General features: G+C 39.8%; 10 protein-coding genes across 13 annotated transcripts; 6 read left to right on the top strand and 4 right to left on the bottom strand.

Moving 5' to 3' along the window:
• The first annotated feature begins 3,054 nt into the window (after window positions 1–3,054).
• fam219ab (family with sequence similarity 219 member Ab) lies at window positions 3,055–9,402 on the top strand. The gene is made up of 6 exons (XM_026342722.1): window positions 3,055–3,371; window positions 4,331–4,430; window positions 5,465–5,570; window positions 6,180–6,260; window positions 6,380–6,434; window positions 7,421–9,402. Exons 1-6 carry the CDS (start codon window positions 3,294–3,296, stop codon window positions 7,577–7,579), a joined length of 579 nt encoding a protein of 192 aa, XP_026198507.1. The 5' UTR covers window positions 3,055–3,293; the 3' UTR covers window positions 7,580–9,402.
• Window positions 9,403–9,555: 153 nt separating this feature from the next.
• Window positions 9,556–13,690, bottom strand: klf9 (Kruppel-like factor 9). Its single transcript, XM_026342721.1, has 2 exons — window positions 12,925–13,690; window positions 9,556–11,564 (listed from the first exon to the last, which is right to left on the bottom strand). The coding sequence occupies exons 1-2, from the start codon at window positions 13,316–13,318 to the stop codon at window positions 11,284–11,286; spliced, it is 675 nt and encodes a 224-aa protein (XP_026198506.1). The 5' UTR covers window positions 13,319–13,690; the 3' UTR covers window positions 9,556–11,283.
• A 6,030-nt stretch (window positions 13,691–19,720) lies between these two features.
• On the bottom strand, window positions 19,721–134,919 carry trpm3 (transient receptor potential cation channel, subfamily M, member 3). 2 transcript variants are annotated; one of them, XM_026342719.1, is made up of 27 exons: window positions 134,716–134,919; window positions 74,423–74,502; window positions 72,772–72,973; window positions 71,298–71,511; window positions 70,119–70,243; window positions 69,296–69,467; window positions 58,082–58,256; window positions 57,362–57,485; window positions 47,770–47,842; window positions 43,962–44,062; window positions 43,186–43,320; window positions 42,939–42,989; window positions 40,126–40,161; window positions 39,826–39,966; window positions 37,368–37,397; window positions 35,862–36,154; window positions 33,998–34,226; window positions 31,839–32,042; window positions 29,596–29,736; window positions 28,028–28,156; window positions 27,187–27,438; window positions 26,031–26,205; window positions 25,375–25,503; window positions 23,624–23,774; window positions 22,805–22,998; window positions 22,509–22,641; window positions 19,721–22,322 (listed from the first exon to the last, which is right to left on the bottom strand). In XM_026342719.1, the coding sequence occupies exons 1-27, from the start codon at window positions 134,917–134,919 to the stop codon at window positions 20,702–20,704; spliced, it is 5,514 nt and encodes a 1,837-aa protein (XP_026198504.1). In that variant the 3' UTR covers window positions 19,721–20,701. The 2 variants fall into 2 exon arrangements, with proteins under 2 accessions (XP_026198504.1, XP_026198505.1); XM_026342720.1 differs by lacking the exons at window positions 25,375–25,503; window positions 40,126–40,161; window positions 134,716–134,919 and adding an exon at window positions 110,645–110,870 and having other exon boundaries at window positions 20,702–22,322.
• A 14,758-nt stretch (window positions 134,920–149,677) lies between these two features.
• On the bottom strand, window positions 149,678–172,823 carry cemip2 (cell migration inducing hyaluronidase 2). 2 transcript variants are annotated; one of them, XM_026343218.1, is made up of 24 exons: window positions 172,489–172,823; window positions 169,871–170,216; window positions 169,624–169,764; window positions 168,914–169,481; window positions 165,828–165,997; window positions 165,092–165,283; window positions 163,847–164,016; window positions 162,341–162,553; window positions 160,491–160,696; window positions 159,555–159,624; window positions 158,907–159,035; window positions 157,995–158,083; window positions 156,673–156,804; window positions 156,365–156,400; window positions 155,994–156,149; window positions 154,536–154,713; window positions 153,871–154,086; window positions 153,551–153,762; window positions 153,074–153,256; window positions 152,656–152,875; window positions 152,469–152,570; window positions 152,234–152,379; window positions 152,005–152,114; window positions 149,678–151,913 (listed from the first exon to the last, which is right to left on the bottom strand). In XM_026343218.1, the coding sequence occupies exons 2-24, from the start codon at window positions 170,196–170,198 to the stop codon at window positions 151,705–151,707; spliced, it is 4,176 nt and encodes a 1,391-aa protein (XP_026199003.1). In that variant the 5' UTR covers window positions 170,199–170,216; window positions 172,489–172,823; the 3' UTR covers window positions 149,678–151,704. The 2 variants fall into 2 exon arrangements, with proteins under 2 accessions (XP_026199003.1, XP_026199004.1); XM_026343219.1 differs by lacking the exon at window positions 172,489–172,823 and adding an exon at window positions 170,770–170,884.
• A 2,022-nt stretch (window positions 172,824–174,845) lies between these two features.
• abhd17b (abhydrolase domain containing 17B, depalmitoylase) lies at window positions 174,846–187,751 on the bottom strand. The gene is made up of 4 exons (XM_026343203.1): window positions 187,279–187,751; window positions 184,930–185,406; window positions 177,149–177,328; window positions 174,846–176,808 (listed from the first exon to the last, which is right to left on the bottom strand). Exons 2-4 carry the CDS (start codon window positions 185,394–185,396, stop codon window positions 176,589–176,591), a joined length of 867 nt encoding a protein of 288 aa, XP_026198988.1. The 5' UTR covers window positions 185,397–185,406; window positions 187,279–187,751; the 3' UTR covers window positions 174,846–176,588.
• Window positions 187,752–187,886: 135 nt separating this feature from the next.
• On the top strand, window positions 187,887–192,089 carry c9h9orf85 (chromosome 9 C9orf85 homolog). Its single transcript, XM_026343204.1, has 4 exons — window positions 187,887–188,387; window positions 188,665–188,771; window positions 189,166–189,279; window positions 189,739–192,089. Exons 1-4 carry the CDS (start codon window positions 188,286–188,288, stop codon window positions 189,974–189,976), a joined length of 561 nt encoding a protein of 186 aa, XP_026198989.1. The 5' UTR covers window positions 187,887–188,285; the 3' UTR covers window positions 189,977–192,089.
• A 1,096-nt stretch (window positions 192,090–193,185) lies between these two features.
• On the top strand, window positions 193,186–202,878 carry gda (guanine deaminase). Its single transcript, XM_026343205.1, has 14 exons — window positions 193,186–193,457; window positions 194,846–194,934; window positions 195,222–195,393; window positions 195,581–195,668; window positions 198,124–198,229; window positions 199,458–199,485; window positions 199,600–199,707; window positions 199,936–200,043; window positions 200,148–200,245; window positions 200,396–200,463; window positions 200,954–201,100; window positions 201,367–201,485; window positions 201,599–201,626; window positions 201,723–202,878. The coding sequence occupies exons 1-14, from the start codon at window positions 193,329–193,331 to the stop codon at window positions 201,797–201,799; spliced, it is 1,365 nt and encodes a 454-aa protein (XP_026198990.1). The 5' UTR covers window positions 193,186–193,328; the 3' UTR covers window positions 201,800–202,878.
• A 1,178-nt stretch (window positions 202,879–204,056) lies between these two features.
• On the top strand, window positions 204,057–209,103 carry si:ch211-214j8.12 (uncharacterized protein LOC100000539 homolog). Its single transcript, XM_026344352.2, has 5 exons — window positions 204,057–204,385; window positions 204,767–205,080; window positions 205,490–205,656; window positions 206,047–207,260; window positions 207,589–209,103. Exons 2-5 carry the CDS (start codon window positions 204,840–204,842, stop codon window positions 207,980–207,982), a joined length of 2,016 nt encoding a protein of 671 aa, XP_026200137.1. The 5' UTR covers window positions 204,057–204,385; window positions 204,767–204,839; the 3' UTR covers window positions 207,983–209,103.
• Window positions 209,104–210,639: 1,536 nt separating this feature from the next.
• entpd4 (ectonucleoside triphosphate diphosphohydrolase 4) lies at window positions 210,640–216,355 on the top strand. 2 transcript variants are annotated; one of them, XM_026343992.1, is made up of 13 exons: window positions 210,640–210,799; window positions 211,147–211,266; window positions 211,369–211,566; window positions 211,658–211,863; window positions 212,056–212,206; window positions 212,336–212,439; window positions 212,561–212,620; window positions 212,811–212,941; window positions 213,540–213,706; window positions 213,812–214,136; window positions 214,355–214,440; window positions 214,520–214,681; window positions 215,048–216,355. In XM_026343992.1, the coding sequence occupies exons 2-13, from the start codon at window positions 211,259–211,261 to the stop codon at window positions 215,280–215,282; spliced, it is 1,833 nt and encodes a 610-aa protein (XP_026199777.1). In that variant the 5' UTR covers window positions 210,640–210,799; window positions 211,147–211,258; the 3' UTR covers window positions 215,283–216,355. The 2 variants fall into 2 exon arrangements, with proteins under 2 accessions (XP_026199777.1, XP_026199776.1); XM_026343991.1 differs by having other exon boundaries at window positions 212,811–212,965.
• Window positions 216,356–218,909: 2,554 nt separating this feature from the next.
• slc25a37 (solute carrier family 25 member 37) lies at window positions 218,910–227,115 on the top strand. Its single transcript, XM_026343537.1, has 4 exons — window positions 218,910–219,226; window positions 222,864–223,092; window positions 223,370–223,426; window positions 223,982–227,115. The coding sequence occupies exons 1-4, from the start codon at window positions 219,029–219,031 to the stop codon at window positions 224,509–224,511; spliced, it is 1,014 nt and encodes a 337-aa protein (XP_026199322.1). The 5' UTR covers window positions 218,910–219,028; the 3' UTR covers window positions 224,512–227,115.
• The last annotated feature ends 3,589 nt before the right edge of the window (window positions 227,116–230,704 follow it).

Raw genomic sequence — 230,704 nt, 5'->3', positions numbered from 1 at the left:
CTAAAGGTGGAAGAGAGGGAGCGTCGCTAACTGTTGCAAATATTTCACTGAGTGACAAGTAGCATCTTCAGTATAGAGATTTTATTTATTTTTCCTTGTGTCTGTCTTCAACTTACATAAAAGCAATAGTAGAACATATTGTAACTCTGCAGCTTTCCTCAAATAATGTACTAAAGTGCATACATAACATTTTAAAGGGTACTTGTACCTTATTATTTCCATTTTATACTATACTTCGTACTGTTACTCCACTGCATTTCGGAGGAGCTATATTTCCTACTGGTGTTGCAGAGTTCAGCTTTTTTTCAAATAGATTTTTTATGAATACAGTAAATTTGTTGTTGATTAAATTGCTCAACAGTACATAAAATAAACACAGTAGTTCTAAACTAAATGCAGCCTGAACACTAGTGATAAATTAATACTTTTACTTTAAATAGTCTAAGTATAGAATGTACTGATAATGCTTATTATATATGATCTAGAGCTTTAGGTGAGTATAGAGTTGTGGATCCTGTATTAGTTTACCACTATTACCAATGGATTTATCACAGATCGTATGAGAGGAGATAAAGAACTGTGTAATGTTATTTGTTTACAATTAAGATGAACCAGCTACATATCCACTGAGTGTGTGAATCAGAAACAAAGAACGTGAATACACATATACACATATGTAAAACAGTGGGTTATAGCACGTACGGGACAGATGGTTAGAGCCTTTGGTGAGCTGGGGATTTGAAACTGCTCTTCAGAAAGGCAGCTCCACAGCTGTCTTGTGTTTATCTATTTCGCTTCTATTCATCTGCCTGCCAGTTTCTCTCTCTCTAGCTATTATTTTGGCTATCTTCTTCCAGTTAGTTTTTTCTCCCCTATAGTGCCAGACTCATGGAAACTGGCCAGCACGCATCCAGTGATCTACTCCACAGCGAGCTGTTTGGACGTGAAGGTCAATACTTTCTGTCTCACACAGTTTAAGAACCACTGCACTGATCGTCCATGTTTTCCAAATCAGATCTTCTACCCAAAACAGCTGAAGGAGTTTTTTAATTGTTTCTGTTTAAACCCAATGAAAGAAAACATGGGATAAGGACTATCCATCCACTGATCTCTCCATCTCAGTAGAAAGTATTATAGTTTAGATGGTGTTTACTGTCACTTCATCCAGTTAGGATTAAACATGGCTACTAAACTCAGTCACTCTATCCCTCCATTTCAGGCAAATGCATTACACAGCAGCAAACCAATTTCCTGGGTCCTCTAATGGTAGTTGAGATGAAAAAGGGTCATTGAACTCAACATGATGTTATATAATGATTAGGACAAATATTACAGACAGGGAGATTACTAATAAACATGTGAAGGGTCAGTAATCTGCAGTTCCATCTGCACCGCTGGAGGGGTTGCATAACCCACATCAGCACATACTGAGTCTTGGGAAACGTTCACATCTGTGTGTGCATGTGTGGCGTACTAAAGGATCAAATGCCAATTTATGTTTTGGGCACCACATGCTTGAAAATGCGTTGGATATTATAAAATAAATAATGAAATGTTATTAAACGTATAATAAAATGTAATAATGTGTGAATAATACACATAGAGATTGAAAGTGCATGGTTATAGTCAAAATTCCAGCAGTACTATAAGTACTTTGCATACATCTTTGCTTAAAAGCATGTGTGTGTGTGTGTGTGTGTGTGTGTGTCTGTGTCTGTGTGTGTGCGCACGTGCGCATATATTTTTGCTTCACTTGCCTATGAATAATTCATGACAAAATTGTAATCACGCTTAATCAGGTCTTTATACCAGGACCCCCACAGATTCTCTAACACACATCACTATATTACACACCCACACAATCACTAAATCGACTACAGTCGATCAAAATCATTACATTTTTAGTTTTTACAAAAGAGAAGCGTCTGACAGCGTTGAACTCAAGATGTGCTGTTTCAGTTCTGTCTAATACATGTGCATGACCAGAAGTATGGACATCAAATGGTTTCATCACAACTGGTTGCCATTGGTGGAGCTCTGTTTCATCCCTCTTCTCGTGCAGTATTAGACTGCCTCCTGCTGGATCAGCCTGTACTCTCCTCATGTTGTAACTTTCAGTGTTGGCTGCAGATCAGCTCTGCCAGGACCCTTCTCTATAACTGTGCAGCAGAGCATGCTATTGCTGCTCTCTGCTGGTATTTCCAGGCAGTGACAATATGCAGGCAGACATGTCAGGGAATTTCAGTGAGATGGATACATCACAGATATTCTTCTGGGCTTCCGTCATTAGCCTGAAGTCATTTTATTTTCTGATGTCCATTTGACTGTCAGATTCTGTGTTTGGGGTGAGGTTTAACTGTTAGCTGGTGTAGAGAGCCTACAGGGACAGGCAATGGACAGAATCAGTGGCAGACGCAAGCTTTAGGAGTGATGCATGTTTTGTAAAAATAAATAAATAAATAAATGCTACTTTGTCTAGCAAGACAATGTTTTAGAATCCAAAACAAAACTAAATCTAAAATTTAGATTACTCAGAGATGAAGGTAAACAACCTGTCTATATGATGTAGCCAACGTGTTTTCATGTCCAACATGTTTCCATCTCTCCCTGCGTCAGCACAGCTGGCTCAGACTCCTGATCTGCTCAATAGAGATTTACTGATTGATGATGAACATGAAGGTCATCTGCAGATGACATCTGAGTGAGTATATCTGTCCAATAAGTGTGGTGGGGAAACGTATTTTATTTCCCAATGGAAATGGAGTAAAATTATGAAGTGGCATAAAATGTAAAATCTATTTTAGATTGTATTCCCACATGTTGTAAGGTATATCTTCATAAAGCCTCCTATAGTTGATGCTGCTCGTTTCATTTATTAATATATCAGATTTAATTTGCTGATCCTCAGTGTCACAGAAATACATGAACTGATCTGTTTTTGTTTTTTTTTATCGTGTACAAGAGAAAGAGAAAAGCTGACATGAGAAACACGAACATGATGTCTTCACGTCCTCCTGGACCGTAGTAACTCCGTGGGGTGGGGACCGCATTTAGCGTCTTTAAAAGCCCCCTCTCAGTCCCCGGACCCTAGTTTGGGTTACCCCCACCCGGAAGTGGGTGGTGGAGGTACCGTCACCCAACTGGTCACACCACCGTCGTTGTACTGCCTGCTGGGATGAAGCTCGTCACCGGAGAACTACAGAGGTTGTTACAAATCTGAGATCTCGTCGAAACAACCAGTTGCCAGTATTTAGTTTCCAGGAGCAGAGAGGAGAGAGGCGCGTTTTGCCAAAATGATGGAAGAAATAGACAGATTTCAGGTGCCGAGCGCCGTGCAGGAGGCGGAGATGCAGGCAGAGATGCAGCCGCTGGTAAGTCTGGGAGACTGGAAAACATCAGCCAGTATTTTGATGTTTGCTTTCCCTCTTTTTCACGACTAATACTCGGTTTGTGTAGGAGGCCTGCCATTCATAATGTTAGGACCCCGACACATCCACCGGCCGCTCTGCGTAAAATGAGCCGATGCGCCGATAGATCGTTTTCCTTCAAGTTTATTTTCCCACTATCAACCCGTAACTTGTTATTATGACAGTGTAACGAAGCAGATGATGCCTGATGTGCTGCTGTGCTGGCGTTTTGTCCCTCTGTGTAACGCAAACAGCGTCCGGTCTGCTGCGTAGTGAGCAGCATCCGTCATGTCTGGCGAAAACAAGCATCCCATCCCATCCCATGCTACATCCTCAGCATCCGTGCAGCAAGTGTCACCTTAACACGGTTACAGAGTAGCTCTGAATCTCGAATATACGCCTGAATCTGGCGCTGAACAACCATATTTTGTAAGAAGAAGTCGGTGGAAAGCTTTTGGTGGTTCGCTCCGTGGCCTGTAGCGGGGCCCTGGGCTACTGCAGCCTGCAGGGCGGCCTCTGCTGCCCACGGCCGGGGCCGCTGGAGAGGCCACACTGGAGCCACAGTACTATGACCTGTTATCCAGCGACGTGCTCACACCTCCATTCATTCCCTCGCCTCACATAGCAGCTGATTGATAAAGTGTTTTCTTACATGTGCCCAGAACATTTTAGGAAGTGTTTTGACTCTAAACATTTCATTTATGTAAACATGTTATACATGTATAACTGTATAACGTTTCCTGCTCTGGCCTTCATCAGATCGAGATAAATCCTCAAGTTTGATCTATTTATGAACTGTTTGTTCATGTCCAGGCTTAGCAGGGGCTACTCTGCATTACCAAAGTGCATTAATTATTCATCCATGCCTCAGTAATGCTCATCTTTCTGTTCGTTTGTGTTTCTGTTTTTTCATTTGTCTTCAGGACCCGGCTTCCTCCACAGCCTCAGAGGCAGACTCAGACACCAGAGAGGGGGAACCAGTCACCATTAATTACAAGCCCTCCCCCCTGCAGATGAAAATAGGTGAGTAAGAGCTTCAGCGTTGTCTTTGATAAAGTATAAACTACCTACCCGTTGTTATGTGCAGACGTGGCATAATCTGAACAAACCACAGTGCTACTGGGAATCTGTGTGCAAACTATGCAGCTGTGTTGTGTATTTCATTTATATATTGAAGGCATCAGATCATCAGCGTCTCATCAGAGAAACAAGACACGATTTCAAGTTGCTATATGTCGAGCAAAGATTGTCTTTATCTGTTGATTTGTTTTTAAATGAATCCAATTATTATTTACAGTATGTCCCAAAATGGTAAAGAAATCATATAATAATACGTTCTCAGAGCAAACATTTACCTCCTTGACAGAAATAAATTAAAAGTTCCTTTTGTCACTGAAGTGTCCAAATGTGCAGCACACTGTCAGTTCATCCTGCATGTTAAATATCAGTTGTTCTTCACAGTCTTCTTCTTTGTATTGTTATTACTAATCATGGATGTTATTCATGGTCCTTTAATGACTTTTAAACACTATTTTGAGACATACTCTCTCCTTTTCTATTATGTTTGATTGTTAAGTGTCATTTTGCCTTTTCCACCTTGACCCTCACATGGTCAGTGAAGTGCATTCAATGACCTTCTAGATCTCTTATATGGATTAAAAGTGTCATTGGCCAGAGCAATAAACCTGATACAACATTCACTAGCATCTTTAATGTACTGTTGTAGTTTTAGTTCATCCTCAGCGCAGCACGTTTTGTGGATTTATTTGTCATCTCATCCTTGATGAGAATCCTATTGTTGTTCCTGAATTTATTATATCCCTTGAATAATCCCGCTGTATGATGTAAACAGAAACTGATCAACCCTGATGCTCAGAAAGAGACGATGTCATGCTCCTTTGTGTAATTAAAAACAAAAAGAAATGTAAATAAAACCCAGCACTTCACTGATCACCACACGTCATCATACTGACAGTGTCCACACTGCAACAGGCCGACAGACAAACTGCAGGAAGTCAACAGATATGTGTGTTACTTTGTCTTTGTCTCCTGTGCAGAGAAACAGAGAGAGCTGGCTAGAAAGGGCTCATTGAAGAACGGCAACACTGTAGGAAGTCCGGTCAACCAGCAGCCCAAGAAAAACAACGTCATGGCCAGAACACGGTAAGAAGTGACCGACGTGTTTCCATCTTCTGTTGCTTGTTGGTTCCTGAGAGATTTCAGTAACTACAGAGGATTCCTCGTTTCTTTATTTACAAGTGTTCCCTCTGTAACTGAACAGATGTAGTAGAATGTAGAGGTCAGGACAGTAGTGTTACAAGGTAGCAAACGAGGGGAACCCAGATGTGCAAAAATCACTGCTGAACAGGAAGTTAACAATCGACCCGGCAAACAAAAAAGTGAAGCGATCACTAACAGACAACAGAACTTCTAGCAGGAGACGAAACAAGGAGAACACACTAACAACCTAACAGGGAACACAATAGGGAATAAATACAAGCTAGGTGATCAGCATTAGGGGATGTTAGGAACCCAGAAGAGAAACAAACACAATGAAAGATGCTGCCCCAGCTGGTGCAGGGAGGAACTGTAACCAGTGGAGAAAACAGTCTTATTGATTCGGGCCTTGTACAATATCCAAGCTGGAAATTCGAACTCTCTCATGCTTCTGTTGTCGCTGTAGTTCAACTGTGACGTTGCCTCCGCGTCCGCCTTCCTTTTTCTTACTCACCTCTTCCTGTTTGTGATTTCTCATCTTTTCACTGCCCACAGGTTGGTAGTGCCCAATAAAGGTTATTCCTCTTTAGACCAGAGCCCAGATGAGAAGCCCCTGGTGGCCTTAGACACAGACAGGTAAACACACACACACACACACACAGACACACACACACACACACACACACACACACAGTAATACATTTCTTGCTTCTCTTTTCTTACTGGAGAAGCCAACTTGTGTTTTTCTGTTTCAGTGACGATGATTTTGACATGTCCAGATACTCATCGTCGGGATACTCCTCTGCTGAGGTGAGCACGATGGAGCAGATATCTGTGCGCTCAGCGTCGTTATCTCACATTCATTCTCTGATCGACTCCCTCCCCTCTTTTTTTATTCCTTTATATATAAATCCTGCTCATCCATGTTAACTCGGTACGTGCGTGCACCACTTGCAAGTGCATGATTACACTGCAGATGCACCTGCACACAATTGTGCACGACGCACACAGTGGGAAATAAATGAAATGTCATCTCTGCGTACCTGCTGCTGCAACGCTGCTGCCAATATAAGAGCAAATCACGGACACATCATCATATTTATTTCCCAGAAGAATCCTCATTTCCAGCTTCTATATCAGTTTTCTGTCTGTATGACAAGTCAAGGCTTGTGAATATATTTATATATATATATTATACTGGCAAATCCACAAGAGTGAACATCTTAAAGGCCAAATGTTGGGATTTGAAATGAAGACGTTGCTTCTCTTTACTAACAAAGGTGCGTGTTATGTTACAGTAGGACAGTAGTCATCACTTTCATGACAAAGCTCCAGGCAGTGATCCGTCCAGCCATCTGTGAAAGTGCTGTTCACTCACTTTACCATGGTTACAACACTAACTTTTAGCCAGTTTAAGTCACGACCACAGACAGTACTCATATCTGCATATTGTACATTGTGGTAATTTGTATTGAAAGATACATTTGTTGGTGTGAAACAGTTACACGAGTCATTCAGTTCAGATGGTGAATGTCTTTTATCATGGAAGTTTTGGTAAATGAGGCCTTTAAATTCCACACACGAGGACAAATCATGTACCTAAATCCTACCTATGATTGTGTATTCACTGCTATTTTGTCCTCTAACCCACCCCAACATCAGAGCGTTACAGATCTTCTCATCCTGTTCTCTGCACCTACGTTAATAAGATTGTTTCTCAAAATCTCCAGCGATATTTTACTGTATCGTAGAAAAGGTTTTTGGAACCTGAACCACTGTGTCTGTCTCCCTTCAAGCAAATCAATCAGGATTTGAACATCCAGCTGCTGAAAGATGGCTACCGTCTAGACGAGATCCCGGATGATGAGGACCTGGATCTGATCCCACCCAAATCAGTCAACCCCACCTGCATGTGCTGCCAGGCAACCTCCTCCACCACCTGTCAAATACAGTAACCTCGCTCCTTTGGCCTCCTGCCTCCTGTCCCTTTCCACACAACATTATTCCCTAATCTTCATCTGCTGTGAGTTCACTTCGCCGCCAGAGTGGTGAAAGCGAAGCATTGGTAGAATATCGTGACGACAGTAAAGTGCTATGATGACAAATAATTCAATTAACATATAGAAACTTTGGTTTAAAATCTAGGGGAAGGAACACGTGTGGAAGTGGAAGTGGAAGTATTCTATATGTATTTAAAATATCAGTAAAATCAGTGGTGGTTTCCTCCTATGGCAGGACATGCACTTGTGTTTGAGAGCCCTTCTCTTAGTGAATATGATGTAATATAACACAATGATATTAGTATGACAAACGTCAAAATGGATGCTGTAAAGTGAAGAATAAGAAACATTATCATACCTGCTGATTTTGTTCTGCTTACTTGAATTCTGGCTTGCATTTTTGCATTTTTCTCTAATTCTTTTATTTTGTTTTGTATTTAAATGCTTACTTTTTTATTTTTTAAACTGAGGGATCAGAATGATTGTATGTGTTCAAGTGAAGATATGGGAAAAGTGTGGGCTTGGTTTCTCAAGTAGTTGATATAAGGTACTGTAGTCATTGTACTGTACAGGGTTGTTATGTAGCACAGGCCAGGTCATTGCACTCTTTCACGCCACCTTCAGCACTGTTGCTTTCTTTACTGGCTTGGGATGTTTCACTATAGAATTTAGGGATGAATGTGTGAACGTGATTGGCTGAGGAACAAATTGCATGAAGGGCACCGGACTGAACACCAGAATGGAGAATAATAAGTGAGTAACTTGTTGCACATTAGATTTCAGCCCCATTTCTATTGTGCAATCGTTCGCTTGCTGTTGTGGCACTAGCTTGACTTGTTGTTTTTGAATTTGCACATTTAGTTTTATTAATTTTCGGGCTCATGTCTGTGCACTCTTTCCTGCAAAGCAGTGACAGTGTCTTATCTGAAATGAACTGTGTTAAAAGGGAAGATTACATATCATTGCACCGGCTCTCTAACACATGATGCTCACATGATTCTCACGCTATCAAGGCCAAAAGGACTGGGTGGGGGGGTTATATAGATTATTTAGCACAGTCTGATGTGTTAACCCCACACTCGATCATTCCTCAGTGTCTTAGAACCTGAATAGGCACTCCCTTCGTTCCCATTTCTATTCTTACTCGACACATCATTAAGGAGCACACAGGTTCACACACTAGAATGATTTACCCTATCTCCTCTCTCTCTCTCCTACAGACACACACACACACACACACACACATGCATATGCATGCATACCAACATAAAATGCCAAACTAAAGAGTGAGACGGCATCTATTTGTCACTTTTGACTAATAGGTTGGAAATCGTTTTTTAATTGCAACAAGGGTCATTGACTAGCACTAATATCCTTCATTTACAAGCCTCTCTTCCCCTTAAATCAGCTGATTATTTGCAATTAGAGTATGCCTTAAGTACGGAGAAGTTTAAAAGATGTGTGCATTTTTTGCCATCTTGATCATTTAGTTTACATAATGAGCATTTGCTGTCTGTGAAGTTATGCTCTTTTTTCTTTCTTTTTTTTTTTTACATTTAGACACGGGTGATAATTGTTGCGATACTTTGGTTTTCCTTTTTTAAATGATTTTTCTTATATTGTAAACACTTCCATTACAGTATTTAACAATGTTATTGTTATGTGCGGTGTATGAAAACAACAAATAAACACAAAGCTAATGTAGCACTCCCCGTTCTATGTGACTGTTTTTGTTGCTGCACCTGCTTTTCTCTACACTGTGAAGTATGGTATCAAAGAGGGATATATGTATATATATATTCTGTGATATGGTTGTGGGAAGTAATGAGCAAATGTTTAGAAAGAAAACATCATTTTAATGTTAAAACCTTTTATCAGTAATTGTTACACAGCTATGAATATAACATGGAGCTTGCTTTTCCAGTCCCTGATTACAGTACAGTAGCATCTGAAAGTAAGAGCTTCAGTCTGAAAGGCACCAACATCTAATCACAGTTGTCATAATGCCAAAATGGAAAAATAGCATTTCAGTCTACAAATGTATGTAAGTTATGTCCTACGAGGTTAACTACACCTTACTGTACACACTGTATGGACGTGCTAATGCATTATGTGACAGGTATAAAAAGAAAACAATGTTTCTGGCTCCTTTAGTAGATGAATAAAACTCTCATGTTATTAATTAGATTATAAAAAATTACCTGAAAAACAAACAATGCAGTGCACAAAACAAAACAAATACATACAAACATGCTACATGATGGAATTCACTTTTTTTTTTCCTTTTTACAAACAAATTAACCAAGACATCATGCCTGAAAATGCGAGAACACAAAAGGGATTTGATGACTCTGTGTTGGGGAAACGTTGTGCTTCACGACCACCAGAGGGAGTAAAAGTGATTGAAAGAGCCTCGCATCACACCAATCCCTGATCAAATTCAGTCCAGATACAGAGTGAACAAAAGTTAGTCTCAATGTAAAGCAACTGGCTGTACTGTTGGTGTAAGAGACAGTCGTTCATATTGAAAGGATTTATTATCAACATAAATAATTTGACAAAAGTTCATTCAGGTAGTTTTTCCATAGCTTGAAAACGTATAAATTTCTCTCTGCTACAAAACCCTTTAAAAGGCACAGACGTCTTTGTTTTGCACACTTTTATGAAAGACTAATTCTGCTCTTAACACTGAAAAGTGTCTCAACTGCACGTGAAAAAGCAAAGATCCCACCTTAGCCTTTAAGTAGCGTTACCCTGTTGTCTTCCTGCTCTATTTACCATTCAAGCCCAAATAAGCAACACAGAGACAGATTCAGATTAGATTTGCCTGTTTGCTCGTGTATTATGGTCTTGGCAAAGTACTGATGGTACTGAATGTTGCAGTTACGTTAGCATCATGTGCTGACACTTATGCTTTAACACAGTGTATACCTACAAGCCCACACCTGCTTTATTAAATCACTGTATTTCTCTTTATTATAGCTTTGTCTCTTTACGCTCTAATAACACTTAACTACAGTATATTGAGTATAACATCTATCTGTAAGGTAGTCTGTTTAAACTATTTACATGATAATACTAATGCTGTACATTCGCCTTGTCCTATAGAGAAACTGTACAAATGTAAGTATACATGTATGTGTGCAACAGTAATATTCACTAAAGGGCTATTCCCAAAACCTTTTCACACTCCAGGAATATCTCAGTCATAAGGTTTTGTTGATTTGTTTGCTTGTTGTCATCTTCACTTGCAAATGACCCCTGTGATGCAAAGTGAACACATTTAGTGTTTGTGAAACCTGAACATGTACATGAATCTGACTTGGATGTCAGACCCTTCCAGATAAAAACAGTCACACAACACAAGGCAAAACAATTACAGATGGCAAAACAACTAGAGCTGCCCGACAGACCCTGAATAACTGCTAATAAATACCAATCACCTCAGGGAATCGGAGGGGAAAGCGCTAGTCTGATTACGGTTTTTCCATTTGCTGTTGCACAATTTTAACGTGCATAGTAGAAAAACTCTGAATAGTGGTCTAGCTGGTTGAGTCGTCTAGCTTGAAGGGCTTTATGTGCACACACCACGTGTGGGTGTGTCTGTGTATGCCTCTGCATATACCTTTATGCATATATGTACAGTGTGCGAGCGTGTCTCACACTCCTGTGGGGCTTTGGTCTCCAGAATCAGAAGAGGAGACAGACATGGAACAGCGGCGCCGCTTGGCCACACTGGAGCCCAGGAGCATGCTGGGATGGAAGCCTGTGTGTCGCCGGGCATGTTTAGTCAGATGGTCGCTCCTCATAAAGCACTTGTCACACAGTGGACAGTTGAAGCGCTTCTCGCCGGTGTGTGTGCGGTAGTGGCGCGTCAGCTCATCTGACCGGGAGAACTTCTTGCCACAGTCTGGCCAGGTACACTCGAAGGGGCGCTCACCTGAGGAAAACACACACACAGTGTTTTGTATTATTCATTTCTACAAACTTTGCTTTAATTGCAGCTGTATGTTAATGTGTTGTACATCCTCACTGTTTGACAACCAGGGATGAGGTTTAGTGTAAATGAGGCCACATCATCATCATCGTCATCATCAAGTTAGGAGTCCAGAGAAAAGAAAATGTAACTACTCAAAAACCTTTTTCACTACACCTCCTAGCCCTTATCTAAGTTTTTATGTTTAGAGAGCAGGTAATAAATGAGTAGAGAACACACACATACAAAACCAATCAAGTGAGAGGAGGAAGCAAAAGCCAAAGTACAAGACTGTGTGTGTGTGTGTGTGTGTGTGTGTGTGTTGGGGGGTGGGCTTGTCTGTGGTAAAGCTAATTTTGGCAAGGCCTGCATAAACAGGGTTTTCTAGGAACAATAACAGAACATATTGATTTTGTAATGTTGAGTCATGATAAAAACCTTCAGTAAAAAACAAACTACACCTCCTCCTCCTCCTCCTCCTCCTCCTCCTCCTCCACGTGTCCCACTGAACCACATGTCTGCTCTTGTTTACAATCTGACGGGAGGGGAGGAGGATGACGTATGAGGAAGTAGTGGTGCAGGGAGGGTTACCTCCGGACAAGAACATGTGGGTACATCCAGTGTCGCAGTGACCTGCGAGTGAATCATCATCCAGAATGTCAAACCGTGCTGCACCGATACTACGACATGATGCAGGTTAACTCGGAACAGATGGATCCGTTCACACGAGTCCGACTAGAAATCACTGGACACGGTGTTTGGATAACATCACGCCTCAGTGTGGCCCAGCATGACTTATTACAAGACTGTGGAGGATCACAAACATGGGCGGCGGTACGCCGTGTTCCCAGAGCTCGGTCTGGATGTGTGTCAGCGCTACACCCCCTCCATCTGACGCACGCCTCCCCGCCTCTCTCAGCCAGTCTCCGGTCCTCAGTGAGACCCCCCCCCCCCCAGCAGGAGGACAACCTGAAGGGACCGCCTCTGCTGTAGTCTGTTGTTCTGGATGTGGCCTCTCACTTCCACTCTTCATGTGACTTTCAAAGACCCGACACGGAATGTGGGTCACGTCCAGACCAGAAGCACGTTTGAAGGCCTCAGATCGAGACTTTAATATTATCATTATAATTAGAATGACATCATCATAGCTGGGGGGGGTTGTAAAAATTAACCTCATGGCATGAGTGACCCAGCAGCAGAACCGGGTCACACACACACACACACACACACACACACACACACACACACACACACACACACACACACACACACACACACAGCTGAAGGCGTGTCCCCTCAGCACCCAGCCGGAGCCTCCACTTACCGGTGTGCACCCTCAGGTGGGCTTTGAGGTGGGACGACTTGCCGTACATCTTCCCGCAGCCGGTGAAGGGGCAGCGGTGCCTCTTCTCGGGAGCCTCCTGTGCCGCCGCCGCCTTCTTGCTCCGGGACTGTTTGGGGGCCACAGAGCTCCGACCGTCCCCGGCGTTCAGCCGGCAGCTCAGCCGCTCCACCTTCTCCTGGGGATTCGCGTCGCTGCCCCCGAGGCATCTGTTGCCTCCCGCGGCGATAGTGTTGGGACTGCATTTGTTCAAGTCCAGTAAAATCATCGCCACCATCAGTAATGTCCTGTGCTCCTGGGTCTCTTTCAACATGTCCTCTGTCCGCCCCGGTGCTCGGCTGGGGACACACTCTGCAGAGAGCTCAATCTCCGACATCACCAGCCCGCTGCAGAAAAATCGGATCTGGAGCAGATGTGTGACTAACAACAAGCGGACAGAGCGGAAACAATAAAGTAATGAGCCCGCAGTTCACGCAGGAAACATGCGGTTAACCCTCCACACGTGTCGTCTTCAATGTGACTATCCCGCACAGGCTGCGCCTTCTTGTTGAGGTTGCAGAGCGGTTAAATAAACACTCCTCCAGGAAGGAGGACACTTTGAATCGTCTCCCCGGCTCTTGCTCTCTGCTTCTCCTTCTTGAGCCGTTTCCCTAAACGCCGGCTCCAACAAACCCAGCGTTTCACTGGCAGAGCTGTCGTGTCTGCGTTTATTCCGCCTTCCCGTGGCCGCACACTTGCGTCAACTTGTCCTTTTTTACTGAGAGAAGCACTTCTCTCAACTCCAAGAAACAATTTCGCGGAATCCCACGGTGTCATAATAAAACAGGGCTGTGATTGGCCGAGAAGAAACGTGACTCGGTTTGTGGAATTGCCTGGTCACAGGAGTGAGTGATGGGACACTGGACCAATCACAGGCGACCAAAGGGGCGGGTCTGGACGGATGCTGCCTTCATGCGCTCATGGACAAAATCAATACCGTAAACAAATAGTAGATATTTAAGTTGCAGCTGGAATAGATACAGACTTTTAAACTTTTAAAAAAGGAATACATCTATCAAAACATAAAAACAGTGAACATTTTCAGAGAAATGATGAAATGTTTAATGAGCAAATCAAGGCAGAACATTTTATTTCATTCATTTTACACTTTATTGTGCACAACTGTCCTTTTAGATTTTCTGCCACAGCAATTCAAATCACACGTGTTTCTCGACTGCTTAGAAACAGTCATTTAATCAGTTCATCACAGATAAGTTATTTTTCCGTGACCATTTGAAGAGGCTCTGCAGCATCACAGGGGGCTGGCCACAGTTCACCCTCAAACGCTGTTTACTGCACAAACCCAGTCATTTTCCACTTCTGCTTTATGTTTTATTGTCACATTTGTAAAGTGACCTGCAGTGACCCTGGCATTCATCTAATCACAGATTCATATTTAGTTAAATGAGACAGAGGGGGGACAGGAGATAGGAGAAAAGTCACGACAGCTCACTTTGAGATTGCTCAACAACAGGCAGGGTACACGACGCACTCAGTGACCCCTGAAAGCAGAGCAGCTGCCGTGGTTTACATTTGTCAGGTTAACAAGTCGACGCATGGCGACATTATATGAATGATAAAGTGATCGCAGGTAGAGGCTGTACAGGCCTTTTCTGGACAATGAGGTGTTTTTATTTTATTCTGAGAGGAGCAGCCTTCTAGTTTAAGGATCATGTAGACTTTATAGTTTTACCACAGTGACATAAATCTGTGTCATGTAAAGTGGAGATGTGTTGTTGTTGTTGTTGTTGTTGTTGTGTGTGTGTAAAACACACTCTGTGGTTTGTGTTCCACTTTCACAACCATCTGTAACCTGGTGCTGACTGATTGTCCTCCTCCACCGTCCTCTAAGTTGAACGGTGCTGATAATGTTCTTGCAGAGGTCTGCAGCAGCAGCAGCAGCAGCAGCAGGAGGACACAGCTCCACACACATGCTGCTGCGCCCGGATCGTCCCACACTGGGACTCCGCCTCCTCTCCTGTCGATCCGGGGCTCGAACTCCCACATTTCCAGGAAACAAACTTGGTTCCAAGTCGGACCTTATCCCGACACATATCCTGCAGCGGTCCTCCTCGGCGCGGCAGTAAACACTTCTCTGGAAGAGGAGGCGTCTCTTCCAGTCCCACTCCGGTGCCAGAGTTCAAGATGCTCTGAGTCATCGCGCGCGCGCGCTGATTGTGTCACACATCAAGTCGGTTCGGAGCGCGCGCGGGGGGGGGGGCGCGTGCACGCGACAGGGCAGGGGCACGTGCGTATCCTCGGTACAGAACGTTCCCTTCCACGTGCGGAGTCAGAGCGGACTCTCTCTCCCTTATATGAGTGTCCTCGCGCACCCGCAGGCGGACAGGTCGGGAGTCCAATCCCGGACCCGGACCCGGACCCAGACCCGGACCCGGACCCAGACCCGGACCCGGACCGTCAGGACGATCCTCCACGGTGATCGGAGCAGGAGGCGACGCGGCGCAGTGACGGCACCGCACACGCACATGCAGCAGGCGGCTGGTGCACAGGCTCTACACAGAAAGAAGAAGGGTGCAGCAAAGTCCAGAACAAAACATGGTCAGCTGGTTATGTTGTAAATCACAGCAAGAGAAAAACACTGCGGTAACTTATTATGTACCTACTACAGTTTACTGAAGTCATAACTTCTGTCTGTAAGTAGAACTAAAATAATAAAAACAAAACATATTATTACCACTTTAACAACTACATACATCCAGTAAAAACACACTGAACACTTGAAGTATCAGAGATGCTGCCTGTGTTGCATTATATTGTGAAATATCCAGTGCACATGATTCTGTTTCCTCAACAGTATATTACTGTTACTGTAAAATGCAATCAAGTTAAAGCTCCAACATCAGCCTACGTCAAGAATACATGAACTGCAAAACAAAGGAGACATTTACTGTCAAACAGGTGGTTGGTGTAAGCACGTCCATAAACACGCTGTTTGCAAAGAAACACATACAATCGAGAAGTGTTTTCAGTTTGTGTAGCTTCTTGTGTTTACTATGTGTTTTAAAGACACTAATCCAGCAGGACAACACACTGAAAGAAAGATGTGTTATGAAATGAAACATGTATTAACAGTTACTCATGAGCTTTTCTTCTTAGGGGGTCGATTCAAGACTGCGTTTCTGCCTCATGGAACAAAATGAGCATCCATCAAGCTGCACCTGTTCTGTCTCCGTCATGTCAGAGTTACACATTCGGCCATAACTGCAGAACAGCTTGCGTGATGTGTCTCATGAATTGATGCTCGTCCACGAGTTGATGCTCGTCCACGAGTTCTACCAAAATGAGCTCAGTAAAAACACGCGAGACTCGGATTACCAATCTATTTAATTGTTTATTTAACAATGCATGCCAGACATGATCCTATTCACATTGAAGAATACAGATTTGTATTAGCATCCAAATACTTACTACTTCGATTTCATATTATAACCTCTCTCTATCTCTGTCGTTGTCTGCTTTACAGGCCATCTCTGTACACTCTGAATGGAAGAACTGCATGCATTTAAAGGACATTAAAGAAAGTGTGACCAGTAGGGGGACATGTCCCTTTCAGTTGTAGGAGCACAACATAAAGCAGTTATTGCAGAAAAACATGTGCGTTAACCTCTGTTCGTGAGATCAGTAGGGAAGCAGACTATTATCATATGCTCGTGATTCCACAGAACTGTAAGATACAGAATAGGAAAATATTTAAAAAATACTGTACATTGAGATCCTGTTGAGTTGTGTTATGTTGCCATGCCTCTACGTTAGTGTAATCGACATGTCTGGATTACCACGCGGTCAACACGCATACACACATATGCACACATGCACACTTCCTAACAATCCCTCCCCACATCAGCCATGTCAACATATCACAAAGCCACTTTTGAGAATCGTGTACACAGGAGTTTAGTAGTGCCGCGGACATGTATTCCAGCTCATATTCTATTACTGGAAGGATAAAGGAATGAAGACGTAAACGTCTGATTTCCCATCAACAGGGCGAGGAGGAGGGTCGACATTTTCAGCCTGACACAGTCATCTGTTTTTACACTCAAGGATGCAAAACTGAGTTGAACTGTACGACCTTTGCTTGATTAAGCCAGTCTACCACAGCTGTGTACACAACAGGTCAGCAGAGCACAACTTAGCTTGTTTCCATTTGGTTTGGCAAAGTTTGGTTTGAATCAGTCTCTAAAGATCTACTGTGCATGACCAAAGCCCTCTCAATGAAAACACAATTCCACATGAACCTATATATATCTATCTCAGCCCTAATTATAGTTGAGAATTTAAAGTTCATTTATATACTGTGGCCATTTGTGAAGACATAAGACACAAAATATACAGTTTCCCTACGATCCCCAGAGATTCTAGGTTAGACTCATAAAGCACAGTGATATATTGAGGCCACACACTTATATCTTTCTTTTTCAATCTTTCATTATTTCTGTGCACCATGACTGCATGATGTACCTACTACCTTGCATCACTGGGGTAATGTTGTCCCTGAGTTGACTTGGGGCCAACCTTTCCTCTCTGAAACACGCACGCATTTGATGATCAAATTGAAAATCTGATCCAGATCTATTAAGCAGCTACAAATTGCCATTTGTCATCTTACTGGTATTTAACTGTTACTTCCCAATCTGTCCAACATACATGATCCAAACTAGCCATGTGTCCACAGGGTTTGCTGGGTTAAAGGGATATTCCACATTGAGAGACCTGCTCAGCCTATGAACACAGTTGATAATGTATTTTGTGGACATAGTTTTGGTGAAGCCTGGAAGAATATACCCAATGTTTAGTTTGGCTTGAGAGTGCTAGGAGTTGGAAAGAAAAGCACATTTAACCAGGCAACAATGAGGAAAGGTACTGTGCATCAAAAGATGTAATTGATTTGCATTATGGGAATTGCAGGCTCATTTGAAGCTTGACCCATATTGAACCCTAAACCACAGATAGCTTGATGTCTTCTGCTTTGATTTGGACCATTGTTTGTAGTCCCCCAGCTCAAGGAGCCAAATTGCTAAAGTACACAAAGTCACAGGGCTGAGTTAGAGTGAGTGGGCGTATGAAGAGTTTGGATCATCAAACAGACTGGGTCGTGACTCCGATAAGTCAAATCATTCAATTCAAAGAAGAAATGAAACTAACTGCAACAGCACCAACTTTATGGTGACACTGTGTCCTTTTGCTTACATTTCAACAAATAGGGTTCTTTTTCAGCAGTGAAGCTGTTCTTCTAAATGAGAACGATCTGTTTTAGTGAATTTAAATTAATGTCCATACAAATAATGATACAGTTGACCAATAACAATAACAATAACCCCCCACTCTGTGTGAGAAGTCTTTAAAGAGAACAACAGGGCTCTATGGGAGTATGAAAAAGCCACATGTTGAAAATAAGTACTCACATTTGGGCTCTTGTTAGGGAAAGAAGAAGATGAGAAAATTTCCCAGATTTTTGAATCACTTCATCCTGCACATGCTCCATCCATGCCCAAAAGGCACCCTAAGTTTGGTATACTGGCAACTGTGTATTGCCGTGTCAACATTACATTAGAAAATTCTCATAAGTGGCATAACAATAAAAACTACTTTAAATACTTTAAATATGATTGAAATGTACAGTATATCAGACAATCCTATATTTAGTAAATAATATTATACATCAGCATTTAGTGCATGTAGATGGTCATTTATTAAATTTAAAAGCTTAATTAGAAAATACTTAAAATCCGACAAAAATATCACTGAGAAGATATAAATATTAATTTTGTAATTCAAACAGGCATTTACTGTAATTAGCAATAATGAGCACGAAAATGTCAATAAATAGAATCAATCTCAAAATAAATGCAACATGATTCAACTCAATTGTAATAGTGAGGGAAATATAAAACAAACATAAAAAAATCAGTAAGAATTCTATTATTTTCACCTAAATTATCTTTACAAAGCTTTCAGAGTAGGACATCTTCTCCCCTTTCAGACTTCTTCTGTTAGAATAAAAAAAAAAAAGAGAAGATTTCAAAACACTGGCTTTCATCTTTTAATAGTAATAACCGCGTGGCTCATGATCCACGTCACATCCTCCTCATATCTCAGCTAAAATGCATATACTTGACAGCTTATTCTCAAGCTTTGTTTTTTTTTTTACAAAGTAAATTTAGAAATTAGTTCTTCACATACTGACTTGTAATGGACTCATGGGGCAGCTGCTTTCTTTTCAAGTCTCCTGTTGCAGTGGCTGGCTTTGAATGCATGTAAACAAATATAGGAGAAAAGCAAGTGAATGACATTTATGGAACAGGTGAAGGACGGATCATTATGTGTACTGTAGGTGGATGTTAGACGATTGCAACATAATGCCACTGTCAAAACCTGAAAGACGAGGGCTGAGCTACAAGAGAGCTACAACTGGTTGAGTGGAAGGATTTTTGGTGTCAGGTGCAGGCAAAGGCGGTTAACATCAGGTTCACCCAGCAAGCATTGCTGCTCAAATAGGCTCACAGCGCCCTCTAGTCCCCATTTTATGCAATCGCACTTGTTAAAGCTCTCCGATCAGTCTGAAGTTTAGGATTTCCTAGTGATATAAAGGATTTCACTGACCATGTATGTGAATAGACAAGTAAATATTCATGTGAATGTCAACATGCACTTAATAAAACTTTTATGTGTTGGCCTTCAAACATACTGTCCTCATTCACTTTTTCGATTCCACTCAAACATAGACTGTAAAACACTGGTTGTCACCCACTAGTCTCACGCTCCACATCTGCTTTCTTACTTAAGACACGATGGAGTAATGATTTTTCCACCTGAAGCATGTTTGAACACTGCTTTAATTTTATATCTGAACTAACTAAAGAATGAAAAACAATTTCGTAAATACATGTGCTACAATATGTGAACAAAAGACAGTTAGATTTTTCTAAATATTGACCGAATAATTGAAAAGTGTATTTGTGTATCCAGAGGTAAGTTGTTGCCATGTAACAGCCATCAATTTCGTTTCATCCAAAAGGAAAAATAGTTGGATAGTTGGAGAATGGATGGCTCCCAACATGGATTCACTGATTCTTTTATGATACACTTGCTTGATTCTGTTCGCTATTGCTATTGCTGGGGTCTTACAGGGTGGAGCTGGGATCGTATAATGAGAGGAAAATGTATTTAAAGTGGAGATTTTCTGACAAAATGTTTGTTATCTCTCTGCCTCTCAGACTTGACAGTTTCCACCTTTCAATGCAGCTAGGACTAACAGTTTGCTTCCTCTTCCATGTTTCGACGTGTGATGTAACACAGTGACAGATGTCTACTTGATGTAAATGTGGGTGGAAGACATACAGTACAAATACACCTTCCATTGTCATAACATCCCATTGAGAGTTACTTAGCTACAAGAGGAGGTAAAAACTAGTCTAGATTCATAGCTCTTTCTCTTTGACTGGTGTGCAGTAGGACCCCAACCTATGCCATCCTTTTCCCTGTAATTCAAGATCCAGAGTAAAGTTGCCCACCAGCAATGACTATGAATAATCGCTTAACTCCTTTTCTAACCTAAAACATAAGTAAAAAAGCTGTAGATCTGGTCCAGATCAACATCTAAGGGCAACTTCACCCTGCTTCCACCTGCTTTGACCTTGGCTCTTTCAGTTTTCCTCCCTGGTCCTATCAGTATGTGAGGGACTGACCAGTGCCCTTGTCATGTATAGTTCTGTCTATCAAAGCTACGAAAAGCTGATGGTGTGGCCAGCTTCCTCATGGAGAGGCTGTCAGTTTTGGCTGCTTCAGGCCGTGCTCCAGACTTGCTCCTGAGGAAGGGGTTTCTGGTTCCTGCCATACCCCGGCCCCCTGGCCCAGGCCCCCTGTCTGCCCCGAAACCCTGTCCCCTCTCCATCCTCTCACTCACTGACAGGCTCTTCCGGTGTGGAGGGGCCAGCGTGAGAGAAGGATGGGAGTCATCTGAGGAGCAGCTGTTTGCTCGCTCCAACTTGGAGAAGGTGGAGCAGAGAGGGGCTGCACCAGGCCCACCAAGGACTCCTAGACGGGGGGTGTCTGGGGCTGGAATCAGATCCTCAGGATCCTCTGGGTCAGACTCTGTGTGACTAAGCTCTGCCTCTCTCTCTGGGTGAGAGGAACCAATGTCCGATGGTTTATCAAAAGGGAATGAGGTGGAGCCTCCAGGGGACTGTGAACGTTCTGCTGGAGTGTATGGAGCTGAGACACAGCGTGTATCAATGCAGTCAGTGATGCTGGTGTACTCTGCAGCTTTCACCTGGACTCCTGCCCCCAGTCCACTATAGCATCCTCTTGGTGTGAACATGAGGCTGTGGGATTTTACTAGAGGAGGCTCATCCAGAAAACCTGTGCCTGCTGTAGAGAGGTAGCGGCTGCTCTTAGAGCGTTCGAGCAATCCTGCTGAGGGAGGTGGGGATGGTTCTGTGTCCCAAGGAGCTAAGGTGGTGTCTGGTAAGAGGTGAGCTGAACACAATGACAAATCAGCAGCTGCGCTGTCATCAAACATGGCTCCGGCTGTGCCACTGCTGCCTGCGCCGCCCTCCGAGTGCCTGTCGCCCAAACCACTGGTGGCAGCGCTGCTGAAGTCCCGGCCTCCTGGCAGCACCGTCTCCATGGTGTCAGACTGCAATGAGGAGTCTCTTTGGAGTGGTGGGACCACACGGAGAGGATCCAGAAAGACCTCCGCAGGCCCAACCTCCTCAGAGGTCGAGACATAGATATCAATGCATGATGATGGACGGTGCTGCTGGGAGACCGACAGCGTCGCCAGGGGTAGGGGCTTAGACTCCTTGGTGGCTGCTGCTGAGGAGACAGACTGTGAGCTGTTGGCTCGGTGGAGACTGAGAGAGCGCTCTTTGAAGAAGCTCTCAGCTCGTTCAGCTCCACTTGCACGTTCACCACCATGACCACGGCCAACATAGAATGAGTGGCTCCTTGTCCTTGTAGCTACGCCAGTAGGAGAGGGAGGGGACATGGAGCCCTCGGCTGTTCCCTCAAGTGCCTCCTGTAGACGGTAGGCATTCCCCTCTGTGCTGTTAAAGCTGCTTTGACGAAGGATGTATGCTGCGTCTGGGCATTCACCCTGGCGGAGTATGTATGCAGAATCTGTGCAGTCAGACGAAGTCCGGGAACGTGCTTTGTTGACCTCACCACGTTCGACGCCCGTCACACGCTCAAGTGCTACGGCGATTCGCCCAATCAGCTCCTCCATCTGTGCCAGGCGAATGTCAACAGTCTGCAGCGATGCCTTCATAAAATGTTCCCTCTCGTTCACTTCCTCCAGGCGCATTGCCATGTTCTCCACCCTGAAAGAGTAGAGAAGAAAACAATGAATGACATTAAAGGCACTGGAAAGCAGAGCAGCACAAAAGGGGACATGTAACAACACTTTCTAGAGGCAGGAATTACTAAACATACATTCTTTGTAATATTATGTGTGGCAAATGTTGTCTATTATTTGACAGACAGAAGACAGTGTAGCCATTTTGGACCTTTCAGAAGTGACTCTGATCCGCTCATCATTAGAAGAGTGGAATCTGTCATCTTTTTCTCTGAAGTACTCCTCTATACACTGCTCCTCAAAGTCATGGACTTTCTTTAGCTCATCCTCTGTAATGAAAAGCTCTGTGGATGAAAGAGAGTGATTAAGCCGTGTCATATATAGCACAATAAACTGATGGCATAACAACAAAGTTTCTAACTACAAAACATGTGTATTCAGGACTAAGTTGTGACTTTTACAAACAACACTGTTGTAGCACTGGTTAATGGTTTATCTGTCACTCACTTAGCCCATAATCCCTCTCGTCGTCGTCATGCTTGCGCCAGCGACAGCAGAGGTGTTTGAGGACCATAGTTATGTGACTGAAGATGATTAGAGGTGGGGGGAGGACTGGGCGCTCATGGAAGGTCATAATGAGCTGGTAGCGCTGGAACTTCCACACTTGGTTGGAGATGGACTTCACCTCGAAGAATGTATTACTGTGATGACGGACATTCACAGACAGAAGGGTAAAGTAAACTGAATAAAGCCACTGACAATACAAAAAAGATCATAAACAAAGACTCATTTATAACATGGTGACTGTCTCTGTGTCACGCTCAGGCACAGACAGTGTGTGTGGAGAAGTTAATGCAACTGCTAACACAATAAATGCTTGTTGTAATGTGATTAAACTTTCAATTTAACTAGATTTTTCTTTTGCGCACTTCTTTGTGATTACTCTGACGAATGGGAAAGAAGAAGATGATCGCCGTAGCTAGAAGGATTATACACAGGCACAATAACAGATCATTAGCATGATAATGTCTCTGTGGAAGCACCAGCCGACCCAATAAGCTACCATCTTCTAATACCTGTGTCCTAACAGAGCCAAAAACAAGCTGCTGTCATTTCTCTTTTCTCTCACAAACACACATACATGATTCTCAAAAGTCTAAAACACAGTTAACCTCTGCTTTAGATGCCTCTACAAGTAACATCTGTGTCTTATTAATAGGGTTTTGGAGAAAGTGTTGACGAACAGAGAGAAACCATTTCTGCTGTTATGCTGCCAACATGAGGTACCTGTCATTTACAAAACTGAAACTATTAGAGTTCACGTACTTGAACACAGCTATGAGGAGGTTGACCAGCAGTATGTTGGCCACCAGCAGGTAGCAGGCCATGATGGCTGGGACAATCCAGGCACCCGTCTTACAGGGAGGCAGGGCCACAACCACCCCATCCTCTGTAGTAATGTTCTGCCCACAGGGGGCTGCACAACGCCAAAAAATAAATACACACACATATAAATTAATACAAGGCAAGAAAAAAACCCTTAGATACAATCTTGAATCCATCAAAAATATTTTAGTAGACATTTTTAAATGCACAAAATATAATATGCAAAAACAAAGTACATGCAGACACATAACACAAACAGAAGACAGTATATAGTCAAGAAAAATAAAAGCTATAAGACATTAAAACTAACAAATTAAAATAAAGTCAAACCATTCAAAGGTGTACTGTACATTGAAAAACAGGAACACAACAAACAAAGACAAGACAGACCTGAAAATACCAAACAAAACACATAACTAAATATTCTGCAAACAAACAAGAAGCATAGTTTATTAGTTTATGCTTCTTTACTTAAAGAGGAGACTGGAGAGTGTGGACACTATAATGGTAGGAGCTCAGGGAAAATGTGCATCTGAAAACCAAATACATTAAGAAAAACACATTCATCATGTATAAACACAATTTGTTTCCCAATATATTTAAACATGTAGACAATGTTTAAAATATATTGTCACATATGTGTGCCGAAGCTTCATTCAGCGATGGTTGATTGCTCTGAATCATTTGAAATGTATTTAGGATACATAGTATGTTTTTTCCATCTGTGATGGTTCAGTTGCTGTGGCTTATCTGGGGAACATTCAGCATTTGTTTGTTTGCTTTTGAGATTCATTATAGTAATGCTCATCAGTGTTTGATGTTCAATTGTTTCACACAATGCAGCCCAAAGACAGAGAACTGAAGTAATTTTTCTATTTGTTTTTATTTTGACCTTCAAAATTTGGATTTAAAAACTCTGACAACTGAACCACGTGAAAAAACAGATTACAGACAATGAAAGGTGATGTTATTTATTTCTGTCCATAACTCCTGCATGATGCCATATTCATGTTTAAATATCAGTGCTTGCTTATGTTAAATGTTAGCTTTATTAATGGAATTATTTTGGCAGTGTTGCAATTGCTCCAGTGAGAAGCTGAACCAGCGTTAAGGGAGGGCAGGTGATATGGTTTATGTGACAGACAGTGTTAACATGGCAGGGTCACTACTTCAAATAAAGCTAATTGAAGTCCAAGGGGAAAAACATCAAGGGGATATCAAGTTTTAAAACTCTGATAGTTCCTCTTGCTGTTTGAATGTGGAAACGAGAAAGAAAAACTCTAAGTATGCTATAACAAATTTGAAAAGTGCTACTGCCATGTAACAGAGCCATTTGCCAACCAGTGCCACAATTAGTCAGAGTAAAGTTGCATACAGGACTTAGCCTTAGGTCAAGCTCCTAGCTGACTTCATTAAATATTTAGACAAACTAGGTAGTCTTATAAATATCTCTTCTTTTGAAAAGGTCTCTGTTATCTACAGAAAATCCTGCTGATATATAGTAGCTGACCAAAGATGCTAACACATGTAGGCAACTTTAACCTTAGAGCGAGTGGAGCTGCATGCACACTTTTGTCTCAAGTGGCCTTTAGTGGAAGGACTTGGCATGACATGGTGGTAATGTGAGGATGATGAAGGAGAGGTGGGACAGGTAGATGTGGTTAAATTGAGGTCTATATCTATAGATTTACTGGGATTTTGACTGCACTGGGCAATGTGGGATGGACCATTACTACGCCAGGTTCCGTGAGTTCGTAAGTAATTTTCGACCAGCCAGAGTTTTTCATTCAGCCTTTGCTGTAACTTCCTACTATGCATATCTGAAACAAAGAATGAAAACATTATTTCAGATCTCTTCTCTTTGGGCCACGCCTCACACTCTGTACACACCATCATATATATTACCATACATATAGACAACAGGACAGCACACAGGTACACTCTTACTCTCTGGACAGTCTCTTTTTGATTTATTGAGTGAAAATGTCTACATGGTATAAAATAATGTAGAGACCAAAAAGATCAAGACAAACTGACAGTAAATGGTAAAATATTGTTATGCAACAAGGTAAGTAACTTCACAAAAATTATTTAGACAGTGGTGTAGAAAAAAGATGTCAAGAACCTTACTTTCTTAATCATCATAATTAAAATTATTGCTGCTGTAAGTATGTGTCTGTTACATAAAGACATCTTGCTTGGATTTTTTTTTAATCATGTAGAGTTTGAGACTTTCTATTAAAGGTAATTCTCCAGTAAGGTGCTGGAGGAAGGTGTGTCTCCTATCCTGGTATCATGCTCTGAAAGAACTAAAATGAAGTCTCCTACACTCTGGCCTTGAACTTACGGTCAATCTGGTCAGCAAACACCTCTCCGTAGATCATCCAGTAAGGCATGAAGAAGATGTTTCTGGCTAGCATCCAGGATGGGTCTTCGTTAGGGTTCAGGATAGCTTGCCGTGCCACCCCAAAACTCATTAGCACCACCAACATGATGATCACAAAATACATCATGTCGATCATCTGACAGAGGGAGGGGGGTAGAGGAGGATTGCATGTGAAAATAAGAAGAGAAAAAATAAGGAACAGTTGGTAAGAATAGAAAGGAAGGATGAGGATCAAACAGGAAGGGATGGATAACACGAAGACCATATAATGTGCAAAATCAGGGGAACAAAAACAGTTACAGATGCAGATGCAGGTTAAAGTTTAATGAACGTTGGTCCGCATTTGCATTTTTTGCTATCGTTAGCACATTCATGGTTAATCAAAGTTCAATATAGCCAATATTTAAAACGCAATTAATTTAAGTTTATCGCACATTGATTCTGGAAGTTACTGCACTGAGGTGGGAAACAAGCTCTTCCTCTGGGCTACTTTATATTCCACTAGCCTGTGTGCTTATTTTGATTAAGGGTGTAATTCAATGTCTTCCTGGAAAGCTGAAACACACCTTAGATGTGGTCAGCACAGAAATTTACTTCCACTTTTTTACTGAATTACTGTTACACTGAACTTTGGTGACTTCAAATCAGTTAATGGTGCTGCAACATTACATGTGCCAATTACTTGACTAGGTCACTGAATGCAACCCAAATTGCTTTCCCTATAACTAATTGCTAATTTTCATATCAAAGAGAGTTTATGTCAGTGGTACACAGCACATGTCAAAGACAATCAGACATCAGACACATACAGATTTGGGGCTTTGATCACTTCTCTAGTTTTGTTTTTATGTATGTATCAGAGGCTCTTTTTTTGAGGTCTTTGAGATCAAACAAAGGTTTAGAGGCAAAGGAGCTTGTTAGAACAGGGAGTGCACACCACACACAAATGAAACCTCTGTAATGATGAAATTAATTTAACTCATAATTAGTATAGATCATGTTGAGTGAAGTCAGAGGGTACAAACAGTCAGATTTGAGTAGTACATAATTAAACAAAAATTGTAGGATAGATAGTATAGAAACACAAACAGAACACAAATCATGTCCCTTTCCTCACCATCTTGCCAATCATCATCACATAGGGACCCAGGTATTTGTTGACTCCAAATATTTCAAGCAACCGGATGTACCAATAGATGATATTGACGCAATAGATGACCCGCCCGTAGCTCATGAGAGGCGGCTCCTGGAGACGCAGAACCATGCCGACAGAAAATATGAGGATGGCCATGAGGTCTGTGATATTCCAGTACTCCTGCAGCCACACCTTCACCTTCTGCAACAACTTCCCTGGCTCAGACATCAGGATCTGGAAGAGGGTCGGAGGGAAATTAATAGAGAATGATGGAAAAGTGTGTTCAGAAACACAGAGACTGAATGAGATCAGTCCAAATAGAGACTGAAATGTAACATCAGTAAAGGAGAAATGCATTATATCACGACCACCATGAGAGGGCAATGTGAGTTCATCAATGAGGGAATCAAGCAGGCATTGTGCAGCTATGAGTGATGTGACACAATGATTAATGCATTTCATACACTTAAAGTATAAAGACAAACCACACAGAGTGGTCTCATAAGGCCACATATCAGTATTTTCTATTTACCTTTTCTTTCTTTCTTTTCCTATCTCTAGATCCTGCCATATCTACCACCATCTCCGCTCCCCCTTGACTTTCTTCCTTGTTCCACTTTAATGATCCCCTCTGTATTCTCCCTATGTATTGAGCTGTTTTATGATATGGACATAATGCATAGCCTCTTCCCACACTATAGTGACAAGCTTTGTGCCAATTCACTGAGCACTGAGAGCTAACTGATTATTTAAATGATTGTTTCATACACCTCGGTTTTCATGGCGCACATTTGCATGCAGTTACTGCTACACTCTACTGTACCTCTCTCATCTTTTCAATGCCATTGGTGAAGATGTAAGCGATGACAATCCATTCTTGAGGTGAAGGCCACAGGTCCATCTTGACCAAGACAATGTAGTTGAACAACATCAGGTAGCCCACGTAAGCCATCTACATAAAAACACAGCCGTAGGGAAAAATCTGTATTTATGGTTAGGTGAACGTGTGTGTGAAGCAAACCGTACATTAGTACAGTTGAGTTGTGTCCCTACAAACAAATCGGCTCAAAGGGTTAAAAAGGTTTTTTATGTGTAACAACTCAAATTAAACTCTTATTTAGGGAATGACTGACCCTCATTAAGCCTCGTTTTAAAGTCGTCTTTTAAGATCTGATAATAGAGATTTGATGTCAAGACACCTGATTGGTGTAAGTCCACACTTGGCCTGAAAATGTCCATTATGTGTCTCCTGCGGCTAAATCTATTTTAATCCATGTCAGCTGTCCATTTAAAAATTTTCCTGTACTTAATTGTGCTCAAGCTTGTAATGATTAGTGAATTAAATCAATTTAAAAAAAAGTTAACCATCATTTGGACAATGAGACAATGCCATTGTTTCTAACTTTAAAAGAGTAACAATAACTACAGCAATAGCTTTAACATATTTAATTTATAGATTTTCTTACTTTTCCACTGTTTCCACTTCCACTAAAACTGAAATTAATTTGTGACTTGCATAGTTTTTTCTGGGTCCCACATGCATAATTAGTTTGTATGATAGATATAAATAGAAGGCCACATTTTGACCCTGACAGAATTCAGCATCTCATCTATGAGTGCAATAATATTCACAGTAGAATACTTTTTGCTTAACCTTAAGAGCAGAAAGGAGAGGTGGGGGAGAAGATGAGGTAAATAACCAGAAAGGAGGAAATTGGATTAAACAAAAGAACACTAAAAATATTTCCCCAGCACAAATAGTGAAACAGTAAAATCCCTGCAAGTGATAAGCAGATGTTTTCACTGGGCAAGCAAATTGAAGGAGGGTATGGAAAACACTGCACACATGCTCACAAATCGTAGCTGTGCAAAACACAAGCTACACATCAGCTTCAAATCTGTTTAGAATGACAGGATCTGGACAGATAGTGAAGTATGGACAGATGTAAAAACATGCATCCTAAACACATACTTCTTCACATTTAACACTCTAAAACCGAACTTCAAAAATAAAATAATAGTTACATATTGTAACATTCAAGCAGCAATAAGTCATGTCTCAGATGTTTCAGTGTGTTTGCACTGTCAGTACAAAACCTATTGTGTGATCTGTGACTTCTTTCTCCTCCTCACTTGTGTATAGTTTTCTCTCTATGCTGCTTCCATCCATCTCACCTCTCATCTCTTTTACACCAAACTTTTCCACCCCTGCAGAACTAGGTAATGATCAGGTGAAATGCGTGGTTAATGACTATAGAGGTACTACTGAAGTACAGGTATATGCAAACAGCAGGGAGACAGCAATTGCTGCTGTTGCAGAGACACACTGAGCAATGACAGTACCAACAAGAAACTGAATATGAAGGCGGTGTTTCTGAAGCTGACACTGACCGTATGAAACCAGAACTTCACAATAGGTGCATTGTAGAACTCGTATATCTTGCGTCCCATGGGGATGAGGCGGTGGCGGTTCTGAACCTCCTCAACATCCTTCTTTCTGGATGTCTCTGTGGTTACCTTACCCAGCATTGCCTGGGTGAATGCAAATCCCGCATGGAGAGAGGAAGGGAGGACCAAAAGTATGGGGAATAAGGAGATGGATAGTGTGGCAAGAGGAAAATATGACAGAAAGACAGTAGAGAGAGATTGAGGAAGAAAGAATGGAGATGAAGGCAAATATGTGGAAAGCAGGAGGTGGGGTGGGAAGATTTGAATAGCAAAGAAAAAAAGAGGGAAAAGGAGAAGGGCGAGAGGGTTACGTTATGGTCTAGAGCACAGTTTTATCATAATCAAAGAAGCAAGCACAGGCAATGTCATCATTCCAAAATGTGAAATGTATGTTTCAGGTGAAGTGTTGAGTGAAGGCTGGTAACACAACATGACGCAGACACAGACACTCATGGATTTGTGTCTCAGACAACAATTAAGAGGCAGAGGAGAGACAAAGATAATGACAGAAAGAGGACAGAAGAAAAGGAAAAAGAAAAAGATAAGACATATATATCTTATTTCAATCTGTGACACATTTCCTGATCCATGAGAGAGGGTTCGGAGCCCGTTGTTTGTATGAGTCATGGTCTTAATGTCAAAGCAACACCAGACCTCTGAGGGAGTTCATTTAGGGAATTGTATTGTATCTTATAAAGAATACCAGACCTGGGCAAAGATAAAACTCTTCAATCTCTGTTCATATATCTAAAATATGCACTGAGCTGTTTCCAGGTCCTTGAACAGAAATTCTAAACCATCACTAAGAAATTATCAAAATACGTAAAACAAATAGTATAGAGCAACAGTTTAGTTCTAGGCACACACAGACAGGGCCTTCAAGGTGAACAGATTCAGATGCCAGTGTGTAAATCACACCATGCCTTTACTGAACATCACATGCACATTATCCTATCAGCAAGTGAACACAAGCTATCACTCATTCATCACAGTGTGGTTTCCCTAAAGCATCTGAGGATAGAACAATACAATCTCCCTCTGTGGTGTAGCAGTCTGTGTGTATCTGTATGAATCCTTTTGTGATTCATAAGTATCTGAGCATGCATTTGTACAGTCAGAGGTCAGGGCAACTGATGGGCTCATTGCAGATGCATCCTTAGGCAGCAGGGCTCTTCATTTACCAAAAAGGGGCCCCAAGGACTGCATGTGTAAAATGGCACATTTTGTGAATCTTTGCTCTGATTTGCTGGCTGTGCAAAATGCAAATGGAGTGTATGTACAGTGGTGCTGAAAGGCGTTCAACTTCAGTTCAATCACTTATTGAAGCTGCCTAAGATCCAGTTTCTGTATTAAAATTACTTTGTAAAATTAAGTCTTGATTTATACACACAAGCTGGATCTTGGGACTTCAGAATTGATTGGGTTGAAATGGAACAAGCGGTAATCCTGCTGTACACCCATGTCTATGCAGATGGACCAACTCTTGTGCTGTGAGCCGGGAGAAGGTGCTCAGACTCTGCATGATTTAAGCTCTGCAGCAGCAGGCGGACATGGTTATATAATGCAAAAGCCTGGGCCTCCCATGCTCAGCAGCCGACATGCTGAGTGGTATGCTGCAGCAAGACATCAGTGATGGGAGAGTGTGAGGGGCAGCAATCAGCTAGCATACAGTACTGTACCTCAATCAGAACTGAGATTGGAGAGAAAGGGAGGAAGAGAGAAAGAGCTAGAGAGGAAAGAAGTGCTACAGAATAAGGCACAAAAAAGAAAAAAAATAAACAGAGAAAGCAAAGAGAAAGTTGGGCAGAGAACAAGCAAGACCAAAGGGAAGGCAGAGAAATAGAGGAGATAGATGGAAGAAGAAACATACAAGAGGGGAATCACAAGCGGCGACAGACTGAGACGCTACAACTCCACGACCATGTCTTTGCTGAGACGACGAGAAACAGGAAAGGCTGATTGGGCTGGAAGGGTCCAGTTGGCCAGAATAGAGGAACAAGTATGTGTGTGTTTGCGTGTGTTTGTGCACATGTTGTCAACTGTGGACAGGGACACCACTATATGAAACCGGTCCACAAGAGTATTTACAATGGACACAGAATCGGTGTTATGTGGGTAATTATCAGATTTAAAGTTTGAATATGTGCATAGATTCTGAGATGCAGGGCTGAGGTGGGATCTCTCACCACGGAGTTGTACTGCGTCTCACAGTAAGATCTTACTGTGAACTCCATGTCTTCATCCTCCTTCTCCTTGACTGGTTTCTCAGGCTCCTCCTCCTCTTTCTCCTGCAGATAGGCCTCCTGATCCTGGGGCATGTAGGACATCTCATCCTTGTTCTTAAACTCCAGACTCAAGATGGATGGCGGCAGAAGCAGCCCTAAGATTACCTGGTTAAGAAAAGTTATGGAGAAGAGCTGGGAGCGACATACCACAGATGTGATAAAGACGTGCAGTTCCATGAGCAGCTTAGCAGAAATTAGGACACAGAGAGTCTGCAACAACCCAACCTTCATAATTGGCCTGCAACACGCACATGTGAAACTCACATGATATAAATTTACCCTGGTAAACACCTCCCAATCATGTACTGTTCGCACACGCCTGAATGACAAAGCTTTGGTATTTACGACAGCTCAGGCGAGGATTTTCATCACTGAACACATTAACAAAAGCATTAGTCCAGACAGGCAGCAAGGGTACTGTGCTGTCACAATGGATAAGAGGGACACACACCTGCAGCACATAAAGGAGGCAGTCGTGCCGTAAATGATGCAGTTACATAATAGTCAAACAAGCAATGCAAGAGTGAAGCTATAACCACAATGGAAAGGTAAAAAACAAGGGGAAGAGAAGTGTAATCGAGGGTCTGTGTTGTAAAATGGAGCTGTTTTCTGTTCACTGACAACTTAGGTTAAGTCAGTTCACTTGTGATAAGCTGAGATATTCAGAATTGTAAAACTAAAGGTTAGAATTTAATAATAATTAGATGAATGAATATATATATATATATATATATATATATATATATATATATATATATATATATATATATATATATATATATATATATAAAACTTTCTTTAAGAGTGAAAGGACACTGTAAAAGAGGGGTAGTGACGTATATGGAAGAGTTCTAACTACTGCAAATAAAGTAATATCTTAGATATCTTAGCTCTGTCGGTCATGTTAAGGAATCAAAAGCAAAGATGTCAATAATCTGTCAGAATTATTATTGATGTGTGAAGAAATCAATACATGATTGCTCTGATATGAGTTAAAGTGTTGCTGTGTTGAAGCTATCTGTCCTCAGAACTATCGCAACTCAAAAATGTGGACACATATTATTTTGACAACGTTTTGACAATGTTATTTGTTGTATATCATGAACTCCCAGGGGCACTAAATCTTGTTTGTTCCACTTGTGGTTTGCTTTCTGTCTTTCTGCTCCGATGAGCTTGCCTTAGCAAAGCGCTCTCTTCATCCTCCCTGCAAAGGCCAGACCAGACTTGAAGCACTTGTAGTCTGCCCGTGCTCCAAGCTAGTCAGCCAGACCCATCATGATATCTCACTCTGTGTATGAATGAATGTGAACCCAGCCATCCCCTCAGCAACTCCCAGGGCAACTCTTCATTATAAATAACTCTAACCTCTCTGATCTGAGCAGCTGCCTCCTTCACCCTACCACCAGACATCTAGAAAACCCACATGAGCAGAAATTGCTCAAAACTCAACAACCAGTCTTAACTGAAACCTCTCCCCTTAACTCAAAAGGATGCTCACCACATGAGGCTCAACATAAAATATGAGGGACGCTATCGAGGTTTTTTTTAGTAATGAAGGTCAGTTCTTCTGCACTCTCTGGCTTAGCAGAGGCTTTATAAGCTTATAATAATGGAGCTGTGGTGGAAGTTCAACCAGGAGGGCCACTTCACTCAGACATTGTCACACTGCAAATGTTTCCTCAAAGTATTACTGTCCAATAAAGCTCTTTCCTCTGGATGATGCACTTCGTGACAAGTGACTTGGAACAACTGAACTTTAGCTATCACAGTGTCCCCTTGAGTAAAATAATGTGATGTGCACAAAACTGTTCTGCAGAAAGGGAATCAGAATCACTTCTCACACGTCTTTTTCTACAATCTACTTAACAGAGTTTGGCCACATCTATGATTATATCTATGATTATTTTTCCTGCCCAACTTTTCTCAGGCTGTCTGCATTCCAGCACAACGCTGGCAACACCAAAGCCGAAAATCACTGTAAAGTACAGATATTTTATTCAATGGAAGTATAATTTTCCTTACTCACAGGTTATCCCAAACATCTGGCCCACTTCTATTACCTTCAGGCCTGAGTTCTTGCGCATGCGCAAGCGTCCCATCCACATATCGGTCAGCAACATCTGACTGCAGGTGTGAGCGATGAAATCTCTGTGCTTGGCGGCTACAGCCAGCTGCAGGCAGGTGGCGTTGCTCCAGTTCTTCAGCTCATAAGTCAGCAGCTTCATGGCCATCTGCTCGTCCTGTTTATAGGACTGGTCTAGGAGTTCCACTGCCAGCTGGCCAAACTCTCTGGAAAATTACATGCAGGACATATACAGGCACATGGAGGCATTAATAGAGACATTAATACACTGTGTCCAAACGTATACATGTAATTAAACTGGTCAAAGAATCCCTGGCCATCTGTCCAAATCCCGAATGACCGATATGACTTGCACACAAACACATCTTGTACAGTTTTAATATTGACTTACATCGCTTTCTTGGAGATTTACCCTAACCATAACCACTACTTGTCAAACTCAAATCCTTTCCCAAACCCCCAGACCAAATTGTCACTCTAAAATTCTATGATTTCCTCCCAGGGACCAGTAATGTGAGTGTGTAATCAGGTTTCTGTCTCCAAGGTGTGACAAAAACCTGGTGTGGACACACACACATACACAAATGGTTCCCATATTACGACAGCACAAAGGCATGGTCAAGGCCTTACATGGCAAGCACATTTAATATGTTTAGTAGATCCACACACACGGTCAAACTTTTCACTGGTAAGGTGTGGGGAGATTCTAAATGCATGCGATACAAGAGAGGTTTTAAGACTTTAAGGCTAAGATTACAGAATTACGCAGCTAATAAGAAGCATTATTTTGAGAAAGAGGCTGAAATATGAGAAAAAGTTGAAATATATATATATATATATATATATATATACATACATATATATATATATATATATATATATATATATATATATATATATATATATATATATATATAGTCACACCCACACACACACACACCACCTCCACTTACACAACCTCACACTATGAAATATTCACACTTGTAAACAAATGTAAAACCTTGTTCTTCTTAATATCTCCTCATACAGACAATAAAAAAATAAATCTGTGATTCACCCTAATGTTAGTCTCTGAAAGGATATTATTCTGCACAGACGTACATGCACACACACTGGGAAATACACAGCCCAATATTTCCCACTGGAAAGCAACCCTGTATGGCTAAATGTGTATATTAAATAACTAACACAATAAAAGGTTTGGAGGATATAAAGAAACAATGACTCACTATGGTATAGATACACAGCACATGACACAGTTCAGTAGTGCCACATGGTAGGATGAGTAAGGTCTTGAAAAGAAAGAACACCTTACAGAATTTGAGCATTATTGTGTCCACACACACACACACACACACACACACACACACAAATTATTTATGAAATAAAAATGTATGTGGTTAAATGAGCTCTCTAAAGCTGTCATTTGAATCTGTGTGTGTGTAGCTAGGCTTGTAGTTTCACAGGATTTTTACTCCTAATTAACAGTTATTTCTGTATTCAGCATTTTCATCTCTAGGTGATTGCCTTCATCTGGTATGCATATCCTTAAGTAATGGTCTAACGTGCATGCATGTTATTAGATCTTTGTATGTATGTCACTCACACCCCATGGGAGCCTGAGGTAGCCTAAATTAAGTCAGTCTACAGGGAAGTAGCGATGTTAGTGTTTGTGTGTGTGCACTTCTGGCATGTGTGGGAGTGTGAGGGTAAAAAAAAACATTCCCATTTAGAATCCCTACTCAACTTTTCATAAATCATTTATTGCAGAAATGTTTCCATTTCCAAGACCTACCAAAAACTGCAAAATCACACTATATTGACACATTCATGTCACCCACCTGGAGTTGTGATTTAGCTCCTGGGAGATGTCATCCACCATGTCATTCTCGGAGGCTTCATGCGCCATGGCTTTGCAAAGCTTACAGGCTACCAAGGCCTTGGCCATGGCCTCTTCGCCATGCTGCCAAAAGAACAATGCCATCTTCTGACGTTTCATTAGCACAGCCCACACCATCAACTCATGGAAGGGGAAAGGGAAGTGGTTGATTTCTGGGTCGTCCAAATCGATATCCACCTCCTCTTCTCGTTTACGTGTTGTCTTCTGGCGGCCTCTGCGGATTGGCATGTCATCCTGATGGGATAGATAACAAGTGAGTGTATAGTATATTTATATTTTCACATGATTTTTGGTAAATGTTCACTGCCACAAATTCAAAACAACAGGATGACAGTATTTAGCTAGTTATAGATGCACTGTATGATGTCAGTGCATGGGTTATATTTAATAATTATAAGTGGCACACAAGACATTGCACTATACTAAATACTTAAAGCCAAGAAGTACTCTTGCTCAGATCGGTCACATTAGATAAATGCCTATGGTGCTTGTACTGTAGACGTGTGTGCTTTCCCAACATATTTATAGGTGTAATCTTCTCATAAAATGACACCACTTTATAACATACTTTCCCTTCACTTATGAGTAATAACACACCACTAGATTTAATGTCTCCAGACCCACTGCCTGTTCAGAGAGATTGCCACTGCCTGTTGCTACCAAATGGCATGTGAGTAGGCTACACTGAGTTATTTAATGGGAGTTTAGAAATGACTTGAGCATCATACACATAAATATTCACAGATGTACAAGTAAACCGAAAGCAGTGTATTGAAAATGTTTCATGGCTAAGTTGCCATGAAAGGAGAATACGGGATAATAAGGGGGATATGTAGGCAGTAGCGTGAGAACACAAGAGAGAACACAAGAGAGGACACATATTGACAGGGAAATGGATTTCAAACAGGCACACATGCAAATGAATGGACAGCCATCCATTTAAGATTTATATACGTCTGAGAAAACTAAAGACACATGCTGTGAAAAGCTTTACAAAGGAGATATTTTATGGTGTGTACAACATGAATACATGTAAGTATATAAACCATGTATTATGTAATACAATTACATCAGTCATTACCTATCCAGTTAAATGTATCATATATGTTATACACATTTAAAGTGTCTGAGCCCATTGGACTTTATGTGGTATCAAGATATTTCTATTTTTATAAACCTGAAGAAAATGTAAAGTGAAAGTAACTTTGTGTCAGTTGTGTGAAATATCTGACAACAGTCTATAACTTCCCAACAAAATACATAGAATATGCCTCAATGTCTTCTTTTTAAAGACTGTGAGGAACACAACACATGCTTAGCAAATATTTTCCTCAGAAAATCCTTAAGACTATAAATTGAACACAAATGTTAGTAGTGACAGGACCATGTTTTAGATAAAGGACAGAAACAGTGAGGGAATAATGACCTTGATGAGATCAATACTCACCTCCATCCCCAGCAGTTTCAGGGCTTTGGGCTAGAAAATCAACAAAAACAAAAACAAACAGAACAAGACCTTGTCGGATGTATTTTATAGAGCAATATCCTTTACAAGCACAACATGGCACTGATTAACAGACAGACAGCCTCACTCAAAAAAAAACAAAAAAAAAAACAGTTAGCATTTGGCGCTTGTGTGACTGACAGTAAACTATACAAATGGCAACAATATCTGGCAGGTATTCAAGCAGAAACTATTTGTGCATTTGGTACAGTACTGTGTATTTGTATTAAAGCAGGGCATGTATGAATTATGCATTCATGAACCATCGTCTGTGTTGGTAAAAATAGCCCTGGTCTCCTGTGGGGGTTTTTATATCTGCATCTATTTCAAGGCTTTGTTCTTGGCGAACATGTGTTTGTGTGTGTGTGCATGCGTGCACACGTTCATTTCATCTAGAAAATCACAGTTAAATCGGAATTGACTCTCTATCATTCGCTCTCTCTCCCTGCCTCTGTCCCGTTTCATTGCTTTCGCTTTATCTGCGTCTTTCCAGCTGCTCTGCTGCTGCCATGGCAGACATACAATAAGATAACTAGGCACATGAAGACTCACATACACAAAATCACACACACATACAAACACAAAGGTGCACCAGTAAGCAGAAATATAATTTATACATCAGAACAACAGAACTTGAGCAAATACACTGCCCGTCCAAAATAATAGTCACCCACTCTGATATTTTGTTGTATCGCCTTTAGCTTTGATTGGGGAACTCATACGCCATGGCATTGTTTCAATATGCTTCCTGCAATGTCACAACATTTATTCCCGTCCAGAGTTGCATTAATTTTTCACTAGTTTCCAGTACAACCCAAAGATTCTTAATGGGGTTAAGGTCTGGACTCTGTGGTGGCCAATCCATGTGTGAAAATGATGCGTCATGCTCCCTGAACCACTCTTTCACAATTTGAGCCTGACGAATTCTGGCATTGTCATCTTGGAATATGCCCGTGCCATCAGGATAAAAAAAAATTGAATCCTTCATTGTTTGGACACATTACGTTACTGGACCTAGACCTGACCAACTGCAGCAACCCCAGATCATAGCACTGCCCCCACAGGTTTGTACAGTAGGCACTAGGTATGATGGGTGCATGACTTTACTTTACTCTTTTCTTGCCCTGATGCACCCATCACTCTGGAACAGGGGAAATCTGGATTCATCAGACCACATGACCTTCTTCCATTAGCAAATTCTAACAAATTGCAGCCTTTTTTCCGATTTGTTTCACTGACAAGTGGTTTTCTCAAGACTACAAAGCTGTTTAGTCCCAATTCCTTGAGTTACTTTTGCATTGTGTGTGTGGAAATACTCATGGTTTCACTATTAAACAGAGTTATGATTTCTGCTGTTGTTTTTCTACAATTTGATTTCACTAAATGTTTAAGTGATCATGATCACTAAAAAATTGTTTTGCAACCACATTTCTTCTTCGAAGATGATGGTTCCCTGCTATCCTTCCAGTTTTTAATAATGCATTGGACAGTTCTTTTTGTAGTTTCAGCAATGTTCTTAGATGTTTTTTTTACTTGGTTAATGTCAATAATTGGACTCTTCTGAAACACATTAACATCTTTTCCACGAGCACAGGATGTGTCTTCAGTCGTGGTTGTTTAAGAAATGAGAAGCTACTCACTGCATCAGTTGAGGTTAATTAACTTGTTGCCATAATTATCCATGCACTAATTATCCAATGGAAGGCTCTTATCTATTTGCTTAGCTAAATCCAGGTGGTGACTTATTTTTTCATGGGCAGTGTATCATATAATGTTTAGTGTGTTCATTGCAAAACACACCAGGATCACACCATGATATAACACAGATTCAGTGAATCCATGTCCACTTCACTGACAGCGCGCTAATCAGATGAATTTCTGTAGTGGTTGGAATGAAGTGTTTATGTTCTTGATGTTAGGATGACACATGATAAAGAGCCACTGCTATAGATGGATGGTTTGTTGTGTCAAGCTAATAATAGCCTTTGCTGTCACTCTACTTGATATGGAAATGAAAAATAATGAGAGGACAACTCTTTTGTTTGACCTCTGCTGATGAACAACACTACGACTACATGAGATCAGAATGCACTGGTTGAGAGTATGCATAGCTGTGCTAGTAAGATTCATTTACCTAGCTGGATTCCTAGGGTACTGTCTGGCCATTTTAGTGACACATTCTCTAAAACTGTTTTCAAACTTCATTGGAGCTCAATCATTCAAGCAAAGGAAATGTGAAAAAATAAACATATACAATATTTGTCCTTACAGGGCAAAAGGAATAACAAGCTTAATTGCACTAATTGTGGTCCTTTTATTAATAATATTTTAAAAAATCCTCAACATCAGTGTTAAAATACATGATGATACATAATGAGATGCTAATTCATCATTTACTCACCCTCTTGGGTCCAAAGAGGTTGTGGTATAGAGTTCTGAATCTCTTCCTTGTGTAGTTACATCGATACGCCCCACCCATGAGGTATTCAATGACCAGTCCAATGTCAATGAGGCTGATGCGGTAGTCAGGGGGCAGGTTTCCCTAGAAAACCAGATGATGTTAACAACCCATGCCAACTGACTAATAAAGGAAGGAAAACAAGAGGGACAAAGAGTACGAAACCTATGACAAAGTCATTCACTCTCACTTCATAAAATCCATATCAATGGCTATGAAAGAAAACATGATTATCACATTCACCTTGAAGTAGATCCAACTGAACCCTGGATATTCTCGCTTGGAAAAAACACACAATGTCAGTAAGTAAACCACACGATAAGCAGGGGAAATGAGACACACAGAGACTCTCTGATCTCTCTTCCACTCTCTTTTATCAAGTTTTATCTCAACCAGACTGTGGTTGACTTTATGTTTTGATATTTTGAATTCTGTGCATCTTTGTTTGAATGTAGAAGCTATTTCCTTCTACTATAATATTGAAACCAAAAACTTGGTTGCAGGTAGAACAGGTTGCAGTGTTAACTGTTGTAATATACCTGAATGGTATAAAGCTCCATGCTGTATCCTCTGCAAGTAGGAAACAAGGAGCAAATACAAACTCAGGTGCAGTATGAAAATACAAAGGATATGAGAAATTAAATGATTTGTTGTAAAAGATTAACAACAAATCATTTAATTTCTCATATCCATTATAAATAATGGATATGAGAAATAACAAGACCTTGAAATAACAAGATCTCCGCAGTGAGGTTCAATGTGGTGTTGATGAGAGGAAGAGAGAGAGAAAGTGGTAATGACTCACTAACTCAGAAGAGAGGGGCAATATTATGGAGTAAGAGACAGACAGCTATTAGTGCTGGAGGTGAGAATCATTATTGAAATGCAAGTTCTTTCACATGAGAACTAAAACCAAACATCTACTCCAGATTCTACAGTCATTATCCTTCCACCCTTCCTTGAAGCTACACCAACTGTCTTACATAACTTTACACCTACCCTGCTAACCGTTAGTTCTCTGCAGTCAGATGTGAGCTCCTCCTCTCCTCTGTCCTACTCTTGGCTAGTCTAACTTCACATGCAGAGATTCGGATTCACTGGCGCTAAATCCTGGCAACACTGCTGCCAAACCTCTGAAGACCAACTGATACACTTTGAAGTCAACAGACCCAGAGATACTGGTTGTCTTTTCATACATCCATAGTTCAAAGTGAACACACACATATATTCACCTCCTCAGTGGTCAGCCGAGACCTCTTTTAATTCCCTGTGGTCAAAAAGCTCAAGCTAATCACTGTTTGTTTATAGTTGGGGTATACACACTCTAAGTGTGTAGACTGCTGCAGTTTTTAATTCTCCAGTGTACATGGTAAAGTCTGAGGTCTGGCTGATTTACTAATAGGGAAACTGCTCTACTGGAAAACCTCCGCTCTTTTCTGTTTCCATATTGTACAACCCAAACAGTTCAGGACTTACCTAATTGAGTTGGCAAATAAGGTGCTTTTATTTAGGTCATCATTTCCTAAATGTATGGGTTATACCAGGATTTACACTAAAGAATATATCAAAGTGTCTAATTCTGCGTTACGTTGCCTGATTATTTATACAAATCCAAATCCAATACCCAAATATTTTGGCTCTTTCTTTCAATTATTCACTCACTCATTCACTCTCACGCAGAAGATTTAGAAGTAGAAATGCTTGGTTCCATTTTGATGTCCTCCCAGACCACCCTTCCTTATATGTGATGCTCAAGGCCCACGGTGTATTGCTACCAAGCTTTAGCCACAGAACTGCATTGTTCATTTACCCTTCAGGAAAACCAATTTCTGCTTTGGCCGCTGTAGTCCACAAGCCAATCTCTGTGTTTCTCTGTTTTCTCACTCAACTTTCACTTGTCTAATGAAGAGACTAGATTAAACCTGAGAGCAACCTTCACCAGTTCCTTACAGATGTTATTAGTACAACACCTGCACCTGACTCAAAATAAAAGCGGCTAACAAGAAGGCGCAACAATCTACAGAGAAAAATAAGAACAAAAGGAAGCAGCAACAACATGGTGACTTAAACCAGAGATACAGGATAAATCTAATAAGCATCATACTATGATACAAACATTCAGCTACACTATGACAATGACACATAGCTCTGCAAAAAGAAGATGGTAATGTTATGCCATGCACTACGATGTGATTGCATGTAAGATGTCGTTGTAAACTGTATATTTTCTCTGTACCAACTTTAGATCAGAGCTGCATCTAAAGTCAGGGAGGAGGTAAAGGAGGGATGATTACAACATAGAGGCTGTCCAGTGATTCCCAGAGGAGCGTGCAGCATTACTGCAATCAGTAACACTTTAATTAGCGAACACCTCTCCGCCATCTCTCCACAGAGGGATCACTTCTAATTGGTGTGTGGATGTGCAGAATGCAAAACTCTAATTTACAATTTGAATTCCTTTTTTTCACCAGCAATCATCAAGGTGCTGTAGCAGATAATAGCTGTAGCTGATAATTTTGAAGATTGTATAGTACTGGGATTTTCAAAAACCAGCTCCAAATTAAAAGAACCACACTAAATAATGATGTTGATATTACAAATAAAAAGACAACGAATAGTGGGTGTACAGAGTTCTTCCCTATCAGGCTCACAGCGGTTCCACTGTGGCCTCAGTTTGCTCAAATTCAAGTGCTGTGGATAAAACAGTGTTTAATACCTGTAGTGTTTGTTTAACATGGCAGTGTGTGCCTTAGAGAAAAAACAGAGTAAATTGAGTCATGAGAGAAATGAGAGTCGTGCACAGCGCTACACAGTCACTGCAGCCCGCAAGTCCAGCTGAAAGAGAAAAGCTGGCATCTATTTGCAGTTAGCGCCAACTAGGACAACGAAAATGTAGAAACAAATTGATGGAAACAGAGTAACAGCACACACCGCAAAAAAATAAAAAAGCAACTGAAACTCTATGTAGTCGAACATGTGTTCTTTAATATACACATTCAAGCCAACATTCCCATACTGTTTACCAGAATAGCCACAGAGCTGAGAGGACGGCATACCTTTTTTACATCTCTGACAAGGTGGTACAGTGTGTTGGAGGGTCCATGTCTCTGTTGGAAAAAAAAAAAAATCATATATTATTACCGTCACTGGCTGCACCAGTAGTTCTTAAACTGACCTGCTTGCTGAACTTTTAATGACAAGCAAGACAGATTTCAATCAACGTTTTCCCTATGAAAAAGGTTTTCCAACGGAAACTGCTCCCTATAGATAGTTATATTACATTTTATGTGTGTTTGTTTTTACCGTGTTGTACAGCTCCTCCAGTCTTGAAAGCGTGAGGAAACGGTGCATACTGACTCCGTTTTCAATTAGCAGCTTGACAAAGTCAACTCTGTCCAGAACTAAGGCATCCAGCATCGCCTGCTCCAATGAACCGACCTAATGCACATGAGATGGCGAAAAGCATAAAATGGCGATTGAGTACACACTTCTATACTATCTGATTCTGTATCTCATTTATAGTTTCTTCTTATGTGCTTTTTGTTCAACATATCTCTTCAAAAGAGCATATATCAAAAATATACAGAGTGGAAATAAAAATAGTAACACATTTTAAATACAACTTCAAAGTATACCAAATTGCAAGAAATGCATATTTTCCAATTATGCTCCCACGTACCCACAGCAGTCTATGATTATTATATAGACCCATTTTCTGAACTGTTCACCCATGACTTATCCTGAGTTTCTTTTGCATCCAAATTGCCTTTTAACACCAAAAGTATCACCTTTCTCTGTTACGTTATTTTTTGTTAGTATCATTTAATCATGCTGCATTTCTTGAATGCTTTAGCATTTGGTATCAGTAATATAAGCTGTTGAAGACAGCCAACTCCAGATACTGTACAATGTCAGACTGAGGCACAGGGCCAAAACAATTTGGCTTGTTTTATTAGCCCTTTGTAACCAGTGAAGGACACCAGAATGTTAATATCAGTGAAAATGCAGAAAGAATAGAATCCCTGTGAATATAATCAATATTTCTGCTGCATGTATGTTTATATGGTTATGGTTCTTACAGGCCACTGCTGTCCGTAGATGAAGATCTGACTGCGGGCAATATCCACTCTGTTCCAAGCCAGAGCCAAACTCAACTGGTCAGGAGCAGAAGCGTTGGCACCTGAGAGATGATACAAGGAGGGTAATGGATAATCCTACATATAATGTAATTTAATCTGAACTGTGAGACAGCTATGAAAAATATATGCTATGTTACACAGTACTTCCGCAGGGTGTGAGAAATACAGTGTGATGGTGATCTTGTTGCAGCTGCTCCAATTGTGCAGTGTTGTTTATTTCAAAATCTGTTTATTCATTGATTTGCAGCTTTTGCTAGCTTTAATTTGATTTGTATTGCACTGCAGTGGGACTGCACAGATTTAATGTTGTAAACCCGAGGAGCTATTTATGCTGACTAAGCAAACCTAGATCCGTTATTAAAGTGCTGGGGTTGAGAGCTTCTTTTGTGGGCTGCAGGGGATTCATGTAACATCAGGCTTGGTAGATCTTTGTTCTACTGGCTACCTGTTTATTTCCTTGTCTGATCACAGAGTGTCTGCCCTGTTCCTCTGTGCATTTGGACGTACCTGTTAGTGCCTGTAGAGGACAAAATGTCTTTGCATTGCAGAATGACATCTTCAGTCTTTGATGTATTACTTAATGGTTCTAATGTACCATCTCATCCCTGCATAAAATGTGGACTACAAATTTGTGCCTTTGATTTTCTGTCTAGTTCTCTAGTAACATCAACATTCCTGTATCATAGTCAATAGAAGAAGAAAAAGAATCACGCTGCATTAACCATTAAGGAAAAACTGAAAAAAAAAAACCCCAAAACAAAACATCAAACAGCAGCATTGTGGACACATCCTATTAGCTCACTGTAACGCTGGGGAATGTACAGGCTAGAAAGACATGCTGTTTGCTGTTTACAAGATTTAATGGCACACTGACAATACAGATAAAATAGGTACTGGATGGCATCGGTACAAAGAGCTACTTTTCTCATCACTTTAACAGCTTTGCTGCATCTCATTTCTCTTTGGTAAAGAGAAATGACAGCTATTAATACAATGTAGAGCTGATTTTGAGAAACTTCAACCAAAAAGTGAGCTGCAACATGAGCCCTTTAGCCTATCTTACCTTACATTTTAGAAAATTACATTTGGTGAATTAGCCATCAATCGATCCGTGTTTGATATACACTGGATCTACTGCCAATTATCAGTGAATTACTTTGATACTGAATAAGACTTGTTTGCGTTACATGATTTCTGAGCACATTTATTTGAAACATCTGAGGAAATGATGTCTTCAGAAAGTAAGACCCTTCAGCTTCAGTGTAAGTGCAGCTTCACTGAATTTATATTTTCATTTTCAGCCTGTGAGAGCCTATATGTAGCTGTTCTTTCATGGCATGGTTTAAACACTGTTTACCAAACCATAGTCTGTTGTTCACATTCATAATTTACCTGTGCACTGGGATGAGCTAACCAAAATGAGAAAGATGAAGACACAATCATCTCAGCCTTTAGAAAAATCAATAATAATCCCTTGTGTGTAGACAAACCTGTGTAAAATTTAATAAGCACACCAGTATCATCTCTTTACACAGTAATTTCTTTGACTTAAAGGCCTGTACAGCATTACTGGAGCTTAATGGTCTGAGTTCAGACAGCTAATGAGATGAAGAGCCCATTAATATGTGCTTTGGAGGAGATATATGTATATTAAAAGGCAGGGAGGCCTTACTTTATCCAAGACCTGTGGCTTCACTCTGTCTGCCTACAGGCGAGTTGAACTGCAGCCAGCAAACTTACGGAAACAATCCTCAGGATATTGACTACCTCCAACAGCAGATCATCAATTACTCCAAACTCCCCTCAGTTACACCATGTAGCTGCAGTTTCCTTTCTTCTCTGTCTGTTCCCACCTCTTTAAATCTCTCCCTCATTCTCCCACGAACGCTCAAACTCTACTTCGTTGTATTCATTTTCCCATTCTTGCTCAGTTCTCCCGTCCTTGTGTATTTCTGACTGTACTCTGCTTTGTTGGGCTGCAAGCAGAAGCTTAATTCTTTGGTGAAGGAGTCTAATCCAGTATTTTCAGAAGCTCTCAGGCATGAGTGATTTCATTTTACACTAAAAGCCTTAACGGGTCTCATTCACTCAGCTGCAAAATGAGACTTGCATGTAAAATGACCATCACGCTGTTTACCATAAAGCATATGTGCGCGCCATTTTTATTAACTCTTTCACTTCTTTCATCACTTCCATTTTATTTCCTTTCTTTAATTTTCACTCATCCCATTCATCTAAATGCAATTTTAAACTCAGTGTGAAATGAAATTATTCTAAAAGGGTTAAAAAGTCAATCGAATTGACGACCTGGTCAGAAGCAAAAAGCAACATCACAAGTAGGGATGTGATGTATGAGTGATGAGTGATGCAGTGGTCAAACAAATCATGCATCTTGACTGCAACACATAAATTATATTTCTTTTTCACTCGCAATCTCTCCAGACTTTGTACTTTAGTCTCATTATTACTCCCTGTGGAATGAATGTTTCTCTGAGGAACAACTCCTGAGACAGATGATCATATTGTATGAATTGTGAAGCCGTTCCGCAGGGCTTACGTTTCCTTTGTACAGAGGCATGACTGTGCACTCCCATATACAGTGTGTGTGTAAATCTTAGTGGAAATGATTAACATCATAGTCGTTGCAGAGAAAAAAGCAACTATGATCAATGCAAGCTATGGAACAACCACTCCAAAGTATGGATCCATGAATCCTCTGCGCCTATGTGTGTGCCTGTGGGATGGCATGGGAAACAGTGATGTGGGAAATAAGCTAGAGGATGGTGAACAATAGCGGTTTAGTTTAGGCCAATATGGTCCAATTTAATTTGCTTTCCTGCAGCGTTAAGATCACAGCTTCTATTAACTGTATATTTGAGAGTCTGTTCATTGAGAGTATGTGTTACTGCTCCTGTACTGATTGATTATCCTCCATGTGTAGCTATGTGACATGTTGACAACGATACAGTTAAATGTATGCAACTATTACACATGAATACCTTCAAACATGTCAGGATAAGACACTTGGACTTGACAGCTGGCCTCAAAGTACTTAAGGATTTCTGAGATTCAAAAGCCTCATGTGGCCTAACAGCTCATGGTTAGGACACCTGTCCCTTTTTCAAAGTAATTACTGACCTCATGAGGCATTCAGTTTCTAAATACAAATTGAACTGAAATATATACTTCAAAAGCTATAACCCAAAAGAGATGATGCTTTCCATAATTCATTGGTGACTGTAAGTGTCTTTCTGTAATTATTTGTTCCTGGACAGAGAGCTAATGAACAGCTGCATTCTTGCTAATTGATTATTCTGCAGGTGCTGCTTTCATATCAGGATTTTATTAGCATACAAAGTTGGAAATTTAACTCACTGCAAGCTTTTCTGAAACAAATGTATTACTGTAGCTAGGAAAAGGGTAGATCCACAAACTCTGTTCCAGCTAAATATATAAATGATAATTATTTAAGCTAATATAGTATGAAGAATGACAGGTTTGCTTTGGGGTCTTAATGGAGTTTTAGGAGAGAGGAAAATAAGCACAAAAGGCTTAATTTCTCAGCTATGAAATAAAAATAAATGAACACATACTTTAATATATTATGCATGAAATGCTGTCTGAAATTTTATCATTGTCCTTTTATGTATAGCAGCTCCCAAAATAACAACATGCCGGAAGGGTGGCAGAGACGTCCAAGCCACAGTACAGTCATGTTCTGCACACACACATAAATGCACACACCTACCTTTGAGTAATGCAGTGAGGATGGCAAGGTCAATGTCCTGATGACCCTCTGACCCCATACGAAAAACTGTTATCTGAAAGACAATATGAGAGCAAGACAGAAACAGAGAGAAAGGGAGACAGCATGAAAGCAAAGGTGAGAAAAGGGTGCGTTAATCCTACACGAGCCAAAGGATTTGAAAGTGACATTCTGTTGTTGTTTGATTTAATATATCAAGGCTTGTACAGTAACATAAAAAAACGTGGTCATTTGAGTGTGCTCATTTGCTGGATTGAATTGCTTCACTTAAAACACTACTGCTGATGTGCAAAGAGGGGTGAAGGAGAGGAGAAGAGAGGAAAGGAGAGGAGCAGTAATAGTCTGCTTTGACATACTGTATGTTCCCTCCTCCAGACTCTAATCTTTTCTCTCTGCTGCAGGAGCCCCCACAAATATCTCACATACAGTTTGTTCACTGTAGGGAGGAAATTAAGGGATTTGCTGAGAAAGCAACTCAAGAGAACAGTAATGTAAAGTAAGAGTAAAATCATGCCAAAGATTGTGATCAAACAAATATAAAACCAATGGTGCTTATTTACCAAAGATAGTTTTGTTCTTTTTCTTTTTCTGTCTTTTTAAGACCTAAGGCTTTAATAAAAGAAATTTCAGTTTAGGTCACATCCCTTATTCTCTGTATTTTCATATCCTGAATTAGATGATGGATGGAAACCAAAGTCCACTGATAGGGAAAACTGGGAAGCTTTGCTGGATTTTTTGTCAGACATTAAACACGGTGATAACATGTATGTAGCAGAACATGCTCATATGTCTCAATGTATGAAGGGCACCTTGTGGGAGGCATGTATGGGAGAATACATGTTCTGAATGCATGATGAGCCATTTCTCTAATCCTTCCCTTCACCCATCTTCCTCCTCCCACCTCCCTCTTTTCCCTGCAGCCCATCTCCCCTCCCATTTTCCTTGTCTAAATGGCTTTATTTTGTGGAGCACTGGGAATCTGCAGGCTTTGCTGCTGCTATTGCTGCTGCTGCCTTCCCTTGGGCAATGCTGCAATGGTGCAAGCTAACCCCCCTCGTTCTCCCTGAGTCTCTCTTTTCACACAATCTACTAAAAAATGCACAAAAGCTATTCATTTGACGTTGATAACTTCCAGTATCTATTATACTGGCTCATTTATCATTTATACGGCATATGCTGATTGCATGTGGGCTCCTTCCTGAGAGAGGAGAAGAGTGGGTCATTATCTTAACACCTGTAACCTGTGTCACACAAATGCAAGTGCCTGCAAATGCAATCGTTAATAAGGAAAGCATCGAAGCATGTCGGCTTATGTGTGCATGCATGTGGTGGTCAAATGCCTCTTAATCAAAATGTTGCTTTTCTCAGTGAAACAGGAGTATAGTGGATGGAGAGGTATCAGTGGATGTCTTCTTATTAATATTATTATTATTATTATTTGCAATATATTAACCATACAGTTAGAAAGCCATCTGTTGTATTTTTTAGAACTGAAGATAAATGACAATAAAATAGAGGAAAGATGTTGATCATAGAAGATGTTCACTATTGTTTCTAGTCTTCCCTCTCCCTCCAGGCTTCTCCATCTTCCTCCTCCAATAATCTTTATGCACCACACCTCCAACCTCTAATCTTATAGCAACCTCCCACTTGCATGCTAACCCCCACCCCCTATTGTTTTAGCTGGCTTCTGAGTCGTTTACCTTCATCTTCCCTTCTTCCAATCACACCGGCAAGGTGACCCTGGGAATATACCCTGCCTGTCATAGAGGTGCAACAACATGGAGTCTAAGCAACAGAATCTCTATGAGAATACAAGGTTGCTAAATTAATCTCAACGATCCCGCAGAGACTCATCAATAAGTGTGCACAAAGGTAAACAGACAGCTTCTTCTCCATCTATTTTCATCATCGTGGCAAGCAAAGGTGCTCTTGAGTACTTACAGTGAGCAAACAAATTTCACCAAACAGCTTTATTGTTTTTTATTTGTTTTTTTTTAATTTGCATCATACAATCGCCAATGTAGAGGAGAATAGGTGGAAACAGGAAGACAGAGGGGGGGCAGACATAAAACAGCAGGGAAAAAGAAGTATGTGTAAATCAAAGGAAGACTGAAAGAGGGAGATTTAGTCCTGATAAATTAAAGACAGATATAAGAAATGAAAACAAGGTGCAGTGTCGTCTTTCTCAGTGTAACGTGTTTATGTTTATGTGAGTATTCTTGTATTTTCAGACACTATGCTTCATGCTAAGAGAATCCGAAAAATGCTCTTCACGCAGCAGTGAGCCAAACTGATTGGAAAACATTTATCTTCATTTAACAGGCAAATACCCTGCTGATGCTGCTACATCTGCATAACTACATACATGACACCACGTGCACAAACACACACACACACACCCACACACACACACACACACACATTAACAACAGTAGTTATTCAGTTCTGACAGAAACTAGTGATTTCATTTTTTTAGCATAAAACTGGTTTGTAAATAGCTTTAATAAGAAATTGGCTTCGGCCCTAGATGCTTCTCCAGCAAGACCATATTAAAGAGGAAGTGTTGAATGTGGAGCACTGATGGCGAACAAAACAAGCTACATGTGCACAAAGAAATTTTATTAGATAACCTAAAACATCTAAATAAATCAATCCGAGCAGCTAGGCAACACTACTTGTCAAATATGATTTACACCAACACAGACAGCCCCAGAGTGCTTTTCAGCACAACTGAGCAGCTTGTGAATTCTGTCACAAACAATAGCAACTAGCTATATGCTTTTGAATGTGAGGATTTTGTGGATTACTTCAAAGAGAAGACAGTCACCACCACATCTGGTATTTCCCAAGCACACAATTCCATCACAGGCACACACACTGCACGGTGTGAAGCCACACCACATGTTTGTCCTGTTTGATTATGAAATGCTCAGGTGAGAAGTCTTCTACCAGTGTTCTTGATCCTGTTCCTTTTTTAAGTTTAAGTTAAATGTATGGTCTAATGAAGTTTTAGCTAATATTACCAAATATCTGCTACTGTTTTTCACACAGCTTTTAAGTTTGCGAAAGCTGTCTTCAAAAAAACTGCCTAGATCCTTCGACGTCTAGTAGCTATAGATCAATATCTAATCTTCCATTAGAGACATTAGTTTGGACACAATTAACATTTTTTTAAATATAACTAATATGTTTGAAATGTGGCACCCACCATCATCTGAGTTAAAGGAGCTAATGATATGGAGGAAGAATCTAAAAAACAATAAACTCTCAGTTTTGTCCCTGCTGTTTTTAACTGGTTTTATTCATATTCACAGTTCTTTGTTTTTCTTTTAAACCAATAAAAATGTTTCTAAAACCTCTAACATATCTTATGGTGTTCCCCTGGGATCAATTTGGGATCAATAATTTTCTTTAAATTAATTTATTCAATTTTATTTCATATATATCTAATTTATTTTTTTTTAACTTAATCATCTTTACTACTTTCTGTTGATTATAATTTTCTGTAATTTTTTCTAGTATTTTATTCTTATTTGTACATTAGACTCATTGTTTAAAGTTGTTTTCTTGTTTTTGTCTTTCATGTTTTATTGCCCTCATTTGGTTTGTCTCGTTCTTAACTTCTCATTCGCCTGTACACTTGATGAATTGCATTCATCTGTATGAAAGGAAGTTTTGATTTGATAAAATGTGTAGACGTGTATTCATTAGTCTACGATAAACAACAATATCAAAAAACAGTCTTCATCATAACAACCAAGATGGAGTGACGCTGTTCATAAAATTTTCAACTGATAAACTGCTTTGGAAATAATCAGCTGAGGACTATTTGCTCTCCACCAAATCCACATTGTTTCCCTTTTCTTATTTCTTGTCTCATTTCCTCCCATCCTCCCTCTTTCCCTCCATCTGCCCTTCCCAGCCTCCCACCTTCTTCTCTCTCTCTCTCATGGTCCATTAAATCAGTCTTTTGCGTTGCTCGTTTTCCTCCTACTCATTCTTAGTATCCCCTGTTAGGGAGGTGGAGGAACATTGTGGGCTGGTGGTTCCTCCTCAATATTTAATCTGAATTAAACATATAAGGGCTATTCTGCACTCAATTATTCATACAAACTGGAAGATACCAGGACAGTCATCTCGCCCCCCCCCTCACAGAGGAAGAGTGAGGGATCGAGATAGAGGGGGGAGGAAGAAAGAGGCACTTAATTAGACTTAGTATTTGGTACATAAATTCTCAAGGGCTTGGTAATAATACAGCTTGTAATCTTTTCACTGCTTGTTTGACGTTCATATGAAATAATTCTACATTTGTGTAGCAGGAATAAAAGAAACAAGATAAGTGATAGGAATATCGGAGCAAGATAATTACTCTTATCAACCAGACAAGTTGATAAAAATGTGGCCTACACTTTATTTTAGTATTCCCTTTCATTGCACTTATATAACACAAATATCTATATCCTGTTAACCCTCTGTAAACTCAAGAACGTGCACATTATTAATTAATTAGCTCTGCATTTACAGTACGTCCCCTCCCTCCCCCTCGCATCTTGGAATCTAATAATCTACCCTAAATCAAAACAGATTTTTTACTGGGAAATTAACTCTGTCATATGAGACACCAAAGTATGGCAAAAATGGCTATGTAAAATATATTTCAGTGTGCATGCATTAGGAATGGTGAATTTATTGCCTCTTGATATAAAGTACAAACAGCCCTTAGTATAATAAACAAAGCAGAGGGTAAAAGGAAGTAGCTGAAGCACAAAATGTCTACATGAATAAACCAACATGCTGGAAATAAGGAAAAAGGAGACACAGCATTCCTCTAGTCTTCCTCCTTCTCTTCACTTGCCCTCTTAAGCACACACGCACACACACACTCACACACTCGCCTACAAACACTCTCTCTCTCTGTCTCTCTCCCTCTCTCATGCATTATCCCAGCCAGCCACCTTTAGTCTTTTTCTTTCCGTCCTACTCTTTGGACTTCCTGCAGTAGAGCCAGAAAAATGAAAGCACACCCGTAACGACACAGAAACAAACACAGCCTTTTATTGTCTCTCTCTGTCACACTTACACTCTTCTGATGTACTGACCCAGGAAAAAAGTGTGAATGACTCAATGTACGCTATCAAACATGGCTTTCTAATCGAGCTCCTGACCTGGGTATTAACATGGGTTTGACACTACTTGGCTTTGGTATTCAAGGGCAAACACACTCTGGTGCACACAGCGATACTACAGAACTAATACATGTTGTTTCGCTGCATCTATATCGGATAAATGAATCAACCAATATTACTACAATATTAAACATCTACTGTTTGAAGCTCATGCCTATGTATGTAAGCCAGTGTAAATATTGCTGTAACTAGCTTTAAAAACAACTGAAACTGACTTAATGTATTTAACCATTGTTAAGGTTGACAACCCAACAACCATTGTCCCATCAGTGAACAGAAATCAGTAAGGGGCTCGATCATTTAATTGACTTATGTGCTGTAGATTTACATTTCCTTTTCCCTTGCACCCTTACTGTTATTTCTAATATTACACACATGCCCTGTGTGACTCTGTGAGTGTGAGTACCACTGTGATGCTTATCAGCCTGATAAATAGGAGGCTGGTGAAATCACAGTGAGATAAGCTGAAAGATGCCTCTTTAAAGGGGTACTACACCATAGGACGCCAGTTTTTTATGTCCGAAGTATTTAAAAATACTCCATGAAGAGAAGAGCAACATCTGTGTGCACACCGCACACCCCTGGGGGGGAGGGGTTGCGTGACAGCCAGGCACAGGCAAATCGACAGGATGGGGGATGCCAGGTAATGGTAGAAGGCTGCTGTGGGGAATTTAACATGGTGAAGTAGAGAAATTAGTCTCTAATGGTCATTTGAGAATCAAGCTATCGCCAAAAATATGTTATTAGCTGCCTTGATGATCTATGATCTATTACACCACAAAATAGGAGAAGCCCAAAAACAGCTAAATTTGAACAGGGGTAGTGCCTTTAAGATTCTCATGTGGAGCATGGGCTCTGTAAAGTCTGTATACAATATTGCACAAATACTGCACACATATAGATCTTCTTAGAATTTAGATAACATTTAGAGATTAAGAAGACAAAGAAGAAAATGCCATTTCAAACAAACAAGCAAAATAATTTATGTTGCATTGAATTGTGGCAGGATACTAAATATCATGTTTTAAAAGTAAATGAATTATCCAAAACCCTTGAGTGTCGCTGTAAAATGCCCATTCAAGGGTAAAGTAGGGTTTGAGTATGGCAGTATGTAAGTTTAGAGGGAGACAGTAAAAGATTATCTGGCCTTTACAGCTACACCCTTGCTGAATGGTTTACACGCCATTGTTCTGATCTGTTGTTTTGAGTTGAGAAGATCCATCAGTATGAGTATTAGTCACTGAAACCCCACTGAGAAAACAATCAATCCAGTTACATGCTGCACAACCATGACCAATGCCTGGACCTTCCGTGAAATACTAACTGTATAGTATGTGTGAGCATGCATTTGTGTGCACATGCTTTTGAGTTATCTTGTGTTATTCAGACTAATATACAAAATGAAACCCAAATGATTAACCTTCAGTATTTAAACAAAGCAAATTACATTATAAATACCCGATTGAGTAATCTCAAATACCCGGCCTTCCTGTTTTAACTAAACTATATGGTCTAAATCAGCACTTTAACTTCAGGAGTGAAATATTAAGCCCTATGTGTGTGTACAGTACTAATTACATATTTATTAACACTTGGCAAATATTCCTTCCATACAAAACATGTTTGAAGTGAACTGAGGCAAGAGCACACTAGTAGTAAATCAGCTAGTACTGCTGCAGCACTGAAATATAGCGAAAGCTCTTTGCTGTTTGTTTTCATGGTACGGGGTGTGTTAAACCATTAATTTGTGAGTCAGTTTAAAGTTGTGTGTAGTCGGCACATTATATAAGTATGTTTGTAAGTAAGTATGCGCACACGTCCACAAAAATCTGCACTCTTCATACACTACATGTAACAGAGTTTCAGCATTTCTGAGTAGTTATATGACTGACAGTCCTCTGAGGAGACTGAGATTTCTCTCCAGGTGAGAGGGGTATGTGTGGCAGCTGCGCTTGACAGGGTGTGTGTCTTGACTTAAACACCGTCACAGGGGTACAGACTCTCAAGGTGGAGGCCATTTGGTCCCAGATGCCTTCTGAATACATTTACATCCACTTAACATTACATGTCACACATAAAAGATAGACTAATAATTGCTTCATTAAAAGTTTCAAAATGAGCAAAGCTTCACAAATCCATTCTGTTCTTCCTTCATATTGTTTTCATTTTTGAACCTCTGAAACAGCAGCTGCTAATTTGCGGTTCAGTAGTGTGTGTGTGTGTGTGTGTGTGTACATGTCTTGTTATAGTTGTGTGTACGTAATAATTGGAAACCATCATTGTGAGGAGACTTTGGCATTGTGAGGACGTTTCAGGATTGGTGTTAGTTGTAACAGTTATGCTAAGGGATTAAGGAATGCATTATCTCAATTATGTCATTTCTGGCACATCAACCATGGCAGACTTGAAAATGCGTGATGAAATGTATGGATACACAGCAGACACGTGGACGCAGAAAGTATGAATTGGTCTTCAGGGTAAGGGGCCAAGGAATGCATTATGCCAATGAATGTCCTTACAAAGACAGTGTACCCTTCAGTTAAGGAATTAAAAACCCAGATTGGTCACTGAAAATGAATGAATGAATTCTTTAACTCTTAATGAGACCTCTGCACCTGTTAACAGATATTTTGGCCCACTTTTTGTGAGCAAACTGCTCCAGCTGTCTGAGATTTTGGTGTCTGCTCCAGACTGTTTCAGCTCTTTCCACAGATGTTAATTATTATTTAGATCAGGCCATTTCAGAATAATCCAATGTTTTGTACTTGTGTGTGTTTTGGGTTATTATCTTGATGGAAGACCAGGACCTGCGACTGAGACTAAGCTTTCTGACACTGTGCAGCACGTCTTGATCCAGAATTTCTTGGTGGTCTTGAGATTTTATTGTACCCTGCACAGATTCAAGACACCCTGTGCCAGATACAGCAAAGCAGACCCCGAACATAACTAAGCCTCCTCCATGTGTCACACTAGCTACAGTGTTCTATTCTATGTATGATTAATTTTTGAGTCTGTGAACATAGAGCTAAAGTGACCTTTCCAGAAAGGTTCCAGTTTTGTCTCATCTGTCCAAAGGGCATTCTCCCAGAAGCTTTGTGGCTTGTCAATATGCATTTTGGCAAATTCCAGTCTCACTTTTTTATGAGTCCTCCTGAGTCCATTAAGTCCACTTTGGCTCAAACAGCGATGGATGGTACGATGTAGCGAGGATGAACCTTGACCTTGGATTTCACCTCTAATCTCTTAGGTTGCTTTCACACCTTAATTTGTTTGCTTTGGTCAGAATCAGTTAATGAGTTTGTAACTTTGTATCAGTTTCTCCTCGGTTCGGTTTCGTTTCACACCGAGTAAAAATCCAAACGAACCAAAACACGTCACTTCAAACTACATGAGAACGTCCTCTCCGCTTATTGGTCAGATTGTTTCTGCCGCTGGAAATAAAAAGTAAATACAGGAAGAAGGTGAAGTGTTGTTCTACTGTACGTTTGTGTGACAGGAGAGAGAAGATTTTTAACTTCTAACTAATTCATGTCTTTATTGAGAATAACCATAAAATCCTCACAGTGCATGTGGAAAAACTACTTTGAATAATGACCTTGAAGAAGATAATTTGAGTCAGGTGTTAGCATTAGTTAGAGAAACTAAGCTAAGGAACTCAGAAAAGGCACAACTAATTCTGCACAAGATAAATACGCTTATTTCAACCATGCCTTGCCAAAATGAGTTTTCAGAGGATCTACAATCAAGAATTGTTGATTTACATAAAGCTGGAAAGGGTTATAATGAGATGTCAAAGACTTTAGAAATTCACCAGTCTACAGGTAGGCAAACGATCTACAAATGGAGATACTTTGGGACTGAGAATGCTAATGCTAATCATAAAATATGGTGGAGGAAACATCATTATTTGGGCCTGCTTTGCTGCATCAGGGCCTGGTCAGCTTGACGTAATTGATGATTGTAATTGAATTGAATTGCAGTAATTGAAAGATGAATTCTCAAGTGTATCAAAAAATTCTTCAGCATAACGTGAGAATGTCTGTACGTCAGCTAAAACGCTGTAGAAGTTAGGAGATGCAACAGGACGATGACCCAAAACACACAACAGAATGGCTTCATCCACAGGTCTGATCCACAGCTAGGTTCACATACTTTTTCCACTACCACCATTAGGTTTTTCTGGTTGTTCTCAATAAAGACATGAAAGATCAGAATTGTTTTGTGTTATTATTCTAGGCACATTATATTTAATAATCCTTTTGACTAAGATGAAGATAAGATTCACATCAAGGTTCAAATACTTTTTCTTGCCACTGTATATGTATGTGCACATTTGTTTGGTGTTATTCTTAAAGTGTACACACATGTACGCAAGTGACACTCACCAACTCCTTCTTCTTCATGCACTCCATGAGAATGATGAACAGATGTTGGGCCTGCGTGCGGCTATAAGTGAATGTCTTCTGAATGGTCACCAGCAACTGGTCTCTTAGAGACTCGTTAATTATGCTGCAGAGGCAGAGAGGTGTGGAAGAAAGACAATAGAGTGTCAGGAAGGGGGTCAGATAAAGGTAAAGAGAAAAAAGAGGCAAATTAGATTTGTCTGTAAGTTAAATCAAGGTTGACAGGGACTCTCAGTACTACTATGTCTGAGTCCTTGGTCAAATGTGATTCAGTTTACCTTCATTTGTAACTAAATATATTGTGTGAAAATGTAAAAAGAAATCTAAATTCAATTCAGAAATATATTCATAAGGCATATAACTGAAAATGTTTATTTGTGTTTTATTAAAATAACACATAAGCTCATTTCAGAAACCTGAAACATTTTACAAGATGTTGCATCACTTTATGTTTTTCATTGTTTTCCAAAGAAATTTGTTGCTTTAGAATTACATTATTGCCACAATATTAAATATATAAGTATGTGTGGAACTACGCGCTTGTTATGTTTGGTCCAAGGGGAACCATTTAATACTAATTAAACAAAAACATTAACACAAATTCTCATTACAAACAATAAGCAACAGATTTGCCACAATGGATTCAATTTGTTTTTAGGAAGTGTTTGTCTGTCAGTATAATGTGCACATGTAAGTGCATACCCTCCTTCCTCAGAGTATTTGTGTCCGAATGCCAAGATGTCTGATGCTCTGCCACTGCCATCACACACCACCACAGGGACTGGAGGAGTGTCCCTGAGGTACTCCAGCACTATGGAGATCACATTAGGCCCTCCCTCTACAATCAGAGCCACTACCGGTACACCCTGACCAATACCTGCTCAAAAAGAGAGTAAGGGTAAGAGAAAAAGGGTGAAGGAGAAAACCCAGATGAACAATACAAAAAAGGAACAAGTAAGAAAGGTGAAGAAGGAAAAGGAGATAGGGAAGGAGAGAAAAAGATGGAGGGAGGAAAGATCAGTAAACAGGCGTCATTACATGCAACAATACATGATCCATACATAAAAAAATAGATCTAAATTTGTTACGAACAAGGTAACAATTTGTTGTCAAGGTACTGTGCACTTTCTAAGTACTATTACCAGAAATAACACTTTGTGCTTTGTGCTCTGTTCCTGTGGTGTGTCTGTGTGAGAGAGAGAGAGAGCTGATAAACCCCCACTATTTGCAATTTCACACAAAAGTTGCTCCTTGCCTGCTAATCATAGGCTATTTATGAAGTTATTATAATTTGAGAGAACAATTAATTGCCTACACCTACCTACATTATATGTTTTATTTTCTCTTGGCGGACTCAGTTTAAAATGTGTTTGTTTGTGCTCAAACGCAGCTGTAGCTTAACAGCTATTCGTACTTACCAGTTAGGGTTGAATAATTAATAGGATTTAAATAATATTGTACTTTAACAACATGCAATTTTCAAATGGATGTTCATGATTCCCCACTCCATAAAAACATGTAGACTTTGAGTTGCTGAGATCAGACTGTATGTGGTTGTATTTTTTGTGGCATTTGACTCCTTTAATTCAAAACCTGTGTAACCAGATCTTCCCCACCCTGCACCCTCATCCTGGTCTGCATAATTCACAAAGGAGAAAGCTTAGTCTGTCTCTCAAACACGTAGGCAGACAAACACTGAGTACCAATGCATGGTTACATACTGTATACACACACAAACACAAACATAAGCACACACACACACACACATTCAGCAGCATACCCACCACCATTACGCTTTGCCTCAGACAGTCTCAAGTGGCCTTGCAACAGGGACAGTTACATAAGGAGAATATTTTAGAGGCCTCGCCTACTTCAAAGAGCTAAAACGTCACTGTGCCACAACACATCACATGACCATACATCAACAGGGCAGAGTGTGAGAGAGCAGCAGACTAATGACATGCAATTTGTACCTGATTTCATTTTATTTCTATTTGGTGTCTTTTTTTTTTTTGTTACCTGAAAATGTGCGTGTGCAAACTTGTGGTTGTGTTAGATCAGGCACTGATATTGATGACTAATGAGCTTTCGAGGCCAAAGCAGCTTATTGTTCAACTTAAACTGACTGAGAAACAGATGAGGAGTGAAAAGCACAGCTGTGCCATGGCTAAATTGGAGGAGAAATTCTGCACGTGTCTCAAAGACAGAAATGCAGCTGACACAGAAGAAAAAAAAAAATTCAAACAAACTACAAACAAGATCATTATTGTCTTTTGGTTGTGTAAAGGTGGCCTTAGAGCATCCCTGTCACTATTAGTTTTCCTTATCCATTACAGCCAGAGGAAACAAAGCAAGGTACACTATAACATGTATACATAAAACTGTTTATACAGTGAAAAAAGGTTTTCTCAGTATCTATGGACGTAATGTGACTTACATTTCAGTGGCCACCTCTAAAAAAAGTGCCTCACAATACAGTGCTGTTCCTGAAGGCTTGTGTGGGAACTGAAGCCTTAAATTTAACAGTATTAATGCTCTGCCAGCTGCTGCTACTAGTGAACTTGTAATTTCATACTTCACTTTAAATCCTGTGATTGTTAGAAAGCAGAGAGTCCTTTGAATTATTCCATCTGTGGAGGCGTATTTTGTGATCTGAACTCTTCCTTTATATCAAATAAAACACAAAGTATTTGAACACATGCAGCCTTGCTACATGAGATGGCACTTTCTGAAGAGCACCTATTGTTCTCTAAGCTAATTTGTTTTAGTGAAGATGCAAACCTTCTTAGTAGTGCTGCTGCCAAAGTACAACTGTTACACTGTAAGCTTAGTTTTGACCAGTGTTTTTGTATTATTCCTAAAATGGGATACATGTGATCAAAATTGTATAATGGATAGTCAAAATAGTTAAGTAATAAAATAGTTTATAGTATAGTAAATTAATACCTGACATACCTACCTACCTATCTGTACAGTACACATTCTACACAATATATACTGCTGTATATCCTGTGTCTGTTTTCTGCCTTTCCACCCCCTTTTCCTGACTGTATATCCAAGCACCATTCACACACTCCAACGCATCAGACAACACAATCATCAAACACCTACTCTCCCTTTCTCTCTACTTCATCCATAGTTTTAACCCAGTGCCCACACCTTACTGTATCTCTCAGGAGGGAAACTACCCTCAAAAAGTGTGAAAAAGCAGAGGGAGAAGAAAAAGAGAGAGGTGGTTTATGGGAACCCATGGCCACCATTCTATATTTATCCAGCCTGGGAGATGAGGAAGTAATGAGGAACAGAAGGAATAGGGAGGAAAGGAGAAGCATGTAAGCGAGACACACATAACATGCTTAAATGGTCTTAATTAAGGATGCTGCAGTGACTCATCCTCTGCGTGTGTATCTGTCTTTGTGCGTGTGGGTGTGTGCAAGTGTCTACGAGTTTGTCCTTGTATGTGTCAAATTAGTATCAGCATGACTGGAGGAGGTGCTCTACAGTATGTGGGTGTTGTCTTCGCACCCCACCACCAACAAAATAATAAAAAAAAAAAAAACACTTACACACACATTAACATAACCTATTCAACCAGCTAAAGCAGGAAGGAAACATCAGCTCTGTGAAGGCAACATGACTTGACAGGCTACAGAACAAAAGGTCACGGGGTCCAGTACATTAAAAGGGCAAAGCCTCACCCAAAATCTACTTTTTCACTCATGTTGTGACATCAAGATATCCTGTCACTTTTAACCTACTCATAGGAAATCAGACTAAATCAAATGGTCTGTGCATTTTTACCAGTATCATCAGTTGACTTTTACTGTTACCAAGGTTTTGTGAGCCAGACAGAATCTAGGACTTTTTCTTGACTGGCTTATGACTTATTATTTCATTACTTCAGGACTTATACCTGTTACCAATCTCTTGCCGGCAGATTGGTTTTAATGAATCTATTAAACCTGGTACAGACTAGGTAATTGGTGTCCTGCTGAGAGTTATAAATAATGGTTGAACCCCCTTGAGGCAAATTTCTGATATTGGCTATCAAATCTATGCAGTTATGGACTGAGTGCGCCACCTGCAAGCTGCAGGACTATTTTAATAGCAAGAACTGGAAATGTTTCCACACGGTGTGCCTCTGGATCATTATACTACAGCAGCTCTAACATGCATAAATGTCAGCACTAATAATCTCATCTCTATCTAATATTATTAGTATTATAATAGTTATATTACAATATAGATTAACATAGATTATTGGGTTAACATGGGAATATGGTGTGTGGCTTTCAGGTCAGAATTTGCACAAGCTAAAAAGAAAATTTATACAAACATCAAAGAGAAGCACAAACACAATTGGCACATTGAGGGGAAATTTGTGGACAACTGCTCCTGTAGCATGTGGGACAGAATTCTGGCACTGACAGAAAGACGGGGAGACAGGCTGAGCGATGCCAACAACATCTGGTGAATCAGAATCAGCACCATGGACAGCGACATTTCCCTCAGTGTAACTGTGAGGTGCACCAGTTGCAGACGTCATAAACCTCAATGATATGTAAGCTACAGGACGAGCTGATGCAAGTAAATTTACCCAATAGAGTTGTGTCTTGGTTTGTACATGTAAATCTGTATGACCTGTTAAGAGAGATCTCTCCATAAAATAATCGTACATGGAAGCTTCATTTTAGTGTGTTATGTAGCACTATATGCTTGTGTGTCCAAGCATTGTTACTTTATTCTACTGAAGATGAAGCGTAATTTGGATGTTCCTAAGGCCAGACTTAAAATGAAAAGAGACGTAAAATTGCTGACCACATACTGTGAACTTTGAAACACTTCATCTTTCACTGTGATAATCAAACTCAAATGTTTGTTTGTATTTTTTATGTCTTATTTATGAAGCACCTCGTAACATTTGCCTTAGGAGGTGCTAAATGAAAAAAGGTTCTCAAATGCAGCTGCTCAAACCACCTGAGGTGCTCAAAAGCCATAAATTGATGCATGCCTTTCAGATCTGTGTAAGCTTTGGTTCTCCCAAGTGGATCTACTTTAGAGTCCACTCACAGGTCTTGTACTGTGTCAGCTGAATTAGCCATCATTCTTCCTATCTCAATAAAGTGATCGTAAAAATGAATTTATTGACTTTGTACAGAAGATTGAACAAGCTGTTGCAGTTGTATGATTAACCAAATTATTGAATGGTTTGCTGAGTGAGCAATAGTAAAGATTAAACTTCTGTCATGCACACTGTTCATTAATACAGTTCAAGTATGTGTTTGTGTTGGTGTATGGATGCTGGAATGATTAGCTCAGTATCAGTACTCATTTACCAAACATATGCATTACCACCTTCTTCTGAACTAGAGTAGGGCAGAGCCTTACTTGCCTGTATTCCCCGAAAGCCAAGATTAACTGCAATCAGTTTTGTGATTTGGCTGAGAGAGACTCACCGCTGTGGCTAGGTGCACTGTAAATGAAAGTGTAATAAATCAGATCTAGTTTTTATTCAGTCTTTTGAAATGACAAGTGAAATGGAGCCTAGCTTTAGGGGTTTGTAACATTAAAGGCAAACTGGATTCAGCACAGCTCAGCTGACACTGCATCTACACTATAACTAATGTAAAACAATATACTGTTTCTCTAAATGAGGTAGTTGTTAGCACCACTCTCACACTACTACACAGTTCACATTACTGATCATGTACTAAAATTCTTTCCACACCACATTATATGGAGTCATCCATGCACATCCTCAACCTGGAAGCACACCTGGAGCAAGTCTTGTATCTCACCTAACACTGACTCCATTGTGTATCCACCACAGGGTTGAACACTCTCATGGTTCATGTTTATCATTTTGACATGTTTTTTGTTTCCATTCGTGCATGAACACACGCTTGTTCTCATGTCCCCTCAAATAGTTTATCTAATTATCTACACACACAGTGTCTGTTCAGCCCCACTAATTTAACCAGTTATCAGTACAGCAACACTAGAAAGACCAAAACCAGAGACAGCAGACTCATGAAAAACTCATAATCATAGTTTTCCATATCATAGTATTGTTTGTTTGGGGGCCTGAACTAATTTGAAAGGTGGTTTGAATGTTTTTGCACAGAATAAATTCCAAGCTTTGCCTCAGAATGTTTTCCTGCTATTTGTGTGTCACAATCGGCAGAGAGTGAGAGTCAAATTCGAACTGTGACACAAAAATGTAGGTATTTAGAGTGCTTTAAGAGAATTACAACCCTCTTGACTTTCCATGTAATATAGATTTTTTATAATCTCTTCAGTATGGGCTGCTCCAAGGTGTAGGTCACAATGTCACATATAATCTGCAAAGCAAAGCCTTGTGGCTTTTCGATTCAATTATCTCAGCTATTTCAGCTTTTATGTATGATGTATGATGTGATTAATAAACCACTGTTTAGGAGGGACAATGAAGGTTACACAGTTGACACACAGTTAAAACACACACATGCCTTCACGTATGTACACATTCAATATACAATGTACGTGTGTGCCCACCTGAATATTTCACGTAATACAGGTGAAATGGAAGAGGGCAAACTCAAGGTGCACCATTCATTTTCAGACTTTATCTTAACTTGCGCAAATTAATAACTTCTATTCCTCTTTAGGTCTCGAATGTGCATCCAATTTTAAACTGTCATACAGTATGCATAAAAACAAAAACCCGGGTGAATAGGATTCAAGGTAATTTAGTATTTCTTACTCAATTTTACAACAGAAAATAAGAAAACATTCATGGATGAAACCTATTATGTCTTTTCTGTGACTGCATTTTCACTTTGTAATCCTGCTTTTTCACCTCAAGGTAATATCTCGTCTCACTGCCTGCATTCTCCTCAGCCTCACACTTCGTTCAGACATTATATTCTATCCCCTCTCCTCTCACTTGCAGTCCCTTTTCTCTGTCTTTATTTTCCCAGTCTTCTCTCTTTTATTTTTCTTCCCTCTAAGGCAGGTGTGTGATTAAAAAGCACTGTAGTCCCTGCTACAGAGATGTCAATAGGGCTGTCCAGTGTTTGAGTGAGATGTGCTAAAGAGTTCCAACTACTGTATTTCCTTTATCTCGGTTTGACAGTATCTACTGTCTGCAGATGATGAAGATGAGCACAAGAGAAAGAAATTTCTCTGTGTGTGTGTTTATGATGATTACATTTTGTTCCCTACATGCGAAGTGTCCTTAGTTAATTCTTTGTCGCAGTCATTCAGTCTCATTTGCATCTGCAGCTCTGTCTATGTTCTATCAAGCAAAACCAAAAAATATTTGGCAGAACAAGTGAAGGCCACACATGTATGGCAGGGCACATCACTGAATGTTAACTCTAGCATGTGAATATGCTGGCTCTCTCCACCATGTTTACAGCTTTCCAACCCCAGTTTCTTGTCTTAAGACATTTATTTTGTTTATACGGAGACAGAACCCTCTAAGATACTCTTGTCTACTTTCTATTGAAGAGGTTACAAAACCACAGGAGGGGATACCTTGCACAAAATCCAATATACAGTAGAGACTACAGCAGAAATTATGCAGAGGCTATGCAAAATTCCAATCACCAAAAGTGGACATAAAAGGCAACCCACTGGTCACTACTGTGCACCCATGACATTTTTGACAGGTGCCAATGGTGCTGCCATCACATGTAATGTCCAAAGGTTTCATCATGAGAAGAATAACACTTTGGATAAAAGCATCTGCCAAATGACTAAATGTACAATGTAGATCTAAGAAGTATAAGTAGAGCATTTGTAAAAGATTGTTCTCAATATTTGTCTAGAACAAGGACATACACAGACACCTACACCTCCCTACCAACCAGACGAATTTTGTGAAATTAGCAGTTGATCTAAAATTGAATTTCTAGAATCAGAATGAGGAATTATCCCCGTCACGCTCTATTTACAATCATCATACAGCTTTTCATCACCCACACGGTGCTGCAGAAAACATTGCGGTTCAGCTCTGCGTTTTTAAGTTCAGACAAAGGTGTCTTCAAAGACTGGGCCACCTTGTCACTAACCTCTGCTGGTGGGGTTTCTGTATATGTATAAGGCTAGCAATGCCTGGGGAAGCTCACAAATAACATGTGACATCAAGGCTCCTTAGAAGACTATAGGACATGAGCAAAGCTTAATTTATTGACAGAATATGTCAAATGGAGGGAAGGCTGTACTCTGACTTTTCTACACACCATAAATTAGAAAAACGTTGAGGCAAAGATCATTATCCAATTTACTACTACAGCCTGACATTGAACTTACAGTTACTGTATTGTACTTACAGTATAGTATACATAGCTTAAATGTATGTTTACACAAGCATTACCACCCTACCGACACTAGCACTAACCTTATTTTCAATTAGCTTCCTGATTTAAATACTGAAGGACTTGATTGAGAACTATAACTTGTTGTTGTTGTTTAAATATTTAACTGGAAAAAATTATGTAAAATCTTACCTAATTGTTATACTTAAGATATCTCATTGTGTAATAATAATAACTTGAACTACAGAATCACTCTGGTTGTTCAAAGGCATAGCAGAGTGATGCCCCTTACCTGTAAAACTGTCTTTTTTTTACACACAGCAGTTAAGTCATGACTTTGACATCTGCTGCTGATCTGACCTGATGTTTGACATTTTAAATGGCAACAGCGATGATTAGTGCCTCCCAAAATTGGTAAGTTACTGCCTCAGTGATTTCACTAAGCTTTGCTAAAAACAGTGTCAGAACTCATGAGCTACTTGTATTAAATAATTTCTCTAATGTCATGTTTGCTCACACATTAAGGTGATTATTAACACAGGTGAAGTTATGTCACCACTGGGAAGGTGTAAAAAACTTGGTTCTTGGTTAAGATACATTTGCATTTATGTTATTATCGTAAACACCAAAAAGTTTTGATTATATATTTTTCATTTTTATTTAAGCAGCTACAGTAAGTTCTCTAGGGATCTTTAGCACAACTTCCTTCTTCTAGAGTATAGTCAGACCAAAATGCCCATATATCTGTGTTACAGAATTGTAAATCCCATATTTAAAAACTGTGGTATAATATTGTGCAGCCAATTTGATTGCTAGAGCATGTCCAGCAGGGACATGATGACAGCTGTTTCACGGGAAAGCCGAAACAGGAACAGCAGGATTACCTAAAGGATTGCCAGACATCACAAAAATAGCACAGGTGGAAATTACGGATGTCTCTCCACCCCACTACTTTTAATCATGCGTTTGTTCGGAGACTATATCACAGTGTTAGGAAAACAAAGAGACTGTTATGTGTGGTCTATAATCCACGTGTTTGGACATTCAAACTAACCAGCTATTTTCCCCTCTTTACTTTCTTTATCCTTCTTTCTTGACAGGACCTCAGGCTACACTTGGATCCCACAGGAGCCCTGCTGTGAGGAAAATTGATGTACTCCTTCAATGGCTGCAGAGAGGTAATCAAATCAAGAAATGGTCCTTGTCTGCCAACTCTATGTGGTAAACGAGGCAGTAAAAGCTCCAAAATGAGAACAAGGTACAGTACATTATACACAAAAACATATTGTAATTGCACAAACTTGAAAAGCTGTTCAGTCTGTGTTTTGATGGAGAAGCTCTCCTCCTCTGTTCAGAATGTGCTTTGTTCAGGAATGCGGCTGTATTATTTTATTATTTTATTTGCATTAAGACTGAATAAGTCGAAAATCTGTCCATCCATCCATTATCTTAACCACCTGTCCTTTTAAGGGTTGTGAGAGTGCTGGAGCTTTTCCCATTGGGTGCTGGCATTGGGCGAGAGAAGTGGTCTATCACAGGGCTGAGATATAGAGACAGACAACCATTCACACCTATTAACCTACGGAAGAGTGACCAATTAACCTAACATGCATGTCTTTGGATGATGGGAGGAAGCCAGAGTACCCGATGGGAACCCACGCAGACAAAGGGAGAACATGCAGACGCCACTTCCAAAGCACCCATCCTTCTTGCTGTGAGGTGGCAGTGCTAACCACTTCACCACTGTGCCCCCCTCCACCATCTACAATCTACAGATCCTAAATTCTTAACCAAGGCTATTAGAATCAGAATATCATGAGTGTTATTTCGATTTTTCACATTTAATTAACATCAATGCCAACACAAAAGTAGTTATCTAGACAACAATTACATAAATAAAGAGATAACATGCCTTAGTGTAAAGGCAACCTCAAGAGGAAACTGTTGCCATTCTGAATGGCAGGTTATGGTCAGACACTGCTGAGGTTAAAGTTAGTGTGAAATAGTCTCTGAGTCATGACCCTGTGTTCTGGAAGGTTGGCAGCAAATACACAGTAAAAAATAGTCACTAACAACTTGTTTCATTTGCGGGTCCTTTGAAATATTTGTGCTCATGTTGGACCCTGATATATGCTAAAGCTAATCAGATGATAGATGCACTAGGATATGGTTAGATGCTTGTATGACAACTGGGCGTCCCTTTGCCTTCCCAGCCCCTCTTGTATTAGTCCAGGCATAGGATGACAAAGGGAAGTCCATAAGTCAAAGAGCTGGATGATGAAAGGACATTTGTGAATCCTGTCAGTCCCATGGATGTTTCTCAATTCCCTCAAGTTAAAGGGTTAAGAGGTGGTGTGACAGCGAACAAAAATGGTGTAATGCTTGTCCCATGATATTGTTCCTATTGTTTCTAATGATGTACCCACCTACTTCCTGACACTCTAGTTTTAATAAGCACTGTTGTTGAGATGTGTGCATGCATGTCAACTAAACCCTGAGGAAATTATTAGAAAATTCTTTTATGCTGACAACAAAAGAAGGTAATAAATAAATGATGGGTGCAAAAATTTTCTTGGTTTTGTTTCCAGCGCTGACACATTCTAAACAATGCTGCAAGAGGCTACTGAGAAATGCATTTAAATGGTATCAGAGAGGTTTGTGTGTGCTTGCGTCTTTGTTTGTGTCTGTGTGAAAGACAGAGAAAAAGCCATTGAGAAATGCATTTTGTATTCACGTAAATCTATTTGGTTTCTAGACAAGCTCTAATGTGGAAATTGAAAATGGAGAAATCCTATGTGACGAGGGCTCAACGGTGAATGAACACTCCATACAAATAGATATGCACAAATACATGTTAATTTACACACAGGGTACAAATGCCTACATGTTTAGATACACAAACAAGTATTCAAATACACTCTTTCCACCCTTTCATGAACATCATGTACTTTTGATGCAACAAAATTTAAGACATGTACGGAGCTGCACAAGAATTGACATTCTGCTGCGTTTTAACAGCAATGTGTTATAATAACCAGTTATTTATGTGTCTGTCAAACTATACACAAATAATAATTTGGCTATTGTATTTCCAACACCGTATTGGTTTGCACTATTATTTGATATATATCAAATAAACAATAAGAAAAATCATCACGTCTGTGTTTGTGAGCTGATTTGATTTTCGGTCCTGGGGTATTGCTGTATACCCAGAATAAGAAGACAAGGATTATTAGGCAGGTTCATTTATGGAAAGAGTTCATCTGAGCTGTCAGAAAGCTTTGAAAGAAAAAATAAACCTCTCCTGAAGGGGTGGACAATTTCAAAGCCTCATAGAGTTATATCACACCAGCTAAAAATACACTGACAGCATGTATTCTCTACAAAGCAGGTAATGATAATTTTAGTCTGGATGCAGCTACAAAACAGACTTTGAACTCAATTAACCCACAATGGTGTTGTTGATAAAACAAGGATTGCAGTTTCTTTATACTGTTACTGCTCACTGTGTCCCTTGAAAAAGTATTTTCAAATTTAGGTTAAGTGAGTCAGTTTGGCCATAACCATTACACCATGACACCATTACACCATGACACATACAGTAAATTGCACTCACGTGTGTTAATCTTCTGGAGGGAGATGTGTTTCTCTAGTTGGCGCCGTAGTTTGACCTCAGCACCATACTTTCCCATCGTACCATTGTCTGCCAGGATGAAGTGGGAGTGGAGACTGTTTAGAACCGTCAGCTTGCTCATGGGGTTGGACATGGTCTGGTATGGACGCACCACCTAGCGAAGAGAAGGTTTAATTTAGAGTTTTAATTAAAGAAAAACTCTGGCTCGGAAATAAGCTATCCACAATATGAAAAAATAAGCCTGATGGTGTCATTAAAATAAAATTATGCTAATACTAAAACTGGGTGAGTATTAATGCAATATTATTGATCTTTCCCAGAAGCAAGGATTTGCGCTACTGGGCCACTGTCTGACAACCCGAGGTAAACTCATCTGGTCATTACGAGTCTAGCTGAGATTATTCAAGCATGAGAGAAGAGCTTCAGCACAGCAATCATCTCATTTCAGCCACCAACATTAATCAGCTCTGCTTGACATGTACAGTAGGATAGACTGCAGTGGATGCTGATGAAATTTTAACTATAACATTGATTTCCAGGACTATAATGAGTCAGCATGTACTCCACAGTCCCATGAGGTTCCACACAGCTGCCCAACTCACTTTGAAGGTGGGTTTATCACAGATCGGCTTACTCAGCATCTCAGTTAATAAGCTGTCAATTGGAATTTCCATGCTTTGGCAACTCTTGACTGCATAGTTTTCACATGAACACGCAAACAAGTGCTACGGCATGCCAGCGCCTAATCTGTGACTATTTTCATTGCTATTGTTATTATTCAGTTTGTTCTCTCTCAGAAACTTACATCTTTTCCAACAAGATCTTCTTGATTTTCTACAATGCCCCAAGGAGCAATGCCAATGGTGCAGATCTTTCCCCTTGACTTGGAGGCGTGGTCTTTCAGTGCATCACCCACATGGCGAATCACCCCTGTGTGTGTATGCATGTGTGCATACGTGTTGAGAGGAGGACAGAAAATCAGATAACAAATGGGTTTTATCATGATCAATACAAAGGTTCAGCTTAGATAATGATACATTCTGGTGTGAAAGATAAACAGGATCTATTAGGCGGCATGGCAAACACAGTGACACACACGTACACACACACGCACAGCTTCAGACAGGTCATAGCTCCAGGCCTCTAGTTGTCCTCAGGGGAGCAGCAGTCAGACATGGAGGCCATCTTATCTCATCTCTCCTGCTGACATTCATTCTTTCTCCACCTCCACCCTCAACTGCCCCTCTAATCATCCTTCCATCCATTATTCAGGACTCGCTCTTCCTCTTTCTTGCCTCTGCACCCATTCTGTCACTAAATCTTACTTTCTATTTGTTTCTGTATTCATGTTAGTGCACTGTATCATTTTTTTGTGTTCTTTTATGTTTCTGTTTTTAGATATTATTGTATTTTTTGTTTGATCAAAAGAAAAACTAAGAAAACAATATGCAGCCCATACCATTGCAATATATCAAAACATGAATTCTGCAACATAAGCATTCATTTAAATATCATTGCATAGCAATGACTGACATTAGGAATAAAGTAATATCACTCACAGAGACTACTTTCCACCTCCTATTACAGATCCTAAAAAAATCCTGCTCCAGCTATGAAATATCTCCAGCAAGAGATCTCCTTAGTCACCAAAGCTTGTAAGTAGAAGATCTCCTCCCAAACCCCAATTTATTTAGAGATAATTGAGATTTATTACTTCACTCTTTACAGTCATACAGTGGTTCAACATCTTTATAGCTTAGATAGTTATAGATTAATAGTAGTTTAATAGCTCATACTGCATAGAGCACACTTATCATACTCCACAAGCACAAGCACATGACCACTAGGTTTGTACAAAACAAAGTGAGGTTGTGCAAATAAAATCTTACACTACTATCTACATTCAACGTTCTCAGTGTTGGATTCATAAAACATAGTATATAACTGACACACATACACTGTTACATGATGCACTGTCATTTACCTGTGTTGACCCCTCCAGTGAAGATCCAGGCTCCTGTTGTCATGGCAGCCTTGATGAGCCCTTTGCCAAAGACCTGTTTGAGTTTAGGTTGTAATTCAAAGTTCTGCAGGCCCCCGTGGACTGAAATTAGTAGCTTGGGCAGATCTAACTGCCATTCCTTGGTCATCAGATGGAGCAGAAGGTCTGGTTTAGTGTCATAAGACACTCGCACATACTACAAACAGAAATAAGCAAATATGCATGAGAAATCATGTGCACGAGAAATAAACAACAACATACAGCAACACACATGAAGTACGGACAAATACTGTAAACTATGTGACACAAGAATTACATGTGGAGAAAAATGTGGCATGAAGGCAAAATTATGAAATGAAAAAAACATCACAGTAGATCAATGTTGCACACGAGTCTGGGTTTCATTTTCAGGTTAGAGAAAGTAGTGAACAGATGTTTGCTATGATTGAAGAACCACGTGCCTTGGAGCATCTGTTTATCTATCTAATGCACTCACAGACACCCAATCTGACATGTGTCTGGATGAATAATTTAACATTGTGAATAAATCAGACATAATTCTGCCTCAATCATCTGAATTCCCCGACTGCTATGTGTGTGTGTGGTTCTTTCACCATAGTTATTAAAATGTGAACGTATGAATAATGTTCAACATTAAGGTTCTTCTGGGCTGGATCAATTTATCATGTAGTATTTTAACTGCAGACAATTAAGTCTTTTAAATCAATAATTACACGTCATTACTTAATAATAATAATTGAAGATGTTTTCAGTGTTATCTTCAGGCACTGTGAAATGATGAATTTTGTCATTCACTGTTTGCTGACGTCCTTTAATTTCTTCTTGGCTACAACAGTTTGAAAAGAAATTGGAATGAGGACGGTACACAAGGACTCCTGATGAGTTCTTATTTCAGTTTAGCATTTGACTACAGTATATAAGAAATGTATTACTTGACAGAAACTTGACAGACATTAGGAAATCCAACCATTTCTACAGCACTAGCATAATAATGTTAGCACGATCACAAGGTGAATTAGTTTCTAAAACCATATTCAATTCTAATACATTTAAAATTTCTTTTCAATCAATCTTAAATCAATCCAAGTCAAATCTTTTAACAATGCCCGTTCTGCTTTACCTTTAATAACTTATCAATACAAAGTGATAAAAATCATATTTGTCTTGTTGTTGTCAGCATGTGAGGATGTTTCTCTTTATGCTAATAAGATTCTCACACATTTATTACCTTTAGGGACTTCTTCCATCAGAGGTCAAGACTCGACATTACAAGTTCACTGCTTGCTATTTCGAGTTGCTTTAATGTGTATTTTTGGACCGCTACACTATGAGAGTGATCTGTCCTAGTTTGCTTTGCATGCTGACTATCTCAAGAGGCAAGGTTTCTGGAGGACACTGACAAAATGCAACACATTAGATTTGTCATGGGAGTCACCATGGCTTTGTTGGAGTGTCCTCCTCCCTGGAACTCAATGGTGCCAAAGGCATCAGTGGGGCTGAGCTGTGTGTGTTTGCTGATCGACCACTTCTCAGACAAGCTGTCATTCTTGGCCAATCGCTCTGCCTTGTCATTCTGGCTGGATGAGATGCCAGGGGGTAGACCCACATGCTGACCTATCAGACGGCCACAACAGCACCTGGGTGGCAGAAGAAAATAAGAGTGAATGTAAGATTGGTATATTACACTGTCCTTCACAGACAATAACTGGAATCTGAGCCTCAACCAGAGTTATTATAGCATCAAGAAGGAAAAAAAGAGGGTGAGAGCGAGCTTGCGTGAGACTGAGAGAGAGAGGGAAAGAGCATGAGAGCTGCCATCATCATGTGCCTAGCAGTAAGAGGTGGGCAAGGCTGAAGTGACAGCTTGTCATCTGACTTTCATCTCCTGATTCGGAGAAAAGGAGGAGAAGGATCTGTAACCCTTTGCAATGTTTTATTGGAGCTGTCTGTTTTTTTTTTATTTTCAACTCCTCCCCTCTTTGTTGTTGTTCTCTACTTCGCCCTCTCAGCAACTACAGGGGGTACCAGAATGACAGTTATAAAGAGTACTATTTCTACATGGGTACATGCTTTTTTATGTTTTAACCTTACTGGAATGGTGAGTGCTTCCTCCATGGTGGGGGCCCATGGAGGAAAGGCAGTCAGGAGGATTTGATTACGGCTTTTGTCGTACCTTACCACAAAGTTCTTTGCCAATCTCTGACCTAGACCCCAGACAGAGTTTCAAAATGTGAAAAACTACTCTTTCCGTTAATTTGAATGGTTCCATCAATATGGCTCATGCATATGCAGAGAAATCCTTATGATATCATCCAGAAAGGCGTTCTATTTGTTGGCTCATCAAAGACAACATACATGCCAGCATGCATTTGTGGTAGATTACTTTGTAAAGCGAATGCCATGATTGTGCTGTTTTTGGCATTTAGGAGTTTTTTTTTTATGTGACTGATATTACTGTGAAGTGCACTTATCATTACAAATAGATTTTTAGTTTAATTATTTTTACAGAATAAAAAAGGATAATTAGATTCAAATGTCAGATGAATTAGACTCTATCTTGAGAGGTGGTTAAATTAATAACCTTTTAAAATGAATATTCTAATGTCTTCATCAAGTGGTTTGGCTTTGAATTTCACAAATGTCACTCAAGATAAACTTGCTCTTTGTGGTTTAAAAATGTATCTAGCTATCCATTATCTTAATCGCTTCCCCTGTTATGGGTCACGGGGGTGCTGGAGCTAATACCAGCTATCACTGGGAGTGAGGCAGGGTACACCCAGGACAGGTCACCCAGGACAGTGTAATGTTACTCTGAGGGATGTTTGAAAAAGGTCAATAGTGAAACAGCACTCGTAATTTGTTATATGCGAGGTGGGCTGTTGCATTAGCTGACTCAGCCATTCACTCAGGATGTTGTTGTGAAGGAAATAGTCAAGAAGCTGAATCCTAAATATCTTAACCTTGCCATAATTTGTTTATCTGTTTATTTGTTTTTTTCTTATATTTAAAATAAAACAACATTTTTAACTGGAAAAAAAAAATATAATGCCCTTTTTTCCATTTCCTTCACAGACCTTTGTACTCACCTATGGGGGTCTTTGGCACTCACTATGATATGAACACATTCTCTCTTGCTGAATGCTCTCTCTATCCACGATTTCTGTGCCTGCAGATATGAAGACAGAAGAACACAGTCACTTTTGTCAGATAATGAAGCTGTGACCTGAGCATGCAGGAATGACAGCAGAAAGACAACAGAGAGGGGCTCATATCATGAGTGGACTTGTGCTTGACTTTGCAGTTCACCTGTGAAAGAAAATGTTTTCATGTCCTTCAAGTCAAGCGGAGTCTACAGTATAAAATGACAGTCTGAACCTTGTTACAGAGATTTATCTGCCACGGTTGCTATTTCCAGGCAGCAGTGGCATTATGGGGTCTTGCAAACAGAGAATACACTATTAGATGTTTGAGAAATACAGCAATTACAGTCCAGTTTGGAAATGGCATCACACACACGCATACACACACACACACACACACACACACACACACACACACACACACACACACACACACACACAGCTGCACAGTACCTCACACAAAATGCACCCTAATAGAAATGTTTTGTCATTCAGTGATTCCAGCCCAAACCAGATGAGAAGAAGAGTTCAGAAAGTGAAAGCAGATGTAAAGTGCACTGAAGCATTAAAAACCTGTAGGTGCTGCCAGCTGAGTACATCTGTGCATAAAGATGTGTACACATCTATATAAGAACATCTGCATCTACTGTCTGTATTTCTATATGTGCTTTGTGTTCTTATGTTGTGTACTGTATAAAAATAACTCCTCAACATAATGCTGTCAGTGGAATGGCGCATATGTGACACCATGATGCTCTGCAGTCACGTAGCAAATTACCCTTACCCACAAAATACTGTAGTCACAGATCCATCCTGGGATAAGCATGTAGTGCAGATCCACATCTGTGTACATATATACATTCATACAAAAGGTGATCTATTCTATATACCAAACCCCTGTCAGAGATAATAGGAAAGGTCTGCTCTGTTTTAGATAAAGGAGTGTCATATATCACTGATGACTCTGTAAGCTTATCAGTGACTGTCTCGGGTGGATTAGTGACCTGTAAGTAATAATGCTGCATTTTTACAATAGAGTAAGCTAACTATTAGCGATTAGATAGTACAAAATGCCACAAGGTGAAATAATACAGTTCAAATACAGTTTCCACATGATCACTAACAGAAAAAAGAGCTGTTTGGCTGATATCTGCTTGTATATCTACTGTCTACAAGAGGCTGCTTGTACAAGAGAAGATTTCTACATTACACAATTTAATAACGTTTTATGAATCTCGAAATACACACACCTGCCTGCAGGTGATATGACAAATTCAAAAATCAGCTGTCAAGCCTAAAGCATTTTTAGATATATCTAACCTGAAAGGTAAAACAAACGTTGTGTCCCTCCCTTAAGAGATCAGTGTCTTTACCTTTCTTTTCATGTCTTTAGTGCTTTTGTGTGTTACTGTTTGTTGATTAACTGTGGTAATAAATTAGTCAACACAAAACATTTATGTTTTGCATACATTTTCTGAGTCTGTGATTATCAAAAAAATACCCTCTGTCATTTACAATAAATCTCACACTTCCCACCCAGACCTTTGTGGTTCTAACTTGGTTGCACTTCCTGGGTTGACAACACCTTTCCAGGAAGTAGGCTGTGTTAGCGTGAGGTTTTGTGGCGATGGAGCATAACACCAGAGGTCCAGAGGAGAACCCGAATGTCACAACGGGACATTCACAGATAACTAATGGGACACACAGACCAGACTCCCAAACCCACAGGAGCGGGAACATAACAGCCATGAAAACAAAAGGACAGAGCTTTTTATTCTGGGAGAGCTGCCCCGGCTCTTCTCCCAGCCAGCAGAGCTGAGAGCTGCTTGTACAGGGCTTTCCCCACTGCCACAGCTACAACAACACACGCCCCATCCGCCTGACTGGCCCTGTCACACCACGGCACGCCAAAACCCACCGCACCCAGCCACAAACAGCATGGGCCTGCACACAGGCACACTTACCCTAACACCAGACTTCCCACGATTAACCATTACTCTGGGAGGCTGGGGGGCTGCTTTTAGAGATCACCCTGGTCACGATGACTCAGCAAGCCACAACAATGGCCCCAGACCCATTCTTTCTCTGACATGCTAAAACTGTGTATTCATCCGCTGGTTCATCCTGGTATAAACTAGATCTATTCAGCGGTAGCAGAAGCAAACACTAAGAGAACTCATGAAGTTGTTTACGCTCTCCATAAGCATGGAGGACAAACATTGTGCACTTGTGGTCCCCCCCTTTTATTTCTTATCTTTTCTATAGAAACTGTGTCGTATACACGTTTTCTCACTCGGTCCTGTTCTCACTCAAATGCTTTGAACTGCTTCTTACTCAACTATTCACACACACAATTACATCGATGGCAGAGGCTGCAGGTTTCCCGACCCGCCGCTGGTAACCTGGGGTTCAGTGTCTTGCCCAAGGACACTTCGACATATCAAACCACCAACCCCACAACGACCGCTCTGCCTCCTGAGCCTCAGCCACCCCCACTGTTGCATCTCTTTCTCTCGCTGTTCCTCTCACATTTGCTAGTGCTGCTTATGAGATTTGACATGGTATGATCAGATGGCACATGGCCTGCACTCCATTGTGTAATTAAGATTTATCACCAGGTCGCACTCACATGCTGTCTCACACACCAACACAAACACACTGGCTTTCTAGCAAAACATTGGATTATGTCTTGTGTGAGTGTGTGGTTGTGTGCATGTAAAGGGTAACAACAGAGCAGAAACTGACAGGCTGTTAGGGGTCTTGACTCCATTACACTCAACCTCCCACCACATCCACCCTCTTCTCCCCCTCCTTTACTATTGTATCTCCTCTTTGTTATTGGCAGTGGCAGGGAGCTGAATTGAGGACCACATCCAATCAACAGCCTAATCTCTCTGCTATCCCATTTCCTCTCCACCTTTTCTCTTTTCCTTTTAACAAACATGAATGACTCAGCTTTTATATGGCCATATATATGGGCATATAGGAGGCCTGTCGCACTTTAACACTGAGGCTATATCTTACCTTTATATGTGAGTTTCCTTTATAGTATTTTACAAACAGCAGCCAATCACTCAGCTTTCCTTTTTGTGCTGCATGAATGATTTATTTTTCTCTAATATATCTATCTATATCTCATTTTTGGTTCACTTTGATTTGACATTAATTAAGAATCATATCATAAAAATTAGTAGATTAGTAGATGGTGATAAATCAGAAAAATTCAAGATTTTTTTTAGATGAGTGTCTAGATACTGTTTTCTTTTGGCACATTTGATTCACGTTTTGAATTAATCACAGTGAATTATCTAAAGGCGAAGTGCATGTGAAAATGAAAGAAATAGATTAAATAAGACAAGCCTAAAGTCACCAAAAGATAAACCTTGCAAAAAACTGTTTCCTTAAAAATATGGATACAAACTGTATAAGAAAGTATTTTTGGTCAGTGAGACAAAAAAAAAAAACTTGTTTCATTGTCTTAAACAATTATCTTAAGATGTTTCAATCAACTAATTCCTGCAGTAAATGCAAAGCAATACAAAGGATACTAAGAGATGGAAATGGATCTGATCCTGATTAACATTCAGAATGGTAGTAAAATTTCTTTCCCTAAACCACCAAGTATATCTGAAACGAACTGTGGTGAAAAGTCTTGATGTCATTTAGAAGGTTTGTCAAAGGAAAAGCTATGAAACACATACGCCAGGTTCTCATGACTCACCTGTATTTTGTGATGCGATGCATTGTTGTGGTCTTTTCATTATAATTAAGGTTGATGGTAGCGTTAGAGGCAAGAGTTGAACCTAAAAACTCAAAGGCACTCATTGAATCTGATTGCAGCAACCCTGATCAGGCCACCTCTCAGTCCACAGGCAACTGGTTCAACTCTGCGACTATTAGTGCTGCTGGAATGTGTTAGTCGGTGTGTGTGTGTGTGTGTGTGTGTGTGTGTGTGTGTGTGTGTGTGTGTGTGTGTGTGTGTGTGTGTGTTCATGGTGCTGAAGGTACACACCTCGAATGCTGAAACACCTTCTAAACTAGTCTCTAAACACCCAGACTGATAGTGTGTATGAGCCAAGAAATAAAAACTGGCATCTTCGTACAACCAGTTATTTAGTTAGTTATTTAGCCAGTCCACTAGCTGTCTATAAGTAAGGGCACCATCTGTCTGACCCTCCAAAATACTCAAATATGTAGTCTTTTCCAGAAACAGTGTGATTAGAGATTTACATGTATCCACTGTCCTACATTTCTCACCAGCACCTCACCTGTTTTAGATTTAGATTCAAATTAAAGCTGGACTGTCAAGCTGGGTGTGAATGTGCATGTGCAAATGTGTGTGTGTGTGTGTGTGACAGTGAGACAGAGTGTCATCTCCCTGAGCCACATTTCTGTCAGAGACAAAGAACGAAGAGGGAGTCTGAATGGCAAGAGAGCCTATTAGGTAGTGCAACCTGACATTTCTTCTAGCCGACTGACCATCCTTACTCTTTACACACGCACACAAACATACAGTATGTGTATGTAAATTTGTTCTGTTGTACTTGCTCTTTTTCTGCTGTTATTTCACTCCACAAGGGCATTTTCCTAACTGTTTTTATCACGGGGATTAATGTAGCTGTAGATAATACCAACAAAGTTTAATTAGTAAGAGCAGTGGGGGAAACTGGGCACAGTAGACCGTAATCTGAACTAAATGAAAACTAACAATACTCAAGAATGTACTTTCCATAAACCGTAATCCTGCTTGATGTAAAACGCACAAGCACACACCACCAACAAAATGTGAATTCAACTGAAATTATCAGAAACACAACTGCTACCCCAGATCATGTGTGAATGAAATCCTCATGTACTCAGTGTCATGAGAGAGTCCAAATGCTTAGAGGAGCACATCTGGGTCCAGACAGGCCAGATGCTGGCAGGATTGGTGTGCGTGTGTTTGCTTGTGTGTGTGTATTTCTGCCTTAACAACAGGATTTTGTAGACACCACAGGGTTAATTTCAATGAACAGATGCAATTTGCGAAATTACAATTACGAAGCATATTAAGTTTTGTAAAAATTGTCTTCCTTGACCAAAACATAGTGACAATAACACATACATATAAATTCAGTTTCCTCACACAGCCTAAAAGACATATCTCTGTCAGCTTTGCGGAAGACTGGCTACATTATTACTCCCCCTTCAGCCCAAGGTCAACTTGGATTAGCTCCTGTTAACCTTGATAAAACATTATCAAAAACCTTATCCTGCATTAAGACCACTGTACCATTTTTTCTTCAAGTTCAGTGTTGAGACCACTGGCTCGAGACTGAAAATGCATTTTCCCTACTTTTATATATCTAACAAAACATGTGTTCTGTATGGTAATTTGTAGTAAAGGCTGATATGGGATTTTAATGGCCGATGCTGATCTTCAAAGAGCAGGGAGGCCAGTAGCTGCAGGACAAAATAGTTTGTTTGTCTCTATATGTCCGATGTACTTTATCACATTTATCACAAAATAAACTGAACTGACAGAAGCTGCAGGTAATTACAATGATAATCTGTTTCAAAGTTCATGTTTATGTGTAAACAATAAACAACTATTGGTTGTATTGTTCTGTACAGTGGTTTACAGGCAAATGAACTTGCTCCTTAATGAGCCTCTAATGGGCTTTCTGGGGGGTCTCCACTGAAATTTAGCATCTGATGGATGAGATGGTCATTTAGTCTGCCCCCTCCTTTCCACTGATTTTACTGGATGTGATATAGAGGCTTTTATGCAGTAATGAAAACCAGATGGAAGTTTAGGCTGTGTGGGCTGGTTAAAATATGGAAATGGCAAAGGAAGAGACAGCACTGTACTGTAATACAGAGGAGACAGGGCCGTCATCAGCTCAGAGTAAAGCAAATCAGAAAACCTACAGATGGATTTAGTGACTGGCAAGTCTACAACGCAGCTGAGCTAGGTTGTAGACTAGCTTTTTTTGTTTGTTTGCTTTGGGTTTTTTTTTTTTACATATCATACAGTATAACCTGTTTTTTAAGAATGTAAGAAGAAAACCATCTGTAGTGAAATCATGAAGTATTCACACTGCACACTTTATTATCTTGTATATAGTTGTGTTATATTTGATCAAATCTGCACTTACATCTTAAACAAGCGCAGATTTCGTAAGGTTATAAATAAAGGGTTATAGTGACCAGGGTTTCTGCACTCTCACAATTGGCTGAACACATTCTCAAGGCACTGTTTGGGTTCGGCCTTGCTCTGGATCCAGCCTGGTCAAGACAGACTTGAACTGAACAGTACTGTTCAGGTAAATTAAATTTCTTTCACCTTCAATCTAGATCGCACTCATCTACTCAATGTCACTGTTGCCCCAATGATTGCCCCTTCACCATCTCTCTCTCTCTCTCTCTCTCTCTCTCCCCCTCTCCTTTTATTCTGCCTCTCTGTTTATAAACTATAGCTAGGAGCAAACATGCACACCATACAGTGAGTAACCCTAGATATGGGCAGTATTATACACGATGACCTTCATAAGACAGCCTTGGGCAGATCAGTGCATTGATAGATTGTGACTCAAATCTTGAGCCAGACCCATAAAAGCCCGTGCTAGGTCCATGAAGTTACTGCTTGCATTAAAGATGAGGTCATTGCCTCTAAATGCAATCTTGTCAAGGGGAGGAACCATTTATGCAAGTGAAAAAGCATTCACTGACCTGAACACACGCAAACACCAGAGGGTAGTCAACATGCATGAGTATGGGCCAGCGCACGCGCACACACACACACACACACACACACACACACACACACACACACACACGTGCACACACACACACACACACACACACATTCTGTCTATTTCATGCTCACACACACAAATTACGTTTTCCATTTGTTTCAGCATCTTGCAGCTTAGCAGAGATTTAAAGTTGAAACCAGGAAATGGCAACAGAGTAACTGAGCTGATTCACAGGGTGTTTATATGTGTGTGTTTTCATGGCTATTATTGTGAGGACCAGCATACATTTTTAATCATTGGACTGAGGACATTTTTACAAAATGCGGACATTTTAGCCGGTCCTCACAATGAGGAAAAGTTTAGGGTAAGGCAGTAAACGTAATAAATTAGAAATTGAAACAGAGTAGATTAGCATGGCTTACGCTACAGTAGTGGGGGATGCATTATGGCAATGAGTGTCCTCACACTCTTACAAAATAGTGAAAACACACAACAACTAAGAATCTGGGATCTTTGCCAGTTGCAAGGCTGAGTCCAGTCAAATGCAGACTGGTGGCTCTCTTGTGTGTTGTATTAGAGAAAACCCTTAATCCCAACCAACCTTTTCCACCTCTATTCAGCAACTCTTCACTATGATAGATTGGAGGAAAAATTGTTTATCCAGTTCACTTGTGTGCACCCTAAAAAACTAACTCAGAGCAGCCAAGGCCAAGCGTTCTCCTCTGTCTATTCCCAGTGTATGGACAATCAACTCTTTCAATGCTAATAGTATAACAATAGTAAATTCAGTTCTACCAGTGACATGGTAAAAACTATGAGATTATAAACACAGGAATTTAAAAAGAAGACTCGTGCCTCCTCAGGCAGTTGCTCACAGTTTCATCATGCTCATTATTTTGCCCAATTAGAGCCATGTAACAACCAAAATAAATAAATATCTTAAATGCAAGCATTAACAAAGTGCATAGACACACATGGAATATTTATTTCAATCCTGTAATTTGTTCAGTGCCACTGGGATTCTTTGTTTTAATCGAAACACAAAGAACAAATTCACACATGCACAAACCTAAGCTGCCGAATAACAAGCCTGTCAATGCTTTTCTTAAACGTTTAATTGCACTTATAGTATCATCCACTTGCTTTAAAATGGCAAGCAAAGCACTTTACACTTAGCTTTCTCCTTAGTGATTACTTTCAATGAAATTCATGCAGCAGATTTAAGAAGGAACAGCGTACATGAATATTTAAACAGATTTACATTAACCAGATGAAAGACTGGGTGACATAAGATGCTATAAATCTGTTGCTGAATCTTGAACATACATAAGTGTCTTACTCATTGTCATACACATCCTGCACTTCATACACGACATCAATGATGGCATCTGTGACTGGTTATCAATACCTGACCAATCAACTCAGTAACCTTAAAAAGACCTTCACTGAAAATTTCTAGAATAGGGTTTCTTATTATTCCTTTTATAGCAGGTTGCCCTCGGGTTTATGGGGTTGTACCTAATTTATGTGTTTCACACCAGCAACTGTATATAATCCCTGAAAATGAAGAGTGGAATTTAACACTTTTATTTCTTATTTCATATTTCTTTCATATTTATTGAATTTGATTTAATTATATAATTTAAACAAAAAACCTAAACAACTGCTAAAAACAATCTCCCTCTATTCATATTTCAATAGGTTAATACTTCATTGCTGTAAAGCATGTTTCATGTGAGTAATTGTAAATCACAGTTCAACATGAGAAGCATAAACGGACAGAAATCCTGTGGAAAATATAAGAGAGAAGCAAATCCAAAGAATTTATTAAAAGATACAAAGATGTACATAAGTTAGTGTTGCATTAGGGGCTGTACCGTGCAATGCACTGATTTAATCCATCATCTCATGCCTGGGATTGTCACTGATATTATTACTGTATCTACTATCAGTATCTAGTTAATTAAAAGTCACTCTTATTCAGTCATTGTAAGCTACCAAACACAGCTTTAATGCTACTGAAATTCCTGATGAAGTCCAAGCAGCAGCAGTATTGGTTCTGTGAGTGAGTCTACACAGTTGACTTTCAGGAAAAGTACAGATGCAGTTCACATACTGTTTTAAAAGTTCAGTGCATCATCACTATGGTTACACGTGTAAATATACAATAAACTTCAAATGCAAAAATATGCTTTAGGTGAATCTATGAATGAATGAATAAATGTATTTTAATCTATTTTAATAGTTTAGTCTGCTGGAGGTTTCTTCCTCTAAAGGGAGTTTTTCCCTGCCACTTTTGCCTGTCGCCTCAAGTAGGGTTGTTGGGTTTTCTATATAATATATATATAATATAAATGTGTCTGTTGTGATTTGGTGCTATAGAAATAAACATGACTTGAAAAATTGAATTAAATTGAATGTGGCATACTTTTAAAAGGTGATTAATCAAATCGAAGAAAACCCAATGTACTGCTTTTTAAGTCAAACACATGTTGACAGATATTTTAAAAATGACACTTTGATATGTTTATGATAAGTATTTACCAAAACTGAGCTATTTCAAATATATGGTACTGCCATACCACCATACTTTCCATTTCCAGGAAAACTAAATATACTGAATATACTGTCCTCGTGAACTGAATGAATGTGTCCAGTTTCCGAAGCCAAAGCCAAAAAACAAAACCTGAGAACATGTGGGGTCTTATCCAGGTAAGAGAGATGTAAGATCTCTGATAATACGATGTGTTCTCTGTTTTGGTTTTGTCTTCTGACCACCATGTTGTTTGAACAACAAAGACTTAACGTACCCTACAGGGCAAATTGAAATCTTGTGGGAGAGACACAGGCTCACCTACTGCAGGCAAAGTCTGAGGTTGTACTACTCTCAGGGAATATGTACAGTACAGTGTAGCACAGAGATAACCCTGTAGTCTTAATACACTAGAGCACAGAGCTAGAACACCCAGTTCTGAAGTCATTAACTTGCACACAAACAACTGAGGCTTGATAAAGAACTTTTAAAGTTTCATAAAATTCCCCACTAAAACCAAATTGCAATAATTTAAAGCTAAGAAGATCATGATTTACCTTCTGGAAATTCATAAAGCAGCAAAGGTTAGACCAGTCGTCCCATTCTTGCACAAATACAGAGACTAGGGACAGAGAATACAAGCTGTGATCCTATCCCGATAGGCCAGATGATTTCAGATAATATCCAAGAATTAAGAATGCTAGAAAATACTAGAAACAAAGCTCATCAACACAACTTAGAAGACTTAAACCTGTATAATTCACAGGAACTCGACTGAAGATTTAGAAACAGTGTTTATAATTGATTTATACCAAACTGAGAGAGCTGCACTATTGTAAAACCTCAAAACTAGATGAAACAGAACAGAGAATAAACTCAGGAGCTTCAAAAATTCATCAGAAAAATTATTACCACCTGTTGTCTTTTTCTTTTTAGCATTTTCCATTGCTTTCTTAACATTGTATTGCCCTGTTGGGTGTTCTCAATTACTTTGGCAAGGAAAATATAATTCCAATCATAAGCTCACAACTGTTTTCTAATAGCAGTTCCACTGGAATTAATGTAACGTCTTTTGGTCCAAATCTATTTGTCATACTCCAAAATTGCATTCATTCAAAATTGCAACGGAAATTACCTCAACATGAGCATTAAGGCAATTGTGTAGGTCGATAATGTAATTTAGCACTGCTTTACTATATCCATATATTAGCGGGAAATAATTTCTACCTGCTATTCTACCGTTTAATACACAATATTTTTCAACTTGTTTATTCACTGTACAACACCAACTAAACACCAACACTGACAGGAACATGTGGTTCTGTGTGTATAGTGACACGATACACGAGCCGACACGTGGGCTGTTCAGAGTGGTGTGTGCAACATAAATGGCTGTAAAGGGCATCTGAAACACCTCCTATGTAGACACAGCATTACTTCACCTTACATAAAAATCATTCAAATGAATCCCATGATCCCATTCTACTACTACCTCTACCTCTGTAGTTTTAGTGGAGTTGATTTGTGTGCCAGTGTACTGTGGAGTAACCTTTAGACCAGAAACATTTCAGCTTCTAGGACATTTTTTCCTCCATTGAAGTCAACTTAAAAAAAGTGATGATGATAAAAAATGATTTCGACTCAAGTACAACATGAGCAAAGTAATTATAGTCACAGATTTGTTTTTTTGCAGCAACGTGTGGGTGATGAGGAGTTGGAGGATAAACAGACTGTGTGACATGCAACTCTGAGTTAAGAAAATGTTGCTGGATAAAGTGGAATAGGACTTGGGCCTGATTAGGCATAATAATACACGACTAACTGGCTGTGTCACCAAAAATTGAGCAGCTTCTTCTGCTGCTTTCCTCTAAGCACTTGTACATAGTAGTGGTCCTTTGCACGTCTCGTCAATTCTCTAGTGTTATTTCTGATCATTTAAATACGTTGCTCAGACAGAGCAAAGGGTAACTGTAATCATGAACACACTGAGCACAACTGTACTTGAATGTAAATAACGTCCTGAATGTTGTTGCTCCTCCAGTGTATGTGAGAGAGTCTCCCAGGAGAAACAACGGCAGCAGCTGAGCCCACAATAAAACATCACGAAAATTTCACACCCCTTCCTACAAACACCCAACGCTGTCTTTTTGCAGATGGAACTCAACCCATCTCTGATACTACCTCCTGGGGTGGTTTACATGAGGGCCAGCGCTGACCCTCCCACGTTGGTTGAGTATCGTGTATGCAGCACATTGACGTAGCATATTGGCATGGTAGGCCAGGCATGAATATGCAGTGTAAAAGTGACTTGAAAAAAATCCCAGTCTGACACAGTTACCTTTTAAAAATGAATGGAAAACTTAAAAATTTATCTATGATAATATTTGTAGGACACTGTCTTGTATCTAGCAAAAATATTTCATGAATTGTTTGACACTAAGGCAAGGACTATAAAAACAACTGAGAAGAAAACGCAAACCTCACCAAATATATGTTTAAAATAATAAAATAAATAAATAAAAAACTCTATTACTTTGTTCCTGAAGGGGTAAACAACATGCAAGGTCATCACATAACACTGGAAATATTTCTGCATATATACTGCACACTGTTCTTCCAACAACATCAGTTTTAAGAATCTACATGTGATTACTGCTGACACTACTGAATCACTTCATAGTTCAGACACAACATCATGTGCAAAATGCATAAGGTGAAGAAAAGTGTATTTGTGCAATATGCTTGCATCAGTTTGCTTTTTTTTTCTTTAGTAGACTGTTGTGGATTATATGTGCTTATTTGTGTACTTCGGCGCATGTGCGAGTGTGTTAAACGCGTGAGTGTAAAGAGAGAATGCTTGCTTGTTTTAGCTCCTGTCGTTTTCAATCCATATCCTGACGTTAGAATAAGCAGCTCTCTTTCCCACAGGCCTCTGCTAAGCCTAGCTGAGCATCTGGCCATGCGGGCTCTAATCAACACTGGCATGGCCATTCTGTCAGTGACAGAGGGGCAAATGTGGGGAGAGAGGCTCACAGTTTGGGAGGACTGGAGATGGGGGCCTGATGTCGGTATGAGGGGAGTTGAGTAGGACGGAAGGGGCTAGGTAGCGAGTGGAGGAGATGGACGAAGAGGTAGGGCGTGGGAGACTTAAGAGGTGAGGGAATGGGAGGGAAGGTGAGGTGGTTAATGAGAAGAAAGAAACAATGGGCCAGAGAGGAAGAATGTCACTTAAATTGTGTTGTATCAGTGAGTTTGTTTGGGAGGCATCAGGCTTAAAATGCCACGTGAGAAAGAGAAAACGTGGAGGTGAGCAAAGGGAAAAAGTGTCAGGAGAGAATACAGTGAAGAGACAGTAATACTCAGAGTCAGAGGAAGTGTGCATGACTGAAGAGTAAAGAAAAAGAAGAAAAGGAAGAAGTGCATATTTGCTGCAGAATGGATTAGGATTTTTTTTTTCAAGCAACAGAAATAGAAAAGTATTATGAGAGGTGGACTTACAGAGACAGAGGGGAACAAAGAGGGAAATAGACTGACAGCAAGGAGAGATAACCTGTATCCATTTTGTCTGTGTCAAGATGAGGGCAGAGAAGAGAGGAACCCTTACATCAGAGGAACTGAGAAGCAAGTAGAGAAGCAGAGTGATGAAAGGGAGTGAGAGGCCATGAGCCCCAATGAATGACAAGGGGGGCAATCAGCCAATGAACTCCAGTCACGCTAATGGTCACACAGTGTTTTGACACCTGTCCAGTAGCCTGTAATAGTCAATGGGGAGAGGAAGAGAAGGAATACAGAGAAGAAATAGATTATTTCCAGTTATGTAGTGAAACTATTGTTACTGTATGTGTGATAGCAATAAGCTTGGATGTGTAGTATAATCCAGTTGTTACGTTGATCATGTTGTATCATGATGTGTTGAAGTTGATTTAGGAGATAACAGTGATGATGTGTTTGCTGATGCTGACTGAAACTCCACAACAAATATATCTGCTGAAATCAATTAGCCTCCATTGACTGTTCCATATTACTGAAGGTAAGTTATAATTATAATGTAATAAATGTAATTCATCCCAACAGCCAGCAATCACGTGACCAGACCTATTTGAGTTGCAGCACAACCCGGAGGTGTGGACAATGATTCAGCTGTCTGGAGTCAGGCTGTGTAATTCATTGTACTATTGCACCATGTGCTGGTTTGTTTTACTTATTTTTGTCTCAGTATGCTTTCAAAGGGTATCTCTACCTCTGCAGCACTGCTGTACTACTCATTATTCTGGCGCTTTGCTGTTTCACAAAATAATTATCTGTTTACCAGACCACTGGCACCGAGATCTGGGCACTCTGCATGTTACTAACATTAGCATGAAGTGCCACACTGGCCAAAACAAGAGCTCTGGCTCTCTACCCACAGTGCTATGTGTGTTTCTGTATGTGCAGCAGACCAGTGCCAGAGTACTGTAATGAAGTTGCGGGTTCTGTAGTGGTTTGGGTTAAGGGCTGTGAAATTGCTTCTTGTGTGACCACTACATCCAACAGAGTTTAAATGTGTGTGTTTAAAAGACACACAGAGAACAAGAGAAAGAACTGGGAAATACTGCAGAATCTAGACAAGGTCGCAATACAATTATCTGCACCATGACAACTCATATCAACTGTTCAACTTTGACCCTGTTCTCTCTCGTTCATCGATTTATGATGGAAGTATTTCTCAGGTGAAGTGTACACGGCCAATGATTCATTTTTCATGTAACAACCAGCACAGCAGTGACACGGTGATTCAAATGTGGCTCCATTAGAGCGACTCATACTCTCGCTGTGAGAAAGTCCAGTGTTTGTCAGGCAGTAGTCGGATGGTTTTCTGAAATCAGAAATCTGTCAGAGTTGCTTCGAAGCACAAAAGCTTTGTCCTACTTTATGATCAATAGGCATGATAAATAGCTCTGATGGGAAATGTTAATGTAATTGGAATAAAAAGACACTAAAGAGAAATCAAGCATGTTCTGAAATAAATGGATGAGTTTTTAATCATCACTTTGTTTGTTTGTATCTAAAAACATGCATCATTTTCACCATCCTACATCTCATTTGGGAATCAGACGTAGAATATGGATCTCAATGTTTTTTAATGTAACAGAACTTGTCATTATGGTTACTGAGGTGCAACGGAAACAAGCAGCTAAATACATCTATCACAATCACAGACAGGGATAACAGTGTGCTTACACAAAAATGCAAGACTCTCTCTCTCACAAACACACACGCACACACACACACACACACACACACACACACACACACACACACACACACAATATCAGTGTCTTTTTCCTCTCTCTTCTGTCTGTCTCCCCATTGCTTCCAGCACAGCGGGAACAGCTGACAAGTTTCCTCTTCTGGCATGCCAGCAGTATTATTTCACACAAACACACACACACACACACACACTTAAAAGAAAAACCTTTACCAAACCTATAATATAGACCTTCTTAATACATTGACATAAATTCATCCCTCTACCATATAAGAATCCAACCAATAAAATCCTCCTTTGTCTTCGTCTTTCTGAATGATTGATAAACTGTTTGACTGCTTGTTAAACTCAATCTCACTCAGAACTGAGGGACACAGAGAGACTGGATCCACTATTGGACAGGAAGGGAGGTAGGGGGAGGAAGGAAGTCTCAACTCGTCCCCTCAGCCAAAACACGTAGTGCCAGTGTTGGACCTGCTGAGAGTGGTGTGGAGGTGGCGCATGTGGTTGGTCGATTTGAGCTTATTATTTTCCATTCAACTAGTTAACTCTAGTCATTGAACCTTCAGTTTTATCTTGTCCTCACTCCCACCTGTTTTTATTTACTTGTTTATTTCTTCCCCATGGTCTCCATGATCCGCTGCTTTCCCCTTCTATTTCCTGTTTCTTTTGTCTTTTCAGTAGCTCTCCACTCTTCCCATTGTCCCATACTTCTTTTTTGTTTCCTTTTATCTCCCTCCCTCTATTCCCTTTTTCGTAGTCCATCTCAGAATCACTGACACAAATCCTGGCAGGGCAGGATGGTGTTACCATGGATACTGAAAACTAGGAGGAACACCCCTCCATAGCCCCTGAAGCATCGCTCGGAACTGGAGTGGAGATCTCTGGAGCATGCACATGTGCATCAGCGAATTGATATGACAGCGAGTACACACAAAGGCACACATATTTTTACAGCCATTGCTTTTTTTTTTAAATTCACTGCAAAATGCATTCTCTAGCCCCTTACCCCGACCTTAACCATCAAACTAAATACTTAACTCCAACCAAAACCTTAATCCACTCAAAACCTTAGCCTTAAATCAAGTCTTAGTACTCAAACAGCCCATTGAAGGTATGTAGGGAAACTGAGGAATGTTTTCTAAAACTCAAACCAGTCCTTACAATGTACTGCACATCTATACATGTATGCGTATATGCAGAGAAAGAAAAATGAAGAACAATGTTTTCCTGAGGTGCACATATATGAATTATCTAAATTAGTGTGACTATTAATTAAAGGACATAATGAGATGGGGCAATGGACCAGGCCATTTCGTTTTATCTGTTCTTCTGTCCATCAAACATCATTCTGTTTGTCAGGTGATATTTGACAAGCCTGGGAGAGACAGCAGACCATTACTCTGTGTCCCAGCATTTATAATACAACACTACTGATTGGCATCAAGTGAGTGGGCATTAAAATTAAAGGTTAAAACATTTAACTTGCATGTTGTATGTCAGAAAGCATCATGTTTGGTGGCAGATACAGTACCACATCTTGTTACTGACTGGCTCATGGGGCAGGTAAAGCAACTTTGAAAAACAGAAACAGTGTCTTTTTAAGTGTAAGATTATTTATAGTTATTTGGTTTATTTCAATTAATCATGGAAGCAAAAAAAAGGAGTTCACATTTATTACATTTATATAAAACTGTAATTTATTGCGTGTGATACGTCTTTCACTATTGAAGGGAATTTAGCACTTTCCGTTAGATTCAGACCTACATCGAGTGAACAAGTCATCCGGTCTTTAAGAGCATTTGTTGAAGCACGGCCCCATGTATGGAGGCAGGTGTCTCTTGAAACTGCCCACCTTCTAGAGTCAGTCAACAAAATGGCAGCTGGTGTAACACTTTTTTCAACCTAAACGGTCAAGATTCCTGGAGGTTAGGTTAGGCACTAAATAAACAGGGTTAAATAAATACTCAAATACCGTATAAATAGCACTGTCTGCATCCTAATCTCTGATAGTGATTTCTGATTGTACCATATTCTGCTGGTGTCCCAACAGTTTAGAAATTCAGAGAAACTCCACTAACAAAAAAAGGCAAGACATACTATTGTAAACACTCATGACCACTTTCTTTAAGTTTGTGTTTATCTGCCTCACCGTGTGCAAATCTCCTTCTTTTAGAAAACTGGCAGAGTACAACAGAGAGTGTAGAGAGGTGTCCTCTGTGATTTAGCACCCTAACAGCTTTGAATGTTCAGAAAGTTTACTTCAAACCTTAATGAAGTCTAACGTTTTTTAATAAGCAAAGGGGAATCTGGCAAAAGAAAGCTGAGAAAAAAAAATCTAAAATCCTGCTTTCTCTCTGTGTCTGTCTGCAATTTCATCAGTAGGAACATTATTCTAAGACTGACATCAGCAGAAGATATTTTTATGTTTTGCCAGCAGGCATGTTGTGAAAACTGTAGCAATGTCCTTAGGTCAACTAAAAGCTGTGGTGATGTCTAAAGCATTGATCCCAAGGTGCAACACTAGTGATAGTTGTAGGTGAAGGGTTTCTGGTCTCACTTTGGCTGCTCTTGACCCCTGAGTGTCATATAAATCTTAGGGCTCTATTTTCATGGCAGAGCATTTACCAGCACAGGTAGTACTTGTTCCTACACTTTGTCTTCTTGACCTTGAAAGTTGCTTTGCCCATTTTTTGTGCCCTTAATCTAGAACATTGGAGGTTTTATCTATGCTGTGTTACTCCTATTTCTCACTATCGGTTGACTGCAAAGATTCAGAGTACAACTCAGCGCGTTATTCTGTAGACAGGTATTTCCGTACATATCAAGAGCTAGTCACACCTGGTTAAAATAAATTTGGCTACAGCTCTGATGTCGCTCATGTCAGAACAGACAACTTTCAGAGGGGGAATCCAGAACATGAGAAGTTTTGTAGCGTTTATCGCCTGCTATGAGAAGAGACACCCTGAGGGGTAGTCACTGAAAAGCAGATGGACCAGACCTACAGGCAGAGAGAAAGATAAGATGCTGGTGAGGCAAATGGCTGACTAGTCTGTACAGTGGCAGCGGCTGAGGGTGCAGGAGACATTTCTGACAGAAGTGCAGGAGCAGCAGAAGAAGAGTTATACAGAGACCATGAAGGGTGGACTTGGCTGGTTTGAGAAGAGGGGAAATTAAGCTGGAAGATTGAAGTCAAACAAAAGACAAGAGATTTTTGTTTCTTTTTAAACGTGTTTAGGATAAAAAGTAAGACCTGAAACAGTTTGAAGTTTTATATCACACAACTATGTCATCACTGCTCTGTCTAATGAGGAGGAAGTTGGAAGAACTAGGTTCTGTGGTTGTGACTGATAAGGATATAGAGTTCAAAGACTGGGATCTCTAGGATGAGGAAAGTGCATGTTAAGCTAGATTGTTTAAGTAGAAATGTCTGTCTTCTCAGTTGCTGAACAGAAGAGTGCTGCTAATTAATGACTCGGTAGCTTTGTCCTGTTGCATTTTCAGGTGACACTAAACCCTCTGGCAGCTGTTTAGCACTAATCCAGAAGCTAGTGGGCTTCTTTGGTCAGGACATCAATGTCTCTGTAAAAATACTGTCTGTAGTATTTGCTAAGACAGGAGAGTAGTTAAGCTCCACTGACCTGTGGAAAAGGGTGGCAGGTGTTGCTCTCTAGGCAATGCAGAAACGTTTGGATCCAATATCAGACAAATATTAGGTTGGACCATGAGCTTTTATCTTTGAGGCTAGAGGAGCTGAACACCATAAATAACTGAAGAATAACTGAGAATGAACAGTGCACCTACAACGCACATGCAATACCAAACCGGTGTTTATTTAACAACATTTTCTTGCTTACACTCTTGGTAACCTCAGCACCTTAATGCCCCATATACTCACACACAAAAACAGATCATCTCTGTGGGTCATACTGACTTCTCTTTTATTTGCATATTTGCTATCTTTTCAATGGGCCTGAGGACATCCATGATAAAAAAAAAGTTTCCATTAGCCTTGTTCTTATTGCAATTTCATTGATTGAGATGGATTTATTTATTAATCAGCAGTGGGATCACCTCATTAATGAAGTTTTGGTTTCATTCAATATGCACTGTGGGACCCAGTTAGACGCTGTTCTCCTGTTTTAGAACGACCAGATCATGATTCAGTTCAGTAATATGGCTGAACACAAACCGAATGGTTATTTTAGATTATTCTTTACCTTAAGAATTTGGCTCCTTGCTAACAGGAAAGTGAGTTTCAGCAAGACCTTCAGACCTTGGTCTTAAAGACAAGTTTAGAAGTGTCAAGAGAAACAGCAAAGTCATTTACAGTAAGGATGCTGAGATGTAATGTTTGCAAATAAGACAAATGTAGAAGTAAGCTGGGATGACAAAACCATAGAAGTGAACAGACTTCTATTTCTTTCATTTTGTGACAAAGATTTGACTCTTGGTTGCATGTATTTTACAAAATATCTCTTCGCCAGTTAAGGTCAAAGCTCAAGTCTGCATGAAAACCAAGTTATACTCCCTTCAGCCATGTCAAGTGAAGTTGTGACATTAAAACTGAGTCCAAGTCACATGAATTAAGTCCCAATTTAGTCCCTAAAGGAAAGCATGACCTTCCCATTTTAAACAAAATCACATTCACTTAGAAGTTCTCTTCAGACACTCAGTCAGTCCAAGCTCATGTAAACAGAATAGCAATGCAATTATTCTGTTTGTTTTCCAACTTTTTCTATTTTAATTTTCAAGTAACAATTTCTTGTGCAAAAATAGAACAATAAAATGCAGTAGTAAAGCAAAGGATTTTAACGTGCTCATCCCACAATAAACACACACACACACACACACACAAACAAACAAACAAAAAACAGAACAACCTCAAATACAGTTCATCACATACTGATCCAATCACCAAATAAACAATCTTCTGTACATGTATTACAAAGCATTTTCATGACGGTATCCATAAATGTCAGTGCACATGAGGAGTATAGCATCATGTTAATTTGACTAATTTTAATAGGTGGAAAGTTCAAAGAACACCAAATTGACAGCAACATTAGGAGTTAGTCTTCTGAACCTTTCCATGTCAGTCACATCTACTGTAAGTAAATTACACTGCACATAGAATTAATTAGCTGTCCTATTAATTATCATTGTCTGTGTGTAAGACAGAGTCAGCGAATGTGAGTAAATTTGCTAATATTTTTTGCTTTGCAGCTCCACTAAGCTATTTATCAAACAAACATGAACGTGTCATTAGTTATGACACATCGTGTAAAGTGCTGGACTGGCCTTGGTCAAATTCTAATGGCAATGTCCAGATCTCTGCACTCAGTGCATCCTTGACTTCATCGACTTTGTGTCTGATAATGATGGCTTGAAAGGCAGCTTTCGGGACAAAGCTAGAGGCAAGACAAATGACATATCTTTGCTTAGTCTGCATTTATCTCTATCATGGTTAATTGAGTGTCTGTTCAAGTGTCATTGATAGTGTGCTTTGGGAATATGAGTCTAATTGGATGGGTAGGGGCAATGGTTTGTTTAACCACAGATATCATAAGATAATGAGGATAAAAACCCTGGTACACATCATACACATGTTTACACATGTGGGTGCAAACAAGCATGGGTGTGGACAAATTTTATGTATATTATCTGTTATGTTTTCTTCTCTTTAGTTTCTTCTCATCCCCAGTATCTGAATCACAAACAGTCGGCACCGCACTCTAGGAAATTTACCCCACGGACAGATGTCCCACATGCATACATTTACATAGTGCAGACATGCCACAATTTGAGTTCAGTTTGCGAATAAAGCTCAAAGCTTTGATGAGCCATATTTTGATTTAGCTCTTAGATGTCAGATGTTGAATTGAACATTTCACCCGCACAAAAAATTTTCTGTCTCATCCTTCTTATATCTCTTCTTTCCCTTTACCAGTCTTACTTGAACTCATGCATGACATCACTCAATCAAAGAACATAAATTGTGAATGAATGTTTATAGAGATAAAAACCAATATGCTGTTTGCAACACCTGTCTCCAACCCTGGTGGGATGGAGGGAGAGTGGGGGAGGGTGTCCAAGATTTTGACATCTGTTGTCAAGGCTTATCTCCGTCTTCCTCAAATAATAATAATTTCTCAGCCAGCAGCTTTTACAGATAATTACTCCTTTGTGTGCAATTTGTCCTTGCTCAGTGGGGATTTGTGTCGTGCCCTCTAATTGGACAAAGAGGAAGTGGATGGTAAAGTAAATGGCCTGTATTTACACATCATTACTTCAGCAAGGAAAATCTCCTGCAGTGAAAACATACAAACGCCTATTAATTAATGAGGCTGGAAGAAAGAAACCAAGCAAGAGAGAGAAACAACACAGAGACTTAGGCTGAGACAGGGACAATTCCACAATTAAAATAGTGAAGAACCATGTACCATTTTATAAACCAGCTCAATAAATAACAAAAGTTTGACAATTGTAATATGTCCAATTCTTTTTGAAGTCTAAGTATATATGAAGATCTATTAGGTTAGTGTTGCTTCCTTTGGGTTACAGTCCATCACAATTTAACAGCTAATTGTCTCTATGATTTAACCTTTGCTATTGTAGCTAGATGATTTGCCATGTAGTGCTATATCAAACAGTAGTGCTTCGGTGTCTGAGAACAGTAACATGTGGTTGGCAACAATGACACAGGCAGGTTAATCTACAACAGATGGACAGTAACAACAGGACATAGAGAACCAATTTGCCATGAATACACACAATGTCACCCTGAACACTTGGGTCGGATTTTCATAAACGTGCAGCAATGTATGTCCTGAAAATAAAATATTTCAATTATGGAGTAAGTAAAACAAAGCAATATATACTGATGGATAATGACAAAACCAAAGCAAAGATTCATATTCCTCCCTGTCATGCGTATGTTATCCATACGCATGAGATTTTTCAGTTTTATTTGGTGTTGCAGATGGGGAATCTCGGTTCATCTCAATGTAATTTCCACAGGGAGATTAACACACTGCATTCACACCTTTACACACACAATGCATTAGTTCCTTTCTAGCTCCCCCCTTTCTGTCTGTGTGTTCCTTGTTCCCATGCCTTGCACAATATCTAATTTCAAATGGAAGAATAATAATTTGAAAGGCTTTTATGTTGATTTTTCACGCCTGGGTCAAGTTGAAATGACATCACATAGTCCAATGGCTTTTACCCTTCAGCTGAGAAAATGGCTTTGCAAACTCATCAACCACCTCATCAGTGAGAGTCACACTTACTAAGACCTACCTTAAGCCCTCACAAAGGGTCACAAACACACAGAGGTAAACACACATGTCCACAAATGCACACACAGAGTGGTTGTCAGAAGTGTCCTAAAATGAAAACAACATGTGACCAGTTTCTAAATGCAAAGAAGCTAAGTATGGACATTTCACTGCAAAATACATGACCATAAACGAGACCTGTGGTAAATGTACTGGCACTAAGTAACGTGTGCATTTAGACAGCACACTCATTTGCTTCCCTCAATATTACCAGGGGTTGTAGCATTTTGCAGCTGTGTTCTGTTTCAGACTGACTGGTGCACATACATTTTCATTTCCATTCAGGGATGTGAAAGTGCAAAATTTTCAAAACTCATTTTGGTTGTACCTCCAGTACCTCCACTTTGTGACAAAGTGCTTACATTTAATTTGAAACTGATTTAGACACTAATTATTACCATGAAAAGTAGAATAAGCTTGATAATCACTGTCTGAGAAGTCTCAGTCCAAAGTTTTGCCAATGAAAGTCAAAGAAGTCCTGAGACTGAGAAACAAGAATAAAATTGCTAGAGACATTACCAGACCTGCCAACCTTGAAGAAAGGCTTGGTGTTGAAGAAACACTAAATTCTACATCATATTATATAAATTTACATGTTTTTAAAAGGCATAAAACATCAAGAATAAATGTCTAATGACTGCAGCTACAGCACTGTTGTTGTTGAGAGCTGAGGTTTTTCAAAGGGACTGACTTGCTAAGGAAGACCTAGAATTTTCTCAGACTATTCCTAAAAACGTGACTTCCTAATCAGAAATACTCTTCATGAAAGTGTGATTTTGTCAATGAACACATTTTGTTCTGCTCAGGTTCAAGCACATGTCTCAAAACTCATTGACAGACATGTCATGTACCCATTAAAGGAATCTGAGAACGTGCACTCTAGCCACATGTGATCTAGGTACAAATTGATAACTGATGGGTCCTTGTCCCAAACATTATGGAGGGCCCTTCATAATGCTCGTTTAAGTCTTGTGTCTGAGCTGCCAACTTACACAAAGACGCAGACTTTGATTTGACCTAACTCAGATTTTGATTGCCAGTGGCTCAGTCTGGACATGCATGCTTGTGTACGTTTGTGTGTCGGTTTTCATGTCTGCTGGGCTCTGCACACAAATCTTTGCCTGAATCCAGAGATGAGAGCCACTGGCACTGGCAACCAAGCTCTCAGCTGATAGGACAGGGTTAGGGGTTCTTTCCAGGCGAATGGGCAGGAGCCACAGTGCATTGTGGGTACATGTTTTCCTACCATGTCTGGACTAGCCTGATAAGACAAAAAGAACTGGCTAAGGATCAGGGTGAGTGAAACCTCTGTCTCTCCATTTCACACAGTCTGTCTCTCAACATTCATTATCAGTTTTCATTCTCCATTTCTGACATGTCTCACTCTCTTCACGCCCTCTGCTGCTCTCAGGCTCTCTTACTAATTACACTATTTGCGTGTTCTGTTCGTGCTGCTTTACATGGGACCTCTTCACTCCTTTCCCTTCCCTGACTTATCATCTCATGCTCTCAGCAACTCATTACTGCCTTCAGTCCTCCAACTCTCTCTCCATTTTTCTGTCTCTCTAAAAATGGAATTTTTTTCCCACTATTGAAACACCTCATCATCTTCCAACTCTCAACACTTCCCTCTCTTTCTCTTTGGCTTTCTTTTTCCACTGCTCTCTAGCTGTCAGACTGTCAGCCCACAGACATGTTCCTCTAAGGCAAACAATGGAAAGTAGGGACATGTGAGGGACTTGGAGGACTTGGGGGTGGTGGCAGTTCAACAGAATGAGGATGGAGCGTATGAACTTCAGCTGGATATCTCACAATGAGATTTAATTTATTTTCAAGCTGCTACAGTTTCACAGTTTCTCAGTTGCAACCACATACATTTTCTTACTATATAATTTATAATAGAATCGTAGAAGCTGTTTGAAGTTTCAAAGTTCAGATTTCTTTAACTTAAAACAGCTGCTGCAAAAAGTTTTTTTTGTTATTTTTTTTACCTTTAAGTCAGTTGTTTCTCACAATGTGTATCCGTCTGCATCAGTTTTCAGTCTCCTCTATTTAAACCACTTAGCAACCACACCAAACGTTTCTAATCCTGACAGTTTTTCTCGGTCCTTACAAAATCAAATGTGTGATAGCAGAGTCAGATCGCACGTTTAAATGAAACCTGAGCACATGTTCCTGGCTCTTCTGGTGTGTCATCATGACACATCTTGTGGCAAAGGCTAAGCGTAATTAAGCCAGGGACAGGCTCCATTTGATGCTCTGCTGCACTGCTACAATTTGACTGCCACTTAAATTGCTTTTCTTCCCCCTATTCCCACCTCACCCGCCTGCCCTGTTCTATCAATCTATTCAATTCCATGGGGCAAATACCTTCATACAAACATCCAAATATGTGATAGCAATACAGAGAATGTAAGTGCATGCTTGCAGGCGCCCGTGTGTGCTTGTTTGATCGATGTGGGTAAATGCACATAATTCTGATTGCACATGCACCATCACGCTCATACTGTATATGCATTGATTTATGCACATGTTCCAGTGGAATACTTTGCATACTCATGTGTACTCATGAGCTGGTGTCTGCCCATGAAATGAGTCATGTGTGTTTCTCTCTGCACCTGTGGTCCTGGGCTGTGGAGTGTAAGGTTTCCCCAAATAGCTACTCTCATTTACTGCCTCTCTGTGGTCTAGGCCTTCTTTGTCTGCCTCCCTTGGCAGCAGCTACTGTGAAGCACCTGACCCTCTTTACCAGACGCACACTCAACACATACATATGGCTATGTAATACACATGCGCTGGAGGACAATAAAGCTGGGTCTGCGGCGCTTGTAAGCTTGTTTATGTCTTGAGAACAGTCAAGGTCAGGGCATGTTCTAAAACAATACAATACAGATACGCTACCATAGTGCAGTGAGTAGTGCAAAAATGTCATTAGAAATGGCAAGTAACTGACCAATAGAAGACATTACTGACTTGCCACATGCTTTTGTGACTGACAAATAAACACAAGGGTTGTTTCTTCCATTTCAACTCATGTCTCTGCATTGATTTCCTGTCCGAACGGGGACATTGTTGATACATGGCTTTCACTTTAATACACCAACTATAGAATATTAGAAAAGACAGTAAAACAATAAAAAGAGTAAAATATTAGGAAAGTATTTCACATTTGCAATTTTATCATTTAGGGGCCTCCTGGTGGATATACTGTAGGTCCCTAAGCTACATTTTAAATAAAATCAAGGAAACCAACTGACTTCATAGTGTAGATGAAACATCTCCTTCCAAAGCCAATCTAATATGACTCACATACATACTGTATGCTAACTCACAGTGGTCAGTAACTTTTGCTAATTAGCATAATAATTAAACAATATAATGAACTGAACTGAAATGACCTTTAAAATCATCTGAAGAAGATGACTGTCACATTTGAACAAGCTTTCTCGAAAGTGAACCCATTTTAACACGACTGATTGAGTCCCAGCATGAGATGTAATCTGCTAAGAGCAAAAAATTAGAAGCTGAGAAAGCAAGTTCCAATGATGTTCTCAATTAAAGATCTTCAGCTGGATATTTCCTTATGACTCTATTACATTGGGAGGACAATGTGCTGCTGTAACTCTTACCCTCGTGGAGTGACTGGGACAAAGCTCCCTTACATAAGGTTGCTGGCAGGACTGGAGTTAGTGCTCAGCAGAGCAGCACCTGCCAAAACTCTCACAGAGCACCGGGCACACATTCATCATTACACAGACTTCCTGTATCCTATTTTATGTACCCCTTTCTGTCTGCTCATTCATTCATGCCTCCTCACTTAGCTATTTCTTTCTTTCCCCTTTACGTGTGTGTCATTTCTTTTTTCTTTCCTTTTCTGTGTTTCTGCCTGCTACTTCATTTCCCCTCTCTCTTTCTGAAGCATCCTACTTTCCTCTTGTCTTTTGGGATCAAGCTGAAATGCAGGCTATAGTGCTAGAGTCTAAGTCTCTGGCTGCCCTCATAGAGTGTATAATCCTCTTGATGTTCTGCCACTGTTGTTGTACACTCTGGAGGGAGTGTTAGAACACTTATACTGTATGTACGCATGTGCAGTGCAAAGTATAAAAGAATGTGCATGGATTTATTTAGAAAAAAAGTACTGTGTAGAGCAATACGAAGATAAAAAGATGTTTAGGCTGCACAGAACTGTTGCTTTTTATTACATTTCCTATGCCTCATGTGCACCCATGGGAACAACCATTCACAATAATTCATGCTGAAATGCCAACAAGCTGCTGCCAACAGTTATTGGTTCTTTACAGAACACATTTCATAACATTTTCAGAATATTTTCTCTTACTGTAACCGCGGCAGAAATTGAATTTTTATAGACACACATACTGTAAATGTACCATAGCTGATTTATCCACTGTAGAAGTGCAAAGGAAAATGTGAAAATTACTGGAGGGAAATCCTGCCTAACTATTGCAGAATTTTCCAAAGGAGGATTGTCAGGGGCATAACAACTGTGCTACTTCAGGGCAGTGTGACTATATATATTTATATAGTGTGGAACTACATAACTAAATATTATATACACCCACAAATGCAAACATAAAGCACACCGTTACTGTACTGCACTGTATACATACTGTTACCTTCATGATAAAATTTGTCTATTCTCTTTTACACCTCCACACTCACTCTTTTTTCAGTCCTGTTTCCACCTCCATCCATTTCTAACAGATGCTAAGCTGTACCTAGACATGCAATAGAAGCAAACTTATACTCAAGCACTGTCACACACACACACACACAAAGATGCACATGCACATGCTGATTGCAGCTGGTAGAACCCCCTGCGGTGCTGTCCTATAGCGGTGCCATATATGAACTGACTACATAACTAAATATTATGCAATCCATTTGGAAAATACTGAAAGACATTTGGATGCAGAATTTTGCAGGACATTTAAAAGGCTGTGTGTGGAAATGATTTATGAGACGATTGCAGAGATAATTTTAGACTCTTGCACTAAAACTTGCACTCTAGAAGCCAAAGTAGAACAGTGCTATAATAACCTCTCAGATGTAAAATGACAGTCATCACTTCAGGGCACAGACTGCTACCACAGCTTAAGATGAAAGTGTGACTGGTCTCTAAGAAATGGGATATTGAGAGGGTAAACTGGTATGACTGGCTGATATGTCCACAGACATATCAGATATATTGTCCTGTAGGAGTGAGAAAAAGATGACAGGGAGAGAAAAGGGGGGAGGAAAGTTGGGAAAAAGGAGTGAGGAGAGAGGAATCCAGAACTGAGTGTGACAAGAACTGAGAGACGGATGGAAGGACAAAAATAGCCTTGTGTGGCCATGCTGTTCCCTTTCATTTTCCATGTCCCAATATCCAATTTACAGCCACACACAGGCAGACACATATGCACTCATACTCATACATATTACATTACAATAAATTATGCTCAAACATATACACACAGACCCACAGGCACACACTTACTGTACTGCAATGTATACATACTGTTACCTTCATGATAAAATTTGTCTATTCTCTTTTACACCTCCACACTCAGTCTTTTTTTCAGTCTTGTTCCCACCTCCATCCATTTCTAACAGATGCTAAGCTGCACCTAGACGTGCAATGGAAACAAACTTAAGCACCTTGCTCATACACACAAAGATGCATACATGCTGAGAGCCGCTGGTGGAACTCCCAGCGGTGCTGTCCTATAGCTGTACCATGAGATTTAGAGCTATTCATCGACTTTAAAAGGGACAAATGTTAGAGTGATAGATGGTAAGGGCTTGGGGGGAGATGTAGTGAGTAAAAGAGACAGACGCATAGAGATAAATGCTGAGCTGAAGAGAAAGAAAGATGGCAAGGGAAACAGAAATGAAGGGGACAATTTGCACCCATATGGGCTTAACTCCTTTGCGGCCCACAGTAACACATACGAATCCAGCCAATTTTTCACCAGATTAAAAAATTGGAGCTTAATGTTACAGCTGATCTTCAAAAACCCTTCATGCTCTTCAGAATACCGTGCATATGTGTGTGTGTGTCTGGTTAAATCATTTCTACTGAGGGAAAACCCATGGTGCCTCCACTGGGTGCAAACTCCTTAGCCATTTACTCCATTTGCTGGAGAGTTAATTCACTTCAGTTAAAAGTATCATTACAACTCTAAGCCAGAGAGGAAACAGGCTAATAACACACATGCAATAAAACCACACCATCTCCCTGGTTTAGTGTTTAGTGTAGTGCTTTGTGTATTTTTGTTTTAGGGTTGAGGTGTGTATTTAGATCCGTGCAGGCATTCAGGGGCACTGAAGCTGCCCCAGCATGATTTAAGATGCCACCACTCAAAACTAATGATCCAAGTGAGATCACTAACGCCGAACAATGCTCTGTGTGAGGTTCAGGAAAAAGTGTTGGTGGAAAGATACACAGTGAGAGTCAGATGCTGATAAAAAGATAATACAGCAACAGAGGAGAAAAGAGAGATGAATTATTTTACAATAGAAAGTGATGTATATATCGGAAATATCAGGCACGTATGAATTCTTTCTGAGCAGACAACAATCAAAGGAATAGGGCGATGAGAAACAATTCTCATGAGTGCACTTTTGAATGGCTGAAACACGACCAAACTCTTATTAAAGGCCACATATTGATTGGCCAAAAGAGTTAAAGGCCTTGAGAAAGTGTAGGAGACTGAGGAAATCGTGTGTGTGTGTGTGTGAGTGTGTGTGTGTTAAAGTGTCACCATTCAAAACAACACACAGCAAAACACAAACAAAGTTCCACTTCCAGTCACTGTGAAGTGAAGCTAAATGCTGGGCAGCTGCTCAGCAGAACATTGGAGAGTAATTAATGCCAAGTGCTAGAATCAAAATTAGATAAAGCTTTTTCACAATCTGTTACTGTAAGCCCTTTCTGTCTTTCCGATCTAATCACAGCAATGTGAATAATAATGTGATTATGTAAGTAAGTAGTTACTGATGTATTTCTTGACCAACAGAGTCAGACAGATAAAGCTGAAGAGGGTACTTATCAGAGTAACAGTGATGACAGTGGATGGTAACGCAAGGAGGATACATTTAAAGGGGACAGACAAGGTACAGAAAGGTACACAGAGAGTGATGAAATGAGACATTACATAAGGGAGACAGGCAGAGAGCAAGTTCTCCATTCCAATGGCCTCTAAGATCAAAGCATTTTGTTAAAAGGCTCTTCCTGTCATAAAGAATCGTAGGCTCCTCTAGTTCTTATTCTTATTTAATACAAATCTACTCATCGCTTGTCGTTCAGCTTGCACACTGCCGAACCAGAATAGGCAAGGTGCCACGTTCATTTTTTCCTGGTAAACAGGTTTTTAGCAACCAACTATAATGTTCACTCTCTATGTTTCTGTGCAAAAACAACTTGGCAAAAGTTATTTGTTTTCCAAAAGTAAAATTAAAAAACACTTTAAAAAAGATTTACTGTATGTGCAAAGATCTGTGGGGAAGAAAAAAACATAGATGCAACTTACAACTTTAAAATGAAAGCATAAAAAATATAAACAAATTTGTTTTTTTTTTGATGCCTTGAAGTGATAAATACCAAACTACTGTAACTGTTCATGCAACAGATAGTACTGTGTGCAGCTCCAAATGTTTGATCTCTCTTCCTCAGTGCTGGAGAAAGATATTAAATCAGCAATGTGCAAGGAGTGAAAACAATAATATTTCCCTCTTCTCAATCTGCCACCATAAGATAAATCGTACCTCAATGAGAGCATAGAGACTGGTTGGATGGAAAAAGGTAATAACCTTTTACAAAGTTTGTGAACACAGCACTGGGTTACACAAACAGCTTAGGTGAGGTTACTGCATTGAACCAAAACCTTGCTTAGCAGGAAAAATACAGTAAAAAGTAAAAAAGTTAAATTATGGCTTTCACGTCCCAAGACCATATCAGTTATTCACAGACTACCACATGCTCAGACATCCACTGACAATCATGCCGACGCATATATTTCAACAAGTTTGTCTGAGGTCTTATACAAAATTAATCTTTGGCAGTACAGTTTCTAGTAAGTTCATATATGTACAGTAATCTTATGTCTACACACTGAACCATGCACATTACAGACAGACAAAATCCCTTCTCCCACCAGACGTACAACGGTGAAAATTTACAGCACTGATTCAGTCTTGACAGTAGATGAAACATTTTAAAGTGTGAATTGAAGATAACCTGAATTCACATTTGTCACAACGCTGGGGAACTGGCTACACCACGCAACAAGGTTTGTTACTGTGATTTTTTTTTTCTGCACATTTTCGTGTAAAATGTGAGAATTAGCTTTTATCTTTCTTCTGTGATGCTAAACTGAATAACTTTGCATACTGGATTGTTAGACATCACAAGATACAGTACGTGAATACATCACGTCAGACGGAGGGAAATCATTTGTTTATAAATAGTTTGTTTGTATCTACATTTCTAAGACATTTTACGGACACAACATTAATCAGTTAATGATAGATTGAAAGGCCAAGTGACCAGACCTTTAGTGACAGGTCTAATGAATAACATTAAAACAAAACAAAACAAGATATGATGAGTTATGGGACTGTCTTCTGTGTCTGTGGAGTCGCTGTCCATGGTGCTGATTCAAAATGACCTAATGTGGCTGCATTTCACCACTCAGTCAAAGTAGCACTGACCGGCTGGCTTCAGTTCAACATGAACAGCTTGATTGATTGCACACGCTTCAGTAACAATATGGATGCAGCTCTACTGAAGCTGGGATGCAATTTCAATACATTCCCCATCCTCCCTTCGCACCTCAGCATGCCATGTCTTAAAAGCCCTGACAATTATATGTGAAAGTGATTAAATGTAATGGTTGGGTTGGTTCATTTATTGTTAGCCTATTGACTAGCTGTAAATTATTCCCCATAGATCCATGTGTATAGAGTATGGATACCCCAGTATGCACTAAAGGCAAACACACAAGACCATCACAAGACACAAAGCTTATTCAAAAGGAACTGCACCATCCCTGGAACACAGATGAGAGCAGGCGGCAGCATCGGGCAAAAAGCTGCAGTCAAGATTGACAACTTCAAAACCTTTTTAAAGCTGTAGAGCTGCTGTCACAACAACCACCAAATGACCTCAAAGTGATAACAAGGCTTTACAAAGTAAAGTTCTTCAGATAGTCTTCTTTTGTTGATCATGTACTATAGGTTATACATGTCACCATATCTCCATGGCTATCAATGACAATGGCGAAATAAATATTGGGTTCTGCAACACTGCACACAAATTAAATGTAACGTGGGTTCCAAAAAACACAAAATAGCTTAACGCTGCACATAAAAGTCCTCAAATGCTACATGAACAGATCTTAGCGTTCATATAATAAATCCTTCCAATGCCAATGTCACACTCTCTATGCCAGTATTATATTTCTAAAGTGCATCAGGAGGATTTAAGACTTACTGTCATAATACATAATTAAATAGCCCTCCATCCCACCCATCGTGGGCTTATAATTCCACCTGACAGTTTAAAGGTCAAAGGTCATTGCTGAGAGTTTATAACTCTTCTGCTAGTGTCATGGATGCTGCTGACTCCAAGGTGGAGCTGTGGGTGGGTTGAAAAGGAAATTTGCATTTGAATTTGCACTGTTTGTACACTAGCATGTGAGAACTTTCTACAATGAACGCTAGAAATAATCCAAATGTTATATTTATCCTGAAACTGCATGTGCATTAAACATCAATTCTTATAAATGATTCAGCAGTTGACTGGTAGGTAAAATCATTCAGTGTTGTCTGTTGCATGAATTCATACAAATATAAACAACAAAGACTGAAAATAACATTACCAATGTAATTAAATGTTTCCTCAAGCTTGTTCCTTTTTTAAAAATCCAGATATTTTAAAAAGCATAAAGAACAATTTTGCATACAGCTTGTTGCAAATCACATGGTGTTGTGTGGATGTGTGCCAAATAGAAAATATACCGTCTTTGTGAGTCTGAATAAAGGAAGGAGGTGTTAATTTGCAGCTTATGTTCTCATATTGGCTCATTAGTGAGATAGTGTCTTAATTTACATTCTATTTTCTGTTCAATTCAGACATATACGAGCAAGCTTTGAGACATCCTTTTAGTGTGAGGTCTGTTAAAGGAAGAAAAAAGGTAGTGTGAAAGTAAATGGAAAGGACCTTCCCTTAGGCGAGTGCGTGACAATACGCTGCTTCCTCCAGTTTCAATCACAAGTAGCATTTGTTCTCAACACATTAGGATCTGTCATTAAATGTGGGAGTACAAGAGAGAAAGTGTGGGCATTCTGGAGACAAGAATGACTTTAATACACTGCAAACATAAGTGAAGAACATACAGCAGCTTCTTTTCTCTATTAAGTACAAATGTTTGTATTGCCTTCCATAAATTGATTTCTTTATTTATTTATTTTTTGTATATGTAAAATGGTGAAATTGTGTTTTTCAGTTCAGGTGTGTAGTTCATTTTCTTGTCCTGTTGTGTATTGTTTCCTACATTAAAGTAACTTGTAAATACAAATATCACTAGTAGCTATTGTAATTCTGTAGCAAAACAGAATTTGTCGTTTCTTTGGAATTTGTGCTCTTCCCAACAAATATCACAGAAAATATTTTGTGTACTATTAATGTGCAAGAAAACTCATTAACAAATGCAGATGCAGACATCCTAAATGTAACATGTCATTATTATGACATTTTTATCAGTACTTTCAGAGTGCTCCTCTCTGAAAGTACTGAATATGCTGAGATATGCTGTATCTATCCACTGTACCTTACTGTAACTACTGTAGATACAAAAAAGGGTGGTGCCACCTATGGGTGAGCACGTACTTTGCTCCCTCATTATCAGCTATGTTATAGGTGTCAGAGTGCCTATCAAAAATGTGAGTTTTCATACATATGATTATGTGTTGCTCTCTGACTGAAATCTATATAAATGTATACTGGACACTCCTAAACTAGAAGATATAGACTACCACAACAACATGGTTTTTATATAACACAAATTTACTTTCAGCATTAGAGAAAAATAAAAAACAACTTCATGAGAAAGGATCACGATCCTTTCTTTATTGCGTGCAGAATTTCCTTTATACAATTACTGCACGGCACTGCAGAGGTATCAACAGTGTCTGATTTCCTTAGAGCTTGAGGACATGTGAAATAAAATTCCTTCAAAACAGATATGAAAGAGGTTGTTAAGACACTTTAATAGTAGCGTGATTATAAGAAGTAAGATAAAACCCAAAACGTGGAATATAATAAAGGCTTTTTAAACTGCAGGGAAAAAAAGTGTGTGACTGAAACAAAAAATAACTTTGATGATAATGAATGATGACTTTGGTAATGTGAAAAGAAGTGGTAATAAAGTATTGCACTTTTCAAGAAAGGATGAAAGAAGATAGATTTTCTATTTCTGACTCTCTGTCCTATATTGTTTTCCCTGGTTCATACTTTATCTTACTGAGTCTAGTAAAAATCCAAGGCTTAAACTTGTAAAATCCTCAGCTGCTAATGTTGCAAATAAATAATTAGTTCAGGAACAAGACTTAAACTCTGACAGAGAGAAAACAAATTGTTAAATCTACACTGCTAGCCACAACCAGCAAAGAGCACCTTCGTAAACCTTGAGATAAGGTTCAGAAAGAACTACAAACTGCATGACTCTTTTGGATATACATGTGCTACTTCAGAAAACACTCCCCTCACTGTCTAACAGGGGCATTACTCTTCTGTGAAGTGGCACTTTACCAATTGCTTGCCATTTTAAAGGTCAATAGGAAGGTGCCGTAATGAATTTAATAACGTGAACACTCACGTCAGCATAAACGGATTCCCTGTTACTTTGGTATCTTTTACCAAAAGATCTTTGTAGCGCTGCTGTCCAAAAAAAATATTCGCAATGTTTTTAACTAAGGTAATTTGCATTATGTATACTTGTGGATGTAAACTGGGAAGTAAAAGGTACCTTATATATGCACTTAAACTGAAGTTCATTCACCCAAAGACACACACACAGACATAAAATGGTAAATATATCTTTACACCAGGCTCCACTCAACATTTGCACACACACACACACACACACACAATTTTCAACATTGTAATGGATAAGGTGTCAAACAGAGTCAATTCCACATCAGTGCTAAACTACACAGTCTTACCCCTATGAAAATGATATTTTCAAATAATATCTGAGCATGCTTCATGATTGTATCATACACAAACATGTGTACATACATACTTTCACTTGTTCTGTGGTCAGCATTAGTAGAATGGGGGTGGGTTAAAAACACTGGTAATAGATTTTTGATGAAATGCACTGAACCACCAGGTTAGGCTGGCTGTGCGTTCTTGTGTAAGACATCATAGCTGTTTTCATTTGACTACAGGGTTCAGGAATCATATACTGATATACCGTACCCTTTGTTCTTCATCATAAATGCACATATGCAAAGAAAGGCATGTGCACAGATAAAAGCACAGAGCTACACATGAACATGAACACGCTGCTGCTCAAGGAAAACACAAAACATCTCTGACAGTGTACGAACTGCAGTCACACGCACAAGTATAAGTATGCAGTTAGCAGCAGTAGGCAGGTAATAAGTTAGCACGAGCAAAGTTGTGGAGCGCAAATTGCCAACATAATGAAACCAATTAATTTCAAACTGACATTGTGCTGTCTACTTAAAAGGATCCACATTTCAGAGACCATAATCCTATGTAGCCTTAATTGTGAAGGAGTCTAATTCTAAATCTCAACTTTGAATGAAAACTGACACTACTTTTAGAATACATTATTTTACAATTAATTTCTTATCAATTTGAGCACATATCTGCTGCACTAAACAGCATGGCAGTAATGATGTTAGCTCAGTGGAAACAATGAGAGAATATGGGATGAAAATTGCACATTTCCCTAAAGCTCTAAATTCCCATTTTTGTTAGCCCACAAGGGGTGTTAATTATGTGGCATCAATTGAAAAAGTCGGACTCGATGGCATAATGTATAGAAGTTTTGATGCCCAGGCTTTCAGCTTAGGGAGACACAAAAATCAACTAAATCCAATAAAATCACCTATGATTTAGAAATGCTGACTACTGCAATTCAGTGTTTCTGCTAAAAAAAATACATTATGGTATTATTAGCACTAACAAAACTACATTTTCACGTAGTTCCACAGTAAAGTACATAATACCAACAACACTGTGTTCTCAAACACAAAAACAGCGCACAAAGAGATCCTATACACAATGTTCATTTCAACAGACTACACAAATGCAAATGTCTGACATGTGAGCCCAGGCACTCTGTTTGTGCGTTTCAACATCACAGTGACACTGTTTCATAAGACACTTTGATAAAGCCAGATCAAAAGAGGGCAAAGAAAAGGTATTCAGGACAAGTAACAATAGAAGAGTGGCTGTAACTGGTTTATGAAAGCACATGAATGTATGAATGAACATACATTATGGCCATAAATGTCTGCAGACAAGCCATATGAAGGCAATGAAACACATATGCTCCAATACACAGAACATGTTTTCATCCATACGCACTTCTGCTTTGGTGATGAGGTGAAATCCAACTAAACCTAACAAATAAACATTACACTGTCCATTGCTTTACACTAAAGATAAACTGTTCATAGTGGTTATTTGTTGCACATTCACCACTTTCCTAAATCTCCAGAGTCCTGCTCGTCGTTTCCAATTTGAAATTCTTCCACATGTCTTCTCTTCCCTTATATTTTGCCTCTTTCCTTCATCACTTTCACCCTTTGTGCTGCCCTCTTTCTATTTTAACACTAGACCTCTAAAATCCATTCTCGCTATTTGATTTTTTTTTTCCATCTCTCATTGTCTGGCCTCTCTACTCCATCATTTTTCTCTTCCTCTCAGTCCTTTGCAAATCTTTGCTTTTTCTTTTTCTTCTTCCATTTTTCCCATAAGCTTTTTTTATTCCCAGTCTTTGTGCATCCCTATACTATGACCTCTCTCAATGAAGTTTTTTGCCAGCTGTTTTGCCACACTAGTCTTCATTTTCAGATCCATTCTTCTAATTTCCTTCTTAATGTCTGCTTTACATCCACTGGGTTATGCACTGTGTACACTTAAAGAAACAAGAGATGTGTCACAGCAGCTTTTCTCTAACAAGCTCACTGACATATTTTACTATACATCTCCCTGGGCATCTGCTTTATTTATTTCAGTCCCAACCCCCATCCCCTATGTTCTTTTACCTTAAGCAGGCGTACAGATGGCAGAAAGGCTGCATGGCACAGTTTTCTGATGGTCCAGTTGAGTGGCCGTGGTGCGTCCAGTTGGTTCATGGTGCCCACTCTTTACAGTGCAGCCACTGGTGCCAGGCAGCTTTTCCAGCACCAGGATCAATACTGCCCCACTAGGGGGGCAAAAATGGGAGAGGGTCTCCAACTCCAACTGCCGAAAAGCACGTAAGTCCCAGGGCATGACCCTCGACAGACAACCATCAATCACCACCGCCACCACCTTTATTCCTTTACTTTCCCAAGAAGATGGAGCTCCCTCCCCTCTCTCCCTGTCCTCCTCTTCACTCCAGCCCGCACAGATCCAAAGAGTCCAACGCAAGCCAAACCTGGAGACCCAGAAGTACCTTCTTCCTCTTCCACAAGTAGACGGAGTGTACTCAGCTGTGGTGGTCAAAAAACTAAACAATGGAGCAGAGCGCAGCAATGCACAACAGCAATGAGAGCATGTGAAAGGGATGCAGGTAGAGAAAATAGGGAAAGAGAAGGAGGAGAAATGGAGATATGAGGAGAGGAGAGACATGCAGTGCAGTGCAGTATAGCGCAGAGCGGAGAGGAGTGGAAAGGAGAGCAGTGCAGAGCGCATAAACGGAGCAACCTGACAGGCAGCGGCTTAGATTTGAGGCTGCATGCACACTACTGTCTCCAAGATGAGAAACAGAGAGGGAATGGAAGAGAGAGACAAGGAGTGAGTTGGTGAGAGAGAGAGAGAGGGGAAGAGAGAGAGAGAGAGGGAGAGAGAGGGAAGGGGGCGACTCAATACAATTGATGAAGAAGCTGAAATTGAAACTATGGGGATGGGATGCAAGAGAAAAAGGTTCCTTCTGTGCATGGAAAAAATGGAGAGAGATGGAGAGAGGGCAAGATGGAGAGGCTGGGAAGAGAGGGAAGGGATGTTATGAGGCACTGTGAAGCGGAGTGAAAGCTCTGTCTTGTAGAGTGAATTCAGATGGAGCTTGAAGATGGAAGCACATTAAGCAACTTGGTGCTAAGGCAGCGGGGAGGAGTACGACCTACTTACTGATTTGCACGTTAGACATCTTATTTACACATGAAGGGCTCAAAAGCAGTTGAATAAAAAACAGGACTGTCGATGTGACTGTCACATGGCATAAACTCATTTTTAATGCCTCTTACCATCCCCACCTTGACCTCCCTCATTTGATGCATTTCAGTTTGGTCTACTAGCTTAAATGTGCTGCATTAATAATTAACAATTCTAAATAATAAAATAATTATAATAAAGTTAATAGAGAAGACCATACACATTCTGCTTTTCTATGATTTCTCTCAGTGACCTACATGCGTGTTGTGTTTTACAGTTTACAGCATTTTTCATTATAAAGATTGTCTTTCTCAACCAAATCAAATAAAATATACATGCCTGTTTTACTTATTTAGTTTTTATATATGTAAAAAGAAATTTGCAAAAAAATACAAAGAATTCATTATACATTAATTAACTGTATTACTGTTAACATAAGCATCTTAATACATTTGTCTTTAAGGTTAAATGTTTCTGTATGTATTTACACCTACATTAACATATCTGTATTTTACTACATCAAATGAAAAACATATAATTAGACTTTTCACCCCAAATGTCTTTCAACTTTAAGAACTAAATATTTTATTGTTTTCGTGTACCTGTATAATATGTACAATATGTGTCATGAAGCTTTTTCTTTGATCAGTTTTTATTTAATCAAACCTGTTCATGCTTGATTGACACTGATGGTTCTACCTGTCTAAGAGCTAGAGGAGAATCGCATTTGTTAAATACTGAACATGAAGCATGCTCTGACAGATGAGACGGTTACTTTTGTTTTATTTTTGTTGGTGTTCTGAATTGGTGTGCCTTTATTTCTATTTCTAATCACTCAAACTGTCTGTCTCCAGCAAATTAGTGATAACAATACTCATACTTAAACACCCAAAAGCTTGTCAAAACAACAGATATGAAAATAAGACAAATTACCAAGTCTCTACAATATGTGATTTAGCATGTTTGGACTTGTCAACTCAATGTGATCTGGTTCTCTGGTGTAGAAACAAAAGCACTGAGGGTTCAGAGGTGTTGATGACAGAACATGACGACTCCTGTTATCTGTACTGCACAATGTCATTGTTTTATCATTAAAAACAGTTCAAATTCATGGCACATTGAATGTGCCACTCTAGCTTGACCGAGGAATATGTCCAAATAAAAGATTAGCTCATAAAATGAACAAAGATTGCAATGGGAGAAGTTTCTACTGTACATATACTTTCACAAAAGATAACACTCAGCTCCCACACCATAAAGCGCATCATTCAGTGAAATAGGACAGGTTTTCAGAGCTATTCTGCATACAACATAAAGAATAAAAGAATAAGAATAAAGAGTAACACACAATGATCTCAAAGTTAAAACAATAGCTGCTGCAATGCAACACATAAACAATACTCTGCTGTACTTATTCACCAGCGTTAGTATAAAGTATTTAACTGTATTAGTTAATGTCTGAATTACTGTCTTGAGTCACCACCTCATAGATTTTCAAGGCAAAACATTCACTGGGTTTTGCCCTGACAGTCAAAGAATGACATTAAGAATATCCACCTCACTGACCACAGGCTCCCCCGAGGACCTCTAAGTAGGAGATCTGTCTGTCAGCTGTACTCAATGAGGAGATGGGGGATGGCAGTGGGTAGGAGCGGGTTGTTGCATGTAAGGAAGAAGTGGCAAGTAGCAAGGAAAGGTGTGAGGTGCACTGTTTTTCCCCTAACCCTTTCACCTCACACTTTTCCATCTTAACCTATGAAATGGTTCATCAAACCAATGTACCACTCTGCACTGTATGCATTCTGACTCTAGATGGCATCCTTCTAATGCACAATACCCATTTCACGCTCATCCTCAGTGTTCAAACATAACTCAAACACAATGTTTCAATAACTAATCAAATTTAGTAACTAATGGTTAAAACGAATTTTAGTACCAACTAGGTTATTACATTAGAGTCAGAGCAGCTGTCTTTTTAACTAAATGCATCAGGATACTGAGCCAAAAGCTCTGCATTGCATCTTCCTGCCATGAAAGAAACACTTCACTTCCACCAGAGGGCACCTATTCAACACACCTGCTGCAGTCCGTGTCTTGTTTGTTTTTTATTCTTACTCTTCTTGACTATACTAATTATCACGACACTAAACGGTATTAAAGCACTGGCAAAGAACAAGACCAGACAAGATAAGATTTAATTCTCTGCCAGTGATTCATTTCTCCCAATGGGAGCTTAACTTGGCAGATGAGGGAGGCAATTCACTGTGAATTACTTAAGTAATCCAGAGCTGAGAGCTTGTATCAGAGATGAAGGCAAAACAATAAATAACTACAACTGCTTTGTCACTCACATGCTTAGATTTAGTCAGAGCAGAGAACAGTATACAGGAGTTTAGAACAAGTTGAGATTTGTGTACTGTAAGTGGTATTATGATACAAAAAACACAAGTGACAAGACTGTCAGCTTGAAAAGATACAGGCCTGTACTCAGAGCACGATAAATGTGCCAACTGAAGTCACTTTGCTCTAGTGGCTGTAGGCGTGGATTTGTGTGGTATTAAGTGAACATATGAATGTGTGCACACTGGTTAATGTCTGAATAATTTACTAACTACCCACAAGTAGCTACCAGGAAACTTTTATCATTTGGATGTGAAAGTGAGTGAGTGATCACATTTAAGTGAAATAACACTGAGTGTGAGTTCTATTGTCTATTTCTTTTCTGCCACATCTCTGCCACAGGTAGACCTTGTGACACTGCCTATCTGCATGGTGACAGGAGTGAGAAATAAGCCCATTTCCACCTGTCATTCAAGTTAAGCCAGGATCTCCCAAGAAGCTCAATGCTATCTGCTGGTATTTGTGCCAAAGAAATTCTTGTGAAAAGATTTGTGGAACATTATCACTGTATTTTATACACAACATTTTAGTACGAGTCTTGACAACGCTGCCGAAATATGCACTTATCTAAAGTGAACAACCTCAACTGAGCACAATTCTGCAAGACCAAAACAGAGAGAGGGAAAAATATGCGTTGAGTCTACCCACACTTAAACTATGATATAATATAACAAACTATAAAATAGCGACAATAGATGAGTAAGATGATTATTGTTATATTACTTAAGGAGCACTGCCGTGCAGGTGCCTCTGTGCCAGGACCTCATGCAGAGTCTTGAATTAAAAAATTGAAGCTAACACGAGTTGACTAAACACAAATTGGAGTACCACAGCAAAGAGTCCTAATGTTGTTTTGGTGTATATTTGAGTGATTTGAATATTTGATATTTTTCATTAATTTGTAAAAATATCCGAAAAATATCCTTTCACTTTGTCATTATGGGCTATTAAGTGTAGACTGATGGATAAAATGGCAATTTCACCCACTTAAAATTAAATCTTCAACATGATAAAATGTGTGAAGCGGTCTGAATATCAACACAACTTTGCCTGTGAAAGCTTTCCTGAATAATTTATGTATGAGGATGAACTTTAACAGGCAATGTAGTGTCCCTCAATAGAAATGGAACAAATTTTACTTAAGTCTATTATCTTGCTTAACCAAATTCTGGTGCTACATGAGATCTGAATTCAAAGAACATATCATTTATTCTATGTATGACTGGTATGTAAATGTTGATGCTCTATATTTGTGATGTGTGTTTGTCTTACACAGAGCTTGAGATGCAACTGAAGCTTTAGTACAGACAGGAAACCACTTAATTCCTCTTAGAAGACTGTGATTGAGTATCCTCTTGATTCAATTTTCATTTGGTTTGACTTGGAACCTAACATCCACTAACTATAATGCCATTCACATCCACGGTAAACAATTTACTTGTAGCTGTTGTGGCACTAGTGTCTTTCTCAGTGAGTGTCAGACTGACTGTCATGATGAGGGGTTCAATTCCCGTGTTGACTACGGTAAGGAAAAAGGACATAAGGTTCCATCAAGTGTTTTCGTTTAATTTGTCTATCAAAAACACACTCACAGTTACATAAAAAAATAACACAGACAGTATTTTTGTAAAAAAGTGACTGAAGGCATGTGTTAACAAAGTTGTCTGTTGCAGATTGATGGTCCCAAAAGCCTCAATCTAATTTGGCTTCCTCTCTCGCTTCTCTGTGTGATGCTCATCCCCTGGAGGATTCTCAGTAAGTGACAGTTCAATACCTCCCTCCATATGCTCTCAAACACACGTACTGTATACATACAAACACACACACTCACACACACTACCACCCCCTACTTTGCTTGCCCTGAGGTAGCAGGAAGACCTCTGCTGAGTCGGGTACACTCCTCCATCTGGAGACAGGCAATGAATATTAGCCTGAAGGTTGGAACCACACACAGAAATGACAGATCTCAAAATGTGCTGTTTTCCTTACTTTACTTTTCCATTCACCATTACTAACACCCAATTAGTTTGGCATCACTGTTGCATTAATATGCCAATATCCCTCAACAGTTTAATGTTTTCTAACATGTCTGCAACATGTCTTTACCCTATAGAATTTGATTCTCATGTCACACGTGTCACATAGAGTGCCTGTCATTACATCCCCCACAACCAAGTCCACATTATTCAGTTTCGACATGTAAGCCTCTAGCGGTACACCTAAACGTTAGCAACTGTTGACAAACAACAGTGTTATCACTTAAGCCAAAGGTAACAGACTAAAAAGATGGAACTAATTAAAAATAATGACCTGCAGGGGTTGCTCATGTTGAAGTAATTTAAGCTATCCTTTATCAGAGCTTAACAGCATTATTTCAGATGAGTACATTTTTAGTTTACTATTTAGATCCATCATTTTGTAAACTACTAAAATATACGTGCAAAATCAAACATATTCAACTGGAGTGCCACGAATGAATCAATGTCATGCAGCAGTCAGAGTCTGTGCTTTTAGACTGGCAGACCAGGGGATTCATTCCCATATTTAAAAAGGGAGAAGTGTGTGCTCCAAGTATTGGGGTATACCACTGGGGTATCATCCTTATATTAACAATATCAACAAAACTGGGAGTTTTTTAAATATTAGATCAAACAAGACTGATGTTTGTGCAATTAGTTAAATGAAAATGTTTTTTAAGTCTGATTAATTACCTAACTTGTTCAATAAACTAATAAATCAATATCAACCAAACTAAGACATAAGTTTACACAGCATACAATATTTAGTCAAGATGACATTTAGTCGTGTTAGAAGAACAAATTGCATTCGTTGACTTCAAATAAAATCTTAAGGCAACCCTTTGACTTGAGTTTTTAGTTTACAGCGATAAGAGAAGGGTTAGAACCATGTCCTTGTGAGGAGGACAGCGGGAGTATGGGGCACTGAATGCTTTACTATCAGTTATCTGGTCTTTTTTAACTTAGCAACAGGAAAAATAAGATATGTGTGATTTCTATTGTGTATCTAGCTGTCTGTGTTGTCATTTAACACTTACACTATTATTGTGTAATATTAAAAAGAACTCAAATTGATGTCAAAGTACTGATTTTACAATGTGTTCAACTCAACATTAGTTACTTTACCTTGACACCAGTGTAATCTTTGTTACCAATGTTATCAATCTATCTTTATCAGAACTTTAGGTATTTACATTACTTACTCTCTAACACTGGTATTAATATGTGTAAATCGTCAGGATGTACAGTGCAATAGTTCATTTAAATCATCACACACACAGTAAATGTCTCAAAAAACTAGTGGGTGGCTAGTATGGTGTTAGTTTTGATCTGAAACCTACTTTCTTGTCCTGTTCTATTAACTGCAACTCAATTTTTATATATTTTTCACTGAACATGGATTTATATACAACATTCAATCTAGTCTATACTTGAAGCAGCTGTGTAATCATACTTGGGCTGTTAGGCACATATGTTTTCTGCTCTGTGGAGAAGTCTACTTGTATTCTCAAGTCTGCTTCTTTAAAATGAAGTTCATTCAAATCTACCTGCTGAGAATGTACAACTGTATTCATCCTCTTACAGTAGATCCCTTTTCAAATTTCACTGCACTGTGCCTGGATTTTACAAGATGGTAAAAAATAAATGTTCCTAGTAAAAGTACTGTATTAATGTGCTATTCCTGTCTGAGAAGAGAGGTTGTGCACTTACTGTATAAGTAGAAAGTAATTCTAAAGTAATTACTAAAATGTTAAAACGAATCTAAAATCAGAGTGCCCTGGAAGCCAAACCCAGGTTGCATTGCATTGCAGTTTAGACAAATTGTTTGTTTTAATTAAATTATTTAATTCAGAAAAAACATACACCACATGAATAAAAATAGCAACAAAAAAATGTTGTATTCTTCATGCTAAAGCTCTTATTTATGTCACACAAAAACTAATGTGGTGGTGGCTCCCTCTGTTTGGAATGACAATGAATCTGTCTTTTAACAGATCAGTGATAGTGCTCTTATAGTAATACCTGAAGCCCTGATGTCCCTGTCAGCCCAGTGCTCACAGGGACATCGGGAGGGAGTGTAAAAAAAAGAAAAACACACACACACACACACACTCAGAAATCTATAAATGCCAGATTAGCTTTAGTGCTTGCCGATCTAATCTTCTGAGTCAACACAGAGCACTGCAGACATGGCTCAGTGTCAGATGCCACTATAATGAACAGTCACTCATTTCACCGAGTGCTGCAGAATAGACTGCTGTCTTTAAATCTAGAGCCTCATTCTTTAGCATCCTTGGTGGCCATACTCCATTTCTGATTCATTAATTTAACCCAAGATCAAGTTGAGATTGAGTGATAGTGAAACTATCACAGAAAATTTTCAGAGGCTTGGGTAAAGAACGTTGTAATCTTAGTAATAACACTTCTACCTAACACAATGCCAAATATTAGTAAAAGTAATTCTAAACAATTGAATATTAGCTTATATTGACCATATGCACCTTATTATTTTAGCAAATGACTTGTTGCTGGATGTCTGTAATGTGATGCTAACTGGCTGAGATGCTTGTGGTCTGCTCTTAGATCCTGCAGCCATTGGGAACTAACATTTCTGTCTTTCTCCCATATGTTCTTCCAGTAATACTTAGTTTCTGCTTTTGTTGCCTCTGCACTTACTGTACTAATGTAGTACTCTATATGCATTCAGCAGTGGCACACAACTCGGGCTTTCTGCACGTATGCAGCTGACTGGTGCTGGTATGAAGTGGACGCTCCACACACTGTGACTGACATCACATTTAGAAGCCTAAAATAGGCTGTCCATGACTGTGTGTGCAGCACAGTCACACTCACAGACTCCTAAAGCAATAGTCTAATTCTATTTGTCCAGATGGATTTATAAATAGTAGTAGTACATTTTGGCAAGCAACATAAAAATGTGTGCTTGAAACATTTTGGAAAATAAAACATAAAGACATTATTTTTCCTATTATCATAATCTGTGAATCTGATGTTTAAGGATTTTCACATGAGAATTACTAAAACAAAAATGTTAGTTTGCACAAATGATGTGAACTAAGAGCACTGAGAGGTAATTTGGTAATGCAGTCCTGAAGCCATTTCTCTGGATAAAAAAAACTCTGAGAACACATTTTTATTTTGCCTGAAGAAAAAATGCACAAATTCATTCTAATAACTTCAACTTTTTTTTTTTATCCTGATAATTTAAGATCCCACTGCTGAGATGTACAATAAACTGGTGCACCATTGTCCAGTAAACGCTCTTCTTGTTTGTCAAATCATGCTCGAATTTTTAAATGAAGTATGAAAGGCCTGCACTTAGAAAAAACATAAGGGTAATGGAGACATGGAGGAGCTGAGGTCAGTGAAGCAAGGTGGGGGGACACTAGTCACCTCTTAAGTGAAGGAGATGTCTTTTTTCTATGTTAATTTGTAAATGCCTGGTAATTATGAAAGGGAAGTGAATAAATAGACCTAACAACGTGCTCTGGTGTGTTGCATTATTCACAAGAAGACAGGTAATTTAGGCGAGAGTAGAAAGAAAAGAGAAAGGCCATCTGGGAGAACAGGACAGGAGAGCTATCAGTGTCAAAAGCTCCCAGTTTTTTTTACCACACAGCAAGAAAAACATGAACCTAATCTTGAAACACTGTATAAGGTTATTTGTAGCTATCCTTGCACCAACACTAAAATCCTAGGGAAACACTGCAGAGTACACTGGCTATAAGCAACTCAAGGCTGAACATGACTGTGTTTTCTAATCCAATCTTTGTGGTTGATGCGGTGGTCAGGTCATGTGGCGGTCATTTGGCATCGATATAAACATGGACATGTGCCCATTGCTTTGAGATTTTAAAAAACAAACTAATCTGGGCCTTTATTTAATGAAAGAACAAAATCAAAATCCTCAGAGTGATGCAATTTTGGTCCTACCTTTAGGACTAGGGGTAATAGCAATTTATCAGCATTCATAAATTAGGAAACAGCTTCTATCTCTGACCTAAATGTAGGAGGGCTCCAGTGGTGTCTGAACTGGTAAGGAGTTGCCAAGAGGTGGCATTCAAAGACAGCGTCTGTGAGACACAAAGTCACAAAGGACAATTTTGAAGTAAATTATGAATGGTGTGCATTTAGCACTTTACTACTTCATCAGTACCCAAAGCACTTTACAATGCTTTCATTCACACACGCTGTGGGGACATAAGGAACCTGGGACTTAATTCACCTTCCCCTCGGATCAAAGTCTGATTGCTCTCGTGGCAATCAAAAAGCTGAATTTATGCAAATCACTGGTTTATTTGGCTTTGTTGTAGTCACTGATAATAGACACATTAAAACCACAGACAACGATGTGAAGGAAAAATCTAAGCTTTTATTTTAAATAATGTTATTAAATGTGTGGTTTAGGTGAAAAGTGATGACATAAGGAAGGTAACAATAATTTCATGCAGATTACTTAGTGAAACTCCTGGCGTTGATATCAGTATTTTAGTTTTCCACTGTCTCACTAACTACAAAGCTCGTCTATCACATCACAGAAAAACTCATCAATATAGTTTGTACTTTTTGTGTTTAGGAGTGACATCACATGCTTTCCTAACAGTCCTAGTCCTCGCTGAAAGTAAGAGTAAGAGGTTTCATAAATAACTTTTATGTTCTACTCGGAGGTAGAACTATTTTTAGTTTAGGTTGTCTTTCAGTACTTATATTAGAGTAGTGTCTCAGAGTGTTTCCAGGTTGTCCTAAAAACCAGGCCTGTGGTGCTCAGCTGTGTGGATGAGGTGAAATTGTGGATAATACAGCTAAAGGGTCAACCTTCCGGATTTTGAAACTGAGCCCCTGTTGAAAAGGTGGCACACAACCACGCAAATAAACTGCGACACACACACACACACACACACACACACACACACACACACACACACAATAAATGCCTGTCAGCAATTCGGTGTATGAAAACAAAATGCCACATTCCCCCGACATAAATACTGCATTAGCCGTAGAGAACCCTCATGTTGCCGTAGCAACGTAGGCATAGTGTAATTACCGCCTTGCAGGTTGGTGTAATAAAGCTAGACTCACAGCCCGGTGGCCCCGGGGCCCCTGGTAATGGCTTTTATGGCAATTATTATTGCCACACCGGCACACCAGGAAATACATACGAGGATATGTTTAACCTCAAAGCCCAGAGCTCATGGCATCAGACGGAAGAGCTTCAAAGCCACAGTTCAAAGAGAAGGTGCAACACATTTCAGATCAACAGGTCTCTATTCAAAGATGTCTACATTTACATAAATTAAAAAAGAGAGACAGAGCTCTCAATTTCAGACTCTCTTAGTTGTAGGTTTGGCAACAGCTTTGAGGAACGTCTGGATTGAACACTTGAACAGTGGATTGTCTATACTGATATCGGGATACAAAAAAGTAGTATTAGAGTTTGCTGCTATGAACAATGTTGGAGATGTGCCAGCTTTCCTTAGATAAATTGAGTATGTGATAATGTCATAAAAATTTAATTTTATGAAATATATTAAACTTGGAGGAGAGGCAGCGAGGTGCTACATCAAAGTAAAGGACATGTATTTAATGAGTGAGGTGAATGTTTAAACCACTGCTATGTGCACTCATAACAAGATGTGACAGGATCTGACTCGTCTTCACTGTGCTAAATATTTTATTGATCATGCTGTATGTGTGATCACTGAGCAGTAACTATCTGGCACAGTCAGGTGAAAATGTGTGCAGAAAATCTCCGAGCTGTGGTGCAGTTTGAGAATCACCAGCTAAGCTCACATTTTACCCAACAGACACTGCGCTGAACCGAAGTTTGGTGAAAGTTTGTATTCACCAGATTAACTTCTTTCAGCAGGATTTAATATTGGTATTATAGTATTTATTTGTTGTGGATGGACTCCACAATTTCCTGCTGTGACAAGTTCAGATCTCTTAACCAAGCCTAGCCTTGTTCTTCATCATGATGTAGCACCACAGTCTGTGGAAAACCTACAGACTACTTTTTAGAAAAGAGCAAGGGAAAATACAAACTAAGAATTATCATTTCTTTCTGCATACAATATAGCTTTAATCTGTCTAATGGAAGCTGTTTTGGTTGAGGCATGACTGAGCATCTCTGAAATGTTTTTGTCTCTGTCTCTCTCTCCACTTCTGTTCCTCTCTTCCTCCATCTGAGAGAGGATAAATTAGCGGAAGGAATTCAGAGGGAGGCTGCTTAGAAAAGGGTTTAAAAAAGCTTTGATCAGGACCCATGCCAGTAATCTGACAAATCCATAAGGGGAGCAACTCAAGTCATGTTCTTTTGTAAGAGGCTATATTGCCTTGGCAAGTCACCATGCCTTGTGTTTCTGAATGTGTACCTCCCTGGTGATAATGAACAAGTCTCTCTAATAAATTATTTGAGTTAATTTGGAATCTTAAAAATTATATATCTTCGGATAATTTGGTTAAGTAAATCTTTTGAGAAACATGCCAGCATTCTTCTATCTATGTTCAGATTTCTGTTTGTGCATGTGTGTGCCATTCACACAGCTGTGGAGCAGATAAGAAAGTTCCCTGGAGACTAGCTTTTAATCCTGCCTCCAGGCAGAATGGACTTGACTTGTGAAAATGTGCACATAAAAGTGATTTTAGCTCTATACTTATACCACTCAAAATCAATGCAATGGTGTTAAGGTCACCATCTACAAAATGCAGACAAAACAATAATGTTCTTTAGCCACTGTGATATAATGAAATAGAGCCTCTCAATTTGACTCATTAGCCCCTGTCAGTTGTCTCTTGCAGCCCGCTTCAACCAACAATCACTTGGAAGGAAAGAAAGGATTATAGAGCTGTCATAATACCTTTCCATCTCATAAATCAAACTGAGAGAAAGAGCATGCAGGTGTAACTGGAGATGTGTAAAACAAATCTGAGAAAAAGAGGCGATAAATCCAATCCAATTAAATGTATAATCTTGATGGCGTCTAAGTATGTATGTATTTTCTTATGTCTATGCATGTACTTGGTTTCATAAACATTGGAACAATAATATTTTTTGGCATTTGGCTTCTGTACACTGCCCCATTGAATTTTAAGTGATACACTCAACATGTATTGTTACTCCATGAAAAATCAAGTAGATTAAAGCCCTGGAAGTGGTTCTGAGTGTTACATTTGCATTTGGTAGCTGTTCACTGGAACTCTCAACATGAGGACCAATGAGTTGACTATGCAAGTTAAGGAGGCCATCCTTAGGCTGAAAAGCCAAAATAAAACTATCAGAGAGGCAAAAATAGCATTAGAGCTATTTGTGCCAAACCGTTAAAGCAGGAATTACCTGGCAGCTTAGCAACAGCAAAAAGTCTGGATGACCTCAAATGAACTATATATGGATGACTGCAAAATTCTGTCCATGGAGAACAAAAACCCTTTGACATCTAACCAAGTCAGTAACTGTTGAAGAGGTAGACATATTAACTGCAATGTACAGTTAAAAGACACTAAGTAATGTAAATACAGAGGCTACACAACAAGGTGCAAAGGCCTGACCATCAAATATGGTGGATGCAGTGATATGGTATGGGCATGTATGGATGACAACGGAATGAATGAGTTTATAGGGCTATACTCTCTGCTCAGAATTATGCAAATGCAGCAAAACTGATAGGATGCCACAACATACAGGAAAATCTAAAGAGTTTCTAATGGCAAAGAAATGGGATATTGTTTATTGGCTAGGTCTGTCACCTGATCTCAACCCAGTAGACAATACTTTTCACTTACTGTCGAAAAGATTAAAAGAGAAACATGCAAAACATGCAGAAACTAGAGGCAGCTGCAGTAAAGGCCTGGCAAAGCATCTTGAGTGAAGAAACTTGGTTATGTTCATGGGTTCCAGGCATCAGACAGTGACTGATTGCAAAGGATTATAATCCAACTATTCTTTCAATTCCTTTTGTTTGTTATTATGTTGGTTAATTTCAGTATTTATGAGCCCCAGAAATGTGTGTGTGTGTGTGTGTGTGTGTGTGTGTGTGTGTGTGTGTGTGTGTATGAAAATATGTAATTCCTGAATGGTTAATACCACACTTTTATTTAGGTCCTTGAATCAAAGCTGAAAGTCTTGACTTTGCCACTATCGTGAGTATTTTCTTGAGGATAAATTGCAAAAAACATATCTTTGTTGCATTATTTAAGAACCTCACTGTACTTTTTTGTCTGCATGGCATTTGCAAGACTAAAAATGAAGAGCTCTTGATAGTGTAGGATGTGGTATTTAATCCAGAAATAATCTGTCAGCTTCTTTTTATTTTTAGCATTATAAGCAGACGAAGGCAGACAGTACAGGCAAACACACTAATAGGTCAGGGAAACTTTGTGGGCTGTTGTTGAGTCAACTTGGCTCAAACTGTAAAATTGGTGAATGTTTCATCAGGAAGTTCATGTGTCTACACACACACACACAGATGCCTGTCAGGTCTATTGTGGTCATTAACTCAGCAAGGTAAGTTGAGGAATCATTTCTAACAAAGGTCTGTCATGCGACCTTATCAAACCCTGTCTTCTTGCTTTGCTATTCCCTCCCTTTTCCTTTTCATGGCCAGAGTTCATATTGCCCTTTCTATTCCCCAGCCTGAAAGGTTCACCATCCACATCATCTCTCTGAATAGTACCGAGGGAAAAGATCTCCTCAATTGGGCTTTAACAAAAAAGGGCTGTGCCACACCCCACTGTGACAGAGACAGAAAAAGAGAGATAAAATGTGCTGCTTTTATTTGTAACAGCTAGCACCCGTAGATATTTCAAAATTACCATGCCTACTCAGTGATCTCACTTAAATCTCCATCTGTATTATATGATGCTTCTACTCCTCTATCTCACATACAAACACACTCACATACAAATACATAGGTGCTTTCATCCTCCCAAAGGATGCTTTGTCTCCTGAGAACGTTCTCCCACTATCTAACACCTCCCACCACACTTACTGCTTAAACAAGCTCTCCATGATACTTTAGGTTGTTTCCAAGCTACTGTTGCTGTGAATGTCAGTCAACACCCTGCACACACACACATTCACATTAACACACTTATAACATCACTGCCATCAAATAACTACCGTATTTTTTCTACTGGTATTACAGCGAAATGTGTTAAGCAGATTAAAATGTTGAAGACTAAGTAGTGTTGACATGCCAGTAGTAGCAAAAAGTGAAAAGACAGTCTAAGGTGTGGCATAACAGTTACTAAGAGAGGCAAATCTCTAATGAAAGAGGCAGACCTTTTTGGCATTCTGGCGTTTTGTTTTGCTGCATGTACTCCCTGGTTTGTTTGGTGTTGTGGTTACATTTTCACACATCTGTCTCTGTCCATCTGCCTCTCACTACCCTTTTCTCCAGATGGCCCTCTCAGTTATGCCAATTTCATTCCCTTAGCAACCAAATTTTGGTTTTCTTTCCTTTAATTAGTATGAGGTATATTATGATGGACAAATGATTTACAAATAGGCCATAATTCCACAAGTTAAAACCTGTTTATTTATAGCTATAGTTAGCTATTAGTTATAATTGAGATATACAGGGAATGGCAATATCATGATCTGATTTTTGTTGCCCTTATCAAGATCCAAATCTATTTTATATTGATGTTCTCCCAAAACAGAGAAACTTTGCATACACGTAATACAATATTTGTAATGTAACAATAAGAATATCTTGTCTAATTAACACAAAGTTGGCCTGCCCTTTTTATTAATGTGATTGTGTTATGATATTAGCACTACTTAAAAAACACATTTGAAAAGCTATTTATCTACTGATGGCATCTGTGGCCAAAGTTTTACTGAGACTATAATAGTGTTAGTAGGATTCAGGCAAATGCCATTCTCAGACCATCTGTATTATTCATCTTTCTTCACACTTGTTTTTAGCACTACCTTGCAGTGGCAAGCCACATCTCCCACATATGTTGGAAAACTCCCTACAATTAGTCCGCCTGTCTAAAAAAATGTGGAATCTCTCACATTTTCATGTTGTGTGTTTAATTGTCTTATAATTAATATTCGTTTGCAGTTGGTTCCACCAGGTAGCACTAAAAACTCAGATGCTAAATTAAGATATATTACAATATATCTATCTAAAATATATTTTGTATGACCTCCACAGTTTTAGCAACTGCCCGTCCAAAAAACAAAGTCACCACCCAGATTTAACTAAGAAAATAGGTAAGAGCCTCCTATTGGATAATTACTGCATGTTTCAGCTGCCAACAAGATATTTAATCCTAACCCATGGCCCATAATGCTCTGGATCAATGGAAGAAGGTCACGTGGTCTGATGAGTCCAGATTTCCCCTGTTCCAGAGTGATGGGTACATCAGGGTAAGAAGAGAGGCGAATGAAGTGATGCACCCATCATGCCTAATGCCTACCGTACAAGCCTGTAGAGGCAGTGCTTTGATCTGAGGTTGCTGCAGTTGTCAGGTCTAGGATCAGCAACGTTATGTTTCTAAAGACTGAGGTCTGCTGACTACCTCAACTTGTGAAAGAGTGGTTCAGGGAGGAGAATACATCATTTTCACACATGAATTGGCCACCACAGAGTCCAGACCATAACCCCATAGAGAATCTTTGGGATGTGCTGGAGAAGACTTTGCGCAGAAGTCCGACTCTCCCATCACCAATACATGATCTTGGTGAACGATTAATAAAACTCTAGGCAGACATAAATGTTGTCACATTGCAGAAGCAACAAATGTGTGCCCAATTCAAAGATAAAGGCAGTCCAACAAAATATTAGAGTGCGTGACTTTTTTTTGTGTGTATTTGATTTAAAAGGAACAATAATATTAAAAATAGGATAGATCATACAGTATATGAAAATAGAAGTACAAAAGCACAAAAGGCCCATGGCTAATCTGTAAAAGGCTCATGCAAGGCAACCAATGTTCACAATTGTGAATCCAATTATTTGCATCAAAGAAGTGCTACAGGAGAGAAACCAAATTTCAACAGTGATTCAACTGTATTGGGGTAGCAAAGATATGTGTTAACATAACACTGATTTTGCAAAGAAACCAAAATGGCATATTTTATGTGTTGTCAAAGACAGAGTCTGGTGAACTCTGAGTAATGAAGCAGCTAGGAAAGCTGGTACAGAACCACTCTTCAACTTTGAAGCAGGTGAGAGACAGACCATATTTTGCATGAAACTGGATGAAAGCAGAGTTGCGGCCGAAGCTTTGTCACTGTTCATATTCGATTTGGCAGTGAGGGGAAAAAAATGAATATGGAGTAGATAGTAGTCAACTCAACTCTTTCTCTATTTTACTACAGCTTGTTTTCTCTTATGAAAGAGGGAAACCTCTACAGTACACTGAATAGTTACTGAAATATACAGTAGTAAGTACTTCTTAAAAAGCCCAATATCTTCAAAAGCCTCACTCAGTAACAAGGAGGTGTCTGTTTCTGTCTACTGTGAAATTTGCAGCTACACCTACTGTACTTGTTCCATACGCATGGCTCACCCTGCTGGTTAGCTCATTACCCTGAAGATACATACTGTAGACTATGGAAGATACTGATACTGTAGCTATTAAAACAGACTGCAGAAATCTGAACCCACAATAATAATGAAACCAAATGGCTTACTCTGAAAGTAAGAACACAAACTACATATTGTAAGTACTACCAGAAATCACCAATATTAAACCAAGGTAAACAGAAAACTAACAATTAGTTCCACCAGAAGCATTCAGTCCTGAAATAAGCCAGTCATTACAAATGATTTTACCCAGGTCAACATTTCTTGTACAGTAATTCTTACAAATGAAGATACACCATCTTTAAAAGTATATTATTCATGTGTATAAGCACCACATCAAGACAGCATATCATTCTTCCAGTCTACACCCAATCCACAACCACACATCCCCCCCCACCCCCAAACCCTGCATGCAAGTAGATAGCAGACAAAGTAGTGAATGTGAACTCCTCAGCTGTACAAGGATAGCCAGCATCTCAATCAATCATCAGAATCTTGACAGTATGAGTACAAGGCTGGGGAAACCTAAGCTAAGCACAAATACAGTAAGAACTGGCAGTCTCCATGATGTGTGCTCCTACCTCTACTACCCCTCTGCACCAGTGATTCCATCTCAGAAGCTGAAAGACATGACATTTTCTGACAACAATAAGCTGTATCTGAGGTTGTACAGCTGTATAAAAGGTATATCTCTGTTTATCTTTCTATGGTTGTTTTTGACACTGGATGCAAGTACGTGTAACTACTGACAATCACATCTGAGTTGCTTGTTTGTATGTGCACACTAATTAACTCGATGCTGATTCTTGAAATATGTTTTGGTGTCATGATCAAATGGCTTACATTCAGGCTCTGGGGTGAGGGAGGCAGTTGTTTCCTGGCATCAAACAGTGCTCTAGTTTTAGCTATATATAAAAAAAATCCTTTATGATTCATCATTGTGTTACTTGGCTCATTCTATTTGAGTTTTTGTTTTTTAGATTGTTATTGGCATGGTTGAGGTGCCCCCTACGTTGTCTGACACCATTTGATGTTTTTCATGTCATTTTCTATGACACTAAGCACATATACAAGAAGAATTCCCAAAATCATAATAAACAAAACAGAATAAACATCTGCAGAACTATAATGTGTTGAAGAATAATCATTTGCCTGATTTGCCAAACTGCAAAAGAGCAAATGCCAGATTTTCGCCTATGACTTTCAGAAAACACTTTTTACTGTGTGAGCCGTTGATCTTTGTTCCAAGAGCATCGCTCTAAAAATACAAATTTTTGAACCATGTATCGTTTCTATGGGAACCGACAAAACTCTTAACTTCTTTCCGACCTCTCCCTCATAAAGTAATATCACACTTGGGTTCATTGTAATGAGAATCTAACACATGCATTCACAAGTTTTTAGTTTTGTTTCCCCAGGGTAAAGGGGATCCAAAAAGCACAAATTGAATTTTCTTTCCTTTTTTTGTTCCTGCAAGTATTAAGTAAGAAATAGTCCTTACTACACACTTTGTATGTACTGTCTTGAGCTTGGAGAGATGTCAGAGGTCAGAGCTTGTTACGTTAATATGTAATCACATGGTTAGATATAATTTAAGAGGGCTCTACACTGACACAGGAGCATTAACAAGGTTTTTGGAAATAAGATCAGCTGAGTCAGTAACATCTTTTAAAACTCTCCTTAAAACATATCTCTACCGGCGAGCCTTTTGCGATCTTCTGTAAGAACAAATTTGTCCTTGGGAGGACTCTCCATTAGATTACAATGTCTTTACGTTGGAACTGGTCTTCCCAAGGACCGATGTGGTAGTTGTTTGTATTATTGTTTTGTTTGTATAACTGTTTCCTGCTTCCCAACCGGTCAAGGCAGATGGCCGTTTAACTTGAGCCTGGTTCTGCTGGAGGTTTCTTCCCCTAGTTTGCCTAGTGCTTGCTCAAGTTGATCTTGTTGGGCTACATGTGTTTCTTGTCTGTCTTGTGAAGCACTTTGTAACATATGTTTAGAAAAGTGCTCTATAAATAAATGTATTATTATTATTATTATTCAACTACTAGGGTATTTGCATGCATTGCTTGCATTGACTTAAATAACATATCTGCATGCACTTACTGTAAATCCATGTATACATGCAGCAGATCAGTGGTTGGATCTCTCAGACAAACAAGCCCAGATGAACTTTAGAAACTTGGCTCACAGAATACAACTTTGTTGTTAAATGATAATTACTGTGCTTCCACGTCAGAACAGATTTTCAACACAGTGAGAGAGAGAGAGACAGAAAGGCAGGTTGAGCTTAAACCACTTTAACAAATAGATGGTGGAGGGTGAATTATTTAGACCACAGGCCACTTTTAAATGATATTAAGAATTTGCTAGAAAAAAGTAGTGTATTTCCACAACCAGCAGTAGTTAGCAATATTCAAGAAATATGATGTTAATTAGCTGCAAAATCCTTCATTATAATTACTAGACTGTGTGTCTGATGCTGTTTGGCAGTGAACAGGCAGTGTGGGTTTTAAAGTTAGTTTACAAAAAGCAAAACAGATACCTGCTGCAGCCATAAAAGATGCTATCACGGCTGTAAGACAAAGAGCTAAAATACGAGCTGAAACTCAACAAAGACCGGTTCTCAGTAAATTTAGTTTATTTAAGACATGCAACTTTCACAATGTACTCATTTAACTGTTTTGCTTTGTGGCAGTTTGGTATTCTGTGTGCTTACAGGTGTTTTGATATAAACATCTGTACAACTTAATGAGTTTAAGTTTAAAAGACTTTGTGCAATTTGGTGTAACTTTTAATTGGTTCTTCTTCCTAAAATGAGCAAAATCTTAAGAAACCCATAGTGAGCACCAATGAGCCTAATCAGAGCGACTAAAGACCACAGAGGAAAGGAGACAAATGTGCTCTGGGAGCATTTGAAGTCATACTCTGGTGCCAGAGGTGATCACAGTGGGCAAAATGTCTGTTTTCAAAACTACTATGGTCCCACTGTGACATGAGATGAGGTTCATTACAGCCAAAAAGCATCAGGGTGATGGTGTGAGCTGCAAGCCTTTGACACCATCGTGTTTCAAATTGCCATATTCTCCAAGGGAGGGTGCCGACAACATACTGGTACACACACATTAAAATAAACACACAGCAAAGCACTAAAACCATACACACACACAGACATCACATGCTAACTGAAACTGTAAAACATTTTCATTTTGCTGGGGGTTTCTCTAGCTGTACTAAGCAGAAGGTTTCCATGATCCACAGATGGCTTGATGAACTACAGGGCATTCACATGGCAAAAAAAGAAAACTGACACAAACTGAGACACACACTTTACCACACACTTCAACAGATGCTCACAGGCTCACAAAGAATATAACATCTAAGAAGTGGAAAATACCATGAATCCAATCCACAGCTAACTGTAGCTGTTTCAAAAAACTATTTGGTGTGAAATTCATCAAAATAAAACAAGTTGCAGTCTCATTTGAATGATCATTACATGGATGACATTAACCCTAAAAGTAGGGGTCGGCAAATGGGCAATCTGAGATGTCAAAAATCTCTCATTTCAAATGAATCATACAAATCAGGTCATTTTATTTTTTCATTTGATGTCGTCCTCATTTTGTTTGCAAACATCAAATTAACTTTATAGAGATTAAGTAACGTTGATCTGCATTAAATCAAAATCTGGATATAAAACAAAAGTTAATGTACCTTTTGTATTTGATAGTATTTACATCTGGATATCTTAGGTAGGACATCCACATATTCTGTATCATTTGACTGAAATTTGAAGTGAGCAGAAGTATTGGTACAAGTGACTGATCGGTACCTCTTATTACCCAGAGGTGTCCTTTAAGATTGATTGTTCAAACGATAAATGCCTTCAAATAATTAGTCTTGTTTTAGCCTTGGGTCTTGCCTGTGAAGACTACATTGGTAAATAAATCAACATGAGGATGAGAGAGTTAGTGAGGGGAGCTCCTTCCAGAAATGACACACCTAACATTGCTGCCTTCACCACTTAATTTTAAATAATGATTTTCCGTCATTCAGACATTAGTCACTGGTCAGACACACCAGTGACCATGATGGACAGAGCCATCGTAAATATATGAGTGAACGTGGGTGCATTTTTAGGGACACCTAAATGCCTCTAAAATAAATGTAAGCATAAAGCCCAGTACTCATTTTACATATTTGTTCCTGCAGACTGTATATTTATTCGCTTTGTCTTAAGCTCTAATGTCTTGCAATATTTCTAAGGAGCCTGATGCCTTGTCACCTTGTTGGCCTCTCACCAGTTTTCGGATGGAACAAAGTATTTGCTCTGTAGGCCATTTCTAGTGTAGCTGTACTCTACACACTCAAAACAAAAATCTCAATTTAGATTGTGAATCATAGTTCTATTTAAAAACATTGTCATATAATGTTTTATCCAGATTGCCTTACTCTGTCAGGAACCCAAATAAACAACATGCAGTATGCAGCATTTTTGTGAAAAAATCATCTGTGAAGCCTGCTTTGTCTAAAATAATTTGTCACAGCAGACATCTCCACGATGTAGGAAGTCTAATCAATTAATTAGCAACTATAGCAAGTGTACATGTCTCACGTGTCTCATACAGAGAAAACCTAGTGGAAAGGCATTTTTGTTTGTTCAACAGAAAAAGAGGAAATCTTTTCAGTGAACATTTAAGTACAATGCTTCATGTATGAAATTATTGATTTGTTGTATTTTGCTTTTATTGACTCAGTAATGTTTGCACCTCATACAACTGTCAAAACAGTATGAAATCTTTGAAGATTTGATTAATTTCCTTCAATTCTTCAAGTATTTTATGTGCAAATTATAAATGTGCATTAATTCATCATAACAGGTGATGGATAGAAAAGTAACTATTTTTTTTATATTAAACAAATGATGAACAAATGAAATATTAATTTAAAAATCAGTATTCACTCTGGATACAAATCTATATGTTTCATTTCTTTGTTTTGCAGGTAAGATTTTTCTAGAAGGTATAGATTCACACCTCAACAGTAGCATACAGATTTCCACAGTGGATGTTAAGCCAACCTTAAATCCACAGTGTTCAGTTCTCTTCCCCCACCACGCTCACTATCTGTCTTGGTCTCTAATGCTCCTCGTCTTTCACTCATTCAGCACTATCGCTGAGTATTGAATTCTTAAAGCTCCTGTGGAGTAATTCTCCATCTCTTCTCCCTTTCTCTTCTAATTTCTTCCAATTTCTATCCTTTGCCGTGTCTCACTCGTTCAGTTAATCACATACAGGATCAGTCACTCATTCAGTAACACACACACACACACCTGGCCATTACAAATGACTAATGATTCAAAGAGTCTGATGGTTTGAAAATAGTAGTGGTGCTGTTATAGTATCACTCTGTGGTTCACATCTAAGCAACACAAATCTCAGAGGACCAAGCCTGGCTTCTGTGTGCACACAAACGTAAACACACTTCTTCTACAGTTCTAAAATGTAATGTTAGTTTTAATATGTCCATAGGTTTATATTTACATATTCGGAAAACACAGCTGTGAAAAAAACTGGCTGACAGGCTCACAGTAAGTACTGCTTAGATGACATTTCCTCTGAGATTCTGTATATCAGAATATGTGGGCAATACAAAATAACACTGGTTACTGGGGCAAAACTGAAAGATCAGAAATGGATCTCCTAGCTCCAATCGTGCATATCTCTGTCTCCCACACATCTCCAAGCTCAGATATCTCTGCCAAATTCCACCCTACAGACTGGCTAAGTGTGATGGTCCACTTTAGTTACTCTGACCTTGATCTACATCAGTGAAGTTCTACATTTCAAAAATAGAGTGGATGGGACTCCAGATCCATCAACTCCATATCACAGAAAAGTTCCAATGACAAAAATGGTAAAAGACAAACAAATGCGAATAATCTATTTTAAATCACTAGAAGCACCCCAGCAACAAAAGGTGAGTAGAGTGTTAGTTTATAGTATGTATCTTTGATTCTGCTTTTACAGGGTATCTGATGAGAAATCTAATACCACGACAAACTAAATTCTAATAATTGTACTGTTGCTTCAACTGTGTCAATCATAAGTTGTGCAAGTACAGTGTTTCTTATCTGATCTTCCAGCTGTCATGTGATGCCACTGAAATCAGCTTGCACAAGCAAACGCGCTCTGTAAATATTGTGTCGACAGGAGAGTCAATAAAAACTGAAAAAACTTAACTACTCAAACACTTATTATCATCCACTGGATTAGAGACCATAAAACTGACTGTTTCCTTTGGAAATATAAATAACTTACAGGTACCTAATGTTTCCATTAAATATCTACTGAGGGAGTTCTAAGGGATTTTAACAAATTACGCTTTGCTCAATGTTCTCATTATATACAGAGAGCAGAAATCATAATCACCAATAGTGCTGCGATGGTATGATGCTCCAGTAGGTGACTAGTGCTGATTAACTATCATTTTGTCAAAAGGTAGAAAAAGAGAACACGGTCAAAGATCTGTAAGGTTTCAGTAGTAAAGTTTACAGTATGGAGTATATATGTAAAACATGCCCTAAATAGAAATATAATACTGTTGTCAGACTACAATATTTGGTTTCCAAGGTAACGGGTAATGGAAGACTACTGTATGTAAAACTAAAAGCAGCTGCACAGTAGCAAAAACAGCATCTATTTCAGGTAACACTAGTTGTCCTCTGTCACTAAAGATGCTTAAGTGATAACAAGGCACCACAAAGTGAATGATCTACCAATGACTTTGATGTTCAAATACATACTACTAAACTAGAAAATTACCAACAAGTTAGTCTTCCAAATTCTTCTACCTCATTTAATCCCTCACTCCTGGCAAAGCACTATCCTGACACCAGCCTTTCCTGTCCCATTTCCCTCCCAGCAGGCACCAGGTCATTGATTAATCTTTGGGGGAACGTGTAGAGGGGGCCTGTGTATCCTCGAAACATCTTACCGGTGGCTGCTGAGAGTTGAGCACCCCCCTCTTGGTGGACCCCCCTCTGGAGCTGAGCCTCTTCCATGACTCTGAGAAACGCCCCCTGGTGGTGGGACGCCCTGGTCCAGATGTCCCAGATGCAACAGATGAATCATCCCGAGTGGAGAATGGCCGCTCCCTCCGCAACTCCCGCCGCTCAGCCCACTTCTTCTTTGAAGCCATTGGTGTTTAAAATCTGATGGAAGAGATGTGGGATGCAGGGCAGTCACACTGAGTCGAGGAGGCTGTTGTTTTGTTTGTTTGTTTGTTTTTTTATCAAACTAGAGCCACAGGTGGCATCTTTGCTTCATTCTTAACTCTGCTCCCTACTGAACTAGCTTGATTCTCTCTCTCTGTGTCTCTCCTGTGTATTTAAGTCTTCTTTTTCACTTCAAAAGATTGTGAAAGAGGAATTTCAGACTCCTTTTGTCCTGTTTCTCTGACTTTGGTCCTCTTCTGATCTCTTGATAAAAAAGCAGTGGGGCAGCAGATCTTCACCTGCTTGGCTGCTCTCCTATTCGCTTCTTCCTTGCAGCCTTCTTCTAGGAGGGATGAGAGTCAGTTGGCGAAGAGGAGAGGTGAGATGGTGAAGCAGAAGGTGCTGTCTGCACCCTGTTGCATGCACTGTTACTGTGGCTTGGTCGTTGATGCCGTTTTGCCTCTTCACAGAGAGAGAGAGAGAGAGAGAGAGAGAGAAAGAGAAACAGGGAAACAAGGCAAGGGAAACTGAGAGGGAGGGAGGGAGAGAGGAGCAGGAGGTTGGAGTGTACGATACTCAGATCCAGGTAAAGGGGGCTTTAACACAGGAACAGAATTAAATATGAATCAGGAAAAAAGAGCAAATGACAACAAGACAGGTGGAGACAGAAAAAAAAGGAAAGGCTACCAGACTAGAAAAACAAAGAAACAAGGAAGAGTCTCTGGAGTACAGGGTTCCTGTTGAGCAGAGCTGCTTTAAGCTGACTGCGAGGCATTGAGACAGACACCCTGTTCAGTAAGTCACTCTCTCACTGTGAACACTGTGCTCTGAATACCCACATCTCCTAAACCTTCATCTCCTTCCTTTCCTCCTCTATCCCAAGTATTCATTGACAATCTTACTCTCTCCCTTTTTTCAGGTACATGTCTCTCCCGCTGCTGCTTCTTTTTCTTCTACCTCTTTGATGTACATGGTTCACAGTTCACAAGTTAACCCGCAAGCCTCTGTTGCAATTAGAGAGTAAAGGAAAATGCTTAATAAAAGTGAGAGCTGTGATGTTTGCTGCTTTTTTCAATTTCCTGTTGCTTTCCCGGTGTTATTCCTCTTCTGCTCGCTCATGCCTTTGAGTCTTCAGATATGCTAAACTGTATGCCATGCTGTGGAGTTGTGGAGTTGACAGGGGTTGCGAATTGGAATAATTCCTTCAGGTGCAGCAGTGAAGAAAACACTTGTTACGACAGCAACCGCTTTATGAGAGTCTAAAATGCATTTAACTCCATTTTGGCTGAAGAGGAAAGGGAATTTATTATGTGACAAGAACAACAAGATGAGAGAGACAGAGTGAGAGATCAACAGAGACAGAGCAAGAGTGAAAGTGGGACAGGGGGACAGAGAAAGAAGAGATGACACTGTCTGAACACCAGGGACATTCTTGCCATCACTCCCAGCAACCACTCACCACCCGGGAGTACGCTCAAGTGTGTACTGATGCGCGTTTGTGTGTGCTCGTGTGTGTGTGAGAGAGAGAGAAAACGAGTATGACTGAGCAAGTCAGAGACAGAAAAAGTGAAAAAGAAAGACATAAACTCCCTGAAGGATGAGAAAAGGATGGGTGAACAAGTGACAACAACGAGAGAGCAGGAGAAGGGGATAGACGGAGAGACAGTGGGAGTAAAAATGCAACATCACAAGTTCAGATCAAACACAAAACGACACCACAGTAGCCAGTCCTTACTACTGTACTGAATGACTGACAGCCACATAGCTTGTTTGTGGTATTCTGCAGTATTTGATCAACTGAATAGAAATGTCACAGAGCATACTGCAATAACAATCGGCCTGATGAAGTGACACAACACAAAGCTGAATAAATACTACAGCTGAAACAATGAGTGCCTTAATGTTTCCATATTGCCCTGTGTGGTACGAAGAGTAGTGCTGTTGCATATCTACATTAAACAGGGCTCCATTTCCTAAATGCAAGCTGAGTGTATGCAGGATTGCTGTGTTCACAGCACTTCACAAACAAGTGTTTCCACAACCTGCAGAGTATTTCCTTAAAACGGTATAATTATAATAATGACATACTTTATTGACCTTATGGACAGCGGCAGTGGATGACAGCTCTACTGTGGGGTTTCAGTGTCTTGTCCAAGGACACCTCGACATATAGCCAGGAGGAACCAGGATTCAAACCTGCAACCGTGGGGAATTTAGACAACTGCTGTACCATATATGCCATTAACTGGACTATATGCCAGACTCAGTAAGCAGTGCATTGACCAGGAAGAAGAAATTTAAACTATTAATTTAATGAATTAATTAAAACTGATTAATTAAGAAAGTAATTCGCTTATTTACCAGCTATGACAATAAGCACAGTTCCCACACTATTAGGTATTTGTAATTTACTGTAATGCATGGCCTCTACCCCTGACATCTGTTTAACATGTGTGCCAACTTTAACTAGTAGTTTGGTTCATTAAATACAAATTACATTTCTTAATAATTTAATAGCACAGGATAAACAGGTTTACAGTGGGCTTTTGCCCTGCAGCACAGATCAATAACCTTATTAAACAATTCATTTGTGCAAGCTAGGCTAATGTTAATGAACAGTAATGTTATGTGCTTTTGCAGGTATGTAACATTTAATAAGTCGATGACGGCTTGGTAAATTTGCATTTTGGAAGTAGATATAACTATAAACATATGTAGTGAGTAAATGTAAATCTTTATTTATGTGGTCTTTTGTGACAGGTGTCATTAATTATGCACGGTTAGCATGCTAACGCTAGCCTACAGTCAAATAAGCACAGATAAGTGAAACAGTGATGATTAACAACAAGTAACAAAGCTACATTTAATAATAAATTACGATTTTTGTTAGTAACCTTCATTTATTTGTGTCTTACCTGACAAGTGAGTGGAAACAAACGACGACACTTTTCTCCATGTCCACTCGCAGCTTCATCCTTTTTAATACCAGCACTAAAATTAAAAACTGAACCCCAAACTGAGCTGTGGACATTATATTATGAGAAAAAGCTTCTATTACTGTTATTAGTCTGTTATTAGTCCGTTATTAGTCTGTTATTAGTCTGTTATTAGTCTAATAATAATCATGGTGGTCGACTCCTCAGCAGTTTGTCAGAGCCTGGCTCACTAAGACTTAATTAATGTTTAATATGGAAAACAGCAATTTAAAGTACAACAATGTGGGATTACAAGACCTCTTATCTTTTACCTTTTGTTCACAAAACAAGAAATAATAATTAAAAAAAAACATTCATGTGCATGTATGAACTGGAGATGTCTATGTATTACATTTAATTATACAATCATGGAAATATATATAAATACTATTTAGTAGTGAGACTAGTAATAAGACTAGTTTTGGAGTGATTACAGAAATTACACACAGGAGAAGGTTTAAAAAATAAAGGGGGGAAAGGTTGAGGATCCCTGAAATAGAGAGTGAAGAAACATAAAAGGGGGAATAGGAGATGTAAATCTCACCTGGGGAGCTCTGAGACAGTCTGACATGGTGGTGTGCGCTGGCTGACATCAGCCTCAGCACCACCCCCCTCCCCTCTTTACCATCAAACATCCACCTACACAGGGTTGTGCGGTTTCCATGGTTACCAACCCGAAAACTTAGATGTTGCATCGTCAGGGCTTCATTACAATCCTCCCATGTATCACCGTGTGCACTCATGTACAGTTTCACACTCTCACATCCATGAAAACACACATTCTCTCACAGCAGTAGCAGGCACTCACAACCAATCACCTACATAAATGTTCATGCTTTCTGTCTCTTCACACACAAACACACACGCTCGTTAAGAGGAAACCATCTCATAAGTTCAGTTACTGATCTACAGAGTCGTCACTATTTTCTTCCTCTAGCAGATGATCACTTTGCTTGAAACACAGCAAAAGTTGTTTTTGTTTTTTTTTTGTAGAATAAACAAAAAACAATAAATCAGTATACTGAGTCAAACAAAAAAAAAAATTCTTGTTTGGTTTCAGCTAATGTGAGACTAACATGTACAGTACAGCTCCCTGCCTAATCAAAATATACCCTTTATATTCCAGGTCATTTCGTTATGCAAGTAACTCCGTTTTAATTGGCTGTTTAACAGATGTTTGTCTGGGGTTGTGGAGAGTGTCAAACTCAAATTCAGACAAGTTACGGGCAAAAAAAGAAAGAGAGCAAAAGCATGGCTCTGGAAAAGGAGCTGCCATTAGCAGAGGAAATAAGGAAATACTTGAGAAAAATTGGCCTGGTTAGTTTTTAATCTCCAAAACAAATACTAATTATCAGACTTTCTTAACACGACATTAGTGTCTGGTCATGAAGTTTGGGGATGATTAAATCCGCTTCCCAGAGCCATTCGTGACATTACTGAAGTGTAACATCTAAACCGTGTTTGCAGAGCTGCTGATGTGAGGACACAACACAACCACATTAAAGGAAATTCATGCTGTTATTTTAACCATGTTTAAAAGCAAAACACGAGCTTGTCGGACAAATTATTCATCTGCTGAACACGAAGAACATGTTTTTATCTTTTATACATGAAAGGTAAGAATTTATTCCAGTTTTTTTAATTATTATGATCCAAGTATGTTTTTTTTTCCTAATTAAGAAACAATTCCAAGATTAAACACATGCTCGGTTTTAACGATGCAGAAAAAGTTGTGCTTTTCTGTTTCTTTTATAACCTACCATCATATTTTAAAGTGTTGTTACTTGATATAAATGTATTGCTGAAGCAGTTTTTGTTGTTTTATATGAGACTATAATTGCATTTCACATTGTTATTTATGGATTTATGTCACTTACACTCAGATTGGTTTTATTTATGGGCTTAATAATGTTATACTTTCTGTGCTATAATGTTTCTAGGACCTGTACAGCACGTCAAGACATGCATACTCTATCAATTTGTGCTTATGAATTTCTATAAATCAAATCATATCATATTAAATCTGAGCTTCCAAAATCTTAGGAAATAAAATCTGTTTCAGAGTATTTGCCATCAATTAAATAAAGGCATTTCTGTACCAAAAGTACAGTCAGAGTTATGTATGTGGACAAAACTTAGACTCTTTAAAGTAAAATTATAGAAAATCATTTCATGTTATCAGATAGGAAGCCTGATTGCAACCATTCTAATTTTATGTTTGTTTCATACAATCAACTGTCTTTCATGTCTCATTGACCTTAACATGCACTTGAAAATTCAAGAACAACATTATCTCGAGAAATGGACTAAAGTCACAGTGTTGTAAACATCCTTCTGTAAAATCTTGGTAATCAGCCACATGCCAGTGCATCCCGTTGAAATTAATTAGCAGAAGTATCATTCAAAAAGTTCTGCAGATGAACTTCTAAAACCATTTCCGCTTGGATTCTCTATAGAAATACGTGAATATAAATAAATATATACTGTGTTTGTATATACTGATTTATTCATTCATCCTAAAAATAACATGCTTTTTCTCTGATCCATATTATGTTGATCATCCAGGGGGAGCAGGCTGTGCATTTCCTACCTTCATCTCCGTACACAGTGGAGTCAGGACTCTTCTGGTGTGAGATTTCCTCGTCATTTTTCTCTGGGGGACAAAATTAGAGGAAGGGGGAGACAAAGGAGAATGTAAGAAAATATCCTTGTTCTTCATAATAAAATGAGCCGATTCATCATCTCTGTGGAAGCACTTTTTAATTGCCTTATTCTTCAAATCTCTCTGTAAGGTATGCTGTGTACTATGTACTCTTCACTCTGTGACATCACATCATTTATTCAGGTTTGATTTTGATTTCAATATTATATATATTTTTTTCAATTAGAATAATGTTTGAACTTTGAATTACTGCTTGAAAAAGTTTCCTAAATTGAATTCTGTTTTACAGAGGAGCTGTTGATTCTACAGCCTTCGTACCACAATGATGCAATGCACTGAAAACCTTCACAGTGAACATGGCTGCATAAAACCAGCGTTGGTTGTTTAACTTAACTGAAATATTTCTTCCCTCACTGAACTCCGATTAAAACCTCCTGCTTTCCAGCTAGATGGACGTTTTCACAGTCATTGCATTAACTAAATTTACCATTTTGTAAATGGGGTCAGGTACTGAAGTAAGATGTGCTGTGAAATAAGTGTTTCAGACTGAGGTTTGAGCACGTTTACCACAGTGTTTTGTTCATCTATCATTTAGCAGCAGGATTTTGAAATCAAATTGCCTTAAAGAATGTTCTCGCAAACTTGCAATTGATGAATAAAAAAATAAATAAAATATGAGGATTAGTTCTGAAGATGTTTGTGGTTCAAATGTTATGAAAGTGTTACTGAGACACATACTGATGTTTCCAATTACTGAGAAAGAAAACACGAGTTTAACAGTGAAACTGATACAAGCATTTTAAACAAAGTATAGTTGTTTCTTTTTAAGAAATATCGAAAAGTTTGTCTCTGTCACGATTGTATGCCAAATAATGGAACAAAATGAGAATAAGGTATGCAAAAATTTACTGTCATCCTATTTAATATTTCATTACTAATGATGGGTTATAGATCTGATACTTGTGCTAGAAGTCTCTTTTCTAATAACATCTACTGTCCTGACACCACAACAGAGAATATCTTGATTACACTAAATATGTCACACAAAAAGGTAAAACGATACTAAAAGCAAAAAACATATATTCTTATTTGTTTTATAATGGTGCTCTGGTGTGTTTATTCTATTTATGAAAGAAAAACACAACTTGGGTCTTTCAGAGAGTTTATAGTAAGCGATTAAACCTCTGCACAGGATCCGTCCAGGGGATCAATACCAGCATCTAATAATCAGGCAGCTGTAACGGACTGACACAGCTGAGCTCTCACCTGTCACACCCGTTTCCCCTAAAGATTTGACCATCAGCTTTGTGAGCTTCATTACAACAGGCTAAGCTGCTGCCTGTTCCTCTGCCACTACTACTACTAATATTTCGCCTCCTTCGTTGATTTCCTTTTCCCGTCCATTTGTGCCATCGTCTTTTTTCCTTTTCTTTTTTTTTTTATTCAGCTCTGAGTGCCATACTCAGAGCCACCACACTCAAATGAGGAAATCAATGTAGAAAATTGGTTTAATGAATTCAGGATCATCTTGTTCTGTAAATATGGAATGGTCTTTGAAAAGTGTCTCATCTGAGTCTTTCCTCCATCTCTGCATTTATCTTTTCACAGTCAGACATCACTTCACCACCTCTTTCTTTGCTTTGCAGTACATTTATGCAAAAAGGAAAGACATGCCTTTTGTCGTCCCCCTGCATATCTATCAGCTTTTCCTGCACGAAAAACCAAAACAGATTAACCTTGTGTCCAAAATTGGAGGCATGTAAAATGTTGCAGCAAATCCATAAACCTGCAAAATCTGTCAGAAATAAAAAATAAAGTTTAGTCCAAAAAGAGCACCAGGACTGCTGTGTTTACCCCACTGATAATTAGCCTCTGTCTCCTCATTATTGCTTCCTCTCTGTGCGACAGAAAGGTTGGGGATGCATTTTTAAGCAGCCAGATGTCATCAATAATTCAAACAGCATTTAGTGTCAATATGTGTGTTTCTGTTTAGAATTTATGAATTTCTATCTTGAATTCTGCTTTGTGCACGTTGTGCCACAGGTACATATTTACATATAACACCCTAGTGGAGTATCGGTGCCCCAGTGAGAAAGAGGTCTACGAAGCTCTACAAAGTCAAACCCTGCAGGTAAAAATGAGCTCATCCCACAACAGGGGCATAACTTCAAAAATCTACAAACCTGCCACAAAAAAGAGTTAAGATGAGAACAAATTTCTTTCTTGTTGTTTCAGCCTTTCTGCAGCTGTCTGTAATTCAGCAGGGGAACGACTCTGTCACTGTCAAGCTGTAATAGCAGACGAGCCAAATGCAAACGCAGCCTGTAGAGAAGTGTCACCAAAACTGTTCACGCTGCCGCTGAAACTCCTACACATCTGTCAATCTGACAACAGTCATAAGGACAGTCAGTAAACCCATGATATCCTCAATATGCTCATTGGTAATTATCGTGAGTGTTTGTGTATGTGTGGGTTTGCATGACTCACGAGTGCTGGCTATCTGTGCGGAGCCACGCAAACTAACGAGCAGCTCCTATGAACAACAGCCACAGATCTGCTTGAAGACAAGTCAATAACCACTGAGTCATGGAGAAGGGACCAAAGGATGTCCAACCTTACACATATACACAAATTCCCTCTAGAACCACCCAGGTCACGGCCAAATCATCTGTCTTGACAGTTACCAGATAAAAATGAGAGAAAAGGACGACTTTAATTATAATTCTGCTTGGCCCTCAGTTACCAGAGTGGTGGGGGATGATGTTATGTTGAGTCTAAACCACATATGACAGGTGAATGCATTAATCTGCTCTCAATTCAAAGAAGGTCAAGGAAAAGCAAACTTGATTATTAAAGGAAGGACGAAAGCAAAAACACAGTCACTTTTTTTAGGGGACAGAAAATCCCTCAAAGGCTTGTTCTGGAGAAATGTGCTAAATCTATGTTTTATCAGACTAAGAGGAAGCAGCCTATTGTGGATGATTTATACATAGAGAGCATATGGTTGCTTCACTGTCCAACGGCCAACAGATGGAGGGGCAAAGCAAGAAGGAGAGGGAATATGGGGAGACAATTATCATTTATTTAGCACACCAGCAACCCGCTAATTCTCAACTTGAGATGATTTATTACTACAGCTCAGACAGCTCAGACATTTTTACCATCACCCAAAACAAGTAAATGGATGAATAAAACCTACAAACAGTGAATCTATAAGTTAAGTCTTTGTTTTTCCTACTTTTCTGCCAACTATGATTTGATCACACATCAGTGAACATGTAAAAATCATGATTAAGGTTTTTTTTCTTATTATTATTACATCTTAAACATTGAGCCAAGTTTCATCAGAGAGAAAGCACTCATATTCAAAAAGGCCAATATCTTACCACTCTCAAAGTTGCTGAGGCTCTTTGGGAATCCTCCTAGGGCAAAGGTCCTTCTTTCCTTTTAACACAACAAGGTGTAAAGCTGGGCAATGTCACATACAGATGAGCCAAGAAAAAAGGCTGTATGATTGGAAGGCGAGAGAAATGGTGGTGGAGAGAAGATGGCTGGCTCCAGAAGTCACAAGCTACAGGTGGGCAAGACGCCCCTCTGCTAGTGGAGGCGTGTTGGAGGACAACAGATGACGCAACCTGTGTACATGTGCATGTGTGTGTGTGTGTGTGTGTGGTTCTCTACTAAAACACGTCTATAGGTTCAGGTGAAATGCTGTGACTAGGACGATATATCCAGACTTTCAACAACACATCCAGCCAAGCCTTCCTCCTGTGTGAAGTACTGTAAAACCCTTCCCGACTCTGGGAAGGGGTTCGTTTACAGGCTTGTTGTGGTGAGCTCTGCCTGCACATGAGCCTGAGAAGTCACAGAGAGGAAGAAGATGAAGAAGTGGTCGTCTTCTTGTGTTCCAACTCTATGCAAGACATTTCTCATCTGCCATGAAGTTTAAATAATTGTCCAAGGTGATGTAGATGAAGCAGAGGCGTCCCCGTCTCCTCTGCTCTTTCTCATTGGTCGATCAGTTTGTGGAGCGTCATCGGCGCCTTGAGTGCTGTAATAAGCTGCCGGGGCCTTTTGTTTCAGCAGAGGTGAGCGGAAGAGAATGGAAATCCGGGTGTTGGGGAGGATCTGTTGGTGCAGATCTGGCTGCTGTCTCGTGAGCATCTGGTGGAACGTCATCAGCAAAAGCACCTGAGTCACAGTTGTTCTGAGGGGCTGCAGGGTGGGAGACTCAGCGTGTGTGTCACCCCCAGAGATCCAGACCCTTTGAGCATCTCATCATTGCAGGTTGCTAGGTGAGGCTGTTATGACCCCCACCCCTCCCCAACACACACACACACACACACACATAACCCCACACGTACACACAGGGCACAGTTTGAACGGAGCGGACATAATGATAGCAAATAAAGTAAAGTAAACAGCGGGTGGCTAACGAGTGCTAATTTAGTTCAGCGCTCCTCTATGAATTAATGAAGAGATCACTCGGATGCCACAGCAACACAGGGGAGGAGTAGTCTCAGGGGACGACAGCGAGGGCCCTTGTCTACCCACTGATCATTTTAGGGCCCTGAAATGCCTCTCGTTGTCTGGAAACGTGAGCATGACGTCACTTCTCACTTGTATCCACCCATAATAAATTTCACTCTTCAGTGTCTTTGCTTTTGATCTTTTTTTTTTTTTTTTTAAATCCCAATTTCTTTATTTCTGCTCTTTAACCATGGTTTGCCTTTCCACTCCTCACGCAACCCCCACCAACCTTCACCTCGCTTTTCCTCTTCCTCCTCTTTGTCCCTTCTCCTGTCATGGCCTGTCTGTGCCGGTGCAGCAGTGAGATCGTAAAATGGCTCATCCAATTGTGGCCTGTCACATCAGGTACAAACTGGTACTGATCAAGGCCTCATTCATTTTCACACCGCCCCATCATGCAACCATGCACACCTGCTGTACACACACACACACACACACATCACAAACATACAGTATGTTTTACACTCTTAAATAAAGCTTAAACAAGCACAAATCAGAGAAGAGAGACAGGTTAAAGAACAAGAAAAGACAATTAAGAGTGGCGTAGACAATAGTTTCACACAGTACTGTGGCAATTAGTAATCAATTACCTGACTGTGAATAACAATGAGTGGGTGGTTCTCTTCAACAAACGTGTTATTACAAATACTGCACATGGGGCACAAATAAGAAGAGAGGCTAATTGTGGATGGAGGAGCTGGATCATGAGGGGGAGGTTGTGGAGGAGGAGGAGGATGAACAGTGTGGACAGTAAAGTGAAGAACTAAAGACAACATTAAAAGCGTGTTCAGTTCATTTTACCAGTGCAGCTAATGACTGCTTTAGGACAAGACAGCAAAGTTTATATTACTGTTTGTTTGAACATTTGTGTTTCAGTGTGGCATAGTTAGTCAGGAAATGGAGTTGTTCCACGCAGATATCACCCACTTTGAAATCCATAACACATGGAGCTGCTGGGTACGTGAGCCATGATTAAATAACTGTATGTCTTTAGATTGTCGTGTGGCTGTCGGGGGAGATACCCTGTGATCTCTCTATGTTTGAGCCTGGGCTCTTGGGAGTTGGCCAAAGTTGGTTTTAGCCTGGTTACAGGATCAGATGGATCAGTGACAGCCTGGAGCAGGAGCCTCTCAGCAGAGCAGCAGGCCCCGGTGTTTGATCAGTCGCAGCAGACATAAATCTGGTGCAGTTTCTTGAGAGAAGAGTGATTATCTCGGTTTGGTGACCATACGTCATGTCTCAACTTGATTAGTCTCAACAGGCAATTGGTTTCACAGCAAGAATTTGTTTAGCTGGAGATTGAAGTTGGCTGCATCAGATGTGATTGCTCGTGGGACGACTGCCATTGCTATCATCATTTTTATAGTCGTCATTATTGCCAGGCACTAATGACCTCATATTTCCACTTTGGTGTCCTCGCAAGAGCCACATATATTTAGTCAAAACCAGTAGACATTCACTACAAAGTCCTCAGCCATGGCACAAACCTTTGAGTTTTGGGTTGAAAGCCAACACATTTGAGCCGGAACAACCCCCCAAAAGCCAAAGCTAAACACAATTAGCATTACATTTAACCAAATCAAAGCAAGCTTTTAATGTCTGTTACGCAAATGAGACAATTTCATTTGCAGTTCTCAGTGTTATTATGTTGAAACACAAATGCACAAATCAGGAGAGACTCACTGGAAGTTTGGCTTTAAAAATCTCATGCTGAGTTTCAGCATTTAAATATCTCGCAGCCCCTTCGAGTCCCCAAAAGCGACATGTAGTCACATATTAATTGAGTGAGTGATTAAAATACAGAATAAGCACTTTTTTTTACAATAAATAACTGCATCATAATCCCTTTTTTATTGCATTTCTCTGGGTCTGACTGGCCGGTGTCATGCTGTGTGGAAAGTACATGGCATGTTTTCGAGTAACAGCTCTGACTGGGGCAAGGCTAAAACCGTCACCACCATGCCTCCTCATCTACAGGTAGATAAGGTTAATTCACTGGCTAATGGGCTGGAGAACTGATGAACCATTTGATGTTAAAGGGTAATTGACTACGTCTGAGTAGTGTGCGTGATGGGAGACGAGGACATTTCGTTTGGTTGTGTGTGTGTGTGTGTGTGTGTGTGTGGTGGAGGGGGTATCACCCTCCAAAGCACAGATGTGTCAAAATATTGTCAGAGAAGATTACGGACATCATTAAAATATTCCCCCTGACCTTAAAGCGATTCCACCCACCGCTGTACTGACTCATCATGACACACTTATGCTGTATGTGGCCATTTTCCATACTGCTGCCTTTCCAATACACAGGAAAATGTGTGCCGTATGATGATCGTGACACTGAAAACTACTTTTAGTTGTGTGACAGTGCGCCCATCCTGTGTGGCGGCCCAGTGGACGGGAAAGGCTGCCGCTGACCCCAGCCTGGGTGTCTTTGTGTGTTTCTTTGCTGTGGTTACTGTGGCATTAAGCAGACAGGAGATTTACATTACTCCTTAGGGCAGCGAGGACACCGGGAGAGGGGTTGTCATGGAAACGGACCCCTACATGGCTGTCAGAGTTGTTTAATTATTCACGACCACCATCACTGAGCATCAGCGGGGAGTCAGCTGGAACCGCTGAACCGATTGAATGTTGAGATTAAAAAATCATACGATGTGCCAAGTTGGGGAATCCAGATAAACTCACCTCGAGTAGACTAAAACTCTGGGCTGTAAAGCTCCTGTGTGGACTCAGCTGATCTGTATGTGCTGCTGTGCAAACACAATTCATTTTCATACTAATATGCGCATACTAGTAATCCACTAATCTAAGGCAAGCAGGTTATTATTGCTAATCTAATCTAAATATGGCCATGTCAGGTTGAAAAGACCATCTCACCGTACATCTCACCGTACATCGCTTCATATGGCAAGTAACATGCAGGTATGGCATAAATGATGAAGGTTTAAACACCTGAATGCGAGAATAAGAAGAATCTGACATACTGACATTTGTTTTAATACATATTTTTATGCTATAGAAATGTGTCATTTCAAAGAAAACCACTCAATATGCAGTTGCAAGAAAAAAAAGCGAGTTGTGTTTCCCTCTCTAGCTTCTTGTAATTAAATGTAATTGAGCTATTCCACACAAATAAGTAGGATCTCCAACATTAGTCCTGCTGAAGTGAAGTACCATTAAATGCCGTTCTGAACAGAATCTCTACAGAACCTGTGGTTAAGCTTCTTTTAAATCATCTAAATGTCTAAATGCAGATTCATTTATTCCAAAGATAAGAAAAGTGTTTCCTTCTTTCTTTTCTTTTTTTCTTTCAAAGTTTTTGGTACATATCAGTGAAATTCTGTCGATGTTCAGTGTTTCCCAGTCTCTCCACTGAGCATAGCACAATTTCTTCTTCATCTCAGCTTCGTCATTAAGAACAAGCAGGAAAAATAATCCACTGATAATTGCCTTATACTAGTTTTTAGCTAGAAAACCACACAAAGTCAACACAGTAACCACTGGTGTGTCACAGTGTGGAGTGTAAATCCCGTTCTCATAAAAATAGCATACAGTATAATGTTAAAGGCTACCGCCCACACTCCAGCACACACGTGTCATATCTCTAGTGTCATATTTTTAGCACTGGCATTTCTCTAATTGTATTTACACAGTTCAATGGCTGAGCATTATATATTCAAAATCTGCTATAAATAACACTCAATCACTCGGTAACGTGGTTGTCAAAGCTTAAAAAATGTCACTCTATACAAAGCTTTGTAATATACAATATAACCCACAATATTTCCATATCATCGGTCATCACTACAACATATTCCAGTGGCATTGTTTCTGAAAGATGCAGTGTAAACCCATTATCACTGTGTTTTTCCTTCTAATGGCAGATGCCATAAGGACATCGGGGGAAGCTACAGTCCTCGTGTGCGTCGTTTTGCCTGCAAACTGTGTCACACCAATCTGTCCCCTCTCATTTCCAGAATGGTGTGAAGCGAGTGGGAGCACTCAATCTTCATAGTCAGTAAGCATTTTATGGACAAGCAAATTCACCATCTAAGCCATATGCTGGACTGTGGTCTGTTAGCCCGCCACCATATTTCTCGAGGCAATGACAGTTTTTCTATCTTTTTCTTGTCAAGGAGCTTCACACACACAGGCACACGTAGAACTGATCAGTGTCACTATCAGCAGTAATGGCGTGTGTTTGTCAGATTTAATGAGGCAGCTCCCTGAATCTATAAACTTTTATTTATTTGTTTACCTGGCATATGCTGCTGTTTGTTTTTAGCTCTAACTCCTGGCTTGTGTGGATTAAGTCGTTATTTTCTTACTGTAACTTGTCCTTCATCCTTAATTTATCATATTAAATATTTCATTAAATCTTTACTGTACATCAAATAGTTGGACATGTTCGATAGAGGATGTTAGAGCATCATCAACATCCTTTGGACAATCTACAATGGTGAATACTATGGTGAATACACCTTTGGAGGTGTCCAAAGGTGTATTCACCATCTGCGTTGGAAATGTGGTGAAATAAGAGCGAAGGTTATTTTCAGGTTTGATTTGGAGTGATTTATTAAAAAAAAATATTTTACTAATTTAACATTAATCAAAAGAACATTTATACATGCTGCAAAGATGCAGAAACCTTTCACGCTGTTTTTGCACAGTTTCTTGGATACAAGTGATAGTTCTGAGTTAATGTTAGTGTCTTAGGTGTGAACATATACACATGTATATATAAATATGCTATGTGCCTTGAAGAATTTCGGAATGGAGGCAGGAATTTCTCAAAAATACATGGCTGCCCCCCAATGGTGAAGTTGTATATGTGCAGCAAAAAGCTAATCAATTCACTGAGAGCCTATTTCTTTGTATAAAGAAACAACATAACATGATTTTATCACAAAGCATAAATGTTTATTTAACTGAAAAATCACCATGTTGAAAGAAACTGCTTAAATTCTTCCAAATGAGTTATGACTTGATAAAACACAGTAAAAACACGCTGGTGACAACCTGTTTTCCATTACATGAATTCAACATTAAGCCATACCACTCATATTTACAAAGCTCACTTGTAATTTCAAACTATTAATATCTCTGCTTGTGCATTTTCAAAGAATCAACTGAGCAAAAAGAAAAAGGATGAGAGCATCTTCACCTTGTTCTTTTGCCATTTTTAACAGTAGAGTGGTTAAAAGGCAGCCAAGTAATTGTTCTCTTTCTAAATCACATGGTCAGTCTCACACAGTCACACGCACACCATCACAGATTGGTACTTTCTGTACAATTCCTCAGTGGGGGAGCCCTGCTCACATCCAAACACCCAATAAAAGATTATATAATGTAAATCTCAGCATAAAGTCTTAAACTTTACAACTGGTATGATCTGTAAGCACTTTGTTGCTCACTAATGTATAGTGAGGGTATCATTTCTGACGTCATGCAATGGCCGTAAACAATATAAACATGATTTTGGCAATAGTGAACATGAAAAGATCATAAATGAGGCAGATAAAAGGCAAAACATTCAACTCTGTTTAAAGAAAAAAAAGGAATAGCATGTACTGTATATCTATATCTGTGCTGTACATGTGGCCAGCACTTGAGACACCATCACTGTGAAGAGATAAATAAAAACGTGCTATAAAAAGATCCAGTAAGTCCATGTAAGAATCCATAAAAAAGGTGCTTAAGTCTCTAGTTGCACAGCTGCGCGATGATCAAAGCCGGTTTTCCAGTTAAAGATTCAGTTGTTACACATGTCAACTAAAAAGCTAAATAAAGTGTGTTGGTCGACCTGTTTCATATCTTTTTAATTACATTTTGTGAAGATAGTTTAATTAATTTTACTGCATCTCTACTGGATTATTGTAATATCAATATGCATATGGCTTGTTATGACTTGATTCTAAAATATAGATGTTTTACATCTAACAGTCACTAAGGAACGTCACCCACAGCCTGTTTTAATACACCGTGTAATCATTTTCGGCTTAACAATGGCATTGATTTTTTATCATTTCCTTTTAACCTGAGCACATTTCTCACTTTATTTTCAGTTTCAATAGAACATGGTCTTATATCAGAGACAAAACAGTGATTTCATAATTTCCTTTTGGCCTGTATGTATCTACTTATACTGCATTGTGTTCTGTTCTCAGACTCAATCCAATTCATTCTGTCTTCACTTCCTATATGATAAATAAGATGGTTGGTAGGTAGATGTTAAAGGGAGCTCTGGGCTTGTTTTGGCTGTTGTCCATGATAAACAACTTACAGAGTTACAGTATTGCAAAGCTCCATTTGATCACTTTGGCTGCTAAGGCAAGTTGTGTCTTTGAAAGGAAAGTGCATTGACCGACCTACGACCTCGAAGCATACTTACACGTACACTTGCGCACACACACAAACAAAACCACAAAAATACCCACCCCCATCACAATAATACCTTCTCTCTGCTTGAAATTGGCAAACATCTTTGCTAATGATAATAAATTAAAGGTTCAGCAGTTAACATTCATCACATGGCTGTGTGTGTTTGTGTATCTGTGCACTAGAGTGTTTTGGTAGGTAAGTTGTGTTGTTCACATTGGTCATTATAGCCCTGTGGCCTTTTTGAGTAGCTCCAGGTCTTTGCGTGTTTTAGCTGCAGTTGGGGTACAGCCATATGTCTCCAAACCAAGGGGGAGGTATCGCTCCTGCAGCCCCAGGAAGTCATCCCCCTGACCAGCTTTTAGAGAGACCCAAGGAGGAGATGAATAAGCCTTGCTGTTGGTTTTGTAGAACCCCCAAAGTGCCAGACTCTCTGTGGTAAGAGGCAGCAATAAGAGTGTAAGAGCAAAAGAGACAATGCCTAAACAAATAATACCTAGAAAGCAAGTAAATGCATCACTGACCTTTACTGTGCAGATCAGCAGGCTTGGCCATCCCAAATACAGTAACCAGATATGGTGCTACATCAACCAGGTCCTCTGGTTGACCACGTGTTGCCATCAGCACTATTGACCTATTGAGGAAACAAACAGGTGTTATGTGTGTTATGCTGCACTGAAAAATAGAATAAATGATTTCTATGCACATAAACGTGGGGGTGTGAGCTCTGTCATCATATTTCTCCTGGCTCACCTATTTGGTATTCCACTTTTCAGGTATTGTTTCATTTTTGCATCCATTTTGGCAAACACTCGTTTCTCTGTGAAATTTCCAGAGCAGGCATCCACTGAGACCAAGAAGTACCCAGGCTGAGAGAAGGGCATGGTCACCCCATTCACCTGACAGGTTACATAAAAACAGTTTCTAGTCAAACCGATTATATGATGTGTTTGGATTTGTTTTTGTGTTTAATGCCAAACATGCTCACAGTGATAAAGGAGATGCCATCTCCTTTCTGCTGCTCTTTACTGCTGAGAGACTTTACTTGTGTTTGGAGGTAGGAAGTCCACGGTTCACTGGAAAACACAAGCTGAGACAGAAACACATTGGTTAGTAGTGGTGGCTTGTGTTTTAAGCAACTGAACAGACGCCATCTTAAATGTAGCAACACACACCTGTTTAGCACCACAGCCTTTGCATGGCTGTGTATTTAGTTGTGGCATGGGAACCACGTCTGAGGGAGTCTTGGAGTACTTTGGGTAGGCCTTAGCTGTACAGTTACAGGTTTGTTTAGTAGATGTGGTGGCAATGATTTTCACTCTCTCACAGCCTTTTACTGAACAGTAGCTGTGACCATCACGACCATGACGGGCGCGAAGGTAGAGCCACAACAAGCTAGGTATGAAAAGAGGAGAACCAAGCAGAATTGAATAAGGATTCAGACACTAGCAAGCCTGAAATGACAAAATGATGTGCAAATAATAAAAAAAGCCCCCCAGCTTTTGTGACACCAATATTTCAAGTGTGTGTGTGAGAGAAATGTAACATAACAAAAAAAAAAGAAACTGGGAGGACGGGAGTTTGTTCTCTCACCCAACAGACTGATCGAAGAAGTACTTCCGTTCCATCGGCCTCTTCTGCAGCTCTGAGAGCGATGGCACAGTGCCATAATCAGTGAGGTCAACAAAGGTGTTGCTTTGCCTATCGTTGATGTCGGCCATGATCTGAAATGTGGTGTCTGATGGGTAACAGAGTCCCACTAGCACCCAGTCATCTCTAAGTGACAGAAAGAGAAAGACATCACAGATGTTCCCTTACACTGCTGTTTGTTACTGAGAGTTTTCAGTTCACAGTTGTTCTAATGGTAGTAATACTATGAACAAAACCAGCTGGAAAACACAATTTAATGCAGTAATTGTGGGAATACTTAATGATATAGGTTTGCTTATTAGAATTTAAAATAGCTTTCTCCAAGATAAAAATTCATCATACTATAATAAAGATGTCCTGCAACTTGTGGCAGCTATGGATCCACACTTACAGACACACACACTGACTCCAGTTACTCACTTATCAAAGTTGATGAGAGAGAGGACAACCTCTCTGGGCGCAGGCCCACTCCAGTGCAAAGTATAACTCTTGCTCATCATCAGAATGGACTGGTACTGCTTAGACAGCACCGTCTGGCTATTAATCCCCCTCAGTACCAGAGGAGCATCAGGGTATTCATCTCTGCTGATGGATAAACTGAGGCTGGGGGCTCCCTGGGTCTGGATGTATACCTGCAGGAGAACAGTAGGTGGTGGAGAGCAAGGGTCATGAAGAGCGCACATTAGTACACTGGAAAGACAGAACAACAAGAGTGAGGTGAAGACCCTGAGAGACTTTACCTGAGAGTAGCGGCCGCTGCAGATCACAGCATTCCACTGGGACATGTTCACACATTTAGGATGTTGGATCAGGTAGTTGTCCGCTCGGCCAACATAGGTGTCTCTGTAGCCCGTTACTGAGCCATCGACATCGTGAAATATGGAGTTTTTGTCACCATCCAGATCATTGTCTTCAAACCACTGCCCAGGGCGGCCGAAGAATGCACGCAGACCCACCTGAGGATATTATGGTCAAAGAGTGTTGTGAATTTATGGTATTCTGCTTTGTGCCACCCCTGGTTGTGGAACTACGCTTTGTGTTTGTTTAGGATGAACATGGCAGGGATGTTATGGTTCAGATGTGACAAGCTGCAAATACATAAAGACATTGTTACATCTAACCACCACAAGAGGGCCCCCGTAATTTACAATGAAGGCCCCTTCTTTCTTTGACTTTGATCTGAACTAATAATACGAGGGCATGGTTATAGATGTAAAGGACAACTATGACAAATATAACTGTCAAAGAGGAACCAGTCAGACCCAGTGGACCAAGAGGTTGGACATATCAAATGAGGCAGAGAAAAATCTGTCAAGCTAGGGACTTTCCCAGCTCAAAACATCAAAAAACAAAAAATAACCTAAGAGGTGACTGAAAGAAAAACCTACAGCAGATGTTTACTCACAGTGGATTGGAAACTGAGCTGGGACAGGTTGTTTCGTGGGGTGAGCTGCCAGGTGTTCTTCAGGTTGAAACCCACTGCACTGGTGTAACGCTCTGCTGTGGGGGTGAAGTGACGAAATGTACTCTGTGTAAGCCGCACTGGACCGTCATAGATCTGGAAACCTCGGATCGGGAACGTTCTGGAGTGGAGAGGGAGGTGGGAAAGTATATGATAAATGCTGAATGGAAAGCAAACAATAAATGGCGGAGAAAATATGGAGTAAACAGATCAAATCAAAGAGGTGACCACAGATTATAGTCATGACTAAAACCCGAAACCTCAAAACAGTGCAAGAGGAGAAAGAAACCACAACATGATTCAGTCAGGCCATTAGCTCAATAGGGAGCAGGACACTAGGACATAGCAAATGGAAAGTGGTGAAAAAACAGATCACACTAGCTTAGGAAAAAAAAAAAAAAAAAAGACACATCAGCCAGTGCAAACAGAATGGGACATATGCAGGAATTAGTTAGGTGCATAAGTCTGATGTTGGAGAAATATTATGGTTACCTTATTTATCATTATTTTCCTGTTGAGGGTATCACTGGAGTTTTTAATTTGACATCAGACAACAACCTAAGGTTGAATTCCTGTTTTGAATTGTTTTTATAATGTGGATGTTGCAAAGTGCTTTAAGGTCACACACAAACACACAAATAAGACTTGTTGGTAGTATGTAATAGCTATTATTTAAACCTCACAATTTAATTAACAGATCTTATTTCTGACAAGAAAAAAAAAAAAAAGCCAGCAGCTCTGCCAGTAACCACGATGACGACAGACAAACTGACTGAGCCAGATGTCACATTGCGGTCAGGAAGCCTGTAAAATTGGTGTAATGTTGTACATTCAGGCGACAGTGGCCATAAATTGACATGAACCAAATTTCTTGAGAAAAATAAACCCTTTTATTTGACAGTCTCTTGTTTATGCCACTCTCCTCTTATATAACAATCTCTGTAATGACAGAAAAAGACTTTATTCAGACCCTGAGGGGACATAAATCCCTAAACTTTGTTCCTGTTATGATCGTGCACTTACTCTTACATGGCACTACAGTATGTAGAGTCTCTAGAAGTGTCTTCATAATAGGAGGGTCTAATTTTAGGTATTAGGGTTAGGGTTAGGGACAACACATGTCTTATAAATAATCAGTGTGGTTTACTTTTAAGTGGGAACTTTAAATCTTAGAATTACATAGAAACTAAATAAGGAAGCATTATATGTGACTACAAATAGCAGAAATAACTAATAACTGATCTGAAATCTGCAATAGAAAAAAGAACTATTCTTTGCTCTCAAGCTGTCACAATGAGTAATCCTTTTTTATATGAGATGCCTGAAGTATCACTGGAGAAAAGTCCATTTAAGCTCAACCTCCTTCAACACCATCTCCCCTGCTTGCTTGCTTCCCCTCACCTGTTTCTAGGCAGTGTCCTCATTTTTCCATCAGCCCCTCCTTGTCCCCAGTATTTATTTTGACCTCCGTTGGTCCCTCTGTTTTGGCTTTCACCCACAAACAGGGACTGCGTCACCTCCTGGCTGGAGCCTTCATCCTTAGGATAGCTACCATCACTAGGTAATAAGATGAAATTAAGACCATATAGCCAAATTACAATTACATTACACATAACAAACATGCTGATAATGATTTGTCTTTTTACAAATGACAGAAGAAGGAAATGTATACTTGTGACTAGACAGGGAATTTCAAGTATCTGCTCTTTTCTAAGTATCTGTACATCACAACTGTTTGCCAAATTCATATAGCAGAAAAGTAAAGTGCACACCTGGCAAAGGACAATCCCACTCCATTGTCTGCAAAACTGTAAAAAAAAAAAAAAAAAAACATTTTAGTTATACAAAATGGTAAAAACATTTGACCAAATAAGTGTTTAAAATTGGGTTTAGAAATGCAACAAACAATAGCGTGAAGTCCAGTTGAATGTTAGTACTTAGTGTTAATGTTAATGGTAGTAACAGTAATTTACAGCAGATGATGTCATCACAGTATGTTGTGTTTCAACTGTTTCATGATGACACATTTTTCTCAGTCCTCCTAAAGACATGACACATCACAGTCTGTGAGCCATCCTACCCAGAGTTCTGGATGACAATATCACCACCACGTATCCACGCTCCCAAGTCGTTGTTCTTGAAGGAGATCAGAGTGTCGATGACTGCTGCCACTCGAGGACGGCTAGGGTCAGCATTCTGGTGCGGGCGGAATCTGTAAAACCGCATGAAAAACATTAAAGAATAAAAAAATATTGCTCCTCATCCCCACCTCCACACACACACCAAATTAATTTAACTAATTCAACTTGTGGAGAATTATGAATGACTAAGGGAGCTGATCATAACGTCATCATACTATAAATCTGTGCGCATAATTTATAACTGGTGTAAAAGTCTAAAGCTCCACTGCTGAACTCTTGAAACCGCAGGAGTCTGTGCTCATTGCCTAACACGATGCACACTACAAGTAGTATTGCAACAGTGTACGTGGTGTGATTAAAACCAAAATGGTTTATCCCTTTTGGGAACATAAATGTACTAGAAAAAGGGTTTATTTTATTACACATTTCTTAGTAGATTAAGAGATGCGTGATGTACAAAGTGAGAGGAAGGATTTTCACATGACAGGGCTTTTCTTCATCCTAATTGTGCTACTTAATTAAGACCAAGACTCACATTCAAGATCACTATTTATACTTAAGATATCACCAATGTGTAAGCTTTTACAATACCTTGTAACGGTCCGTTAAAGGAAAACAGTGGCGTGAGATTTAATGTCAGAGGATTAAATAAATCAGAAGGAATAATTCTCTGGAAACCACTAATACTTCAAATCCTCCTCCTTTGGGTTTCTTACAAATCTCTATCTCTTCTGTTGGATTAATACTTTGCTGCACATTTTAACATTTTAAATCCTCCCCATCACACTCCTGCACACATACGCTCACACACAGCAGTCCCAGTAGACACATATGATTTTTCCATCTAATTGAGGGCTGTATTTGGGTAGGGAGCTGCAGAGTGGAAACTCTATCTTTAAGGCCTTGTTTTCTCTGTCAACACAAACCCAACAGACTTTCCACTAAAATGCAGTGACAGCGCATAAGAGCATCCATCTATCCCAGTCAGTGGTCAAATCTTTGTACATAGGAAACGATAAATAATTATAAACAGTCATTCGCAGTGGCCTTAAACAAACATATTAGCAAACCAAAAATGCCTTAATATTTACATAGTGTAAATGCAAATGATAACCCACCAGACCCTCTAATACTGCACAGGTATACATTTGTACAAAAAACATGTGTAATGTACAAGTACATTTAAATACACTCCTCAGGATTAAGGTCATGTATTTTATTTTTATGTACTTGAAAAATGTAACTGCACACACATACACACCTGGCACTGTTATCTAGACACAGATATTCCCGAGGATCAGCAGCACTAGCATTGGTGGTCTTCACTCCTTTGTCGATGAACAGTCCAGCCTAGAAAGACAAAAGTGTGATTACAGTAAAACATCAGGGTTTCCCTAAAACTACGTAAAGAGATCCAAGATGGGCCACAGGTTTCTGTTGGACCAACAGATCTTAACATATTTTACAGCATGGAACCTGCGGTAATAATGAATGTACTAAATGTAAAGCCTGCCTTGGGCTGAAAGTGTTTTACAGTCAATGCTGTACATGCTGTTGTAGGAAGTCAAAAAAACCCAGAATCCCTGTGAATAATTTATAATATATATGAACGTGTAATGTATATTTATACTCTACAACACATGGGTCGGTTTATATACTTTTAAACTCAAATGAAAATAAATGAATGGAAAGGAGTTATATGTCTGTGTGTATATACACATGTATGCTATGTATAAGGAAACCTGTGCACTGAGTTCATCTTGTTGTATAAGCAAAGTATAGTTTTAAACCTTGGAGCTCTTCCTGTATAAGAAACTGCTGTGGTCAGACTGGACAAAGAACTTACAGTTCACCTGCCTGACTTCTGTCATTACACAACAGAGCACTATTATAGAGCCTGAACGGGGGTGCATGTGTGTGTGTGTGTGTGTGTGTGTGTGTGTGTGTGTGTGTGTGTGTGTCCGTCCAACCCTTTTTAGCACGAACCAAGTAAGTAAGCACAGCATTATTGCAATCCAACTTTACAAATTATAAACATAAGCATTTGGGTTTTCAGGACAAAATAAGGAACACTGAGAGCTCTGGCACCTCTTGTTATATTGTGGAACATACAGCACAGTGTGGCTTAAAAGGTAATAAAAAACAGCTTAAAGATAAGCAGCACTAGCCTTACCTTAAAGTTGGAGTGGACACGATTGTTGTAAAAAATTCCTAGGGGAGTGAGCTCTGCCTTGGTCTCTGGTATTAGGCCATGAGAGTCTCCGGTGGAAGAGCTGTGGAACACAAACCATATGCCAGCATCCTAGAAAGAAGTAAGAATAGAGAAATTGGGTGATAAGACAAATCAAGTTCACGCTAGAAATGGTGAAAGCAGGAATTTTTTCATCTGGGCACCTCCATCTAAAAGAAACAAGTAAAATACAAACACAACAAGCAGAATGTCAGACTATTCTCATTAAGTCCCACAAAGTAAAAAAAAAACCAGGTTTAAGATTTCTCATTTTTATGGCTCAAAAGATAAAGAGAGCAAACCTAAATATCACATAAACCAGTAAGTAGCTTCCCCTTCCCTGCAGACCACCAGACTGCAGACCTGTTTGTACCAAAATGAGAAGGAGATGAGATGAGGCATGCTTGTCTCATATATTAGAAGATGTTATTACACTCCCCTATCAAACACTAAAGCCTGCAAAATCCCTTTTTATTGGTGGATCACTTTGGTATGAGCATGAAAAGATTAATCTTGTATCATTTAAAGTTCAGCAACATAAAAAAAATAAGATTTTGAATCTGTTTTCTTATATAACTCTGATGTTATTACCTGAGAACCAGCAGCTGCATTGCTGATGAGGTTGTTGTTTGGGTTGGCAATCCAGAACGTTGAGACTGCCCTGAAAAACAACCCCCAGCACACACCAGGACAAAGGCACATAGGAAGAAAAAGATATCAAAAGGTCAGTGTCTTTGCATCTAGGACACTATGAACAGAGAGAACAAAATAAATAGAGAACACAGATCAAAGAATCCTATGAGCTTTCTAAATGTCCTTAACAAACCTCCCCTCCAACATAAACCATGGATGGGTTCAGCTCTGCCAACACACACAAAGACATGCAGTGAAACTCCTGGAAACAGACCTTGTTGCTTCCCCTACTGAGGCACTTTTATCGTCCCTGCTATAACATAAAAACATCCCTTGAAGAGGAGAGGTTGTTATTGTATTGATAAAACCATCCTGCCGATATCTCGTTCACAACCATTTCGAACCCCCGTATCTCTCCCACATGGACATGAACCGTTTGTCTTCTCTCAAAGTATGTATGCCTTATCTCATCAGGTTTCCCAAACTGACATGCAGAGGGGAAGAATTACTCCAGCGTGGATAAATTTTAAAAATGGCACAAATCATTAGTGTTGATTTGTCCATCAGCATCTACATACCACCATCATGGCTCAGTATGTCTGCACTGTCTGAACTTGCCTTATCAGGACAGCATAACTTGTGCCAAAAAAACAAACACAGTTTTAAAGTAATGTATTTTCTATTAAATAATACTGTTAATTGTGTTGCCTACAGAAAAAATAAAAGCTGTGGTTCAAGTTGATAAAGTTCTTGTTTGTTATTTACTTGCAGTAGCTGTTGAGCTTTTCCCTCTAACTGTTCACAGACATTTTGATAATAGTGCAGTAACCCATGTCTTTTATCAATCCCCTTTGGACTTCTCACATGCTATATCTCGTCATTCTGATCTCTTACTTGCACTCTGTGCTAGGTGAGGGAGTGTAGCCTGCGTAGACTTTGTCCTTGATGCTGGTACAGAGAGTTTCATTGCGGTCAGTGGGCAGTAAAGTCCCAGGTTGAGTCAGCAAGCCAAGGTTGTGGTAAAAAGTGTTCCGCTGCTCGATCCCATCCTCAAGGAAAAAACAGTGACCCAAGGTGTTATAGCCTAGAGTGTCCTTCACCTGGGTCAAAGACAGAAAGCCACAAAACACAAAAAGAATCAAAATGAGCTCAAAGGGGACAAGAAGACTCTCACAGCATCAGAGTTCAAGGCATGACAGAAAAAATACAAATCTAAATCCCAGTGTGAGTCTGTCAAAAGAAAAACAAAAGAAAAAAAAGGGGTTAGGTAGTTCACAGCTAATGAAAATATGCAGAAAATGCTGACAGAGGAGGTCCTGGACATGTGTTGTCTTTCCTGAAATCATCAACATTCACTGGAAAATACAGCATGTTCCAATTTTGCCTGAAATACTTGAAATTCCTTGTTTTACTAAGCACAACTGAAACACAGTCCTCTCCAAAGGTATTGGAACAGCAAGGACATTTTGTGCCTCCTGTACACTGAAAAAACATGATTTTAAAGATTAATATTAGTTAAACGTTTAGAATTTCATTCTTACTTCCTGGTATTTATGTCTAATAAACAACATACAGCATATAGCCTAGCCTAGTACCTTTTGGATCAGATTGTCTTGGTGCTCCTCCCAATTAGTTTTGATGCATTTCTCTGTAAACTGGCAGACAACATGTTCCTGCACACTCCTGCATCTATTCGGACTCTATCAGCATGAGTAAGTAAGGCCAAATCCAGTCATGAAACTTTTTCCACCATGCTTCATAGATAAGCTTGTATGGTTTGGATCCTGAACAGATCCTTTGCTCCTCTACACTTTATCTAACATGGCTTTCAAATTCTTACTGCTGATGACGGTTTTGCATGTTGTGATATGGCTTCTGTATTTCTGGCCATTAAGTCTTCATCAAACGGTGGGTTGGGACAGCTCCACCCCTGCTCTGTGAAGGTTGTTGGTGGTTATTGTTTAAATATTCAACCACCCATAACACACATAATAAGAAGAAACACTGGTTAGTCAGATAGAACATTACTTTTGCTAACTTCTCCTTACAAGCCGTTCTATGTTGTTTAGTATTGTATGTCTAGATGCATCACAACTGTCTTCAGTGTACAGCTTGGCTCTGCCTTACTGTTCCAATACTTTTGGAGGGTACTGCGTATTAACAATAGTGGTATCAAGAGAGCTGTTGAAGAAGATACACTACAAAAGAATATCCACATTGTCTTTGTGCCAAAAGGGAAACAGGAAAAACTGCAGTCAAACAATGACTGACTAACTATCCGAAAGTTAGATTTCCTTGATGAATCTAGGAAAAAGGCCTTCAACTGGCTATGGTCAAGGACGAAACACAACCTTTGGAATGAACTCAGCGCTATCTGACGTAACAAGGGAGCACAAAAACATTTCACAGTTTATTAAACACAAGAGTCATATGGTTTTAATTACAAAAAAAACTGGATATAAAAGCATTTGTATCTGTCCAAAGACAGATTATTCTATAACAGAGAATGGGATGGGAGAGCAGAGTCTGAAGTGGGAGATAAAGGAAAAGAAGGATAAAGAAAAAGATTAAAGAGGGAGAGGCCATGACAGTAATCCACAGATGGAAGCTGTAAGTGATAAGCATTCAACAGTTAGTATCACACGGTACTCATTACACAGATGTCTGTGTGTCTGCATCTGTTGTTTCTCCATTCTAACACACACACTATTTATTTTACAAACCCATGCACACACTTTACTAACCAGTAGACCGTTGGTGGCATGAATAGTGAGACAGCGTGAGAAGGAGTGGTGTATGGACAACCCATCCACATAGGTCGGCTCCCGGTAGCCTCCCTTCTGGTCAACGTCTCCACACATGTGAAAGTGCACAGGGTAGCTGGACTTCTCTCCTTGCTGACCCATATTTTTCAGCTCCACATAGGACAGATGCACTGACGAGAAGTTACGGAAAATCTGAAGAGAGAGAGAGAGAGAGAGGGAGAAAACTAAGAAATACTGCAGTGGAGGACAAGTGGTAAAAAAAAACTGTGTGATTATAAAACAGATCAAGCAAGAACAATGAAACATTATACAATGCAAACGTAAATTACACTGGTCTTGTTGTGGGAAACACAAGTTTCATATTCAGCCACAAAAGTAGGCTAACTGTCAACCCACTCTGCTCCAATTAAAGGTTTAGGTCCACAGTATGGGTCTCTGTATTTGTCTATAATCCCACTGGGATATGAACTTTAGCTGTGCTGGCACTATGCTCCAGTGACTCAAACTGCTCCAAAACCACTGATGTTTCTCTTTATGAATACGAGATGTGACTTATACGGCAGAGGTGCAAATAGCACAAAACACAAATGGACTAGGGAGCAATTAAAGCCAAACATTACATCCAATACGAAATAATACGATACAAATATGCTTTACTGTGTCTCTAGGAGGTCTTTTTGTGGGTATGGCATAATCCACACAGTCTGGTTGCTGTTAAGAATGAATTGGCCAATCCCTCCAGCGAACTGTAACTCACCCATGCCACATACACGTGTACACACACACACAGACATTCTGAAACACACACACTTCTTTAACATAATGCATGGCACATGGTGCCATTAGCACTTACTGTATATACTGTGCATCCATACAAAGACACACATTTACATGGTGTAATGCTCATGCTACATATTTGCACAACTCAGATGCCAAAACCTTTCTGTCTATATAGAAGCTGGAGGAGTGTAATAAATGTACTGAGGAGAACATGTGATGGTAGGTACTGTGTGTGTGTGTTTGGAGAATGAGGTCAATCATTTCAGAAGCGGACTATAAGATATAAATGAGCGTGTTTTTGTTGGAGACAGTTAACATGATAAAAAGTTAATATGGAAAGAAAAAAAAAGAGCGTTTGTTTAGTTTAGCAAAAGGAGGTCAGTTACATGCAGAATGCTGTTGTGTATTTGCCACCAACTGAGTGGAATCATACTATGATTAATCAAATTACAGTGAAATCTTGACCATCCTATGACAGACACATGAAAGGCAGGAAGGATTTGATGCTCCTGTTATTGCCGTATTTGACCCTAGTCTGTATTCTGTGTGTTTGAGATTTATAGAGTGTAGGTCTTATGAAGAGTAGGCCATAAGCATAAAAATCTCACATGTAAAGGCAGAGAGAGATGGGAGAATGAGAAAGCTTCATATAAACTGAGAGGCCCAATATTATAAAATACACATGCACACAAACACAGAACACACCTTGATGTGGCCTCCATAGGTGTCATGACTGTAGAACTGGCATAAGTTGTTTCCGTAGCAGGACTTTTCCATTTCTCCATGGATGAGAATGTTTCTGGAGAGCAGCGCCACTTCAGCTCGCATGTCGACTCCATCGATAATCTCTCCAACATGGTTGTACTGAGGCTTTCCTGTGCAGCACAGACAGGTGGAGTATTATTCAGGTGCTACAACTACAACTAGGTGAAATTTTAAAGACAAATACTTGTACAGACATCATTTCATGCAACATTTGTATGAAACATCAATCAACTCTTGAAAACATTCAGACTCACTGAGTACCATAGCAGCTGTATTAGGCTTCCAACTGTTGCTTGACCTTTCTTAGTTGGGACAAGTCCCACTAAGGAAACTTAAAATAAAATACTGAAACAAATAGAGGGTGACATGTAAACTGAGCTAAGGAATTTTATTTCTGAAAATAGCATGACTCAGTCATGTCAAACACAGGAAATAGACCTAACAGCAGACACGCGAACAACTACCCACATCCCTACCCACATCCCTACCCACAACCAACCAAAACAAAACATAAAACCAAAAGTTATCAAATACAAATAAAGCACAAAATAATCAGTTTTTTTAATAATTCGGAAAGTACCCTTGCCCAACCCTTCCTCGCAGCAGCAACACACCCTATTACACCCTTCTGTCCAGGAAGGGAGTCTGCATTTGTCAACAACAGAGGAATGAGATCAGGAAACATCTGATCTGATACAGATATGGACAAAAAGCAGAAGCGATGTATCCAAATCAACACAACCACTGTGGCTGCTATAGGAATGAGGTTCAAAGGTTCAAAAATGAGCTGACAGTATCTTTTTAGCCTCTTCCGATAACCTTACTTCACTGGAAGAGCTGAACAGGAAATGAGTCGCTGTGGATCTCCAGGCTTTACAGTACAGTATCTGCTAATCAAATAATCTCCTCTAATTATTGGTCATGGGTCTTCTCACAAGCATACTACAGAAATATATATACATATGTCTTTACTTACTTACTATAGGTTTTTCTACACATTTTACAGTGACTGTGTCTCTCAAAATAGCACCAGCAGTGCAAGCCTAGGATCAGATTACTAGCCACATAACACTAACATAAGAGTGGACAGGAAGTAAAGAAACAAGGGTGAAAGTCAATTTTAGTTTGCCACCCCAGAAAACCAAAATTATTCTCTCTTAAAATACCCTTTATCCTCCCACTCACCTTGTATCCTGACCTGCCTGCTGGTGCAGTGTGGGCAGGGCAATAGAGCAAACTCTTCAGCCTGATGCATGGAGTAGTCTGTACTGGCAATTACAATGCGATCGCCAGGTTTCCAGGTCTGTTGCACTTCATCCTGTAAGTTTAGCACCACCTGGTCTACAGCATCCACCTGGAAGCCTGAGATGGGGAAACCTGGAGATGGAAGGGTGGAGTAACGTGTCACAGTTCTTTCTTTTAAAAGAAACATGAGAATGATGTGTTTTATACTACACAGTGTGGGAATGCATGGCTGCAGTTAATAAAGAAGACAGCTCAATTGATGTACTAGTGCTTCACCCAGACCACATTCACACAACTAACCACACACCCACTTCCATTTGCCTAAGCACCTGGTGTATGTAGCAACAACATGGCCAAAAAAACCTGTTATCCACACATGCACAAGAATGCCTTTCATGCTGAGATAATCGCTTTGTAAAGCAGCTGCCATTTGGTAAACCTCATTCCTCACACTGTCCCCTTCCTCCAAACACTTTAGCCCCTAAATGCTAGTGAAACGTGTCCATTTCACCTATAAGCTTCAATCACACTGAAGCCTAGTATTATGAATAAATGCAAAAAAGCAGCAGCAAACACCGACCACCTACACAAACTCATAGGAGGAACAAACTAAGTGCTAAGACAAATGTGTAATAACTACGCTTCTGAATGTTTTCCATCATATGCTGCTCCTCACCGTTCTTCCACTCGCTGTAGGCAGTGACTGAGAAGCCCACTCCATCCACAGTGGTGAAGTTGCGTTTTGCTAGAGCTCTCCCTCCGGTGTCGTGGTTTTCATGTTCCCTAACCTCTTCTGAGCACGATTCGTTACCACCACCTACAACAGAGACCAAAGCCCACGCCTGCCTGGAGAGACACAAGAGGTCATGTGAAAAGTGAGAGTGGTAGAAAGTAGAGAGAGTTAGGTTCTGACATTTCAATAACTTGTTTCACACATCCATATCAAAGAACAATGCACGGAGATAAAGTCATAGTTGTCACAGTTGTTTCATTTCTAACCTGGCTTACTTTTGCACATTCACATTCGTAAATAACATTTAATGATTTGACAGGCTCACAGAGTATGGTATTTGATTATGGTTTTACAGTTTAATGTCAATGCTATTAATCAAATTATGACTCTGCCATGTCAGAGAAAATGTCATACAATTATAAAAAGATGGCAAGAGGCAGAGAACCATCAGAGACATCAGAGAAGTCCAGGCATTATTAAAATGAGGGCAGAAGATTTCAGGAAGGGTATTTACACATCTCAGAAGTATAATGGGTGTAACTGTCACGTCCAAAACGTCATTCAAATCCCACATTTTATATTTGCTCCCAATTTCTCACACATTCCATAGCAGGAATGTCTAGAGACATAGCTTTAAATGAGATTATAATGATTAAATAAGAAGGAGAGGCTGAAATCATTTGAGCGAAGGAGCTTGAGGGTGTGGATGGGAAAGGGATTGGAGATACTTTTGAGGGCGTATGACCTAAAACGAGACAGTACTTGGTGTGAGTTGCAGCCTTCGATATTTCAAATGTCATGCCCTTAGTTTCATAAGAATGTTTTCTTGGTTGTTGTTTGTCCATCATTAGCTGCATGAGTCCAAGCAAGCTTACAGCCTTTTTCCAATTCCCAGATTTAATAACAGTTTAAGCCCAGTGTTCTCAACTATCCAACGATAATCTGTGCAGGCAGTTTTACTTCCTGATCAACTAGAGAAAACAAATCTTTGCAGAAGGCTCTTGCTTCTATTTAGACACGGCTTGGTCCAAAAAGGCGATTTCCCAAATTTAACTTTAAGATTTCATGCTCCAGAATGACGAATCTGTGGCTAAAACCTCTTGGAGGCTTCTTGGAGAATTATCTTTGGAAATATTTTGTCCAAAAAAAAAAACATAAAAAAAAAAAAAAAAACACGACCACCAGTGAGACTTCATAATCAGCAGCCATTTGTGATGGTTTAAACTTTAACATGCCTTTGAGTTAATACATGTCTCTGTTTCTTTGGAATTTCTTGCTGGGAAAGAACGAGGAAGACCTACTTTTGTCGTTCAGACTGCTAGCATGTGGCCTGTGTAAGTTTGCACTTAATAAATCAAACAGAGGTGACTCCACTTCTTAGAGGCAAACAAAGGAAATGTTGCTATTCACTTTTTCCTTTTGCCACATCCATGATTTGATGTTCATCAGCATTTTAACAATCCCAGTGTTTGACTGGAAACAGCAAATGTGTGGAGGCCAGAGGTAAATTTACCACAGACCAGCATGAATATGCGCTTATGTGCGAGTTCTCTCTGGAGAGACCAAGATTAAACAGTGGTGTCAACAGGCATGAGGATGTAGCCAAAGCATTTGAGTTCATCTGTGCCAGAAAGGATGGCTGACACCACAGACATCAACTTCACAAACCAGATCTGCCTATACACATTCAGAGATTGAATCTGAGTAATATTTAAATACTGTACTACTTTGAATAATGTACTACTTTGTTACTGTCTCTTTTAAAACAAGCAAAATGTGGAGATCACAACAATTTTAGGAATCATGCCCTAGGGCACCCATGTGTTTCAGCACTTCTGCAAAATGAAAAAGAAAAAACAAAAAACAAAAAAAAAAACACAAGCGCTACAGTTGGTTTCCAAGTAAGTTCTGGCAACATCCTCTTCTGTTTCTCTGCAACATGTCATTAAACTGCATGCTGTCTCATAAATACATACTACGTGTTGCTTACCTACCACATACAAATCCACAAAAAGCTAAGATAAAAACTCCTACTCCAATAAATGACACGAGGATTAAACTGAATACTGATAACTGGCGCACACACACACACACACACACACACACACACACACACACACACACACACACACAGTACCTCTAAAGAAACACATAGCTCTATCATTTGATCTGTTTAAACCATCCGTTCAGTGGATTTGAGGGGATTTGTTTAAAGACCTCTGTGCTGCCTTGGCACCCACCCCAGAGGTGAAATGTGACACCAGACAATCTGGCGTAGCACTTGGCTTTTCAGCCAACCAACGACCAAACCATGTCGAGCTACAAGTAACTCAGAGTCAAATGTTGCTCAGTGGAAAGTCTACAATAAGATTCACATGAAAGTATCATGTTTGTTTGAGTGAGACCAAGAAGATGGTGTCCAGTAAAGCTAAAGAAAGCATTAAGCCATGTGGACAGATCTATACCTTGAACTTCAAGTGTCTATTGTTGAGGAAACAATCCTGATGGATAAATAAAATCCGAATTGCCACATTTTGCACAAATTCTGGGAACTCTCAGATGGTGACCTTATTATCCTCTCTGCGCTTCCTTTGCTGACAGATATAGCGGAAACACAAAGGAAACAGGAAGAGGAATAGGAAAAGTTCAAGGGAACATCCCAAATGAAAAGAAAGCTACATAAAAGAAGGGGAGATGGACATGGAACAAAATGCTGGCATTAGCATTCTCAGGAACGGGGCTTCAAACGATGACAGGCCTCACTTTAGTGGTTAGACAAACACAATAACCTTCTTTATCAGTCCCAGGAGACCAAGGGTAAACAAAACACTCCCAGATACTTGCACAGCAAACATACCATGGAGAACCAATACAAACTCTGAGAGCTGGCAACACAGTTGAGCCACAAACCCACTGATTGTTGTCACACAGTTTGAAAACACATCTACTTCCCAGGAATACATCAAGACAACAATAGTGTATATATATATATATATGACTATTGCTTAAGACATCTACACGATCCTTACCTGTATTTTAGATCATAGACAAATCTGCTGCCGAGTGTCTCTTCAATGGCCTTCTTGGTTTCATCCAGAAGACTTTTGCAGGCCGAGTCCCCCACAGCCAGCGCTACAATGCGGCCTGTGGGCAGGGAGCGAAGCAGCTCGGTGAGCTGGCGACTGTCATTGCGGGAGTCGTGTGTGTCGTAGCGTTCACATAACAGCACAGCACCTGTGTCCTGGTCCAACACGCGCAGGTTGATGCCTCTGCTAAAGTTCCGCTGGAAGGCATGACCTCCCGTGGACAGTCCAGATGCAGAGATGCTCCGCGTCAGCAGAGACCAGGAAACTCTCTCTGTACCATGTATCTCCAGAGTTCCACCGCCCTTAACACCAATAAACTTGCGGCCCAGGCCAGGAACCTCAGGGATCGCCTTGTTGTCGGAGCGGCCCACCAGCGTGATGGTGGCACGAGAACGGTAGCGACATTTGGGAGCGCCAATGTGAAGTGCTCCACCTTGTTCTATCAGGATATGATGTGTTCTTAATGTTATGTTTTTAGAGCCTTCAGCATTGTCTGCAAAAACGACCAGACCTGTGAGGAGTCAGGAGGAAGACAGACATGACTTTTTAACTGCTGAACCTAACATCCTAACATCCACATAAACTTAACTGGAATCTATCAATGTTATAACTCACAATGCTTCTTAATAACTCATCCACCCAGATGTGCTTACCTCCTGACTGGATGGTTAGTGATTGGAGGGTAGCAGAAGAATCCAGCCTAAACAAATGTCCTCTGCTGACTACAACTGCCTTGTCGGGTTGGTGTCCGGGGTTCCAGCTGCTAAGGGATAGGTTGTGGTCGGGACAATTCTCTGCAAACATGACAAACCAGTAACAAATCAGACAGGGATGTCTAAAATGTCCTCATACAGTATATACACAACAGGAAACATGTGCTGCAACTTGAGTGTTACTGACCGTCTAACACATCTCGTCTCACGAGACTGAAGATGAGGATAAGCGTGAGGAAGAAAGCAAACATTGAAACACCACAACAAATCAGTGTGTTCTTCCTTTGCTGAAGGCTCTGAGCACGCTGCTGGTTCCCCTCTGAAAGGCTCAAGGGGGCTTGTCGGTCCAGCTGCAGGCCATGAGGTTTAATCGGTGGAGGTGGTGGAGGTTTGGCAGGTAGTGGCAAGCGGACGGGAGCCACTCGCCCAGGGACATAACCAGGAGACCTCTGGTGGTTTCCATTGGGTGGAGCCACAAAGAGCGGGAAGTGGCTGGGGCCATCACTCGTCGGCATGGTATACGTGTCTGCTACCTGTGAGAGAAAAACAGAGAAAGAAATAAAGTGAAACAGGAAAAAAATACAAAATACATTAATCACATGGATTCAAATGATGTAAATGATGTGGTCACTGAGGGCGTCTGTTCCTCAGAAGTGTTTTTGAACCACTTACTACTTCAATGCAATGTACTTTCCAACTGTACGTCACATCCAATTGTGCAACAGATCATTTTAAAGTCACAGTCAACGGACTTGTTGTTTGTTTATCTACAGAAACTCTGTTATCAGCAAAGTAATTGAAGTCACACACTGCTTAAACACTTGTTTTCTTTTTAAATGATGCTTAATGGTAAACACAAAGTTGCCGTAAGAGAGAAGTTAAAATGTTTAAATGCGTGGGTCAGTGAAAAACAGCGTGTAATGAAGAAGAACTCAGGGAGGAGGAAGGAAAACAAACATATAAAATAAAAAGTAAAAACAGTAGCAAGTGAAAGAAGCAAAGGGCTGATGTTGGGGAAACAGGCAAAAAGCCACCGAGCATCTCATTCACGGCCCTCCAGGTAAAGATTTTAAAAAGACGATTCACCTATTCCAGTCCAGTTATCCGTATAGCTGTTTTGAACAGCGTGGCGCTGGCTGCTCTTGTCCACAGTAACGAAGAAGGTCGTGAATAATGGATCGCAACATTCCTCAGACTATGTTAACACAGCCAAAACAGATGGCACCAATTACAGTAGGGAAGGGGCAGAGCGCTGCAGCTCGAGTCTGTGTTGCCTTTATTTCACACAAATGGAGAAAGTAGAATAATCTGCAGCCATGGACACACACAGGTCATACGAACACAGGCCTGCACACACAAATGCACACAAGTAGAGGAAATGACACTGCAGGAAAAAGAAAGGCTTTAGTGGCTTTATTTGTTAAACGTAAACACCCTATACCACTGTAATGACGTTAACACATGTTATTATAAGCCTTCCTATGAAAAATGTCAGCACGTCAAAGTTTTCACGCAACAGATTTAGGCTACACGATTTAAAGAACCGGCCTGATCTTTTATAGGAGGATGTAAACAGTGCAAAACTGCGACAAATGTGAGGCTCAGTCAAAACAAAAATATGCAGAAAGTGATCAATTTCAGTTGTTAAATCACATGTGTGTGTATAAGCACTTCACACATACAATGATGTGGGCACAGACACACACACACACACACACACTGGTGCCAACACACGGACCCACACAACTGACCATTGTCTTGTCAAACCAATTACTTTTTTTTTTTTTTTGAAACCCAGAGCACAACAACCCTCTTCAGCTCCTAAACAAAGCAACGTACAATCACAGGCGTCTCGACAAGGGCTCAGTTACTTATGGTGTTCTGCAATTTAAGCAGCAGCTTCGACCACTTCAAGCTGAATTCTTCGTAGGAGTTCATTCCCCATCAAAAGCTAAACTGGAACATCATCAGCAGAGGCATGCCCATTACACTTGCTCTGTTCATGTTCTCATGGGTCTGTGCCTCGCAATAGACAGACTCGGTGGGAGTCCTGCGATGGGACGACCCCGCAGGCATCAGTCTTTATGACCCAACCTCAGGCTCACATTCCTCACCATAAAAAGGCCCAAGGTGCTCCTGCTCCTCTGCTACTAACTAAGCTGTCGGAGCACAAAGCCCTTTGGACTTGACTTACTGCTGTTCAGTGCAGATGACACTGCTGCTCGTGGGCTGCATGCGTTTCCTCGTACCCTGGGACCCGTCCATTCCCTCCCTGCAGCCCTCATATTTTCCTGATCTCAGAGCTACTGAATATCAAACAGATGTGGGGAAACACTGGAGTCAAAGTGGGACAGACCATCACACATTCCTCAGCTGTAAAATCACCCTTTACTTTGGAAATTGAAACAGTAAACCAAACAGTAAACCATGTGTTCCCTATATTAACTCCAAACTCAAAAAGCCACAGCAGCTCCCACTATCTGATGAGTGCAGTGAGGTGCAGGGAGTGCGCTCAGCCACAGTCCTGTGCTGGATGGCAGGATTTCATTATATATGGGCTGGTTTGGCCACAGTGACCCCCCCCCTGACTTCATGATAGAGAGGCAACAGCATCCTCATGTTTTACAGGGATGTGTGTAGTCCACCACACAGACAAAACAACACAGCAACCTGGAGGATATAATGTCACAACAGTGGAAACATTAGTTTTTCATGCGGGTCACTGCTGCTTTTGGAAACTTTAACAGATTAGATGGAGTTACACAGGCTGCAGACCACTTTTAAGCTCTGGTGTAAGTTACTCACACAAACACACCAGACTCCACGTATCTAGCTGGAGGCTCAGCCGGGGAGTCGCTCCTCTGTCCCCCCCAGCGGTTCACCCGCGGACACGGACACGGACACAATGTGAGCGGGCAGATGAAGTGGGGTCGGACCGTGGTGGAGACTGTCCTGCTCCGCTCCGGCTCTGGTCCATTCGCTCCCGGCACGGACCGTAAAAAAACCGCGGAGCCGCTGCCGACGAAACAAACTAATAACCTCTCACTTTCCTCGAGTTGGCTTTTCATCTACTTCTCCTTCCCATGGTCTTTTTCTGTGTTAATGGGCTGTCGTCGGTCCGTCGGACAGCCCTCAGCCCCGCCGACAGGAAGGCAGGGCGGGGAGGGAGTGATGAGGCCTTCACGGCAGTCGGAAAACAGAAAACAAGCAAAAGAACTAAAACATCACACACACACAATGATAGATTGTTATTATTAGTAGTAGTAACTGTTCAGGCATGTGTCCAAGTAGGAGATTATATTCTTCCTTTAATAGTTTAATCATATGTTCTGTCAATTTTATTTTCTTCTATAAAGGTTTAAATACTCACTGCTTTAATTTTATTTTTAAAGGATCTATAATTTCCATTATTTTGTATATGAACGTTGATGTTAGTAATGTTGAGGCTTTATTGGGTACTCACTTAATGCAGGTTTGCTCTAAGGGTGTTTTTTAGCCAGAAAAGATTTCAGTGAAGCATGGCACATAACTTTGTGGCTTGATCACTGCATACATGCAGCTGTAGATCCCATGCAGATAAATTACAATCGGGTAACACTGATGATGTACCCTTCTTAGTTACTGCTAATGATAACAACTTCACTGTGGCATCATATATGTAGGATAATATACTGTAAGTTCAGTGAACTATAACTGGTCCAACAAGGGTGTTAAGTTATACGTCTTTCATAATAGTAATATTAGTAAGTGGTAAATCAAGCTAAAGGGATCATTTACAACAGCATGACTGAATTAAAATGAAAAAATACTAATCAGCTGCCAGTAGCAAAGTTTGGTACTTTAAAGGTGGATATACAGCATCAGTTCTACGGTTTCTGTTCTCAGGAATTAGATAGATCCCATATCAGAGTGTCCTTGTGTTCAGTTTGATTTACCTCTACTGCAGTGGGTTATAGGACCACTCAACATGGAAAAAGCAGTGACGTGTTGAGGAACTATAACAAAAACAGGAGTTTGTCCCAGTTGTTTTGCAGCTGAAGTTGTTTTTCTGTTTGTTTAGTTTTAACACATTACACATGTGATAATGCAAACACTGAAGTTTTATTATTTGGGGTTTGTATTCCCAACCCAATGCATATGAAAATCAGACCGATCCCTCCATTAAGATCAGGATTTCCGTGGAGTTGTGAACACATCACCAGTAGCAGCGTTGATTGCTGCACGGCCATAACTCAGGCCACACCGCCCCCTGCCGGTAGGCAAGAGAAGATGCTCCACCTTCCTCCAACACAACACGTTGTATTGGTGGGAACATTGTCCCTGAGTCTAAGCAGCAGGACATACTGAACATGCTTCACATATTGACGCCACAACACTTGGTCATGTGAAATATGGTTGTTAAAAATATCATTGCCATTACAATCATCCTGCTGAAGTGCAGTGCGGTGTTAAATATCAGCTTGTTTTGTGATGCAGCCAAAATAACATTTGTGAGAAGAAGCACTGACTTGCTTAATCGTATGCAGGAACATACCATTACTTGTTGTCATGGCACAAGACGTCCCGTCTCTAAAACAGACACGGAAATAGAAACGTAAAACGTTTTTTCAAAAAGATCCGTCACAAAGCGTGTTGCTTCTCAAATACCATTTTATTTTCTTTATCCATGTTAGAAGTACTATATTAATATTGTTATTACATACAAGTTCCTTCTGCATTGAAATATGCTATACAAAATGAATCTAGTCAAATCAGAGATAACATTAGTTAAGGTGACCAGTACAAAGGTCACACAAAAAGCCAAAATGATGGCCTACTGTGGTCTAATAATCGTCATATCAAGAGTTAATATTAATTACAGACGAGAAATGGCAAAAGCACGTGAGAGAAAAATAAAAATGACATTTCCATTACAAATATTTAAACCGTGAAAATGAAAGAAATGATAACCTTGTTTGTAAGACAACAAATAGTGGAAAAAAAAAAGAGCTTTCTTTTCTTCCTCTCACCAAGCAAACCAGACCTGAAAGTTTACAGTAGCACCCATTGGCTTATTGGTCATGATTGTTACTCATCATTAACTCCATAGTGAACGCCGGCTCAAGCATAGCACAGGTGCTAAAAAGATCCATATGAAAATGATACTTTAACATTTTATTATTAAAAAAAAAAAAAAAAAAAAAAAAAAAGAGAGAAAGAAACGAGCTTGGCGCAGCATGCAGTAGCACTTTGAACTTTGCATTTTAGGGCACAGGGCACTTTCAGGGCCACACTCAGCATTAAAGGCCGAATCAACAGACGACAATAGATCCAGGAATACCATGCAGACAACTTAAAAACATTTTGTCTATCGAGGCCTTTAATGTTGAGGCATTTACACAGAAAAACCATTGTCCCAGAACAGAGATTGTGAGCGACTAACCTTAGTTGGAGTTAATTCATTTTTAGTCCAGATGTATTTGAAATAATTATAATACATCATTTTGTAACAACTTCCTGAACTGAAAATGAATCAACACCAATCTTTGTTAATAACACTCACCATTCATACCCAATTGGCATTAGTGGTATAAGTCTTGACCAGAGCACAGACTGCAGCTGCTGTCACAGTAGTAACATTTCACACATCACATAAAAAAAGTTTACATCTAGAAAGAGCTGATCCAGGTACATACGCTGCAATAACAAAAATCCATTATTTTACTTGACATCATCAGACCCAAAGATGGAAAGACAGAAAACAATTGTAATTGTTACTATATCGAGGTGATACTTGTTATTTCCAATGAGGGGTCAGATATGTTGTCAACTGAACTGTCCAGCACTTAAGTTTCCTGAAAATGCAAAGTTAATTAACTGCAGTGTAGTGATACTGTTCTTACAGCAACAACACTCCAAGGTAAACTCTGAAGTAAGAAAGGTGGAAACATTTTCAAAACACAGTGTGAGGAAACGACCCACACGTCACTGGTCAACGATATACAGTCTCAGCCTTTTAACCAGCTACATGAGCAAACTGTACCATTTAAGACTAAACAGAGTAGTAGAGACTACAGCTAACTGAGCTCTGGAGGTGTTTCTAAATGCTATTTTTACAAAGTACACTTATCTGCCTGTGTAAGTCTCTGCAATATATTATACTAAACATTTGGCAACACTGGCACAGCTAGATAATATGTCAGTTTGTCTTGTACAGTTCTTCAGTGACAGCTGATACGTGCAAATATCATGTATAATATAAAAAAAAAAAAGAATAAACAGTCAAACAAAAAAACAAAAAGACACAATAATAATAATAATAATAATAATAGTGTCTGGAGTGTGTGGGACCAATCCTGGTCAGGTGGAGTTCAGTTGGCTTAGAGAATCTGGTCCATGTCTGGTCTAGCCCAGGTTGTAGCAGAGCTAATGGGAGGTCTCCATAAATAACCATGGACCAAGTCCTTCTCAAAAGGCAGCAAAGATGTGACACTCACGCTCACACACTCTCATATTGCACATACACCTGGTACAGTATGTTGACTGCATGTCTACTTTTTTCATTCACACACTTTCACCATGTGCAATCTTCAACATGATAAAAAGATGATATGATCTAAAAGCATAACCAAATGATGTAAGTTCACAGCTGCAGCATGTACGGACGGTACAGTATAGACAGGCCTGGACAGCCTGGGCAAACTGGAGCTTCAAGGGTGAGAAGTGCTTCATAACGAGAAAAGTCTTCCACCATAAAAGTCAGTACTACACAAACACCACGTCTACCTGCATTTCTTAAAAAACAAACAAACAAAACAAACAAACAAAAAACTGCCTTCCCTGGTTTTCAGTCCATCTTTCCACCTCTCTTGAAAACCACTGCTTTCTTTTCTTCCTCCTTCTCCACCCGTATTTCTCCAGCTCCTCTACAAGTTGACCAGCTCATGTGCAACAAACTGTTTGAGTCTCTCCAAGTACTGTCCGTAAAGCTCCACGTCGTTGTGTCCGGCCCCCTCCACCCAGAGCGGCTCCACTGGGCGCTGACAGCGTTCATAGAGCGCAAGGCCATGAGAGAAATCGATGACCTCATCCTCTGTACCGTGAATCACCAGTACCGGAGACGTGACCTTGGAAATCTTGTCAATACTTTAAAGTAAGAGAACAAGAGAAGAAAATAAACTATGTGAAGCTAAACAGAAAAAGAGAACTGGGTTTTATTTATTTATTTTTCTTCCATAAAAAAGTCAGTTTGTGACTGTCCACCAGAGGGAGTGATGGAGAATATAAGAGTGACTAATTTTACAAATCTAAATTTCTAAGTTCATGTTTTTGAGCTACTGTGTGTGTGCATGTGTTTTTTCCCTAATGCAAATTCATTCACTGTGCGAGTGGACACAGACTCTCCTTTTAGATTGCCTGAGGCATTATGCGTCATAACATTTAGCCTGGCTCTCTCACATGCCATCTGTCTGTGTGGTGCACTCACTTTGGGAAGGCGTCAAAGCAGTAGGTCTTCTTGGTGTCGGGAAAGGCCACCCTCATGCCAGAGGTGAGCGGGGAGTGGAGGATGACTGCAGCACTCTCATAGCGGGAAGCCAGGTCCACAGAGGGGACAGTGCCAATGCTTTGGCCATACACAATCACGTTCTCTGGTCGGATACCATACCTGCAAGAAAAAGACAAAAACACAGAATATTTGAATTTCCCACTTTCACTGACCATGAACAGGATATTTTACAGTAGATAGAGCTATATTTGGTTAAACTGTGAGTACTCTACAAGCACACAGAATTTGGCACGCATCCAGTTAGGACTTTTGTGCTATTAGAAAAAGCAGCTTAAGAGAAAAAACAGAACTTATATTTTGCAGTCCACCAGTTAAGTGTTATAGATAACTGGCCTAAAGTGTTTTTCAAAAGGACACTTGTTGTAGCATAGTAATGACTCACACTGCCAATTAGTCTCCCATCATTCTCTTATTCCCACCCCACACGCTCCTCCATTAAGCAAACACATACCTGTGTGCTAAGTGGGTCTTACTCCTACTCTATTACGGGCTGAAACATAATGCCACAGCGACTTATACCCTCCTAAAACTAGCACACCAAGATGTGGTACTGCTGCTTTTGAGAGCAGCCGAGTACAGAGGAGCAGCACTGTAGTCTCATGATTTAGAAAGGAGGAGGGGGAATGAGAACAAAACAAGCAGAACAAGAGCAAAAGAGACACTGATACTGGAGTGAGGGTGCAAGAGAAACGAAGAGTGAGAGTGAGAGAGAGGCAAGAGGGGAAGAGAAGACATTCCACAGCTGATTACGAAGAACGTGACCCATTAGCAAGCAAGCAGTCAGCTGACGACCTGAAACCTACTCTGAGAACACTGCATCACTGTCTCTGCCACTGCGCTGCTGGATAGTGCATAGTAAACAGCCAGAACCAGCCTTACAAAATCCCTGCTCCACTTTATAATTACAATTAGGAACACCAGCATTAGAGGATCAACGTTACAGCCTCTGCCCCCGTACTCCTATGATGTGATGAGAAAAAAACATGAAAGTTTGAGACTACACTAAATTAGGAACAGGTCACAGACGCACACACACAGACACAGACGCACACCTCTAACACAGCCTTTGCAAGAGAACGAGCTGCAGTAATGCAGGCCTGCTGCTACGAAGACAGACATAAGTGCAGGCACTTACACTCTAGACAGAACATGGAAATGTACACACAGAGCCACAGCCTTGTTATTAGCATGAATACAGCAGCTGTTTACTGTTGGTGTGTCACTTGGCCTTCAATGAATAAATAGGGATGAAAATCCTGGCACGGCATGGGAAAGCATTACCACAGGCTGCTGGGTGCTGCTGTTGACAACACCACTAACTCTCAACGTTTTCTGATCATAATGCGCACTATTCCCAGATGTGAAAGCTAATCTCAACGATACAACACAATGTAGCTGCTGTAGGGGACTGATAGCTCAAGTTTTTTGTATGAAGCATATAAAGAAAGAAAAAAAAAAAAAGGCATTGGCCCCAAACAGCTTTTGCCATTTGTAAGTGAATGTCCCAGTGCTTTAATAACCTCTCGTTTAGTGCAATGTCAATAATTTGTCATTAAAATTAAAAAAGGTTAGTCACGGTTAAATCAGAACTCCACTTTGGTCCAATCTATATTCTGGAAAGGTTGTTTCTAAGAAGCCTAAAAACCTCAAGACTTTCCAGATTTTTTCAGCAGCACTTTAACTTAAAAGTGTAAATACCGTAAGGCAGAATTCATAAGATGCTTGGAAGAATCAGAGATGACTGCCATCCTGTTGATTTAGGGATAATTGTTCAACATTAAGGCTTTCTAGATGACATTTACAAGTAAAAGTACACTCCCAGGTTCAACAGAAGTTTAAACTAGGAAAAAAAATGTATCTTTTAAGTAGAACTTTATCTGTTATTTCTTCAGAAAAAAAAATGACTTGCTTATCTAGTCAGACCATATCAGGCCAAGAAAGCTTGGCCAATCCTAAGAGAGCTAAACACTCACCACACGGAGTCACTAAATTATAAAGCTCCTTCATTGTTAATACCCAGAGGGTCAACTAAAACCTGCTTTACAGTTCAGCCATAATGTGAAATGATATTTGATGGTAAACACTGTCCCCAAACGTAACTTGGCATGTAGTATCTTTACACTTATCACAAAATTATGCCTGTGTTTTGCTTGAGGACAAAAAACCTGATTGAATTAAATCTATGAGGTGCCACTTGCACAAAGGTCAGCGATAGGTCGCCACCATTGCATCCTGATATCTTGGCACTGTTAGATGCACTACATATATTCAAGAAACGTCATGGAAGGAGGACGGAACTGCAGCTGCACTCGAGTTGGAACAGCACTACATCAGGCTTTGACCAACCCAACTCCACACAAATGCAATCTCCTGTGGACTAGCTAACGCTAGTCTACAATTTACTCCACTGCCTTTCAGCTTGAATAAACCTCCACTAGCTTGATTCTACCCCAATTTACTCTCCTGACAGAAATCCAATCTAAGCATCACATCCTCCCTTGTTCCCCTATTCCACCTCCCTTTTGGTTGCGTAGCTCTTGCCTACTGAAGATCAAAAATATTCTCATCCTATAGCTGTCAGTATGATATATAGATATTTTAGGATATCCGGAACATAAGTACTGGTATGTTTAACAGATTAGTGAACCATCTGCACTACAACAGGGACATCCTTTACTGAAGCGCTATTTGTCTACTGGCTTCATCAACCCAACCAGAACTGATATTTAAAGTCAAAAAACAATATACAGTGCTGCAAAAGGTCTACTTGTTATTGAAGACTGCAGAAGATAAATGGAGTGTGATTTTTGATCAATAAGATGATTGACCAGAGACCAGCGATTTTTCCTCATTTGTTTTTACTGGCCACGCTGTGAGAAGACCTCAGTCAGAAAGCTTATTGGAAATCAGTTGCTAGGCTACTGCTCAATATTAGACTAGCAGGATTGACTGCAGGCCCGCCTCCATCTCAGAGGGAAAAGAAAATGATACAGTGCTAGTCTGTAGTGGAAAACACACACGGTGAAGAAGGGGAAGTGTGTTAATAACTTTCGTCAGCTTGGTCAACTGTTAGTCAACAAAATGGATCCTTTTCTTGTTTTCTTTTAAGGTGGTACAATAAACAGAAAAACATTCTTTTGTTAGTATTTGTACTCTTATGATGATGATGATGATGATGCACGAGTGCGTATACCTGCTGAATCATATGGTGACTCACTGGACCCACTCCCTGCTCAGGTGAGGGAGTGCCTCATGTGGTGTGACTAAAAAAAACACTGAGTATCTGTGTGCATGGGGGAGTGTTTTGTTGGTTGACTGTTACTGAAGTGACAGGAGGTTGCCTGCTGCCGTATGACTGTGGAGTAAAGTGAAAGGAACCTGCTTGAGAGAAGATAAATCTGCCTACTGCTTAATCATAAGACTGACATAGTACAACAAACAGACAGATTAGAGAGCACTCTCTTCTTCAGGCTGCACGGATGATCTGACATAAGAGATGTGCACGAGGAATGCAGAAAACTGACTAATGCGAGGCCATGTAGAGAGGCCTTTTGATGTGACAAACACGATCTAGCTCGCACATGTTCAGCGGGGTCAAAAGGCTGGGTTGTACCCACTTTCTATCACACAGTCACCTTTGACTGGCAGAGTCCACCAGTGATCACAGACATTGGACACAGACAGCAACACATAATTCACATAAAATATGATAATATACACTCACAGGTCACTTTTTTAGGCACCTCTGCACAATAAGAAAGGTGATTATTATATTATAATATAATTAACTCTAATTGGTCTTGTCAGTGTAATTTTTTATCCTTACATTACCTTACAACTAGACTTAACAAAATCTGTACTTTCAGGACTTTATTTTCCATAAATTCAGTTTAGTTGTGAAGTTAGACTAACATTAGCTTTGCTGATCCATACACCTTTCCTCCCATCACAAAATATCACTTGAGCAAGTAGAACCACGTATAAAAGGTGAAATCCTACAAGCATAAACTGACTCAAGTGTTAAGTTTAATCTGTGCATGAACTGCTTCAAAAGGTCACAGTTACATAATTACAACTATGTAAATGCCTAACAAAAACACTTCTGAGAAAATAAGCATTCACTTAGTAATCCAATCCTGTCCAACTCGTCTTTACTGCAAGTGTCAGAGGGAACTGTGCTCAGGGACTGTCAACTGTGAAACTACGCAAGCAAGTTGAGGTTTTTTAAATACCTTCTTGAAAGTTAAAAATATTTCCATGTTCTGAAAGCTTCTCATATGATCTTTAAGATCTTCTTCCCGGTTTAACAAAACCATGTAAGACAGTTCCTGTCTCCTATCAGTCTCAATGTCTGAGACTGAGTAATCAACAGCTGATTTACATCATGTGCCAATACAGCTCCCTTGTTCCAGTGAAAGCATTCTGTAATACTAGTAGGCAAATGTTCTCCCTATCTGAATGAGTTGTTCCATTTTAGTTAGCCTAGGAAAATGATGTAGTGCCAATATAGACTATGACCTCAGAGCTGTTCATTGGCAAGTGAATTCAAGACAATTCACTACTATTCTGCTGAATGTAATTGGCAGCATCACACGGATCAGAATTCATTACAAAAAAGAAACAGTAGGGAAGCTTTTTAGACATCAGCATTCCATTACTGCTAGTCTGATGTCTACAGAAATTTCCCTTCCTCAGACAGCAAAAGTTTTGGCCTATTGCTCAGTTTTAATTCTACTCAGTCTGTAGCCCTTGCCAAAATCACTAGATCCTCCAATTTGCACTTTCTGAATTAAGCATCTTGGGAAGGAAAGGTGTGCAGCTGTCATTGCCTCTCCAAAGGTGTGCCACAGGGGTCTGTTCTTGGGCCTCTTCTCTTCTCCATTCCCCCCCAATAGATGACTATACAGTCTCATCACATTTTTCAGCCAGTCTCTGTGACATGTTTACTTGGATCAAAGAAAGACATCTATAACTCAATCTCTCAGAGAAAGAAGCTCTGGTCTTCCCAGCCGGACTTTTCATACAGAAAAGGATGAGCTTTAACGTGGGACCTTCAGCAATTGTCCCACAAAATTTGCTAGGAATCTGAGTGGGGTGTGGTCATCTTTCCTCTAGTAGTATTAACTATACCACGCTGGTTTCTTAAGCTAGCTCTGGCTAGCTCATGTGCTATACACGAAACTCTGGCAAAGATGCCTGCAGAGGAAGTGCCAGGCAATGTCAACTTTTACTATTGGGCTGAACTAAAAGAAAAAAACAAGAAAAGAAAAAAAGAAAGGTTTTAATTTGGGGATCAATACACAGTGAAAACACCTCAATGCATGTTCTAAAAATTAGTAAATGCATGTGAAAGGCCCTTTGTTGTTTTACCGCTGTTACCACCTGCTGCTTGACACACAAATCATCAAAGATTCTTTGATACAATGTCTGTTTTGGTGTGCTTAGATTAAATGAAATTTGAAGGCCAATTTCTGGACTGTCACATAAATGTGTGGGAGATTCCTTTGTGTATCAACAATAATAAGTGAGCTGGAAAAGAGAAATAAAAAAAAATAAAAAAAACCTATGAAGAGGAGAGCAACACATGAGCTTTAACAACTTTCTGTTTCAAGTAGTAAATGGTTGTTTGGAAAAAAAAATCTATTTATCCTGAAGATCTTTTGTGTGTTTTTCCTCCCTAATCTCTGTCACATTCAAAACTGTAAATAAATCTTTGGTATCTGCTTAAATAAAGGATGCGATGTACAGAAAGGTTTCAACATTACACACACACGCACGCACGCACGCACGCACGCACGCACGCACACAGTCTAGCCAACAGAAAAGCGGGTTCTTCTTCACAGCAGTGGTTTATTTCCTGTATGTCGAGCTTTTATGATCAAGAGTTTCCTGTTTAACTTGTCAGTTCCTCATTTTACAAAGAGCTTATTTACAGAAGGCTGAGACTGGAATAGAAAATGGTAGAGATGGTGCAAGATGTAAAAGAAGTGTTGAAAGAGATTCCCAGCTGAAGTCAGTAGCTAAAGAAACAGTAACATTGTGTTGCAAGTGACTCCCCCAGCATTATTCATCAGCACTTTTGAATCTCTGCAGTGCCCGTGTCTTCATTTACTACAGAAAGAACATACACCCACATCAGCACTGACAGAAGAGGGGCAAACTACACTATCCTAGTTTTTCATTTTTATGGTTGAGTCTCTTCCAGCACTCAACTTTCCTGAGTGAACATACCCCATGTCCTCTCTTAGTCATTTGTTTGCCTTCCAGCAGGAAGTATACAAAAACAACCTCTTGGCCAACTGGACAAGATTTTCCTTTCTCCCTCATCCACATAAACAAGGCACAAATATGATGGACACATTCATTTCACACAGAGAAATTAAGATAAACATTGTAAAAATCCTCCTCCACATCCTGTTCTCGACTGAAGTAGGTGTTTGCTGATAGCATCTGTCTCGCACGCATGTGTCAGTCTCACCGCAGGTCAATCTGTAAACTATTTCATCTACCGAATGTCAGACAAGTTTGATAAAATACCCATCACAATTTCCCAAACCCTTAAGTACCATCTTGAAACAGCTTTTCCTGCCTCAACAGTCCCAATAAAAATATATTTTACAACCATATTTGCTTGAAAAGTGACTCAAACAAATAAACGGACGTCAGTTAAAATAATAATTGGTTTGTGGAATCAAATTACAGAGTTCTGTATAACTTAACCTACTCAAGAACCACAAATGGTGTTACAAAGGACAAAAGAAGGAGATGACGAGAGCGTGTAAGACAATAAGCAAAGTGTCCTTAAATATTGGTGGAAGGAAGTGAGGGACCTGGGAACATATGAACTGATGAACCCTGCTTACATAGTGTAAAGACACTGTTTTAGGGAAAAAACCTATTAAGAAAATGGGATGACATGATTGGGATCGAGAAGTCATTGGTTAGTTCACTACAGTTATATGTTTTTGTCAGTTGTAAAATCCCAGATAGTTGAAGCTAAATATCAGCTCATAAATATACAGAAAATGATAATCATTCTATTCATAGCCTGGAGAGCAAAAAAGATGCAGCAGAGCACCCACTCACACCTACATATTCCTGGCCAGCATTATCATTGGACCATGCTTTTTATTATTGCCTACGAGAACATCATGTCATCCCTACTAAACTTATGTTCCTCATCTCTCCTCCCATTGTTTTATCTGGCTGAATCTAATCACTCCTTCAGACAGCTCCTTCTGTAGCCTACTGACATCTTTTCACTCTCGCTACGCCCTCGTCTCTCTGATTATCCTTATCAATCTACATCGTCTTGAAAAACTTCCCCATAGCTGTAGATATTCCCTGGACAATAATAAAAAAGAAACATTTCCATTTTTACTGCACACATCTATCTCTAACTTTCTTAATCTGTTTTGTGTTACTTCAATTTCCTCTTAAAATGTGGTTTTGACGTCATTCAATAAATTTAAGTTCAAATCATGCAGTGCTTATCAAGCTTTATCATTTTGGTTTAAAGAGTAAAGATCCTGTCACCAGTTTCGTTCTTAGCCCCACCCGTGAGGCTTATGTCTCTGCTCTTTTTGAATCAATTATAGCATCTGCATGCTATTCGGTTATTCTTTTATCAAGGCATTTCATCGCTCCTGAATTACTCAGGTTCCCCCCATCTCCCCTCTATCATCATCAACTCTCCTTACCTTGACCGAAGTGCATGCCAGGCAGCGTCTACATCAGCATACAGATTCTTCTCCGAGGGCTTCCCAGAGCTGGCGCCGTAACCTGAGTAGTCGTAGGAAAAGACATTGCAGTTGATCCGTGAACCCAGGCCAATGTAGAAACTGCTCATCTGGCCCAAGTCCACTGCATTTCCATGGGAGAATAATAAAGTGTAACGAGCACTGGGTGAGCAGCGGACAAACATGCAGGCAATGCGGTTTCCTCTTGATGTGCGTGTCATGAAACATTCGATGGCATCCTTCTCACGGGCTGAGTACTGCCAGTCGGCACGCTCCGAGAGGTGCAGCGTCCATCTGCTGCCACTGTCATCACACATGAGACTGTAGGTGGGCTCTGGGGGCAGGAAGGCCAGCTTAGAGGCAATCTTGCTTGGGCACGGTGGACAGCAGAACAGGCAACATAGCTCGCTGATGGATAAGTGGTTCATCCTCAAAACACTAAGGCAGGGAGAGTGAATGTGGTTAAAACACAAACAAATACATTTCATCAGTAGACTGAATATAATAATTGCCTTTAATAACTAACAAGGTAGAGAAAGCAGATGTCGCTTGATCAAACAAAAGAATTTGGGATCTCTCAAACAACTGAAACATTATCTGCTGCTGCATCCCCTCCAGACTGATCACAAGGAAAACACCACAAAAGCAAATTCATTCCACAGCATTCTTGTTCTCTCTGAATGAATGAAACGCTATCCAAAAATACAGTATAAACACTTGTCTTTGTTATGTGGAAAAGCTGTGATGCTGTCCTTTTTTCTTTTAATGCCCTATCAGTTCACCTCTCCCAAATACATGGCTCTCTACAGCCAGGAATTATTTTAATTAATATTAATAAATAAATTATACTGCTGACCACGACTGTTCACTCTATCTGCCCCGTGGCTCCACAATCGCTCAGACAGTACTGACTTGAAAGACTTTCTAGTTTCATGCTGCACCTGAGCCCCAGCCTAATGTTACCTCCCAGACTTTGAGGTCTTTGAGGTCTGGAGATATCAGCCAAGCTTGTTTTCATGACACAAAGCTAGTTGGTCAATGTGACAAAATGTCGATTAGGATTACCAAGTTGGTTTCTGAAGTCGTTTTTTTGGGGGGGGGGTGCTTTTTAATTTGACTCCTGTAACTACAAAAGGACCTTCTTTGCTACTAGTGACAACACAGCTGAAGTTTTGTCAAGTTTAATGGGAACTAATTTCAAGCCATGCCACGGATTCTTGAATAAACTGAGGTCTGGATTTGATCAATACAGGACATTACAGTACTATTGTTTGACACCACTGCAGTGGAGGTTTGGCCTACTGATAAGACCTACTGCTTTCAATTTTGGAAAAAAAGCATCACATTAGTGTTATCACTGCTGCCACAGCTTCAAGGTAGAGAATAGGTGTGTGTGTGCTGATGTGCACACACACTGATGTTTGGATTACACTAAAAGATGGTACACCTGAGCCTTCTTCCACTTTATTTTAATCTTCCTCATACCTTCAGGCAAACACTGGCAATAATGTCATGTGAGTTTTTTATTTTTAAACAGTGACTTTCCCTGGTATAACTAGAACTGACAAACCACCCAGACTACATTGCTGACTGCTTCTCATTCACACATCTCAGACAATCCTTAATTTTCTGAACCTTCCTCTGTGAATGTACAGCTTTTTTCCTTCTTTCGCAGTTGTCCACGGTTTATTTTGAGGGATAATTACAGTGTTGGGTTGTTTTAAGTTACAGTTTCACCTTGCAATTGAGTGTAATTGTCCTTTCCTTTGTTGTCATGATATACAGTAGCTGTACAAGAAAATCAAACCAGCTGAAGGACCTTGAAAATAAATAATATTAGTAGTAAAGCTAAAAATCCCCCTGTTGCCTCTTGATTACACACAGCTGACTCAACTACGTGTGTGCTTCGGATATAAACAATTGGCTGTGTCAGTGACATAATAGGGTGAATACTTTCTATAGCCACTTGTAATTTGGGAATGCTACTTCAGCTGGATGCTGTGACATCCCACAAGAGTCCGAGCTGCAAAATACGTTAGTAGAGGCTCTTTGCTCCACATTATCCCCCCAAATAATCCATAGTCTCCCGGCCACGGAGCCCACTGCGATTTACTGTAAAATGGTGGTGGTAGAGACAGAAATGTTTGTTCTGCCAGATTACAGCGACCCGATGATGGTTTGTGGAGGTTCAGTTTCAAGTGACTGGACACTATGCATCACCAAAGTGAGGGTCAGATAGGGAGCAACACAACCCACAGGTTTATCTTCTACAACTGGACAGATAATGGATCCCAACAACATTAGTGTTACCTGTGCAGCGGCTGGACGCTTCTTGTGATCTCTTGTATTTAGAGGTGACAGTGTTGACCGATGTCGCCGTAGCCAGGTGTTATCTTCGCACCAAGCCTACTATTTTGTCGTCTTGTCGACAGCAGCAGATTGAACAGGCTATCTTCGGCAAGATTATCCTCTGTCCCGTGTCCTATTTGTCAGTGATGTGACTTGAGTGTAGCTATATCCGTGTTGAGGACACAGCTGGGAGTTACTATTAGCTAGCCGGCCAGTTCACACGCTCCGAAACCGTCGTGTCTGTTTCCTCCCGTCGGGTTTCTCAACATATGGTCCTGAATAATAACGAGACCGACTCATTCATGACGTCCAAGTCTGCAGAGCTGAGCGGCGACATGGGTCTAGTGGACAAAACGTAGACTCGTCTCAGTCCTCGTAAACGTCCGTGGTGGTTTGGTGGTTTGGTGGTTTGCCGGCAGCTCACAGCTCCGTCGCCTCCCTCTGAAACATCACCGCTGTGTCGCTGCGAAAATTACTCCGCTTGTTATCTTGGCTCGCTGGGAAGCAAAGGCGGTGATTGGCAGTTTGATTGGCCAATGGCGACGACGTATGTGAAACAAGTTGGCCAATAGGACAACGCGCGGCTACGTATGGGCGTGCCCACTCTACGCCGCAGAGTGGCGAGCGAACGTTTTGATTGACGTCTCGTAAACCAATCGTACGTTACTATTCAGACTCACAGGCCAATCAGCGTCGACTGGGGTGTTTTTAAATGTCCTGTAGGTGACGTCATTTGACAGCAACCATTTATTTAGCGTTAATGCAAAAAAGTAATTTTTCTATCTTTAGTCCAACAAACACATTTTGTTTTAATTTATTTTAGACACTTTTGAAAGAGATGGATGGTCATTAAGTTGCTCTTGAAAACGTCACATGGCTGTTTCTACTTCCGGGTTATTGGGCTCTCGGGCATGGCTGCTGGACGTGTGTGTCCATATGACATGTGTGACTAGAAATCGGAAAATAGGATGAGTTCTCAAAAGGGTAATGTATCTCGGTCGAGAGGCCAGAAGCATCAAAACGCCACTGCGTTCAAAAACGACAAGTATGGAGCGACTGTACAAGTGAAGGTGTGTCGGCCATGGTGTTACACGTTACATAGCCTGTACAGCTAGTCAACAAACAGCACGTTACAGTTTTGAATTAATGTTACACTGTGCTCCTGTGTAGACACTAGGCTCTGTTTAACTTTTACTCGCCAGTAGCCATCCTAAAACGACATTTTCTTGCATCGTTTTCATTGTTAGTTGTTATTATTGCCTATTATAAAGTCATTTCATGTCTTTTGTAGCTTTGTATTGTAATAACATTTTCATCATCTGTGTGCTTATGTCTCCCAACTTGCAGAAAGCAAAATCAAAGATCCACAATGGACTTTGTCAACACTGTAAGGGCGTTCTTGAGTGGAAAGTCAAATACAACAAATACAAGCCACTAACACAGCCCAGAAAATGGTGAGTACACCTGGGTACTACAGACATTCAGGAGTAAGAGCTGAACTGCTGTCTCATTATGATAATCATGAGTAATTGCCCAGGAAAAGATAACAAATATTACTATGGTTAGTTAATCAGCATATTCATCACCCACATTATCTAAAAAGTTATACGTTTATAACAACTGGGATTTCATTCCTCTTTAAATTTATAAAATGATCAAATAGGATTATGTTTGGCTTCAGCTCTCGCAGTCAGACTCGCATAGTGAGTCACACTGTGTAGTCCAGTGTTGTGTTTTGGATGTATTTTTTTAACTCTTAGGGGAACAAACGATCAAAGGGTCACCTGTCATAGCTTGTTCCACTCTGAAAACTGATGACATTTATACATTTGTGTTTGTTTCTTTTAGTGTCAGATGTTCCCAAAAGACAGTAAAGGATGCATATCACATCATTTGTAAGCCATGTTCTCTTCAGCTCGAGATCTGCTGCAAGTGTGGGAAGAAAGAGGAAATCGTTATTCCGTGAGTGGTCCTAAATTATCACTGTGTGTGTTCGCGTGTGTGTTTGCGTGTGTGTGTTCGTTCATGTGCGCAGATTTAAAACCAACCCTGGTCCTTGAGAGCCACAGCCCTTCTTGTTCCCAAGCAACTGCACTTCCAGCTTCTGATTGGCTGATCACAGCTGATCTAAGGAACTTGCAGTAGGAAGGGCACTGGTAGTTGGAACACAAGCAGCACAGTGGCTCTCCAAGACCAGGGTTGACTTCCTCTGACTCAGATGAATTATCATTTGTTTTGCTGCCATCTTGTGGATAATGAGATATATTACAGCAGATTCTTGGAAATGAGGTGGAAAGAACAACTCACTGACAGCATTTGCACTCTAGTCTCTCCATCCATGTTTAATGTTATTCACACAGATAGTTTTATTTTTTGGACATAGCATTTGACACTGCCTCATTTTGATTTTATCTTGTGTAGGATAAATTCAAATTTGGACCAGAATGAGCAAAATGAAGATGGCGAGCAGAAAAAGATGAAGCACGGACAAGGAAAGGAGGACATAGATGACCTGGACAGTGATGATGATTATGATGATAACGACCTTAGCGATGTAGAAGATGAGGATGATGAAGACTTTGACTGTGACCTGGGACCAAAGACACAGAATAAGTCTGATGCTGTTCCAGATGTTTCCAGAATTAAAGTAAAAGAATAATGACAGTAAAAGTAAGAGGATTTGTAGTATGCCATTTTTGTAATCACAGTGCATGATAATGACTGTGATGTGGACACACAATAAAGACCTTCTTTGAAAAAGACATTATCTGGATGGCAGCACCTTTAACCTGGGTTCCTGGATACTTTGCTCAGCATTGGTGATGCCTTCACAGATGTATACGTCAACCATGCTGTGTGCACTAATGCACCTCCATATCATCACGGACACTGGCTTTTGAACTGTGTACTGATAACGTGCTGCATTGCCGCCTCCTCCTTTTCAACCTAGATAACACGGCGTCCATGATTTCTTATGTTGTTGAACTATTTGCTGGTACAGTCTTTCCCAGTATTGAACCTCGCTCTATCACCCTTACATCCGTCTCTTAGTGATATTTATAAAACAGACCTTTTGGCTTTTTTCCTTTTCTTTTTTGAATCTTTAACAATACACAACTATTACAGGTTTTGTTGACCTTGTTTCAACCTTTTTGAAACATATTTCTGTCATCAAATTCAAAGTGAGTGTATTTTTAAAGAACTAACTATTAAATCCTTAGTAACAGTATTTGATCTGTGTCTTTGTACTATTTTTAATCAAATATATTGTTTAAATAATTTGCATATTGTTACAGTCTGTTCTTATTTAGATTTCAAACCACATTGATTTTCTATATTTATGATGTATTGTATTTCAAACACAGTAGGTAATAATTTAGTTTAGTTTACCTAAGCTACCAAACATCAGCTGCACTAAAAGCAGAAGTGGGTGCTTTGCAGATACATCAGGAAATCACACCCTATTATGCAATCTGTTATAAATTTATACTCCTGCCAGTTTAGTGGGTACAACTTGACTTCTAGAGTGTCATGCAGCAGTAAATCAGGAAGGTATTTTTTGTTTTTTTAAATGTGTCTACAGTCGTTATGCTTAGTGCTACTGTACTGCAGTGAGTTGTTCTGGAAGATATTTCTAATATTTTTGTGAAAGTGGCTAGATGTTAGAAACATTTTAAAGTTTCTTGTAAAAGTGTGTGGGAGACTGTTTTTAGGGTTAGTCCCTCAACCACACTTTTTTTTAACCTTCCTCTCTATAATAAAAATACAACAATATTTCAATGTCCTTATAGTAATTTTAAAAGGTAAATACCAAATGAATGTTTTAGACATATACAGTAATATCCTTGACATCCTCAGTACTTCTTGCACTTATTTTGTAAGTGATAACTGCCACAGTTTACACACTTACTCAATATTGTTGAGAGATGCCATAATGTGCTAGAACTGTGTAATCGTAAATCTTTAAACAAGAAAATTATTCTTATTTTTTCTTCAATGTGCATCTTTTTTTTTTTTACTTTCAGCCACTAATTCCACTTCCTGTCAACGGTTAACCTGTTGTTATATGGAAATAGTGTCTTGCATGAGTTAAGAAATGAGTGTGTTGAAATTCATCATGTGGAAGTAATGCAAGATTTATATGGATGGATTCAACATTGAGCTCCGGATACATTTTTATTTAGTGCCCCCTTCACCAGTTTGTTCCGCTTATGCACTTGTAACTAAACACTAGAAAAGCTGACTTGGTTTTGACTCTCATCACTGTTTATAATTACACTGAACCACCCAGATACAGTTGGTATGTCAACATTTTTTAGATAACTTGCTCAACCTTGTGTTGTTAACTGTCTCCAATATTAAGAAACAGTTCAGAACAGTATTTCATGCCAGCTAAAAACTAATGGTTATGTGCTTGTTTACTAGAGAAACAGACCTGCCAAGTCTGACATTTGCCAACATATATTGGTACTGTAAAAAGCCACCTCTGGTGTTATTGTCCATAGGAAAGAACATCACGTGCCAAAGTCTGTGTTCATTTTCATTATAGTTTTCCACTATTATTGTGTGGGTGAACTAGGCATTGAACACTGAGCTGGAAAAATCCCTATAAACATTAATCAGTGGGCAAAGACAATAAAACGTTTTCTGGTAAATAGATGAGTTCCCAACTTCTCAAGTCTGTCTTTAAGCATTAGGCAGTTGCCCATATGAATACTGAAACAGGTTTTACTTGCTGTTCACACACAGGCCTTTGAGATATGCCTCTAAACATGATTTGAGTGATATGAGTCAAAAAAAAAAAAAAAAAGAACTGCATAAAAAAACAAAATCTTTATCAGTCTTTATTTGGGCAACATTGTGAACCTGGTTGCTGGTAAGATTTGTGTTTAAAGACAGATATTCAGAACTTTGATTGTGAAGGCATTATATTATTAGATTATTAAACCATTCTACTCATTTGGTTTGCCTCTTTTTACTTTTATACCTAGAAATTATTAGTACAACATACTTTTAATGATGTGATACTAATAATGTCAGGTAACAATTAAAAATAATTTTAGGAAAATATTCAGTTTATGTTGCTTGGATATCGTATTGGATTTATATTGTTTTAGTTTTCCCCCGTTACTATCAACTACAGCTCCATAACTGTTATAATGAAGATGTCATTTACAATATAATACAAGTCAAGTTCAACTGTACTTTCAAGTACGGCACAATATATGTATACCCTCCTGTCACTCCTGACAACTAGAAAATACAACAATCTGGTACATAATACAGAGCTCAGAGGTCCACTTGACCTTGAACACGCTCTGAACTCAAATAGATCAATAGATAGAGCTGTTTATTTATAAAGATCATTTATGTAAAGTACATAAACGACATGGTAAAGGAGAAAGACGAAACGTGACCGCTCCTATGTGTCCTGTGATTTGCTACGGTTCTGAATTGCGCACAGTTTTCTCCGTGACAGTAACAGGCGCCCTCGCTTAATGTTCCACTCTTAAACCCTTATTATAGAGCAGGCCCACTAAAACCTCACCTCAGGCTACTTTTTTAAAAATCAAAACATATGAATGTCTGGATTTAGACATATTCACGACCCGTTAAGAGGATATAGTGGGTAGTTATTTTATTATCAGTGACAGAAGTGTCTTCAGCGCGTCGTTTCCTTGATGAATTATTAAACGGGTACAGTTCAGAAACACGGAAGTGATAATTACCAGCAGATGATGGGTTGTTTAACAAAAATAGGACATGATATGTCTCCTTTAGCTGACTCTCTACGTGCGCCTACATGTACCACAGTAATATGAGGAACAAATAAACAAACCCCAAAAAACAGTAAGACACGCCAGTCTCTTCTCATTGGCTGCAGCGTGTCCTTACAGTCAGGTGGAGCCGCGCGTCCCGTCCCAGTGATCAGTGACTTCTCCGAGGACATAATCCGGTGCACCGTAAATTCACATATTGTTCTGCTGGACTAGGACTGATCTGTTGAAGGAATGGCAAACTCTGGCAAACCCACCCCCGCAATGAGACACGTATACAGAGGGACATTTATGCACTCCACCCAACAGGCACCACTGCAGATCCTGGAAGATGCGCTCCTGGGAGTCGATAAGGATGGAAAGGTTTGAAATATCTAAAACATCGCTTAGTGTGATTTTAAAGTCTTTAAACCTTCACCCCTTTTGGTTTCAATATCAACAGCTGACTGCAGTTAATCCTAAACGCTGCGTAAAAAGGCTACATTCGTCACAAGTTGGCATAAAAGACATCTGCGTTTTCAAACCGAATCTGCTGTGTGATGATCTACCTTAACTATCTCCTAGAGTGAGCAACTTTCTGGACTTGACCCGCAATAAACTCTCAGACACCAACACCTTAAGAACAGCATGACGTCATATCAAATACGACATGTGGCATTAAATGTCAGACAACACCCATTGGAAAACAGACAAAAGGCGAGAGCTGGTTCTTGATGGCGTAGAGACAGTAGATAGAAGTGTGACAAAACTGCGTTGGCAGCACCAGACATGTGCTCTGAAAAGGATCTGTTGACAGCAGAACTTGACATGTGGGTGGGTTTCAGAGTTGACTGGTAACAGTCACTCCACCCCCCCCCACCACTCTGGCCCGTTGAATTTTATACACATTTATAGAAATAACAAACAGTAATAAGTTTCCTGGCAGCGCAGCGGTTGCGCACTGTAACAGTCCTGATGCTCGGTCTGCGTGCGTAATGCTCTCCGAGCCGACGGTGATCCGCCGGTCATTGCGTACGTTCAACACCGAGTGAGTTAAACAAAACTATGACTAAGAGTGGTCCCATAAAAAGAATTGACGCTTAAATACTTTCTGCGGGGAGGACGGAAATTCCCTTCAATATAATGACGTTGAATAAAGAGGAGGAAGTCATTGTTTTAGGCACGAACGCGGGGTTTGATCTCAAAATGGCCAAACTGTCGTCCTCTCTGATTAAGATGGGGATACATGGAGCGCTCACTCCCTCAGCCGAGGTCAGGGCTCCGAGCAGCGCTGTTTCTAATTAAAAGTAACTATTTAACATCACTCTATCACTATACTGTCTATTAAAAGATGAGTTACAGTTTAGTGCGCTGTAAATAAACTGACTCTTTTGGTAACTGGGATGTCCCTTGTCATATACTTGTCATATACAAGGGACAGCAAGGACCAATCTATCTAATTTCCCAACAACAAAACTGAGTGAAAATGCTGAGAGTCTAGCAACTTGAAGTGAAGGAAAAAAGTCAACCCTGGTTGGCAGTATTATAATATATTACAATACATGTGTCTTGATACAGAATGTGTTCATGGTTATACCATAAGAGAAATGTACAATAATATATACTTTAGTTATCTCTTCAGGTTTTACACTTCACGAACAGATAGTTCTGTGAACAGTGAACTTCCTCAATAAGTAGACATGAATATTGTTTATTCTACACTACATGAAAATATTTTTATGCAGACAAGTTGTACTTCATTCTGCCATCAGATTGCTTTCATTGGAAAAGGCGGGGAACTAAACAAGCTGTCTCAGGACTTTGGATTTAGTCCGTCTGAAGTCACTCAACTGACAAAAGAGTAAGTAGAAATAAGTGACTAGATGTGTTGAATTATGCAATAGCACTTTAGAGGGCTTGATATTAAATTACTTCGTTCGTTATAGGATTCCATTGTCTTTGTTGACATTAGACGGCAGATGTGAACACAAACGTTTCTTATTGTCTTTCTGTATCTGCAATATTATGTTTGCTGCACCACTAGTATGTAGTAGTAGTATGTAAAAGATGAGCATGATACTTCATATGAAGATAATTTATTGCAATAGGCTTTAAAAACTATTCTTTTCATGGTTTGCTGCACTGCAGTGAGTTCTTCATGCCAGGAATGGTGGACACTCACATCCATGCACCCCAGTACAGCTACGCCGGTACAGCCCTGGATTTGCCCTTACTGCAGTGGCTTGATACCTACACCTTTCCCGTGGAGTCTCGCTTCAGGGACTTGGAGTTTGCCAAGAAAGTCTACACTCAAGTAGTGGTGAGTATTCCAGCATCATAAAGAAAACACAACTAGTCAGCTATTGTGCCTTCGACAAGGTGATGACATATTGTTAGCATCATTACAATATGTCCTGGGAACAAAAGGAGAAGTGAAAAAACAAACAAAAACAATTAGCTGCACAGTTTAAATCTGAGTGTAATCCTGTAATGTTGTCTCTTTGCAGAAAAGGACTCTGAGAAATGGAACAACCACTGCTTGTTACTTTGCTACTATACATACAGATGCATCTCTCCTGCTGGGCAAAATTGCAAGTAAGATGTCCTACACTCAAAACACACATTTGACCTAGATCTCTGTCATTTTTAAGCTTCTTCACTCTTTTCTCTCTGTAACATCGACTGTAGATAGAAGCATGTCCTGTTGTCATACAATTGAAATCTAATGGCACCGTTGTATTGAAGTGTGTTGGTATAATCCCACAACATATTCAGGCTATAGTTAAAAAAATTATCACAGAACAAAAGGGGGGTGTTTTTGAGGTTGCCAGTTCACACATACATATATAGTGAGTCATTCAGATTTTTACTCATCACAAACCAGAAATTAGCATGAAGGGTTTTTTACACTCAACAGTCATTTAGAGCATTCACTGAATGAATGAAGTAGCTACACTGAGCTGTGGAGCTCAGGGATTACATTGTTGCTATAACTAGAGGTAAAGTGTTGGTTTCCTGTGTCCTTTAAGTTCATAAATCCAACCCTTATCCTAACCTAAACCTAATTCTTACCTTAGCCCTGAAATTAAATTGCCTTCAAAAGCCATTTAAACATGTGTGAGACAGTGAGGACCAGTCAAAATGTCCTCACGTTTCCAAAATGTCCTCACTCCGCCCTGGCATTAAAGTGGTTCTCAAATTGTACACAAAAATGTGACACACATTCATATAATGTTTAATGTTACAACTAAGGTGAATTGAATCCTGGGTTTGTCAGGTTTACATAGTCATTTTCTGTATCAGGGTCATTGAACTCTCACCTATGTCCTGCTCTGAGCAGCTATTGTTTGTAGAAAACTGTTATTTTTTATAGTGTTATATATTAAGAATATAAAAAAATATGCATTAACTGTACAATTTACAATACTTATCTAGGTAATCCAAAATTCAGAGTCCCAGGGAAAACAGGAAAATAGCATATGGGCTATTCAATTTGAGCCTTAACTGGAAATATTTGGTCATTTTAAAACTGTGACTAAACCACACCATTCACAAACACCAGTCATAGTCATTAAGTGACATGCACAGAATCTGTAAAACTAAACTTGTTGATACAGTTTTTAAAGTAAAAAAAGTAAAAAAAATTTAAAATATAACTGTTATAAATATAGTAGTCAACAGTATTAATCACTTAAAAAGTGCCTCTGCATGCCTACACAGGTGTTTTCAGTTACTTACTCCAGTAGATCTTAACATTTTGATTAGTCATCATAGGAAAAGCACATGTGAATCACATTTAGTCAACAGATGCTTATTTCTAACAAGTGTTCCAGTAATCCAAGACTGGGATTTTTTTTATGGTAATTACACCTCCCCTACTATGACAAGCCAGATTTCTCAGTTTGAAGGTGGGTGGAAGTGTTTTGGCAAATGACATTTATGTACTAATAAGAACAATAAAGGTAATATGTTGCTTTGTTAAACAGGTAAAACAAAGCCAAGAGAAGAGGCACATTAAAAAAGCTCAGTCCAGACCTCTAAATTAGCCAAAATAATGCATTTAATAAAGAGTACATGTTTTTAACATAGAACTGGAAATGTTCCAGTAGGATAGAGAATCTTTCTACAGCATGTTACAACTGCAAGACTACAAATGTAGCTAATGTTCTGGCTGTATTCCACTCAGCTGTCCTAGTAGACCAGCTGTCTCTGGCATTGTGCATACTGACTCACCAGCAGGACTTCCGCATCATCATTGATGTTTTCAGTTTGAACCATGATTTTTCCTCTGTATAACACAACCACCAGACTGCTCTGAGAAGGTTGCAATATTTCATATTGACTTGAAAGCATCATGTAGTTTCCTCTGCTGCCCTAACTCGATCTCTGATGCTCACTTCCTGTTACTCCTCATTCTAAAACTGCTCTAGAGCAAGACTGGCAAAGTAGGCAAGAAGTTCCTGTTTCACTATGTGCCAATATGTTGGTTGAACAGGCAATTCAATTCAGTGCAATTTGTGTTAGGATTATGTACAATAATGGCTAAATTAATTATGGACCACGATGATTAAGATGTAGGTGACGATAGCGTGGACCTTGTCCTGGGAAGGACTGACTTATCAGGGCTTATCTTCCTCTCTGAAGGTATTTGGCAGTTGCTGCTTTTTTTGTGGCCTCTTCATACAATAGTTCCCATTTGCCAGCAGGATTCCAAGGTACTTGTAGCTGTCCTCAACATCTGCTTTGTTGCCTTTTAGTAGGACAGTCCCCTCAGTTCTAACTACCTTCCTTCTGCTTGTTACCATCCTACTACACTTATCCAGTCCGAATGATGTTCCGTTGTCGTTACTGTAGATCCTAGTGGTGTGGATCAGTGTGTCGATGTCATGTTCACTCCTGGCATACAGCTTGATGTTATTGATGTAAAGGAAATGGTTGATCTATGTTGTAGTACATACAAAGCCTAATACATAATTCTAGATGTGTTTTGTTGAAACTTCAATGTCTTCAGTGTTGCACAAAGTTGAAGTAAGTATTGTTTGCCTTCCAGATGACTTTGGACAGCGCGCCTTGGTAGGCAAGGTGTGTATGGACATGAACAACTCTGTGCAACATTACAAAGAAACCACGCAGGACTCTCAAGATGAAACCCGTCGGTGGGTATTGACTGTTTGGTTAAGTATTAAGGAGATATGGTGTGTTGTAATGTTAGAGATATGTGTACTGGTGAATGACACCCTAATGAAATTAAATGTATTTAACACTGTCAAATACGTCTACCCTTCCAAAACTTAATGTGACATTAAGAACAGTTTATTCAACATGATTTATAAGTTATAACCTTTTTAGTTCTAGCAATATATTTGATATACAGTGCCTATCAAAAGTATTCACCCCCTTCGATGTTTCATCCTTTTATTGACATTATAAATCAATCATGATCAATAAAAGTTGGCAACTTTGGCAATAAAATTTCAGAAAAATACCTCAACAATGTCAAAGTGAAAACAAGTTTCTACAAAGTAATGTCCATTAAATAAAAATATGTAAGGGGAAATCTGTGTTTGCATTAATCTTCACCCCCTTCACAACAGTATTTAGTAGATGAACCTTTGACTGCAATCACAGCATGGAGTCTGTGTAAATTGGTCTCAATTAAGTTTGCACACCTGGACACTGGACATTTTTGCCATTCTTCTTTGCAAAACTGCTCAAGCTCTGTCAGGTTGCGTAGGGATCGGGTGTGAACAGCCCTTTTCAAGTCCATCCACAAATTCTCTATGGGATTGAGGTCTGGGCTTTGACTGAGCAACTACAGAACATTCACCTTGTTGTTGGTAAACCATTTCTGTGTAGCGTTCGCTGTTTGCTTCGGGTTATTGTCTTGCTGCAACACTTCTTCTCCCAAGCCACAGTTGTCTTGCTGACTGAATAAGATTTCAGGATTGTCCTATTTTATGCCGCATTAATCTTACCCTCAACCTTAACAAGCTTTGCAGGGCCGGCTGCCAAGAAGCATCCCCACAGCATAATGCTGCCACCACCGTGTTTCACAGTGGGGATGGTTTGTTCGAGGTGATGTGCAGTGTTTGTTGTGCCCCAACATAGCATCTTGTCTGATGAGACCAAAGTCACCAACTTTTATTGACCATGATTGATTTATATTGTAAATAAAAGGATGGAACGTCCAAGGGGGTGAATACTTTTTATAGGCACTGTATATGTTACCAATAGCAACAGACATTTCACAGATAGTTGTGGTGTATGTGAAGCGTGATGTGTTGCTGAATCATGGAGAAACATTAGCTTGAATTTCATGATTGTGCAAAACTGAAGTTTGTTGTAAAGTTATACAAATAATACAATCGATATTTGTCCCTCAAGGTTCATTACAGAGCTTTTGAAAAAAAAGGTAAGACTCTATAATGCACTTCACAGAACAATTAAATGACATATGAAAGAGCAATATTAAATCTTCTCTGAGCCACTCTTTCTTCAATGTTTCCTGTTGCTTTTGTTTGCCCAGTACCCTCTGGTGAAACCAGTGGTTACTCCCCGCTTTGTTCTATCCTGCACAGGACCTTTACTGGGAGAGCTAGGAGCAATCGCTAGGGACAACAATCTGCACATTCAGGTGAGCACTTTGTGTCAACAGTGAAAGGCCACTTTTGCAAAAAAGGCAACTAGTAATGGACCTGTGGGGTTTTTGAACAATGAAATAAATACACAGACAGGATGTTTTCAAAGACAGAATGCTGGCAGAATGAGAAGGAAGTATTGCAACATAGTACTTGGCATCAGCGATTAGCCTGTAACGGCTCTGCCACACCCCAGTTTACTGTCTTGATGTGTGTGTTTCCAGAGTCACATCAGTGAAAATGCACAGGAAGTGAAGATTGCAAAGGAGATGTTTCCTGAATCAGAGACTTACACAGACATCTATCACAAATTCAACCTGCTCACTGACAAAGTAAACTCATGAACATATTCCTTTCTGCACATACAGACATTTTATACAAAAATATGAATGCTGGTATTCATTCTGAAATTTTTTATGATGGGAATGATTCACAGACAGTGATGGCCCACGGCTGCTACCTCAGTGATGACGAGTTGAATCTATTCAAAGAGACAGGAGCTTCTTTGTCTCACTGTCCCAATTCCAATATTTCGTAAGTCTCAAGACAATATGTAACCAAATGCCATGTACCAAGTCCCATTAAGATATCATTTCATGCTACAAAAAAAAGCAATCCATTACATCACTGAACACTTTAAACTACTGCTTGAATATATTAGTCTCTCTTTCCCTATCTACACAGGTTGTGCAGTGGAGTATTAAATGTCCGCAATGTCCTGAAACACAAAGTGAAGTTGGGGCTGGGAACAGGTGGGAGGAGTGCAACTGTGTGCACATTATCAGTCCTAAAGATAGCCAGACTACTGTACATAATGTTTGACACACAGTGATATTTGGTGAATAGACTTTGGCTTCGAAACTCTCTGCCTCACATATAGCAGAAGCATGCATGGATGCTAGGGGCAGGTAGGTGAGTTAAGTTAAGAGGCCATGTTGAGACAGGGTGGTTAGATCACAATATTATAATACATCATCTAATTTTCAGAAGTCGATTATTTTAGTGCTTTAGTGAACGTCAGTTGAGAGGTTTGTCCATGGGTCAGCTGACCACACTGTTTGCATTTTACTGGTTTCAATATCCAAAAGAAAGTAAAAACATCAGATTTAATGCTATTTAGACCTCAAGGCAGGAAAGAAATCACATTTTAAATTCACCTGATGCTTTTGTCATGTCCACAATACTGCATGTGGAATACTAAATGCTTGTGTGTATTTGATTCATCTGGTCTGTTTTTGTCAGATGTGGCAGGAGGCTACTCGGCCTCTATGTTGGACGCTGTGAGGAGAGCTCGGGACACATCCAAATTCATAACAATTCAGACGCCAGAACATGAAACACTCACCTTTGAGGAGGTGTTCAGACTGGCCACGCTGGGAGGAAGCCAAGGCAAGACACAAAACCATTCATTCAGAAACAGACCCAACACTGTGTAGAAGTTACAGTGAAAGCATCAAGTGTTCCCACTCTTTGTTGTCACTGGATATTGTCCAGAAACATTTTCTTGCTGGAATCCTTCTCTCACTCTTACATTGCTTGAGTCTAGTGCTCCAGCACAAACTCCAGCTTCAATACACTCATAGCTGTGGGATATTTTATTTGTTGACTGAGAGTAGAGAATACTAGTGTTTGTCTGACTGTGTCTTTTTCTGTAGCCCTGTCCCTGGATGAACAAACAGGGAACTTTGAAGTGGGCAAAGACTTTGATGCACTGAGGGTGAATGTAGCAGCTCCTGAGGGACCAATTGACATAAGCCAGGAAGAGGGACCAAAGGTTGGTAGTGTGGCACTGGCTTTATCTGCTGATGTGCAGAAACAAACACAAAACAATTACAGCAAATAATCTAATGTAATTGTAACACTCTTCTGTTTTAAATTTCATTCCAGATTCAGTTGGAAAGGTTCTTGAATTTGGGTGAGTGTCCCAATTCATTTATTTGTCTGAACTTCTCAACTCACATGTGCCAGTCACCAAATCATGTATGTTGGTTTGTGTTTTTCTCTGTTACAGGTGATGATCGTAATATAGTGGAGGTGTATGTGGCCGGCAGGAAGGTGATTCCATTCACAGAGCCAACAGCAGAGTAAACCCTTGGGTCCCCTGCTCAGCTTCACCTGTTACACAGCCTATAACCCATGTATTTCTGAGATATATTGTATACAGCAAAAGGATGATCAGCTTGAAACATTGTAATCTGCATGGGCTGAATTACTTACTTACTAAATCTTTAGGAAAAATATTATGACCATAAATATATTACTTTTCAATACAGAGGATACAATTGGTGTTTTGTTTAGGTTCATTGAAGGTTATTTGTAACTGCTGAGCTTGAATTCAGCTTGTTTTTTAAAGGTACTTACTGCAGATAGTTGGCTAGCTGTTCATTATTTTTGCTAGAGACCTGTTTTGTTTAAATTGCAAATACTTTTATACTTTTTTTTAAAGTAGCAAGTAATCAAATACTGGTGACTGGTCACCTTTGCATTGCTTCAGCTAAAATATATGTTTTATTGAAAGTTGGTGTCACATTATGTTTCCTTCAATTTACGACCTGTAAAGTTAGGTAACATATTAACAGAATATGGTGCAGATGATGTAAAGAGCGTCAGGGCTCAGTTAAGTGCCTAAGCTGCTTATCTACAGTGACTTGATGATCCCATTTTTGCTTGTGTAGCTATAATGCTTTATGACCAGAACTTAAGTTATAGCTTGTTCAGTTTGTTCACTGTACACTCCATTCAAGTGTTTGAAATGGCAAGGCCACAACAGCATATTATTTTGGGCATACAGAAAAATCTAAAGTTAATATCCAAATAGTTCTGTTCTGTGTATAAACTAAGATGAGAATTGAATCTAACATTTAGCACTTAGCACATTTGTGTGATTTACCCAAAAATTAGGTGGTCCTTAAAAATTTCACGACCACCCACATGAAGTTATCTTTATACAGTATTCCCAGTGTATAACTGTAACCTATTATATTTTTGTAGGAAATGAAGGGAAATGTAATGAAGTGACTTCTGTGTGTTCACTGAAAAGACTTAATGTTTTATTTTTACTGAAATGTTTTTAATTTTTACCATATCGCTCGATAATTCTAATTTTATAAAGTATGTTACTTGTGGATGTTTTACATGGAAGACTGAAATAAAGAATAACACCAGTCTGTTTTGGTTTGATTCTTTATACTGTTATTGTGTCATTGTATCATGTAATTTACTCAGTACTGTATTAACCCACCATGGCAAAAAGTATGGATTAACCCTCTAACTGATCCAACCCGCCAGCACCCTTCAGTCACTATCTGGGCCACACAGCTCAGAAGGTGCGATGGCAGAAGAAAGACCTAAAGATGACTAGTGTTGGGAGGCCTCTTCATCTCCTCTCCATCTAAAAAAAAAAACATTAAAACGTGTACTCTGTAACTTGTAACTACAAGTTACAGCCACAAGAGGGGGACACAGTACTCCAAATACATAGGACATCAACTACACTAGACATCTCATCCTTGTCCCACAATTAGATTTTATATATGTTATAGTATAAAATACATAGCATATGCTAATCCAGTTTTTCCACTATAATATATCACTTAATACATAAAAGATCATATGCCATACTTTCATATCTCTCAGCTTATGTTAGCATTAGGACTGAAATAAGGGGAATTTGGTTATCCTAGATCTGTCCCAAATCAAATAAATTCTGTGTACCAGCAACTCAAAAGTAATTAAAACATGAGATCTTAGTGATGCATCTACAAAAACAACGAAATAAAAATCAGTGCCATCAATAATGGAATTAATAACTAAGCAACTGACAATAAGTTTTATTATTATATTATTGTTAAACATGTATTAACTTACAGGCCTTCACACGACTTGACTTGACACACTGACAGCAAATCAAGGGAAGAATCCACATTATTATAATTGTATTTTGTACATTACTAATTATTATTTGGCAGTCCTGGGGTTCCTGAGGGGAAGACAACTGAACACTCTGAACCACCTTCATCAACAAAACGTCTCCACTTATCTAATGTGATGTTGAGTTCAACTAAAACAAAGTCACATATCTAACATGATCCTGTGAGATCATATAGCCTTAGTATTAACATTAAACATGTTTGTCTATTTGTCTACACTGAACAGGAGTAAAACATTCAGCAATGCTTTTAATGGCAGCTTTTAATTAATATAATTTAAGAAATGTGTTCAATGAGTTAATTAATAATTAATAATTAATAAAAACTGAGTGCGGGTTTGTCCACTTCTAGTTTGGTCGCGCTGAGCACCCGTACCGTAATGACTAGAGACAACGCGCATTAAAACCCGAACAGCAGCTTGGCTTGACGTTCGTCATTGAACCGCAGCCTTAACGTGTGAACTGCCACTTCATCAGTAGCCATGTTCATACGTGCAGGCTTTTTGTGGTTGAGATGGGATGGGGACCACTTTGGGGGTTCAGTATTACCACACCTACAGCCTGAGAGCAGACTGTTCCTGAGGCAAGCTCAGAAACGACATATCCCATAAACCCCTCTTCGCGCAGCCCACGGCCACAGTCAGGAAGTGCTGGTGGGAATCACCCAAGTTAGAAGATAAAGGTTATACTCATCTTGCTTCTTCTTTAAGGGTACAGAAAACGTCCAACACTGTTAAATCTGGCAGGTAGGTGTCAATCCAAAGTTTTTTCTTCCGTCTCCTCTGAGCTACACCCTCTCCTGCCTGTTCCTTCACTGTGTTAAAGAGATATACAGTAGATATTACTGGTAGTAAACACAGCAGTGTTTGCTGATGAGGGTAATGAACCTTATAAGTGTGTAACGTGGGTCCAGTGCCTGCTTGTCATCATTTAAAGTACATAAATAATTTTCCAACTCGTTTGTCTTGTGACCCTCTCAAACAACGCAACGTAAACTTTTGACCCTTGGACTTTTCACTTGAAAGGTCGTGGAAGACAGTTTGAAAAATATAACACTGTTTTTGGCTTCATAAATATATTTTTATTCAGTTTTCTGACCTGCTGATCATCTTATTGTCGCCCTCTAGCAACAAGGAGAAGCCCCCCCATCGTGCGGATCAGCATCCTCTCCACTGAAAGCCGTCACTGGTTTTTTCAGCAATGCCTCTGTTTCGGACTTCCCCTGGGGCGAAGGTTCAGCCCGGGCAGAGGAGGATGAGGAAAACGAAGTGGACAGGAAACTGTGGGAAGACAGATGAGGACGGCTCCGTCCTTTCACTGACACGACTATGTCTGCTTAGCCTTGCCGACAACATGAAGGAAGTGTGGGCAAAAGACTATGCAGACAACTACTTAGATCACTATACATTCAGGCACATAATGGGGCCTTTCAACTTACTGCGTAAGTTTGGGAGGGCTTATTTATCAGACACTTTATTTATACATATATTTATTCATAGAATAGTTATATAATAATAAAAAGTCACCCGCCTGTTTCCACTTTGGCAGTTCATTTTAATTAAATCATAAGTCAGTGATCACATGTTTTGTTCCTGTCCCACAGGTAAAATCCTCCATGTGAACTTTATCAACAGCCATTCTGGTTTTACTGCAGGAAAAATCTTCCTATAAGGGAGACTGAGCATTTTTAACTCTTTTCTGCTGCCTCGTGTACATGTTTTTACATCTTCTAGTTATCTGTGTACTGTGTAATAATTCATAATTTACTGTGTGCTCGTGCTTGGTCACTTTGAATCCTGCTAAATGTTCTCCCCACCTGTCTTCTTCTACTTCTTGAATTCTCCCTGTAGCGGGCGAACTGGTTGAAGAGCTGATGTGGCTGCTGGGCACCAGACAGCAGCTGTCCCGGGCGGCGCTGCACCTCCTGCTGGTCCCTCAGCTCCGAAGCCTGTCTCTGGAAATGTGTCCCGGTCTGATCACCTCCGCCCTCTGTACCCACATTGCTGCACGTTGCCAGGTCTGATAGGAACCTCCATCTTGATGCCACAGTAAAGTGCAGAAACTCGAGAAAAGTGACATACAGTAGATAAATTAAATTACGTCTGTACATTTAGGCTATATTTCTAAGGCTTATGCTGTTTGAGTTTAGTTTTTTCTCTAAAATATAAACAGGATCATAAAGTGGTGGAGTGGTTTTACATTTGGGATTTTCTCCATCGCCTCAATGACCCGTACCAGAATAAGTTGTTTAGATAGTGGATGGTAATAAATTCTTGTTATAGAAGGCTGTATAAATAAAACACAAGAAGTAGACACTATTTACAGATTTGATGAAAAATGTAAAGATATTTTTCCTTGTTAAGTCTTGTGTCTGACGTGTCTTTATATTTCTTCCTGTTTATCTTAGGGTCTGTGGAGTCTGGACCTGTCTGGAGCCCAGCAGCTTCCTTCCAAAGTCCTGTCAGAAACTCTCTGCTGTCTGCCCAACCTGCGCTCGCTCTCCCTGGCAGGCATGCCTTGTGATAGATACTTAATCAGGAAGATTGCCTACTGCTGTCGTTTGCTGCGCCACCTAGATGTATCTCGCTGTCATCTCCTTTCCCCGGCTGCATTGCTTTCTCTTGGAGGTGGGGCTTTCTGCTCATCCTCTCATCCATCTCCAGTGTCTGTTTCTTCTTCCTGCTCTGACCCCTCAATTTCCTCCATTATGGCGCCCCTGTCTCCTCTACCCCTCAGCAGTCTGTTGGCTCTGGATATTGGGTTTGGGGAACAAGAGGAAGACCCTATGGCAGCAGCAGCCTATCTCCTTCTGGCTCTGCCCGGCCTAGAGAGACTTGCTTTGGAGGGCCTTGCTCAAGCTTGCTGTCTCATTGAACACAGAGAGTTTAGCCAGACAAACGAGTTTGCTGACAGAGAAGGAATTCCCAGGCTGGAGGAGGTGTGGAGGGAGAGGATGCACAGTGAGGCCATGGCTGGTTGGAGGAAGAGAGGAGAAGCAGCATCCGCTGACAAGGAAGATGATGATGACGAAGAGGAAGAGGAGAGGACATTGTGGGAGGGGTATCGCAGTGATGATGAAGAGGATGCAAGTAGAGATAAAGGTCCAAAATGCTCTCAAAACCAAACAGGGGAAAGAAGAAGAGGAATTTCATCACAGCCCAGTGATGAACGCTTGATCCTGCACCTAAAAGATGTGAAAGGGTTAAACTGTGACTCCCTTTGTAGTTTAGGCCGTTTATGTCCAGACATCATCTCCATCTCTATGAACATTGATAGTTATGAAGATATTAGAGGAACAGGGCAGGGCTCTCTGTTAGCTGCAGGCCTTCAGACCTGGTCGGGTCAGTTGCGGAGCCTCTCAGTACACTACCCAGGCCCTCTTGTGGATCTCCTTCCTGCCTTGCAACTGGCAGGCTCATCCCTGGTCTCTCTCACCCTGGACGGGGTGAAAACCAGCCCTCACTCACCTCTACTGGAGGTCATAAAGGCCTGTCCGAGACTCAGAGACCTGCTCATCTCTGCTGAGCCTCCTACAGTGCAAGTAGAAGAAGAAGAAGATGAAGAAGAAGAGGAGGATCAGGATCGTCCACATCTTCCTAACCTCTGCTCTCTCAGACTCAAGTAAGACCACTGTTATGGTACAGTAGGTAATGCAAGAACTGATAATGCTGGTTCACAATTACATTAGTTTATTTTCTCATTGTCCAAGCACAAGTCAGAAGCATGGTCAGACTAATTTGGCATCTAAATCTTTTGAGCATTGTATTATTACTTCAAATACTGGCACAATGAATCGCAACAAATTCTGGACTAACGTGAGGAAAGGCGTGTGTTTGAACTCATGCTGTGAAGATTTGATAAATAACTTTAAAAGAACCTTCACTATCTATCAAAGTAATCCTCTTCCTCTTCTTTGTGTCTCCGTTTACCCATGTGGCTGTTTTTCAAGATTCTCCTACGAGCACAGTCAGATGAAGCCTGTGATGTCCTGGATGTCCCTGAGGAAGGTGCTGAGGTGTCTCTTAACTGGTTCTCCTCTGTTGGAGCGGCTCTCGCTGGTCGCCCTGCCATGCCCTCTGAACCTTGTTTTACAGGATGTACTGCGTATAGCTGACTCGAATCCAGGTCTCTTCTCAAATTCCACAGATTCACCCCCCGTGCCATTTGGACGGGTACAGCACATTGACCTGCAGCGGACAAATGTGGAGATGAGTACAGTGAAAAGTATAATGAGACAGAGCAAGAGACTCAAGTTTGTAGATTTGAGTTACTGCTGGCAAATCATTCATTTGGAGTGGTTGGCTTGCACGATGTCCACTAACGTCCAAGTTGTCTGGGCGTAGTGAAGTTTCCAATACAGGAGTAAAAATGAACGTGGAAAAATAATGACCAAAAATTTTCAATAAAATTGATGCACTTTCACACTGTCAAGTGCATTAATATCTTAGTTTGTATAATTGCTACTATAATATTTGATATTTTTCTAACACAAACACATCAACAATGTCTTCTTATAGTGATTTAATCTAAAAACATTTAAGTTTTATCCCTACAGTGTCTCAGACCGATTACAATTGCTTTATATTATCTGTATTGTGATTTAAATATACTGCTGAAAAACATTAAAAGAACACTTCACATCGAACACATCAGATTTCATTGGGGGAAAAGGCTGTTTATCTATACTGATATGGACCGGATAATGTGTTAGGAACAAAAGGATGCCACATCGCTTAAAGGAAATGAAAATGATCAACCTACAGAGGGCTGAATTCAAAGATACCCCCAAAAAAAATCAAAGTAAAAAAAACGATGTGGCAGGTTTTCTGGTCAATTTTGCTGAAATTTCACTGCAGCAACTCAAAATTGTGCTCAATTATCTTTGTGGCTGCCTGTCCAACCTCTGTATCGCCTCATGCTACCAGTAGTAACACTCCCTTTAGCCGAATGCTAAATTAATAAATTTAAAAAAAAAAGAAAAGATAAGGAGAGATAAAATGTCGGTGGCCTCCACCCGTAAAACCAGGTCCTGTTTTGGGGGTCGTCTCATTGTTGCCCCTCTAGTTCACCTGTTGTTAATTTCATTAACACCAAATCAACTGAAACTGATGATCAACCCCCTCTGCTGCTTAACTGACCAGATCAATATCCCAGAAGTTTAATTTACTTGATGCTTTACTCTGACTGAAAATTGTTCCTTTAACTTTTTTAGCAATGTATTTTGAAAATCCCTTTTTCTAAAGTAATGCTGCGTTAAATAGGCAACATGTAACATGGATGAGAAACCTCATGGTGTATTATGTCCTTTTCAGTACACTACAAGTATGAAATGACATGACAAATGAGAACAAATGCATGTGTACACTGATTTTTGTTTTCAATGTTTGGTTTTATAGCTGATCTAAATTGAACAAATTGCTACCTGTTCAAATAATATTTTATTAAAGCTGCCACAAAAAGTTTAGTTCCTGAACTATTACTGTTGCACTGTTCAGAAGAGTTCAGAACCAAATAACGAGGGAGGTTGGTGTTTAAGAAAGCCAAGTCGGAGTTATTTAGTGAAGCTAGTGACATGAAATTGAGTATGATTGGGGTGGACAGTTTGATAAAAGCATAACAGAAAGTATTAGGGAGGCTGCTCTCTTAGCCATCCCTAGGAGCAAAGGAAGGTGTAGGAAAAAAGCAGTGCCGTGGGGAATGATGAATGTAGAAATGCAATTACAGAGAGAAGTAGGAGAATGGGGAAATCCAGTGTTGGTGAGAGGAGGAGACGCAGCTATAATGGATAAGGAGAGTAAGGAGTGAGAGCTTTTGCTAAAGTGCATGCTTCTGAAGGTTTGTCGATGGATGGACGAAGAAGAAGAAGAGAGCAAACGAGGGAGGAAAATAAACAACAAGGTGAACAAGTGTCAAAGGGGTTTTAGAAAAGGAAGGGGTACTATGGACCCAGTGTTGTGTTTGGAGCACGAGATAAGAAGGGCTCAGGTGAACACAGAGCTTGTAGTGACTGTGTTTTTCGATGTAGAGAAGGCTTATGGCATGATGTGGAAGGATAAGAGACCTTTTGTATGGAAGAAGTATCCAGGTTAAGGTGGGCCGGGGGTTAGCCAACAAATTCGACGTGGATAATGGAACTCCTCAAGGAAGTGTAATTAGTCCAACATTATTTTTGACTATGATTAATGATATATTTGTTGAGGTGCCTCTGGACTTTGGAGTTTTCAATAGAGAGGTCAAAGATTATGCTTTTTACAGGGAGCACAGGGATTTCAGATTAACACAGAAGGAACATATTAATAGCTGTAAAAAAGTAATGAATGTGATGAGGTGTCTTGTAGGGCTGGAATGGGAGCAGCTGTTCTGTCACCGAGGTATATCTATAAAGCTTTAATAAGGTCTCGTTTGGATTACAGGAGTATTTTGTATGGATCAGCTGCTAAAATCAGACTGAAAGTGCTAAAAGTGAATTAATCCAGAGCACTAAACTAAGACATCTCCTGTATGTGCTGTGCAGGTGGAAATAGGGGAAATGCCATTGTGCCTACAGAGATGCCAGCTCTTAGTTAATTATTGAATAAGTGGAGAGTCCAGTAGTAGACTTGGAAGTATTGATGAGTACAAATGAAAGGGAAATTGAGGATTTAAAGAGTTTAAAGAGTTTTATGACCATGTAGACAAGTGGATATTCTGGGTTCACTCATGGATCCAAGATTAGCGTTGAAGTGGATAAGGCAGATTAATCGAGGTCCGGTTCTAATATGCAGCGACTCTGTTTTGACTCTGTTTTGAATAGTAGAGCCTTAGACACAAGTGTATATAACTTAATAAACATCTGGAGAATATAAACAAGGCGACACAATAAGAAGTGATACCTACAGATGGCAGCAATGCAACATTTTTGGATGCCAACTGCCTTAAACCCCAGAGACGAAGAAGAAGATAAAGCAGAAGAAGAAGAAGAAGAAGAAGAAGAAGAAGACGGGCGGGTTGGATTGACTGTGTTTCTTCTTATCCGGGAAACGTCGACAGGAAAATCAAACACACCGCTGACGTGACAACACGTCACTCAGACAGTCTCTTTAACATTAGCTAGCGGTTAGCATCCAGCCGCTCAGATATGTCACATTTCAAGAAAAGTGCGGACTTTCAGCATTTTGTTAGTAAGTAATAAATCACTTAAATAGTAGGAACGTAAATCTGTATTGTGTTGATGCTGACGATTTGCACAAATGTGTTAGGATCAATTTTAACCCGCTCCTAGCCACACTCCACAGACCTGACAACGTAAGCTAGCCAACGTTGTCTGCTTTATTTATTTCCTGCCGTCCGTCTATTAAACACCTTAATTTATTTTTACTGTTAAATAAGTAAAATCAACATGTTGTAGCGGCCGTTATTTATTAAAACATTTCATGTAAGGATGTGCATTTCTTATTGAAGGGCTCAGAAGTTTATTTGGAGATATTAGCCAGGTAACGTCAACACTTTTGGTGTTTTATCTCAAAAGGTGATGATAAGAAATGTGGACAACGGCATGAAGATGTGGAATAAGCCAGATCTTCCTCCTTCAGCCGACTGATTAATGATTTGTGTTAAACACGCTGAAGACAATCTGCACCATGGGAAGGTGAGTTTGATGTTGTGATAATGATCCACCTGTCTATTGCATGTTGAAGGTGTGTGCAAAGTAAACTTTGTTGAGGCTTTTTTTTCTTGTGTCTGTTGACAGGATCAGCTTTTCGTGCCTTTTTCCTGCCTCATGGCATTTCAGCCTGTCAACCCAGGTTCTTCCCCGGCTTCTGATACCTTCCTTCAGACAGCTGCTGTTTAGTGGCCTGGTGCTCTGCCTCATAGGACTGCTCTACCTACTGCTTGTCACTGGAAAAGGTCATGCCAGCTGGACTGGAAAGGAAAATCACTTTCACAGGTAAACTAACAGCTGCTTTCTAAGTTCTTATGTCATAATAAATACAGGCAATATTATGTTGAGAGTTGAGAGTTCTGTGCTTTTTCCAAAGGCACCTTGCCAGGGTAACTGATGTGGATGCAACAGATACAAGCAACCCCAACCTGAACTATGGCCTGGTCATCGACTGTGGCAGCAGCGGTTCAAGGGTTTTTGTATACTGCTGGCCCCGGCACAATGGTAATCCCCACGAACTGCTGGACATTCGTCAAATGCGAGATCAGCACCGTAAGCCAGTTGTCATGAAGATCAAACCAGGTAAAATTCCTAGTACTTTCCTTCTCACTAAGCAGAATGTCATTTAAATGTGAGGATATAATCGTTAAATAGTGAACAGTTGGCACAATTTCTGTAAAGACTTTACTGATTAAACAAGGTGTAAGACAATAAACTTAGTTTTTTTGCTCTCTGTAAAATAACATTTTTGGTGTTTATATTTTTTCCTTCTAGGCATCTCCGAATTGGCTAAAACACCTGAGAAAGCCAGTGATTATATATATCCACTACTGAGCTTTGCAGCCCAACATATTCCCAGAAATAAGCACCAAGAAACACCCTTGTACATCCTGTGTACAGCTGGAATGAGAGTTCTACCTGAAAGGTACAGTATAAAAAATTACCTCATGAAGTGTAAATACGGCTGCAAGAGATGTTCAGAAAAGGCTCCAACCGAGTTATGCTGGAAAGCTAAAAACTATCACTGATGACAAAGTAGTTTGTTTTCTCTCAGTCAACAAGAAGCCATTCTGGAGGATCTGCGCACAGACATCCCAGTCCACTTCAACTTCCTCTTCTCTGATTCCCACGTGGAAGTCATTTCTGGAAAACAAGAAGGTAATAACTTTTTATCATGCAAATGAGGGTGTGGATTCTGCTATGTATAGTAGACTTAATTTTATTTTAAAACCAGTGCAGCACTGACATAGCAGTAAAATATTGTATTCTTTACCTTTAGGTGTCTATGCATGGATTGGAATAAACTTTGTCCTTGGAAGGTTTAACCATGTACACAATGGTAAGTATAGCACACTATTAAAGAGTTAATTTCTGTTTTGCTTTTTTTCCCTTAAACAACTGAGTTTTTTTAAGCTAATCCAAGAAAACCACTGCAGGAATTAGGTTAAAAAGTGACTGAAGTGACGTGCTTCCCCGTAACTCTGTCTCTGAATGACTATGTCTCACCTCTTTTCTGCTAAATGTACAAGATGGGGAAGCTGTAGTGGAGGTACATGTCCCAGGCAGTGATCAACAGGAGGCCATGGTGAGGAAAAGGACTGCCGGGGTCTTGGACATGGGTGGGGTCTCCACACAGATTGCATACGAAGTGCCCAAAACTGTAAGCTTTGCTTCTCCACAGCAGGTTATTATCCACAACCAATTCTGTTTTTGTGCTGTCTTTGGTTTTTTTGTTACTCATCATTTGTTCTTCTTCCTCCTTTCAACCTCTGTCATTCCCTGGTTAATCCTGTTTGCACCAATTTTTTGTCCTGTGGAGATGATCGGCTCTCCATTCACCAGTATTGAATGCATACTGTAAGCCTGCTGCATGACTCTCTAGCAGGATTTAGGACTGAATACATTACATTAAGTAACTGTCAGATGAAACACAGGTCATCCATGGTCAAAAAGAGTAGGAGGCACATGCTGCTTGTCTTTTTTGGACTCATTGTTTTTATGTGAAGTTTATCAGTTCTTTTTTTTATTTATTTTTATGTCATCTTGTTGAATAATTTCCAGTTTTGTTCTTCGATGTTTCGTGATACACATTCAGCTCTACACTTATGTTGCCTCCAACTATTACTGATCCGTAATGATGAGTAAATTTACTGCATGCGAGCACTACTGTGTTAAAACACATTTGATTTGCATGATTTTTTATGTCATGTCATATGTGGATGTCATGCTTCCAAGGCTGAAGTTTGTTTGTCTCCTAGGAGGAAGTTGCCAAGAACTTATTGGCCGAGTTCAACTTGGGGTGTGATGCACATCGGACAGAGCACGTTTATCGTGTTTATGTATCCACCTTTCTTGGTTTTGGAGGAAATGCAGCACGCCAAAGATATGAGGAGAGCCTCATCAAAAATACTGCCGCTCGAAACAAGTGAGATGCTCAGCCAGATTTAATAGCTTGATGTTTAGTTTGTTTATTAAATCAGTACACAGTGTTTGTATTATGTCTATTGTTGTTTTTCCTCTTTTTTTCTAGGCTCTTAGGTCAGCATATTGGGGAGATACAAGAGTCACCGCTTCTAGACCCTTGCCTACCCACAGACCTGCAAGATGAGATTGGTCCACCTACACAGAAGCTCTACCTGCGAGGCACAGGAGACTTTGACCAGTGTAGACAGATTCTCCAGCCGTTCCTCAACCGCACAAGTGAGATCCAGACCTCCCTCAGTGGCGTCTACCAACCAGCCATTGACTACAGCAACAGTCAATTCTACGGCTTCTCTGAGTTCTACTACTGCACCGAAGATGTGCTGCGCATGGGTGGAGATTACAATGCTTCAAAATATGCCCAGGCTGCCAAGGTAAATGCTACACTGAAAGAATATATTATTTGATTTATAATCTAATTAGCTTAGTTTTGAACCTTTCTTCTATTTCTTTTTACAACCAATACATCCACTTATCACATGTTATTGGCAAAATTCTTAGTAAGGATAAATTAGGATGAATTTATTAATACTTATTTGTCTTTATCTTTGTCTTTTCATTGAAAACCTTCCCGATGGTGTTAAATTTACAGAGTTACTGTGCCACCCAGTGGAAGACTCTGAGGGAACGCTTCGACTCTGGACTGTTTGCTTCACATGCTGATCTTCACAGACTAAAGTAAGTAAGATGAATCAAAAAAGCTCAATTAACCATTTGATCATATTTGCTAGTTTTGGCTATTTGTTTGTGTCTGCAGGTATCAGTGTTTTAAATCAGCGTGGATGTATGAAGTATTGCACTCAGGCTTCTCTTTCCCAACCAATTATAAAAACCTGAAGACAGCCCTATTGGTGTATGATAAGGAGGTCCAGTGGACTCTTGGAGCTATTCTTTACAGAACTCGGTTTCTGCCTTTGAGGTAAAATAGATTTTCTCTCACATATATCCTGTTCTTAGTCAAAATATCTTTTTGAAGCATATCTAGTTAAAACCGTTCATTATTTTAAATGCATTTCACAGTGGAAAGTATATTGTCTCTGGTCTCAAACCTATCCCACAGCAGCTGTGAAATAAAAAATTATCAAAGGCTTCAATGAATGGAGTTATAGAGAGTCATAAAAGAAATGAAACTGATTTATAAGGTTCTAGTTTGACAGGTTCTACCTTAATGGCATGTTGCTTCAGCAGTTTTATAGATCAAGCGTCATCAAGGCAGGAACGGTCTAGATTTGTCTATATGCATCTGTTTGTTCTAAGCCAGTCTAATTTTCTGTGCCTTTTCCAGGGACATCCAGCAGGAGAGTCTGAAAGGAGTCCACGCTCACTGGCGGCACAGCTTCTCCTTTGTCAACAATCACTACTTATTCCTAGCTTGTTTTTTCATCGTCTTGTTGTCTATCATGCTTTACTTACTGCGTCTCCGCCGCATACATCGGCGTACAGCACAGCGTTGCACGCCCTCCTCTGTACCATGGTTGGAGGAGGGCCTCGGTTCACCCACACTCCCTATCAACCTCTAAACTTTGTAGAAAATAGTCTGGACAGCATGTCTGATTTATTTTTTTGTTTTTTTTTTCTCAAAGCCGATATTGAATAATTTTCTCTCCCTGGCCATGTGCTTGCTCAGTGAGCCTGCTACACTGAAGCCAGGGCTGCTCCCTACCTTTTTCCTGAGGAATGGTACTGAGATTTAGACAGCTGAGCAAGATATTATGTGAGTCTTCAAGCTTACCTGAACCAATGTTTGTCTTTAATTTATTTCAATATTGAAATGTCTTTTTTTAGGAACTCATGTTTTTGTCAGCTACATACTCCTTTGTCAAATTCACATGGCAGCTGCCTCCAGGTGTCTTCTAATTTATTTTTAAAATAAGACAATTGTAACGGTACTTTTCTCAGTGCGATAATATTACACACCCATCTGAATATGTAGTCTATACTTTGAATTTCACAAAGTTGGATAAATACAGTATATCATAATGACAATTTGCTATGTTTACTGTTTGTGTGGAAATTTGCCTTTCTTTATGCCTTTGGCATGTGCATGATCACATCCTTCCTTTTTTGGGGGATTTTTTTAATTTAGTAAATGGTATAAGCACATGCCATTTCAAAAGCTCAAATGCAATATAATTTATAATTAATGGTAGGAGCACTTTGAAATACAATTGAGAATGATAATGCACAGCACTTAACAGCTAAAGTGGTCTTTTTTTTGCGTGTCTTTCAAAATTGTTCTGCCTCATATTTATGTTGTGAGACAAGTAGCCTTTATAGCTATACTAGTGCAATACACGTCTTGTCACTGTTGGGAATTTCTCCAAAACACTTCTGCTCTTTGGTCTAGAGTATCAGTCTCTCTTAAAGCCCGGCTGAAATTCATATGCTGGGTTATTTGACTATTAAGTTGGATACTGCTGCATATATTTATGTTGGGCTTCATTTTCAGAAGCTGTCATATCACTGCTGAGAGGGGATTGTAGATAAGTGCATATGTCCCATTATTTATATGAAAACAGTCTAGTGTAAGGTTTGCACAGATGAATGCAAAATAAATGTCACATTACAATTCAGTAATAAAGGTTTTATGGTATACGTGTCTGACTGTTTATTTAAGTGGATCAGAATAAACAAAAAGGCACCAGTATTTTCTTGGAGTAAATCTAAAAGGAGATGTAAACACCAACATCTCTGTCATAGAAAAGAAGACAAGAATTTGTAGTCAATTTAGTAGAAGGTTTTATTTTCAGTTCTGGATAAAAGGATCAGTCCATTGTAAAAATCTTCACACAGACATTATAGACCAGAAGTGTGGTACATGCCGAAAAGTCTACACAAGACCAGTTCTTTAGTTTTTATTGTACAGCGAAGACATTTGGGTTCAAGATGTAAAAACTAGACCTTATATACTTACACCTCTATACATTATAAAACATAACACATATAGCACTTTTGACATCAGATCACCCAAATTTGAAGTAAGCAAAAGTATTGGAGTGTGACTGACTGTTGTTATCCAGCACTGTCCTGTGAGATTGATCATACAATAAAATAAAAAACTCTAACTGACTGTTGGTTTTAGTCATTGGTTTTACCTGTGAATAATAAGATTTATTTAAAATATAACAATATTTGTTGTTATGATGAATAAATGATGAATCCAAATTAAATCCTTTTGTTTGATTTTAAAACCAAATGTCTTCAGTGTCCTTGCTGGACTGAATGTGTAGAGCCATCCTGAGATGACCGCCTTCTCGTGGTTTTCATTTTTGCAGATCTGACCTTAGATGACGTGACGCCGCTAATGGAAATGGAAACAGAGATGGATAGTAATAATTATAATAATGTCCACTTGTGTATTGACATGTAGAGTGAACAGTATTAAATTCAGAACCCCATTTAGAGACCGCCACCTGATGTTCTGTGTGAGGGAAGTGATAACAGCACTGGGACACACCAGACCATTCTCTACAGTATTCACTGAATAGTGGATCTACATTGTAATTACAGGTGTTATTCATAGGAACAATCTGAGTAAACCAATTCATGGTAGCAGTAACAAACTGGAAGGGGATGAGACAATGCATGCAAATTGTGTACAACTGCAAGAGACACTGAGTAAACTATTTTAAATGTCTTGTTAATTGGTCATGAGATGTGATCTGATCTTCACCAAAGTATCACAATATTTCTAAATTGATAAAACACTAATAATCATGATTGTTCATGTTTTTATTGAATGCACCAATTAAACAAACAAAGTGATGGTGGAAAAAGTATGTGAAATAGTGTTTTAATGACAGCTTGAACCACTTTTGGCAGCAATAACCTCAAGAAAGCACTTCCTGCAGCTGTGGGTTAGACCTGCACAACATTCAAGGGGAACTTTGGACCATCTTCAACACAGAACCACTCCAGCTCAGATATAGTGTTAGGGCGCCTGGTGTGAATGTCCTCCTAATGCAAAATGACAACTCACTTTCTGATTTAAACATTAGACATTATGCATGACATAATTCATAGCTAAATAGCTAAGTATGAACTTTGTAGTTAACAATAAAAACTACACAATTACACATCCCTCTGGGTCAATGTAAGATAAAGTTGTGACATTACTATAATAATATATTTTTCCACTTGAACAAGGTTCATACAGCCGGTTTTACAGCTCTGATTGTAGTTTCCCTGCCGAACATACAATACCAGCTATAAGAACAATGCTTAAGTGTCTTTTTCAGGTATTAGGCATTCATAATGCTGAGTCATTCCTACTTTTCATTCTTTGCTGACACACCCATTACAACCCGCACAAGACCTTGAGGAACAAATGCAGGCAACAACAGAACCTGGATGCTCACCGACACCCCCCCTCTCCACTACAGGTCACATCAGCTGATAGAAGGCAAAGTGAGCTGGCTGAGGATGAAACCCAAACTATCCAGCAGTACATTAGCAAGCGGGCACCTAGAGACAAGCTGCTGAGAGAATGTCTGAAGCAACAACAGGCAGACACCATAACCCAGCTATGGCAAAACAAGGCCCCACATACAGTAGGATGAACCATCTACACAAGACCAGGTCATGCAGTGCATGCCTTGATGATCCCATATGCCTCTGTCTTTGTTTTCTGGAATAACTTCAAATAATATACTTTTAAATGCATTATTTTGAGTAAATATTTTATGCCCTGATAGGTTATTAAAACCCTTTGCTTAAACAATATTTCTTCTACCACTAGCGCAACCACATGTGGAGAAACCACAGGTTGGAGATAAGTTCTTTTGAAAAAGGTTTAGTGCAGTTACTCTGCAGTACTATCAAACTGATGCTGTCTGATAAGTGGACCAAACCTTCTTATGTACTCAAGCTGGACTGTGCGATTACACTTCTGTCAAACCCATTCAAAAAACTGCCCCAAGAGACAACTAGGGGCACACACACACACACACACACACACACACACACACACACACACACACACACACACACACACACACACACACACAGCCAAGCAGCAGCATGCTTTGTGAAGCGTCAGTCTCCCAAGACAACGTTTCATTGGCTGCCTGACGAGAAGAGCCCGCCCTCCTGCGTCTTATCTGTGAAATGATTGGTCCACGGTCGTCAGAGGCGCGCCCCCGGCAGCCAGCGTCACGCAGCGCTGGAACTCCGGTGAAGTCGTGGTGATGTTGTGGTCGTCCACGCCGCCGACACCTCTCTGAGTGTTGTCTTGTGCGGGAAGAGCGACTGGCAGAGCTCCCTACGCATGGAGTTGAGCCCGAAGCGTGCGGTGGCAACACTGGAGATGTCTCAAACCAAAGGCAAAGACGACGATGAGCCCTTCACGAGTGACGGCGAGTATGAGAGCTTGCCGCCTCATGTCTCAGTGACGACCCACATGACAGCGGGAGCCGTGGCTGGCATACTGGAGCACACGGTGATGTACCCCGTAGACTCTGTCAAGGTAATGTCCACACAGGCAGCTCAGCACTCAATCACACGGACTGTGCCACCACAACTCGTTTAGTAACTAGCTACACAGCACGGCTAACTGTGCAGAGGGTCTGCGGTTTAACGTCGCTGCTAACCAGTGTTAGCTATATGTGTTGTTTCTGCCAATCTGTAGTTAGCCTCAGTTAGCTAAGTGGAGCAGGGCAGCCTGTTAGCGACAGGTAATAAACTAGTTAAACAGGCTAGCTGAAATCAAATCTGAATGAAAAATACGACGTGTTAGCTAAAGCGTGCGGAACAAACCATTTTCTCGTTTTAACTTTTAACTTTGCCAACTTAGCAACTTTACTGGACGTCCAGTGTAACTTTAATTCACCAAAGTCAGGTATGAGCACCATAATAAAGTTATCGCCATCTTCATAAGCTGATCATTTTGGAGCACATTTCCATGCTATCCCAACTTTTTCGTCAGACTTCCAGAGTTGTTACATACGGAGAAACGAAAGTAGATGTCCAGCCTCAGGGAAAGTCCAGGTCTAGTACCTGGATGTTCAAGAGCTGTTAGTATTTACACTACTGTCGTGTACCTACATAGTCTGTGACTAATCGAACAAGCATTGTACACAAGTTAAGTGTTTTTCTGTATCCTGTTGGACCAGTAAATTGTCCAGCAAACCTAATGTAGATCATGCAACTTGTTAAGCACTTCTTTGGTTATAGACTAAAGACTTTAAGACTCCATCTTTGCTCTCAGTGCTTTAAATTTGCATTGAGTTTTATTTATTTATTTGCACTATTTTGGTCTTAACAACAGTTTGCTCAAAGAAATATTTTGACATTCACCACAAAATGGCAACACATCAAGTAGCAAAGTGAAGTCTCCTTTACCTTTACACCAGCTTCTACACTGAACCAGAAAGGGTCAAAGCCGATGTAACACCCACTCAAATGACCTCTCCTGACCTCAGCATGTAACATGTGTTTTAACCCTAACCCTAACCAGCGAGATCCATTATGAATTAAAATCCTGTCGCTGAAGTTGATGTTAAGTAATTAAATAAGAAGTTGCCTAATTTTAAGCTTGTTGAAATTTGGCGTTTGTATGCAGGAAATTGTAAACTGGTGGTTTGATGGTGAACTTTACCCCTACAATCCTCTCCCTTCTGCTCAGCTATTGTTTTGTAACAATGTTGTGTTGTTTTGATAATTTGGCGTACTGCTTTACAACCCTATAATAGTCTTGATGTGGCACTTCATTAACATCCAGCAAGTTCAAAATGTCAACATATATTCTCTTTTCTTCTGTGTCACAACCTCACCATCTTTCAAATGAACCCCTCAGCCTTAATTACACAAACCACTGTTGCCATTTCCTCTTGAGGTTTTTACATTTTCATAAGCACTCGGTGGTGTCTATTTTTTGATCAGTGTGTGTCTGGAATTTGCTCATAACCTGTTTTGAAATTTCTGTGGATCTAAACTGACGAAAGACTCAATCGTGGTTCCCTATTTTATCCCCTCTAAAGGATGAAATATCTGTGTTTGCGGAAGTAGCGATTTGGTGTCTCACACCATGCTTGAGAAGAGTTCAGGAGACAGACTTAAGGCGCATTTATTTTGGATTTCTGAGTTTATTGGGCGGTGGAAGTGATTCACTTACTCTAAACCTATCAGCCAATCTTGCAGTAAGGAACGAGACGCAGTTAGTACTCAGGGAGTAGTCTGTACCAAAGCTAGGAGGGGGATCTTATCATGTTGCCACATTTGGAATCAGCCTCATGCAGTAATGGGTGTGTGTATGCAGTTGCTCCCCTGAAGTGCTGATTAGCAAACGGCCATTGAAAGATAGGAGACAGGGTAATGTAATAGGTTGTGGGTGTTTTCTTACCTTCCTTACACTTGTGTTTGTGTGTTTATATTTAAGTTGATCGTGCTGTGACGTTGATAGCGTTTTTATGCCCCCATGACTTACCTTGTTATTGCTATCACATAACTAACATTTCACCTAGAAGTTGTGTTAAACTGGGATTATTAAGACAAACTAAAATTGTACTATTATTAAAATTTCAATTAAACTATTTAACCTTAATGCTTGTTCTAAAATTTGTAGTACTGGAGTACTGGACTAGAGTTTTACAACAGTTTCTCCTGTTAGGTTCACATTCAAAACAAATATTTCAAATCCATATTTCGACAGTTTCCTATCCCCAAATGGATACTGGATTTTATGTTGACATTTGAAGGTTAACAAAATTGTACAGTGATAAATTGCCCAATAGTCATTGTGCTGGTGGTCTGGAGGTCACTATCAATGCATGAAGCCGTGTGCCATGTGCAAAGTGTCCCACCATGCTGCTTCATAGTCTATCTTAGATAAATATGAAACGATGGATTGTTTTTAAACCATACCCAGAGTCTTTCCACAACATTTACCAGTTTTTTCTAAACTTTACTATAACATAACCATCTATTAATGTCCTTAAGATCATTATTATTATTATTATTATTTTGTATTGTTAAACTGATTATTATCTCTCATCTCTCTTTTGCTTAGTAAAGAAAATGTATTTTAGGTTTATGCACTGTGTTGTATCATCAGGCATTCAGAAAGTTATCTCTTAAAAACAACACAGTTTCTGGATATTTTTGGAACTATATGTTGGATAATATGTCCCAAGCATAATTTAAGAATAAAGATGAAAGATTTTGTCCACAGCAAACTGATAATTATTATGCTACCAAGGTTTGTGTGCCCAAGATCCCAAATTCATATCAAACGGAAATGTAATTGATACTTTATTGTGAAGCCAAAGGAAGGAAACCTATGGGAACATGCTGGGGAAGATAGACTTGGCCTATCTTCTGAACCAGCCCCAGATCTCCTCACAGATAAACACATGCTTTGTGTGTCCAGATAACTTGGCATAGTGGAGTAAAACAAAGAGCTGCCACATCCTTCCACACCATCCTTGGTAGAGACACACATCAGGACCTAACTGCTGCCAAGAGCACTTACTGTCAGAACAGTGTGGCAGCATTACATGGGGGGCAAGCCATCAAGAAATCATGACTGGGATTTATACCAGGTGCCCACTTTAAAGCCACTCACAGTCACATTCATGCAGAGCCTCATTATAGCACTTGGTTATCAAATCTAGCTATACTGAATCAAACAATAAGTAGTGTTCAAAATAAATACATATTCTGAAATACAAATTATTGCAGAAAATCATACCATTCCAAAGGGTTCACATACTTCATCCTGCCTCTGTTTATAGATAAAAAAAAATTATGACTAATCTACCAAGACGTGGGTGGTCAGTCAAAATTACCCCAAGAGCACAACAAACACTCAATAATGAGGTAAAGAAGCAACCCCGAGTGACAGATAAAGATTTGAAGGTATCATTGAAACTGGCTAACATCCATGTTCATGAGTTTACAGTAGATAAAACATTGAACTATCAGGGTGTCTATGGCAGGACACCACGAAGGAAGCTGCTGCTTACTAAAAAGAAACGAGGCTGCTCGGCTAATGTTTGCCAAAGAGCACACTCTGGGTCAACCAGTAATTAATTCCAATGGTTCATTTCCTTTTCCACTATCACTATGAGGTTTTAATGGTTTCATTTTTTTTTTTTTTTTTTTAGACAAGGATGCAGAGTTTGCAGCCAGACCCAAATGCACAGTACAGGAATGTGTATGAGGCTCTGAAGAGGATAATTCAGACAGAGGGGGTTTTCAGACCGCTGAGGGGCCTCAACATCACCATGATGGGAGCGGGACCTGCACATGCGCTCTACTTCGCCTGCTATGAACGAGTCAAGCGCTCACTAAGTGACATCATTCAGAACGGAGGCAACAGCCATTTAGCCAATGGTACGAGTTCCCACATTTCAAGTCAATCACTTCATTGTCATACTAGGCTAAACAACATGGCCTGGACGAGTGTAGTTAGCACAATGGCTGGGACGACACATTATCTCAAACAGAGTGAAATATACACTACATGATGCAATATGAATATAAACAACATAGAAAATGGCAATTCAAAGGACTAAAATAAAGCTTTTTTAAGCAAATCATTTTGTTCTGAAACATTTTGTAAACACAGTGACTGATTTAGATCTGACAAAATCTGTTTCTGTTTTAACAGGTATGGCAGGAAGTGTGGCCACTGTTCTCCACGATGCAGTCATGAATCCCGCTGAAGGTAAGAACATTTCTTTGTACTATGGAACTTGTCAGAAACCAGTAAGCCATGCTGCATACTGGGTGACATATTCCTTTTTTGTTTGTTTTTGAGTCCATCCAACATATGGTGTCCTGCTGCAATAAATGTTCACTAGTGCACCAGATGTGTACAGTAGTCTCCAGCACATGTTATATTTAATCCTGTTTATTTAAAGTTATATAACTCAGCTTTACAATAAATAAACCTATATATTTGCGAGTGATTGTTTTTAAAGATTTCAGCTTCACTACTTACAAAACCAACATATTGTTGGTTGTGGTCCTTTCATTGGACTCATTGTCAATAAAAACGATACAGAATAAGTATCAGATATAACACTGTTGTTAGACTATTGCAGACAGCACGATGCGATTTAATAAAATGACTGATGATTTGTGACCGGCCTGTAAAACATTTAAAAAAATCACGGGTCCATGTGCAGAGTTACGTTTTGTTCTTGTGTTGCTTCTTGTTTCATGTCCATAACTTGTTTGTAAAGCCTGTTCTTTCTGTTTTTTTCTGTCCATGGCTCAGTGGTAAAGCAGAGGATGCAAATGTACAACTCCCCATATCGAGGACTTTGGGACTGTGTTCAGACAGTAACTCGTACTGAAGGCATTGGAGCTTTCTACCGCAGCTACAGCACACAGCTGACTATGAACATTCCCTTCCAGGCCGTTCACTTCATCACCTACGAGCTGATGCAGGAACAGTTGAACCCCCAGAGACATTACAACCCTGGCAGCCACATAGTGTCAGGAGCAGCAGCGGGGGCCGTTTCTGCAGCAGTAACCACTCCTCTTGATGTTTGTAAAACCCTGCTCAACACACAAGAGAACGTAGCGCTCAACTCCATGAAAATCAGCGGCCACTTGACGGGAATGGCTAACGCCTTCAGGACAGTGTACCGGCTCGGTGGGGTTCCGGCCTTTTTCAAAGGCGTCCAAGCTAGGGTTATATACCAGATGCCCTCTACTGCCATTGCTTGGTCAGTGTACGAGTTCTTCAAGTACTTCTTGACGAAGCAGCAACTGGAACAAGCGGCAGGGTCTGGTCCTCTGTAAAGGCAAGTGTGTCGAAGCAACCCACACCTAAACTGATGAAAGAGTGCTCCAACCTGAAGGTGTGTGAGATCATCAGGTTTTTCCATTGTTGAGAAAGTTATTGTCTCACCAGGGAGGTGACTGACGCTCCTTAGTGTTCATGTACCCAAGTCTGGGCATCTCTGTGAGCTAGGATTACGTTGCACAACCGGGATATGCAAGAGATGACGATTCTTAAAAGGACAGATGCGTCATCTTCTCCTGCTTCCACTCCACACATGTATCAACCACAACTCTGCAAACTCCTCTCTACATGTGACGACCATATAATTAAGTTTTCTTGAATAATGTTTATAGTTCTGAACATCTGAACTTTTTATTTATTTTGTTAGCTTTTTGTTAGATGGTATTTTATGGATGTGGAAGAAACACAATGCTGTTTGTTTTATTTCATGGTGTATTTATAAAGAACGACAACACATTCCTGATTTCCACTGCACTGCAGAAGGGACCGTTGTGCTTTTCAAGTGCCTCATAAATATTAAACATTGCTTCACCTTTTTTTTTCCTCTCTCTTTCACTCTCCTCTTTGTGACAGAGGACATTTTTCCACATTTTATTTTTTAAGGCCAAGTTGAATCAAACCTCGGTGCAGTTCTGTTATAAGATGAAATCTTATAGTGGCCTTTTTATGTCATACTTGGCCAAATCTGAACATACTAAACTGGATACTGTTTTATTTTTTGGCTTTAAATACGGAGTCATTTCTTTCTGAGAGAACCTTTGTCTCTCTCAGTGTGGACGTGTGTAGGCCGTAGCGGTCTAGTTATTTGCGTTGTTAAAGCGCAGTAGTACAATGATCCTGAATCACGCACAATTTAATTTAAAGAACGATACTTGTTGTAGAAGGGAGGAAGCTTGTTTGTATGAACTCACAGTCCGAAAGAGAGTGAAATAAGGGTGTTATTGTTGACTGTGGCCATGTCTCAATCCTGCGTTTGGTTTGATGTTTTGCTTTTAAGTGGCTTATTTTCTTTATGCGTCATATTGACTTAAGGGCTACAGTGGCAAGAAAAAGTATGGGAACCCTTTGGAATGACCTGTTTTTCTGCGTTGATTGTTTCATAAAATGTGGCCAGACCTTCATCTAAGTCAAAAGCATAAATAAACACAATGCGCTTAAGCTAATAACACACAAACACTGTTGTTGCCTTGCAACATACCTCGATAGATCTGCGATCGGTGATCAATACCTGGCTCCAGTCGGTGTTTGTTAATGTCACTCGCTTGTTAACAGTGTTTTTTTAAACCTGTGAATGTTTGATGTATTAACTGTAGACAAGAAAAATACAATGATCTGTGTTATTAGTTAAAATACGCTGTTTTGTTTTCATAAATGAGGATCTGGACATATTTTAAGATGATGTAATACATAAAAACAGGTAATTCCAAAAGGGTTAACTTGTGTAGTCTTTCCTATGCATACTAAATATTTGTCCCAATATAAGTTTGTGCAGCCTTTGAGTTGCCCAAAATGTAACATCCAGACTTTATTTTTAATTTGAAAGGATTCATTGATGTCGGGCTTTTACCATGTTACCACAGGACCAGGAAAAGCTGGTGAGCAGGCAGTCCTATTTCTTTTATTTCACTCTTCCTGTTGTAGTTACATATTTCCTGTGTGCTCACTGCTCTCTCTTTAGCCTATTGTCTATTTTTGCTTCACCAGTCAAGACATTCCTACAGATATTGATGTAATCCAACAAACCAGATTTATTTGTTTTTAATTATGGAGGATTGTTTTATTATCATTTTGGAAAGTACAGAGAGTTCAACAGTTTCCAATGATTTCACAAGCTCTTTAGCAACAAATTCTACTTGCTTGTATAATGGTAGTAATTATTAATATACCAAAGATTTGAATTTTATTCTATGCAGCTTACTTTTAACATGGTATCATGATGTTGTGTGCCTGACCCCTGTAAAATGCCATTCTACCTTTTTCCTCATAGTTTCTACTCTGTTAAGTTGTGACACAGTATTTTTTATTTTGCTCCAAATTCTATATGTATTTGAAGCCTCTCGTTTTGGATAAATGACCATTCTGAACTAATTTTACTGACTGATCAGTCCCTTTAAATTGTGTACACAACATATATTATATATATTTCACATGATTGGAGATGTTTTGTCAACTTCAACATAAACGTGTAGATTTATACAGCTGGTTTATTTAGGAATATGAAGGTAGAATAGCTTTTGTCGTGCAGTCAACACTGCTTTTCTTCCTAGTCATTCCTTTAAAGTGTTGATTCATAATAAATCATTCCCAGACTGTGTTTGCAACACCAGTGTCCAAAGTACTTTTAACATGTCAAAGTAGTATTTCTAATAGATACTTATATTTTAAATGGAACAGGAGAGTGGATAGTGTATGTGGGGGTTTTCATTGTGTAAATATTTTATGCTATACACGCACAAATGATTGAAATGGGAGTTTTCTGCTTAGTGTCATCTGCAGAACGTGAATGCTTGGAAGTTTGACTGTGCAACTATGAAATGATTGTGATAATGCTGCTACAGTATGTAACACTGGAGCTGAAATAAACATGCAACTGAGGAATACTTTTTGGTATTTTGTTGTTGTTTTAGACATACATCAACATTTGCTTTGAAACTCAATCAGTCTTTTAGATTTGAAATATTTGTCCAGCACTATCTAAATGCATTGTATGCATGTTTTACCAGTTTACTAACTGTTCTTGATCTTAAAAACCACCAAACCTGCAGACTGTAAGTGTGGTTAAAAAGAAAAGAAGATGCAGTTAGGTCACTTTCAGAGACAACACATAGTGAGAGAATAAACCCTAGAATGTAACCATCCTGCAGGACTTACACAGGTCCAGTAGAGGGCACAATGGCATCATTTGAAGTTTGTCATCAGAGACTCGCAGTCAGGAAATCTTCGAATGCAGAAAAAGTTGCTGTGATACATGAGAATCTATTAAAAGACACAGTAAAGAACACTTTAAAGCACTAGGAATTTGTCTTGATGTCAGTTGCAGACAGAATAAAAACAATAAAATCAGGTGGAGTTAAAGAATACAACGTATAACACAATAACGAGGGTGATGCAAACACTGTAGTGCAAGATGAATATGATATATGAAATATGAAATATGTAAACAGCAGTAGTCAGTCGGTTTGGGGTGGGGTTTCACCTGGGGAACACTGTTCAGTAGGCTAACTGCCATAGGGAAGAAACTGTTCCTGTGGTGAGAGGGGTCGACTGCAGTCCTGACTGCATCCTGAAGTTCACCAGCATCCTTACGGGGATGTGAGGATGCTGCCTCAAGATGTTCAGCTCTGCTGAGCCTTCTTGGTGAGGGAGCTGATGTTCTGCTCCCACGTGAGCTTCTGTGTGACGGTGGTTCCCAGGAAGCGGAACGACTCGACAAAGGTCATCAGAGTGTCATCTGCAAACTTCAGGAGTTTGACAGACTGGTGTCCTGATGTGCTGCTGTTGGTATACAGGGAGAACAACAGCAGAGAGAGGAGCTTTGTGGGCATCCAGTGCTGATGGGCCGGGAGTTCAAGTCATGCTTCCCCAGCCTCATGAACTGCTGTCTGTCTGTCAGGAAGTCTGTGATCCACCTGCACAGTGAGTCTGGATCGTTCAGCTGGGAGAGCTTGTCTCGGAGCAGAGACAATAGTGTTGAAGGCAGAGCAGAAGTCCACAAACAGTATCCTGGCATCATGGGGAGTCCAGATGCTGGAGGATGAAGTGGTGGGCCGTGTTTACAGTGTCATCTACAGATCTGTTTATTATATTATTTATTATAGATCTTTCTTTCTTTTTTTTTTTTAGCTGCAGTGTAAATGTTTCTATATTTACATCTCATTGTTTCCTAATTATGAGGAGAGTTCACAGCAAAGTTTTCCACATATTCTGTTCTTAAATACTACTATTACAGAATATAACAAAATAACTACTAGAATATAGCAAAAAGACATACACACAACACCACAAACTGCACCTCACATTGATCATATAACTCAACTCTAAATCCTGGTATTTGATTACAAATTTCACTGTTACCTTACACAAAAGATTAAAATATAAAAAATGTGTCCTTGACTATTGTTCTATTACTCTACAGTAACATTTAATTGTTTCCAATAGTAATCCTCCAGAAAGGCAAAACATGTGAACATAGCTATATCTAGACATAAACATATAGATCATCTGAATCAATGATAAAATCAATGACAACAAAATATAAAATTGTTCATCTTCTAAGTAGTGACACCCATACCACTTCTTTTAGTGCCCTCATTGACCTCATGTTGTCAAAATCTATGGCAGTCCTATATTGACCTAAAGATTGTGTAAATAAATAAAAATACTTATATTACAAACGATGCCTAAGGCAAACTATAGACAGTTACCACAACGTATTTAAAATGAGATGAAGTAAACATGACTTGAGAAGAACAAGTGTCTTTCAAAAAGAAAGGATAAGAACAGAAACATTGTTTGCTGCTATGCTGCTGCTGTGTTGATGGCTGAAAAATATCCAACACAACAATTATTTAATGTTCAAAAATAATTCAGAGTACCGGGGCATGTGGTGCTGTTCATATGACTGGACAAGCTGACTGAGAAATAGACTGTAGCTTGAGTCTACACTCTTTCTGTGGTAAGGAATATTTATGTTTCCTTTTATTAGGCATTAACCCTTTTGAAATGCCGACTGAAATAAATCACATCTTCTGTTTTTGAGTTTTGTTTCTTTTTGCATTTATCTGAAAGAACATCCTGTATTTCACACGTGTCCTGCACACTCTGCAGTATGGGATGGCAGCAAAATGAAGACTGATTGCTTTTTTATTGAGATGCAGACAGTGCAGAACTTTAGTCCTAACATGCCTTAAGACACGTACACATGTGCCGTTACGTTGTTGTCCTCGATGTGTTTACTTTTCCCCCTTGTCTATGAGCATGTTTATCTGAAGCGCACAAAGAACTCCCCCCTCAGCCCATGTCCTCTGTCCTTGTCATACTTGGGTACTGTCTCTAATCACTTGGATCTGCAGTAAACTCTTCCACTATTTTATATTGTTACCCCGCAGATAAGAGAACTGGAAAATTCTTCTTCTCTCTCTGTTTGCCTGTTTCTTTCTCCCTCACACACATATCTACAGTGCTTTCACTGTTTGCAGCTGCACAATCAGCACTATCAGACACACTGGATGCAACAGTGTACCTGCTGATGGGAAGAAGAAAAGCAGCTGCTCTGCTGGTTCTGTAACATGAGGGATCCAGTTACACTATCCAAGGAAGCGTATGAGTGTCCCCATGTGAACAGATCAGGGCTGTTTTAAACCTCCTTATCAACTCTAACAAATTTGTGAGACAGTCGTGGTATATTGGAGCGGCAACAAAGGCCGTCTTTGTGATCGGACTCCGGTTTTCTCCTCATCTGTTAAAAAGATCTGCTTGTTTTTCAAAGCATCATTGGCCACCTCGAAGAGCATGACGACGGCTCCACGACCACACTGTTTACTGCAGTGCATCTCACAATCAGAGCCCTAAATATACAGACAAAGTAGATAAACTCTGCGGGGCTTCACTAATTCCCGCTTTATTCTTAGAGCCCAGGAAATCTTTATGTAGTTGAGCACAGGCAACATTTATGATCCACAGTTAAGGCGCTAATACTTTAAATTCATCCTTCCAGCTTTTCAGCATTTACCTGCCACATCCAGTTTATCCAGGAGGTGCAGATACAGAGAACGAAAGATTAGGAATCAAACGAGAGGGTTTTGTACTTGAAGCCTTGTGTATTTGTGAGTTTCTTTGAGCCTGCAGGAATTCAGGTATTACAATGGCAAGTGCAGTAATAATAGTTGTGCTAACCTTCAGTTTCATCCTTCAACAAGCTCCTTTATCTGATGAGCGTGTTCATACAGCCTGAGAGACACTGAAAGATACTGTCAGATTTTCACCGCCGTCAAAACAGACGTTATCTGCCCTCTTCATGTCTAATTACCTGTTTATTCCAAGAGCCTTGAGTGAATGGTGCAGCTGCTGGCGGCGTCGATAAGAACTCACTTTACGTGAAGGAAGTCGTCAAGATTTAAGCTTAATGTTTGGTTTCATTTCTTCTGCTTCTTAGTTGTAATAATACTGCTTCATGGTGTGTTCAGCTTT

The sequence above is a fragment of the Anabas testudineus genome, chromosome 9, assembly GCF_900324465.2.
Source record: "Anabas testudineus chromosome 9, fAnaTes1.2, whole genome shotgun sequence".
In the NCBI taxonomy this organism is placed as follows: domain Eukaryota; kingdom Metazoa; phylum Chordata; class Actinopteri; order Anabantiformes; family Anabantidae; genus Anabas; species Anabas testudineus.
Note: the sequence above shows the minus strand (reverse complement) of the source record. Positions and strands in the feature narration are given on the sequence as shown.

Bases quoted from the DNA above. Each gene is read 5' to 3' on its own strand.
- fam219ab (XM_026342722.1), top strand. From the start codon at position 3,294: ATGATGGAAGAAATAGACAGATTTCAGGTGCCGAGCGCCGTGCAGGAG. The intron at 3,372-4,330 runs GTAAGTCTGGGA...ATTTGTCTTCAG, and splicing joins AGGCAGAGATGCAGCCGCTG to GACCCGGCTTCCTCCACAGC. The intron at 5,571-6,179 runs GTAAGAAGTGAC...CACTGCCCACAG, and splicing joins AACGTCATGGCCAGAACACG to GTTGGTAGTGCCCAATAAAG.
- klf9 (XM_026342721.1), bottom strand. From the start codon at position 13,318: ATGTCGGAGATTGAGCTCTCTGCAGAGTGTGTCCCCAGCCGAGCACCG. The intron at 11,565-12,924 runs GTAAGTGGAGGC...TGTTTTCCTCAG, and splicing joins CCACCTGAGGGTGCACACCG to GTGAGCGCCCCTTCGAGTGT.
- trpm3 (XM_026342719.1), bottom strand. From the start codon at position 134,919: ATGGCTTCAAAGAAGAAGTGGGCTGAGCGGCGGGAGTTGCGGAGGGAG. The intron at 36,155-37,367 runs GTGAGTATTGAT...CTATCCCATCAG, and splicing joins TGAAACTGCTGGGGATGGAG to GATGACATGCCAATCCGCAG. The intron at 23,775-25,374 runs GTAAATCTATAG...GGCGTTGTGCAG, and splicing joins CCAGTGCAGTCAAAATCCCA to CCCCCTGTGGGCAGAACATT.
- cemip2 (XM_026343218.1), bottom strand. From the start codon at position 170,198: ATGCCGACGAGTGATGGCCCCAGCCACTTCCCGCTCTTTGTGGCTCCA. The intron at 159,625-160,490 runs GTAAGAGATCAG...GTTGTTTTTCAG, and splicing joins TCACCTAGCACAGAGTGCAA to GGCAGTCTCAACGTTCTGGA. The intron at 153,763-153,870 runs GTAAAGTCTCTC...GTTCTCCTGCAG, and splicing joins GCAGCGGCCGCTACTCTCAG to GTATACATCCAGACCCAGGG.
- abhd17b (XM_026343203.1), bottom strand. From the start codon at position 185,396: ATGAACCACTTATCCATCAGCGAGCTATGTTGCCTGTTCTGCTGTCCA. The intron at 177,329-184,929 runs GTAAGGAGAGTT...TTTTTCTTGCAG, and splicing joins TGGCATGCACTTCGGTCAAG to GTATGGTATCCGACCAGAGA. The intron at 176,809-177,148 runs GTGAGTGCACCA...CTTACTTTAAAG, and splicing joins TGCTTTGACGCCTTCCCAAA to TATTGACAAGATTTCCAAGG.
- c9h9orf85 (XM_026343204.1), top strand. From the start codon at position 188,286: ATGAGTTCTCAAAAGGGTAATGTATCTCGGTCGAGAGGCCAGAAGCAT. The intron at 188,772-189,165 runs GTGAGTACACCT...TGTTTCTTTTAG, and splicing joins CTAACACAGCCCAGAAAATG to TGTCAGATGTTCCCAAAAGA. The intron at 189,280-189,738 runs GTGAGTGGTCCT...TATCTTGTGTAG, and splicing joins AAAGAGGAAATCGTTATTCC to GATAAATTCAAATTTGGACC.
- gda (XM_026343205.1), top strand. From the start codon at position 193,329: ATGGCAAACTCTGGCAAACCCACCCCCGCAATGAGACACGTATACAGA. The intron at 195,669-198,123 runs GTAAGATGTCCT...TTTGCCTTCCAG, and splicing joins CCTGCTGGGCAAAATTGCAA to ATGACTTTGGACAGCGCGCC. The intron at 198,230-199,457 runs GTGGGTATTGAC...TTGTCCCTCAAG, and splicing joins TCTCAAGATGAAACCCGTCG to GTTCATTACAGAGCTTTTGA.
- si:ch211-214j8.12 (XM_026344352.2), top strand. From the start codon at position 204,840: ATGCCTCTGTTTCGGACTTCCCCTGGGGCGAAGGTTCAGCCCGGGCAG. The intron at 205,081-205,489 runs GTAAGTTTGGGA...TTCTCCCTGTAG, and splicing joins GGGGCCTTTCAACTTACTGC to CGGGCGAACTGGTTGAAGAG. The intron at 205,657-206,046 runs GTCTGATAGGAA...TGTTTATCTTAG, and splicing joins ACATTGCTGCACGTTGCCAG to GGTCTGTGGAGTCTGGACCT.
- entpd4 (XM_026343991.1), top strand. The intron at 212,440-212,560 runs GTAATAACTTTT...CTTTACCTTTAG, and splicing joins CATTTCTGGAAAACAAGAAG to GTGTCTATGCATGGATTGGA. The intron at 214,682-215,047 runs GTAAAATAGATT...TGCCTTTTCCAG, and splicing joins ACTCGGTTTCTGCCTTTGAG to GGACATCCAGCAGGAGAGTC.
- slc25a37 (XM_026343537.1), top strand. From the start codon at position 219,029: ATGGAGTTGAGCCCGAAGCGTGCGGTGGCAACACTGGAGATGTCTCAA. The intron at 223,093-223,369 runs GTACGAGTTCCC...CTGTTTTAACAG, and splicing joins CAACAGCCATTTAGCCAATG to GTATGGCAGGAAGTGTGGCC. The intron at 223,427-223,981 runs GTAAGAACATTT...TCCATGGCTCAG, and splicing joins AGTCATGAATCCCGCTGAAG to TGGTAAAGCAGAGGATGCAA.